This window comes from Hippopotamus amphibius, chromosome 5 (assembly GCF_030028045.1).
Source record: "Hippopotamus amphibius kiboko isolate mHipAmp2 chromosome 5, mHipAmp2.hap2, whole genome shotgun sequence".
NCBI classification, from domain to species: domain Eukaryota; kingdom Metazoa; phylum Chordata; class Mammalia; order Artiodactyla; family Hippopotamidae; genus Hippopotamus; species Hippopotamus amphibius.
The window spans coordinates 71,214,954-71,503,311 of record NC_080190.1 but is presented as its reverse complement, the minus strand read 5'-3'; the positions used below and the strand labels follow the sequence as shown (position 1 = coordinate 71,503,311).

Genomic DNA, 288,358 nt, shown 5'->3' with positions numbered 1-288,358 from the left:
TTCAACCCTTTTGACTGTTCCTAAGATAACAATATTTATAAAGATATTACTCATTAGGCAATCCAGTAAAGAAACACAAGCCTATAAAGTTGTATGATGACTGTCTTCTTCTTCTTATTTTTTGTTTATTTTAATAGACCTTTTTTTAAGAGCAGTTTTAGGTTCATGGCAAAATTAAGCAGAAAGTACAGAGATTTCCTATATATTTCTGCCCCCAAACCTGCATAGCTTCCCCTATAAATGCAAGTTTTTAATTATCCACGGCAGATGACTGTCTTCTTCATTCTATCCTGTCAAAGTATCTAGTGACTATGTCTCATCTCATTTGAGGATACTATCAAATGTCTAAAATTCAGGAGCTTTGTGAATGTGACTCCAAACTGAATGGTGTTCCTATCTACTCCAAATGTACCCCTTTTCTTCCTTGGAAAGGACTGGAGACCAAAAATACAGGCCCACATGGGATTTTATTAAATTTACTTGGTTCTCTACAGATTCTAATTTCAACCATTGAATTGTTACATTAGTCAAGTAGCCTACATTCCATGTAAAAATTCCCTTTGACTTTATAGGGATCATTAAGCAACGTTCTGTGCCTAACATTGCACTAGGCTTCCAGGAGAATACAGAACTCATCGAGGCAGAGTGTTGCTTCTGAGAAGCTCTCAGTGGGTATAATTCCTTGGTGATAATTGCCTTGTATTATTGTGAGTCTTTCATTTCTCAGCTCTGGGTTGTAGGCATCTGGGTGATACTTACATATCACCAGCATTCCTCCACGTACATTGATTCTAGAATTCCTCATCAGCTTATAGATTTTATGGTTTTCATTTTCCTTTTGATAATCTAGCCATTTAGCCTTCCTGCTGCTCCACCAGCATTGCCTAAGGTTTATGTGGCTCAGCTGAGTGTAAAGGGTTTTTAACAAACATTTACTTGCATAATTTTCTTTTCAGTGTTTTCAATTTCACACCCTCATTTCTGTTTTGGAAGCAAGATGATTTATGAGGGATTCACAGAGAATTGATTTCTTGAGATCTGGGTGCTCCTTGGAAACAGGCGTAGGGTTTTGCTGACTAGTTACTATAGGGTAGAAACAAACAGAACAAATAGGAAGACCTTATTTGAGAGAGGTTTTATTCATCTGGCTTTGACTGATCAAATAAAACCAGTGAATTTATTTGTTTTATTTTTGGAACAATGAAATTCACCCAGATACTTCTGGTTCAAGAAAAGACTGTTTTTTGTTTGTTTTTAGAACAGTCACCTTTCTATATGAGAGGAAATTAGAAGTTGGAAGCTTTTTCTTTCCTTTGCCATCTTTGTGCTATTTGAGGTCCTAGTCTGTTTTTCTAAAGAGTGACTTCTTCCTGCAAATTTTATAAATTTAAGACTCTTGGGATATTAAAGCTGAAAGATAGCTTAGAAATCTCTTTCTTTAGTTTCCAGCTTCTTCCTTATCAGAAGTACCCATTGTTACCCAGAAATCTTTAAATCTATCAAAAATTCATTAGAATTAATAACCAAAGGCATAGAGTTGCCAGTCTAACTTGTTACCAAACTGAGGAGTAGCTAAACTTGTAAGGATTGGTGACAAGTAAATTAGAAAATTTTATTAATTAATTCAAAACACTGAACATATCAAAGACCCCTGCACCTCCAGACTTCCCAATTTTATGGACTGCTGATACAAATTTGTTCAGCCATTTTATACATGATGAAATTAAGACCTCAAAAAATTAAATACTGTGACTAAAGGTCATATAGCTATTTTATTTTCAAAATCAATAGGAGTGATATCACTATTGTGCAATGATTATAGCTTTGGTAGTATTCCGTTGGGATAGAGCCCAGAGTTTGTATGACTTAAACTATTAAAAAAAAGTGTAAGTATGAGTCTTTCAGTTTCTCTCTCTCTCACCTCTCATCATTGTCTCTTACATGTTATTGTAGTGTCAGTGTATGTATTTATATTTTATCTTGATATTGATGTCTTCTGAGCAACAGAGAAGCAGTACAGGAAATGAGTCAGGGATGAGCTCCTCACAGCTCAGAGGAACAAATGTAAAGCGAGAATGAGAAAGCCTGCAGGCATCCTCTCAGTCTTCCTCCAGAGAGACCTCGTGTCTCTGCCTCTCTGGGGCTTCTGCTTTTACTTTTGTCCTTTGTTTCTGCAGACTACGTTTATCTTCTCTCAGTGCACAGGGGAAAAGTTGGCTCAGGTCAGGTGCCCCAAGAGAATAACTAGAGCTTCTGGATTCCCAGGAGAGAAGATCTGATTGCCCTCCTTGGGTCAGTGGGCTGTGGATGTTCCTTGAAAGATCTCAGAGGATGGGAACTGTAGACTGCTCTCTAACTTCGAAAGTGTCTGAATCATGAATTTAGTGCTCTGTAGTCCACAGGCTGCTTTCCTCAAGCATGAACTACTTTAATCTTCACTGCAAGCCTGAGAGTGGATATGTACTAGTGCCCCCCTTATACACACAAGGGAACTGACATGTAGAGGGATTAGATAGTGTATTCCTTCCTAGGGATGTGATCAAAGCACCACAAACTGGGTGGCTTAAAACAACAGAAATTTAGGGTCTCACAGTTTTCGGGTCTAGAAGTCTGAAATGAAAGTGTCGGTGGAGTTGGTTTCTTCTAAGAACTCCGAGGGGGAATCTGTTCTGTGCTTCTCCCCTAGCTTCTTGGGATGACCAGCACTCCTTGGCATTCCTTGACTTGTGGCTGCATCATTCCAGTCTCTGCCTCTGTCTTCACAAGGCCTTCTCCCTACCTGTATTTGTGTCCAAATTTTTCTCTTCTTATAAGGACACTGATTTTATTGGATTAAGGGTCCACCCTACTCTAGTAAGACCTCATAACCCAGCTAATTATATTGACAAAGACCCTATTTCCAAATAAGGTCACGTTCTGAGGTATCAGAAGTTAGGATTTCAATATAATGTAATAAGAAATAATCTGTAACAGCTTGCCCAAGCTTTGAGTTGAAACTCAGAGCTTCCACCTTTTCAAAGGAACTTTCTCTTTCACTGGTTGCTTTGGCAATATATTTATTTTTATTTTTATTTTTACTTATTTATTTATTTATTTGCTGCATTGGGTCTTCATTGACGCATGGGGGCTTTTCTCTAGTTGCGGCCAGCGGGGGGGGGCTGCTCTTCGCTACGGTGTGGGGGCTTCTCATTGCCATGGCTTCTCTTGTTGCAGAGCGTGGGTTTTAGAAGCGCAGGCTTCAGTAGTTGCGGCTCACACGCTGTAGAGTGCAGGCTCAGTAGTTGTGGTGCTCGGGCTTAGTTGCTCCGTGGCATGTGGGATCCTTCCGGGCCAAGGATCAAACCCATGTCCCCTGTATTGGCAGGAGAATTCTCAACCACTGCGCTACCAGGGAAGCCCCTTGGCAATATATTTTAAAAAAATTATTTATTTTGGCTGCACTGAGTCTTGGTTGCGGCATGCAGACTCAGTTGTGGCATGCATGCAGGATCTAGTTCCCTGAGCAGGGATCAAAGCCAGGCCCCCTGCATTGGGACCACGGAGTCTTACCCACTGGACCGCTAGGGAAGTCCCTGTTTTGGCAATATTAAAGCAGAAAATTACCGTGACTCATTTACCTTCTTTTATTTGCTATTGAATTAAGCAGTTATTCGATGGAGTAAATAAAGCCCCTGGCTACTTTATCATTCACCATACTTAATCATACAAGATGTGAGGGCAGGATTTGGAAAGGAAAAAATTGTGGTCAGCTAGTTTTGTTTGTCATCAAAGAAAATAAAATGATAAAACAGTAAAAAGAAGCCTAATTTAATGAGGACTGACAAAATAAAGGTACCTGATGCTATTGCTGAAAGGTTGGTATGGATATAACCCTGGTTATTTACTTTCAGCCTATTCCAGTTTTCCTCAGCCCACTGCAGTCTCCATCATACTGAGCTCTCCAAACACTGGATGCTTAAAAGAAAAATAAATCCTGTAAGTATGAGCATGAATGAAAGGGAAAAGATGGAAATGGTGCTAGTATCTGAGTTCTCTTTTGCCCTACACTTGGTCCCAGAATAGGGAATTTCATTTTTTTCTGGGATGGAATATGGTTAAGTGATCATGTAATTTATCAGAGTGAGAGATGTGCTAAAAATCATTAAAATTATATTCTTTGAAAATATTTACTGATCATCAAATTGTCTTAGTTTTATTGGTGAATCTATAGAATAGAATCATTCGAAGGCTACTTTCAAAATCCATTTAAAAAATAAAATAATATATATGTGAATAATAAAGCAAAATTTTAAAAACTTAAATATCTGAATATTTAAAAACAATATAAGCAGTCTATTCCTGATACTTAGGCATGTACCTTGCACAATTTCTTAGCAATATCTATTTCTAATGTGTCACTATAGTCTTTCTCAATAATATATTTTTCAATACATTCTTATTATTTTTTATTTTTTCATAAATTGCTTGTAATATTCTTCAAAGTTGCATTTTATGATTAATACATTTGAAATTGTTGTCACCTTCAGTAGGCTCTTCCTGATAGACTGTAATATTTTTCATCAATAAAATAAAATAATTGCTCTATAGATGCTGAGATACCTGGTAAAATAAGAGCAAATTCACCTAAATGGTAAAAATTCTCTCTCTTTTTTGTTTTCCTTCAATTTTTAAAAATCTAAATGTCTAAAAAGTTCAGCATGAATATTTTTATTTTTACAGGTACTTTTTTGGGGGGATCTTCATTCAGAGCTCATTTAACAAATATTTTTACAGTGCATAACTTCATCAGTAAGTAGCTTCAATAATCCTTTTGATTGTTTCACCAAATTTAAATGTGGCAAAACTATATACCTTATCAATTACTTTCTGATATGTTGCAGTATAAAAATTTATCCAGTTGGAAATAAAAATGTCATCAAAGTATTCCTCACTTATGAAGATGGCATATTCTAAAAGACAATTAGAATTTTAAAACTAAATCATCCTGAGACGAAGCGAGAGAGTAGCACAGACATATATATACTACCAACTGTAAAATAGTCAGTGGGAAGTTGTTGTATAACAAAGGGAGTCCAACTCGAGGATGGAAGATGCCTTAGAGGACTGGGGCGGGGAGGGTGGGGGGGACTCCGGGGGGGGGAGTCAAGGAAGGGAGGGAATACGGGGATATGTGTATAAAAACAGTTGATTGAACTTGGTGTACCCCCCCCCCAAAAAAATAATAGTAACAAATGCCAAAAAAAAAAACCTAAATCATCAATTCCATTATGAGCTTTCTCAGAGTTCTGCCTTACCTTTGAAGGAAAAACATTTTAATGTCTTCCTATTTGCAAGCTCTGATTTTGACTATTGCAATTTGTAAAAGCTCTAGTTCTTGAATTTTTTTAAATTGAAGTATAACTGATGTACAATATTTGTTAAGTTTTTTTATTAAAATATTTTAATTGAATTTAAAAAATGTATACAAAATATAGAGGACTTATTTACAAATGGTCAGTACCATTGTCATATGCATATGTTGAACTACAAAGTGATTTTATAAAAGCTCAAAGCCTTCTGAAATCCAGTTGATGGTAAGCAGCAAAAAATGCATATTGCCACACTGAAGTTTGTTTTGTTTTTGTTCAACATTAGTTTAATCACAAAAATTTGTACTTCAGTTACTCTTTGTATATAAAAGAGAAGCAATAAGCTTCTATTTTGATGGGTAGAACTATAGGTTATTTGGAGGCAATCGTGAATTACTTGTGCAACATATCTAATTCCAAGAACATCTCAGCTCCATAGGTTTCTTAATTTAGTAAAAACACTGTTTTTGCCATGCTATGCTATACCAACATTTGTGCTCGCATCATCCCTGCAAAAATACATTTTTTTTCTTAAAGTGAACTTTTTAGCTGAGTTTATGGTAATATTTGCAAAAATGTCAGATGTTTCACTTTCAACAGAAGAAACTTCAAGAAGCTTTACTTTGATACTATGAATTGGATGAAAAAAAGAGAACCATTACGGAATTAAGTTGATTTTCTATTTGAAGCACCTGATAATTCCTTTTTTAAAATGTTTTAATTAATTAATTTGGCGTATAGTTGCTTTACACTACTGTGTCAGCTTCTGCTGCACAGCAAAGTGAATCAGCCATATATATACATATATCCCCTCTTTTTTGGATTTCCTTCCCATTTAGGTCACCACAGAGCACCGAGTAGAGTTCCCTGTGCTATATAGTAGGTTCTCATTAGTTACCTGTTTTGTACATAGTAGTGTATATATCAATTCCAATCTCCCAATTCATCCCTCCCTCCCCCTGCCTTTCCCCCTTGGTATCCATATGCTTGTTCTCTACATCTGTGTCTCTATTTCTGCTTTGCAAACAAGATTATCTATACCATTTTTCTGGATTCCACATATAAATGATACTTCACTCAGTATGACAATCTCCAAGTCCATCCACGTCTCTGCAAATGACACAATTTCATTCCTTTTTATGGCTGAGTAACATTCCATTGTATATATGTGCCACATCTTCTTTACCCATTCCTCTGTTGACGGACATTAGGTTGCTTCCATGGCTTGGCTGTTGTAAATAGTGCTGCAGTGAACATTGGGGTGCAAGTATCTTTTTGAATTATGGTTTTCTCTGGATATATGCCTGGGAATGAGATTGCTGGGTCATATGGTAGTTCTATTTTTAGTTTTTTAAGGACCTCCAAACTGTTCTCCATAGTGGCTATACCAATTTGCATTCCCACCAACAGTGTAAGAGGGTTTCCTTTTCTCCACACCCTCTCCAGCATTTATTGTTTGTAGATTTTTTTTGATGATAGCCATTCTGACTGGTGTGAGGCCATTCTGACTGGTGTAGTTTTGATTTGCATTTCTCTAATAATTAGTGATGTTGAGCATCTTTTCATGTGTCTGTTGGCCATCTGTATGTCTTCTTTGGAGAAATGTCTATTTAGGTCTTCCACCCATTTTTTAAAATATAAATTTATTTATTTATTGGCTGTGTTAGATCTTTGTTGCTGCACACATGCTTTCTCTAGTTGCCAGAAGTGGGGGCTACTCTTCGTTGTGGTGCACAGGCTCCTCATTGCCGTGGCTTCTCTTGTGGAACACAGGCTGTAGGTGTGTGGACTTCAGTAGTTGTGGCACATGGGCTCAACAGTTGTGGCTCACGGGCTTAGTTGCTCCGCGGCATGTGGGATCTTCCTGGGGCAGGGATCGAACCCGTGTCCCCTGCATTGGCAGGCAGATTCTTAACCACTGGGCCACCTAGGAAGCCCCCACCCATTTTTTTGATTTTTTTTTCTTTTGATGTTGAGCTGTGTGAGCTGTTTGTATATTTTGGAGATTAATCCCTTGTCAGTTGTTCATTTACAAATATTTTCTATTCTGAGGGTTGTCTTTTCATCTTGTTTATGGTTTCTTTTGCTTGAAGCACCTGGTAATTCTGATATAAAGCCAGTGTCATCTGTGTGCAAAGCTTTTCTTCTGCTAATGGATCCAACAGCTATTTCACATTGACAACTATTACTTATTTTTTATATGCACAAGAATATTTGAAACAAAATGGAGAAAATTTAAATAATTTTTGACTTCGAAAAGTCACGATTTACCTAGTGATATGTAAATACCTTATGCAGCTGTATTTGTTGAATCAACTTTTCAGCTCTTAAGAGTACTACTAAACTTTGAAGAGACTTCATGCACTCTATAGCAGGACTGCTTAGACTCAGTTTTTCACATCAATTTCTCTTACATCTAAGCTGTAATTTCTCACATTTGCTATTGAACCCTCCCTCTCAAGGCCTGGCAGCTTCATGCATCTTGCAGACTTCAACATAGGTCATGGGAGTTGTCCACCCACTGACTGACCATTGCCAGTGGCAGCATGAGATGCTTCTTCCCCCGAGACCTTGGCTAGAAGGAGGTACCGGTCACTGGTTGCCAGTGGCAGAGCACACTTTGTTTTATCAGTGGGCACTCTGCCTATACCCTTCTGAAACAGGATTGTTTGGAAAGGGTCAGAAAAAGAGATGAGTTATCACTGCTTATCTTGCAGATTTAACCAAATATTAAAGTGCTTATGAATTTTTGTTTTATCTATGTATTAAATGATCATTCAGATTTCATACCTATTAAAGAGAGAACTCTGCTCACCGCACATGTGTCTCACACACTAGACTGGTCCATGGCAGAAGGTGGAAGCACAAAGTGGAAATCTATTGTACCCATTTCAGCTTGCAAAAAATACAACTATTAAGAATAATACTTTTTTTCTAAGATGAAATAAACTCTAAATCAGACTGGAAACAGACATAAACAAGGAAATGGGTGTATACTTGCCCTCCATATAACATGAGGTAATGGCTCCTAGCATGGCTTTGCAATTTCTTATTTTAACTTGGATCTGGGACCTGGTGGTAGAGTTGCGCCAAGGACACTGTACTAACAGGATAAATGCAAACCTTGCACAGCAGTGCTGGTCTGGGACTTGGAGTGAGATCATTCATAGTCACCTCCAACTGACAGTGTGTTGCTAAATGCTCAACTACTGACTGGGGCAGGGTAGAGGGCAGTGAGAGTAGGGAAGCCCTGATTTGCAGTATCTGATGATTTCTATGGTGTAAATACTCTCACGACTGCTGACTTCAAGCTCCCAGCTTGACAGTTGCCAAACTTGGAGTTGGAAAGGGATGGATGCACTGGGCCAGTGTGTGTGGTTGTCTTCTGGTGCACCAGCCTGGAAGCTCTCTGAACCCTGTTTTTTGGGCTTTTATGGAGGTTTCATTAACAAAGGCATGATTGATTAAATCATCGGCCATTGGTGATTGATTCAGCCCCTCTTACTTCCCAGGAAGCCGGGGGGTGGACTAAAATTTCAACCCTGTAATCACAAGGTGGGATCTTCTGGCGCTCATCCCCATCCTTGGAGTTGTGCTGAGGGTCACCTCATTAGCATAACAATAGGCACCTTTACTGCTTCTGTACTTAAGAGATCCCGAGGGTTTTAGGAGCTCTGTGCCAGGAACTGAGACAAAGACCAAACATAAATTTCTTACTATAAATCACAATATCACACACACCATTTATGTCCATAATATTTACCGAGCCAAAATATACCACCTAAACTTTGAGCATTTGCATAACTCTGCTACCTGGGACCCTACCCTCCACCCTGGTCAACACGGAGGGAAGAAAAACATCTTACAAATTAAGATTCCATTATTAATAATGGGGACAGAGTTTATGAAAAGAGTTATGTGGACAGATGGTGGTAACGGTTGCACAACAATGTGAATGTACTTAATACCACTGAACTATCCACTTAAAATGGTTAAGATGGTAAATTTTGTGTGTATTTTGCCACAATAAAACTTTTTTTGAAAAAAAAAAAAAGATTCCTTTATCATCTCCTTTTAAATGTCCTATCTTCCCAAATTATATAATGACAAAATGATTTTTAAGGGATATTATATGCAAATTTTAAGACATAAACTATATATTTAAACCTCAGAACACTTATTTAAGTTTGTTGTGTTCTAGATACCAAAGGGGAAATTTCAGTGATTTGAGCAACCTCAAGTAATAAACCCTTGATATATGTGAATCTGTTCTTGTGTATAAAAATAGAAAACTTGTGTTTTATGCATCAGAGATATTGTTCCGCAACATTTCCTCACAAAACAGGATGTGCCTTATGCTAATTTGACATGAATATTTCAATATCATTTGGCAAAAAGAGCAGAGATATGACCCATGTCAAAAAACACCTCAACCTTGGGGTTACCACACTCTTCAGCAGTTTCTTTAATTACAGAGTTATGAAGTGAGCCTGTCCTAAGCAGAACAGAAATTGAATATACCAATCAGGAAGGATGCGCTTGTAGCGACTGTGGAACACTGAAAGTAAATAAATAGGTAAAGAGCCTCTAGCACCAAAACAAAAAGGGCTTCATGGTTCCAATTATATGGAGTTGTGACAAGTCAGGATTCTATCTTAAAAACTGATGGAAACTGAAATCAGCAAAAGTGAGCTGCTCATAAAACACTGATGGACATTTATTGATGGGTGTTACTGGGACACAGTCATGAAGAGAATGGAAATGAATCAGAGCCCTACTCTAGGAATTTTTCCTAACCTTTGCTATTTAGGAATTGCCCAACCTCTGTTGTAGGTGTTCATTTTTCTTTCCCATTCTCGAGTTAGTTTTGTAGTACTCCTTTTTGGTGTATAATGTAGTACGCTGTATGTGTGTAAGGGAGGCTTCTGACAGCTTCATATATACAAGAGATTCCTTCATGGAGAAATGATTTACTGTAATGGTTTTTATGTTGTTAGAGCTAGAACTGAGACTATGCTTTTGATCTACTCTGTAGCTTCATCCTGTGAAGAGAATTCTTTCTTCAAATGTCAGAAACCTTTGCTGGCAGCAGGACCTGCCCCTCCCCAGATTTATTTTTGCTTTAGTGTATTCTATGAGAAGGAGGGAAAAGGGCCCACTTTTATTGTCCCTGAAACCTCCCCTGTTGATAAGTTGTAATTTCTCACCCTGGGGTAGTCAGGAAGGGGTCAAAGCTTTGTAATACCTCTTTCCCCGGGAACATAACCACTTTCAGGGTATTACTGGCAATTTTAATGGGGTGGAGGAGCGTGTCTTTTCTTAATCTATAAAGTCTGCGTGGCTATTTTAGAGGTGACGTAACAGGTGATTACTAACTCAGAGGTATTATTATCCTGTTCATGGAAGGTCACTTTTGCAATACAATAGCATCAGAATTGCTTAAAGGGAAGTTAAGGGAAATGTTGAATATGTAACAGATGGGACACAGAAACTTAAATGAGCTTCATTTGAAGTACTAAGGCTAATAAACTGTTTATTTTTCTGCCTCTTCCAGATGATGCCCCACAGAAACAGAGCGGCGCTACAGTGAGATAGGGACCAAGATTTAGGGGAATATATGCAGAGCTGAGCCTGATTTTGAATGTGTTTAGTTTCTTGCAGCTTGTCTTGCTAACTCCATGCCTCCTCAAGTTGACTGGTAGAGCTCATTGCATAAAACTCCAAAGATGTCTATTTTTATGCAGCAAAATGTCCTAAAGGAAGTTCAGCTCAATTGCCTTCCTCTGAAAAAGATGCTGAACCAAGTGATTGTTTGATGGTCCTGGAAAGAAGTATTTGTTTCATTTGAAATTTTCATTTTACCCTTAAAACCTAGGTTTGATGGTGTGAGGAACAGCGTCTTCCTTTCTTTCTCCCTGGCTGAGTTATAGAGAGTCATTAGGTGCTCATTAGAATAATGTGAAGGCAGACAGCACCAGTTATGGAACTCATGACTCATTTTTAAATTTTATCAGTTCGCTTTCTCTTGCTGCCTAAATGGCAGTCTTTCTTGTGACAGGTAGCTTGAAGCTCTGAAACATTAGACATAAAAACTTATGACTTAAAACAGTTAAGGCTCTTTTCTTTAGACCATTCCTGGTGTGAGCCGATAACCAGCTCTTTACTTTGGTGTGCCCTATCAGTTGCCTTGGGATATGCCTTATGCCAGTTGACTTACTGAATCCCTTTAACATTATTGTCAGGTAGACATTACTTCCATTTTACAGATGTGGAGGTTGAGGCTCAGAGATCCAGTAAGTAATGGAGCCCAAATGTGGAAGCCTGTTCTTGACACTTGACTGCCTTCCAGCAGTGAATATGAGTAAGTTAAAGATGTGGCACCCTGTGAATTTGAGAAGAGGACATGATTTGTGCAGGCCAAACGGAGGATGGGCATAGAGATGCCCATTAGAGGATACCCACACCTAGAGGAGGAATAAAATGGCCATTTAGTCTCACCTTAGCTATTCAAATTAATCTGAAATTGTGGGACCACAGCTATCCCTAGGGGCAGATGAGAGGTGGTAAGATGTGAGCTTGTAATTGAACTCCACGCATCTTCTTTCTAAAAAATCTCATTCCTCTTATGATATTTTATGAGTGCTACATCTCTTCGTCCCCAAGCTGGGGAAAGCCTCACTCCAAGGAGAGTGTACCTTGATCCACAAATCCTGGATATTATTTGATGATTTCTAATTTAAGCAAATATCTTTAACTTGTACAACTATTGAAAGTAAGAAAAGTAAAAATGTTTAACAAAAACTTCATAAAACTAAAAACAAAGGAAATAAGATATTCAGTGTGTGAAAATAAAGACATGTAGGTCTTTAATTGGTTTGCATGGGGATTAAATGAATGATTCAGACATTATGTCACCATTTGAAAGGTATAGAATATTCTAGACTTTCCCTTGTAAATTTCCTTTTGACTGTCTTATTCCCTCTTGGTCTTTTTGATTTGGGGATTTACAGCTACTGCACATCAATTGCCATTTATAGTTGTGGCAGATGTGATTATAATGTACTCTGTGAGTTAGTTCCAGTTGTTTTGTTTAAAAAGCCAATTGTGATTCTGGAAACTGACTTCAGAGGAGAAAAATAAAAGGTTGATGATAAGTTATACATACCCCCTTTTGGGAAAAGGTGTCTGATGGTAAACCACAGGGGATGGGTTTAGTTAACATTTTCATGAATAACCTGGGAAAGGAAGTAACCAGCATGTAAATAAATAGGACAGATGCACCTAAGTGGGTTGATGCCAATGGAAATGGACCTTATGTAGCTTTTAAATCAAGGCAAATGGGAAGCATATCTAAGAGTGATGTTCAGATGAAATGGGTGGAGATGCTGGGGAAATGGTTAGAGATGATTATGACATAGGAGGTATTATGAAATGTCTCCCTTTTATTTTATTTTAAAATTTATGCCCATAGCATCTAGGGATATGCTAACTATATCTCAATATGATACTAATTTTCTCTTTCCTACAATAACTAATTTTGTCAGTGACACCACCATTTCCTCAGTCACCCTGGCTCAAATTCTAGAAGCTATCTTTCACTCATTACTTTCCTTTATGTATATTCAAATAATAATTAGCATTTATTTAACATTTACTACATGAAAGCCCCTATGCTAAGCAGCTACATATATTATCTGATTGAATCCTCAGGAAAACCCTAACTATTGTTGCTCCTATTTGCAGATGAAGAAACAAGAAGTTTTGAGGGACTGAATACGCTGACCAAGCTTTGATAACTAATATAATCCAGTTCTCTGTAAACCTAGTGTATTGTCACTAAACATGGTAGATTCTTCCTTGATGTGGTCTCTTTCAGTCCTTTCTTATTCTTTATTTGTTCATCACCCACTATTAGGGGACTGCAGTCACTTTATAACTGGTATTCCTATAATCAGTCTATTTCAGCCATATGAATTGACTATATAGCAAGGTCTGCTTCAACCACATAACTACTGTAACTCCCATGCTCAAGAATATTTACTGATTCCTTAGTGTTTACACACCACAACCTATGATACTGTCATAACTTTTAAAGAATGTTTTCCTATTTATTTACTATCTACCTTGTTCTAGATAAGATTTTCCTTTTCATAAATAATACAAAACTAAATACTAAACACATAGATTAAAAAAAGGAATACAGAGGGAAAAAATGGTCACAACAGAAAAAGTACACAAAGGCAGAAATGAACAAATCCCTGCATATTTGCTGCCAAAATGCAGATGGCTTCCAGATATTTACATTAAGAACTGACAGTCAGGTTGTAGCATCATTTGTAAAGGTGGTAATTGAAAGAGAGGACCGGCTCTGATACAATCTGTGATACTTCTGTTACAATGTGTGATACTTACTTCTAGGGTAGAGATGGGTGAATGTTTACCCATGTCACCATTCAATACTACCAGGTTCTGTTCGTAAATATATTTAGTGAGGAGTTTTCCATTTAGGTTGAATATATCTATCTCTAAAATAAAGTTCAAAGGAAACCTATCTATTTTCTGATGCCTCTGGTAGGGTTGCATTGGACTTCCTGCAAGTACTGATATTCTTTATCCCCCCAAATGGGTTAAGTCAAGTAAATACCAGAAAGTTAATCAAAGAAACACCAGATCTCATAGTAAACCTCAAGATAGGAAACTAAATTCAGGTTAAAAAGAAGAATTTATGATCCTTTGAATCAGTGGACTCAACAAATCACCTGAAATTGTACTTTGTGGAACATTTCCCCCTGTATTGGAAAGATAAAACTTGCAGAGCAGTAAGTGTGGGGATATAAATGTTTTGAAATCCAGATATTTTATAGGGAAATAATATTAAAACATCTAAAATGTCAAGACATCAGTGTTTCTATTCTTGGGATTCCAATAGATCAGGAAGTGAATTTTAGTTATTGTAGGGCATACTCCAGATGTAAGGAAATACATTTTAGCATGTGCTGAATGCTACCACTGGAAGTTGCTTCTCTGGTGAGCCAAGATCATCTTGGCCAAGGCAGAATATATCTAAACAGGTCCTGGAGATAGGTTGTCTATTGGTTTTCTGAATTGAGACTTTTTACTAAGGAAGCAGCCAATCAAGCATTTTCAAGGACTATGGAGAATGGTATCAGGCAATTGGTGAGTGTGCCTAAAGGATCCAGTTTCTCAGGAAAAGGCTGGGAATGTGAATGTATGAAGCTGGTTAGAAATTATAATCAATCTGGTTGTATATCAATGAGGGTAGGGCTCATTGTTGGGAAAATTTCTCTTTAGTGGTGGGTATAAGGCAGGAATTCTGATAGAAAAGAAATACATGAAATCAAGAATATTGCCATTATTATTATGACTTAAATATTGCATTAAATCATTTTTAGAATTGTATCTTATTCTTCCTCAAGGAAGCAGAGAAAAGATTCCTGAAGTCCAGTGGCAGATACATCCTTTTGTCCCAACAGTTGCTCTAGAGGAAGATACTAGGCCCATGATCTGGGAGAAATTGGGCCTCACTTTTCTCATAGATTTTGATATTATGGAAGATCTGTTTTCCCAATACAGGTCGTAGGAAATTAACAACAGTCCCTTTCTACGTAATGTCCCTATTTGTGAAAATATCAACTAAGACCAACTTTTTCCTAATAAGCATTGTAAAGAAGTGGAAGCCTGGGAGGTGCACTGCAAGGCTCGTTAGATGCCCTTGCTAAGATGAGAGATGGGCCAACATGGGGATAACTCATTTGAAATTAGCCCCCCACCAGTTCTCCCAGGGGGTCTTCTGAGCACATCAGTTGGTTAGGAGACTCCACAGATTGGAGGCTCCTGGTTTCACCAAAGCAGTTCAGGGCATCGAGTGGTGAGTTCTTCCTAGGGAGCTGTTTGCTTACCATTATCTGCTCACTCATGGCATCCTCTTGACATGTCGTGTTTTTTTTTTTTTTGAACTTTTATTGAGATATAATTGACATACAATAAGCTGCATATATTTAAAGTGTACAATTTGATTTTTCTTCTTATAAGTAATGTATCTATGGCAATCCCAATCTCCTCGACGTTTTGCCCTAAATCTGATAAAGCTATTTTCCCCTCTCCCCGTTTCTTGCCCTATTCACCCTTTCTGCCCATCATTTTCTCTGGATATCTCTATTTTAGCTCTCTGTACATCTCCATGAATTTAAAAACAAACAAAAAATGTCCCTCCCCTACCCCCACCAGACAAGAACAGCAGTAATTACAGAGCCTCCTCTATAACCCAGATAGATCAAGGGACAAGAATTTACATAGTTCTGGAAAGTTAAGTGAACTGACTGGGTAGAAATTAGAGCCCTAGGAAGTATTACCACATAGGTTTTTCTACTTGTCCAGGTAAGATTTTCTGAGACTCATTGTAAATAGGACTAGGAGGTCCATGGGGTGAGAGTGGGGGTGGGGAACATGTTGAAAGGGGGATTTTGAATAGAAGAATAAGTAGAACATCTCTGATCTTCCCTGTGTGGACAATAAGCACTTTGGCTTTACCTCTTACCAATCATTGTGAAAATAAAAATTTAAAATATAAAAAGGTAGAAGAGGAAGAAAAGGGAACTTTATTATCTTATGAAGAAGCATAGATATTTAGAAGACCTATTTAAAAACTGAGAGTAAGATCAGAGAAAAAAGAAAATGAAGATAAAGGAAATAGAAGTTAAAAATATAAAAGAATGAAACTCCAAATAAAGATTAAAGGTTAAACATTAAAAAAAAATAATAAAAAGATAAAGTGGGTGAGATTTAAAATAAATGAGAAAAGGCTATAGGCCAATGAGATGAAAGGTTAAAATCATGAAAGTAAAAGAGATAAAAGATTAAGATATAGGGGATAGGATGAAAAGTTAAAAGGATAAAAGTAGATGAGATTAAAAATTAAACACAGGAAATAACTAACATGCTAAAAGTAAAAAAGTATCAGAATGAAAAGGATTTCAGGGGAATAATTCAAATGAAAATAAAAACAAAAAGCATGTGCATTAGACAACTGGATGAGCTGAAAAAGGTCAAGTGTGTAAGGGCAGACAAGGGCTGAGAGGCTGGCTTCCTGCAGTGACGAGTCCACAGTAGAAGAGGCCTAGCATGGGGATAGGAGAAATGTGGCTCCCTCAGTCCCCTGCCATTTATCATAGCATCTCGGGCTTTTGTCTGTAATGCCAGAGTTTCTGGTCCAAGGCAATCAAACACCCTGGAGTACTCAAAAAAAGCCAACCTTTCCTGTGGAGAACTTTTCAGGTGAGCCAGCTGAACTCACTTGAAATGCTTCCTGGTCTTTTTTTTTTTTTTTCCATTTATATAAAAATTTAAAAATACTTAAAACTAATCAGCATTTCTAGGTCTTTGAAGGTTCTTTTCTTCTCTCCATCAGCCTGTACTAAAACACCCACCAGCTGTGAAATTTGGTGCTTGTTTACACATTTTGATATTCTCTACTTATTTTATTTATGTATTTTAAAGTTCTTCCTAAAAGGTAAAAGATGAAGAGGGTGTATAAGGGAGACTTTTAGACAGCTTAGTTTAAATGTTAGATTTATGCTGTTATAAGATTTCATGCTACCTTGGCTAGGAGAATTTTGTAATTGTCAATCCATTCCCCTGCCCACTTCTTTCTCACCTTCTGAAGAAGTGCTCTTTCTTACTGGAGGCTTTTGTCACATAGGCTTCTCCTGTGACAGGTGGAATGTGTTTACATTCAAAAGATCTGCTTGTGTTGAACTAAAATATCTTAGTCTTACTTCCAAATTTCTAGGAGAGGGAATCTGATTAACCCCTCTTGACTCAGTTCTGGCTCAGGATAGAGGAAGGTAAGGGAAGCAAAGCAGTATTGAACTGAGCAGTGAAAGAGCTTGAAGAGGATGTAGGGATTATAGAAGAGATGTTCTGGAGTAGCTGCAAGGCCTGACGGAAATGGATTGAAAAGAAGAGGAATTTTTACATTTTTTTATGGTGCTATGGACTAAATATTTGAGTCCCTTTTGTGCTTTATGAAAAATGCAATCAAGGATTTGGGATTGAAATTATTTTTGATTGCTGGATTATGTTTCTTTGGATAGGCAACTATTCTAGAAATGAAACACCCGGATCTTGGTTTTTATCAAGGTTAAAATAAAGATTCCAAATATGTAAAACAAGTTTGGTGAAGTACAGCTTACAATAAAGTTATTTGGTAATGCAATATAGTAGAAGTAATGAAAGAATGTAAGGAAGAAAGGGATTAAGTCTAAATGAAGGCTTAATTTCTTTATCCCATCTTTCTTTTAATTCTATTTGGGTAAATACTGTGTACAGTATAATGTGTAAATGCTATAGGGGATGCAAAAAATGAATAAGAAATTCCTTATCATTTGCTTAGAATTTAATGAGAGAGATAATGTGTTAATCAGCCATGAAAAGAAGAGGTATGAGGAGGTACATGTCAAAAGAAGGATTTGTTCAGAGTTACATGGGTTTATCAGAAAGGAGATATGACATTGACCTGAGTGGGTGAGGAGGCTTCAGAAGGAGGTCAACTTTTTTCAGTGTCAGAGAGTCAGTAGGATTATGACTGTTGGGCTTAAAATTAGCATGAGCAATGAGGCAGAGAGAAGAGGCAAGCAAAGGTATAGAAGCAGAAAAACTTGAATATGGTGGCTATTTGGGGAAGAGTGGCAAATGGGAACTTCATCTAGAAGGAAGAATTAGGTTCAATAGGGCAAATGGTCAGAGTTTTCCAGTAAGAGTCATTTGGGTCAAATCATGAATGGTCTTAAATATTAGGATAAGGAATTTGTTCTTCCAGTCGTTGGAAGTCTTTGAAGACTTGATCTGGGAAGTGGCATGCTTGAAGTTATGCCTTGATAGAGTATGAGATTAAAAGAAGGGTTACAAAGAAGTGGAAGAAGAAATAACTAGGAAAAATAGGGTAATTGTGTTAAGATGGCAGGCAGGTTACCCAAATTAGCTTCCTCTTAGAATTCCTTTGAAATGATATAAGGGGGATACTTCCATAAGAACAATAGATGTCAAGGAAGAATGCTATCAGTGGAACAGACACCTGTGAGATATTTATGAAAGATAGAAAGGAGAGTGGTCAGCTAGATGGAAAAAGGAAAAGGGAGAAACTTACAATCCAAAATATAAACAGGAGATAAGATAGCTGTGGAGGTAGGAAAAATTGGGAGATGGCCACAGGTGACTGAACCAGAGTTGGGTCAAGACAGGTTAATCAGGCTCCCTCTCCTAGAAATTTGAAAGTAAGACTAAGATATTTTCGTTCAATATGAGCAGATCTTTTGAGTGTAAGCGTAAGAGCTATGGAATGGCCACCTTCTACCTGTTGTAGGGAAGATCTATTTGCAGAAAGAGAATAACACAAGACATGGTAAGAGACGCTTATTCCCTTCCGCTTTCTGGCTTGTGGTAGTGGACCGAAGCACCTGTCATTGGCTTCTTTGAGACAACACAGTGGCCTCTTATTACCTTCCTGTTTCCACCTTAAAGAAGTTGAAATTGTTTTGTTACTTGCATCCAAATCTTTTTTTTTTTTTTGCAACTGTAATATCTTTTATTTGACAATAATTCCCTGAGAGAGGCAATTTGAAAAACAGTAACTGAAGAATCTTACACAATCACACATCTGGATTCCTGATTCCGAAAATGAAGCAGAGTGACATTACTCCCAAATTGTGTGACATTGAATAAGGCCCCAAATTCACTATTATGCAGATGAGGATGATAATGTTTTGTCCAACAATCTTAGAGTCACTGATTATTGCTTTTGTTTTTTACACATCAATTGATTCTTTTTTTTTTTATTCTTTTTTTTTTTAATTATTTTTTTTTGGGGGGTACACCAGGTTCAATCAACTGTTTTTATACACATATCCCCATATTCCCTCCCTTCCTTGACGCCCCCCCAAATCTTAACTGATAAAGTGAGTACCATGAGTTCTATGCAAAGGTTAAGTGAGTGATTTTCAGTGGGGTGGATGTGAAATGACAGTTTTTTTTTTTTTTTTTTTTGGGAAGAGGGTTGCTGGGAGATGGATCTTGTTTCATATCGTGTTGGAGAATGTTAGAAACTAAGGAGACCTTGAGAGCAACTCATTTAACTCATCACAAGTCAAATTAATATTGTCTGATTGGGGTGGAAAGAAAAAACCCACTGGAAAGCACTTATAACCTCTTAATTAATATCGGCTCATTGACTAATAGTCTGAGGTGAATTCCAGTTCCATAGACCATAACCTCAGTCAGTCCCTTGAAAAAATTTTCTGGCTTGATGTATTGCTGTTTCTTATATTGTGCCTTGAAATTGAGAACAGAGTCAATATTCCCCTTTCCAGCTCTTAAATTGACTCTTATCTCCTGCATACATCTAATTTATTTATTTTCCCATATACCATTGAAATACCTAGTAACTTCCAATATTTCTGTATTTGGAATATTTGAGTCCAAAGTACATACTTCAGACAGCCTCATTCATTCTGAAATGGCACAAAAATTCTTTGTCAGACTGTGTTCCAGTGTTTCATTTGGAAATTATGATCCTATAGCTAAATTCACCATTGTTCAGGGCAGAACAATTTTATCTTCTACTGAGCTCTGACTTGTTACTTCAGCCCGTTTTCTGGAGAGACCTGGAGTCACTAGTTAAAGCTGGTTTTAAAACACCTCTTAGTGCCATGGCCCTTGGACAGCTCTGGTGCGGACAGATTTATCAGAGAGGTGTACATGATCATTTCCCTTTCGCATTGCCACCTCCCTCCCTCTTCTTGTTATTTTCTAGCTCCCTGCTTCCCTACATGTATTGAGAGAGCTTCCCAACTTCCCAGGATGCTCTGCACTGGAGAACGTCTTGCTATACACTGCCTTTTACTCCATAAACATTCAGGCCCCCACCTTGGACAAAACATTTCTGTTCCATGCCAAGAATGACTGAAAATATCTTAGAATAGCATGCTGCTAGAAAACCAATATACTTTTAAAAGGAACTTTAGAATATTAAAGGAATGATTTGTGGTGGGAATTTCAGTTCTGATGATTACAGAATGGTCAATGAAATGGACAAAGTAATGGACTTGGCCCTTGCGTGTATGATCTTCTCTTTCTTTGTGAACTGACCTTTCTCCCAAGTGTCTGCACTGTGTCCTGGTAATGGGCCTGGCTGCCGAGCTGTAGTGGGCTTGCCCGTTCCCTTGGTACGCTGATTACACCAGGTGGGTAACTGAGTCCAGCTTGTCCAATCAGATTCTCTCTCCAGAAATTGGGAACTGGAAACAAGTGAGAGTTGCAACTTTATCATATGAATTGAAGGTGGAAAGGCAGCCATGTTTGCCAAGTGACCGATGAGAGAAGGAAGCCAGTCTGAAGAGAGATGATGGCAGTGCCTGGGCAGAATGAAGGTAGCTTAGAGGTCTGATGGGTGTACTTGGTCCTCAGGCACTCCTGGGTTCAGCTGCCCCCTCAGCCAGTGTGATATATTTTAAAGATGGTAAGGAGGGATTTGGGATAGAAGTCCTTAACGTCAAAATTGTCCCTCATCTTCCTAATTCTAACCATAAGATTTGGTGATGACTCCATGTCTGGACATCCTGTGTGAGCTGAACAATTTAAAGAAGAATTCTGTTTATATTAGTCCAAAGCATAAGGCCTTGTAACTGCCTAGGAGGAAAAGAGAACAGTGTTGGATGCAACTCTAGAGAGTTTAAATTGGGGATTGAGATAGTGTCTTGCGAGACCTGCTGCCTGTAAAACAAAGTAAACATCCAGTGTGGAGAGGAGAGTTTCTCAGCCAGTGGTGAGTGGACTGCAGATGTGACCGAAATAGAGCCCCTCAGTCCTTGCGGGGCTCGCTTTTTGGCTATGAGCAGCCTAGTCTTTTCCCAATTCACTATACAAACAATTAGCTTGTTTTCAAAATGTCTGTTAGGATATGAAGAAGGTTAGGGCACTCTGATCCACAGTAATCATTAATATTTATTGAGTGCTGTGCACTTTGCATTCTTTATCTTATTTAAATTTCAGCAGAGCTGTGAGAGATGGGTTCCCTTATTGGTCCTATTTCACAGATAAGAAGAACAAGGAGTTTATAGGTCAAGCAATTTGTACAAGCCACACACCTGACTGAGTTATGGAGCTGGGTACAAACTCAGGTAGCATAGGTAGTATGGCTGTAGATGGCAGCTGTCATGCTCTGTATGCCTCCCCACTGAGATCTGCTGGGGGGGCATCACAGCCTATGGGTGGAAAATGGCCCCCAGCACAGGGATATTATTAGTGGCTGCCTCAGTTGCTTCCCTCACTCAGGGCGTTGTTTCAAAACAGTTGACTTCCTACCTAGAGGATAGGCTGTGCCAACATTTAAATGAAAGACTATACAAGCATTAAGTAATGAAAAAGAAAAACCAGCTGATCTTTCCTCATCTGTGGCAAGATGATGCTTGCTTCTACCTCTGTTAAATACGCCATCCATAGTCAAAGCTGGGCCACTTGGCTCCAGGAGGTGCAACCAGTGCAATACTTCTTGTTACCATTTGAGCAGGTGGCAGTTTGCAACAGTTGCTGATGACCTTTGTCTTCAGTGAGCCTCATTAGTAAACTAGCCATACTAAATATGCCTGGCCAAAGAGGCCTTTTGTTGCTTTGAAGCTACGTGGACTGGCCGCATCCTCTGTGGGTTCTTTTACCTTTACATGAGCCAAGAAGCAGGGAAAAGAAACTCTTCTTTCTCTCTCTCTCTCTCTTTCTCCCCCCCTCAGGTCATTTACTGGGGAAAAATAAAATACTTTTCATAGTTGGTTTGTCCTTAGGGCAAAGCTATCACAGAGATTTATATGTGGTCACCTTATTTAGGATTTTTGAAACTTAAACCCAGCACATTATCTCGTTTGTTTAATCTCACCACAGACCTTTTTTTTTTTGGCCATGCGACCTGTGGGATCTTTTTTTTTTTTTTTATCTATTATTTATTTATTGGCGGTGTTGAGTCTTCATTGCTGAACATGGGCTTTGTCTAGTTGTGGTGAGCGAGGGCTACTCTTCATTGTGGTGAGCGGGCTCCTCATTGCCGTGGCTTCTCTTGTTGTGGAGCACGGGCTCTAGGTGTGTGGGCTTCAGTAGTTGTGGCATATGGGCTCAATAGTTGTGGCTCACCGGCTCTAAAGCACAGGTTCAGTAGTTGTGGCACACGGGCTTAGTTGCTCCGCAGCATGTGGGATCTTCCTGGAGCAGGGATTGAACCCATGTCCCCTGCACTGGCAGGCAGATTCTTAACCACTGTACCACCTAGGAAGCCCAGCCTATGGGATCTTAGTTCCCCGACCAGGGATGGCACCCGTGCCCCCTGCAGTGGAAGTTCAGAGTCCTAACCGCTAGACCACCAGGGAAGTCCCACCACAGATTTCTGTTTCTTGCTAGCAAAGATTCCTAACTAATAGGGTTCAGGAAAGAGAATTTGGAGCTGAGTGTTAGATAGGGGAGACTGTTTCTGTCCCTTAGATTAGGTGGTCCATCAGGTGAAGGGCTGTTGGATGCAATCTTTGAAAATGGGTAGCAAGACATTTCTCTCAGTCCTGTATCAAAATAAAGCCACAGAGCTAGGGGGATGCCATCTTTGACATAAGGTTTGACATTGCATTTTCTGCTTCATTTTCCCCTGGTGCACAATGGGAGCATGATTGATCCATGCCAGCTTTTCCACTTCTGGCTTTCATGACTTTCCCCCTACCTCTTTCACAAAACATAGTTATTATAAAAGAAGCACAACTGCTCTAGCCTCTTCAAAATAGAATAATGACATTTTCATAGCAAGTGATTGTGGGAGGCAGTGCGGGGATGTTGAGCTGGCTGAAATCCAGAGGTTTTTAAAGAACCAGGGAAAGGTCGTTCACCTCTTAAAAAGTGACAGTTGTGAAAACAAGCCAATTTTAGAATTTGTCATCTTGCGTTAACAGTGTACCCTTTTGTAGTTACTGATATCTGTCAGAGTAAATGCCAGTGGTAAAGAGCTCGACTACAGACTTTGCTGAGGAGATAGAAGGCTTGCGTTTTAGGTCTGTGTTCATTTCCTTGACTTGCTGGAGGGAGATGTGGAGGAAAGAGCTTTGGCTGGGAATCAGGACTCTTTGTCCTGGCTATGACACTCAGTAACTTCTTGATGTTGCAATTTATGAATCTTTCTGCTTCTCAGTCCCATCATCTGTAACATGAGTGGCTAGGACAGGGTTATCTCTAAGATCTTTTCTAGCTCAAAAATCCTGTGATTCTAAGTCCTGGATAAACGTCATGAGTCACAATGGTCTCTGCACTAATATTATGTTTTCCCCCCGGCTTTTCTCGAGCAAATGATTGGCTCATTAAAAGTCCTTGCTTAGTGTTGAATCGTGGCGGACAGACAGTTCACCAGTGATGTTTTGGGAGAAAAGCTCCTGTTTAGCAGCATTGGCTCTCAATCTTTCTTGATTGGCAGTGAGGGAGGCCCTGGCTGTAGCCAGATCCACATCTTTGCATCTTGCCTTTTAGGCCAGCGTCCTTGTAACCTAGTAAGCTCTGAGCCAGCTACTCAGAGGGGCTTCTTTTGGTGTATCTGAGCCTGGATATAGGTGTTAAAATGATATGTTGGTGCTCGAGATGGTGACTGTTAGAATCGCACATTCTGAAAGCTGCAAACAAACTCAGACACTCTGGAGTCTGTGATGGTCAGTGTTATGGGTTGACTTGGCAAGGCTACAGTCCCCAATTACTCAGTCAAACACCAACTTAGGGGTTGCTGTGAAGGTTTTTTGTAGATATGATTAATGTTCATAATCACTTGGCTTGAAGTAATTTGGCTGGATAACTTGGGTGGGCTTGATTCAATCAGTCAAAAGGCCTTAAGGGCAAAACTGAGATTTCCTGGAAGAAGAAATTCCTCCTAAGGGCTGCAGCTTCAGCCACTGCCTGAGAATTCCAGCTTGCCTTTCCTGAGGACCTGCCTTATAGAGTTCAGACATGCTAGCCAGGCCCCACGATATTATAAGTCAGCTCCTTGCAGTGGATCTCTTAACGTCTGTCTCCTACTGGATCTGTTTCTCTGGTAGAACCTAGATGGAAACAGACCCCAAGCCCTGCATTTTATAGAGAAAGAAACTTGGGTTCAATACCCAGAATTTATTAACGGGAGAGTCAGCTGCCTTGACTCCTAGGCTTATGCACTTCCCACCGCACCACATTTCAGTTGCTTAGAACCCAGTTCTGTGGAACAAGGGAATAGGCGTCATACATGAAGGACCCCTGCCTCCTCACTCCATGTGTCCAAGTATGTCCATCGTGGCTTGGTTGATATGTTCAGTGACCAAACGAGGACGTTTGTCTTGGTGTTCGTATGAATCCCAAGGTAAGAACTCATGCTGGTTCTAGTGTTTGATGACCTCTTCTATGTTGCTATTTGGTGTATTTTTATTAAATTGTCAAGCGTGTACATCTTGTCTCCTAGCTGGATTAGAAGTTTTTGAGCAGAAGGGAGCATGAGGAATGTTGTTTTAGCGTAGAGTTTGCATCATGATAGCTCTCAGGAAACAGATTGAAAGAATGGTGGAACCCCCCCCGACCCCCCGATGGCAAACTTCCCTCCCCGGGCAGCAGGGTAGTGGAGGCGTTGACAGTGTGTACTACCCTCCCATGAGGGAGACAGTGGCTGTGCTCCTCATTAGCTATGTTAACTCTGGGTAAAGTTTCCTAGACTCTCTGAAACGCCAGTCCTCATCTGTAGAGTGGGGAAAATCATAGTGTTATTGTGGGCATAAAATTAGATACCCTATGTACAGCATCTGGCACAAAAAATGTCCCATACATATCAGCATTATTATTATTACTATTATGATTAGTAGTAGTCCTTTTGTTCCTCTAGTGAAGTCCCTGGTTGATGTAGTGGCCAGCCAGGTTTGGGAGTGATCTCGTGGAGACCGCAGTAAGTGGTGGCTTGAAGCGAGATCTTATTTCCCTGCCCAGGAATTGGACCTGGGTGGCCTGGGTGAAAACCAGGAATCCGAGCCACCAGACCAGCAAGGGCTAGAAGCAAGTTCTCCTGGCTCTGGCCCCATTTGAAAGCTAGAATGTTTCAAGGAGGCAAAAATTGTGAAAACAGGTACAGAGTTTATCATCTGAGACACAGCACAACATGTTGGGAGAGCACACAGAGAAACAGTTTGTTTAGTTAAGACAGAAGCAAGGCAGAGAGATGCTTCCAGAGAGAAAGGGTGTGTGGGCGTCTTCCCTAATGAGGAACGCCCCAGAGAGGTGATCAAATCACTTGTATAGGGTAATTCTTCCCGGTCTTTGTTTACCTTTGGCCAGTTATCTCACTTCTTTTTCCACACCTGAGCTGTCCTAGGTCCCTCCTTGACATGCACGTGCACCTTTTAGCCAAGTTGGATGCCAGCGCAGAGGCCTATGGGAAAGATGACAGTGCCTATTATGGGATGGGGCCCCCTCCCTTTTGACCATCAAGGAGCCTTTCTGTGCATATGTAGTCAGGGAGGTCTCCTTGACCTTAAGAATGAGAAATGTGTTGTCTCTTTATCTTTTATCCAAGCAGGACTCAGCTCCTCCTTGCCCCTGCCATCATCTTTATCTTGGAATATCTGTCCACGGGGGACAGATTCCAGCTGCTCAGCCTGGGGCCCATCTACCTCCTGCCTCAGGAGGACCTGGGTTATCTCAAGGCAGTGAGGAGGGTAGCAGAGAGGTTTGTTGCTATGGGGAATGGAGGGTGGTGAGTTGCCTGGCTGAGGTTGAATCCGGAACTAAGGACAGTTCATGTGGCTCCGTAGTCCTCAGTCCCCCAGCTGCAAAAGTGCTCCTGGGGTGCAGAGGATGCTGCTGGCCTCTGAGCCTCCTTTACACAAGCCCGGAGGGGCTACAATTACGGATATTGGTTTCTCAGGGCATTTTATCAGCAGGAAGCAAACCTAGCCTGTTTTCAGGAGCAGTAAGTAAACAGTGCATTCCCTGCAGGATAATTAGAAAGCCGAAGAGTTTGTGCTGTGAAGTAAACTAGGGAGACAGTTGTTCATAATACATTCAGAACAGCCATTTGATGGGCGTCCCCTGAAGGGCCTGGAGGTGTGTGTGCGGGGGCACTGCAGGTGAAACAGCTCCCCCCACCCTCTTTGGAAAAAAGAGTAGCCTTCAGACGAAAGGAACTACTTGGCCCTTGGTTCCTTCTGCCAGTGCTGCTCAGAGATGAGCTCTCTGCCCAATTAGGCAGCCTCTGTGGAGATTGCTTTCATCAAGCCTTGTTAAGAAGGAAAATAACAGAATGTTCTCACTGCTTTCAGATTTACTTCGAAACTTGCATTTGTCTGCCAGAAGGAAATGTTTGTCTTTCCCCTGATCTGGTAGGTGAGCCCTGGAATTAACAGGTGATGTTTCTCCAAATACTGCTCAGTTCAACACTATCATTAGTCCTTTTCCTTGCTAGGGATTCATGGCCAGGAAAATGAAGACTCTTTGTAGGGAACTTGGGCATAAAGTAAGGTATTTGGTAAGAAACTTCTCAGATCCCGTTCAGAGTTTAAAGATGCAGGGCTTTGCATACTGACTCCCAAACACCCATTCAATCCCCTGGGAACTGGTGACAGAGAAGGAAAGCTACTGCATTAACACCCTTAAATGCTATTTTTGTTATGTAACTCTCTCGCTCAAAATCCTTATTGGCTTTCCACTTCTTACTATATGTTACTGAATTCCTTTGCCTGGATTTCAAGATTACTCACAATCTGGCCTCATGCTACCTGGTCAACAGCTACTTGCAGAGTGATGAATGAGGTAATCTGTGGAACACACTTAAGCACATGGTGGGAAATAATTAGGTTTTATCAATATTATTTTTTAATTTGCTAAAGCTATTGCTTTTGTCTGCTCAGCATCCATCCATTATCCTCCTTCTTCTGGTAACAGTATCCCTACCTTAAGGAAGAATCTCCTCCCTTTTCCCATAAAGTGTTATGGGGAACTGGCCAATCATATTGCCCCATCTCCCATCTCCCTGGCTTCAGAGCTTGGGCTGCAGATGAACATGTGACTTAAACTGGTTAAAAAAAAAATCCATTTCTGGCATTTTTCAAACAGCTGGAAGCAAAGCTCCTTTTTTCCCTCTGGATGTAAAGTTATTAAGACATAAGCCCAGAGCTGTCTGTGCCCATATTTTTACCTCATGGGGACAGGTGACCTAAGAATGAAAAAATCAAAAAAATAGGAACCCCCCCCAGAGATGAATATCTGTGTGTGTGTGTGTGTATAAATGAAGAGAGATGAGGAAAGAGGGAAATATTAAAGTCCCTGATTCTGATAGTTCCTAAGTCCATCCCTATCATAAATTTCTTTGGATTGGCTATGTGAACCTATAATTGTTCCCTTTTGTGTTTCACTAATTCAAGGTGGCTTTAATCTGCTTGCACTTGGGATGTAAGGATAAATGAAGCACAGCTCCTGCCCTCAAGGAATTCCATTTTATGGAAAAGGCAGAAGCATAAATAGCATAAGCAGTCACAATTTCAGTCACAAAAGTGTGTCCTGGACAACAGATTGCACGTAACCTGGTCACCACCTCTGGACTCCCAGTTTGTGATGGTTCCAGAGTTGTCTGGTGTCTGAGTATGTGACTGTAAGGAATATTAACTAGCATTTACTTTGCTTTGTCCCTAGGCCGCCTGGAATTCCTTGTGGCATAAGACATTTTAATAAATGATGAGGACTTTGCAGATCGCACAGGGCTTTCTTTCTGGGGAGTAAGAGTAGCTGAGTGACCCTCAAGTGACGTTCTATAATAGAGGTTCCTAACTTAAAGTCCATGGGCCCTGGGAGGCATCCACAGATTGGTTTAAGAGAATTACCTTCAGTAGCATTGTACATAATTTCTAGGTCACATGATGTTTTAGTGGTGTGGGGAGGGAGTCTATAGCTTTTAAAAGATTCTTAAAGGCATCCCCAAGCCAAAAAATGCTCTATAGGGACATCGCATAGAAGAACTCCCAAAATGGTTGACGTGACTGTGGGGAAGACTGCAAGGAAGAATTTCCAAGGCTGCTGCCTTGGAGATCTGGAGCACACAGGGAGTTCTTCCCAGCAAGTCTAAAGCACAGTGGCAGCCCAATTATCGCAGAGTCAAAAAGACATGCCTTTCTTTGAAAGCAGCACCCCAGGGCATTCAGCCAGAGACCTCTCCCAGTTTCAAGGGCTTGGAAAAAGATCATCCTTAGATTTCCAGTAAGGTGAATAACGGGATTAAAATACCGCGGATGACAGTCCTTCCTCCTGGAGTGACCTCTTGATAGCCGCATGAGTTCGTTACTTCCTTTAGTACACAACGTGGTGTTCCCTCTGGTTTGTGAGGCTTCTGTCTGTATTTTGCTTAAATTCCTACACTATTGAAGATGGCGTGATCGTGCTCCCACCCATGACACTTATTGTTCCCTTATCCAGGTTTATTCCTCTCCTGTCATGTACCATGTACTGAGCTGTCATTGATCTGTGTAATTTAATTACATATTTATTTATACTTGTTTTCTCTCTCCCTCAGCGAATGTCAGCTCTGTAAGAAAACAAACTATGGTAGACTTGTTCAGAGGTTGTGTCTCCAGCACTGAGAAGAGTTCTAGGCACAAAATATCTGTTGAATGAATCGATACAGAAGCGAACATCTTCCCTTTGTTCTTCCACCTCTCTAAGTATTAATTGTTCTGTCTGCTTCCTGTAAAGACAGAATAACATCAAAGTTAAAACCATAGGCCATACTGTCAGTTCAGATTGAATCCAAGCTTTGCCCTGAAAAATATCTTTGATATCAGTTACAATGATACATGAGATGAAGAAGACTTGCTGTCTTGGGAGGCATGGAAACCATGCACACTAGTCTGTTTGACTCAATTCTACAGACATGGGAGGGCTTTGATGAGTTAAGCATGGATCTCAGCTTCTACTCTGAGCTCTGCCACACACCTGCTGAGAAACGTAGACCAAATCACTTAACTTCTCAAGCCTTTGTTTCTTCATCTTTCAAATAGCACCTCCCTCATGATCGCTGTGAGATAATGTGTTAAGGTACTTAGCACAGAGTCTAAAACGGGAGTTAGTACTTAGTAAAGGTTAGCGGTTATTGGTCCGTGCACACGAAATACCTAATAAGTTAACTGCTATCACGGAGCCTTTTCAGACCACTCCAGTACCTTTCTGTGCTCTCTTATGTATTTATGATTTCTGTCTCATCCACACTGTGGCTGTATTGATCAGTGTGTGTGTGTGTGTGTGTGTGTGTGTGTGTGTGCATGTCTGTGTATATGTGCTGTATTTTCTCAACCAGTTTAAATTCCCTGAAAGCTTGCACTTACTTTTGATCTGCCAGAGGGCACAGTCCCTCATCGAGCACATAGTCCTCTTAGTTCTTGGTGACTTATTGGAATGGGGAGTGCTGTCTGCCCCAATTACTTATAATTTCCTCTCGGTCCTATTCTGTTGACTTTAAAGAAAGGGGTGTCTCTTAAAATGTACACTTTCTCCTCCCTTAATGCTCAGAGAAGGCCTCTGTGTACAGAGGAAGCTCCAGATAAGCCAAATCAATACATCTTTACTTGCAAATACCTTACATGATGAAGTACCTAATCCACCAATCTATTTCCTCTAGATTCAAGGTCCAGCTAAAATGGCTCTAGAGCAAATAGCTCATGTCTGTAATCTTTTCAGAAGGAGGAATTTCATTACAGCCTTTACTGAAACCTGACCTCTTTCTTTCTTCATGTTTCCATCTGTAAAGTGGGGACCATAAAGATCCTAGGTAAGTTTGTAAGAAGACTGGGACAGTTTCTACCAATCATTTCTGGCCATGGCATCATGTGAGAGAGCCCAGTTCTGAGCATTAGCAACTTGGAGCACTGTTGCCAGCCTACTTTAGAGCTTGCCTTCACTTCCAGCTTAGTTGCCTTGAAATATGTCAATGATTGAAGATTTCTAGGTGAAAATCCCATAGAGTTTCATGCCCAAGACTTTCTCTTTCTTTCTTTTCCTTCCTTCCTTCCTTCCTTCCTTCCTTCCTTCCTTCCTTCCTTCCTTCCTTTCTTTCTTTCTTTCTCTCTCTCTCTTTCTTTTTCTTTCTTTCTTTCTCTCTCTCTCTCTCTTTCTTTCTCTTTCTTTCTTTCTTTCTTTCTTTCTTTCTTTCTTTCTTTCTTTCTTTCTTTCCTTCCTTCCTTCCTTCCTTCCTCCTTCCTTCCTTCCTTTCTCTCTCGTTTCTCTTTTCTCTTTTTCTCTCTCTTTTTCTCTCTTCCTCTCTTTCTCTCTCTCTTTCTTTCTGCCAGGTCCTTGAGAAAATGATTTCGTTAGCTCTCAGCTCTAATATCATATCTGACCTCCCAATTAAGTCAAGTCCCCTATTACACACGATCAGGGTGCCTTCATAGTTCTCATCTGAGTTTGGAAATAGTCACTGATTTGTGTGATTATCTGGTTACGGTCTGCTTTCTCCATTACACTGTGAACTCGAGCAGCTCAGGGATGTTTTGCTCAGTGGTGTCTGGCACGCAGCAGTCACTCATTAAAACTTTGTTCAACAGTGAATCAGTGACAAGAAGCTTTCTTTGGTGAGGAAATAGAGAAGGGTCTGATTCTTCTGAAACCAGGAAATGCCTGGTGGTTTTACTCCATACTTCCTTGGGAGGCCTGTCTTCTCATTTATAATCAAGGAGGCAGGCTAGCCGATAAGTATTGAATGCAGCTGGTCTGAAACTCAAGGAAACAACATCTTGCTGACACATGTCTCTAAGCTCTTGGTAATGCTTACGTCCATGCATTAAATAGTGTCTGATGAGAAAAGCAGTGATTTGGATCAAAACAGGAAAGGAGTCAGGGGGCAGCTTCTAGAATGTGAAGGAAATTATATAGTTCTTCTTTTAGGACTGCTATGTCTGGACCGGCTGCAATGCAGACCATTGCCGCATAGAACAGCTTCAACTATTGAACAATCACAAATACCTATGGTGTCCAGAGGAAACGCCTCTCTTTTTCTCATTGGCGTCCTTTTAGTCCTTATAAATTATACTGAAGAAGGGTTTCTGGGGATCTCATCTCCCCTGTGTCTTCTCTTCTTACATACTTTCTATTCTCATATGCTTTCTTTTTAGAAAAAAAGTTAATTAATAGGCTGTGTTGGGTCTTCATTGCTGCACGCGGGCTTTCTCTAGTTGCGGTGAGCAGGGGCTGCTCTTTGTTGTGGTGCACGGGCTCCTCATTGCCGTGGCTTCTCTTATGGAGCCCAGGCTCTAGGCGTGTGGGCTTCAGTAGTTGCGGCAGGCAGGCTCAGTAGTTGTGGCACACGGGCTCAACTGCTCCAAGGCATGTGGGATCCTCCTGGACCCAGGAATGTAACCCATGACCCTACACTGGCAGGCGGATTCTTAACCACTGTGCCACCAGGGGAGTCCCTATTCTCATATGCTTTCTATTCCTCAGTTGCCCTCAAGGGCCCAGTTCTTTCCTGGATGACTCCAAGCCCCTTGAGATTCTGGGTATGTTTCTTCACTTGATTTTGGAGGACTTGTTCAGGTCTCTCATAAGTGCTGCTATAGTTCCTTTCGATTCTTTAGGGTAGAGCAGCCTCAAGACAGAAAAGCCTTTGTTTTGCTAATTTCAGCTCCTTTCATAACATCATTTTGCTGAAATATTCTGCAAGCATAGTCTCTGTTTCTTTACTCTGCCTACCAGCTGGAGGATATGTACTTAGAATAGTGTTTCCCAAGTTGTGTTTCATGGAATACCAGTTTTAGGATGTATTTGCTTATTCATTTATCAACACATAATTAACATTTAACATGTGCTGGGTTCTGTGCTAACTATTGTGGATAAAACGGTGAAAAACCAGTCATGCCCCCACCCCTGTTGTGGAGCTCACCATTTAATGGGGAGACAGCTATTAATAAAGTGATCGATTATGTGTGAAATTTTAATATGTTTCATATATGAAAAGTGCTATGAGAACATACAGCCGAGGGTAGAGGTTGGCAACATTTTTTCCTGTAAGGAGCCAGACAGTAAATCTTTTTGGTTCTATGGGCCAAATGGTCTTTAATCCAACTAGGAAATTCTGCTGGTATAGTATGAAAGCAGTTACATACAACATGTAAACAAATGAGCATGGCTGTGTCCCAGTACAATTTTAGGGATACTGAAATTTGAATCTCATGTAATTTTTATATGTCACAAACTATTCTTCATGTGATATTTTTCAACCACTTAAAAATGTAAAAACCATTCTTAGTTTGTGGGCTACACAAACAGGCAGCAGACTGCATTTGGCCCATGGGGAGAAAGTGTTTGTCAACCCTTCCTCTAGGGGTTAGGGAAGGCTTTCCTGAAAAAGACTTGTTTGATGTGAAATCTGAGTAGGACATCTGGGTAAGGTGGGGAAACTGGTTGTGGCGTTAATGGTGGTGGAGGCTAGTACACGAAAACCACTTCGGTATGTCAGTGGTGTTGCCAATAAAAGGGAATCTACAGTGATATAAAGGAAACATCAACCCTTGAAAGATTCTGAGAAGTTCCAGCAGTAAAAGAAATGTATTTGATTTTGCTTAAACATGTGTTTTCCAAACTTATTTGTCCATAAAACCCTTTTTGGGCTGAATACCTATTAACATGTAGGGAATTCATTGTTGGAAATGCAAGTCTAGGGAGTTCTTGGCTGTAAAGGAACTCCAGAATATACTGAGCACTTGTCACCAAGAAATTTATCCACGCGGGTAACCATAGAGTCCATACAGTACTTTCATGTGGGTATTTCTGAGAATGTGTCTCTTGACTGAGGAATCTTTTAGCCTAGGATTTGACATAGCTGTTTCTGCAAACAGCTTACGTGTGAACTTGCCTGGGGGCAATGGGTTGGACTGTATGGCTCCCAGAGGTCCCCTGGCTGCCATTTAATGATGGCATGATGACTGCAAGAGAATTGAATGTATTTTACCAAATGCTCAGCGGGGAAAACAATAACAGTAGATATTTAGCTGATGATGACATACAGCCCCTCTGGAGAGCTGTGAGAACCTATTGATTCTCACTTCATAAGATGCTTATTTGAAACCTCTAATATCTGTAAGAGTTTGCCAAGTGCTGTTCCATTAATATGGTTTCTCCCAGAGCACCCAAGTGAAAAGTGGAAAAATTTGTGTTACATCTATATGTCCCTAATTTGAGTTGATTAGAACAGATATTTAGATAGTAGGTTGAATTTTTCACCATTTATCCAAGTTATTTTGACGACACATGTCCTCTCCTTAAATGTGTACGTGGATTGTTTGCTGTTGTTTTTTGAACTCAGGACAATGTCCTCCACGTAATTCTTTAAAAATTCTCTTCCTTACTATAGTCAGAGAGAATTCTGATAAGCACTATTTGCTTGGCATTTGTCAAGCTACGTTCACCTCTAGGTCTGGGATTGCTTTCCTGTGGCAGCTACATGTTGGGGTTCAGGGCAAGTTGAAATAAGTCTTGGGTGTCGGCTTGTCTAGGAAGCCAGTTAACGCCATGAAATGGAAAATTCAAGGAAAACATCCAAGGCTGCAACCAAGTAACTGAGTTTACTCTCTTTTCTGACTCAGTCCCTTGCTCTTATTTCTGTCTGTGTCTTTTTAATTGCCACACCTCAGCCTTGGATCAAAACAAGAGAAAAATAAATATACAATTAGAATCTCTGCTCCTTGGTGCAGGACTGTTGCTGAGGTAAATAAATGATTTCGGTGACTCTGCAGCACTTTTCCATTACACTTGTAGAGGAAGCGGCATTCATTATATATCAGAGCAATTTGCTGTAAATGGTGTCTTTATCTCATTTCCTCTAGTTGAGTTTAAATCCTCAGTTGGCATCTATGTACATCTTGCTTAAAGCCATAGAACATTAAAGCTGAAGAAGACTTACAGATTATCAGGCTGGGCTTTCTTGTTCTCAGAAGAGGAAACTGAGCCACTGAAATAGTGGCAGAGCCAAATTTAACTCCCATCTTCCAACTCCTACAGTGAGGTTCTTTCTGGTCCAGTTTCTGTTTGCCACCCAGAACCTGCAATCCTTCTGACATATTGCTGATGTCCTCTTTTGATTTAATGTTGACAATGACCCTACAAGACTTGATTTTAAGAAATAAGGTCTCCCTCCCAACAGAATAAAACAATGATATTCTTCCTTCCGTGTAGAAGGAGAGATGTGCTCATTTTTATGGGAAGGAGAAATAGGACATGCCATTGACTAACTGGAAAGAAGAGTGTGGGAGTGGGGACGGGGAGTCTTTTACAGTTGTCAAATATATAGAGTCTCATAAACAAACGGAGCACAGGTAATAAAGAAACTGCTTTTGCTCTCTGTGTAAATACAGCTGGAGGGAAAGGTAAGCAGTAAGGGATTTATGTGGACCGGTTACGGAGCGTCTTTACAAGCTTGTTTACAGGGCATCTGTGTAAGGTAAGACAGCAGCAGGTAGGGCTAAGTCAGTTGGAAAGGAGCAGCTTAGTTTAAGCTCTTGTTTAAAACTTTTTAATTGAGAAGAGGGCAAAGCACTTAATTTCTGTGAGCTTTCGCTCACTGAGTCAGCTTTAGTTTGAGGGAGTTGGTGCCCATTTATCACAAAGCGCTTGTGAGCATGCTTTGTACGTGGCACTGTGTCGGAAACTTTGGGGCACAGGTAAAACAAACCCATCTCCGGATGGCTTAAATTGATTGGTGATTATTGAACATGGACTTATGCATAGGATTGCCGGATAAAATACAAGAAACTCAGATAAACAACATAAAATTTTTTATTACAAGCATGTTCCAAGTATTGCGTGGGGCATGTTGGGGGTCCTGGATTATTATCTGCTAAAAATTGGCAATTTATTCATGGATGGGAAACTGGAAGTTCTTGATGGGGCTCAAAGATTTCATTGAGATTAAAACCGGAATGGATCTTTGAGATGGTTCTAAGCCCTTTATTTTAGATGAAGAGAACGTAGGCTTAGAGAAGATAAGTGAGTTGCCCTGGTTCACATAGCTGGCAAGTGGCTAAGTTTGGCCCTCTGTCTTCTAATTCTTAGTTTAATGTTGCACACTGACTTAATTAGTAGAATGAGCGTCATGGACTGGTATGTTTAAGAAAGCTCCAGGAAGAAAGTGAGACTTGGGCTGTGTTTTGAATAAAGGTAGAATGGTTTGGGGAAGGCATTCTGATGGAAGGGCAAATGTAAGCAAAGGTAGGAATAAATTTTTTTAAATGAAGGAATGGAAAATTTGTCCCTCTAGGGCATAGATCAGTCATGGGACCAATGGATTCATGTAGGGGAGAAATGAAAGCAGGGAATATTGAAGAGGTAGATTAGATAGGAGTTAGATTTTATCGCACCTTGGCTACAAGTATAAGGATTTGGACATTATTTGAATGCCATAAGGAGGGGATACTAAAGGATTTTTAGTGGACAAGTAAGCTCTATGTCAGTGGCCAAAACAATTTTGAAAGAAAGAGAGCTGTTTTAAGAATTTGAATACCAATTTTTAAAAGTCCCTAGGGTTAATTTACCACTCAGGTAGCTAGAATGATCACCCACACACTTTTTACTTCTCCTGGGGAGGAAGAATAGCAACATCCTGATTCCCTTTAGAAAAATAAGCTGATAGTGGGGCATGATGGCAATCTCCCACTATGATTATAATCACAGTTCTCGTGGGGGAGGCTGAAATCGAGAACTTCTGGCCCTGTTTTGTGTGTGTGTGTGTGTGTGTGTGTACACACCAACTAAAGTAACCACCTGAAGCTTTCAAAGCCGCATGATCCAAGGGACAGATATAAATCATTGTCATGAAGAAATTATTTGAATTCAGTACCAAAGGAATATCTCAGTGATTGCTCTGATGAACAAGTGTGATCCTGTCCGAAATTCTTGGAGTAAAGATACTGATGGCGAGAAATGAGAGTTAATGGACAGGGTTTGGGAAGTCCGTTGGCAGGAACAAAGCCAGTGATATTTGGGTACATCTGATCAACTTAGAAGCCAGGAAATAGATCTTCTGCACTTGTAGGTAGGATTTCATTAGGCTTGGAAGAGTAGGAGAATACCCCGTAAAATGGCACACCAACATAATTACTGACCCAGTCCCTAAATGGTCTAAGGCTTGTCAACCTTTAGGACCAGCATGACCTAAGGAACAAGGAGAAGCCACTCCTTTATCCTACTCTCAAATATCTCCCTAAGACTGGCTGGAGAGATGCAAATTATTTTGATTAAGATAAGCATTAATTATTTTATCAAAGTTAAAAGATTTGACAAAGATAGATGTGTCCAGGAGACATGGCTAAGGAGAATGAGTTTTCATGAAAGTTTTTAGAGAGATAGAAGATTCTTGCTTGCTTGATGAGAGAGCAGTTGAGCCAAGGGGATGCCAGTGGGGGATCACTGGGGTTTGAGTGTGAAGTCTGGAGCTGCTAACTCTGATGACGTCTCAATTTTCCTGTTGTGAACATTATTTCCCACCATCATTGTGTGATACTGAAACAGTAGATGGTCTCTATTTTCAGTTCTGTCCAACTCTGTGGGAACTGTGCTCTGAGTTTAAACTTTGCATTCCCAGATGAACTGCTTTCTCTGTGGAAGAATCCTGAATGGGGTGGTGAAGACAGGGTCCCCGCTGGGAACCAGGGATATGAAGGGGTTCACCCACTGAATAGCTTGCAGCTTGTGCTCTACTCTATATAATAGTTGCCTCTTCTTAGTATTGGATCTGAAATTAAGGGGTAAACATAAGACACCCCATCGCTGAGGAACGTCCCAAACCGAACTCCTGAGATTCAGCATCTGCACGTAATTACTTAGGGCACATAATTCTTTTATGGGACCTTACTTAGTAAAGCATTTACATTTACATTCACAGCTCATTAAGTTGCCTGTGAATTTGATTTGAACATTTTAAGTGGGATTGTTTTTAATCTTTGGAGGCACTATAAACCCACAGTCATGCTCAACTGCCACAGACGGTAGAAAGGAAAACCATATAACTGGTTTGTTTTGTTTCCTAGGAGGAGTTTTATAAGGTAGGGGCTGAACTGACCATGAATATTCTAAGGGGGAATTTTTTTTCTTTTTCTTTCTGAACCCAAGGCTTATGAATTTATTGTGATCAAAAGTAAAGTTACTTGAAACTCTGATGGAGAAAGAATAAATTTAAACATGAATTTTAAATTGTTATAAAAATCATAAAATAACAGATCTTTCAACCAGATGTTTAATTTTAAAATAGCAAACATTGCAGACTTTCTGGAGACTGTCAATGATTTGAAAAACCAATTCAGTCTCTTCCCTTGGGCTCTTACACTGCCTGGTAATGAGCGCTGTTGGTCTTTAGCAAGGCAGTTGCTACCAGCAGTGCATTCGGAAGTGCACCATCTAATGAAAATTTTTTTTTAGGAAAACAGATAGATTTTGCAATTTATTCATGGTGCCAGGTGTTCCTTAGCTGTGCACTTTGGGGCTTGAGTTAAGTGCCTGCAGTTTTCCTTCTTCATGGGAAAACTATAAGAGGTTTGCTGTTGTGTTATGCTTGAGGAAGGCAGTTCCTCCTTGAGTGTCTGCAAGCATGTTTGATATCACATTCAAATGTAGTCTCAAGGAAAGCTTTCCTTGCCTTGATACTTCAGTGGGAGTCTTGGTAGTATGGGCTGTACATGGATCAGGTGCAAATTGTAGTCTGATTTTCAACATCTAGCAGAAAAGACTGGTTAATCCTTTGCATCCTTGGAAATAATTTGTTAGATTTGATTAGTGTCTGTGTGGATAATCACATGGTTGGGGACATACCTGGACAAATGCTTTACAAAGTTTCTTATGTAAAAGCAGTGCTTTGGGGACAATTTTTACTAAGGTAACTTACTCATAGGATGGTTATTAAGAAACTGAGAAAAAGGCATTGGAGAAAGTGTTAACACAAGGATCTGCTTTATGCTAGACTGAAACAGCAGTCAGACCACAAGACACTGAGAGAAGGAGTTTAAGGTGAAGTCTCTTTCTCTGTCCTCTTTCCACACCTGACCCGCAATGCAGGCCCTGTCCTCTGCACAGGCCTGCCCTACAGAACGGTCTCCAGCTGCATTCTCACCTTTTAGTGCTCTCATGCCCTCCTGTCTTGCTCTGTATCTGGTTCCTTTAGCTCCTTGTTCTGCACATAATCCTCTGACAATTCTAATTTTTCATGCTTTCTACAACCCTAGCTAGCTTTCCCAATCAACCTAATGATTTCCTTCCCATAGAACTAGCTGCTGTCCATGCATCTTCAGGAAGACTGGAAGTGCCCCCAAGACTTTGGAGCTTCCCAGAACTCAATCTAGAGATTATAGCTGAGACTTGCACCTTTTTATTGCGAGTATTTTTTATCTTAGAAATGCAGCTGCTTCAGTGAGGGTTTGCTATGATCTGAATGTTTATGTCTCTCCCAAATTCATATGTTGAAATCCTAATCCCCGAAGATAATGGTATAAAGAGGCAGAGCCTTTGGGAGGTGATTAGGTCATGAGGGTGGAATGGGATTAGTGACTTGTAAAAGAGGCTCCAGAGAGGTCCCTAGCCCCTTCTACCTTGTGAGGACACAGCAGGAAGGCACGCACTGGTTATGAACCAGGAAGAGGCCTTCACCAGAATGTGATCCTACTGGCAACTTGATCTTGGACTTCCAGTCTCCAGACCTGTGAGGTATACATTTCTGTTGTTTATAAGCCACTAAGGCTGTGGTATTTTGTTATAGCAGCCTGAACAGACAGAGACAGGGATTCTTAGTGTTACAGACCTCCCAGTTACTGGAAAACACTAAAATTACAATTTCTATTTCAATTAGACTTTAGGTTGTAGAAATAACTATCTACTAAGGGACATTTTGGAATGAACAAGTGAGTTTAGCTGTGGAAAATAGTGGGTTAGTGTGCAGTCATGCACTGCTACCTTAGGAGGTGCCATTCCCAAGACTTAATTGTGAATCGCGCCCCCTGGAGTTGTGTTATATGGAAGCCCTAACGGTCTCGGCAGATGAATTTGTTAAATATCCTATCCGATAGGATATCTAAACATCTTGAAGACAGGCCCCACGTTCCCCTTAATGCCTTGCATAAAGCATGTGTTTATTAAGAATTGATTGAAGGGATGGATTTGGATATCCTCTGGACAGGGAAAGTACAATAAACAAACTGTGAAGGCAAACGAAGAGAGAAAGTTGGCTTTATTTTCTTTTCACACAACATTTGGAAGCAGGAGACCTAGATTCCAGCTATGGCTTTGAGAGTGACTAGCTGTGTGCCCTCTCTGAGCTTCCGTTTCCGTATCTGTTCCCTGTGCATGAGAGGTAGGTAGTTGTGAGGCTCGGATGACGTGATGAGTGTGTAATAATCCCCTAATGAGGATGTTTTCCCAGCTCAGAATGACTGCCTTGACTGCTAGCCCCGGCCGCTCAAGCTCAGGAATGGGCCCCTGGCTGTCATGTTTGATTAATGTGACCCAGTTCCTACGTGAAATTAAGGAACTGGATCCACAGCAACCACGTAAACAAAGCCAACCAAAGCCAGACCACTCAGAATCCCTGCCCTGGGAATTTGAAGAAGGACATGAAAGAGTCCGTCTCCATTGTCTGAGAGTATAATTTGGAAACCCAAGATGTAAGGGCAACTATCTTCTCCCAGCCACATTAACAACTGAGTAGCAGAAAATGGTCTTCTAGGAAATAAGAAAGTAACAGATGTGTAAAAAAAAAATCAGAAAGTAAAAATAATGCACTATTGCTCTCTGAGTTCCAGAGACCCTGATGCACCTTTGCCTTTAGGGGATCTTAAACATTTTCGTATCCTTATAATAAACTCTCATTTTATGCCTCAGCCAACTCAAGTTAGATTTTTGCTTCCTTCAGAGCATTAAGGGGTTTTGTGATGCATTTTCTAATAATTTTTTCCCATAGGTTTACATATAACTCAAGTGCTCCTCTATCTCACAGGAGAAGATCTCTGTGCTTTAAAATTAATAAGGAATAGTGGTCTTTTTCTGACAGTTCTGATCAGAAGCCCAGAATTTCTAGCTATGCCACTCTCTTCTTATTCTCTCTTGAGGTAACAAGCATCCCAGACTCAGCCTCGGTCTCCATGGTGACCAGGAGTCCCCAGTAATATCTGCCTGGTGAGGGCCACACAGCATGCATGGCCGCAGACGTGTGCAGTATGCTGAATTAATGCTGTGGGGAAGCATCAGGAAAGAAACCAGGCCACTGAGACTCCTTTTTATGCAATCAATGACTTTCATTTCTGCCTACCTTTTCACCAGTGCAGCAGAGCAAGGTGCAGAAAAGCCGCTACAGAAAATTAGCTATAATTTAGGTAATATCTCAAATGCCCTGTCAGTCACTTGATTATGTGATTGAAAGGAACATTTCATTTGGAGATTTGCAATTTTCTGGTGCTATTGGCATTACACAATTACGTTTCCTGTCATTTATCACATTGTGGAGTACCAAGACAAATTCGCTTCTCCTTACATTTATCATATTACTGGGAAATATAGAGACAGATTTAACCAATTGCTTTACACCAGATGATACCCCTTGTTAACTGTGGGGGCATTCGGCAGCTTTTCAAAGATCTCTCCTGAACAGATTCTGCACCAAGAGGATTTCCCCCATTACTTTGAAATTGAGATTTTCCCCTTAACTACAGCACTGCCTTCCAAAAGGAGGAGCTGAGGCCTATCTTCTTTTTGCAGCAGGTTCACCGAGTGAACTGGAATGATGATGCTGCAGAGGGACTCCCTTCTCCTTGGGAATCAGAAAGCAGTGGGGCCCAGATGGGGCGTTTCGGCATGAGGCTGGGTAAGAGCATTAAAAAGGTTTACGTGACTGACTTGCTGTAGTCATATTTCAAGCTACTCAAAAAATTTAGCTTTTAAACAAAGGTAACTTAGTATTTAGTTAGAGTGCAGGTAAAGAGCCTGTGGGGCCTTTCACTAATGAAATTTTCTGCAGGCAGTTAGGTACTCTTCAGCTCATGGTCTGACCTAGATTTTCCTTTTCTCTATAAAGATGGTATTAAAAATAATTCAGTTTCCTCCCCTTGGTTTAATGGGGGCTTTGAGTAGTTTGTATGTACCTGGTGCCTGCATCAGAAGCTTGTGCTTGTCTAAAATACGTATCTTCCCAAGCCCCAGCCAAAGCTTACAGAATCACACCGTCTGGGGTCTGAGAAACCTACATTTTAAACAAGTGCTAGAGGTGATTTTGCTAGGCACTAAATCAGTCATTTAGAGCCTTGGATGCTCATTCGAATAACTCAAGGAGATTTTGAAACTTTTGATGCCTTGGCTGCACCCTAGATAGATTAAATCAGGATCTTTGGGAGTAAAAATCCGATATCAGATGGTTTTAGTACTTGCCAGGTGATGCCAGTGTGCAGCCATGCTTGGGAACCCCTGTGCTGAATTGTGGAAAAGTGATGATTAAGACGCAAGACACCTGGATTTCAGTCCCCCGGATTTCAGTCCCCCGCACAGTAGCATACTAAGATGGAGCTGGGCGCCTGTGCCTGCCAGGGATCTGATTTGGAGGCTGGGGAGACCATGACATCTCTGGTGCTCTTTGTGGTGTGAGGACAGCTGGTCCAGTCTACTGGGGAGATGGGGCCAAGTCAAGACCACGTTTCTGAGAGCTGGAGCAGAAGCCAAGACAGTGAGTGTCAGTGGTGGGGTGAGGAGGAAACAGCTCCATGAGTGCATAGCTGTCGCATTCCTTAGGTCTAGGTCAGGGCTTAGGAGTGTAGATGAATTCCACACTTCCTCTGCCGGTGGGGTAGGCTATTTGTGCGAAGACTGCGGCTGTTTGTGCCCTCTGACTACAGGAATCAGTGCCTCCAAGTGGGCTGAGCTGGGGATAAGCCAGATTGAAAAGCTGCTGCTTTGTGCCAGCTTAAATCTGAGAATCCTTTCATGGTCACCCTGGTGCACCCCTTACCCCAGCGCACTGGCGCAGAGTCCAAAGCCCTGTTGTCTGGTAGACCTGCCTGATAGACATCTGGTTGGGTGACATTCGACAAGCAGTTTACCTCTCTTAGCCTCGTGGTTTCTGTCCTTTAATAGAGTTGGCCTTGGGTTGGGAGGCAAATGAGTTCCTAAAATACTTAAGGTTGATAGTAAATAAAAACAAGACACTCTCTTTTTCAGATTCCCTAATGCCTTTAGGTACTCTGCTATATTAAAATGTGATTTGAATGTGAACCCTTTGCTCAGAATGGTGCATTTCTGTGGCTCCTTTTTCTTTAATATCTACTCAGACACATCCTATCTATGCTTTCAGGCTGAGGTCTTGGTTGATGCCAAATCAAGATCTTGGGACAAGCAGGTAATTGCTAATATCCCCCTACCCCCAAGACTGGACTTGTCTCTGATCAGTTGTTTGCCTTTTCATTCATTCAGTAAACTTGTATCATGTTCTTACTATGTCTCAATTTCTGTGCTAGATTTGGGCATGTGGGGACGAAAGGCACTACTTGCTATCAAATAGCTTGAAATATGGTGTGTGTGTTGGGGGAATAAGCAGAATCTAAAAAATTATTCTTTTAGATACTTGTTTGGAATGGACTCTATAGAATAGTAGCAAGCTTTATCCTTTTCGAAGTGTTCTCACATATATGACCTCAGTTAATCACTGAACACATCCAGGAGGGAGCATCATTTACACGTCAGGGAAATCAAGGTTCACACAAATGAAGTGAGTAACTCCAGGCTCCATTATTATGAGAGGCAGAGTCAGGACTCACACTCAGGACCCCTACCTCCAGGTGTGATGCATTGGCCACAGCCCCAGGGCTCAGCTGTCAAATACAACCATCTGCACCCGCATGCGCACGCACACATGCACACGCGCGCACGCGCACACACACACACACACCCCTTCAGAGTTACTGATGTGAATGTTTAGTGGGTGGTCATCACTGAGGGTTGAATGGAGAAATTCTTAGCAAGACATTCTGTACGTCTTGCTAGTCAGCACTGCAAGGGGGATCTTCCCAGAGCTGAGGATAACAGATCTGGGTTTCTGTTCCCCTAAAGAGATGTCATCTAGGTGGCTGGGGTCCAGCCAAGGCTCAGTCTGGCCATCTGGCCAGGCATGTGGGGGTCAAGGTCCACAGCAACAGATCTTGGAACCATTGCCAGAGGTGAATATACTTCCTCTCTCTGAAGTATATTGCTTCCCAGTGAGGTAAAAGTAATTACTTGTCCCTGCTAATTGAATCCTGAACTTTAAAGGAGAGGTTCTAACTTAGGTTAACATGACATGGTCCAATTTAAAATTTTAACTTAAAGGGAAAAACAGCAATGAATCTCAGTGCTTGGAATGCGGCAAGTTAAGTTCCTCAGGGCTGAAGCCAGTTTTCACAACTTCTCCAGGCACTGGCTTCCTGCAGGACTGTCTTCAGCGTGCCCTGCTTGTAACCTCGATAATGCAAAAGGGTTCCATTATTGTAAGGCAGGAGATTATCTCAGCCAGTTTCACACTGTGGGCATTTTCCTCCCTGATTTCTCATGCTTAGTTTTAGAGCTGGTTTTAAAATTTTATGCATTATTTTTCATTTACTGCCTTTGGATAAAAATAGTAATAACTAACATCTATGGACTGCTTACCATGTGTTGGGCATGGCTCTAAAAAAGGATGTTAATTGATTTCAATCTTCAGAATTACCCTATGAGGATGAGGTTGGCATTATTTTCTCCATTCAGCAGCTGGGTTAACTGAGTCACAGAGAGATTAAGTAATTTGCCTTAAGTCACAGAGCTAGGAAGGAAGAAGAGCCAGGATTTGGACGCAGGTGGACTGGCTCTGGAGTCTCTGTGTGGAACCTCTCACGGTATTGTCCAGTCATTGTGTGACTTCTCTTGCTAAGGACATGCTGTAACTTGGTGGCCTGGATCAGTCTGGACTCCGCAGTTTTTTGAAACCTTAATGATGACAGGCTGAAAAATGCCTGGCCTGAGGTTTGTGTATTCTCTCCCAGCATGGGATGCAAATACCACATACAGGATGCCATTTAAGACCAGATAATTCAGTCTTTGGGGAAGAACCAATGTCAGACTACTGTGTGATTGTCTCATAGGTATCTTATTGTCATTGTCCTTCTCCTCATACCTCTTGGTGGAGGTAGGACTTGACCTGAAAGAGTGGAAATCGTCAGTGTTAGGTAGCCCAAGGAGAGGGTCTTTAGACAGAGATGAGAAAAAACTTCTCCAAGAGCATTTCTGAGGTTGGCAATTGAGCTGCCTTTAGGAAAGTGTCGTGAGGGATTTCAGGATGAATATGCACCTGTGTGGTAATTGTGAAATACTATTGGGTTGGCCCAAAAGTTCTGGTTTTTCCATAAGAACTTACAAAAAACCTGAATGAACTGTTTGTCCAACCCAATACCTGTGTGTTTTTCCCTTTGTGCTGTTGATAACTAAGGGATAAGACCAGTGCCACACCTGGGGTGAAATAAGCAGGAGACAGGATTGTCTTCTTCCCTGAGGCCAAAGTGATGGCAGTGGCTGTGGTCACTGGCAGAGGACCTTGTGAAGCAGCCCCTTTTTGCAGGCACCGAAGGAGGGCGGTGGCAGCGGCAGCCTGATGGGAGCCACTATCTGGAGCAGCCAGCACCCCAAGTGGCCATGGTCGTGGTGGAGTCTTCTCTTGTTGAGTCCCTGCTCTCCTGGAAATAGCAAGGACAATAAGGACTGGGTCTAGAATATTAGTAAACATCCCTAGGGAGTCCTGAACTTATCAGGGGTGGAAAGACCAGGGGGGAGAATTGGACTTATTGTTAATTTAGAGACTGGAATCCCAGAATATTTTCTGTTGATATATGGGTGACACTGTTTATTTCTCTAATTAGTGATAACTGGACATGCAGGGTACACAAGTCTTTCTTTCACTGGAGTGATTCGGGAGTGGCAGAAGAGAGCTGATAGGGTGGCTGGCCTTAGCTTGTTCAGTCACTGAATTAAAACTCACTGACCATGAAGGAATTGCTATGACTTAGTTTGCATGAAACGTGCTATCAACGAGTTAAGGGTTTAAAGTTAAGAAGATTCCTGCAACAAAAAATTTTTTCTATGTAAAAATACATTCTCTAAGAGGAATCAATCCTTGGTATTATCTTATCATTTGACAAAATTTATAGCATTATTATTGTTATTCTTAGAAAGATAAACCTTGGTTACAAAGCACTGAATGATTGCTTGTTGATGCTTGTTGAGGGACACATTTAGAAAAATGAGTAATTATTTTTTTGTAACTTTATTTGCTACCTGTGAAGTGGTGGTAATAATATCCCCCTTGTGAATTATTGGGAGTGTTCAATTTCAGTCTGATCTTCAACTGAAAAGAATCTTCATCCACAATGAGAAGAATATTGCAATATTTTCATGCTAGACAGAAGCCTTTGTCATTGGGTCTCATTTGCAGCATCTCCATCCTCTTAAGTACTGTTTCTTTACCCTGACGATCCTAACTGGTTCAGTGAGACACAAAGATGTCTCTGAAGGCTATGGGACTATTAATGCCCAGGCTTAATTAAAGTCCAGTTTTGACAATACTGATTTACTTGCTGTGGGAAAAGTGCCAAACCTGGAGTGGGTTTAATTTAATTCAGGTGTTACCCTGTTTATTCATCACCTACCAAATGGCTGTTTGTGTACGCATGTGTGTATGTAAGGATAAATGTGAGTCCATTAAAAGCTATACAGATAGAGTACAACAATACGTATATAGGTCACTTTAGAGCATGATTTTCATGCATGCTGCTGAGGATTTTATCCCACTGTTTCCACCTCAAACTGTGGGTGGCAGCAGAGACTTGGGAAATAACTTCTGTGCAATTCAAATGACTTTTTGAGGTATATTAATGATAAGGAAATGATTGAGTGTAGTAAGTAATAAATAAATTGGATCTTCATTTTGAACTACAATTGGCATTGCTTTATCATTTCTCATCTCATTTTTGTGGCCAAAAGTGGTGAAAGAGGGCTGTCGTCCGGGAACCTCACTGATCTGTTGGCTTTTAAACAGGTTTTCATGATTTTGGGCCAATAACCTTTTATGTTATTGGAGATCACCGCCATCCCATGGAACCCCTTTTCTTTTGATGTTGCCTTATTGCTTATATATGAACATGGTGGCTTCCAGCTTCCTTTGAAACTTCAAAGTGTGTCCTAAAGCTAATGGTGGACTAGTGTACTGAACTTGACCTAGCCCTTGAGTACTTTGTGCACAGTTGTGTCCCCTCTGATGCAGGCAGTGACCAAAGTCTTCACAGCTCACAGGATCAGAGAGCTCATCTGACTTTGTCCCTGCCTGAGAAGGACGGGTGCAGTGGCTTTTAGACTTGGCCCCTAGTTCTAGGATTGACATGCAAGAGGCAAACTGGACATGATAGTTCACTTTCCAGCCACTAAGTATTCGTCCTTGAGCCATGGGAGAGTGGGGAATGTTTTTATGAATGGTGGTGGGGTGAGGGGGAAGAGGAAAGAAGGAAGAGACAAGGATTAGAAAAGAAAAGGAAAGAACAAAAGAGAGAAAAGATTGTATACCACTACCGTTAATGTAAAATTGTATCTCCGTATGTGACGTATATAATACATAAAAGAATTAGAAGAGAGATAGAGAATTAAACTGTAAGGTCGCTTATGATCTACTGGTTGGTGAAAAAAACAGATTGTATATCAAGAGTATGAATCTCTTTAGGGAAAATGAAATGACTAAAGCCATATATAAATACACACACACACGTATACACACACTCAAATGCATTTAGATGAATGAAGGTAAAGGTCTGAAAAGGTGTGTACCAGCATTAATGCTATGCTCTTTGGGAAAAAGAGTGAGAGTTAGATGCATGGCGGTGCTGGGGGCATGATTAGCTCTTTACCGAAGTTTGTGTAGTATCATCATGTAAACCCTATGGATTGGTTTTATCATTTAAAAACTTCACACTGAAAAAAAACTCAGGTGACTCCTGCACGCTTCCCTGCTTCCCTTCTTAGTCTGTGAACTTAAAAACAGGGTGACACTATCCCCTGGGTGGAGACAAATGTTTCCTAAAAATCAAGTGAGTCATCATGGGCTGATTCAAAGGTCTTCAATTTCCTTGCTATTCATTATGCATGTACTTCCCACATCAGGTTGAATTGTACATAGTTATCTGCAATGACTGCACATAGTAAGAAGGTATTTATTTATCACTTTGCTGTTTATTTCTCTAGATGTAATTCTTTTGGTCCTGTGATCCCATGGACGTGTCATAGGTGTTTTTTGGTCTCAAGGAGTCACGGGAAGGGTAAATAAGAGCTCACGGGTGATCACGACCACCCAAATTGTTTGATTTTGAGCCTCAGTAGCCAAACTCCTTCTCTTCTTCCCTGTGTCCCGCTCTTCCTCCCTTTCTCAAATATTTATTAAGCACTTACTATGAACCAGACACCGTGCTAGATTCTGGAGATACAAGACTCTGCCTGGAGCTCCACTGGCCATGTCTGGGATGAGACCAGTGCACTCAGTTCTCTCCTTCACAGCCTCATTTGTGTTGCCCCCTGCGGCCAAGGCACTGAGGTCCATGCCTCTTCTCAGCCTAGCCGTGCTGTTACTTCTTCCACCTCTGCAGCTGAGGTCCTGTCGGTGAGGTCCACTCACTGCTCTGGCAGTGGCTCCCTTTGCTGCTATCAGTTGTCTCAGGGTCTTCCATCACTAGAGCGGGTGGATGCGACGGCCTCGTACGGTAGAGCTGGGTCCTTTCAGCATCTCCTCCTCTTTGCCTGGTCCTACCCAGTTTACATCTCACCCTTTAAGATAGCAGGATGCCTCTTCCTGCTCCCTTACCACCTCTGTTATCCTGTATCCAAATCCATTCTCTTTTCACTTATAGGCTTTCATTATATTATATTATATTATGTTATATATATTTCATTATATTATATAGTATATAATCTATATTACATAAGATATATATATGTATTTTTAATTAAAAATTTATGTCCATGTCTTTTTTTTTTTTTTTGCTCTGGTGTAAGTGTGTATTATCAGCATACCAGCTGACAGGGGCTCTGTTTCTTTATCAGCTGACCTTTTATTCAGTTCTATACGTCCCAGGTCAGGAGGTGAAGCTTGAAGATTATAGAGAAATTTGATATTAGAGGACAACACTGTGCCTTTGGAACCCACTGGATTATCTTAAGCTAGTGCCATTTAATTTTATGTTTCTTCAGAGAACAATACTTCTGTACACTTCCAATTTTCTCTGCCGGTGGAGTTCAGAGAATAGAAAAAAAATAGTCTGGGTAGAAGGTTCAGGGCAGGCTGCATGGAAGAGAGGAGACTTAGATTTGACTTTGAGGATGGAAGCGTTGGGATTCTAGGCTACTTTAAATGAAAACTATCACTGTGTTAGTGACTTTTATCTAAAAACCTTGACATGACTCTGGGAAGAGAAATTCCAGAGTAGTTATTCCCTCTGGCGACTCACCATTGCCCATCCCCTGGAACTCAAGTGCTATTTTTGAGTGAGCTGCCGGAGCTTAGGTTTTGCCTGAGTGGATGCTTTGTGTTCTGTGAAAGGCTCCACCATGTGGGGCAGGTTTGTTGATTCTGTAAGGGTTTGAAGTACTAGATGGAGACCTTGAGCTGCCATTCGAAATTAGGCCACCTATCTTCCCATCCTTCCTTGTCCCCTTCCAGCTTTTTAGTTGTAGTTTGTAAATTAATCCTGAGTCCACAAAAAGTAGAAACCCTGCATATTTTCCAGCCAAGAGTGATATGATCGATGTTTTCTATGGAATTGCCAAGTTAGTATTTCTAATGGGGTTGTGGAAGAGGAGGGTGTTGGTCTGGCAGTGGGAAGGGAGAAGAAAATACAAGAGGCTAGGGCGGGGGAAGGAAGACTACTAACCCTTTTGGGAGAAAGTGTATATTATTTTCCTCTTTCCAGGTGTGTCATGATCATGGTCTTGGAAAGAATATCTTTTTTTTTTGACTGCATTGGGTCTTCATTGCTGTGCGCAGGCTTTCTCTAGTTGCGGCGAGTGGGAGCTATTCTTCATTGCAGTGTGGGGCTTCTCATGGAGGTGGCTTCTCTTGTTGCAAAGCACGGGCTCTAGGTATACAGGCTTCAGTATTTGTGGCTCGTGGGCTCTAAAGCACGGGCTCTAGAGCACAGGCTCAGTAGCTGTGGCGCATGGGCTTAGTTGCTCTGCGGCATGTGGGATCTTTCTGGACCAGGGATTGAAACTGTGTCCCCTGCATTGGCAGGTGGGTTCTTAACCACTGCACCACCAAGAAAGTCCCAAAAATATCTTCCTTGAATAATGTTCTTTAATGCACTTCTTGTAGTTCTCAGAAGAAATATTACAGTTTAGTTGAGCATTTATTCCCAGTTGAGGACTGTAGATTTAGGTCGTCATCTCAGGCTCACCCCTCAGGTATGTGCTCACTGAGTACAAAGGAGGAGGATTACCTGGATTATTTAAATTGTGGTTTTTCTCTCTCTCTGCTAAGTGCATACAGTTGAACTTGCACAAGTAAATCTGTATTTGATGCATTTCCACTTTAATCAATTACAATGTGGTTGTTATTTCAAGTTTTGGGAGGTCATTTACCCCTTAGAGAACTTGTGGAAAGCTGTTTACCTTTTCCTGAGAAAAATGCACTTATGCATCTACATAAACAAAATCTGGTATATAATTTCAGGGTATCCATAGCCCATTTATAGAATCCCAGACTGAAAGTGGTGTCATGTCAAAAGAGGGAAAGCTTGCCTCCATTTGGCTCAGAGAGAGCACAGAGAGCAGATGGAGTGCCTCAGCAATGACAGATGCTGAAGCGGTGGAGAAATAGAGGTTAAAGCACATTGGCAGCTTCGAAGACCCAAGAGGCAGCACTGTGCCAAGGACCACAAGCGCTGGGGAACCTGAAACTCAGGAAGTCTGGACAAGCGTGATCAAGCCGTGACCCCATTTCTGAAGCCAAATTCAAACCAAAATAAAAGACTGCTGTAACTTGTTGTTTACCAAGTTCCTTTTTCACAGCCGTTAGTGTACTGTTCTGACATGTGGGGGGGGGAAGCCATGCAGGAATTTCCCTGGCACATGAGCCACAGTGAAAGGAGAGGTAATGAGTTGTCTGAGCCCCAGTAAAGCTGGGTACAGCCGGAGGTGAACACCTCCTGGATTGTAACCGGGGCCTTTGGTATTTCCTTTCTTTTCTTTTCATTTTCTTTCTTTCTTCCTGTTCCCCTTCCCTTCCCTTCCCTTCCCTTCTCTTCCCTTCCCTTCCCTTCCCTCGTTTGTTTTTTTGTTTGTTTCTTTCTTTCTTTGGATTTTTATTGGAGTATAGTTCATTTACAATGTTGTGTTAGTTTCTGCTGTACATCAAAGTGAATCAGTTATGCATCTATGTATATCCACTCCTTTTTAGATTCTTTTCCCATATAGGTCATTACAGAGTATGAGTAGAGTTCTCTGTGCTATGGAGTAGGTCCTTATTAGTCATCTATTTTATATATAGTAGTGTGTATATATCAATCTCAGTCTCCCAGTTCCTCCCCCCAGGTAACTGTAAATTTGTTTTCTACATCTGACTCTATTTCTGTTTTGTAAATAAGTTCATTTGTACCTTTTTGTTTTTTAGATTCCACATATAAGCGATATCATGTGATATTTGTCTTTCTCTGACTTTACTCAGTATGACAATCTCTAGGTCCATCCATGTTGCTGCAAATGGCATTATTTCATTCTTTTTTATGGCTGAGTAATATTCCATTGTATATATGTACCACATCTTCTTTATCCATTCCTCTGTTGATGGACATTTAAGTTGTTTCCATGTCCTTGCTATTGTAAACAGTGTTGCAGTGAACATTGGGGTGCATGTATCTTTTTGAATTATGTTTTTCTCTGGGTATATGTCCAGGAGTGGGATTGCTGGATCATATAGCAACTCTATTTTTAATTTTTTGAGTAACCTACACATTGTTCTCCATAGTGGCTGTACCAGTTTACATTCCCACCAACAGTATAGGAGGGTTCCCTTTTCTCCACACCCTCTCCAGCACTTATGATTTGTAGATTTTTTGGGCCTTTGATATTTTCCTATGCATGGGTTTACCTAGGCTCCAGGTACCATACCATCACAACTGTAAAGAGAATCACAGCTATTTCTTATTTCTTGCTTTGTTTTAAAAATTTGTTCATAAGATTAAAAATGTATGTTCCTTATTTAATTTAATTTCAGCATAAGAGGTATTAAGGTTGCTAAAGAAAGAACAGAACATTCCAAAAAGAAGTTGCCAGCCCTACATTCCTAAGGGAAAAACAGAGAAATATCTCAGGGCCCATCTGAATATTTTTCTAAGAATGAGAATACCCAATAGTAATATTCCTATAGAAAACTATTTGAGTCTACTGTTCTTTAACATTAAATCATATAGTCAATTTCCCTTATTCCAGATAAGAGTCTGCCAACTCCTGCCTACAGGCCTTATCTGGCTTGCAGTTAAGTAACTGTGACATAGACTGTCACAGCCCATAAAGGCTAACGTATTTACTCTCTGGCCCTTTACAGAAAGACTTCTCTAACCCTTGTTCTAGATCATCAAGCACCTTTCTAATATTTTTACTTTTTATACAAGGGTAGAATATACTGATTAGGCCAATACAAATGTTCAGTCTGCTTAATAGGTACCTTAAAACCATAAGTTGCCATTCTGGTTGTGTTCAGTAGTTTCTTGAGAGCTTTATTAGCCTGAGTTGGTAACCTTGAGTCTGATCATCTCTGAAACACTAACAAACAAGATTTTGTTTTGTTTTGTTTTTTAAAAATTAATTAATTAATTAATTAATTAAGTTTTAGCTGTGTTGGGTCTTTGTTGCGGCACGTGGGCTTTCTCTAGTTGTGGCAAGCAGGGGCTACTCTTTGTTGTGGTGTGCGGGCTTCTCACTGTGGTGGCTTCTCTTGTTGTGGAGCACAGGCTCTAGGCACATGGGCTTCAGTAGTGTGGCACATGGGCTCAGTAGTTGTGGCTCACGGGCTCTAGAGCACAGGCTCAGTAGTTGTGGCTCCTGGGCTTGTTGCACTGCAGCATGTGGGATCTTCCCAGACCAGGGCTTGAACCCGTGTGCCCTGCATTGGCAGGTGGATTCTTAATCACTGTGCCACCAGGGAAGTCCACAATAAGTTTTTGAGCATGAAGTTGAGGGTAAGACCAAGATCTGAGATGAATTCATCAATTCCATGCCTCTCCTTGGTGACCCATGGAGGAGATGTCACCTGGCATTCATTGGATGGAGTTGCTGACCTTTCCCCTTAATGGTCTACAGCTACATTTTTACCTATTTGCATTAGCAGTTTAGACCAAGCTAAAGAGTCTGAATTGATATATTTAGCCCTCTCTTTTTTTATAATCTCTCTCCTTCCCTTTGAAAATATTTAAATGTAGCCAGTGTCTTTTGCAGTCATTCAGCTCAGTGCTAGATTGGGATAATACAGTTGATCTGGGATATTCCAAGTATGGCTTGTAATTACTCTTTAATTCATTCAGTCCTATGATTCCCCAAACCTCCTCCACTGGTTTAGTGTAGATTTGACAACAGATATTCCTTCGATCACAATTAACTGAAGTAACTATGGGATATTTACATGGAGCTTCTAAAATATTTATGTACATAATACTAATGGCACCTAGTAGTTTACTTATTGCATTAAAAATTTTGAGCAATGTATTATTCATGGCTGGCCAGAAATCCATAATGTACAGACCTCCTCTGGTGTACTTTTACTCATGTGTGTGTTTGGCTCTCCAATTTCTTAAGGTTGTGCCTGGGAACTGCTGCCCTCTGTTGCATGCATAAACACTTCCCAATCAGGTGGCCTTCTGTGGGTGGTATGGCTTTTTCTGAAGAGCTCGGAACAGTTCACAGACACAAACGCTTCAGTTCCTGCAAAATTCTGGGGAGTGTGTTAGAGGCAGATGCTGTCACCTGCATTTTACTGCTCAGCGGAGAGAGACACAGACCATTTCAATGGGAAACATCAAGTGCATGGCATCTCAGCACAGTGGAACAGGGCATGAAAGGCAGATCCCCAGCACTAGATCAATCAATCAGCCAATCAGTATTTATTGAGTGTGCATTCTTGGCTCAGCATGGGACTAGCTACCATGCCAGCCCATTTTATGTCTTGCTTCTATGACTGGGGAGCTCTGCCATCTTGAAAAAAATATCTTGTCAGTGAATTTTCTTGTGAATAGGCTGTAAATCGGGAGAAAGAAACAGGAAAGAATTATGAGATGAAGATGCATAGGAAGGAATAGAGAGTCACTTTTTGAAGGCAGGTATCCTTCCAATGTCATGATGCCACAGATTTCTTACTCTATTCCTTAGACTATTTTCAGGGCAATAAATAAAAAAACAGCAGTGTTCCAGTTAAAAAATAAGTTATGATGGTTAGCAAAATTCTGTGTATTTAGGTATTTCTCATCCAGTCGATTCTCTTGCTGACCTTAACTATCAGTACCTAAAGTGTGACCACATCTTACCAACAGTAGTGATGGGAAGGCTTTTTTGTACATTTAAATGCAGCTGGAAATGAAACAACTTGAAATCTACGTTGTTGAACATGTAATACATCTTGAACCCAGAGTATTTTGATATAGTATGATTTGACTTCTAGTACCATCTTAACAAAGATACTTTAAAGGACGGCATAAAGATGAAGCCCATGAGAGAACATAAGTCATAGAATTTGTGATTACTTGAAACTTATCCCATCTATTTTTAGAAATGGGAAACTGAGGACCAGAGACATGAAGTGTCTTGGCCCAGACATACAGCTCAGAGAGCTATGAGTAGAAATCCAGGTGTCCTGACTCTCAGTCCAGTTCTCTTTCCACTTTTTTTTTGAACTTTCATCCATGGTAGAGGAAGCAGAGCAAACAAGTTGGTGACAACTTTCCTTCATTAATTGGTTCATTAGCAAGATTTGGGAAATCACCATCTTGAAAGGAATCATGGAGACTTGCCTGGTGGTGCAGTGGTTAAGAATCCGCCTGCCATTGTAGGGGACACGGGTTTGAGCCCTGGTCGGGGAGGATCCCACATGCCCCTGAGCAACTAAGCCTGTGTTGCTTGACAACTACTGAAGCTGTCGCGTTGCAACAAAGAGTAGCCCTGCTAGCCACAACTAGAGAAAATCCACACATAGCAACAAAGACCCAGTGCAGCCAATAAATAAATAAATAAATAAATTTTAAAAAAAGGAATCATGGATTTCTTTCACTCACACAGGTAGTTTTTATTTAGAAGTATTAATGTTCTTAAAGATGGTGCTTTGGCGCGTTGTGCTTGAGGGAGAGCCAGAATTCCCTGCTGCCAAACTCTCACAAAATAAAAAAGAAAGAAAAAGAAAAGAAAAAGAAAAAAAAAGTCTATAGCCATTAACTGGAACCTGGGCTGCTGCATTAGCAGGCAACACCAACTGCTTAATGAGGTGCCCCTGTCCAGTGTGATCAATAGAGAGTTCGGGGGTGGGGCACGACAGCGCTTCCAAAACTCATCCACCCTGCAGAGAAACGCAGAGGGCACGGTGGACAGTCAGGGAAGCAGGGTGAATTAGTGTCAGGGAACATCTTTTATTCATGGGAGTCATACATCAGAGGGAACTGAGCATGGCTTAGTTTTGTCACAAGAATAAGATGAGAAGCACTGGGAAGCTGGCACTTTGTCAAAATGCCATTTATGAGTTGTGTAGTACGGACACTGCACTTTTGTGCAAAACTGTCTGGTTTACTTATGAGTTTGTTTATGAACTTCAGTGAGTCCATGCCTATGGAAACTCCTCAAAGTGAGGGACATGGTTAGGCAATTTAGCATTTCTTTTTTTTTTTTTTTTTTTTATAGGTGGAAGGACTGGAGCATGATTTTTAAATTCCCTGAAGAGTGGGGGTAACTGTAGAGAGGATGGCTAGTGTTGGGCTGGGGATCTCCTAGCATTTCGTGAGAGACTTGTATCAATCAGTGAATAGTGGTGGAACTCTTCTTAGTTGCCAACTGGCAGTTCCAGAACTATCCTTACCCTTGTCAGGCAGTGGCCTGGACATTAGACACACTGATATGTTTCTAGGAGGCCCTCCAGGCTCAGGGATTCACAGCCAGGGCAGAGGAGCTCAGGGAAACATGGACTCCACTCCTGCTTGTACCATTCATGTTTCTACATGCCCGTTTTCCTCCTCTATGAAATGGTGGTAATAACACTGTTTTCGCATGGCTGCTGTGAGGAGGAAATAACATAGTAATCCATGTCCACGTGCCCGGCACACAGGAGTGCTCTTCCACACGAAGTCCTCTCTTTTCCAGGTCCGTAAAGCGGTGGTACCAATGGTCACCCCTCTCCTCTGGTGGTAAGAGGTCAGCTGCTAAATACTTGGCATTAATAACAAAGTGGAAGCATACTGGAGTTGTGTCACATGTTTATTATAGCTTTGCAGAGAGAAAGAGGGAGGAAGGATGGGGGGAGAGAGAATTATATAGTGCAGTTGCTTCCACTCACGTTCTACTCAGCCATGAAAGGTAAAAGCTGGAGATAGATGCAAGATGCCGCTGTTAATAGTGACTTCCTGACTATACCTTCTCTTTCAGACCCTGGGTGTGTGGAGTAAGATGGGATGTTATGTGTCTGCTTTCTAGGGTTTGATTTGCCAAACAAGGCTAGGAGAACTCTCAGTGAAAAGGATTATGGGAGATCTTTGGGGAGAATGGCCACCTTGTCTTCAAGTGGTCATGTCTCTATTGTTAGAGGACTGGGGTTACAGTAACCAGTGAAGGATTCTTATTAAGGGCCTGGAGTGGAGTCTGGAAGTGTGTGTGTGTGTGTGTGTGTGTGTGTGTGTGTGTGTGTGTGTGTGTGTGTGTGTTTATATGAGCATCAAAAGAAGAAAATACAATTCTTGTATGCAACTCCTGAGAGTTATTTTCCTCTTTTTTTTGTTAATGTCATACTCTAACTCTAGTGTAGGAATGCAATCTTTGAGGCAGACAGTGTTGTTTTTTGTTTGTTTGTTTTTTTCTTTTCTGATTTTATTGAGATATTTTTAAGATATTGTAAGATACTTAAAGTTTACCTCATGATGGTTTGATATATCTATACATTATGAAAGGATTCCCCCCATCTAGTATATTAGCACATCCATCACCTCACATATTTATCCTTTTGTTTTGGTGAGGACATTTAAATTTTACTTTCTTAGTAAATTTCAGCTATACAATATAGTGTTGTCAACTACAGTCACCATTTCATACATTAGACCTTTAGATCTTAGTCATCTTGTAGCTGAAAGTTTGTGCCCTTTTACCAACCGCTCCCCATTTCCCTGGCTCCCCAGCCCCTGGTTACCACATTTGTACTTTCTGGATCTTGAGGACATTTGTTAAATGAAATAAGTCAGAGAAAGACAGTGTCTTTTGCAATGATTTGTCCCAGAGCCTGGGATTTATTATTCACTTACAAATTTCTACGTCCTAGTGATTCTAGGTCCTAGTAAGGAGCTTGCAACCTATTTGACAAATATCAGAAAATTATTTGCCAACTTTGGAAATTTTAGTGGTTATTTGAAAGTTCTTTAGAAGTGAATACAAAACAAAAATTAAAAAAAAAAAAGGGGAAGGAAGCAAGGAAATAGATATCAGCTGGTGAGAAAAATGCTGAGTAGAGAATAAAATGGGTTGTGACTAATATTAATATATCACTAACATATGGCAGACACTGTGATAGATCATTATACACATTGTCTCATCCTCACAGTGATCCTACAATGTAGGTATCATTCAAATTAAAATGGAAAAACAGAGGGCCACTGGGGTTCAAGTAGCTTGCCCTAGAAACATTTTGAAATTCTAGGCATAAGACAAAATCCGAGGTTTGTTTAACTCTCTCTGAGCCCTTGTTTTCTCAGCTCTATTATCCTTTGTCCCAGGAAAAAAGTTGGAATCTGGGTAATGTAATTCATAAGAAAAAGTGAGTTCCAAAAACCTCATGTTTGTGTGTAAACTTTAATTTTCCATTTAGGTTGTAAACTCCTTAAGAGAAGAACCAGCATGTTCATGTGCTTCTAGGGAATATAATATTTTATACTTAAACTATCTTTTTTTTTAAATGTTTGTTTGTTTATTTATTTATGGCTGTGTTGGGTCTTCATTGCTGTGCAAGGGCTTTCTCTAGTTTCTCTAGTGGCGGCAAGTGGGGGCTACTCTTCGTTGCAACGTATGGCCTTCTCATTGCCGTGGCTTCTCTTGTTGCGGAGTACGGGCTCCAGGCATGTGGGCTTCGGTAATTGTAGTAGGGGGGCTCAGTTGTTGTGGCTCGCAGGCTCTAGAGCACAGGCTCAGTAGTTGTGGCGCCTGGGCTTAGTTGCTCTGCGGCATGTGGGATCTTCCCAGACTAGGGCTAGAACCCGTGTCCCCTGCATTGGCAGGCAGATTCTTAACCTCTGTGCCACCAGGGAAGCCCATATTTTATACCTATATAAATTTGATGAATCAAAAAATATTCCGTAAAAAATTGAGTCTGCAGGAGCTAAACTGAGGCATTCCACCAATAAAATTAAATAAATAATGATGTTCTTGTTACATAGTAAAAAGTTAACCTGTCATTTGCAGATCTGTACACTTGAGATTGTGTATATAATTGCATGTAAACTAGAAATCAATTAAATTAATAAAATGTAAAGAAAAGAAAACAGCAGTGGTACTTTTTCAAAGATGAGCAGGCTAGTGAGAAAAGTAATAATTTGGATTTAGATGGTTTTGGAATTTCCTTATTTAATTTTTGATTGAAGTATAGTTGATTTACAATGTGTTAATTTCTGCTGTACAGCAAAGTGATTCCGTTATACATACATATGTGTATGTGTATATATATGTATATATATATACACATACACACTCATACACATACATCCTTTTTAAAAATATTCCTTTCCATTATAGTTTATCATAGGATATTGAATATAGTTCCCTGTGCTATATAGTAGGACCTTGTTGCTTATGCATTCTATATATAATAGCTTACACCTGCTAACCCCAACCTCCCACTCCATCCCTCTCCCAACCCTCTCCCCCTTGGCAACCATAAGTCTGTTCTCTGTGTCTGTGATTCTGTTTCTTTTTCACAAATAGGTTCACTTGTGTCATATTTTAGATTCCACATATAGGTGATATCATATGGTATTTGTCTTTCTCTGTCTGACGTACTTCACTTAGTATGATGATCTCTAGTTGCATCCATGTTGCTGCATATGGCATTATTTCATTATTTTTATGGCTGAGTTAGTATGGAATTCCCTTATTTTTTATACGAACCCTTCCCTAAGTCTTCAGGACCCTGTTAACTCTGGGATTTCACAATTGCAAATCACTTTCAGGGCTGGTGGTTTTTAAGGAGTTCAACTAAATTCTGGCCACTAAGTTGGGCTTTTTAAGGGCTTCAGCTTTTGCTATTAAGAGCTATTGGTTTTCTGTGACTCCTCCTTGGTATGATTCTTTCCTGGACAATTTCTGGAAGGAAAATGGATTTTCAAAGAATATGATTCGAGGCTGACAGGGATTTGGTTTCAACAATGTAGACTTAGAAGAAAGCAAACAAAACCCAAAACAAAACCTGTAGGAAGCATGTGCGGTGTTTCAGAGCCATTGTGGAACTGAGCAGAGTGAGAGGAGTGTACCCAGTGATGGAAATGGTGGATTAATGGATTAATCATTGGTCTAATGATGGAAATGGAGAGGAATTGAAGCCACATTGTGAGATCAGGGGAGTAGAAGTAGCAAATACGGGCTAGAAACCCAACCAAGAGTGGGAAGCAGTGTCAGAAACAAGCAGTAAACAGGAGTGAAGCTGTGAAATCAAAGTTCTGGGATACACTAAGGCTCAGTCAGCAATCTAATAAACTTCCTAATAGGACAGAGCTAGGCTTACACCCTGGCTCTTGTACTTGCTAGCTGTGTGAGCTATGATTGAGTTACTCAACCTCTCTGATCCTCAAATTCCCTATCTATAAATTATGTTAGTTATGAGGTACATGAGAGAGCTACTGTAATTACTACTCATATAAATATTATTACCATGTGGTTCTCTGCCTTTCCTAATAGGAGACATTGACCAGTTGTCCTGGGCATGTGAGCGAGGCCAGCCGGAGAGGCAGATATGGACTTACAGGTCACTCTGCTGTTCTTAAAGTTGATTATGTCACAGGTGAGCACCACACCCCATCAGTCTAGCCCTGGAAGGAGCCACAACATTTGTGCAGCTTATATTCCTGTGCTCCATTTGTCTTCATTTCCTCTTTATTGACACCAGCTTGGTTTTCTCATTAATGGAGCATTTGCTTAGGAATTATTTTCCAGAGGAATTTAGCCACTAATCCCTTTTATGATAGCAAAATCACTAAGAAGCCCCCTGTGTCAGTTAGGGTCTCAGCAGGCAACAGATGGCACACTCAAATTGGATAAATTATGGAGAGTTTAATAAAGGAATTATTTAGAAAATGGGGCCAGGATGTAGAGAATCTACTAGGGGTAATGCAGAACCCTGGGACTAGTAACTGCCCTAACCTTGAAAAGGTTATTAGCTGAAGAGGTTATCAGTACTTAGAGACTGAGTGAGCTTCCTGACAGGAGCTGTGGTGTCTGTTTGAAGGACAGAGACCACCTGTGGCAACCCCGCCAGGAAGGAGCGGAAGGAGCAAATCACCCAGCCACATCCTCGTTCCTCCCCCTGGGTTCTTGTGCTCCCCACTGGCCAGAGCCGGTGGAAAGCTAGAGGGCAAGGGAGCCTGATGATTTAGTCCACGCAGCTCAGGGTCCCAGGTGCCAAGCAGAGTGGAGAAAGGTGGAGGATAAACCTGGAGAGACAAATAGAAGATACCCTGCTCCCTCTCTTAGGGGCTTTAGCTCCAAGTGTAGCCATAGTAAGTATGCTGAAGTATTTTACGTGATGTATTGCAAGACATTTATTACAAAAATAAATGTATTGAATCCTGAACCACCTTACGGAACTTGATGACACTGGTTTAGAGTCTGACAGACCTGGGTTCTACTTTGGCTCTACCAGTGCCTTATTATCTCTTAGGTGCTCTTCAGCAAGTCACACATTTTCTCAGCCTCAGTTTCTTTTTTTTTGGGGGGGGGGGGCTAGTGTAAATTTTTAATATCAAATTAGAACTTAACACCAGTGACAGTCAATAAAAACCAAAAATGTAAATAAAAATCCAACACCTACTCAATAAAAGAAAACAAAAAATTCCATTATGAAGATATGTAAAGTAAGTAAATAAGCCAACATCAAGAGGTTAGTGGAATTTCTCACTCTTTTCCTTGTAGCGCACGTTTTCTCAATTTCTTTCTCTGAACTTTAGATCAAGCTGGTCACTCAAAAATACGAAGGCCTTTTGTGGCTGGGCCCTGAGGGAGGTCAGCCCTCGGGGCGCCTGGAGCCCCTCGTGTGTGGGGAGCAGCATGTGGGCCCTGCCAGGGCGGTCAGCAAGGTCTGGCCTTTGCAGCTTATTTCTGGCCCTGCGGCTGTGGGGCTTTTTGTAAACAAGTTCTACACAAAGATCTGTTCACTCCGCCCCTTCTCTCAGATAACAAGCCAGGAAGTGGGGGAGCCAGGGCTTTCCAGGGCGAGGCCTGGTCACGGGGTGGAGGAGGCGCTGTCCCCGGCTCCAGCCCCTGGAGGTCACACAGGCCATGTGAGGCAACACGGTGCTCTCTCTCAGCCTCAGTTTCTTAACTTGTAAAATGGGAGTAGTCACACCTCTATGACAGAGTTGTCGCAAAGATTATGTGAAACAATACAAGTGAAAATATTTTGTAAACCATAAAATGGTATAAATATATTATGATTTATACAATTTTATTTTTATTTCAAATGGCCATACTGCACACAGACATTATAAAAGAGTATATAGAGAGACTAAGCTTGCTGCCCCTCTGTTGTCAAAGAATTATGCATTATTTTGGGTGAAAAATTGCAGTTCTAGTGAGCAAAAACTAAGACACTTTGAAATCTATGTAGTGTTCTGTTAAAATACGACTTTGGTTCTCAATGGGGAGCCTAAAAGTTTCATTTGAAGTGAAGACTGTGTATTAATTTATACCTGTGGAAGCCTTGTATGACATTTCTAAATCTGTCTGTAAGATAATGGCTCTAAGTGGTTTATGACTTTTAAAAGATCTAATAAATATAGTAACTTTGTACCTCAGTGTAATGAAAAAAAGTGACGTTTTGGGGTATATCATTCGTCATTGAAATGCATTACTATTTCACACCAGCATAAATCTCAGAACTGGAGATCTTCTGTTGGCTCATTCCTTAAAGAAGGGACTCTGGATGAACAGGCTACATGAGGCTGTTCTCCAGTAGCCCTCCTATCCTTGAAAGGTCCGAGCATGGATGAAAACAGAGCTTAAGACAGACCAGCCCAGGTGCAGAGGCCTTTTGAAAGATATCAAAAAGAAGGTGTTTTGCCTACTGTACTCACCTCCTACTCTCCCCTCCCACATGGCCATGTCAGTGAACTCCCCCACCCCAAAGGTGTTTCCAATTGCCTGTGGTATTTATTAAGTTAAAATATGTGTGGCTGGATTTTCCAAAGAGGAGCTCCCTTTATGTAGAACACTGAAAATGAAGTCAACACATGAATCCCAAATAAGGGATTAGAAATGCTCAGAGTATGTTGAGGGATCCCAAGGAAGGGGAGGCCACCAAGTAGGAGGCAAAGGAGGAGCAGTTAAGCTTCTGATTAGTTAAAATGTGGATACAGCTGAGACCGCTATCCAAAGGGGGAAATTCCCTAGGGGGAACTCACCTAATTTGGCTTCTAGAGCAGAAGCTGAGCTCAGCCCAAATGCCTAGCACTTTTGACGGATTGTTCAGTAGCAAAGTTCTGAATTTATGTAAAACTCTTTCCTCCCACCTTGACGTGCATCTCGGATGATACTTACATGCTCAATACATTCCCATAGGCATAGCCATGATTTTATGTCAATTTCCAATTAATGCTACCCCTTTCTCTTCTCCAGTTGGAATACAAAGGAAAAGCATGTCATTACCGTGATAACCGTGAAGCTATAAATATTAATATCAGTGTTAATATAATATTAATATGTGGCTGTGAACATCCAAAAATATGTTGGTTCTATCTTCAAACTCTTTTTAGAATCTAACCACATGTCTCCACCTCTGCAGCTGTCACCTTGGCCAGAGCCACACACACCATATCTAGCTCTGGTTATTGCAAGAGCCTCTCAAGCAATCTTCCTGCTGCTCCTCCCCCCCCACCCCCCTTTTTTTGGTAAACCTCCTGTTCATTCTCAACATAGCAGCCAGGGTGGTCCTTTGAAAATGTAAGTCAGATCATGTCACCTCTCTGCACAAAACCTACACTAGCTCCCTATTTCATTCAGAGTAAAAGCTGTCATCTTACAATGATCTCAGAGGCCTTCTGGGATCCACTCCTTGTTACGTCTTACCTCCTACTGCTCTCCCACCCACTCTGCTTCATCCGTGCCAGCCAGTCTCCTTCCTGTTCTTCAGATTCATTAGGGACACTCTCGCCTTAGGACCTTTGTATCAGCAGTTCCTCCTCATTGGAGCAGTTTTCCACCAGATTTTTGGATAGCTAACTTCTTCACCTTCTTACAGTCTTTGTATCATTGTCACTTTTTCCTCCAGGCTACCCTATTAACATGATAACCACTCCATCTCAATGCCCCAATTCCTGATCCTTCTCATCCTGTTTTCTCCTCCCTCCCCCCATAGTATGTATCATTCAACATACTGCAAAATTTTCTTTATTATATTTGTTATAGTATGAGCTCCACTCGGGCAGGCATGTTTGCTTCTCTATGATGTATCTCAAGCACAAAGAACACTGGCTGCTACATGACAATACATAAATACGATTGATGGAAAAGAATTTGCTAATTCATTCAGCAGGTGCAAATTGAATATTTACTCTGTACTTGGCATTGTGCTAGGTGCTGAGGTAAAATGATGACGAAAGATGTGGTGACTCTCAGTTAGAGCCTGGTGGTGAATCCAAGATGTAAACCCAACGCCAGAGCCGTGAGTGCCTCCTGCTCGCTTCTTTGCTTGTGTTTGAGGAACCCGTCAGTCGGAGATTTTCAGTCAGGAATGGAGACACTAGTCAGGTACTACTGTTGTCAAAGCAGAGAAAAAAAAGGAGTCTGGACATAAGTAAGGAAAACCTGTATTCAGGGGGCTATTGCAGTAAGAAGACACTGGAAGCCCCAGCCAGATAAATCCCAGGGAAGAAGTAGGTGAGTAGTAAGTTTTCATATGCAGAGAGGGGGTGAGGCAGGGAGGTGACCAGGAGCAGGAGAAAAGGAAGGGGCCGGTGCTAAAAATTGCCAGGGGGTCTTAAAGCTCAACAGACTGCTCAACAGTGGCACGTGGGGAGGGGTGTGGACCTGAGATGCAGCCTGGGAGTGACAGAGAGGGAGTTCTGAGCCTGGCTGTGCGCGGCAAGCCAGCCTGAAGTCACGTCCAGCACAAGGCTTGATTAGCCTTGTCACTGTTCATAAGCAAAAGTTAAGGTTTACCCGTAAAGCAATTGATGGCTTATGTTTCCTTTCTTAATACAGTTGTTCCCTTTGGGGTTGTATTTGCTGCTGTATTAAGAGTGATCCATTAAGGTGACCAGAAACAGTAGAAATACTAGCTTGTGGGTTGTGTCTATTGACCACAGGGTTACCAACCATAGCAAAATCCCTTTCAGCGGTGTCAATGGATGTCAGGTATACACTCTGTGTAGTGATAACAAGAGACATTCCCTGGAATTCAGCAGCGGAAGTGGAGTTTGCAGACCATCAGGGGAGTCTTTGAGCTTCCCGAAATGAGCTCAGCTTTTACCACCCAATAATGTTACAAGCTTGTAACAAACTCCATGCTTTTAACTGAACATTGTCGCCAAGGTGGTAGTACCAGATCTTTGCTGTTAAGCATGTTTTATTGAGGGGTATACTGTGCATATAAACACCCACGTAGGTGAAAGATGAGACAACACCAATTAATATCAAAAGGAATCTGTTCGATGCTGTTCTTTTGGAGCATATTAAGTGTACTACAACCTGCTACCAAAGAACTGCATTTTTATAGTGAAAAATACTTCTCACAGGAGGCCTTCAGCGGAAACACAGTATCTTAGGTTTTATTTGGGAAAGTCAGTAGCTGCTCCGAACTCTAATCACACATGCTTTGGCCTCCTATTAAGTACATCTGGCATTTAGACTGTGAAATACCCTACTGGGTCTTGAAATCTCTGACTGAGTTACTAATAAATTCACGGAAATGTGTACCAGCCTTTAAAATAAGTCCATAAAAAATGTGTCTCCATCCAGAGTTATATAATTGTTCTGGATGGAAGAGCATTGGGCTAGGAGTCAGGGAGGAGCACAGGGATAGGAATGAAGGTTAACATTTGAGACGTTCCTTTTAGGTCCCTGTCACTGGGCTCACTGTGTCGTATACACACGTCATTTACTTCCCACAACCACCTTTTGTAGATAAATAAATAGAGATTCACAGAGGTTAATTGACCTCCCTGAGTTACACAGCTAGAAAAGGCAAGGTATGGGTTTGATGCCAGGCCTGTCTGATTCGAGCCCATGCTTTGCCCAGTTCCAGCTCCAGTGCTGTCTGTCATTCGATGTCTGATCTTGAGCTGATCACATGGCTGCTTTGATTTTCTGTTTTCTCTTGTGAAATGGAGATACTACCAAACCAGTCCACTTCACAAGAGTGATATTAAATTAAGTCTGTATGAAAGCACGATGTGAAAGAGTTAAGAGCTTTACAAATGCAAGTCGTTGTTACAGAATTGAATGAAATTAACAAGATTTTGCTTGCCTGGAATATATTTGCTGCTGCCCTTTGGTTAAGGCACATTATTAGAGATAGCACTGCTAGTCACTTTCACACAGACCCAGGAACACATGCTAAAGCACAGGGACAGAGATTCTACGTGCTTGTTAGATGCTTGAAAAGTGCAGTGCATCTATGGTCCACTAACTGAAATGGTTTCCATGTTAATAGAAGTATTTTAAATTTTTTTCTCTTTTTTCTGTCATTCATTTTGAGAAGTGTTTGTGATCTTGAGCAGGTTACTCAATCTCTCTGCACTTGCCTGTCTTTATCGGTGAAATGGTAATAATGATACCTACCTCAGAGTGATTATCCATTCATTTATTCCACAATTATGCTAAATGCCTACCATGTGCTAGACATTGCTTTAGATGCTGGAAATGCAGCAATGAACAAAACAGACAAAAACCCCCTACCCCTTTACATTCTAGTGGTGGATAAAAACAATAAATACGGAAAATAAGTAGAATAGAGACCATGCTGTATGGTGCTAAAAAGAAAAACAAAGCAGGAAAAGGAAAAAATTATGAGAGATGGGAGGAATGATTTGCATTTTTAGATATGGTAGCTCAGAAGTCCTCACTGGAAAGTGATGATTTAGTGAAGACTAATGACCAGAGTAACTGAGACAGGGAGTCATGAGGCTATCCTGAGACAGAAGCGTTCCTCATGCATTTTGTGTGTGAGTGTGGTGTGTACAGGGGAGTCACAAATGAAATAGCCTCTATCACTCCTAGCAGGTACTTAATACCTGTTTGTTAAGTATGAAGGAACAAAATATCATGTGTCTACAGGCTCTGCAAGGGGAATTATGAATTCAGAAAGAAGGGCTTTGTAAATAAAAATGCAAAGCAGGGACTTCCTAGGTGGCGCAGTGGTTGGAAATCCACCCGCCAATGCAGGGGACACGGGTTCAATCCCTGCCCCAGGAAGATACCGCATGCCGCGGAGCAACTAAGCCAGTGCGCCACAACTATTGAGCCTGCGTTCTAGAGCCTGTGAGCCACAACTATTGAGCCCTCGTGCCACAACAACTGAAGCCCACACGCCTAGAGCCTGTGCTCCGTGACAAGAGAGGCCACCACGATGAGGAGCCCGCATACCACAATGAAGAGTAGACCCTGCTCTGCCGCAACTAGAGAAAGCCTGTGTGCAGCAACAAACACAGCCAATAAAATAAATAATAATAATAAAAAAAAGCAAACCAAACCAAATGAAAGCACCATTCGCCTCAAACTTGTACCATTGAGAGTATTACGAAAATCTCAATGAAGTGTCTGTCACTCAGTTGCCAAGAGCCAGCCCTGCCCTTTCTGATGCCTGAAGACTTTTGTTGGCTTAGTTATTGCTCATTTGCAAACTAGAATTCAAAATGGCGTTGGATAAATTTTATGACCTGCAGATCCATTGGAGGTATTCAGGGGAGAGAGCTTTTAAGGTTCCTGTTACAGAAGACACGGATCCCTCCCTCAGTCCTTCCTTGGTAGTTGCCTCTGTAATAGGATATTGAGCTTAATGAACCATAGATCTGAGCAGCTCTAGCACTCTTGTGATTCTTTACGGTGACCTAATATGACTTTTTTACTAGACTCTGAGGTAGCAAATAGCTTTTAGCTCTTGTTCCAACTCTGGTTGATTGGGAGTGACTGACGGGGGCACAGTCCTAATGAATGCTGAAGCCTGTCTGTGTTCATTGGGAAAGGGGACTGAGATGGTTAATTTTATATGTCAACTTGACTGGGCAGTGGGGTGTCTGGATATTTGGGCAAACATTATTCCGGGTATTTGTGTAAGGGTGTTTGTGGATGAGATTAACATTTAAACTGGCAAACTGAGTAAAGTGGATTGTCCTCCCTAATGTGAGTGGCCCATTCAGTTAGTTGAAGGCTCGAGTAGAACAAGAAGGCTGAGCATTTTATTGGGTAAGAGAGAATTCCTCCTGCCTGATTGCCTTTGAATTGGAACATCAGCTTTTTCCTGCTTTTGGACTCAAACAAAACATTGGCTCTTTCCGGGTCTGGAGATTAGTACTGGAACTACACCATCACCTCTCCTGATTCTCAGGCATTTGGACTCATACTGAGACTAAACCATTGGCTCCCCTGGGCCTCACCCTATGATCTTGAGACTTCTTGCCTCCATAATTGTGCAAGCCAGTTCCTTATAATAAATCTCTTTATACATACATATCTCCTATTGGTTCTGTTTTTCTAGAGAACACTGACTAATATAAGGGCTGTGATTAATTAGCAATGTCTGCAATGATGGTAGGAGTGGAAAGTGGCAACCCACATTTTCAAGCTTTATAAAATTTCTATGCACAACTAAGCCAAACTATTGAATGAATTTCATTACAGGCTAGTGTTTAAAGACCAGTCAGACTCCCAGATATGAAATAACAGAGGTATCTGTTCCACAACTTGGTAGAATCTTCAAGGAGAAACTGAAAGTCCATCTGACATTTGCAAAGCATCAGAGATTTGTGAATGCACCCTGGTTGTGTTAGAAATAGGCGGTAAAGTAATGGGAAATGATAGATCAAGTTCTGATTTATTTGGCTATTTGATACCACCTTTGATGACTTTGTCTACCTTGACATGTCAATAAAGTTATTAAAATGAAACCTGAAAAAAGTGTAGCACATTAGAGCGTAACAGAGTTTCATTTCTAAGTCACAGTGCCCAGCAGACCACGAGAAGCTGAGCCCAAGGCAGAGAGTGCTGTTTTAATTCCAGGCTGCCACTCACCTCTGCTTGACATTTGACAGTGTACTTAAAAATACTCCTAAGCACATCAAGAGAAATGAATGAGTAAATAATTGGTTGCCACTTTAAAAATGGAAAATATCAGGCTCGGGTTTAATTAACTGCCATAAATTATTCTCAGGCTAACTGTTCAGATTACCCTTTGCCTCCAATGAAGGAAAATTGTTCAGGTCGCTTACAATTTCACTTTCTAAAGTAGCAGCATGAGGTAGTGCATCCCATCATTGACTATATCATGGGATAATGAAATGAAACCTCTCTATTCTGTTAGAGATTGGACTAGAAAACTAAAAATGTTTAGGTGCTAAACATTTCTATCAATGCTTCCGTCAGAGCCATTCATGAAATTGGTTTTCTGGCAAAACCTAGTAAAATAAAAAGAGCACCCAACTTCCCTCTATTTTTGAAAAATGTTGCCCATTTCTTGAAGAACTCATTATTAATATGAGAAAAAATAAGGCTCATCATGTAGAAATAAGGATACCCAGGAGAGAATAGCCTAACTCAGCACATGTTTATTAATGTGGACTACATGTAAGGCACGGTCCTAGACCCCATGGAAAATGCAAACATCAACACTTACATCATCAAATCTAGTGAAAGGTGACATGGCAGGTTCCCAAATAATTATAGCATGGGCAGCAGCGATAAGAGATTTAGAAATGATACAGGTAAAATGATGTGGGTGGACAGAAGAGGGAGGTATTAATTCTGTATAAACTAAGAGTGGTAGATGACAATTAAGGAAGGTTTCCTAGAGGAGAAGGCATTTGAGCTAAGGAAAGAGCAGCTTACGCCCAGAGAACTGTAATTATCAAGGCTTAGAGTTTGAGAAGCAGCAGGGCATTGAGTGGTAGATGAGATGGGTTTGGGAAGATCATAGAATTAGATACCAGGTTGAGGTGGCTGGACTTATTTTACAGGATTCTGACAGTGTTTGAAGCAGGAAGTAGCAAGTTGGGACTGAGTTTTAGAAATATGCTGGCAGTATGGAAAGTGTATGTGTGCGTGATGTGGGGGGAGGGACTGGTATCTGGCTCCAGGCTGCTCCCATAGACCATGAAAATTGTGATTTCGCTTGGACCAGGTTTTCTTGAGAAGAGGCAGTTACTATGGACGTAGGGCTAAAAAGAGTGGTTGTAGCCATGTGGCTGGGCACTCTGACAGAACGTAAGCAGAGTCGGGCCAGGGAAATGTTAGTACAGGTTTTATTCTCAGGTTGTAAATGAGCCCTGAGGCCTTGATGTCAATGCTAAGTTCTTGGTGGGGAGATGTTCAAAGAACACCTGAGGGGCTGTAGGTGAGAAAGAGCTGCTCCTGGCCAGAGTAAGTCAGACCCTGACATCCCAGGAATTCCCAGCCTTCTTGCTAAGCTTCTAGCAGGATGTGGTTGCATATGCACAAGGCACTTGATGGTGATTTGTATTGTGGGCTTAATTAAAAGCTGTCAATGTTGTGTATGTGTGTGTAGGTAAGTGGTGAAAATCCAAGAGTAAGCCTGTTTTTTGGTAAATTTGTGTGGGAAGACATTCTGGAACCTTTTTGAAACATTGAAAATGTTGAAGTATGTGGGCCGAGCGATGGGATTCAGAATGTCCTGCTTGAGCAGTGGAGGAGCTGAGGGTGCGGGGCGTGGAGACTAATATCACCCTGTTTGGCCCTGAAGGATGGCTGGTTAGCCAAAGACAGGTAAGATTCCTCAGAGGAGGAACAACCTAAGACAGGCACAGCCGCAGAGGGGCCAACAGGGGTGGTGCATAGAACCTTCCTTATATCACCGTGTTTGGCCCTGGAGGATGACTGGTTAGCCAGAGACGGGTAAGATTCCTCAAGGGAGGAACAACCTAAGACAGGCACAGTCGCAGAGGGGCCAACACGGGTGGGGCACAGACCCTTAATCCTTTTGAGAGAGGTCTCCTGCCCCCAGGGCTGTTTTGCTCTCCACCCCCAGCTCAAATCCACACCTGCTCAACTCAGACCCAGGAAGTAAACAAAGATAATTGCCTCAGTCATGTGAGGCCTTTGATTGTTTATGAGTGTAACCTGAGAATGTTAGCCCACGAACTCAATAAAAGCAACCTGGGATGAGTCAGCAGGGCTCTTGATCGGAGAGGTCTTGAGCCCCCCGGTCCCACTTTTCTCTTCAGTCTGTGTCTGTGTCTTCTTCAAGCTTGCGGCACCCGTCACTCACCTCGAGTCGCTGAGCTGGTCTCGGCAAATTTGGGGCTTCCTTGGAGGACTACAGTGCTGGCAAAGATTATTTCAATAATCCAGAGTCCCAGCATTTGCATTGTTTTTATGAACAATAGAAAACTCCTGGGATGAGAGTTAGTGAGTCCAAAGCTCCAGGCATTTGGGACACCATTGTGATAGGGGAAGGGCTTAAGGGTTGGTTACCCTGTTTTTTCCTCTTTTGTCTACCCCGGAATATTCTGACTTGCCTCCAAATACCTTATCCAAATTCTTTTGTTGGAAAAATGGAGAAATTGGTGAAGAAGAGGACTTAGATCTCTCTGGAGCAACTGAAGTCTCTGAAGTTTTAGTTATTAGATAGAAGCATTCTTTAATGTCAGCTCCATCATTTGTTACGTGGTTCCACTAGGAGGTTACATCTGGATCTGCTGATTTCATATTTGCCACACTGACAGTAAAAAAGGCCTTTGCCACCTCTACCAAGCTCACAGGCTACAAAAGAGGAAAACGATACTTAGATGGTGGAGAAGGAGTAGAGGAACGAAGAATTGGTTTTGAACAGGAGCCTGTAGGTCAGGTTGGGAGCGGCAGCTACTTAGAAAGTATAGCACAGACATTTGGAGAGGGGATGGAAAGAGGTAGAAGATTGGACGAATCCTTTCCTAAAAGGCACAGATTGGTTTCAGGAGTTTCCAATGACAGGGTAAGTCGCAGACCCAATGGGAGGTCTGTCCCTGAGAGATGTAACAGCTATTCTGCTTAATAGCAAAGAGTGGTCCCTAGATCTATAGGAATTGGGAGTTTGGTACTAGGCACATTATCAAGGCAAGGACCAGATCAGGGGTTGATTTAATGCTGAATAACTAGCTCTGTTTTTCATAGATTTATACGGTGGTAAACCTGGGAGAAACACTAGAGTATTTTAGTCCAGAACAAATAATAATAGCTTGTTATTGATCTTTCTGATGATCTCTTCTCACCTGTCCGGGCTGCCACCTAGGATAGTTGTAAGGGTCAAATCAGAGGGACGATGTGTGTGAAGGTTAAATTCCAAATTATTGAGCATATATAAACCACCATTAGTGATGCTGATAAATGGCCATAGAGATTTAATGTTGGAAATGCCTTACAGTATGCTCCAGCTGGTCATATGGACTGATAAGGAGCCTAAGGCCTGAGAGCTGAGTAGCATTGTCTGAGACACACATTTAGTGAATTATTGGCTGCTGTCTCAAATCCTTTTCAAAGCAGGCTTAGTATAAATTAGTTTGCAGTAAACAGTGAGTGGCAGAGCTGTCCCTAGAACCCAGTGCCTTGACTCCTAGCCTATGTAATTTTCCTTTACAGGTTAATAGTGTCTCTTCAGTCCTGAGCCTGAAAATTTCCCTAGAAATGGGACTCAACTCCAACTAAAAAGTATCACTTTGCCCTTGATTTGTTCACCTGGAGGTGGCATAGGGAGCAGTCTCCATTTTTCTGACTTGAGCTCTAGGGTGACGGGGGGCTCAGAGGGAACTCGTGGGGTTTTTTTTTTAATGGGGGAAGAGAGTGGCTCTAGAGGTCAGGCTTGAGCTGTTTTGGCTTAGATGCAAAAGCATTTTCAAATCAAATAATAAGCAGCAGGAGGAAAACCCATCTAATAATTTGCCTTTATTTCCTTTTATTCAGAAATCAGTTGGATCAATAACTATTTGAAATGTGAAAGCCTTTATCTGGCACGCTACCCAAAGAGAGAGGGGAATATTTTAACTTTTGCAGGAAGGAGTAGCATGCTCTTTAAGTTTGAGAAAGGGGAGAGCATCAAAATCTGGCCTCTTGCCCTATTCCAGGTAACCGGAAATACTATCACAGAGTGTGGAGTTTGTGCACTAATTAAAGTGTCTTACTGATGACTTGTTTGGATTCCAGGACAGGCACCAGATGTCACTCAGCCTACAGCATGGAGTGTTACTCTTAATTACAACTTGAAGTTGCCCTAGTTGGAGGTGATATTTCCCTCTCTGTTGAATAAATTAATTCACACTGGAAAGTCTGTTTCTGCTCTCATGTTGTTTTCCTTCATCTACCAAAAGATGGTGCTTCATAACAGTGCTGGATACTTCTTAAGGGTTATCTCCAAAAGCCCAGGCTAATAAGAGAATTTCCAGTTAAACAGGAGTTTCATTCTTTCTTTGTGGTCCTTCCTACCTTCCCTACACTGTGCTGTGTGTAACTTGTGCCAAGGCGTTTTCCTCAGAATGTGTTCAACTGCCCCATCCGATCCTGGGCTGACAGTGCATCTATGTCTACTGATTAGCACTGGAGAAAAACAGCTGTCGTTAGTCAACCATAATCTGGCTTGAGTTCAGTAATTCTGATTACTGCTGCCCATGAGCATAAGTGAGAAGAAAGAAAAAGCTTTAAGCTTTGGTTAGAGCTGACTTCACCTCACTTCCCGAACCTATAGATGCTGCTTCCTATGGAGACAAGCATGGTTTTATAACTGGCTCAGGTAGAACTAAGCACTACAGATTTTATAAAGACCTAATTATTGGGTCCACCCCAACAAGGCGAATCCTTCACAGTGCCCCAGGACTGAGCCGGTGATGTTGTTTGGGTCTTTAGTATTATCCAGAAGACTTCTTTAGCTTGGAGTTTTACAAGTACAAAAACTAAAAGAATTAGAAGAGGAAAAAAAAGACAACATATTGGGGGTAACTTTATACAGGGGTGCCAAATTGTTTTAGCCTATCAGCAGTCAATATTAAGTGTAATATACTAGTATTTTTTTTTAATTGGAGTATAGTTGCTTTACAATACTGTGTTAGTTTATGCTGTACAGCAAAGTGATCAGTTATACGTATACATATATCTCTTCTTTTTTGGATTTCCTTCTCATTTAGCACTGAGTAGAGTTCCCTGTACTGTAGAGTAGGTTCTCATTAGTTATCTATTTCATACGTAGTGTCAATAGTGTATATGTGTCAGTCCCAATCTGCCAGTTTAACCCCCCTTCCCCCTTGGTATCCATGTGTTTGTTCTCTACGTCTGTGTCTCTACCTCTGCTTTGTAAATAAGATCGTCTATACCAATTTTTTCAGATTCCACATATATGTGCTAATCTACTATATGACCCAGCAGTCCACTACTGAGCATATACACAGAGAAAACCATAATTCAAAAAGACACATGCACCCCAATGTTCATTGCAGCACTATTTACAATAGCCAGGACATGGGAGCAACCTAAATGTCCACCGACAGAGGGATGGATAAAGAAGATGTGGTACATATATACAATGGAATATTACTCAGCCATAGAAAGGAATGAAATTGGGTCATTTGCAGAGACGTGATTGGACCTATAGACTGTCATACAGAGTGAAGTATGTCAGAAAGAGAAAAACGAATATGCAGGTGTTTCTTTTTGTGCTGTTCTAGGGGAAACCAACATACCTTGTCAGTAGGAAACTGACTTTTAAAACATTTAGCTAGGGCCACTGGTCATAATCTTATTATTTCTTACCAGTCAAGTGAAGTAGAAAAAAATACAGGTTTTGTGCTCAGAAAGATCTGAGCTTCAGTTTCTTTATCTGAAAAATGGGATAAATAATATATTTTTTTTCTTATTCAGATTATTTTCTTTTTTTTTAAATTTATTATTTTTTGGGGGGTACACCAAGTTCAATCATCTGTTTTTATACACATATCCCCGTATTCCCTCCCTCCTTCGACTCCCCTGCACCCTCCCTCGAGTCCCCCCCACCCTCCCCGTCCCAGTCCTCTAAGGCATCTTCCATCCTCGACTTGAACTCCCTTTGTTATACAACAACTTCCCACTATCTATTTTACAGTTGGTAGTATATATATGTCTGTGCTACTCTCTTGCTTCGTATCAGCTTCCCTTTCACCCCCCGCCACCCCACAAACCTCGAGTTCTCCAGTCCATTCTCTGCATCTGCGTCCTTGTTCTTGTCTTGTCACTAAGTTCATCAGTACCATTTTTAGATTCCGTATATGTGAGTTAGCATACAATATTTGTCTTTCTCTTTCTGACTTACTTCACTCTGTATGACAGACTCTAGGTCTATCCACCTCATGACATATAGCTCCATCTCATCCCTTTTTATAGCTGAGTAATATTCCATTGTATATATATGCCACATCTTCTTTATCCATTCATTTGTTGATGGGCATTTCGGTTGCTTCCATGTCCTGGCTATTGTAAATAGTGCTGCAATAAACATTATGGTACATGTTTCTTTGGGGATTATGGTTTTCTTTGGGTATATGCCCAGGAGTGGGATGACTGGATCATATGGTAGTTCTATTTGTAGTTTTTTAAGGAACCTCCAAATTGTTTTCCATAGTGGCTGTACCAACTTACATTCCCACCAACAGTGCGGGAGAGTTCCCTTTTCTCCACACCCTCTCCAATATTTGTTGTTTCCAGATTTTGTGATGATGGCCATTCTGATGGGTGTGAGGTGATACCTCATTGTGGCTTTGACTTGCATTTCTCTGATGATGAGTGATGTTGAGCATCTTTTCATGTGTTTGTTGGGCCATCGGATAAATAATATTTACCTCAAAGTGTTGCTGTGCAGATTAGTAGAGTGTATAGTTTATAATAACAGTGTTAGTTACTATCATCTTTATAACCCTTGCCTACATTTAGTCTTCGGTATCCTGGCACTTGAGCCCCACTGAAGTCTTTATTCAAATGGTGGTTTTATTGAAAACAACAAAAAAGTGGAATATTTGTTCTAAAGAATTATTAATAGTCTAAAGCGTCGTGTTTTAAACCAGTGGTTCTCAAAGTGTGGTCCTTGGGTCAGCAGCATCAGTACCACCTGGAAGATTGAAAGAAATGTAAAGTATTACCCCACCTCAGACCTCCTGAATCAAGCCCTGCCCCAGACAGACTGAATCAGAAACTCTGGGCGTGGGTCCAGCAATCTGTGTTTTCTCAGGTCCTCCAGAGGATTCTGAGGCACGCTAAAGTTTGAGAATCACTGTTCTAAAACTGTAAGTTCATCAGCTGTGTTTTATGCTTATAAACACATTGCAATATAAATATGTGCGAGACAGAAGCCTTTCTTAAATAAGGTGGGTACTGTCTTGCAGAGGTTCTCTTTGATGCTCTTCTCGATTCCCTCACTCTGGGAAAAGAAGACATCCCAGCCAGAGTGCCTCTCATGAGTCAGTTCTCTTCTGCTGGTGGCACTTTCCTTGCCTACTGACTGTGACAGTGCCACCTTACCTATAAATGTTTGAACAAAACGAAAAGGAGAAGAACATTAAGGGTGGCAGCAATAAACCCTAAAATATCCCTGCCCTTGGACTGTGATTCAGAGAGCAAGGTCCTTATGGAAAGAGCCTAACTTGCAATTTTTTCATTGTCTCTCATTTGAGGGTTATATTGGTTTATTGGGACACCTCTGAGGGCTGAGGTCTCTACCAGGAGCTTCAGGAAACATGGCCATAATTATTTAATAACTAACAATGCCTATGATTATCTGTAACTCATAGGGTAGGTTTTGTTTGTTTGTTTGTTTGTTTTGTTTTTTTACAATGGCAGGCACATTATTCCTTGAATACCCCTCATGAACTTTTGCAGTTCACCTTTAAAGCATCTGAAGTTCCTGGATATTGAGGGAAATGATTAATAGCCTCTATTGATTTTTCAAAAGTAAGGAAACGCAGTGGCATGAAGCAGTGAATAGGAAACTCAAAATTTCCATTACACATTCACTTTTAAAGGGTATTTTGAGATGACTTTCTAGGGGGAATGTCAGTGAGTTTCTAAATATTAAAAATCTTTTCATTTGATGTTTAAAGGTGACAAATGCTCACATTATATTGCCGTCCTTGCCTCCTGTGGCACAGAACAATCTTGTCTGAATGTATCCAAACCAGATAAGTTATTCAGAAGAATGTTTCAACTTTCACAGTTGTACATGTGGGACTAAAGGGAATATATGCAGGGATATTTGTTCATTACATGCATTATGCATTTTTGTTTGTGTATCTGTAAATGCTATCTTTCTACCCATAGCCTTCTGATCTCCCATGGTATTCCTGAAATGCCTTTCCTGGGGCAATGATAGAACCTCTGTTATAAAAGTAGGGAAACAGGGCCCACACTGCTTAGAAATGTCACAGATCAGGTATACATTTGCTAGTGGAACCTAGGTCTTCCAGTTTCCTTGAAGTCACATAATTTCTGTGTTCCTGAATTGTGAATATGCCCTTATAGTATGATTTTACACTTGCTTCTGTAGTGACCCAAGGTTTTCATGGGTTCTGGAAAAATTATGTCAGCTTCCAAGCTTGAAATTCATACCATCTGCTGAGCATACATTTGGATATCTCACCCACATGTGGTGTACCCTTGGCATTTCTATTTTTCATATTTCTCTTAGAAAGCTTTTATTTCTTCCCCACCGAGAGCGTGGAGTAATACAGTAAATTTCCTTGTCACTTTTTGGCCTATTGGATGGAATTTTTCTAATCCCTCTTTTCTTTTTTGCAGATTGGGTCATGCTTTGAGGGTCCTTACTTAAAGCAGAGTTGACTTTCCAGATCCTGTCTCAAGTAGGTTAAGACCATTAGTATAATAGGCTGAATGATGGCCCCAGAGAAATATATACATCCTAACTCCTGGAGTCTGTAAATATTACCTTATTTTTGAAAAACATCTTTGCAGATGTGGTTAAATTAAGGATCTTGAGTGAGGTGATCATCTTGGATTACTGGATAGGCTCCAAATCGATTGACTAGTATCCTTACAGGATATTAGTAGAAGCAGAAGGAGATTTGAGACAGACAGAAAAGAAGACTTAGACACACAGAGGAGAAGGCAATGTGAAGACGGAGGCAGAGACTGGAATGATGTGTCTATAAGCTAAGGAGAGCTTGCAGTCACCAGATGTTGGAAGAAGCAAAGAACAGATTCTCCCATAAGGCTTCCTGAGGGAGTGCAGTGTGGCCCTGCTCACACCTTGATTTCAGACTTCTGGCCTTCGGAATTGTGAGAGGATAAATTTCTCTTGTTTTAAGCCACCAAGTTTGTGGTTATTTGTCATAGCAGCCACAGGAATCTAGTATATATGGCTTTTGCTCCCCCTAAAGCTTTAAAAACTCAGCCCACAGTCTCTAGGGCCTCTATTTGGGCACAGTATCCCTTCTGCCCTCATCTCTCAGTTTAATTCCAGGAGTATCACTTACCTAGAATAAAACCTCCCTGGAACTGAGCAACCTGCTGCCCTTCCAGTCTGGACTGATGTTCCCTCTTGTTTTAACCAACGGTGTGGTGGAGGGAGTTTGTCATTCATTCAGCTGTGTGCTAAAGATAATTTTTAGTTATATTTTATCCAGAATTTCTATGGTCATTTCCAGTGAGTAATTGATTTTCATTAAATCAGTCTACTATTTTGGGGGAACAAGAAACATTAGAAACATAATCACCATCTGCCTAGAGGTCCCATGATCTGCCGTCAGCAAACTGGAGAACCAGCAAAGCCGGTCGTGTAATTCAGCACAAGTCTGAAGTTTGAAAGCTTGGGGAGTCACTGGCATAAGTCTTAGTCTGAGTCTGAAGGCCTGAGGATCTGGAGTGCCAGTGTCCAAGGGCAGGAGAAGGTGAATGTCCCAGCAAAAAACCAAATTCACCCTTCTTCTACCTTTTTGTTCTATTCAGGTCCTCAATGGATTGGATGATGCCCAGTCTACAGATTGGAATGCTAATCTTTTCTGGAAATACCCTCCCAGACACACCCGGAAATATCAGCTCTCTGGGCACCCCTAGCCCAGTCAAGTTGACACATAAAATTAACCATCATTGTCCCTTTAAATATTTTTTAAAGGAAACTGTTTAGAAGCCTATTATGTTAACAAATATTTTAAACTATTTCTGTATGTCTGCTATTATTTCCTAACTAATTTAAAAATAACAGTGAATTCTGTTAGTAGTCTTGATTTCCAAAGGAAATGTGACTGGACATTTCCTCTGTGATGTGAAGAAGAAATAGTGTTAGCAAGGTGGTCCATTAATTATGCTGGTATCTTCAGCAGCATTCAAGGGCAGTGAAGTGGAAATCATAATGGGTTTAGAAAGAAGCTTAAATTAGAGTTATGTCACCAAGGTGGGGATGGAATAGCTGAAAAGTCAGCAGGAGAGAAAAGAGGAGTTTCAAAACAAATGAGATGATTTAAAGTGTTTAAACCAGGGCCAGAGTCTTTGGCTATCTTTTGCAGTGTTAATTCAGAGGTGCCAGGAAAGTCTTTTTATCCAAAGAAATTTTTTTCTGACTTGTTCACTGATTGTTTTCATTCTTCCATTGTAGATAAGACTCAAACTGTGACTATACCAGGGAAAAGTTGACTCGATGATATAATTCATACTGAGATTATTATGACTATTTATCAAGTATGCCTGAAATAGGGATGGAGGAAGGGAGTCAATACATGCTGATTTGTGCTGTAGTGATTTCTGTACTATGTTATTTTCCTTAATGTGTTTGTTATCTATTGCTGAGTAACAAATTACCCCAAATTTAGTGGCTTAACACAACACATCATTTCATAGTTTCTGTGGATCAGGAATCTAGCCATGGCTTAACTGGGTCCTCTGCTTCATAGCCTCTCATAGACTGCAGTCAAAGTGTGGACCTCAAATTTATGGTCTTACCTGAAAATTCGACTAGGGAAGGATCTGCTTTTAAGTTCGCTCACATAGTTGTTGAAAGAATTCCGTTTACTCAAGGGATGATAGATTGAGGGTCTTAGTTCCTCACTGGCTGCTTGGCTGGAGGTCACCTTCAGTTCTTTGCCAAGTGGCCCTCTTCATCAGGGGAAGCATGTAAAGAGTGCTAGAGAGAGAAGGTCAGCAAGAGAAAAGTCTGTCTTTTATAACTTAATCTCAGAATTACTTTTGTCATATTTTAGTCATTAGAAGCAAGTCACTAGGTCCAGTCCATACTCAAGGATAGGGGGATTACACAGAGTGTAAACACTAGGAGGAAAGACTCATGGGTAGCCATTCTAGAAGGCTTACTAGGATATCTATTCAGTGGTACTGCCTTGGAGAGCAGTGACATTGTCTAACTCATTTACATGTTGTCACAGAGCCCAGACAGAGTAAATTACCCATAATAGAAAAACATGACTAATTTCTGGTGTAATACTACCTTCTTTATTTATACTGAGAGACTCTCTTACTCATACCTCACTGGATACTATTTCTCAGTGTCTTCTGCTAATTTCTCCTCATCTTTCAGTTCTCTACATATTGCAGTGCCCCTGGATGTAGAATTCTGGTCTCTATTTCGGTATATCTAACTCATTCCTTTGGTGATCTCATGTACTCTTATGCTTGAAATACCCTCTATGACTCCCAAATAGATATACCCTGGCTTGACTTTGCTTCTGAACTTTGCACATCAGCCACCTGCCTGTTCAACATCTCCACTTGATATTAAATAGCTATCCTAAACTAAGATCTCTAAAAAAATGAATTTCCCAACCTGCTTCTCTCTTAGCCTTTCCTTTTGGTAAATGGCAACTCACTCTTTCAGTTGCTCAGGCCAAAATCCTTGAAGTCATCTTGACTTCTCTCTTTCTTTCATGTTCCAGATCAACAAATACTGTTGCCTCTATCCTCTGCTTCTGCCCAAGCATCTCTTGCCTGTACAGTCCCAGCTCTGCCTCTCAACTGTCTTTTTGTTAATGCTGTTAGCCTCTTGGTTGTCTATTTTCAACTCAGAAATTAGAGTAATTAAGAAAAAATAAGTCAAATCTGCTCAAAACTTTCCAAATGGACATGTAACTTGGAATAACATCCTTTCCATAGTCTATGAGAACCTGCATGGTTTCCCCCTGGTTACCTCTCTGACTGTATTCCCTTCTACTCTTCCTGCTTCTTCCACATGCCTTAGATGTATTGATAACCTTTCTCTTTCTAGAACATACCAAACTTGTTCTTCCTTAGGGTCTTGGCAGCTGCTCCTTCTTCCCTGGCATATAGTTCCCCAAGATAACCACATGACTTGTTTCCTTATCTTTTACAGGCCTCTGCTCAATGTCCCCTATCATAAAGGTCTTCCAAGACCACTCTGTCCAAAACCAAACAACACCTCCATCCCAACCCTGTCGTTCTCTTTCTCCTTAATCTTTATTTTTCATTATGGCACTTACTGCTGCCAAATCATCTATCAATCAACCAATCAATCAATCAGTCATTTCTCTGCTTATGTATTGTCTGTTTCCCTTTCCTAGAAAGTAAGCTCCAAGAAAGTTAGGACATTGTTAACTGCCTAAAAAAGTGCCTGGCATGGAGTAGGCTCTTTATAACTATTTGTTGAATGAAGGAATGAATGGTGACATATTTGTAGCTGTTGTTGAATTTCTCTTTTCAAAACAGTATCAGCCTTTATCTAAATGTAGAGAGAATGAATGCAAATTCAAGCTTAATAGATGCAAAGGAGGACACAGGCATCTATTGGAGGTGGAAGTAGCTTGGTAAAGAGAAAAGGGAACAGAGTCTAGAATCTTATGGAGAGAAAAAAAGCTATTGATCTCTGTAGTCAGTTACTTGGTTGTTAATTACTGTGGAACGTGAGTTCGCAGACAAGAGCTACTCTTTCCTGAACTGAAATTGCAGGGCAACTCTAGGGAATGGAGATCATGACCAGAGGTAGAAGCGGATTGGGACAAGTAAGATTGTTCACAACTATAGGCATACCTCAGAGATGTTGTGGATTTGGTTCCAGACCACTACAATGAAGCAAATATTGCACTAGAGTGAGTCACACACAGTTTTTTGCTTTCCTAGTGCATGTAAAAGTTATGTCTACACTATACTATCATCTGTTAAGTGTGTAATAGCATTATGTCTAAAAAAACAATATATATATCTTAATTAAAAATGTTGCTTTTGGTGAAATGCTGCCTATATACTTACTCAACACAGTGTTGCTACAAACCTTTAATTTTTAAGAAATGCAATATCTGGGAAGCACAATAAATCAAAGCACAATGAAACTGTACTACCAAAAGAAGTGGATTTGGGCCAGGGCATGTTTGGGCTTAGGGGTATAGGAAATAAGTATCTAGAGCTCTGGACTTTCTAAATAGGACATGTTATCTTCAAAGCTGGACAGAGATGGTCTCTATGTGTTTGATTACCTGTGATATTGTATTTGTAGTGTTTGCAATGTGCCTATAATTACCACTGATTTCTGAACTCTGGATTTCTGTTTATCATACCGCACTTATCTCACTTTACTTTTTATTATTATTGCTAATGCAGCAACCAAACTATTTTCCAAATACCTTCTGACTTACATTCCCTTATTGGCAAATCAGCTTCACTTTCCACCATCCACCATTAAGTTCCCAAAGAAAGGGAAAGAGAATACGATGTAAAAGAGATCCTACCAGACAGGATCATGCAAGAAAAGCTAGCTTCCTCTATCCTGATTTTGGAAAGAGAAAAGACAGAGTAGAGGTAGGGCACTGAGGTCAAACTTAAGTCACCTTATTTTCTCCTTCTCAGTTTGGAAACCTGGGAGGTAAGGGGAATGGGGCGGGGGAAGGGTAGTAACATCCAAAAGGGGTTTATGAAGGTGCCTGAGAACCTTACGAATGCCGAGTCAGTGGGAATGGGCTATTGGCACTCCTTCCCATCTTCAAGGAGATGCAACATGCACATGCCTTAGACGGGGCAGAACACCACCGGTAGAGGGAGTGGGCTATATAGATGAGCCTGAGCTGAGGCTTCTGGATCCCACAGCATGTGAAGAGGGTGCAAGCAGACAGAGAGGCCACACATCCCACTGAGGGATTGACCACATGCAACATGCCTTAGAGGGGGCAGAACACCACTGGTAGAGGGAGTGGGCTATATAGATGAGCCTGAGCTGAGGCTTCTGGATCCCACAGCATGTGAAGAGGGTGCAAGCAGACAGAGAGGCCACACATCCCACTGAGGGAGCTAGTGGATCAAGAAATGCTGAACCAGCAAGGCCTGGAGTCAGAACAAAGAGGCTGCTGGTAAAGACCTTTCATGGCTGGGGCAAATGATAGGATTAAGGACTGTAAAGGTGAGTGGGTGCCACTACAATGCTCAAATGGCCAGAAGGGTTATGTCTCAGTGATGCAGGAGGCAGCGTGGACCAGTACTCAGAAACAGAGACCAGCAAAGATCTGAAGGACATGGGAAGGATCTGAGGCAACCCCCTGCTCTCCACCACCATGAAGTCATGTAAGCCCCACACCCATGTCATGGTGAGGAGGAGAAGGGTGGGTAAAATTGGAGCATCTGCTTGAAAGAGATGAAGTCATTCAAAGAGACAATTAAACCTGAAAGGGTTGGTACACTGTAAATTATCATTTAGTTTTTTTTTTCCTTTTTTCCCCATGTTACCCTGATCATCAGTTAGAGAAAACAAAAGAATGTTTTTCTTTGCACATCTGAGTGTAATTTGAGTTAAAGTACAATCAAATTCATCTTAAGAACATGTCTTATTCACCAGCTTTTCCCTCCAGCATCTCACCTCCCTCAGATTGAAGTTCCTTTAGGATAACAAGTGTGGAGGTGTCACTAGCACACCTTTTCTGTGCCTGAAACATTTTACATAAACTATCTCATTTGATCATCCCATTGTGTGGTGTGTTTGCTTTCTGACTTTATAGACCAGAACATGAAGCTAGATGGGTGAAGTAACTTTCTGGGTCACAGAGCTAATAGACTTCAGAGCCAGAGTTAAAATTCAGATCTGTCAAATTCTGGATGTTCTTGTACATTTTTGCATCTTTCACTGCACCTTCCACCACGGAATGACTGTGTATAATGAGTGTTCTTTTCTCCTTGTAAGGTAAAGTATATTATGTTGAACTGGAGTAAGTTGGTATATGGGGATAGGATTTTCCAGAGAAACAGAAGAAGCAGGATCTATATCTATATATCTATATCTATATATCTATCAATGCCTCTATATCTTTTGTGTATATATATATATATATATATATCAGTGTTTCAATAGGATATCTCTATCTCTATAACTATCTCATCTCTTTATCTGTATACCTATCTCTGTATCTATCTATCCATCTATCTACCTCTCTCAGAGAAATAATTACTGTAGGAATTGACTCATGTGATTATGGAAGCCGAGAAGTCCTATAGCCTGCTGTTTGCAAGCTTGAGAAACAGGAAAACTAATAGTATAATGAAATCTAAGTCCCAAGAACCAAGAATCAGGAGTTCCAATGTCTGAGGGCAGGAGAAAATGGATGTTCTAGCTCAAACAGAGAGAAAATGAGTTTGTTCCTCCTCCTCCTGTTTGTTCTCTTTGGGCCCTCAATAGATTGAATGATGCCCACCCACACTGGGGAGGGCCATCTGCTTTCCTCAGTTCACCAATTATTTCTTTCAGAAACACTTTTACAGACTCACCCAGAAATAATGTTTTACTAGCTATCTGGGCATCGCTTAGCCCAGTCAAGGTGACACATAAAATTAACCATCACAATTGGTATCAAAAATTTACTATAAGAACATGTATAGGGGAATGTAGAAGGATGCCAAGAAGTTGCAAATGCTTGTGTGGTATCAGTGAGGTAGAAGCAAAGATGAACAAGTCTCCAAAAAACATTCTGTAATTTGTATATGAAAGAACCTCTCCTGCCATCTAATCATTTCTTCCTGCCTGTCAAGCAGTTAGGATGTGTAGCCCTGTGTATCCCAGTGATTAAGAGGTCATATTAATATGACCACTTTTGCATTTCTTTCAAATAAAGGATTAGCACATATTCTGATGGCTCTAGAGTTCAGGACAAAGATATTTAATCTGTGCAAGCTGTAATGTCATCTCGGCAAATCTCAGAACAAGGAAGAACCTGTGATATTTCATCAGTTATTATCAAATGCCAAAATGGGAAGTGATGATCACTTCTAATAAAAGAATTGATTGTGCAATTTATATCAAGGCAGATTCAATTAATACCTAATCTTTAAATGTATGTAATTAGATTTGCATATTCACATCTTTGCAATTAGAAGTTGATATTTAAAGGGCAGGCTTCTCATTTCCTATTTTTGTTATCAAAAAAACCTAGTGGGGCTTTTTGTTGTAGAATTACAGAATCAAGCTAAATCCCTTTGCTTGATAACCTCTAACAGTGGTAAAAGAAAGGGTTTGGTTAATACCTTTAGAGATATGGAAATATTCATGTTTGACTTAAATGGTATTCAGCCCTGGCATTCAAAATTCATGCTTCACAATGCTCATTTACAATTGCAACCAGTTTCCTTTTAATTCATACATCAGAAGTACTTAAACATAAAGGTTAAGTTCTTCTCTTCTAAATCTCAGTAGTGAACGATTCTTCCTTTACAGCACTTTATGCTGGAGAGTGCTTCAACCCTCCTGACACACCAGGATACTGCTAAGTAAATTATAGATACCTGGGTATCATTTAGTTCTGTGAAGCAGCAATTTATCCTAGGGGCCTGGAAGAACAAAAGTCTGGCTACTAGTCTATTCCAACTGCAGGGGATATGCTTTGTAGTCAGATATCCCAGAAATGGGTCAGGCTAATAAGCTTATGGTGAAGGGCATTGACTGGTACTTGCACTCTCACTCGTGAAAAATACATATGATTATGATTGTACAATAAACTACTAGGTCTGAGACAATTCTTGGATGAACCTCACGTATGGATCCACCCTAATCTTTAAGTGAAAAAGACTCAGAAATTAAAACTCAAGTGTTATAAGAACCAAGATTTAAAATGGAGTGATAATATCTAGTGCTGGAGAGCACAAGGGAATGTCAATAATTTCTTATGTTGCTAGTAGCGTGTATATGGGTATAGCCTTTTTAGGACAATTGGTAAATTGTATCAAAAGCCTTAAAAATGTGCTTTCTCTTTGACATAGAAAATTCCACTTAGAGGAAATTATCAGAAAGAAGCAGTTATAGATGGAAAGATAATTGTACTACGATATTCACAGCAACCAGTGAAGTGTCCAAAATATATTTTTAAGAGATTTATTGACTACATTATGTTAAATTTAAATAATAGATTTCCATATAGTAATGGAAAATGATGTATTCATATAGAAACAGTTCATAAAATACTTTTTAGTAAGCATAGTTTAAATAGCTTATAAAACAGTATATATCATGATAATAATAAGCCAGGGATGATAAGCCAAAGATCAACAGCAGTTATCTTTGGGAGATAGGCATATTCATGATTTCCCTCTTTATTTTCTGTTTGTCTGTGTAAACAAGTATTAGCAAAGGTGAATTATGAAATGGACATGGCATTATATTACTTCGAATCTCAAGTTATGTAAGAAAGATGTGCCATTCTCTATTAAAAATTTCTGGAAAATCTAAGTGACAAGTCACCAGTGAACTGTTTTCCTATCTCTTTTCACCAGAGAACAATTTGTTGTTATGCAGAAAACATGTTGTGTTTTAATAAACAGGAAGCTTTCTCTGCAATTCTTGTTTTGAATGACAGTTTAATTTTGACAAGGATGTATTATTTTGCCACTCTGTTAACAATTACTGATGGATATGATTAGCAGGTTGGCCGTTTTAGATTTAAAAAGCCTCTTAGAAGACATTTCCTTTAGGTTTTATGAAAGGGCATTACATCCATGACTACAATGAAATTAATAGTTCAGAGCTTCAAATGACCAATTCATACAAATAAGTTTGTTGGGTTCTTGTTTTGCTGATGTTTTTATGTGAATTGCTTTTCTATCAACTGATAAAAATGCTAATGGTGGTTTAGTATCTATATGTTACAGCCTTACTTATTTTACTTAGATGATGTAAAATCAATTTAATTATGCCCCTTAGAAGAATTCTGAAATTGGTATTTGTTCCGGATATGTTAATGCAAAACATTTGAGTTTTCACCTACTCTTATGTACAGTCTTCTGTAAGTTCTTGATTTCTCTCCTACTTCTCTATAGAAAAGTAAACTGGAGTTTTCTCTTATTTAAAGGGATCAAGTTGTTCTATAGTTGAAATACGTGGGATCATTTCATTGGCTTGACTTGAAAAAAATTTGTTGTGCTTTTAGAGAACTAAGGTGATGTTCCTATAGGTATCCCCCCAAACCTAAAAACATGCCATCTAACTTAAAACTGCTGTTCCGCTGAGTAAGGGTGACCTGACTTTCAGTTATGCTGATTTTCTTTTTTTGCCAAAGTGAGAAAGAATGCTAATTGAATCTAACCTGAAAATCAGCACTTAGTATTCTAATTTCTGACACCATGTTGGTGTAGGGTACCGACCTGATTTGATTATTCTTATTGCCCATTCTATCAAGTTCTGTGTAAGCCACAAAATAGTAAGTAATCTCTTTCTCTATCCTGGAACAAGTTACCAAAATAAAAGACTAAAGAAAAACTGGGCAGAAGATAAAAGATATATTTTATTTATTTAAAATATTTACCAGCCACAGCTTATGATGAAAATACAGACATAAGATTTACACAGTGTAGTAAAAAATGATCAAGAGAAAATTCAGAAGCCATAGGAAGAAAGGGGAGAACAAAGTCTGAGATGTTTTCCCAAATCACACATTATATTTGTCCAAATCTTTCTAATATTTAAAAGCAAAAAAGGAAGCATGACAGGTCACAGTTCACTGACTGCTGAAGGGATTGCAAATTTTCATGAAAGAGAAAATTTTCTTGCAGCTAAATCTACGAAACATTTGTAGAGTGTTGATTCATATTTAAAGGATCTGGAGTAAGTGGCCCAATTCAAATGCCACCTTTTCCATGAAGTCTTCTCTGATTTCTTTCCCCTCCCTTTCCAGTTTTAATTATTTTCTCTTTGATCCTTTGTTCTTTTATAGCACTTTATTTGTGATGCTTTTAAAGCATTTATAACATTTTGCCCTTAATATTATTATTTATGATTATATTTTGTAATCCCTGTTAGACGGTGATTTATCCTTTTATCCCCTGCAGTGCCTTTGTTCATAAAAGTAACTAACATTTGTTGAGTGCTTTTACTATATGGCAGGTGTGGCCTCAGCTTTTAGGCACTTTGCTTCATTTTATTCCCACAATACCCACCTTTTATTCTTTTCATTTTAGAGCTTTTAAAATTTTTTCCATTTTTATTGAGGTATAATTGACATATCACAGTGTGTAAGTTTAAGGTATGCAATATAATGATTTGATATATTGTGAAATGTTTATCACAATGTTTAGTTAATATCCATCACATCACATAGTTATAAAAAATTTTTTCTTATAATGGGAACTTTTTAAGATCTACTCCCTTAGCAACTTCAAATATATATGGTTCAGTATATAGTATTGTTAACCATAGTCACTATGCTGTACATTAGAGTCCTAGAATTTCTTTATTTTAGAAACAAAGTTTGTGTCTTTGACCCTCTTCACGCATTTCGCGCACTACCTACTCCCTGCCAAGGGCAACCACAAATCTGTTCTCTGTTTCTGTGAGTTCAGTTTTCTTAGATACCACATGTAAGTGGGATCACACAGTTTTTGTCTTTCTCTGTCTGACTTATTTCACTTAGCATAATGCCCGCAAGGTCCATCCATGTTGCAAATGGCAGGATTTCCTTCTTTTTAATGGGTGAGTAATATCCAGTTGTGTGTATATATTATGTATATCACATTGTCTTTATTCATCCATCAGTGGACACTTTGGTTGTTTCCATGTCTTGGCTGTTGTGCGTAACACTACAATGAACATGGGGGTGCCAGATGTCTCTTAGAAATAGTTTTCCTTGCATAATTACCCAGAAGTGGAATTGCAGGATCATATGGTGGTTCTCTTGTTAATTTTTTGGGAAAACTCCATACTGTTTTCCATAGTGGCTGTACCAATTTCCATTCCCATCCACAGTGTATAAGGGTTCCCTTTTCTCTGAAGCCTCACCGACACTTGTTTTTTGGTAATAGACACCCTAGCAGGTGTGAGGTGATATCTCGTTTTGATTTGCATTTCTCTAATTCTGAGTGATCTTGCCACAATACCTCTCCTCACAATACTGTTATTGTCCTTGTTTTACCAATAAGCATACCATGGTTTAAAAGACAGGAAATAATATGAGACAGGAAATATTATGCCCCGAATCTCAAATCTGATAACTGGTAGATTAGAATTCATGTCTGATTGATTACAAAGGGCTTGTCTTTAAGGACTATGTCTGATTCTAGGCAGTGTTTTCATTAGAGTTTTTTTAACAGAACCTATGGAGACATTCTGTACGTGGATTAAAAAGTTGTGTTTTTAATTCCTAACCCCATTTTGTGGCACTGGGAGGAAGGGGTTTGGATGAAGTAGTTTAGATCAAGGGGTTTGGGTGAAGAAGTCATGATGAAGTAGCCAACAATCCTGTATTAACTCCATACACTCTGGTCTCTGGTCTGTCCCTTGGGAAGTCTTGGAATGCAGAAATCAGGATCATGTTTTCTTATTCATCAGGTTGCATGAAGTTATGGTGCAGCAACAAGGACCGTGAAATCTTAGCAGTTACAACAACAAACAACAAGGGTTTACTTTGTCCTTGCACTGAATGTCCATCATGGGTTGGCTCTGATTCCACTTGATGTCATTTCTCTACTCAGGCTGATAGAGTAGCTTCTATTTGGGTCATTGACAGGCTGTGGCAGAAAGAAATGAGACATAGTAAACATGAGCTAGCTCTAAAAGTTCTTACTTGGAATTGATGTGCGTTATTTTTATCCACACTTCACTGTCCGAAGAAATTCGTGTGGACACTCCTGAGTTCAACAGGGTGGGAGTGTACAAACCTCCTGCAGGAAGTCACAACACAAGTCACATGACCAAACCTAACAGTCAGTGGAGCAAGAAACATAGTATTCCTGCAAGCAGGTAGACCTCAGGGGTAGAAGCAAATGTTTTTTCACAGTTATACAATCTGTCACACTTTCCCATTGCCTGGCCATAGCAGGCCTAGGTATTCCAGCCTAGTTGTAAAAATAGTGGCAAAGTCATAGCCATCCTGATTGAGGGAGGGGGGAGACTAAAATAAAGTCACAGTGTCAATTTAACTAAAGAGAATGAGCTGACATCTTTTACTGTTTCTTTCCATGTCTCCCTGCCAACCAACCTGGCCCTCCAAGGGGAAATTATGTATAGGATCTATATATTGGAGTCTGCCAGACCAGGGCTCAAATCTTGACTTTATCACATACCCTCCCTGTGAAAACTCAGGCAATTCTCTGAGCCTGTTTTCTCAGATAATAGTAGCTGTGCTAGCATTAATTAATATTGTAATATTTTTCCTAATGTATAATCCCCATATCTCTTATTATAACTCAGCTTATTTCCTTGTGCTCAGAACTCCATGTATATTACTTTGATAGATTTTCACATATTGGGAAAGTGTTATTTTGTCACCTGCCCCCATCTCCCCAACTTCCCAGGTTCTTCAAACCATGGAACTAGGAGCCTGTTTTCCTTAATAGATCCTGATCCCTAATTGTTACATTCACTCCCCTCTAGATTCTTTATTCTTTCAACAAGTAGCCCAAAGGAATACCCAGGAAGATGTGAGGAATAGTAAACAAAGTGGGGAGATTATTTTCTTGCTCTGAGACTGATAAGTATTTACATTAGATTTTGCTGACCATATTGTGTTGCTGAATTATTATTATTTTTGATGTTCTAGTTACTGAAAGTAGGAGAGAGGGGGGAGAACAAGTGAACAGAGCATTCTAGAGCCAGAATTTACCTCCTCATTGACAATCACTTTCTCCCCAGGGCTTGGGGGCCCCTGAGTGGAGGCCCAGCATTTGTCCAATGAGGAAATCAATCTGCTTTTTGTTCCCCATTCAAAAGGAAGTAACAAACGCTGAAAATGCTATTGCCCTGACAACCTGAGGATGTGCCTGTCTTCCTTGGGTGAGGCTCCTCTTTGTAGAGCCCTTGTGTGTTTCATAGAAAAATCGAGTCACATACTGACTTTTCAGTGAGATAGATGTTAGATACAGACAATTCTGCTGTGATTAAAACAACCTTATTCAAATGGACAAGACAAAAAATGTTATGTTTTAATACTCAGGGGTTTAGAGGTAGGTTGTAATGAACATTTGCTTTTGTTTTTTTCTTCTGTACATTGTTGTGTTTATTGGGCAGGTGGAAAAAATAATGCACCCTGAGGCAGATCATTCTTTCCGTTAGGTGGATAAATGAATGAAGGTGTGATCCTGAGCTCACTTTGACATCCTGGGTCACTAGGTCTCCAGTTTAAGGTGGGGTAAAGCTTTGTGAGGGATGGATAATCCTAAAGATTTTGTAGACCATTGAACTAGGAGAATTGTGTAAAACATTAAATCTAAGTGGATAGGAACAAAAAGGAATTTTCATATATCTGACTGAGCATAAATAGGGGCAAGGTGATGTTTTAGCACTCATCGTTGATGTGGATCATGTGTCTATAGGGAGTGGGAGTGAGAGACTCCTACTGGGGAGGCAGAAGCAATGGATTTTGGTTTGTAAATCGTCTTTGGACTGGTTTCAGGAAAGACACAGAACTTGGCAAATCTTAATGTCTACACGGAAGGCATTAAAGTTACCTTCTCAGGAAGGCCCCAGTAATAAAACATTCCCTATCTTTTTAAATGAATTTCAACTGTTTGAGGACTCAATAGCTAGTCTTCACTGGATTGCTGGTCGCAAGATTGACAATAGAATGCCTACTGGGCTGCAAAGTGAGACTGAAAAGAAATCTTTTTGTCTATTTGATCAGATTAGTTTGGTTGGTTTGACCAGTAGTTGCAAATTCAGCTGCAATCAGAAACTTTTTGAAAATGCACTTACCAAGCCCCACCTGGGATCCCTGGCATCAGAGATTCTGAGGCTGTTGAGTCGGAACCTGTATGCAAAAGCTTCCTGGGTGATTTTGACACATTGTCTCCGTGGAAAGTTTGGGAACCACTGGAGTACAGTATGTAGCTAATGAAATTTGTTCTACTGAAGGACCACTTTATTGATGAATGGAGAAACAACAAGCAAACCAACATACCAAAACCCAGTAAAATGGTTCCCTGTGTGTGAACTAACACCAGTTACTACTAAAGTACTAGTAGAGCAAGTAGATACATTTTGATCTGTGATTAATATTGACTATTAAAGAAAAATGACTGTCTCTGAGAAGGGTATTTTGGTTTAATTGAAAATATTTGTTGCTTGCAATTTGCCAGTCACTTTGCTAGTTTCTATGGAATATAAACATAAGCTTTAATTTCTCTTTTTATAGAGTTTATAATTCAATTGCTATTTTGAAAAGGTCTACTTACTCTTTTGGAATATTACGGAGGACCTGAGATTATGGGGTCAAGAAATATTCTCTTCAGATAGAATAGGTTAAGTTGCTTTATTTGGTTTGGGTGGAAGGAAGAGGGATTAAAAACACATTTGCTAACATAGTTACAGTAGACAGTGTCGATACTCGAAGCCATGACCTCCCTTTTTGTCTTCCTCCTGCTCTAGAACTCAGGGAAGCAGATGTCAGTATCTCCTGCTGCTGGACATAGCCACATGACCCACTTCTGGATGATGAGAGGTAAAGAGAAGTTTATTTTTAAGGTTTCTGGGAAGAAGAGTCAAAGATAAAACATCTATCATAAGTACACTGAGTTGCTCTACACTGCTTCCTGCTTCCTGTCTTTAAGGATATGTTACTTAGAGTTAGTATGACGTAGAGTCCCTTGCTGTCATCAGGAAATACCAAGAGAACGTGAGAGTCACCAACCCAGACACCTGACATTGCTAAAATTCTGAATCAAGGCCAAAAATTGCCTACCTTCTCTGTAAGAAAAATGAATCTTACATTAAGCCGGTATTTGGTTATTTGATACTTGCAGTCAAAAGAATTCCTAACAAATACAGTACAATGGAAAGCATGTTTCAACTGTTGGCTTTGTTTTAACCTTCAAGGTTTCAGAAAAAAAATGTCCGTAACTCCCTTTTCTGGCTCAGGGTATGGAATAAGATGGCATTGTGGTGAAGTTTGTTGTTTTTGTGTGCTCAATGTCCATTTCTCCTTCTTCTTGGTGATGTTATCCTGATTTCTCCTAAGGAGCTGCCCCTCTCTCACCCTCAGACCTTATGGTTTAGAGGCACTGACCCTACCCCTGTAACAGGATTGGATATGAGTCTTGGACTTGGCAAATCAGAGGTTTGCATCCCAGTGATTGTGACTGGTTCAAAGATAGGACAAGAAACAGAGAGATCAGATCCCAGTGGCAGTAGTCAAGCCCCTTAATTGAGAAATGCCTGAGCCTGGTCCAAATTCAGAAATTAATAGATGAGAAAATGTGTTCATTTGGCATGGGTAGTTTGAGTTAAATTTCTGAAACCAGCAACCAAATGAGGACTGACTTCTAAAACCGTGGCACCAGAGCCACTGCATTTTCATCATCAATGGCATCTGTGTTGGAGTGTTCTAACAGAAGCTTGGCCACAGATCAGGGATGCTATAAAGGGAATTCCAGCTTTGAGTCAGAAGTTAAAATATTAAGGTCTCTTTCAATCTTCAAGTTATATGTTACTATAAACATCCCATGTCTGTGGGGAGGTTATGGCAATGGGAGGATTATAGTGTCTCTAGGGATGGTGAGCAATCTGCTTTTGGAAAGTACATGCTTGATAAAAGCTAGATGAATTGAAGGGATTGTGGGATTTTGGCATTATGGAAATAATACCGGACTGTTAGTCTCAAAGCATAGATTCTGATTCCATTTCAGAACTGGGTCCCACTTTAAACCTTGGCTAGCTAGATTGATTTTAGCAGTCCTTAACCCATTGGTGACTCAATAAAATCATTTGTAAAATGGGAATGTAATTTCATGGTTGAAAGGAAACTTTGGGAAAAGAAAAATGTAGTGGCAGGGAAATATTGTTTATCAAGGATCTACTGTGGTCAAGCATTGTGATAGATGGTTTATCTTTAATTATTTTGTTTAATTGTTAAAGTGCAAAACATGTTATCGTCCCATTTTTTTCGGATGCAGTAATAGAAACTTAGGTAGGTTAATTAAATTTACCAGAAGTTATACAGCCTATGAATGGATGAGCTAGGCTTTGAAAATTGTTTCTGAGGTCAAAGGCTAAGTTCATATTTACCATACAAGTCTAGTTCAGACTCCTTATTTTATAGACATGCTTCAGCCTGAACAGTGAACGGGTGACAAATCTGGTACTAGGCCTCATGTTTCCAGGCCTCCATATACTCTGCTAAAGATACCTGCCCTGCCTGTCTCATTGAAATTGTCATTTGAAATCAGACAGTGGCTAGGAAAGTGATTTGAAGGGTATAATGTGCTATACACTATCACTTAGAACCCTGAACTTGAAAGCTCTCAGGTCTCTTTCTCTCTTTGTTTCTCTTCATCATTAGTCTTTGCTTCTTTCTGTGGGCCTTTCCCTTTCTTTGGAACTGGTTGTCTAGTGAGACTGGCACTATATCAGCCAGTAAATCCTGGACTCATTCCTTCTCAACTTTCCTTACAGAAGAATAGGCTGAAAGGAATTTAGAGGCTTGTCTCACTTGACAAGAAATATAGCTAATGGACAACTGCTAAAGTTGACTCAGTAGCTCTAGGATGTCAAGGAAAGCATTTTGATGATTCATTCCTAAACTTGTTTGAGCTGATAATAGTTTTTCTGTTACTTCGAGCTGAAGTGATGTTGCACCTCACTTAAACTGATCAGTTGAAGGACTATAGTAATTGGTCTAGGCATGGGTACTTGCCCAAGTCAGGTTAGACAGAGTCCTCCAGGAGCTTCTGAAAGTGAGGTGTAAAGAAAAAAGTTTTCTTCTGTGTATCACATGGCTACTCTTAGCTGCAAGAGAGGTTGAGAAATGAGTATTTAGCTTTCTAGCCTCTAGCGTAGAAGATGTTGTAGATGTTACCAATGTTATCCAGTTCTCCAACCCACTGTTATCCAGTTCCCCTTTACCTCCAGGAACACTTCCCTACCGGGTGAGGTTAAGTGTCATGCGGGTAGTTTTTCCCGACATGGCATATACAACATGTGTCATTTTTAGGCCAAAGCATTGAAGAGTTAGCATGTCTCTGTGCTCCCTCCCACATCACAGCAAGCATGGAAATGCTTGTTACTATGGGGTTGCCACAAGACCAAAGCATCCCTGCGTCCCTGAGCCCTAGTGTGAGGGACAGCTGCCCTACAGAGTTGCTTGGCTGTGCAGCATACTTGCATAGGTGGGAAATAAAGCTTTTTTTAAATTTAAATCACTGAAGTTTGGGGTTATTTGTTATCACAGCATAACCTAACTATCCTGATTAATACAGAAAGCAAGGGAAAGGAAAAGAGGTTTGGAAATAGGTAATATGTGAGCCACCTTGCAATGACTGCCAAGGTTCCACCATTAATTAATTAAACCATGTGTTAGAGTGAAACGGGGAGTGAAGGTATGCGTAGCAGAGACAGGACTACCGCGCCATTGCTATGAGCCTAGCTACCATATACCTGAATACACTACAGTTGTCAAATGAATTCTTCTGTATAGCCATCCAGAAAATAGGAAACACCACCCAGGCACCTTCTAGGTGCTGAGGACGTCTTGGTCAGTAAGGTAGATATGGTCCTTACGCTCATAGATTTTCTCTCAGAAAGCTCAGCTATTGAATAATTAATTACAAGTGTGTTAAGTGTATCAAAAATGTAAGTGTTGTTGGATAATATGGATTTGGGGGGATCAAGGGATGATTTCTGGAGGAAATGATATTTAAACCAAAATCCATGAATGAGAATATAATATTAGCTTGTCTCATAAGTAGAAATGGGAGAATTCTGTAGGCTGAGAAAACAGTAAAGGCTTAGCCACATGCTGAGAAACTTTGTCATATTCAGGAACCAAGAGAAGGCCAGTAAGACTAGAATATAGAAAACACAGGGAAAAGAAGGCCAGTTTTAGTGTCTGATTCATTTGGATATTTTCCTCCCCTTCTTACTCATTTATTGGGCTTCCTACTCCTGCATCCTGTGTTCGTTTTACCCATTTCCCTGGTAAGTCTGTAAGAACCTACGAGCGCACACTTTTCCTTGTCTGGCTTTCCGGAATGTATTTAGCCCTAGGCTGCCTGCCTGTTTTCTCACTGTAACTCTTCCATCTCCCTCTCTCTTTCCTCCACTTATTTCTCTTTTTAGCTAGCACAATATTCTGCCCAGGTCTTTGAGGAACACCCCCTTTAGTGAATCCATCTAAAAATTCATGTTCCTTTTAGAGAAATTCCAATCCAAAGAAATTTTACTCAGGGGGCCATCTGTAGCGTGCTGGGAATAGCACTTACTACTCATGCTGGAGAACAGCTGTGGGCTGCCCCTCTGTGTCTTGTTGGCTGGAGCCCTTAATCCTTCCAGCTTCATTCTGTTGAAATCCAATAGTCCTGAATGGCTGTATTCTTTGAACCCTTTTCTCACGATGCCAGATTCAATAACATTACCTGGCAGAGCCAAACTGCCTCTGAGCTTGTTTGGGTTTCTTTCATTTCATAGCACATATTGCTTCTGTTTGTTTGATTTCTTGTGGAGAATTTAATACCGACTGTAATCTGAATTTTGCAAAGAAAATTGACTGAATTCAAATTACTTGTGTGTAACAAATACCATCACCCTGCTAAATTGCTATTTGCAACAGTAAATATAAACTCAGATGCCTTTGGTTCGTCTAAGTGCAATAATTTTAGAACCCCCACCTAATGCATAAACTAGAGAACTTCAATTGAAAACTGAAACTGTGAGGTGAGTGAGACAAACTTTAAAGAGCAACTGTTCAGACTCCCTCTATTTTCTAAGTAAGAAAATGGTCAATGATATATTACTTGCATCTTCTACATAACGTTTCATGAATTGACTTGGCCAGTTGATGAACACATAATGGGCTTTCTTGAAGAGAAACTGTGGCACGCAACCGAATCAACTGTAGTGTCTGTTTCACCAGGGGGTGGAGAGAATCCGATACCAGTTCAGAAAGAAAGAAAGAAAAAAAAAAAAAAAAGCCAGAGCCCAAATTCTATACTCTCAGAATAAAAGTATTATTTGGAAAACGGCATATAAAGAAGCCCCAGTCAATGTTGTGTCTTGTTGTAAGTGATGTTAAGATGTAAGACCTATTTAAAGCCGGGCAATGCCTCAACCTTTTGATAAATTAATATTATCAGAGCAAATAAAGGAGAATTGTTCCTCTACTTGCATCACTTATGACACCAAATGTGTGGGTTTCCACGCCAGGAAAGTTTCCAAGTTTCTGCAGATACCAGCTGGGCGTCCAACAATTTAATTCAGTTCTGACACTACCAACATGCAGTTAGCGTCAGAACCCATAGGTTAAGGCTCAGTACTAAAAGACTGCCCCCCACTACAGACACAAACCACAAGTAGAGGGTCCCCAGGTTACCTACACTTCTGTCTGACTTGGCTACAAATTGGGGGTTTCTACAACTCCCTCCTCAGGTTCAGTAATTTTCTATAATGGCTCACAGAACTCAGAGAAGCACTTACATTTACCAGTTTATTATAATGGGTATGACACAGGCTACAGGGGAACAGCCAGTTGAAGGGGTGCACAGGGTGAGTCCTCAGTGGTCCTGAGCACAGGAGCTTCTGTTCCTGTGTGTGTGGAATGCACCACCCTCCCAGCGTGTGGGTGTGTTCACCAACATGGAAGCTCTCTGAACCCCAAAGTGTAGGGTTTTTGATGGAGGTTTCCCATGGAGGCATGATTGATTGTTAACTGAATTACCAGCCCCTCTCCCCTCCCTGGAGGATGGGATTGGGTGGGGCTGTAAGTTCCAAGCTTCTCATCATGGCTTAGTTTTTCTGGGGACCAACCAGCCCCCATCTTGAAGCTGTCCAGGAGCCTACCAAGAGTCTGCTCATTAGAATAAAAGATGCTCCTATCTCCCATGAAATTTCAAGTTATCTAGGAGCTCTGTGTCAGGAACCAGGGGCAGAGACCCAGTACGTAGGGCATTCTGAATTCTTTCTTATTTGGTCTAACCACCTAAAAAAGTCTTCACTCTGTTTAATCAAGAGTTCTACGTTTTTTTTTTTTTTTCCTTTTATGTATCTCCTTCTTATTCTGACATTGCAGTTTTCAAACTTATTTTTATTTAACTCCCAGTGCCCCTTCCAGTTTTGTTTTTTAGTGAAGCCCCCTCTGTTCCTGTGAAGTATGCTTTGGCTGGAGTGGGATTGAAGGTCCAGTAGCCTCACTTACACAGTCCCCGTACCTTTCTGTTCTTGCAGTGACTCCTAAAGGGCTCCATGGAATCCCTAATGCCTTGGGAAGTGCAGTTTAAAAACTACACCACAAATATAAATGATTCAAATATCTTTTGGCTAGGGGCAGCTTCCTTTCCTGTAGTTTATTTGTTTGGGGATAGTTTACTTGTTTTGGGATAGTGTACTTGGTTAGATTACTTGTTTTTTTGTTCTCACCTCTGGCTAGAGTATTGAAAATGTGTCTGGAATGCCCTGGACAAAATTTCTGGTGACATTGGAACTGTGCTTGGGTCACAGTTTTATATCTTGCTCTTCATGGGCTGGTCAAGTTCTCCTGAGACGTGTTTACCAGAAAGAGCTGAAGGCTGAGTAGCAGCTAAAACCTGACATATTGAAAACCAAAGGAAACCTGGGTAGGAAATGTCAAGGTATTGATTGAATCTTGAAATATGTGTGTATGTCTTATGTGTAAATTTTGAAAATAAAGTGAAGGAAATGAAAACAAAAATCTCCAAACAACTAAAAATCCCCTCCCCCCCAATCTCCGTCTCATATCGATCAGGGTAATTTTCACCTAAGTGTTAAACTATGCAAAATACTGGCAAATTTCTGAGTGTGTGAGATATGAACTAGATTCTTGTTTTGTATTATAACCTGATTCTTCTATACCTTAAAAAATATGAATGAAAACTCTTCATCTTATACCATTGTTACAAATCCTATCCTGTATTGGGAGGGGAGTACTGTATTAAAAGTGTGGAGAAGTAATGCAGGACCATAAGTTTTATTTCACTCTTGCTTTTTTTCACTTCCCTCAAAACATAAGCAGAACAGTTTAGAGGATGGTAATAGATGAGTAAGCTTTTCTTTTGAAACCTAAGATATCCCAGGGTATTTATTATCCTATGTACCAGAACCTTGACATCGTGGTAACAAAGGTCATTTGATTTTATAACTTCATTAACTTAATACCTAATGAAGTGGATTAATATGTTTGGCAGCTGTTGTGTTTTGTTGAGCACTAAACACAGAAGCATCAAAATCCTACTTAGCTTTATAAGTACTGGCAGAGCTGTTCTTTTTCCCAGGCTGAAAACCTGTGATTATCTCCTAAACATTCCATCTCAGAAAATATTCCAGTATGGTAACTTCTTATTTTTTTTTTTTTACATTTTCCTTTTTTCGTGCTGGAGAGATTTTCAGCAGTCTCAGAAGGCTAATCAACTTTCTCTGCATGAATGAACTTAATCTTCTTACATTTTAAGCTTATTCCATTCTAGGAAAAACTGTGTTTCCTCTCTACCTCACATTTGGACCAGTATGAAAGATGCAACCTTGCTGCCGTGAAAAGTTTTTCTCAAGGTGAATGTATTTAGTGAATTAAATGAATTCATTTGAGGCAGTAAAAACAAATTTGTATTTTGGTTCATTCATTTTTTTAAAAATTCATTCAGCAGTATTTATTGAACACCTATTTATTGAACTCTTGATTGTGGGCTAAGTACAGTACACCATTAAAACAAGGGTATTTTATACCAACATATAGTTTATCAAAAAATTTCCTTTCCAACTATGCACATGGTCTTAAGATTAGTTTAGGAGAGTGTTTAAATGGAAGATTAGATTAAATGGTTTAAGCTTTATGATTAAGCTGTAATTATTTTATGGCATTACCTTATTGTTTTGAATGTTTCCTCACTGATGAGTGAAGAATCAGTTTATGTACCTGGCTCCTGATGGTGGAGGATGAAATAATCTGGTTATAGGACTGATATCTGGCTGGTTTGCACTTGTTACGTGTGTAGTTCACAGTCGTATCTGTTTTGATTGGTGCGTTCTCCTGCCATAGTGAATGTTAACATGATTTGAATATCATCCCTGACTGTGTATCATTTCTTGTATCAGGAAAGGTACAGAATTTATTTGAAAGGCTCTTGGGCCACTGTGAATATAAGGCAGTCATGTTTTATTTCAGGAAATTTCCTTTTAATAGCAATTTAGAAGAATTTACGGCAGACATAATTTTTGAATATTCAGAAGAAATATAAAATCTTGCATTGAAAAAAATAAATTGGAAAAGTTCCCACGGTACTTTTTTCTTAGTCAGACCAGGTTGGTTTATTCTGCTTTGTTATGAAAAGCTCTCTTTTTATTCTCAGTCTCTCTTCTGCTCTTTTTTTCACCAGCTTTCTTCACTCCTTTCTAGTGAGAAGGACCTTGAACTTAAAAAGAAGAAAGTTTGCTTCTTTGGGCCTCAGTTTCTTCCTCTATAGAATGGATATGAATGTTCCAGATAGGAATTTTATAGACCATAGATTCAGGTTTGCTTAGACTATCATTTTATTTTTCTGTTAGAAATTACTGGCCATTTCAAGGTCCAAAACCGCTTGGTTGAGAAAATGTAATCCTGCCATTTGAGTTCTTTGGTATTGTGTCTGTCATTGTTTGCTGGTAAATAATAAATTTAGAGTTTAGGTCTCCTCCACCTCTTCCCAGACTTGGTGGTGGGGTAGGTGTGTTTATGTGTACTTAGGCATTCTGAAGAGTCGGGGAGAGCATTGCTGCTGGCCTTGGTGAGGTGTCAGCTCGTCCTGTGTGTCCTTGGTTGCTGGCATCTAGACAACTCTCAATCAGATTTCCATAGCCTTGGTCTGCCTCCTCTCTGATTCTTAGTCCACGCAGGCACCTGTGCCTACTTGCTTCTCCTTTTGGCCATGAGGTCCCTTTGGAGCCACTCACTCTCTTGGCAACTTCTGTGGACACAGAAAGGTTTGCCAAGCTACTGTTCATGGCTGGAATTTAAGCTTTGGCTTTTTCCTCCAATATTTTATTGTGGGAAATTTCTAACAAGCAAAAAATATTGAAACGGATTTCACACTGAACACACATGTACTACCACATTTTACTATACTTGCTTTTTTGTCAAATATCTATCCATTTGTCTATCCCTCTGTGGTAGGCAGAATACTGGTCTGCCCAAAGATGCCATGTTCTAGTCCCTGAAACCTGTGAATGTGTTACCTTACATAGCAAAAGAGACTTTATAGATGTGATTTTGGTAAGGAACTTTCATTTTACCCCAGTGAAATTCATTTCAGACGTAAGATAATAAATTTGTGTTGTTTTAAGCCACTAAATTTCTTGTAGCAGCAATAGGAAACCAATACACCATCTAGCCATCCATTCATTCATCAATCCATCTTCTTAAACCTTTTACACATTTGAAATGTACATTTCCCCTCCTAATACTTTAGCATGTTTATCATCAATAAGAGGTCATATTTGTTGATGGTTCTTTTTTCTTTTGAGGTGAAATTAACACACAATGAAATGAATAAATGTTTAGATTTTCATAGGTTCCAGAAATGCTTAAATTTGTGCAATCCAAACCCCAATAGAGATAGGAAACATGTAACCATCACTCCAGGAAGTTTCATCGATTCCTTCCCAGTAAGTCCTCCCTCCTCACCCAGGTAACAGTTGTTCTGACTTTTTGCCTCTTCTAGAACTTTACATAAATGGAACTGTGTATTATGCACTCCTTTGTGTGAGACTTCCTTCTCTCAGCATAATGTTTTTGATTTCATCATGTTCTTGCATCTGTCAATAGTGTGTTACTTCTTTACTGCTTAATAGTATTCCGCTACGTGAATATGACACATTTATTTGTCCATTCTTCAGTAAGTGGACACCTAGGCTGTTTCCACATTTTGGTTTTTACGAGTATAACTGATATGAACATTTTTGTGCAGGTCTTTTTTGTGAACATATGTTCTCATTTTTTTGGGTAAATATCCAGGAGGGAAATTGATGGGCAAGTTCAGTTTAGTTTTAGAAACTTCTAGAACCTTTTCCATGGTGGTGATACAATTTTACACCCAGTTGCTCTATATCTTCTTCAACTTTTGATGTTGGCAGTCTTTTAAATTTTAGCTATTGTGTAGGATATGCAGTCGTATCTCATAGTGACTTTAATTTGCATTTATTTGATGACTCATGATGTATGCCAAGCTTTGCCTATTGAAGCTAAAGAGCCCAGCTTCTTGTAAATCAAAAACTTTGTCTATTTAGAAACTGAAGTGACCCTTATATCCTTAATACACAAAAAGAGTTATCTGGTCCTATGCAAAGTAATGAGGAGAGTGAGGTACGAGCGGGGGAACTGTCCTAGGTTAATAACTCAGGGTTCTTTCCTGCTGCAAATATCTATCCTCCTAAGGCTTCCCTGGTGGTCCAGTGGTTAGGACTCCATGCTTCCACTGCAGGGGGCATGGGTTCGATCCATGGTCAGGGAACTAAAATCCCACATGCCACAAGGGGCAGCCAAAAAAAAAAAAAAATCTATTCTCCTTAGCTTACAGGCTCAGTGTGAGGAGCAAATGAGATGATTGAAATGTGAGGTGTCATTATTTCAATTTTACTAGAATAAAGACTAAGATTTTTGTTCTTTTTGGAAACTCTTAAACGTATGTTATCACTTCTTAATCTTGATTTGGGGACCATTTTGGTTACCCTAAATGAGGAAAGAGGGGAAAATAATCAATGCAAGGGAGCACTAGATAGTTAAAACTGTCCATATTTTCTAAGGTACATTTGGAGAAACCTGTCAGAGCAGCTTAACTGAAGAACAGAATATTTACTTGTGTGTTCTACAGAATGAATGTATTGTTTAGATGTGGGGTGCCTATATATTTATCAAAATTCTCCAAGACCTCCAGTTTTGAAGGGATGTGCTAGTTTTAGATTTCAACCATTTAACTGAGACCCCATTCAAATGGGAAAACATTTTTATTATATCATCAGTACTGAACACATGATTTCTTCTTTTCCTTTTTTTATTCTCTTTGTGTCTAGATTTATCATGACCCTTCTGTACTACAGAAACTCAGCTCCAGGCAAAGTTTTACAGCACAAAGTGTTCACAAACCAATTCTATCTCCTGCCAAAGTGAAGAAAAATCTGATTTTTAGAGGGAAAAAATATCTATACCTATCTCCCTCAAGGGAGAATAATGCATTAGAAAGAATAGAAAGATGTTATTTTCCCTCTGCTTTTCTGACCCCCTCCTGATTTTTTTTTTTTTTTTTTTTTTGGTCTCAGCTTCTCTTTGAACTCAACAGGGATTTTTCCTTAAACAACAAACACTCCTGTATCCTTAAGTTCAGCCACCACCTTCTCTGTTTAAAGAAATATATTTCACATGTCACGGCGATAGGGAAGCCAGTATTGTAGTCTTTTCCAAAATACTTAAAAAAAAATGAACTGTGTATACCCAGAGAATTTTCACTGTGATTTCAAATCGTTGGATCTCACTGCTCAGTCATAAGGCCTAAGTTCTTACTTCTTTGGTGGCAATTTGAAACTTTTTGGTTAACTTTACCAGTGAACTCGAAGAACTCCATGTAATGTGGGCCTATGCTACAACTTAGCTTGTGAAATGCATTTCCTATTTTTAGTCTTCTGTCACATTCTGAAAATCTCTTCTCAGCTAAAAAATTCTGACTTTTGATCAATAGCGCATTTCTTAACCTTTCAGTCTTGACTTACTCCTGTGTTGTGCATACTTAATTGGTGTGTGTGTTGGGGGGCGGGGGTTGAGGGTGGGGGGTAACAGCTGGGAAGTTATGTGCATTTCTCTCTCAATTATTTTCAGGTTATTGAGGATGACTGAGTGAACCATTTAAAAATTTCAAGGGGGGTGTGACCTATTAAAAAATAAGTGAACTTGTGCTTAAACCAAATGATTAAAATTTCAAAATTGAGACTGAATAGAAATGTCAAATATTCTCCTTACATTTTGAGAACATTCTGCCAGATAATGCGTTGCATAGGAGTCTGTTTTTGTTTTTTTTTTTTTTCTGGAATGGAATGCCTAACTGAAGCCAAATTAGAAATATCTAAATGTAAAACTTATGGGAATTCAATATTTTGGTTGTTAATTTAGAATCACAAACAAAAGTTGTATAGATGTATACAGATACATGTTTTTCAATTGATATACAAAATACCATGTTGAATTTCTGAACTTAAAAATGTGTGCATTGAAGTAATTGTTCTATTATGTTTTGCATTTATATGGAGTATGAAAAATAATATATTATCTGACATTGTTCCAATTTCAACTATTCTGTTTAGTTGTCCCAATAGGTAAACTAGTATTTATTAGATTATGATATAGGCAACATATTGCGGTCAATTGGAAATTAAGAAAAAAAAAAGAAAATAGGGGAAATAAATTTGTTTTCTGAGCTGAAAACAATGGGTTAGAGCAGAGGGAGGTAGTTCCCTTCCAGAGATGCAATGGCTTCTGGATGGAGGAACACTAGATTATTTTTTGATTGACAGTATTAATGTGTAGTGAGAAACTGTTCATTAACCCATGTTTGCAGTTAATACATGGCATTGTTTTCCTGTAAGTCTATTTGCCTTCTGATTTGAGCTCCCATTTCTCCCAAATATTAGAAATTTAATTTCACTTTGTTCAGGTATCTACATCCTTCTCTTTACCCATGGAGACAGGGACAGGGCCCTGGCACCTTTGTTTGGGGACAGACCAGCATCTAATATCTTGTGACCTAATGCTCTGGCTCCTCTTTCACCCCCAGATCAGGCAACTTATCTAGTGTCTGGGACGGGAAGTCCTGTTCTTACAGCATCACAGTCTTCCCAATCTATCATCTTGGCAGGATTCTTCCTTCTCCCCACAGAGCGTAAACTATTGAAACTCAAAAACCAAGAAAACTTCTTTTCTTTGGCCTTCTGCTCTGTCATCCCATCCCCAGAGGCAATGAGTACGGAAAACCTAAGTTCCCGGATGGGAGAAGGTTTAAGGGATACCAGAAAATGTTGGGGGAAAATTCACATACTAACATTTCAGAACATTATCTTGCTGTTCGTGTAAAGAATGTGTCAGTGGGTTGGTAGGATGGTGGTGTGGAAATGTCAAGGAGGTGTCTGAGTTGGCTGAGGAGGGACTGCATAGGAAAAAGACAGAGCTCTAAAGGACTCCCTTGGGACCTATCTCCTGGTCCCTGAGCGGTTATATCTTTATTGTAGAGACAGATGCAACATTCTGTCTGAACCTGCTGGTATTAACCATTTAAACCATAGAATTCACTGTCTCCATTCTGCTCTTATCATTACAAGTGGTAATGAAAACTCCAGACAGTTTCACTTTCCACGTGCCTTCCTTTCAGGGAGACAGTGGGCTGGTCAGAACTGTGTAAATGTTTGCCTCATCAATGTATAGGATCCTAATTTGAAATGAATACATTGGCTTTCTACTTTATGAATATTACAAGCTCCCTGGACACTCCTGATTTCACATTCTTGATTTCCTGCCAATCGTTGACCTTCTGGAGTAAGATGTGATTCGGGAGAAAGCCAGGAGCCTCTACCTGGCTCCCTATGGAGCACCCAGTAGAGAAAACACTAGAGTTGCTACTGAATCGATTTCTTGTGCAAGTGAAGGTCAGTTCAGGGATTTTTATTTTGTATTTTGTGTGTGTGTCACTTGAATCTCCTGAGACCAACCTCCACTGGCTTTTGTTCCCACTTGCTCACTCAGGACTTTAGTCTTCCTGGTCTCCTTCCTCCAAGGCTTCAGGAAATTTCTAGCTATCTCCAATGAATTTATAAATCATCCAGTTACAACATGGCATATACCAAGCTGCTTCTCCTGCCAGGTACATTCACTAAATATACTCACTCTGAATTTATACAAAACACACTACCAGCTAACGGTTGTGTAGTAATAATTATATGCCAGGCAGTATGTTAATCACTTCTGCACGTCAACTTGTTCACGTCTCACAAAAACACTATGTTTTGGATTGAATAGTGTCCTCCCAAAAAGGTATGTTGGTGTCCCAACCCTAATACCTCAGAATGTGACCTCATTTGGAACTACAGTTTTTATAGACGTAAACAAGTTAAAATGAGGTCATTAGAATGGGCTCTAATCCGCTATGACTGGTATCCTTATAAAAAGGGAAAATGTGACCACAGGGACAGACATGCACAGAGGGAAGGCACACAGGGAGAACACCATGTGAAAACAAAGGCAGAGATTGCAGTGATACCTCTACAAGCCAAAGGTGGTCAGCAAACCACCAGACGCTAGGAGAGAGGCATAGAACAGATTATCCCTCACAGCTCCCAGAAGGAACCAACACTGCCAACACCTTGATTTTGGACTTCTATCCTCCAGAATTGTGAGAAAATACATTCCTATTATTTAAGCCATCCAGCTTTAGGTACTTTGTTATGGCAGCCTTGGGAAATTAATACACTCTATGAGGGAGGTACTATTAATTGTTACCATTTTGCAGGTGAAGAAACTGAGGCACAGAGGAATTAAGGAATTTGCCAGCAGGCGAGTGATTCAAACCCATGCACTCTGACTCTAGTATCTGTGCTTTTACCCATTTTACCAAATCGCCTCATGTCTTTTTTCTAGTTAAGGACCTTTCATTTCTTAAAGCTTTTCACGTTCTTTTGACTGACTTTGCCAGGCAGCACTGCACACACCCCTTCCTCTGTAGTCTCCCATGGGGCACGGTGGCCTTGAGTTGCCCAGAGCTGCGCTGTGGTCGGGGGTGCAGCAGGAGAAAGCCTCCCTTCTGCTGGCAGCTTTCTAAAGTAGCGCTGCCTGAGCCCTGGGTTTGGTAGTGTTTTCAGGGAAGCACTTCTTTTGGATTTTAATTCTAGCTCTCGCTCCCAAGGATCTGGACATGAATCAGTGGGGAGAGGGTATAGGACACGGATAAATGTGAGTGCTGGCTCACATTAAGTTCTTCATCTCACCTCACTATGTTCACTGAATTATTAACTGGGTCATGTATTGAGTTGGCCAAAATGTTTGTTTGTGTTTTTCTGTAAGATGGTTCTAGTAGCACTTAGTTGTCTTTAACTTCATTCAAAACAATTTTGTTAGATTGTATGTGACAGCTGTCATAACAGCGTGGATTTAAATAGACACTCACCAAAACTGGTGAATTTTTGTGTAGCCATTTTAATATTGAAGATGGAAGAAAAGCAACATTTTCAGCATATTATGCTTTATTATTTCAAGAAAGGTAAAAACACAACCAAAATGAAAAGATTTGTGCAGTGTATGGAGAAGGTGCTGTGACTGATCTAAAGTGTCAAATATGGTTTGTGAAGTTTAGTGCTGGAGATTTCTCACTGGATGATGCTCCACAGTCGGGTAGACCAGTTGAAGTTGATAGTGATCTAATCGAGACATTAATTGAGAACAATCAACATTATACCACACGGGAGATAGCCCACATACTCAAAATATCCAAATCAAGTGTTGAAAATCATTTGTACCAGCTTGGTTATGTGAATCACTTTGATGTTTGTGTTCCACAGAAGTTAAGCGACAAAAACCTTCTTGACTGTATTTCTGCAAGCGATTCTCTACTTAAACATAACGAAAACATTTCGTTTTAAAACAAATTGACAGGTGATGAAAAGTGGATACTGTACAATAATGTGGAACAGAAGAGATCATGAGGCAAGTGAAATGAACCACCACCAACCACACCAGAGGCTGGTCTCCATCTAATGAAGGTGATATTGTGTATATGGTGGGATTGGAAGGGAGTCCTTTATTATGAGCTCCTTCCAGAAAACTAAACAATTAATTCCAAGTACTGCTCCTGGTTAGACCAACTGAAAGCAGCACTCGATGAAAAGCATCCGGAATTAGTCAACAGAAAACACATAATCTTCCATCAGGATAAAGCAAGACCACATGTTTCTTTGATGACCAGGCAAACACTGTTACAGCTTGGCTGGGAAGTTCTGATTCATCCGCTGTATTCACCAGACATTGTACCTTTGGATTTCCATTTATTTCGGTCTTTACAAAATTCTCTTAACAGAAAATATTTAAATTCCCTGGAATACTGTAAAAGGCACCTGGAACAGTTCTTTGCTCAAAAAGATAAAAGGTTTTGGGAGAATAGAGTTATGAAGTTGCCTGAAAAATGGCAGAAGGTAGTGGAACAAAAGGGTGAATACATTGTTCAATAAAGTTCTTGGTGAAAATGAAAAATGTGTCTTTTATTTTTACTTAAAAACCAAAGGCACATTTTGGCCAACCCAGTATGTGTATGTCATATGTGCACACGCCTACATGGAGAAAAACACACATCAGGTTGCTGGTTAAGAGGTGTGCCTGAGAGACAAGAAAAGCTACTTATTCACAATAAGGTCACTTTGTGGGGGTAGCAGCATGTTTATTTAAAATTATGGATGTGTACCCATGGAGGTATATATAATCACCAAAATGTTAATAATGATTATTGCAGGGTCATAGAATTCCAGATGAATTTTTTCCTTCTACATTTCTGTGGGATGAATGGTAGTTATTTTTCTCGTAATGGCAGCTCCCATGAAGAGCACAGAAGTGATAAAGTCAGTATTGCTTCTTTTGTATTGGATTCATAAATTGTCTTGACCACAAGATTTCTGAATCTCCTTCACTATCTTCCTGTAAAGTATATGTTTCTTTTTCTTTAAAATCATCTTGAAGATTAGAAGTGTGTTGCACAGGATAAGTACTTAGATGAGATCTGAAGAGGTGATATTCAATGAATCATCAGAAGATGAAAATGCGACTGCTCTTAAAAAGTCACATGATTAGGCTCTCTTCTGTCTCTTTCATTTGGACAGGCTGAGTGACTCCGTGACATAGAGTAAGATCCCCTCCTTCCTCACCCATTCATTTGTGCTTGGCCATATGGATCATAATGACTGAGGCAATCTGTTCAGGAACCTCTGCCCATATTACTGGGCAACACACACCAGTCTTGCAGCAAATGAGTACTGGCAGGTTGTCATCAAAATAATAAGCCTGTGGTCCAAAGGGAATACAGTTGGTGTTCTTTATAAAGAGTTATGGTACTGTTTTGCAGACTGAAACCTCCAATATCTAAAAAGCATCATGTTGTAAATATTCCTCTATTTGGCGCGTAGAGTTAGAGAGCACCCCTCACACCTATCTGGTTTTCAAGGTCAGTGAATTTTGTAAAATTCTTTGCCAAGTAGCTGCTGTGATATGAATAAATTTATGTGAAAATGAACTCAGCCAGCCAGTTATTGAACAAGATTTTTTTAATGGAATGTACTGACAGGAGAGAAGAAAAGGCAAACATAAAGGGTGAATAATAACCTAATGAAAAGACTATTTTTTTTTCCCTTCAGTTCAGGGGAAATAGTAATCTATTTTTTAAAGACAAACTTTCAAAAATCAAAAGGGAAGGAAAAGGGAACTGCAACTCTGTTGAGATAGAGGAAATAAATAAAGCATTTCCAAGGAGAAAAAAATTATCTGCATGAATATAACAAAACAGCAATAAATACTTAAGTTGTTTAATTTTTTTCAAATACAGGAGGGTATGAAGAAATGCAAAACAAAAAATGTATGACAGGTTTAACTACATTTTTTCTCAAATTATATTAAGAACCTCCTCCAGAATACCCAGGTGCAACAAAAATAAGTTTCTTAAAGATGCCAAGTTTTTAAGGAAAAGAAATAACTTTGCTTCAGGTGGTCCAAAAGGGGAACCATAAAAGCCACCTAGTTCTAAAATAGTTCCCTGCTTCATCCAGTTTCCTCCCAAAAGAAAAAGGAGTATGGGGCTTTGGGAGGATGAAAGCTCAATACGTCAAACTAGAAATTGCATTTAATCTGTTTCATTAAATGACTTTTTTTTTTTTTTTTTGGTCAGAGCTGTCTAAGAATCTCTCTGATCCTGTTTTCAAAGTTCAAAGTGCTTGCCAAGATTTTGTGAACTGTCTAGCTGCTTATATCCCGATGTCTCCTCTACTTCTGGGCTTTTACTTCTCCATTGTCTGCATCTGTCTGCCTTGTATATTCCCAGATGCCAAACTCAGCCCCTTCTTCATCACACACACACACACACACACACACACACACACACACACACACACACACACACACACACACACACACCCCTACCTACTTGTAGAGACAGCATGTTTAGCAAAAGTGTGATGGTGCTCATGAAGGTGGTGTTTGTGAGGCAGCAAATAGTAACTTCAAAGGAAACCTTAGACACTCCGATTTTAAAATGCTACTGATTATCCCCAACCTGGTTTCTCCGTCTGCTTCATTGAGGTCTTGTTTTCATCAGCCTCAGCCCTATGAGCTCGCATTCATGGATCACTCCCAGGAACTCCGAGATCTTTCCAGCTCTCCTCACCTCCTACTCCTGACCTCTGCTCCTGGGCAGTTTCACCTAAATTCAATCCAATGAGCTACAGAAGAAAAGGACCTTCAGTTTAATGTCTCCCAATTTCGAGAGTGGAGGGTGACTGTAAATCCAAAGATAAAATGTCTTCACTATACCTTATTTGCCATGTTTCGAGTCAATAGCAAAGAGCAATCCATTCCTTACTCCCATTGTTTTTAAAGTAGGGAAACAGAACTTTGAATCTTCCCAATCATACAGCTTCAAGGAGATGTAAACAGTCATCTTTTCCCCTTTCATTTCCTTGGTAACACTGGTTACAGCAGACACATTGGGTTATTGGAAAAGGTTAGGGCTTTTGGCCAGGGTTGAGTGGTAGGATGAGTAGAAAGAGATGGTATGGATAAAAGTGGGAATACTGGCTTATTCTTTGTTATTTTCTAATATAAGTCAATGATTATTACATATGTTAATTGCTGATATTTATTGCTGCCCTTAAAACTGAAAAGTAAGTACGAGAGAAAATTATATTAAATTTACTTTTATCAATACTTTACTAATGTAATAGATTTGTTCTTTGAAGCTATATAAAGTTGTCATCAAAGATATCATGCCTCCCTAACAATAAAAAAATTGGAGAATCTAAAGAAAAGAAGACAAAACTAAACATACTCTTACCATATGATTCAGCAATCATACTCCTTGGTATTTACCCCAAGGAACTGAAAGATGAAAACATGTCCACAGGAAAATATCCATGTGGTTGCTTATGGCAGCTTTATTTGTAATTGTCAAGAACTTGGAAGCAACCAAGATGTTCCTTAGGAGGTGAATGGATAAATTGTGGTACATCCATACAGTGGAATATTATTCAGGACTAAAAAGATATGAGCTATCAAGCTGTGAAAAACATGGAGGAAACTTAAGTGCATGTTACGAAGTGAAAGAAGCCAATATGAGAAAGCTACATATTGTATGATTCCAACTATATGTCATTCTGGAAAAAGCAAAACTATAGAGACAATAAAAAGATCAGTGGTCTCCAGGCGTGAGAGTGGGATGTGGTGGGGGTTGAATACTCAGATCACAGAGAATTTGAGGGGCAGTGAAAATAATCCATCCATTACAATGGTGGATATGTGTCATTATGCATTTTTCCAAACCCACAGAATGTATAACACCAAGAGTGAACCCTGAGGTAAGTTACAGATTTGGGGGAATTATGATGTATCAATGTAGGTTCATTCTTGGTAAAATACTCTAGCATTCTGGTGAGTGACCTTAATAATGGAGGAGGCCATGCATGTGTGGCGTAAAGACTATTTGGGACATTGCTGCATCTTCTAAATTTTATTGTAAACCTAAACTGCTCAAAAAACAGTCTTTTAAAATAACTATAATACCATTATCACACCTTAACAAAAGGAGACAAGAGAAACATTTTAGATTTTTCTTTTTTGTTAGCTGTGGGCCAAATAAGAGAATTATTAAAATATTTCATTAGAGAGGTTATGGCAATGCAGTTTATAACACATAGTCTACGACCCATTTTCTGTTAAAATGGTATCAATAGGCCAAGTCCCAGAGGGACTGAACAGATATTTGTCCATTTTCCTCCCATTCAAAGTCAGAAACAATTTCCTCAGCCTAAATTGCTTGGATTGATAGGTCTACTGGAAAAGTGCTTTCCCAATAGGTGTTATTATCAGTCTGAGGGATTCATATCCCAAAACTTGAAAGGGGCTAAACTCCCAGGAATTAACTTGCAGACCACTCTTTTGGCAGGAGGTTTTGTATTACTGTTTTTTGAGTGTGTTCTTCAAGTTGCAGTTTCCAAATTTTTTGTTTGTTTGTTTTTGTTTTTTTTTTTTTTGAGTAGGATGCCTGTTTAATTTTTGGACTAGAATGTTGGACCTCAGAAATACATTCTGTTTCCAGAGACTGCTCATATGAATGTCAATCCCTGGGCAAGCATTCACTTTTCTAAAGTGTCCTTCCTTTGTTCTTTCAAGGGAAGCTTGGGCAGAAATTCATTCAGGTTACGTTACTAAATGGCCATCTTTGGGTTAATTACCTCTAAATAAATAAAATCATTTTTATGAAATTCTCTCCCTCAAGTCTGTCACTTGGCATCGTCATGTTGGTGATACAACGTATTTCAAGATTTCCTGGGTGTCTTCATCAGAAGTTACTGGAATTAAAATGGTGTGTATGTTTTACGAGGGAGTTCTCTTTTGGATTATTGAGGTTTAAATGTTCACTTTTATGGTAAAGAATTTTCTTAAATATCTGAAGATCCTTGGTTTTCTGTTCATATTTAAGAACCAGGCATTGAGATACTGGTTGGGAGTGCTATGCACATAAGGGTGCCTTGTCAGCTGATGAACCTAATAATATCATCAGGACTAGGCAAGAGCTTTATTGTTTTATCAGAGTACTCCCAGATGCCTCATCTATAGTTCTTTCCCTTGGATCACAGGCATCCCTGGAGAGGAATTCTCCAATTTCTTGCCTGAAGATTATACATTTGGCTGCCAGGGTTTTCAAGGACCCCGACCTGGGAGAAAGTAGCTGTGGTTGAGTATGGGTGGGCTCAGGGTTTGGTTTATACACACTAAGGTAAGCCCCTTTATTTCCAGTGCAGCTCTTCACTCCCATCTTTCTTTGTGGTCAGTGTCCTTTAGTTTACAGCTACAGAGCTTCTCTGATTCAATTTATCCTCAGACAAAACCTTCTGTCTTCTGCTAGAGTGTGTGGAGTGTGTCAGATGCTCCTATTCCTGAAAAGTAAGGAAGCAATTTCTCTTTGGGATCTTTAATTCATTCTTAGTCTCTTTGCAGCTTCAATTCCTAGTTTAGATACACTGGGATTTGTGGGACACACATATATATACTTCTTTGTATAATCCTTTTTCCCTTTTATGTATATAATCCTTTGTAACCTGGCAACATTCATCATTGCCATTGAATTTTAGAGTCCTTATTTTTAATCAATTGTTAGTGTCTTAGTTTCCTATCAATAAAATTGGACTTGATTGCTAAGGTCCTTTCTAAATCAGAAGTTCTGATGTGGTAGGAAGCAGGCTGAAAGGGCAGGCACTGGAGTTAGACATCCGGATTTATATCACTGCTCCACTACTAGACAGACAGAGTTCTCTGGTTGTAAGCAACAGAGACCAACTGGGTTTCCTTAAGTGTAAAAGGAAATTGCATGAAGGAAAATGAATAACAAATCTATGTTAAAGGTGGAAAGCCAGTCTCAGAGAATGGGCAGAAAACCAAGGGAGGCAAGGCAGTGGGGAGGTCAGCCAAAGTCAAACCCCAGGAACCACCTGATGAGGAAGGTGCCACTGGTGCCACTGCCACTGGATATTTGCCACAAGCACATTCTTGATGTCACTGCTACTGCAAGTAATTTCTCAATTCTTGCTCCATCTTTGTGATTGCTGCCCTTGAGTCTCAAGGGATGGGAGAGGAAATTTATGTCCCCATTTGTATTAAGGCTCTGCAGAGAAACAAAACCAATATTTTATTTTATTTTATTATTTTATTTTATTCCATTCCATTCCATTCCATTCCATTCCATTCCATTCCATTTATTGGCTCAAGTGATTGTGGGAGCTGGAAAGTCTGAAACTTGTAGGGCAGGCTGGCAGCCTGGAAATTCAGGCTGAGTTTTGATGTCGCAGTTGTGAAGCTAAAATCCTCTTTGGGAAATTAGTCTTTGCTCTTTAGGCCTCCAACTGATTGATGAAGTTCATTTACAATGTGGAGGGTAATCTGCTTTACTCAAAGTCTACTGATTAAATGTCAGTTACATCTAAAAAATACCTTGACAGTGACATCTAGACAAGTGTTTGACTAAACAGCTGAGCACCGTAGCCTAGCCAAGTTGACATGTAAATTTAATCATCCACCATTGAATGTCCATAACAAGATCCCTCTTCAAACATTTCCTAAGGTTAAGATGCTGGGCAGAGAGATGACAACAAGAGTGACATCTGCCCACCATAGCCACTTTGCTGTGTGATCTTGGGCAAGGCTCTTCTGTCTGTGCTTCAGACTCCAATTCTGTAAAATGGGGATAACAATACCTAATAACACTACACATGTGATTTTTGGGAATGGTAAAACATCAAATATGTGTGAATCATGTAGAGAAATGCTTGGAAACAAATTAGTGCTTAAAAAGTATTATGCTACAACTTTTTAACTAAACGCTGCAGTGGAATATTTGTTGCAGCTCGCATACCCAGCTTCCCACAGTGTAGAGCACTTGAGGATGAAATACCTGAATCCAGTGGAGGGAGTTGTGATTTGCATCCATAACCAAAGACCTTTAGTTTGCACACTCAAATGATGATACTAATAGCTGCGATTTATTGAGCCCTTACTACCTGCCAAGTATTCTACTGGATACTTTATGAGTATTTACTCATAAAATGATTCACATAATAATCCAGGGAGGTTTGTGATTCCTTATTTGACAGAGAAGATACTGAGATTTGGAAAAATGTGTATCACATCCAGAATCACACAACCAGCCCATTGCAAGGCCTAAATGAGAACTCAGGATTTTCTTATTCTGAAATCCTGCTTTCTCAACTACTCCTCTGTGCTGCCTCTTCTTTAGCCCAGACAGAGGGGTCATCGCCTTTCCCGGCTTCAGTTCCTCTAGTGTTACCTCGGCTTCACTGGTCTGGAAAATGAGTATCCCGAGGTCTCCCTAAACATCAAATTCAGGATGTTAAATCCCTGTGATGAAGATCCTTGTCCTTTTTATTAGACATGAGGCTTTTTTTGGTGGTGGCTCTGCTTCAGCTTTCTTCATAAAAACTGGTTAATGAAATTTTATTGTTTTTTGAGTCAACTCATGGATGTAGGAAAGAAAGAAAACAGAATTTTAGTCTTCTTTCATACAATTTGAACTATTCAAAAATTAAAAAAAATTCTTTCATATAAACTAAACTATGTAAAACTTCTTGAATAAATTTAGGGTACCATGGAAAATATTATTCTATATTTAGAAATTGTTAAGTTCCGAATATTACATAAAACAGTTTTAAATGTTTGGTAGATTGAACACTTCATAATATCCCTTGTAGAAAAATAAGGATAAAAATCACTTGCAAGGCTTTCATTTGTGGACAAAAACACCCAAGGGCTAAGTGTGTCCGAACAACATTAAAAGTAGGAATTAACTGGTCTTCACTGCAAATTAGAAAAAAAAGAAAATGTGATAATATGTATATACTGGCATTGAAATTTTTCATGTTTTTGATTAAAATATTAAGTCTCAGGGAAAAAAAGAAGTAAGCCTGTTTTTTCAGAAGAAATTTGAATCTTAAACATTTTGTTCACCAGTTGAAATGGAGAGCATAGCAATTTGTTGGATGGTATAGAGTCAGACCTCTTCTTCTCAAACTTTAGTGTCCACATATACCACCTAGGGATGTTTTCAGAATGCAAACGCTGATTCAGTATGTTTGAGGTGAGATCCAATGAGGAAACATCGATATCTATTGGTACTATTCATACTACTTTTACAGATGAGGAAGCAAAGTTTTAGAGAAAGCAACTTGCCAAGGCTAGTAAGTGGTGGAGTCAGGGTTTGAACCTCTATCTGACTTGACAGCCCTTTTTTTTTTTTTTTTTTTTTTTTTTTTTTGCAATGTACCATGTGCCTTCTAGTCATATCTGGATGGCCTTACTGCTGTTGCTTCTTCTTTTGACATCACTGGCTATCTTTTATTTTTAAAATTTTCTTTGAAAAAGAGAACCTGATCCAATTTTTAAAAATCAACACAACATTGTTCATTAAGCTTCCCTCTCACATCTTGTTTTCCCGTTTCATTCTGTATGTCAAAATTGTTCTCTACCCTGCAGGGGCCTTGATGCTTTGTGCTGAGCTGACTAACAAAGCGTTGTGATTTAAAAGCTGATTTAAAAACCATCCTGTTCCTTTCTCCACAAAGCCCCAACCTTTGATCTTCTCTCAGGAGCAATTTCCTATCAGCCCTTTTTTCAAAGCTAGTAAATGTTTGGTATGCAGTCCTACCCAGGCCCTCTCCCTCTCCCCAAAAAGGGAGGTTGAAACCTTGAATTCCCCATTGTCATTACTGTTCTACTGGAAGTCCTGGTGTAGGATTTGGTTTTCTATAGTGAAGGCGAAATCAAATACATGCTTGGGCTGTGTTTACACACTTTTGAACTAAGGGAGGTTTTTGGCAATTACCTAGTTCACTTGATCTATGCAGGTGACACCAGATTATTTCAGCACTTTTCACCATTAATATTTTTGTGTGGCCCTCTTTGCCCAGAAACATTGTTAGCATGATTCAAATTAATTAGATGATTGCAGAATCCCCATTTTGCGTTACGATGCAAACTGGTAAGAATTCTGGCAGTCTAGAATAAGGAGGAGGGTGAGGAAACTAGTTGTCTAGGACTTTTGAAACTCCTTTCCACTATTCAGCTTTTCCTTAAAGGGAAGCCAAAATGTAAAATCAACAACATTAGGGCTACTCGGGTTGAATATGGGGTGGAAACTTTGGAGGCTCATCTTCTCATCCCTCTTATTCTGGGCATGTTCTCCTGAGACAGAAGGGTCCATTGGAATATGGTACATGAGAAAAACATGGACTGTCAAGTTAGATAGGACAGGGTTCAAATCCTGACCCCTAAAAATTCTTACAGCTCTGAATGATGACAACTGGCTTAGGCCAGAGCATTACATACGCTTTTATCTCAAGACTAATTCTTTATTTTAAGTAAAATATATGACTTTTGAAAAATAATTAGTATCCATGAACAATTAACAACAGTGTTCTAATATTTCTGTGAATATATGAATCTCCTCAGCTAGCATTTTATTCAGAGACCCAGATTCAGCCAATTCCGCTTCCTAAAATCAAGTAACGTCTCGAGTTAATAGAAATTTTATAAGTGAGGTAGAAAGATAAATAAAATTTGAATTTTCTAGTTGTTCTTCCTTGCTGAAGCCTCTATTCAGACTAGATCTCTAGCTGCGGCCCACTGTCTAGAAACGTGTCGAATGACTAACTACGTGGCTCTTAGGATCTTCTGCATGTCACGGTCACCTGCAGAGCTGCTATAGCCAACACTTATTGAGGGGGGAAAGGGTTGTGGCTGTCATTTTAGAAAAATTTAGAGTTAATTCTAATGCACCACGAGGACTGAGAGTTGCTGCATAAAGCCATTGAAAATTGGTCTTTTTATTCTGGTCGTTTTTGGTAAATGAATTCGGGTCCTCCTCAAATTATAAACCTGGCTTATTTTCGTGTCGATACATTCTAAGTCAGAATGGACAATGATAACACCACATGGTCAAGTTTTCCTGTTCTGAATACACATAGCATAGGACTTAATGCAATCTTCTTCAAATTCAGTAACATTAAAAACAATAGCTATAATTTATTGAGCAACTACTATGTGAAGGTGTCATCACCAATGCGAGTATTTACTAAGCACTTGCTAAGATGTTCACATGTATAATTTCCTCTAGTTCTTAGAAAACTCTGTGCTATGAGCATATAATATCCTTTTCAACAGATGAGAAAACTAAATTACAGCAGGCTTCTCATCCAAGGCTACCCAGGTAATAAGTATAGAGTTCTGGCTCCATATCTTTATACAACATCTCTAACTTTTACAACAACCCTACAAGATAGGTATTGAACATGTACCCTCATTTTACAAGTGAATATGAATATCTAAGGCTTTAAGTAGTTAAGTCACCAAAATCAGATGCTGGAAAGCAACCAAAAATCAAGCCCACCTAGTATTTATTTATTGTGTAAAAAAAAAAATATCTTTTTTATTTTTTTAATCCTGTGAGGGCCTGAAGAGCTGCACTGAAATAGAATTCTTCCCAAACCATGTTACTTTGAAAAGATAAAGCTAGTAAACGCTGTGAGTTTAAAAGATTATATATACCAAAGTAATTGAAATGCCTGGATATGGGCTTTGAGAATTACTGAGAAGAAGGGCATGGGAATCAGCCTATATCCCTTGCTTTAAATTTCTTAGCCAACTTTATTTTAAATGTATAAGTATGTTAAGCCACATAATTCCCTGGATTATTTACATTCTAGTCAGGGTGACTATTGAAGGATAGTGTAATTACAAAGTACAATTTCCAAGCTGAATGAAATTGCTTGTTGTATAATAGGTCTGTCAGGGACTGACCTCTGAAAATGCCCCAAACAAATACTTGTAAGTCATGGTTAGAGGTAAATGATAAGCAAACTGCCCCCCCACCCCCCCCGCCCAAGGTAATACATGAAGTGAGAGGCAGTCTTTGATTTGTACAGAACATTTTCTTCTCTTTGTCAAACTCTGAAAGAAGATAAGAATCAGAAGTACATTTTCCTTTTTGACTTTGTTTTCTATTTCTCAGCATAATGTTAGAAATTGTCTACTTTTCCATCACCTTCATGAGCTACATGAGGAGCAGCTCTTTGGGCAGCAGGATGAAACATAAATATCTGCTAGTGTCCAGTGTCTGTGAGACTTTATTATCTGTCTGAGCAGAGAGCAGTATCCCCCAGTTCTGCTTCAGTGAACTCTAATGTACCATCCTCCTCTTCTCTGCTCCATTCAAAATCCATCTACCATTTCTTTTATTTTTTAAATTGAAGTATAGTTGATTTACAATATTGTGTTCATTTTAGGTGTACAGCAAAGTGATTCAAATATATATATATTTTCAGATTATTTTCCATTATAGGTTATTATAGAATATTGAATATAGTTCCCTATGCTGTACAGTAAATCCTTGTTGCTTACTACTTATCTATTTTATGTATAGTAGTTTATATCTGTTAATCCCATACTCCTAATTTATTCCCCCACCCCCACTTTCCTTTCCCCTTTGGTAACCATAAGTTTGTTTTCTATGTCTCTGAGTCTGTTTCTGTTTTGTATTCATTTTTATTATTTTTTAGATTCTACATGTAAGTGATATCATATAAGATTTATGTTTCTCTGACTTTAATAAGTGTAATATTCTCAAGGGCCATTCATGTTGCTGCAAATGGCAATATTTCATTTTTTTTTGTGACTAATATTGCATTGTATGTATATACTACATCATCTTAAGCCAGTTATCTGTTGTGCACTTGGGTTGTTTCAATGTCTTGGCTATTTGTAAATAGTGCTGCTATGAACACTGGTGTGCATGTATGCTTTTGAACTAGAGTTTTAGTCTTTTCTGGATATATACCTAAGAGTGGGACTGCTGGATCGTATGGTAGCTCTATTTTTAATTTTTTAAGGAACCTCCATGCTGTTTTCCATAGTGGCTGCACCAATTTATATTCCCACCAACAGTACACCTACCATTTCTTTAGTTCAGCTTCATGAGTAGATTCAGTGACTGGTGAGCAGGTGGCTGAAGTGTGCATGACAGTGTCAAGTATTACACGTAAAATATCAGCACAGAAAAAGCTAGCATGGCAAAGATGTTCCCACGTCCTTGCTGATTAATTTTTCCTCCCTGTGTGAAATAAATTATTGTGTACAATCAGCACTTATTATCTGGCTCTTCTTCATGTGATCATCACTTCTATAATGTAAGTATATAATTTTGTGCTGAAGTGAGATCTTCCCTTTTCTAAATTTATTTTCATTCTGACATCAATTATATTTCTCTTTGCTCCTTCATTATCTCATTCCAATCACCTCTATAGCAAGGACAGAGGAAGGTTCACAGCCTAAATTCTCAATTAAAAGAGGAATTAATTTTGGTTTATTTTGTGGATTACATTCTTGGCTCTTACAGAGGCTGGGAAACAAGGTGAGTGCCCTGCTTTTTGCAGTTTACCTTAGGAACCAGAGTCTTAGATGGAACACACATGAAGAGATAGGAAAAAGAATCCTTGGCCTGTAAATCCCCAATCCAATTCCTAACTATGAAGAGAATTCTCAAATTATTTTTTTAAAGTTGTGGTAAAATACACCCAACGTAAAATTTACTATTTTTATCATTTTTAAGTGTACATTTATACATCTGCATTGTTGGGTAGTCAATTTCCAGAATTCTTTTCATCTTGTAAAACGAAGCTCTGTACTCATTAAACAACAATTCCCCATTCTCCACTCCCCCCCAACCCTTTCTACTTTCTGTCTCTATGAATTTGACTAGATAGCTTATGTAAGTGGAATCATACGGTATTTGTCTTGTGACTGGCTTATTTCACTTAGCATAATGTCTTCAAAGTTTATCCATGATGTAGTATGTATCAGAATTTCTTTCCTTTTAAAGGCTGAATAATATTCCATTGTATGTAGATACCACATTTTGTTTATCTGTTCATCTGTCAGTGGACACATAGGTTGCTTTCACCTTTTGGCTATTGTAAATGGGTGTATAAATATCTCTTTGATATTCTGCTTTCAATTCTTTTGAATATATGCCCAGAAGTAGGGTTGTTGGATTATATGGTAGTTCTATTTTTAAGTTTTTGAAGAATTGACATACTGTTTTTTATAGCAGCTGACCAATTTTACATTCCCACCAAGGGTTTCAGTTTTTCCACATCTTCACCATCTCTCTCTCTTCCTTTCTTCCTTCCTTCTTTCCTCCCTCCGTTCTCTTTCTCTCTGTGTCTTTTTCGTTCTCTTTTTTCCTCCCTTACCCCTTTACAGTAGCCACCCTGGTGGGTGTGAGGTGGTATTACATTGTGGTTTTGATTTGCATTTCCCTGATAGTGATGTTGAGCATCTTTATGTTTGTTTTGTTAGCCATTTGTATGTTTTCTTTGGAGAAATGTCTATTCAAGTTCTTTGTCTGTTTTTTAATTGGGTTGTTGTTGTTACCAAGTTGTAGGGATTCTTTATATATTTTGGGTATTAACCCCTTATCAGGTATATGATTCACAAATATTTTTCTCCCATTCTTTGTTTTTTTTCACTCAGTTGATTCTTTTCTTTGATGGACAAAAATTTTTAATTTTGATATAATTTATCTATTTTTATTTTTGTTGCTAGTACTTTTGATGTCATACGCAAGAAATCATTGCCAAATCCAATGTCATAAAGCCTTCTTCCTATGTTTTCTTCTAAGTGTTTTATAGTTTTAGCTCTTACATCTAGGTCTCTGTTCCATTTACAGTTAATTTTTGTATATGGTATAAAGTAAGAGTTCAACTTCATTCTTTTGCATGTGTATATTTAATTTTACCAGCACTATTTGTTGAAGAGACTGTTTTTTCCCCTATTGAATGGTGTTGGCACCCTTGTTGAAATCCCTTGACCATATATGATAGGGTTTATTTTGGGGATCTCTAGTCTATTCCATTGGTTTCTATATTTGTCTTTGTGGTGGTATCACTGTTTCGATTATTGTAGTTTTAAAATAAGTTTTGGAATCAGAAAGTGTGATGTCTCTAATTTTTTCCCCTCTTTTTAAAGATTCTTTTGGTTATTTGGGATCCCTTGAGATTCCATTTGAATTTTAGGATGACTTTTTCTATTTCTGCCAAACCCACCATTGAGATTTTAATAGGGATTGCATTAAATCAGTAGATTGCTTTGGGTATCATTGACGTCATAAATATGTTAAGTCTTCCAATCCATGAACACATGATGTCTTTCCATTTATTTGTGCCAAATTTTTAACATAGACTATAAACAAGCAAACAAGCAAAAATAATTGGGGCTACTGTGTATGGGAAAGAAATTAAATGGTTTTGATTTTTCTGCCTTAGTGAAAAGCAATATTTGTAGTAAAATTAAATAATAAGTCTCTTAACTTTATTCAATGGTTAAAACAAAAACATTGCATATTAAATTTATTTAACATGTATTTCCCATTGTAGAATAATTTCTGAAATGCATAAACATCTATTCCTGGCAAATAAATATCTGTTTCTTTGTCATTTTCCATGATCCCAAACTACCTGTAAATGAACATTCTGAGACTTACCTTGATATAGTTACAAATGGTGTTTACTAGAAGTCTGAAAACTCTTTGAGAACGAGAAAAAACCCCTTTTATCTCAACACTTTTCCTCTAACTCACTAAGTATTTCTAGGCTACTGGAACCAAGGGGACAAATGAAATTAAGTGCCGACTGCCTAATCATATCAGCAGTTTACCTATTGGCAAACATTATTATCTTACTGGACCTTTCAAATCTACATCCAATTACAACAGAAGGACTTAACCTTGTCTCAACTTCTGTTTCAGGGAAAACTTTTAAGTGACCACTTCAGCATTTCTCCTTATTTTGGGGAGCAGTAACAACTCGTTCCTCATTCACCATTCCTGGCCTGCAGTCTGAAGGCAAAGTAGTATTTGCATCAGTAGTGTTTCTTTTTATCTCTACTCAAGAATAATTGCTTCATGTTACCCTTTGGCCTTGAAGGAGTTTTTTTTTAAGTGCGAAAATAGTTGGTTTACTTTTAAATAATTTAAACACAATTATAAGAAAGAAAATGGCTTAAAGAATTTTTCGTGTAATATTTCTAGGGAGGTGCATAAACTCTTTCGAGTTGTTATGGATACAAATGATAACAGTACATTAAAAGACCTTGCAAAGAGGAGGTTTCAGATGAAGAAAAATGAAGCTCTCTAACAAAAGCCCTTGTACTTCAGCATAAATTAATAATGGGAAAAACAATGAAACAAACTCAACTTCTTCCATATTGATTATATCCTAGAAATTCTTTAGAGACTAATTTTTTTTTTGGCCAAAATTATATTTCTCTTTTTTCGTTGCATCATGCAATGCAATCAGAGCAGTACACATAGGATTTTTGAACCTCTTGTGGAGAGACTAACCATCTCTTCTTATACAAAGTTGAAGAAGCAAAACTTCTTTCTTAAGATTTCCAAGATGAAGACATTTTGCCAAATTTACCAGATAATCAGTATAAGACATAAATGGCACCAGTGAAGTGCTACTTTCCTTTCCATAGCCTAGGGGTGCCTTATGTATGAAACTCCATTTTTCAGATATCTGCTGTTTGACTAGAAGAGGTTTTTCCATCTTCAAAGTGTTAAATAAAATGTCTGTTGGAACATATCTTGAAAACAATGTTATAGGATATTTGACCCTGCCTTTGTACACAAGTACAAGTCCCTAAATCATATTACGATGTTATCAACTTCAGCAAGTACACAAAATGGCTCATGCTAAGCTTTTATGCTAAGTAAATGTGAGATACTTCTCATTTTAAATTTCACCCAGTAAATTATTACAAAGTAAGGACCACAGAATTGTGGTATTTTTCAAACTTTTCTAATTTGCTCAGTTTTGTTCTGGGCCACTCATATTTCTAAGGAATGGCAGAACTTCGAATTCTAATCCTTCTGTGAACAATTACTGGGGAAGAATGTGGAGTAAAGAGAGGCTAGAGGAAGGATACAGAAGTGGTTCATGAAATAAGGGGTTTGTACTAGAAGGAACGGAACTGAAAAACAGAGATGCTCACCACCTGCAGAAAAATAGCCAATCTGAAGTTCTATTTTACCGTCAGAATGAATACTCTCAGCTCTTCCTTTAGTCTCTACAACTGATGGTATGTACATTCACTTGCAGTAGAGGAAATGACTCAAGTTCATGCAGGGTCTGGTACAGAGAGGCAAATTTATTTTATCACAAGTTCTAGCCTCAGTGACTTGGTAGTGACAGTCTGACATATTTTGTTGAGGAGAGTGTCAAAGTAATGTCCAGACTCACCATAAATGAGTACTGTGACTGATTAACAATATCTGCTTGAGTGAGGGACGGAGGAGAGGTGTTATGCACGAAGGTATTTATTATCCTTGGTTTAGGGTACCATGTTAGCAGTTTTAGTACCTGTAAGAAAACACTCTGAAAGAACAAGGTCCATTGGGAACATACACTTGATTTTATTATTTCCTGTAGTATTTAAATATATCTCCCCTTAGTATGTTTCAACACTTGCTAAGAATTTAGGGAGGTTGAAATAACATTTACTTATTTAATTTCCAAACCCCGAGGTAAAATTTTTTAAAATGCATTTACTTATCCTTAAAAACCACTTGGTTTCATTTTCTTTCATAAAGATAGTAAAAAGCAGCCTGTAGGGGGAAAAACATTTGGTACAGCCACCCTGTTTTATACATATTCACAAATACATTCACACAAAGTATGCACGATGAATGATTTCACTTAGTTTCATTTTTTTCAAAGGACAAATCTTCATTTCCACATAATTAAATCTAATGACTTTTAATCGCAATCCTCCTAAATATCAAAGAATTGCCTGCACCTTGAAGGTTCTTGAACTTTTTGAAATTGCCTTTTTAAAAAGGATCACGGGGTAGCTGCTGGAAGGCTTTCTTCTCGATTTACAACTCAGGCATAGATTTAAGGAGAGTGTAATTACCAGATACAATCCCTAAACAGAATTGAATTGCTTCCTGGGTGCCAAGTTCGTTGCAGACTGACCTTCAGTGGGAACAAATAACAATGCAGTTCTGTGTCCTTGTGAGATTTCAGCAGGATCTGAAATTTTTTTCTTCTTCTAGGCGAAAATGGGACAAAGAAAGCTGGTGTTGCTTGTCCTTTGATGACTTACATCCACTTGGTCAGAGGACCAGAAATCCCAGTTATCATTGCTTTTCCTTAAAAACAAAACACAACTTATTAAAAGAGCAGTTCTGAAGATCCACAATGAATCACTTGTTCTGAAAATTGAACCAGTCCAACAGCCTCTAAATCAACCACCGACTTGTTCTTTTCTGAAGAAAGCAAAAATCATTTATTGTTCATGAGGTCACAGTGGGAGACTGATTATGGAAAACCCTAAATCAGGAAATAGGGTCTCCTTTCCTGGGTTAGTTCACATTCCAGAAATAATCAAGTCTAATGCCTCTACTTCACTCTGGCAAATAAGATTTCTTCACTGACATTTTTTTCCCTTACCAATCATTACATATACAGTAGTCCCCCTTATCTGTGCGGGGCGGGTAACGTTTCCCTGGTGGATGCCTGAAACTATGGCTCGTGCTGACCCTGTCTGTGCTGTGTTTCTCCCTACATATACATACTTATGATAAAACTGAATTTATAAATTAGGCATAGTGAAAAATTAATAATAATGACTAATAAGAAAATAGAACAATTACGATAATATATGGTAATAAAAGTTCTGAGAATGTGGTTTCTCTCCCTCAAAATATCTTATTGTACAAATTTAATGCCTTTTCTATCTTAATTGAAAACTTATCATGCACTGTGGCCATAACTTTTGCAGTTTGAGGTAGGACAGCAAAACTAGCACAAATTTTTCTCTCCTTCTTCACAATTACCTTCAATCTTAGCAACCTCAGCCTATGATTTTCTTTTTCTTTCCTATAAAGTAGGGAGTTTTTACACCTTTACATAAAGGAGGCACTTTACTGCTTCTCTCTGGCACATCCAAATTGCCAGCATCACTGTTCTTGCGCTTTGGGGCCATTATTAAGTAAAGTAAGTGTTACTTGAACACCAGCACTGCGGTGCCATGACAGTCGATCTGATAATCTCGATGGCTACTAAGTGACTCACGGGTGGGATCCGCTGGACTAAGGGATGATTCACATCGGGGTGGGATGGCGTGGGAGGTAATGGAGTTTCATTATGCTATTCAGAATGGCAAAACATTTTAAACTTAGGAATCGCTTATTTCTGAAATTTTCCATTTAATATTTTCAGACCACTGTTGACCTCAAGTAACTGAAACCATGGAAATCAAAACCTCAGATAAGGGAAGACTATTGTAATATGTGTTTGGTTGCTATAACCTTTCTTTCCTGTGAAAGTGGAGCATTTTGTTATATTCGACACTGTAATTAGTCATTAGCTGATGGGGCAGGCAGAAAAATTCAACAGAAATCTGTTGACCAGTGGAATTGTCGGCCAACTTTTTTTTTCATTTTAATTATAACAAGGTTTCAATTAATTAATTAATTATTTGAAGTGGTGGTTTATTTACAGTGTTGTATTAATTACTGCTATACAGCAGAATGATTCAGTTATACATATTTATATATTCTTTTTCATATTCTTCTCCATTATGGTTTATATAGGATATTGAATATAGTTCTCTGTGCTATACAGTAGGATCTTGTTATTTATTCTATATATAAAAGCTTACATCTGCTAACCCCAACCTCCCACTGCATCCCTTCCCCACCCCCCTCCCCCTTGGCAACTATCGGTCTGTTCTCTATGTCTGTGAGTCTGTTTCTGTTTCACAGATAGGTTCATTTGTGTCATATTTTAGATTCCACATATTTTTTTTAATTAAAATTTTTTTATTGGAGTATGGTTGATTTACAATGTTGTGTTAGTTTCTGCTGTATAGCAAAGTGAGTCAGTTTACATATAGATATATCCACTCCTTTTTAGATTCTATTCCCATATTGGTCATTACAGAGTATTGAAAAGAGTTCCCTGTGCTATACAGTAGGTTCTTATTAATTATCTATTTCATATGTAGTAGTGTGTAAATATCAATCCCAATCTCCCAATTTATTCCTCCCCTCCTTTTCCCCTTGGTAACCATTGTTTGTTTTCTACACCTGTGACTCAGTTTCTGTTTTGTAAATATGTCCATTTGTACCATTTTTTTAGGTTCTGCATATGTGATACCATGATATTTGTCTTTGCCTGACTGACTTTACTTAGTATGATAATCTCTAGTTGCATCCATGTTGCTGCAAATGGCATTATTTTATTCTTTTTTATGACCGAGTAGTATTCCATTGTATATATGTACCACATTGTTATCTATTCATCTGTCGATAGACATTTAGGTTGTTTCCATATCTTGGCTATTGTGAATAGTGTTGCTATGAACACAGGGGTGCATGTATCATTTTGAATTATAGTTTTGTCCAGATACATGCCCAGGAGGGGGATTGCTGGATCATATTCTATTTTTAGTTTTCTGAGGAACCGCCATCCTGTTTTCCGTAGTGGCTGCACCAACTTACATTCCCACCAACAGTGTAAGAGTGTTCCCTTTTCTCTGCATCCTCTCCAACATTTGTTATTTGTAGACTTTTTAGTGATGGCCATTCTGATTGGTGTGAGGTGTACCTCATTGTAGTTTTGATTTGCATTTCTTTAATTAGCAATTTTGAGCATCTTTTCATGTCAGGCCAGCACTTTTAACTGCACACACAAACACACACACACACACACACACACACACACACACGCTTGCATGCACGTTTGCATGTACATGCACACACATAATCCTCTTGATTTCTTCATATCATACAAAAGAGCCAAATAAAATACAATGCCTGCTAATATCCAGGCTTCTAATTGCTTTTCTGAGGCAGAAAATGAGGGTAGGGAAGGCATTTGTAGCAATCAGAAGAGAGAGTACCGATTTACCTGCCCTTTCGTAATTGCAATCATTCTTGAGTACCTCCTTCCTTGCTCATCCCTTTTACCCCCATTGCCCTGCCGTATCATTCCGCACATATTAATAAAAGTAATCCACCGTGTTCTTTTTGAATAATTATTTTTGCTTCCTTGTACAAACACATATACACACTCTTAAGAGCTTTTTTTTCCTGAAAAAAACAAAAACAAAAACAAAAAAACCCCCCAAACCCAAGTTGCATTGTGCATGACAAAATGTGAGGCATGTGACTGGCAGCCAGCCACCTGTGAGGGTCATTTTTAAACAGATGGTATAGTAGCAAATTAGTTCAAATGTAGACATCACCATATAATCCTGGGAAACATTCACAGCCACAGATTATGACAATCCTGATGATTCAGGCCCATTGGTCAGTTGTTTCTGGTCAGAGTGCAATGCTTTGCCTTGTGACAATTCAAAAAAAGTTAGCAACCTTGTATTTTGGGAATGAATGGTGACTGTGGATATTAGAAAGGAGTCTTTCTTACAAACCCTGAACACCTCATCCTTTCTGCTATTTGCATCATTTTCTCTTGGCAACCAGCTACTCTTCATCAACCTTTGTAACAAGTTAATGAAAGCTCTTCACAGCCTGGCCTCTGTCTACTTTCCCCAGCCTCACCTCTTTCTGTTTGGTCCTAAGCAGGTCACACTTCAGTAGTATTGATTCACTCTGCAAATAGGCCGCGCTGCTTCTTGCCTTCTTCTGCTGTTTTGCAGATGCAGTTCCCGTTGTCGGATGTCCTCCCTGCCTTTCTCAATTGAAAAATTCCTAGTTACCCATCTAAATGTGCTTCTTGTGTTACCTGTCCTGTGAAGAGACAGCCGCCACTAGTGAGGCAGGGGAAAGAACTTCTGTCTCCCCACAATCCCTATTCCATGGTATTGACGTTATTCTTACACTCCCCTCCTTCCCTGTGCTGTAAGTTCAGAAAGGGAAGCAGCTGCTTCTTATCATCAATTATTCAGCACCTAGAACAGTGTCTGGCATGATTAGACTGTTCATAAACACTTGTGGGAAAAAGAGATGATTTCGTATCTGTGGTGAGATTTTTAAGTTTCTTGTGGGTCGATACCATGTTTTCTATATATGAACCAGCAGAACAACTACAGTTACATAAGTACCTAATTAATGTTGCTGCCTTTAATTGTGAAGGAGTGGCAAAAACAGAACTAGGAGTCAGGAGAATAGGGTTCTGGTCCCTTCTCTACTAACAGTTCAATAGGCAAGTTGGGATAAGTAATGTAAGTTTGCTGAACATCAGTGTTCTTTTATGAAAAATGGAGAACGACCACATATTTCTTATTTACCTAACAGGCCTTGAATGAGGATCAAACACATTTTCTAGGTTGGGAAATGTTTTGTGAAGCAAAAGGCAGTGTAGTATGGTGAGAATGATATCATAGTTTGGAGTCAAACTGACTCCATTAATTCTTGGCTGTGTGACCTTGGGCACATTAGTTAACATCTCTGAGCTTTAGTTCCCCTATCTGTAGAATGGGGATAATGATGGTATGTACCTCATGAGGTTGCTGTGGAGTTTAAATAATTTGTGTAAAGCACTTAGCATAGTAATTTTAAGTAGTAAGTCCAAACAAATGCTAGTTTTTAAAAATTATAGTTTAATAATTTATAGAAATACAAGGTGTTATTAATACTCATTGATGAATTCTTGTTCTTCCCTTTAAGACCAGTAGGAGATTCTCCCAGATCTGGAAAAGAGGATACCATACTCTCACTTCCCCTTTCATGGGCTCTCTTCCAGCCAGCTTTAGACTTTGTTATCACAAGCAAGATAATCTAGATCACATAACATTAGATTTCCTTTTCAGAATAAGGCAAGCCATTTGGAAAGCACAGCTTCCAGCTCTGCCCAAGTGGTGAATCTTCAGACATACACCGCCTAGAAGATGAGATCCCTGTGACAAACAGGAAAAGTACATCTAGACATTTCCCAAGAATGATCTATTTTCTTTCAACTTGCTGTTGCTTGCCAACTCTGGTCCCAGAAAACTGCCTTAAGCAGTTCTGACTTGTAACTTTTCTAGGATTCTTTCTACTTTTGGAAACAGGTTTTTAAAAAAATTAAAGCAAAAGTAACATTTCTTAATCACAAGACTTGAGGATGGCATATGGCAATTGCAACGAGAAAACACGAAATTCCCTTCCTCCAAAGGTCTATTTGCCATGACCCTTCACAAGAGTCTTCTATTAGCCATCTTTCTCCTAAACCCTGGCTTAGGAGAAAGGTCTGACTTCTCTTTCTCATATAGGAGACGCTTTCATCATGTCCCACTGTGCCTTGGAGTTTGGCCTCTGTTTTCCTGGAATGCATTGGAACACAAACTCGCATGTCATCTGGAAGTGTACTCATCTCCACCTGTAGGGTAGGGTGTCCTGTGTCTTGCAGTGCATTCTCCACAACCTTAGTCATTCAGTCTTAAAGACTGCAATGTTTACGACATTAGTCTAAATTTATGTTGGGAAAAAAAAGGTTCAGAAAATCACAATTCTACCAAGGATGCCCATGCTTTCTATCTCTGGACAAAAATACACGTCTACATGCCTAAAATGCCTCATTCAAAGTAGTCTGTCCTAAAGTAAAGGAAAAGACTTAAGAACATATTCTAGCTTGCTTTTAAGCAGGCAGTGCCTATGACCACTATACTCTCTCTGCCACATTGAAAGAAAGATTCATAATCCATCTCTAGCAACAGGAAAAGGTACTGGGAGCTTTAAATGAGCAGTTTGTCCCTCTTTTATTCCTCTAGGAGGACAAGATTTTACTGTCAAGAACCAGGCACAGTATTAAGCAACTAAACCTGTCATCTAATTATGAGTAGAAAGACAAGCTCAGTATCAATTATATCCCCATTTATTATTCTTATTTAGAAATGATCTTAGATGGTCCTAAGATGAAAACAAGAAGAATGCCAAAGGAATGTTTTCAAACACTCTTGCCATTTTAATATACCCAATATGACAGAAAGTGCTTAAATATAGGCATTTCACTGATATTCTGGGGAGTTTTTTTTAACAAGACACATTTGGAAAGCTGAAAATAATGAGATCTGCCAATACAAACCATTGCTTCCCAAAGAAAGTCTTTCCATTTCAGGAGATAACCCTGATGCTAACTTCATCATTAGGAAAAGACACAAAAATATTCATATAAGGTGGTAATTGCCAGTGGAAGGAAATGAGCTCTGGACCCAGGCGTGGGGGTAGTGGGAAGGACTTGGATCCCAATCCCAGCCCTGCCATATACCAGCCCTGTGAACTTGAGGAAGTTATTTAACCTCTCCTTGCCTAAATTACCTCTATAAAATCAGGATAATGGAAATAACTGCATCACAGGGTTGAGATGAGATTTAAGATAGAAGGTATCCATAAAGGTGATATATATGCTGGCAGGATGCCCAGTATGGACCTCAATGCCCAATACGCCTTAGCTATTGTTGACATCATTAGTGCCGCTGCTGTTTTCATTAGGATAAGAAAAAATCTGGCACGAAAGGAAAGAAACCTCTTACTGTGACTAGTAAGACACTATTCCTTTCCCTGGTCCTTCAAGTCCAGTTCCACTCAGATATCACATGGGTGTTCCTGGAATGGGGTAAAAATGATTCTTGCTTTGGAGGAACTTACCTTCTTCCCAGAATGCTGGAAAACAAAATAAAGCAAAACAAAAACAGCAAGCCTCTTTTAAATCTTTTGGAATTGGTTCATACCACCTTGTGGGTATCTTCCTTAAAATTCTACTTTGTAATTTTTTATGCCCTTTGAAGTTCATATAAAATCAATATGTAGAAATCAGCTTTATGAGTATTGAATTTCTACAAAACATTTCTGTTTGGAATTCTAGTCTCACAAGGCACTGATCCTTGGTTTTTATTACTATTAGAATAAATGGATGTGGTGTTTTATTATACTTGTTGAATAGTGGCTGAAAGACCATGAAAAATCCAAATAATCCAGGAAAGGCTGTCTTCAGGTCCCCTGGGATGAAATGAGATGACTTGCTAAGAGCCTGTAAAGACCAACAGGTGCTATGAAATTTGTTTTGACCCATTACGTTTATACTGGCTCCACGGCGTTCAAGACTCTCCTGCTGTCTGCGTTGCTGCTGTCCAACAGCCGCAGGCTGGAAATGATTACATCTTCCTGCATATGTTAAGCGTGTAGATGATTAAATGAGAACAAATAAGTTACAAGATGGTTCCACCCTGGGTCTCACATTGCTGCTTGTTCAGTGCTATTTATGACCAGCGTTGTTGTTGTTGAGAAGAACAAACACCTGAGAAATAGGGGTGGAATTTATGATCCTGTGGAAGAGTCTTGGGGACTTGGGAGTAGCTCCTACTCCAAGCTTCCCCAACTAGCTCTAAGCAAGTGAAAGGTCGCAAGCTCCATCCTTAGCTTCAGCGCACCCCTCCAGCACAAACAATGACATCCCGATGAGGGAGGCTGCTGGAGGAATGAGGCTGCAGATGAGGGAAGCAGTAAATAAAGACCAGGCTTCCTGGGGTGGGCAATAAATCACAGCAGGGCTATGCTAGGCAAGAGGTGGCATGAGCACAGTAGACATGAAGTCTTACGTGGGTGTAAATGTTTGATTTTTTTAATGGGCTGTGTAACTGGACTGCATGCTTTCACTATGGTAGCTGACTGTGTGCTGCATAAACCTTTGTCTTTCCTGTTGGGTAATATTGCAAGTTGCAGCTCTTGGGGCCCTGGTGGCAGATGGCAAATGGTGGTCAAAAGCTTTTCAGCAAGCAGTACCAAGGTTTGGAAAAAATAAAAAAAGAGGCTTCAACAACTGTTGAGATGCTTTAAATTTACTACTCCTCCAAACACAAATTCTCACAGAAACAAAGTTAAAAGGAACTAGAAAAACTAGATTAGTGCATTTCTTTTCAATGACAGGGGCCTAATTTATGTCCCTTAGGTGGGCACACAGGCATATAATCAGTGATATGATGTTAAATCTTGCAAAGAAAAACTTTAATTTTTGTTTTCAACAAGACAATTTTTTTGTGTGTGTTCCCAAACTCTAACTTGAGGATCCTTGGTGAATTTCTTGATTTGGAAAGTTTATTAACACCATCTGTCTTAGCCCTTTTGGGCTGCTATAACAAAATACCAGAAACTGGGTAGCTTGTAAACAACAGAAATTTATTTCTCACAGTACTGGAGACTGGGAAGTTCAGTATCAGGGTATCAGCATGATCATTTTCTGTTCATGAGCTTCTTCCTGGTCCATAGCCCATGCCTTCACCCTGTGTCCTCAATGGTGGAAGGGGCTAGGGATCTCTCTGGAGCCTCTTTAATAAGAGCACTAATCCCATTCAAGTGGGCTTCACCCTCAGGACCTAATCGCCTCCCATAGGTCTCACTTCTTAATAAAGTCACTTTAAAACCAACATATGAATTTGAGGGGATCACCATATTTTCATCTTAGAATTCTGCCTGTCATGAAAGCCCATCCAAAGTAGAATAAAATTCAGAAACAGGAAAGATGAGAATTCACCAAATAGGGTGTTAATTTTAGAGAAGAAAAGACATTCAAAGGACAGAGTGAAGAATGGAAATAAATATACATAAGTTTTTTAATTGGCCATAGGCAATATTTATTTAATGTAGTACTGAGCTCAGAAATCATATTCTTGTCACAAACTGATCAATGCTATCCCAGTCTTGGCCTTTCGGTTTGGATAGAATTGCCTGTACAGCCAATTCCAGGGGTGGGGGCTAGCCAGCATAAGTCATTGGGAGTGTCCCATCTCCTAGCCACAGGGACAGGTGAAGAGACCCAATTCAGGCCAAACAAGTGCAAGAAAATGTTTAATGGAAATTCTGGGAAAGGAGCTTCCTTTCCTCATCCACCTCTTGTGTAGGCTCTGGTCTGATCATGTCACGCTTCAAACTTCTCCCTGGTTGGGAGCCAACCATGAGAATAAAGCTGATTCAGATAGAGACAGGATTAAGATGGTGGAGTAGGAGGACTTGCACTCACTCCCTCTTGCAAGAGCACCGGAATTACAACTAAATGCTGAATAATCATCGAAAGGAAGACACTGGAACTCACCAAAAAAGACACCCCACATCCAGAGACAAAGGAGAAGCTGCAATGAGACGGTAGGAGGGGCGCAATCATGTTAAAATCAAATCCCATTGGGTGTCTCACAAACTGGAGAACAGTTATACTGCAGAAGTCCACCCACTAAATTGAGGGTTCTGAGCCCCACGTCAGGGTTCCCAACCTGGGAGTCCAGCAACTGGAGGAGGAATTCCCAGAGAATCAGACTTTGAATGCCAGGGGGATTTGACTGTAGGACCTCCACAGGACTGGGGAAAACAGAGACTCCACTCTTGGAGGGCACACAAAAAAGTGTGCTCACCAGGACCCAGGGGGAAGGAGCAGTGACCCCCATAGGAGACTGAACCAGACCTACCTGCTGGTGTTGGGGGGTTGCCTGCAGAGGTGGGGGGCAGCTGTGGCTCACCGAGGAGACAGGAGCACTGGCAGCAGGGGTTCTGGGAAGTGTTCATTGGTGTGAGCCCTCCCAGAGTCTGCCACTAGCCCCTCCAAAGAGCCTGTAAGCTCCAGTGCTGGGTAGCCTCAGGCCAAACAACAAACAAGGTGGGAACACAGCCCCACCCATTAGCAGACAAGCAGATTAAAGTTTTACTGAGCTCTGCCCACCAAATCAGATTAAAGTCTTACTGAGCTCCACCCACCCAGCCCAACCCACCATCAGTCCCTCCCATTAGGAAGCACAAAGGAGGCTCCTAGATAGCTTCCTCCACAAGAGGGCAGACAGCAGTATCAAGCAGTATCAGCAGTATTTCGTCTTGTGGAACTGAAAACCACAGCCACAGAAAGATAGAGAAAATGAAAAAGCAGAGGACTTTGTACCAGATGAAGGGACAGGATAAAATCCCCAGAAAGACAACTAAATGAAGAGGAGATAGGCACCCTTACAGAAAAAGAATTCAGAATAATGATGGTGAAGATGATTCAGCATTTTGAAAAAAGACTGGATGCAAAGATCGAAAAGTTTACCAAAGACCTAGAAGAATTAAAGAGCGAACAAACAGAGATATGCAACACAATAACTGAAATGAAAAATACACTAGAAGGAACCAACAGCAGATTAACTGAGGCAGAAGGGTGAATAAGTGACCTGGAAGACAGAATGGTGAAAATCACTGATGTGGAAAAGAATAAAGAAAAAAGAATGAAAAGAACTGAAGACAGCCTAAGAGACCTCTGGGACAATGTTAAATGCACCAACATTCGCATTATAGGGGTCCCAGAAGGAGACGAGAGAGAGAAAGGACCCGAGAAAATACTGGAAGAGATTCTAGTTGAAAACTTCCCTCACATGGGAAAGGAAATAGCTACCGAAGTCCAGGAAGCGCAGAGAGTCCCAGACAGGATAAACCCAAGGAGAAACACGCCAAGACATATAGTAGTCAAACTGACAAAAATGAAAGACAGAGAAAAGTTATTAAAAGCAACAAGGGAAAAACGACAAATAATATACAAGGGAACTCCCATAAGGGTAACAGCTGATTTCTCAGCAGAAACTCTGCAAGCCAGAAGGGAGTGGCATGATATATTTCAAGTGATGAAAGGGAAGAACCTACAACCAAGAATCCTCTACCCAGCAAGGATCTCATTCAGATTCGATGGAGAAATCAAAAGCTTTCCAGACAAGCAACAGCTAAGAGAATTCAGTGCCACCAAACCAGCCCAAAAACAAATGCTAAAGGAACTTCTCTAAGTGGGAAAGAGAAGAAAAGGACCTACAAAAACAACAACAAAACAATTAAGAAAATGGTAATAGGAACATACATATCGATAATTACCTTGAATGTAAATGGACTAAATGCACCAACCAAAAGACACAGATGGCTGAATGGATATAAAAACAAGACGCATATATATGCTGTCTACAAGAGACCCGCTTCAGACCTAGGGAGACACACAGACTGAAAGTGAGGGGATGGAAAAAGATATTCCATGCAAATGAAAATCAAAAGAAAGCTGGAGTAGCAATAGTCACATCAGATAAAATAGACTTTAAAATAAAAAAATGTTACAAGAGACAAGAAAGGACATTACATAAAGATCAAGGGATCCATCCAAGAAGAGGAGATAACAATTATAAATATATATGCACCCAATATAGGAGCACCTCAATACATAAGGCAAGTGCTAACAACTATGAAAGAGGAAATGCAAGGCAGAAATAGAGACACAGATGTAGAGAACAAACACATGAACACCAAGTGGGGAAAGCGGGGAGGGTTTGGGGGGGAATGAATTGGGAGATTGGGATACCAAATTGTACACTCTAAATATATGCTGTTTATTGTCTATTAACTGTATCTCAATAAAAGTTCTAAAAAAAAAAGAATAAAGCTGATTCACAGAGGGACTGAAGCTGAGAGCAGGACATAAACTTTTTCTTTTTTTTAAGCTTAACTGCATACCCTGGTAATGTGGTCTGCAATGGAACTAAACTTGCTATTGCTATTTTGGGTGCTATTACTGTCTTCCTCCCTAACTAGCTTTTGAATAAAATCAGTACTCATTTGTAAGGAAACAGTGCAGTTTTAAAAGCTTAATAAATTCTGCTCTACTTTATGTACCACTTGATTCTAAAGCATTGCTGTATTCTCTAATAGTTAATCCTCACAAGTTATTCATTAAAGCATCAAATTTACCCTTTTCATATGACATTTGAGGAAACTGGATACTCGAGTCTTTGCCTTAAAGGGAAAGGGAAGTCAATGGCTGAGTGAAGAAAACAGACTTCCCCTTAAGTATTGTATCTATATATTTCATGACAAATCAAACTATTTAGAAAGATCGTCATTTTAAAAGCCAGCTACATATGGATTAGATGGATTTCATGATAAAGAGAATGGTGTCTTTGGTTACTTGCTATCCTTATATTCTTCTCTATATTCTTTTAGAAAAAATAAATATGAAATCCTTCGTTCCTGTCTGATTCCACCTTATACCTTTATAAAGTCTAGTTCCTTTAATAACTCTAGTATGTTCTATTCCTTTAATACTTCCAGTATAACCTATTACTGATGAAATGATTAGAGGATACTCTGGAGATTAGTAGCTTGCTAACAATTAGTCAAACCAATGTTGAAACATCTCTATTCAGTTCTTTTATAGATTTTATGCCCTTGTAGGCAGTTATAAATTGAAATAAACAGCATTTTTCTTTTCTACAATGTATTTATAATCTTTGAAATATGAAGTCCAAATTTATGTGCAAATTTTACATTTCAATTATGCTTTCATTAGATTTTCTAGAACTTGTTATTTGGAAAATAATTATAGATTTCTTTGTTACTTTGCAAAATTACTTTGAAATTGTAGTCATATACACAAAAAACCCTAATAAGCTCACTTATGTTTTTAAATATTTCATTTAATTTCAAGGCACCTCATAAATCCACAATTTTTAGTAAGCTACTTTCCTAAAATTTAAAGAATTTTCAATTGACATTATTTAAATCAAAGGTCTACTTATACATCTATTTTATATTTGATTTAAACACAAAAAGCAAGTGTTTAATTAACATTTTTCAGATTAGAATCATTTAGGAAATTTGGAAATCTTAGTTAAACATTTTAAACTCTAACATGTCACTAAGATCATTTTCAGGAAATATACCAGAGCATATTTATATTGCTAAATAAGACAATTAGAAAGCCATAAAAAGAGTTTCAGTTTTTAAGGACAATTTTATTTTTATGAAGACCAACAGAAATATTTCCAAACATTTTATCAGGATTCATGTCAATATTGACAGTATTTTTAAAAATTCTGTTAAACATTTTGAATTAAGGCAGGGTAGTAATTAGTATATGTATAACAAAATGGAGAAAATACAATTGTTATGGTTATGGGGATAAGTATTTTGAGCAATTACTAAGGATGTGGAATGAGACCCCCAAAAGACATGAAACGTCTAAAGGGTTCCTGGTCATTTCCTTGGACTACATTCTAAAAAGTGGTTATTTGAACTGAGGATTTCTTTAGCTAAGTGAGCAACAATAGCTTGGAACCAGAGTTAACTGGTTGGGGCAACAGAGGCCCTATATTTAGAAGATGTGTAGGGCAAAGATAAGAGAGAACACTTGTCTCTCTTTACAGATGGGGAAAGTTTGTGTTTTCACTGTGTGGCATGCAATGTGACTTCTGCAATGAAGCATCAAAGGCTCTAATGAAAAAATAAAATACAAGAATAGTTACTCAGGAAAGGATATTGGTAACTCTAGTGCTGGTGAGGATGTGGGTAGAAGGCCCGTTATGGGTAGGAATGAGAATTACTATAACCTTAAAAATTTTTAAATGCATGTATCCTTTGACCCAGAAATCCAACTTTAAAAATTTATTTTACAACTATAATAGTAGGTAAGGACAAGAATGTTTGCTGTAGGAAATATCTGAGGAGAATGTCTAGCTTAAGAAGAATGGTTGAATAAATTATAGGTTAGCAAACTAGGAACTACTGTCTAGATACTAAAAAGAATGCAGTAAATCTATACCTATTGGCTTTGAAAGGAAATTGTGATATTTTAAGTGAAAAAAATCAAGCTGTAAATTAATATGTATAGCACAATCTTTTTATTGATAAAAGTGAGAAAAATCCTATATAACAGTATTTGCTTGGCTATGTTTATTTATGAGCATGGAAAAGATTATGTTGCTTACCTCATGGGCATGGGATTGAAGACGGGAGAATGAGATTAGTAGTAACATTTTTTACACTTCTATATTGTTTGACTATTGCAATGAATATGTATTACTTTTGAAGTAAAAAGTGAAAACAGGTGAGCAGCAGAAGCTACATGAAAGAGCCTAGTCATAACTTTGTTTCATACACATGTTAGTCTATGAACTCATATAACATTGAATTCTTTTAAGTATTACAAAGTAAACAGGTTAGGTCTACATAGTGACCAAAAATGGAATTAATGCATGTGACTCCAGGTATTTTCAGATGTCTGGATGCTTGTTTCCATAGAGCTGAGATAGATAGTGGCTGAATACAACATGATATCCACCATCCTATGACATCCTGTAGTGTAAGAAGGGAAACCTGATCTCTCTAGTAGTTTGAACTTTCAACTGGGCAATGTTGATGTGACCCTACTAGCGAGGATAATTAACTCTATTGTGATGAACAAATCTGTTCTAGATTGAATTGTGTCTCATCCAAAAAAAGATATGTTGAAGTCCTAATTTGCAACACCTGTGAATGTTACCTTATTTGGAAATAGGTAACCTTATTTGGAAAATAAATAATACCTTATTTGGAGAAGGGTCTTTGTGGATGCAGTCAAGTTAAAATGAGGTCATTAGAGTGATGTGGCTGGTGTCTTTATAAGAAGAGGGAAATTTGGACACAGAGAAAAACACAGAGGGAGAATTCTATATGATGACCGAGGCATAGATTGGAGTTCTGCAGCTATAAGCCAAGGAACACCAAAGATTACAGGTGCATCAGAAACAGAAAAAGTCACAGAATAGATTCCCCACTAGAGCCTGTGTGAGATAATGGCTAAGCCAACACGTTGGTCTAGGACTGCTAGCCTTCAGAACTGTGAGAAAATAAATTTCTGTTGTTTAAAGCCACCCAGTTTGTCAATGGCAGTCTTAGGAAACTAAAACAAACCCCAAATACATTGCCAGAAAGAAAAGGGGAAGAAAAATGAGCATGACTACCAAGAACCCATGTATTGCCAAAATGACATGAGCAGTTTTTCAAATATTATACTTAATAACATTTCCTGAATAATGCTTAGGGGAGAGAGAGAGAGAGAAAGAGAGTGCTACTTTCGAAAAATGGCCTTAATATTTACTTAAGTTTTATCCTGGGTAATGTTTTAAGAAGAATATTGAAAACTTCAATAAGAGTAGGTTTTCAAAAAACTTCAGCAAGAACCAAAGTGATTGACAGTTGACATTGTTCTGTTGTTTGATAACCAGCCCACTTGCATCCAAATATTTTGATGTTATTTTCCTGAACCAAAAATCTGGTCACACTTTCCACAATGGGAAGGAAGTTTTCTATTTAAGGAGGCAACAAAGGGTGAGGGCACAGAGTGGAGGAGGAAAATCCTGGGCGTGGTGATTGTCAAGTGGGTGGGATATGGGCCATCAGTGCAGTTTTAGAGGCAGTTTTAGAGGGATATAGGATTTTCCTAAAAGTGACCACTTCTTAAAAACATTAGGTTTGTGTTTTAGTTAACAGTGGAAATATATATATTCTGTAATATAATTGTAATCTTTACTTGCTAAAGGTATTGCTTTTTTTTTGTTTGTTTGCCTGTTTCAATGCTTTAAAGCCAGAGCAACAAACGCCTTCTGTTGATAATACTTTGAATCTTAAGTGTACTAACAAGTAATTTAGTAATGAAATGATCACGATTATATAAATATGGGGTTGAGGGTAGGGGTGGTTTTTATCAAGCTGTTAATCAGGTTATATGTTGAAGTGCTTACAGAAGGTCGAAGGCTGTCCACCATGTGCGGACAATAACCTCATACTTTATGAACATCTCTCAGTGCTGAAGGTAGAAAAGCCAGTCCTGTGAACATAAGCAGAAGTGCCATATGGCAATGAGAGTAAATTCTGCTGAGTGGAGGGGAAATGTGCTACTTTGATATTATCTGATGGGCCAACATGGTCCTGAGGACTCTGTCCTTATCCAACTAGAGATTAAAATAGGCCACCCACAAGGAATACATTGCAGTCTTTAATCCTGTAAATACACGACTATTTGCACAGACTACAGGATTTCTTCCAAGTCATATTCCTCCCCAAAGTCACGTGTCACATGAGCACGGCTTCATACCACAAACGAACCCAAATAACTTACAGAATATTTTAGCAGCAGTACTACCAGGTGAATATAAATACACAACTACTAAGTTTTTTTGGTGATGTGAATGTTGAACTTAGAGAACCAAAGGAAAAAAACCCTGGAAAACAAACACTCTGCTATTTCTATAGTCTTTAGCCATTCTCTAGGTTTTATTTTCTACTGTCCTTAAATCATAGTTGATACTCCATCCTTTTCCTCATCATCAACTCATCACTTAAATCTGGCTTTTGTTCCTGTTGCTTTAATTAAATGTCTTTCTTGATGGACCAAAATGTTGCCTAGTTGCTCAGTCCTATGATCTTTTCCAGTCTTCATTTTCCTGTCTTTTATAATGCCATTTGGTACTATTCATTACCACTTTCTCAAATTTTCTGCTCTCCTAACTCCCCCAAATTGGACACATCTCAGTCTCCTATGGTCATTTCCCATCAGTCTCCTATGGTCATTTCCCATCATTGCTCGCTCTCCTTCTGCAGCCCTCAAATGTAGAATCTCCCTAAGGTGGTGCTCAGCTCTGGATCTGCTAGAGACAGATGTGAGGTAGTAGAAGAGTATAGGCCTCCAGTTAGAGTTCAACTAATTCTGACTCTGAAACTTATAATTGCAGAGAAGGGGAGAGTGAGAGAAAGAGAGAGGGCAGGTAGAGAGACAGAGAGAGGGATTTACTCGTAGTGTCCCACTTCCATTCACCATTTCTCCCCGTAAGTATATGTCCACGAGTATGGGAGCAATAAATCTCTTATCCCTTTAGCTGAATGTGTGCCCAGTCATCTCTCACACTGTGAGCATCCATCAGTCAGTGCTGTGTGGTCTCAGTGTTTAAATGGTCACGAAGAATTTATTATTTTTTAATTAAAATGTAGTCCTTATCCTTCTCCATCTGAAGTTCTATTAAAGGAACAGCAAACAGCTCCAGGGCTGGAGGAAAAACTAGTTGGGTTGGACTCACTAAAGGCCAGTACTGTACTGTCTTAATGGATGAGTTAAGGCCTCCCGCCCCCATCCTGAGGGTGTTTTTGACTCTAGAAGATATTCATTGACTTTAACATTTAACCCCCTGGATAAAATGAAATGTCAGTGATCTTAAGCGGTTTATTCAATGTCTCTGAAGCTTAGCATGAAAATGCTTTTCCTGCAGGTTATAATCAGGTCATAATCCTCCTTAAACACTGAAGAACATTCCACTGACCTGGATGGAGGAGCTTTTTTTTTTTTTTGTCTGTGTTGGGTCTTTGTTGCTGCGTGTGGGCTTTCTCTAGTTGCAGCAAGTGGGGGCTACTCTTCATTGTGATGCATGGGCTTCTCATTGTAGTGGCTTCTCTTGTTGCATAGCACAGGGTCTAGGCACACAGGCTTCAGTAGTTGCAGCATGCGGGCTCAGTAGTTGTGGCACATGGGTCCTAGAGCATGCGGGCTTCAGTAGTTGCAGCGTGCAGACTCCAGGGCACGTGGTCTTCAGTAGTTGTGGCTTGTGGGCTGAGCAGCTGTGGGTTGAGCAGGCTTAGAGAGCAGGCTCAGTAGCTGTGGTGCATGAGCTTTGTTGCTCTGTGGCATGTGGGATCTTCTGGGACCAGGGATCAAACCTGTATCCCCTGCATTGGCAGGCAGATTTTTAACCACTTCGCCCCCAGGGAGGTCCCTAAATGGTTTTAAACTTTAATACTTTGGTGCAATTTTAAATTTATAGAAAAACTTCAAGTATAATACAAAGATTTCTCATTTATCTCTTTATCTAGATTCTCTATTAATATTTTTCCATATTCGCTTTCTCTCATTTAATACATGTATAGATTGCATGTACATACAATATACATATATCTTCCCAATTCTGCATTCAGTGAATTCCCATTGATGGCCTGAAATTGGTCATGGTGGGAGCACTTATACCACAGAAATAAGCAAACACTACAAACCAGGGATTTGATTTTTTTCCTCCAGAAAGCTCATTTACCTGCATTACCACTGCCTTTACCTCTAAATAGTTCACGCCTCTAAGAATGAACACATCCTCTTACCCAACTATGGTAAAAAGACCAACATAAGAAAATTTAACACTGATATAATGCCATTATGTAATCCCAGTCTATATTATATTTCGTCAGTGGCTCCAATAAAGTCCCTTGTAGCTCTTGCCCACCCCGATCCAGGATCCAGGCCAGGCTCACACAGTGTATTTAGTTGCCATGTCTCTTTAGTTTTTTTAAAAAAAATTGGAATAGTTCCTTTTCCATTTTTTTGTCTTTATGACCTTGATATTTTTGAAGAGCACAGGCCAGTTTTAGTTTTCCTGATACTTTATGCTTTGTTTGGCAGGAATATAATTTAAAGGACAATGTGTCCTCAGTGCATGATATTAGGAGGCAAATGGTGTCTGTCCCAATATTGGTATATGAACTTGGATCACTTGGTTAAGGTACACCAGGTTTCTTCACAGTAAAGTTAAATGTTTCCCTTTATAATTAATCACTTGATTGTGGGGAAGAATTATCATCTAAAATTAGATATGCTGTGAAACACAGTGCATGCCATAAATGACATAAATTATGAAAGAAAAGTTTTATTTGTTCTGAAACAGTTGAAGTGTTAGAGGTTTTTGTGGTTGTTATTAAAACAGAAACAAAAAATTAAAACACAGACTGTGAGCAGAACGTCCTGGAGAAGGTTTTCATGTTATAATCAGCGGCTTCCACTTGTGAGGTGTGTAGGTATTTGAAAGAGGAGAGGGAAAGAGAGAGGGAAAGAGAGGGAAAGAAAGAGAAGGTGAGAGCTAGAGTGAGCGAGAGCACGCCATTGCGGGGTGCTGGGGAGGGTGCTTGAGGAATGCCTACTTCCTCCAGCACCCCCCGTCCACGCTGAAGTTGTTGCTGCTGCCACTGCTCCAAGACAGTCTCTGAACTTCATTTCCCTCATTTATAAAACTAGGATCCGATTTCTCTCCTAGGACGGTAGGGGAGATGAAGTCGGACAGTCGTCGTAGCTAAATGCTAGTATGTGCCCGGCACTTGGCATGGGGTAGGTCACTTAATCCTCCTGTGAGGAAGGCACTATGATTATTCTCATTTTACAGGTGAAGAAAGTGAGGGAGAGCTCTGAGATGAGTAAGGGAAAGTCATTTGCTCAAATTAGCACATGGTAGAGCCAGAATTTAAACCGAAAGAATCTGACTATACTCTTGCCTGATTGTCCCCCAAATATGAATTCTATTCCATTAATTTTACTTTACACACTTGCTAAGTGTAAAATAATAGAAAGTCATGTATTAGAGATCACGCAACAGGGACGGATTAAGGCTTCTATAGGCTCATTTATCACATCCTACAGCCCTTTCTACTCCTCCAAAAGACAGTTTTAGGTGTTCCTTCTTGCCTTATTTTCTAGAAGAGGGTTCCTCAGCCTTGTACTATTGACTTTTTGAGCCTGATGATTGTTTGTCGTGGGGGCGGGGGCTGTCCTGTGCATTGTTGGATGGTCAGCAGCATCCCTGGGCATTACCCACTAGATGCTAGTAATACCCTGCAGTTGTGATGACCGAAAGTATGTCCAGCAATGGTAAAATGTTCCCTGGGGAGGCAAGATCATCCCCAGTTGAGAACCACAGTCCTAGGCATTGCTGGTTGTGCTTCTTGGGTCACCCAGTGCTGATGACAATTCAGTGGCTCTGCCCTTGGTGGCTATGTGGTCCTAAGCAGGCCACAGCCACTCTGGGCCTGATTTCCCTTGCAGTTAAATAAACTCTATTTTCTGACTCTAGTACACATACCTTATGTGGACAAATTATGGGCACATTCAGAAGTTTTTAGCTCTTCTTCTCCAGCTATTTGAAAAGCAAATGATTATTGCTTATTTGAAATAAGCAATATTTGGGCTAGAGTCCAACCCTGAAGCTCTCCTGGAATCCTCACTCTGCCTTGGTGCCTTCAGGCCTCAGCTGTCACAGCCTTAAGGGCACTGTCCTCCATTAGAAGTCACAGATGCAAATGCTGACGGGCAAGGCAGCAGTGTGGAATAGGGAACCAGCTTGTGTAAGACAAGAAGCACTGAGGCCCATAGAGAACCACAAGTACAGACCCTGGCTAAAGGCTTTTGAATCACATTTTTAAAACACAAAGGTATATATGGACTACATTTGGCCTGTGAACAGGGGGTTAGGGACTCCTGGACTACGATTTTCTCTACAATCTCTTTCAGCTATAGAATCACTTTTTATTTCTTCTGGTTGAAATACTTTTCAGTACTTCCCCATCAAGACCTTCTAAAATATTAGATATCTAATCTGAAAAGGTGCAGATAGCTTACATATTTATGTATAATTCAACATTCTAAAAATTCAAGCAAGGATATTCAAAGTTAAAGCTAAATGTGTTTGTTTTATTGACCCACCAAATAGCTTTTGTTGTACCCATGTGTGTGGTGAGTGTTTTGTACCATCACTTAAAAGATGTCAACAAAAATACTTTCCTGTATTTATTCATTCTTTTATCCCATCAATAGATTTTTATGTAGTATTCGTTCTTTGCTACTTTAACTGTGCTATGATTCGGTAGTACACATGGAAGGAAGGAAAAAGATATGTAGAATGTACAACTAAACGGCTTGTTTTAATTTTGTGCATGTAGTTTTATTTTTCCAAAAAACTCTGCAGTATCAATAAGAACCAAGCATGAATCTTCACATTTGGTGAAAGGGCAAAAGAGGAGGGATCTGTAGCATCCTCCACATGGGCCTTCACTAGAGAATGATTCCTGACTGTGCCAAGTGGGAACCCAAGAGTTAATTTAAGAAAGCACTTAAAATCTGATATGAGAAATTTCTCTCTATAAAAAGAACAATATCCTGAGGCAGGCAATTATCTACTGAAATGAAAACAGAAAGACAAGCCGTAGGATAACAGCTGAAATCATAAAAACCAGAAATATCAGTGGTAATTTTAAAATAAAATACATAAAATTAATCTCAAGGTCAGTGGTAATTTTAAAATAAAATACATAAAATTAATCTCAAGGTCCCCTAGAATTTTCTTTGAATTTATTTCTCTTTTTTGGCAAAAATTCTGCTGGCCTGAGTAGTGGGTAATTTTATAGGTGATGTGGAAAACAAGGGGCCATCCTTTTCCCTCTATTATAAGGGAAAACTGAGATATTCTCTATTGAAAGCCCAGATATGTTTATTCTGATACACACTGACTTTCTGAAACGACTGCCCTTTCTGAATGCTAAGATCTGAAGAGTAAAAGGATAAGGAAGCTATGACTAATCGTATGTAATTGCCATAAACTGGAGCTGCACACCAGGGTAGCAGGAATAATTACTTCTGGAGAGTTTATCGCCAGCAATTTTAAATCCAAAGGGACACCAACGAGGTCAGTTTTCCATGTACAAGCACAATGACTGGTAACCAAAGTTAATGACCATTTGATGGCTACTACTTAAAGCCTGGGAGAGGGAGAACATTGTTTCAACTCAGAAATTCATTGAACTGCAGCTATGGAAGGATCCTTAGAGATCATACAATCCAGTCTCTTCTTAGTATAGAAAAGGAAGCCAATACTCCTAGTGGTAAAAACACTCAGATAAGGCATACAGCATGGTCTTCCTACTCCCTTCCAGGGTTATTTCTTCTTCAAGTTGCTTCTCAAAATGGTCAGTTGCCTCTTCTCTTAGGACAGATTCACAGTTGGAATTCAGAACCTAACTGGTTACTGACATTAACCTGGCATTCATAATGCTAAGCCTGACATTCCACCTGAATCCTTTCTAAATTAATTATCTGACTGCTAATTCATGTGGCTGCACTCAAGTGAAACATTCATTGGGTGGACTGGATTTTAAAATTTACTACAGCAGACAGAAACCTGAAGTTTACTTAACTGTGATTTTTCTGTCTTGAAAACATTTAGGTCACAGTCTTTGAAACTTCTGAAGATATTTATTTTCCATTTTTCTATTTACTGACTGCCTTGACATCTTCCAGACTGATTATGGAATTCAGCGGGGGCTGATAACATTTACCTTCAACATGTAATCTCTAAGAATCAAAGGTGTTCCTTTGGGTAGTACTCAAAGCATCACAGCACACTTGGACTATGATAAGTTGCATTTATATTTACCTATAAATATATAAATATAAAAATTATTCATTTGTAAAATAACGAATCCTATTGGTTCTGTTTCTCTGGGAAAACCCAACACGATACCCTACCTTGTAACAGCCAAAAATATACTCCATATAGCACCCACAGAATCCAGTAGTAACTCCTAGCAGAGATGCCCACTGCTAAGTACTATTTGCATAGGTGAGACAAAAGAGGGACAATAGAGTTAACAGAAAGATAAACAATATCTGAGAATAAATGAATCTTGCTATTATCAGAACTGGAAAGAATTAAGCTGAGAAGGCATCCTGAAGAATGTAAGTCCATGTATGTAGTATTATATTTAAAATATGATATTACATGCTGAATGACTAAATGGAAATCGAATGTCCAAAATTCTACCCTTCCCTGAATTTTCAAATGTGGACATACATAGGACTAGTGCCAAATGAAAGGACAGTTTCTGGATTAGTGCTTTACAGATATATGTTTGTAACTATCCTCTGACCATGCCTAAAAAGCACATGTTACTAAAACCTGTTCTGAGAGAAAGCTAAAGTTATTAACTCATTTTCTAGAATTAAGTGGTTTTTCAGTTGTGTTTCTGAAACCACCTCTTGTATGTTGAAGTTAATATCATGTTGAAGTTTACTATCAGTATTCAACTAATGATGTAGGACCTTAAACAGTTATTTGGGAAGAGCTATTTTCAGAGAAGCCACCTGGAATGTGTCCATAGAAATGGAAAATCCTTTCTTAGCAGAGAACTCTATATTTATGATTCCAAAACAAAAAAAGACACTATTTGCCAGAATATATCATGACACAATGCAGGCAAGTAAAGGAAAACAGATTCCCTTAGTACTTAAATTAATCGTGTAAATTTGATGCCACTTGTGTTATGCATTGTCTTAACTGATTAGGATTCCTACTGTCTGCTTAATAAGTTAAACTAGGATGGCAAAAGGGCACATATCTTTGGTCATTTGTCAGAATCCTTTTTTTGTAATAGCAACACAAATGAGTGGTTAATTTGTTGTTATTTTGTTAAATCAATTAATTTGAAAATATTCCATTGTCAAGGAATGACCTGTTTGCCAATTTAAAGGTCACTATAGATAGCAGAGCAAGAGCAACTTCGATGGTGCAGCCTCGTGAGTCATTTTATATTTAGCACTATAATTGGCTTTTCTTCTTTCCTTTTATAGATGGTATGAAATTTGGGACGACGCAGGCTGCTACCTCCTTTGCACGCTGGTTTTATAGATCAGAAATTCCCACTTAGGAGTGAAAATGTCTTTGCTTAGCTCATTATTGTTGTTTATGGAGTCAGTCTTACCTAATGGGTAAGTTGGAAGCCACTGATACTGGTGTGATTGAGGAGCAAAAAGAAAGTTCCATCATCCAGGGAGGCGGAAAGGACACGGTTTTTGTGTGGCAATGAGCTGTTAAAGATTCTCTGCATCGCAGTTTCCTCATCTTTAAAATGAGGGTAGAGGTCCCTAATTTTAGGGTCATTTGTGGATAAAATATAATAAATAAGACAAGTGCTTGACATATAGTAGCTGCTCAATAAAGACTAATAATTATATCCAAATAATTATCATCTCACTAACCTGCGGCCAGTCCTAGAAAGGACTGTCTCTGATTGAAATGCCTCTGGAAAGTATTTCACATTGTCTTTCTGAGCAGTCATTTACTTCTATGTGTCATTGACTTATGTGATCCTTTCAACTCAGCTGCAGAGAGGAGACTCCAAGGATGAAGTTAGTGGCCTCAGGGAGAGTTCAGTGTTTAACCACAGTGATAACACTTGCTGACAAGAAAGAATAGAGAATCGTGGGAGAGTCAGGCTAAAGGGGTTGACAGAAGGTGCCTTTGATTCTGGCAGCAGCAGGGCTGTGGCTGAGGAACAGGAACCGACCCCTGTCAGTGGGTACCAGCTACTTCACAGGCATTGCCTTATGAGGCAGCGCTTGCTCTCGGTCTTTAAAAGACCTCACCCTTGCAGAGCAGAAGAACAACTTAAACTTCAGGGCCAGCTAATTGAGGTCAGGATTTATTATGGAGAAAAAGTGGAAGGCACTGATGCCTGTGAGGAGTGGGGATTTAGCCATCTACTAAGAGAGAAGGCAGATGCCTTGCAAAGAGAATTTTCTCCCATCTCACAAATAGACAACAGCTTTGTCCATAAACTTGTTATCCAGTTCTCAGGAAGTAGATCCATGTTTAAATATTGTCTCCATCGTGTTCTATAAACTAGAAATACTTTGAACAATTCAAATCAGCCATCATCAGTTTTATTCTTTGTTTACTCAAATTGAGGATACTTCTCCATGTCTTCATTTACAGATTTAGGAACTGATTTAAGTTTTTCAGCTTCCATAACCATTGGCTTTCAGACAATGATTTGATTAGTAAAAATGTGATTTGATGTGGGGACCTTGGTAACAAGTAATTGGAGGTACTTATAGTCAATACTCTTCTTGGCATCCATCAAATAGAAGGCTGGTCCAAGTGGTTAGTCCAGAGATAAATCCACATTCATCATTGATTAAAGGCAAAAAAAGTTAGAAGCCAAAGGGAACAGATTGGTAATCTCATATTACGAAATATCAGGCATTGGTATAGCCTAAAATATGTGATATATGTGTATATGCATACAGATTATATATTGTATATACATATGTGTTACACATATACGTGTTTATATATGTATATACAATATCCTTTTTTATTGCAAGCTCCTTGTGGTCGGGACCTGAATCATTTTTTTTTGCCTTGAATATAGTGTTGGCACATAACCAATGAGCAAATGTTTGTAGAATTCATTAACTTCTTCCTCCTTTGTAAGTAGCTAGTAAAAGTGAACACTCAGCCATAAAATGTTAACTGTGTGCCAGGTACTATTCTAAGTACTTTACATATATTAACCTGTTTTAGATTCACAAAAATGCTGCAAAGTAGGCACTATTACTATCATCGCATATTACAATTGAAGACATTGAAGCACAGAGAGGTCAAGTAACTTGCTCAAATTTGCACAGACAGTTAAAGGCAGAAATAGTATTTCAGTCCAGGCAGTCTGGCTTTAGTGTTCATGCTTTTAACTGTTTTGTCATGATATAGAGATAAAAAATTTAATGCTGCAGTGATGCTGAATTGGTCTGTAGGGGACTTCTGCAGTAGCCAAAGATAGTCAGTTTATGAGAATACAAATGAATAAAAATAAGTTTCTGGCTGTCTATTACTTCTTCTTGTGAAAACACATAGATGTTAAGTATGGTCCAATTTAAAATACAACCTATAGGTCAGACACAAAATTCATTTTAGGAGCCCTGCGTGGCACTTCAGAAACTAATAGTCAACCTCCAGAACAGCTAAAACTGAGGTATAAGGAGGGTTCGTGGGGAGGCATGTATAAAAGAACTCTGAGGCTGTATGTTCTGGGTACAGTGCTAAGTGATCTATATACATTGTCATTTAATCATCACCAAATATTGATTATCAAGAAGTCAGGGTCATTACTTTTGTTTTCCATATGGGGGAAAACTGAGACTCAGAGCGGTTAAATAATTTGCCCAAGGTCACAGTAATAGAAGTTGGATTCAAATCCACTTCTATCTGACTTTAAAGTTCTTAAACACACACACACACACACACACACACACACACACACACACACGGATTTATGAGGCATGGAGTTCCATCTGATACATTTCGATAAGTCTGGCAAGAAGTGGATTAAGTAGAAGAGGAAAGGAAGCAAAATGTATATGGTAGTAATTTTTGATGACAGGTGAGACCTACTAGAATTAGTTCATTTTAAGATTCTGAATGAAAATCAGGCATCAGTTTTAGAGTAGTCAATGAGAAGGTGGACTCTAGAGTAAGCACCTTCAGTGGTGGCTCACAGTTCTCATGCCCATGGAGCCAAGTCTTCTAGAATCAGTTCCATGATTTGGGACTCACGTGGTTGATGGAGGATAAGTGGTCTCAGTCTCCTGGCTCTCAGAAAAAAGGGGTAACAGTAGCATCTCCATGTGTTTTTTCCAATGGATAGTTTCTCCTTCTTTGAAAGAGAATCTGGTGTAATATTGGAGAGTAAGATCTAAACTTAGATCTGAACACAATTCGCTAAGGTTCCTTGACCCGAAAACAGCTATCCAGAAAGTTGTCCTAATCCTATATGCAGGTGGGAGTGTTTTCCATTCAGAAATTGAAAGGTCTTTTCCAGGCAAGATTATCCCAGCCAACGTAATCTAGGAAGAGGCTTTGCCTAGGCAGCTGAGAACTGAGAGTTACCCTAAGTTTATTCACATTGAAAACAAAAAAGAAGGGATAATAGACTGTTGAGGGAAATCTAGGGAATGATTAGGGCATATCTCTGATCCTTTGTAATGGCCACCATTCAAAATATTATAGGGCACTTTCTTCAGAGCTGTGTATTTTCTATTTAATTCCCAGAGAATTTTTTTAGATACTTGTCAGGGACTGATTTAGGTGCTGAATATATGACTCATAATGCTTGGACTTAAATTCATATAATATTTTAGAGTTTATAGTGCATTAATTACGTTATTTTATTGAACACTGAACCAATTCTGAGAGTTTGAAAGGGCATGTATGTTTGATCCTGTTTTAAAAGTAAGGAAAGAGTGACCTTTTAGTATTCTTCAAGTTGTTACCTGTGTCTAGGCCCTGTCATCCTTCTTTTCAGTTTCCAAACTCATAAAATTTGGTGATAATACCTCTTCTATCTACCTTATTGGCTCCTTGCACCATTTAAAATCAGGTGACTGCTGTAAAACTAATTAATAAAAATAAAATTAATATATAAATCCAGCTCACTAATTAGACATAACTATTTACAATTATTGATTTTAAAACGATTTCCTATTGCCTTTCATTTTCTTTGCCTATTTTTTCGACTACAATAGAGAAGGCTGTACCAAAATAATAGTTTTCCAAGTCCCACAGCTGTAAGTAGTAAAAAGTTATGAAACCAAACCACGGTGTTTATATAGAGGTATCATCTGAGTATCATGTTTCTTTTCATCTAAATATTTAATTGGCCAACCCAATTTAAGAGGAACTGAAAAATGTGGGACCACTGTATGACACTAATCTCTGGTGTAGAACATTATGATAGCCGTGTCTACATAAAAGCAACATCTAACGTGTTTAAATAGGCAATTTTGTTCCCCAACAATATACTAGAAACATAAACATTTATAATGAAAAATACACATACTTATGAGGCATGTGTGTTTACTCTAGAAACAGTGCAATTAGTGGATCCAACACTCAAGCCTCTGAAAAGTTTGTGGAGTCCCTAAATGGAGCTTAGGGTTTTAAATCCTACACTTTCTTCTAGCTACCACCACATTTAAAATTTCCCCTTTACTGCTAACCTTTTTGAAAGAGAAATAGAAATTATGTATTTCTGCTGCCTCATTTCCCATTCATTCCTCAGTGAATTACAATCTGGTTTTCAACCCATTCACTGCCTTGCCAAGTTTATATATTAATTCTTAGACGGTAAAGCCAATGGACTCTGTTGAATTCCTGTGTTTCTGATGTCCTGCAGTATTTGACACTATCTTTTGAAACTCTTACCTTGGTGTATATATTTGCCTCTTGATTTCTCTTCTCTAGATGTGCTAATTTAATCTCATTATTGAGCTCAGCTTACTTGGCCTACCTACTTTTTAAAAGTTGATGGTACAAGAGATTCTATTCTTGATCTTTACTTTTCTCATTCTAGTCACATTCTTATCTATTCCCATGCCTTCATTATCACCTCTACATTCCATGATTCCAAAATTTCTACATATCTGTATGTCTTTATCCTAGACCTCTCTCTTACATTACAGACCTCTGTAGCTGTTTATTGAAACTGCATAGTTCATTACTGAAAGTTTTCATATTAATATTCCATTCATTCATCTATATGTCTATCCATTTATTCATTTACCATAACTTTTGTATATGTTCTGTAAGCATCATAAACTAACATGTGAAAACCAAACTCTTCACATAGCATTTTTTTCTCTTTTATTTTCTATGTGGTGAACTGGAAATGTCATCTATCCAGTTATAGAAGTTAAAAAAACCTAGTGATGTATTTGATCCATTAAGCTGGAATCTCGAGTAGGAACTTTGCCTTGGTAGTTTTTAACTCTCCTCAGGTGTTTCTAATGTGCATCCAGAGTTGAGAGATCTGCTGTAGATCAGCGCTTCACCAATTCTAGTGTGCAAAGTATCACCTAGGGATCTTGTTACACTGCAAATTCTGATTGAGTAGGTCTAGATCATGGCCTGAGGTTCTGCATTTCTAATAAGCTCCCAGGCAATGACAGATGCTGTTTGTCTGTGGGCAGACGTTGACTATTAAGACTCTAAATGATTATGTGATAACACCACCAGTCTACTTGCTCTCTCTTAGGGTTCCCTTGGTGGAATATGTGGAGCATTCCAAAGATAAAATGTGGGTTATTTTACCCATATTTCTAGCAGTACACCTTTTGTGCCTTAATTTATTTATCAAGTTCTGAAGCTTCATGCATCTCTAGATATTTTTCCCAGCATTAGGCAGCAACATTAGAGTAAATTAGGATTAAAAATGAATAGAGCAACACAATGGGTGTATTCCAATTATTATATTTATCCCTTGATGGCTCACAGGTCATCAACTCAAACTCTTTTTAATTTAAATTCTCAAATATTTTGAGGTTCCCTGGTAGACGAAGTCTAGAGCAAAATTATCACAGGAGCTTTGGAGTTTTCTAAGAAAAGTGGCTTAAAATAAAACAGAAGCTTGTATTTCAAAGATCATTCTTTGTTTTAACCAACAGAGAACAATCAATGACTGCTTAGGGAATAAGAAATTGGTTCACGCATGATGGTCAGTGGTACTTCAGCTCCTGTCTTTATCCCAGTGATGTTCTTTGTCACGACACCTGGCACTTGACACCCAGCCTGATGTTATTGAACTTGGCCTGAGTGCCTCATCACATTTCAAACACTGCAGGTCACCATCAGCCTGAATAATTAAGAGTTGGATAAGTCTTCCCCTTCCAAGATGCTGTCACGAATTTAAAGGGTTTGGAAAGAATTTAAGTAATTTGGATAACTTTGAAGACTCTTTATTGAGATTGATCAGATTAGACTCTAAACAAAGATGCTTTTAAAACAACAGATTCACAGGCAAGAAAGTTTTCAAAATGGTTTCTTTTAGAAAAGTCTTATGGCTAAACTTGTATCTAATCTGGATCTGTCCTCTTCAAGAAATCTACAAATGAAATATACAAATTTTATATTCCTGTTCCCCTCCCTCACCATAAGTTATTGACAATATCCTTGCAGTCACTTAGTATTATTAAACTCATTACCTTCAAACAAAAGGGATTGTCTGTCAGCTAAAAGCCTAAGCAAGGCAAAGATCCACTGAGAATGATACTTCATTTTTGGGGGGGTGAAATTTAATTGGCTTGAATAAAACTGAAATGCATCTGATACTCTGTTCATTTAAAAAATTGAACCACTTAAATGGTGACTTAGACATGGCTTTATGGTTTGTCACGTTCAGAAGGTAAAACTAATTTCAAAGCTTTAAAATTCACTGACATGCAACCAACCAGTTTCCTAAATATTTAAGAAAGTAAATGATGCTCTATCACTTCCTAGGCTCCACAAGTTGTTGTACCCTGGGAGAGAAATGCTATCTTCTATTGAGCCAATTCTTACCAAGAAAATAGCTGTGAATATCCTCTTTTCTGTTATGCGTATAACCTCCATGAGGATAGAATGTTTAGACATTTTTGTTCAAAGTTCTATTCCAGTTCAAGACAATGCCTGGCTAGTATCAGACACTCAATAAATGTTGAATGAATGTCAATGATGAGAGTGCCTCCTAGTTCCCACTCCAGGGTACTCTGGAAATGCCAGTTGTCAGTGAACTCTTCCAGAGTTCAGCCTCCTACAAGGAACCAGTTTATTGATTTAAAAATATGAAAAAGAGCTCCATTTTCTTTTCTATATAGGGCTGGTGAAAAGCTGATTTAGAAAGTACTGCATTTTCAACTCGCCACAATAGCAATCCCCTACCGACCCTCCTTTATTTCCTTAATATCCATGGCTTCTGCAAAACTTTAGAGTTAAGTTCCAAATCATACCATGGCTTTCAAGTTCTTCCAGAAGTTACCTGCGTAACTCTCCAGCCACATGCAGCACAACGCTTCCTCATGTGCACTGTGGTCCTGCCATACAAGTCTCCTTTCACCCACCAGAGTTTTCATTTCTCTAGATATTTTGTTTGGTTCTAGAAATATCTTCTATTTCTTCCTTGCTCTGTTCAAGTTTTGTCTTTAAACACTTGAACATTTTTCTAATAGCTGTTTCACATCCTTGTCTGCCAACTTCATTGTCTTTATTATTTTTGAATCTGTTCCTCCTGACTAACTTTTCTCCTGGTAATGTGTCATATTGTAAAGCATCTTTGTATTTTTTTGATTGGGTGCTATACATTGTGAATTTTGTGTTGTTGAGTGTCTAGCTTTTTCTTTGTTCTGTTAGGCAGTTAGGTTACTTGTGATCCTTTTCAGGCTTGAGTTCCATGAGGACAAATCTAGAATAACCTTTACTCTAGGGAGGATTTAGCCCCACTACTAAGGTAGATCAGAAATATTGGTCTTCTCTCTCTTCAAGCATGTCATAATCTTTCTTTCTGCTGGGTTTGTCACAGTCTGATCTCTCTAGGTTAGCTTTGCCCTGTATATGCCTCCATCAGACTCTGAACTTTCCATTTTGAAATTAAACCTGTGATTACATGTATAATGAATGCCATTTCCTCTAGATTGTAAACTCCATGACAAAGGGGAAATTAGCAAAGGGAAGTCATCTTTTCCCATCAAACAATTCACATATTTCAGGACTAGTGCAGAGATTATTTTCCTAATGAGAACTTGATCAGTGAAAAGATGAGTCAGTCAGGCACCAACACACTTACCGGGGAGAAGGTAGTAGAGATGCCGATTGTTTCCTCTGTTAATAATTTCTTACGAATCAACAGACAAAGGATTAATCTCCAAAATATATAAATGGTTTATGCAGCTCAATATCAAAAAAACAAACAACCCAATCAAAAAATGGGCAGAAGTCCTAAATAGGTATTTCTCCAAAGAAGACACATGGATGGCCAAGAGGCACATGAAAAGCTGCTCAGTATCATTAATTATTAGAGAAATGCAAATCAAAACTACAGTGAGGTATCACCTCACAAGTCTACAAACAGTAAATGCTGGAGAGGGTGTGGAGAAAAGGGGACCCTCTTGCACCCTCTTCCCCCCTTGGTGGGAATGTAAATTGATACAGCCACTATGGAGAGCAGCATGGAGGTTCCTTGAAAAACTAAAAATAGTTACCATATGACCCAGCAATCCCACTACTGGGCATATACGCAGAGAAAACCATAATTCAAAAAGACACATGCACCCCAAAGTTCATTGAAGCACTATTTACAATAGCCAGGACATGGAAGCAACCTAAATGTCCATCAACAGAGGAATGGATAAAGAAGATGTGGTGCATATATACAATGGAATATTACTCAGCCATAAAAAGGAACGAAATTGGGACATTTGTAGAGACATGGATGGACCTAGAGACTGTCATACAGAGTGAAGTCAGTCAGAAAGAGAAAAACAAATATCGTATATTAATACATATATGTGGACTATAGAAAAATGGTACAAATCAACCAGTTTGCAAGGCAGAAATAGAGACACAGATGCAGAGAACAAACATATGGACACCAAGGGGGGAAAGCCGGGGGGAGGAGGGGTCTCGGGTGGGATGAATTGGGAGATTGGGATTGCCATATATACATTCCTAATAAGAAAAAATATCGAATTGTACACTTTAAATATATGCAGTTTATTGTATGTCAATTGTATCTCAATAAACGTTCTTAAAAAAAAAAAGAAAAATTTCTTTTCTTTTCCCACACTTCCTTCTGAAGCTTTTGCTCCCACGGATCCTGCTGAATGAGCAGTCATTCACCTGATCCCATCCTCCTGGTCACAACTGGCCAGTCTGTGGATAGACAAGTGTCATTAAGTAAGCCAACCATATTCTTTATTACAGATATAATGATTAGGTTCTGTTTTTCTTCCTTGAGCCCAAACTATATCCCCAGTGGGACTGAGCCACTGTACAATAGGCCCAGTAGGAATCTTGGCTGTCTGTTAGAACATTATGCCCAGAGGGTATATTGACGTCAGTGAGGCCCAGAATGGGCTAGCAGTTAGGTGGAGTGGAGGTAAGCAGGTCAGGTGTGTGAGCAGAAAATATGAAGAGACACATGTACGCTGTGGTTAATATTAGGCAGGTCTTGGCATAAGGTACCATAAGTTACCATGTCCCAATTACAAAGCGAAGACTTCATGGGAAGACTTAAGTCCACATCGTTGTTCAGTTATATTAATTTTCTAGGGCTGCCATACAGATTACTATAAATATGGTGGCTTACCACAATAGAAATTTAATTGTTCAGGATTCTGGAGGCCAGAAGTCTGAAGTGAAGGGGTCAGTAGGACTGGTTGCCTTTGGAGGCTTTGAGGAAAAACCTGCTCCTTGACTCTCTCCTAGCTTCTGGTGGCACTGGCAGTCCTTGACATTCCTTGGCTTGTAGGCACATCATTCCAGTCTCTGCCTCTGTCTTTACATGGTTTTTCTTGTTGTGTTTCTCCTGTGTCTCTGTGTGTTTCAAATCTTCTGCCCCTTTCTTGTACAAGAACACCAGTCATTGGATTTAGGGCCCACACTGAATCCAGAATCATATCATCTTGAGATTCTTAATTATACATCTACAAAGACACTAATCCCGACAGCCTCTTTAATAAGTGGCACTGGGAAAATTGGACAACTACATTGTAAAAGAATGAAATTAGAACACTTCCTAACACCATACACAAATATAAACTCAAAATGGATTAAAGATCTAAAGGTAAGGCCAGACACTATAAAACTCTTAGAGGAAAACATAGGCAGAACACTGTATGACATAAATCACAGCAAGGTCCTTTTTGACCCACCTCCTAGAATAATGGAAATAAAAACAAAAATAAACAAATGGGACCTAATGAAACTTAACAGCTTTTGCACAGCAAAAGAAATCATAAACAAGACAAAAAGACAACCTTCAGAATGGGAGAAAATCTTTGCCAGTGAAGCAACTGACAAAGGATTAATCTCCAAAATATACAACCAGCTCATGCAGATCAATATCAGAAAAACAAACAACCCAATCCAAAAATGGGTGGAAGACCTAAATAGACATTTCTCCAGAGAAGCCATACAGATGGCCAAAAAGCACATGAAAAGACTCTCAACATCACTAATCATTAGAGAAATGCAAATCAAAACCACAATGAAGTATCACCTCACACCAGTCAGAATGGCCATCATCAAAAAATCTAGAAATAATAAATGCTGCACAGGGTGTAGAGAAAAGGGAACCCTCCTGCACTGTTGGTGGGAATGTAAATTGATACAGCCACTATGGAGAACCGTATGGAGGTTCCTTAAAAAACTAAAAATAGAACTACCATATGATGAAGCAATCCCACTCCTGGGCATATACCCTGAGAAAACCATAATCCAAAAAGAAACGTGTACCATAATGTTCATTGCAGCACTGTTTACAATAGCCAGGACATGGAAGCAACCTAAATGTCCATCAACAGAGGAATGGATAAAGAAGATGTGGCACATATATACAATGGAATATTACTCAGCCATAAAAAGAAATGAAATTGAATTATTTATAGTGAGGTGGATGGACCTAGAATCTGTCATACAGAGTGAAGTCAGTCAGAAAGAGAAAAGCAAATACTGTATGCTAACACATACATAAGGAATCTAAAAAAACAGTACTGATGAACCTAGTGGCAGGGAACAAATAAAGATGCAGATGTAGAGAATGGATTTGAGGACATGGGGGGAAGGGGAAGCTGGGATGATGTGAGAGAGTAGCATTGACATATATACACTACCAAATGTAAAATGGATAGCTAGTGGGAAGCTGCTGCATAACACAGGGAGATCAACTCAATGATGGGTGATGACTTAGAGGGCTGGGATAGGGAGGGTGAGAAGGAGGCTCAAGAGGGAGGGGATATGGGGATATATGTATAAATACAGCTGATTTACTTTGTTGTACAGTGGAAACTGGCACAACATTGTAAAGCAATTATACTCCAATAAAGATCTGAAACAAACAAACAAACCACACTAATCCCAAATGAATTCACAGTCATAGTTATGGAAGTGTTTACAACTTCAGCATATCTTTTTTTAGTTCATTTGTGAACCCACTATATTGGTAAAAGCAGGACTGAATCCTAGCTTAATAAAACAAGGGGTCCAGATAAGGTACCGAGTCATAGCTTAGGCACAGAAAAAAGAAAACAAGAGTGCAATTGCAGGAACTCAAATTCAAGGTCAAAATGGGAACAGTAGTAAATGGAATGGAAGTCTAATTACTGGTTTAGGAAGGTTTTTTTTCACATTGTAACAAATTAGAAATAGACTTTGTCAAATAGCCTGGGATGTGGAGAAATCCATCAGCTGCAACAGGTGAGCCACATTATTAATCCCTAAATGGAATGATCTGGAAGCCTAGATTCAGCAAAATAAAAGACAGTAGAATTTTTAAAGGATTTAACAACTTAACTTGCTTATGGTTTAGCTAGTAGCCTGCACAGAAATTCTAACTGGCTCTTTGATGTTCCTCCTTTGTGTATTCCACAAATAATTTCCACCAAGTTAACACAAATTCTGACTTTCCCCTTTGCTCCAACCCTCCAAATAGGAAAATGGGTATATAGTTCTTCAATTAGTCCCATTGTGGATTATGTAAAACAAAGCTAGAAATAGTTCGATTAAACTTTAAAATCTTCACTGATGTCATTTTAAGCTTAGCATTTGAATCACTTAAAAAAGTCAAACTTTTTGGTACACAATTTTTTAAAATGTCTATCACAAATACCACCAATTCCTCATTTTCTCAGCAGACAGAAGTTTCCTGAACACTAAACTTCTTTTCCCTTTTTAGGAGATTTCTTAAGCAATGATGTCCCACTTTTGAAGATATTAAAGTATGCTCTAACACACTCAGAAACATATGTCTTGTCATTCTAAATTGGGTCTTTTTTCCTACTGTCTCCCAAAAATGGAAAAAAAAATAGTTGATGAAACTGAACAGCTTCATTTTTCTGTAAATGAATAGTGCCATTTGCAACAGACATGAGCATTAGTGATCATCTGAAGTCAAGGACTGATGGGTCAGAGAAGCCTAATCAAAGCTGCAAAAATCACTTACTTTAGGATATGATGACATTTCTTTCATATCCAAATAGTTTGTAACTTGGCATACGGCATCTGTTCAAATGACAGGCAGCTCTCTGTCTTTAAGAGCAAATATATTGCCTCAGCTGTAAATAACGGCTGTCATTGATTTGGTATTTGATGAACCAAGGTCTTTGGAGTCTGTGTGCACAGAATGCAGTCATGGCTGAGGTTTTGGCAAGATTCCTCATTGCCTCAGAAAATGACCAGCTTTCCCTCCAGGTAGCTTAAAGAAACAGCTCTCTGGTGAGTCATCCAGAGGTTAATGACTCAAAGTGGCACATCTGATCAGGTTTTTGGTGTCTTCACTGTCCATGAGAAGACATAGGCTTGAAGCCATGGCTACTGACAGGAAATCAAAGGGTCACCTTCTCCCCTCCAGTCAGTTCACAAGAAAAGAACCCCAAATGACCACTTCACAGAAGCCTTTGCATAGTACTTGCATCTTTTTTTATTTTCTCTCTCACTAGATACTTTAGAAAGCTTTTGGAAAATGCATTTAATCTGTTCCAAAGGTCATAGCAACAAAGGTTTCTGCTCTATTGCTATATCCATGCTTGGCCAGGCTTTAAAATTTCAATCTTTGTGGTTTTTTTTTTTTTTTTTTTTTTTGACATCAACTGTACAGCAGTGAATGAAAATTACTGGCGTTCAAGGCTGCAGATGAAACAGGACAGATTGTTGCTCTGTGTGTATTAGGTTGTATAGAAATAGAGTTCCCATATTTTCTGAACTGAAAATCAATCCTGTTGTCTGACAAATATGAATGACCTCAAGTGAACAATGGGACAGTATATTTGAAATCAAGAATGTTATGGACAATCTGGGACATGTGGTTTCTGTACATACAAAGGACTTGACTTCATTCAGGTTTGATGAAGGCTAAACGGCTCTTTGTATGTGTAGGTTCCTAGCCTGGGTAGACTGCAACTGCATGTTGTGGCTTGCTTTCCTTCTCATCACCCTCTGAGCAATGTTAACAGCACATAGTAAAAGGCAGCTTTCAGAGGTGCCACATTTCCTTAGTCAGCCATTAATAATGGGAGAATGCAATGCCTATTTGCTAATCAAATGTAATGAGCAGGTTAATGAAAAACACATTCCAAGTTCCCCTAAGTAATGATCTTACCTCTATCTCTCCATTCACCAGGGATGGTTTGACAGGCGGGTGGCTTTGGGTACTCAGTGATATGAATTTAGTTAATTTGCTCGGTCTCCATCCTGAGGAAACTATGCAAGCAGCGCTTTCCATTTTAAATACTGGTCAGGTTTTTCAAAACCCCAATGTTATTACAAGGGGGAGAAGCAGAAATGGAGAGAGAGAGAGTTTGGTGAATGTCCTTAGCCCATCAGACTGATGAGAAAGCTAAAACACACGGGTTATGTGGTTGATCCGCGCTGAGTACTGAGTTAGAAAAATCAGATCCGCCTTGCTTTCAGCCAGGTAACAGTAACACTGACAATAATAATAATGTGTGCTAAGTGCTTTTCATTAATTACTGCAATCAGTTCTCATAGTGACCCTGTTAGTTAGAATATAATGTTTCCCCCAGATTTAAGGCAATGAAACTGGGGATCAAAAGGTTAAATAGCTTCTTCATGGTCACATGATGTGTAATAAATGGTGGAACCAGGATTTGATGTTGAAGCAGCTTGCACGTGTTCTCTGAGCCTCTCTGGTCCTTAGGCAACCATTTCTTAACAACCAATGTGAGGAACTGCAAATAATTATAACTTCTCCCTGAAAGATTTTCATCTTACTCCTGATTTACTCTATAGCAAGCACTGTACTTTGGTTTCTATTATAAAAAGTGCTTTGCATACAGAAGGAGCTCAATAAATGTTAGCAGAATGAATTTAATTTTTAATCTTGTTTTAAGACTTTACATTCTGGTTGTGTGCTCATAAAGATGCACACAGATGCAAAGTGTGTGCGTGGATTAGATAAAGTCAGGCCCACTAATTTTGCTCTGGACCCTGGGATGATGGTGCAGGAAACCTGCTGCTAAGTGTTAGTCTCAGAAAATGGGCAGATTAGGCAACGCTCTCTAAATGTGGATCAGCAGAGCAAGGTAAGAGCTCGATGTAGTCAAGAGGAAGGTCAAATGCCTTCAGTTACAACTAACCTTCCACAGCAGCAGGTGAGGTCAAGAGGACACAGTGAACATTGTTCTTAGCTGGAAGAAATCTCAAACAATCCTCTGAGAAAATTCCTGGAATCCCCCGAATCTAATTGTGCTAGTTAAATTTGCCTTCAGTCAGAATTAGAGGTAAAGGAAGGTTAATTAGTTAATTTATTTATTTCCGTCTTCTCCAGAGGCAGCAAATACATTTTTATCTTCACAACAAACTCACTCCCGAAACCCACATGAGACCTTGAGATTCATCAGCAGCTCTCATGTTTGTCAAGAAATAAGAGCCTCAAATTCTGTCCATTAATCTCTCTCTTTCTGTTTCTGCGGGCATGTTACCCTGTGGCCTATTATGGGTCAGATGTGTCCTATGTCAGGTGATTAACTAATCACCGAACTTGAGCTACAGTTTCTCATTAGCCTAATGAAAAGAAAGCCTCCTCTTAGAGATACAGAGTTAACCTTTCAGTCATTTTTTTCACCAGAGCTTTAGTAAATTTTCTTTTCCAAGGGGATTTAAAAAAATTGGTATTAGTAGCCCTGAGAAGTGAAGTTGGGGACATTACAGACTTACAGTGAAAAAAAATAACATCCTCTTGGCATTTCAGTGACAAACTTGCTTTTCCTCTGGCAAGGGAGGTCCAGGAGGCTTGTCAATGGGCTTTTTTCTTAGAGAGTTCTAGTGTGAGTTTTGCTGCCCAGGCAATTACATTGTGACTGTAAGATAGCCCCTGTTTCCCAGTGGACAATAACTAGAAGTGCAGTGCCCATATTTTTTGAGCAGGAAATTGTGACATCTGGCATAGCATTTAAGAGGGTAACGGGACATAATTTTTTATATCAAGACTCTAGTAAAATCCTCTACAAATTTCAGAAACAAATATTTATGTACTTTGCTTATACAATCACAAAGAATAATATTAATTATAGTAGCTATTCCTACTGAAAGTTTACTGTATACTAAATACAAACTTATTTGATCCTTGCAATAGCACTAGACACTAAATGCCATTATTACTGTCCACATTTGGATGATGGGGAAACTGACATACAGAGTAGGTAAGAATTTCACCAACTTCACACAACCAGCAAGTGGCCAAGTTAAGATTTGAACCTAAGAAACTTAGGTGGAGGGAATATGCTCTTAACCATTATGCTGTATTGCGTGTATTAACTGGAGAACCAGGTTATGCAAACAGAAGACCTCACTAACAACAACAACTACAATTTACATTTATTTACTACTATAACATGCAAGGTACTTCAAAAATCTTTCTATGCGCACTTTTGTACTTAACCCCCTCAACAATTCTATGAGCTAGGTATTATTATTATCCCCATTTTATAGATGGAAAAACAGAGGCACATGAAATATAAGTAACTTTACTTATGTTGACCAGTACATAATGGAATGACTGGGATTCAAACTCAGGTAAAGCTAGACATTCTGACCGAAGTCTCTTAATTTATGTTTGTTGATATTGAAGCAATATCTTAAAAAATGGATCCCAATTACTGGATTCTTAAATTCAATAAAAAGAATTTTCCTTTCATTAGTCATTTATAATCCCCAAAAACTCCAAAAAGCTTCTTCCATAAATTAGGCATCCCCTAATATCAGCTAAAATGGCTAAACACGAGACTACATAAATAGAATCAAATTGCCCAAGAAAGGCAAGTGGACCACTGTCTTTCTGGTCTTTCCCTAGTAAAGTTATAAATGCATAACTTCAAAAAGAGGGAAGAAATACAGTGACTGCTGTTCTACAACCCATGGGAATGTTTTCAAACAGGTGACAATGTAGATAAACTTAAAATTTCATGCTTAATAGAATTTATTTTTTAACTTTTTTATTGACTTGCAATATTATACTAGTTTCAGGTGTACAACATAGTGACGACATTTTTATATATTGCAAAATGATTATCATGATAAGTCTAGTTACCATCTGTCACTATAAAAATTATTACAGTATTACTGCCTATATTCCCTAGGCTGTACATTACATCCTCATAACTTATTTATTTTATAACTAGAAGTTTTTACCTCTTAATCCCCCTAGCCCATTTCACTCATCCCCCCACTCATCTCCCCTCTGGCAACCACCCATTTGTTTTCTGTATCTGTGAGTCTGTTTCTCTTTAGTTATGTTTGTTTTATTTTTTAGATTGCCTGTGTAAGTGAAAACATACAGTGTTTATCTTTCTCTTTCTGACTTGTTTCACTAAGCAAGGTCCATCCATGTTGTTGCAAATGGTAAATTCTCATTCTTTTTTATGACTGATTAATATTCCATTGTGTGTGTGTGTGTGTGTATACAGCTTCTTTATCCATTCAATTCTTGATGGACACTTAGGTTAATTCCGTATCTTGGCTATAATAAATAATAATGCTTTGAACATTGGGATGCATGTATCTTTTTAAATTAGTGTTTTCACTTCTTTGGATATATACGCAGGAGTGGAATTGTTGGATCATATGGTAATTCTATTTTTCATTTTTTGAGGAACATCTCTACTATTCCATAGTGACTGTAGCAATGTACATTCCCAGCAATTGTATACTAGAGTTCCCTTTTCTCCACATCCTTGCCAACACATTATTATTTATTGATTATTTGATGATAGCCATTCTGACAGGTGTGAAGTGATGCCTCGTGGTTTTGATTTGCATTTCCCTGATGATTAGTGATGTTGAGTATCTTTTCATGTGTCTGTATGTCATCTTTGGAAAAATTCCTATACAGGTCCTCTGCCCATTTATTTATTTATTTATTTAGTCCCCCCCCAAAACATGTCTTAGAACTGATAAAATACAGTAAGTGAAGAGATTGAAGCGGTATAGTAAGGAAAAGGAAGCACAAAGGACAACTGCAGTGACAAAAGCTTGATTGGCCTTAGGACAAGGAGAATTTGCTCTGATATTACAGACACGAGCAAGGCAAACATTTGGAGGCCAGGTGCCCTTGTAATCCAGCATCCTGCCTTGGACACTTAGAGCCAAGGAGCTTGGCACTTCTTCCCTGCTTAGGCTGTGCACCTTGACCCCCCTCTGCCCCGCTACCCAGACTGTAGCAAGCTTCTCATGAACCCCTAAGGAGGGAGAGGTGGGAAGCTCAGAAGCACTGCCTGCTGTCTTCTCTGGAGCAGACAGCCCTGGCCCCGTTGATACACTGAGAGAAAGAGGGCCGGCCTGTTAGGCTGTCCTGTTCCATTATCTACAGCCTATGGAAATTGAGGTGCCTCTGCCCATTTTTAAATCAAGTTTGTTTTATTTTTGATGTTGAGTTGAATGAATTATTTGTATATTTTAGATATTAACCCTTTATCAGATATATCCTTTGTAACCATCTTCTCTCATTCACTAGGCAGGCTTTTCATTTGTTGATAGTTTCTTTTGCTATGTAGTTTCTTAGTTTGATGTAGTCCCATTTGTTTGTTTTTGCTTTTGTTTCCCTTGCCTAAGAGGACATGTCCAAAAAATTGTTGCTAAGACTGATGCCAAAGAGCATACTGTCTGTTTTCTTGTAGGAGTTTTGATCATACGATTTTTATCTTTCATTCTATTAATGTGCTATATGACATTTGATTTGCATATGTTGAACCATCCTTGCATGCTGGGGATAAATTCTTTAAGTGTTTGGTAAAACTCAATTGTTAAACCATATGGTCCTGGAGTTTTGCTTGTTGAGGGGTTTATTTACCTATTTATTTACTTATTTGTTTTTTATATTACTGATTCAACTTTATAACTGGTAGTTAACCTATTTACATTTTCTATTTCTTCCTGATTCAGTCTTGAGAGATTGTATGTTTCTAGGAATTTATCCATTACTTCTGGGTGTCTGTTTTATTGTTTTGTAATTGTTCATAGTAACCTCTTACAATCATTTATATTTCTGTGGTGTCCTATTATCACCCTGAATATATTATGCCACTCCCTTCTGGCCTGCAAAGTTTCTGCTGAAAAGTCAGCTGATAGGCTTATGGGAGTTGCCTTATACATAACTAGTTGCTTTTCTCTTGCTGGTTTAAGATTTTCTCTTAAAAAAAAAATTTTTTTCTCTTTAATTTTTGCCATTTAATTACAGTGTGTCTTGGTGTGGACCTGTTTGGGTTCATCTTGTTTGGGACTCTGTGCTTCCTGGATCTGGATGTCTGTATCCTTTCCCAGGTTAGGAAACTTTTCAGCTATTATTATTATTATTTTTTTTTTTTCAAATAAGTTCTCTAACTTTTTCTCTCTATTCTCCTTCTGGGACCCCTATAATGTGAATGTTAGTATGTTTGATGTTGTCCCAGAGGTTTCTTACACTGCTCTCATTTTTAATTTTTTTTTCTTTTTTCTGTTTAGCTTGGGGTGATTTCCACCACTCTGTCTTTTCAGTTCACTGATCTGTTCCTCTGTATCATCTAATCTACTGCTGATTCTTTATAGTGTATTTTTTATTTCAGTTACTGTATTTTTCAGCTCTGGTTCTTTTTATATTTTCTAACTCTTTGTTGAAATTCTTACTGTGTTCATCTATTCTTCTCTCAAGTTTCTTGAGCATCTTTATGATCATTACCTTGACCTCTTTCTTAAGCAGATTGTTTATCTCCACTTCACTTAGTTCTTCTTTGGATTTTTGTCTTGTTCCTTCATTTGGAACATATTCCTCTGTCTCTTCATTTTGCCTGATTCTCTGTGTTTATTTCTGTGTATTAGGTAACTTTGTTGTTTCATGATCTTAGAGAAGTGGCCTTATGTTGGAGACATCCTATGGGGCGCAATAGCACAGACTCCTCTGGTCATCAACACTATATGCTCCCAAGGTCTCCTCTGTGTGCGCTGTGAGGGTCCTTCTGTTGTGGTGGTTGGACCACTGTGGGTACACTGTAGGCAGGCTAGCCCCTGGCCTTGTTGGCTTCCAGGTCCTGCCTTGTGGCTCCACCCTGTTGGTGGTCAGGGCTGGGTTCTGGCATGGCGGGCAGTGAGGCCTGAAGTGGTTGGGGCTGGTGCTGGCCTGCTGGTTGGGGGGGACTGTGTCCCTGCATGGCTCCTCCTGGGGCAGAGTTTCTGGATCTAGTGCCAGCCCTCTGGTGAGCAGGTAAGCCCCTGGCACTATAGTCTAGAGGAAGGACTGCAAAATGGTGCTTGCTAGCATCTGTATTCCCCCGCCTGTCCGTGAGGCTCTCCAAGATCTGACCCAGCAAGTGGATCTGACCCAGCTTCCTTTAAAATTACTGCCTCTGTCTTGAACTCCAAGCAAGTGAGATTTTGTGAGTGCCCTTTAAGAGCTCTCCTGTACACAAGACCCACCGACCTCCAAAGCCAGATGTTCTGGAGGGCTAGTGCAGGACTGGGAAGGCTAGGGAGCTTGATGTGGGGCTTGGACCCCTCACTTTTTGGGGAGAAACTCTGCAGTTGTGATTGTCCTTCCTTTGTGGGTCACCTACCTGGGAGTGTGGGTCTTGACTATACCACATCTCCACCCTTCCTACTCATCTTGTTTTTGTTCCTTCTTTATATCTTTAGTTGTAGAAAAATCTTTTCCACTAGTCTTCAGGTAGTTCTCATAGATAGTTGCTCTGTGAATAGTTGTGATTTTGGTGTGCCCATGGTGGGAGGCGAGCTCATGGTCTTCCTGCTCGTCATCTTGGCCACACCTCTCATAGACTTTCTTTCATGTTTCAAAGCACTTTATTTCAAAAAATACCCCATATTGATTGTTTCTATATAGTCTTTGTTAGTTTCCTAGTTGCGTACAGCTAAATATCAAATATATTGTCATTTATTTTGTGATTTACATTTCTTTTGAGGAGAACCTGTGTAAAACAGTTGTTGGTCATGTCCCTGATAGACACAAACACAACAAATTATAGCTGTGTGTGTGTGTGTGTCTTCATTTTCAGATACATAATAAGGGAGTTCCCTGGCGGTTCAGTGGTTAAGAATCCACGCTTCCACTGCAGGGGAACTAAGATCCTGCATGCCACACGGTGCGGACAATAAATAAATAAAATGTGTCAAATACATAATAAATGTTTCTCCTCAGATACTTCTATTTAAAAAAATGAAATACAGACACACAGATGCTGGCTGACATACTTGGTAATCATCAAACAAAACATACCAATCACTTCTCTCATTAATCACAGTATATGAATATTCCAGAGTTACATCAAGTGCTAAATTAGAATTTAATTATTGCTTTACAAGTGGAATTGTACTAGATCTTGATTGTTTTAGATATTACACTTCTTAGTAGTTCCAAAAGTAGACAGTGTGTAGCACATGATCCTGCCCACGACTTTCTTAGCATAAATAACTCGACCAATAATATGATGCTGTCCTCTATATTCTCTTTCCAAATGTCATCTGAAGACAATAAAGAAGTGTTGCATGCGACATTCATGTTTAAGTGCTAAAATTCACCAGGTGACACTGATAGAGACTCAGCTAGGCATTAAGGAAACTGGTATGGAATCCAGGAACCCTAGCATGTGGATCCTTGCAGTAAAATTAAAGGATGCCAGAGCTGCAAAGAGCCTTTTTTTTTTCTTCTTCTTTTAAGTAACAACTTTATTGATACAAAATTCACATACCGTGCAATTCACTCATTTAAGTGTACAGTTCAGCGATATTTAGTATGTTCACAGAGTTAGTGTACAACCATTACCACAATTTAATTTTAGAACATTTAGTCTTCCCCCAAAGAAGTCCCATACTCATTAGCAGTCACTCCCCATTGCCTCCCTCTCTGCAGCCCCTGCCCAACACTAAGCTACTGTCTCTGTAGATTTGCCTTTTCTAGACATTTCAGTATAAATGGAATCATACAATATGCAGCCTTTTGTGTGACTGACCTCTTTCACTTCACATGATGTTTTCACATAATGTCTCATGTGTTGGTACTTCATTCCTTTTTATTACTTAATAATATGAAAAGGGCCCTTTATCTAATTCAGCTGTCATTTATGACTGATGAGAAAATTGGAGTCTAGAGAAATTCATAACCCAGCCCTAGATCACACAGAGAGTAAACAGCAGAGCCAGGACTGGAACTCAGATCTGTGGACTCAGTTTTAAAGAATCTGCCTCAGTTGGAAGGACATGGTACCTGTAGATTCTGTCAGTAGCAGTATGACTTTAAGAAAGCTTTTTAATTTCTCTGGCCATCATATTCTTGTATTTCAGAGATTAAATTAAAGTTAAATTTTATATGCAGTTATACTGCTTTGACCAATTAAAACATATTTCTTTGCCTTTGGCTGCAATTATAACAATATTAGGGAGATAGCATTGATTACCTCATGTTGCTAAAAGGTTCTGAATGGAAGCTATGTATAAAAATATGAAAATAAGTTATAGAGAAAGAACTAGTCTAAGTATTCATCTCATTTTTTCATATTGAGTATAATATGCTATTTTGTATATGAGAAAACTTAAGCCCAGAAAAGTAAGTTGTTTGAAGTCCTGTTGCTACTAAGGCACAGAGCAAGGATTCCAAATGTGTTTTTTATAGACCTGCAAAACCACATGAAACTTTCTTTTTGAGAGAAAGCAGGACCAGTTGGCAAGTAAAGAGACATAAAGAAATCACAGTATACAATGACAAAAAACAAACAAACAAACCTCAGGGTCATCCAGTGTTACTTACAGTGGGGTCAAGCCAAATAGCTTTTTAGAGTCTCTCTATATTATAACAGGGCAAGATGACTGTTTTTCAAAATGATGGCCTTGAATCATCAGTGGAGAGTAAATTCTGGTCGGTATGTTCTATTTAAGAGAGAGCATAAAATTCAAAATCGAATGTGTTAAACATAATCTCATTAGGAAAGCACAATTATGTAGGATGATTTATTTCCGGAAGCTTCCAGGTGGCATAATACTACTACTGGAATTTATTTCCATAAAAATATCTCTGCTGTTATTTTAGATGGGAATTTTGTGGATTGTATTTTCTTTTCAGGTGACAGGTTAAATTTGAGGCTTAATCAATGGTCCAGTTATCCAAAATGCTACATCCTGCTTTTTCCTGCTGTACCTATTCATAGCGTTTATGAGCTGTGTTAGACCTTTAGAGTGGCTGGCTCAGTTGAGTGGTTTGTCAGAGAAAAGTGGGAGTTGTGCTGTTTTTTTTCTTTAAGTTTAGTTTAAACTTAAGGATCACATTCCATCCAAATTGCCTAAATAATTTTATTTTGTCACCCACCCGTAAGAATTTATTAGTGCATCTAAATGGGTTTGCTATATATTTTCATTAGTATATTAAAAGAAAATGTGAAAACATCATTCTACAATGTTGATAAATTAGAGCCCTGCAGTAAGTTCTCATACAAGCCAGGCTAAAATAATAGAAGGTAAGTTATAGTGCTCCTAGAATTTCATCCTAGTCAAAAATAGCAGCCTGTTTTGCCTCACGTCTATAAACCTGGTGGTATAATTTCAAATATTTCCAGCCAATTAGGCAATCTGTGTGTTTAAACCCTTCATACCCCTTTCATTACATTTGATAGTTTTTGAGAAAACAGCTGGAAATTTCTATCAATGAAAACAGATTTTGTTTTATTATTATTAAATTTTTTTAATCTCTGCATGTCAGTGGGATGCGCTGCAAATCATTTTAAAGACCTATACAAGCTGGACATACTGACATTAAAATAAAAGCAGAATATTTTGCTTGCAGATATTAAAGTATTAAAGTTGATTTACTGACAAGTTTAGCATAAAAGACAGCTAAAATAAGCTATGAAAGTGCAAGTAAATTGGATTATATTGTTTGTGGTTTGAGCTGACTGGGATAGAACTAATTTTACTTCATAACAACATGACAAAAATGAACATTGACATTAATTGTCCTAAATAGTCAATGAAGCAATGATGTGACTTCTTACAAAAATTGGTGCAAATAAAATTCACAACATCTCTGAGTCTGTCCTTTATGTAGAATCAGGCAAAATACTAACCTTCATTCAGGACACAGACATGTATCCGTCCCATGTGGTTTTGGAAATTAATCATTTAATCAATTCTAGAGGTAAATAGGTCCTGAGGCAAAGTTTCAACTGCGGTAGAAATTCCCTGCTAGGCCGTTAAACAGGGAAGCAGCAGCAGGTTGTCTAGAGATTCAGAGTAAACCAAAGAAAGGGGAGAGAAAGAATAAGAATTAAGCACCTAATACATACCAGCACTGTTGAAGATGTTAATACATGGCATCATGGAGTTCTCCCTATTCCCCTTGACAGCATTGTTATACCTATTCAAAACACTATTGTGGTCAGCTTTGTTTTCATTCATCTCACTCAGGATCATCTTGTTCCATTCTTTATCCATCTGCTATACTCCAGGCATATCAGCCTCTTTTCTTCTATGGAACACTAGAAAATCTTTCCTTCCTTGGGGGCTTTGTATGTACTGTTCCCTCTGCCTTGAACATCCTTGCCCTCTCAACCACTACCTATAAACCCCATTCTTCAAATGGCTAGTTCCCGCCATCTTTAAGTTCTTGCACTATTTTATTTGGGGGACAGAACAAAGTAAGTCTGTAATACTGTGGCTTAATAATACGGAAGTTTGTTTATTTTCATGTGAGCGCCCAGATTGGTGATCTAGGTTTGGCAGGGAACTTATCAATTTTCACACAGGACTTACATTTCTGAGTCCCAGAGTGTGCTATCTTCCAACTAGTTGGCAGGGAAAAAGATGAAGGGAGTGCATGTTCAATTGCACTGTATTGGGCACTTAAAATTTTGTTAAGAGGGTAGATCTCATGTTGTGTTCTTACAATAATAATAATAATAAAAATAATAAAAACAGTACACAGAAATGGCACAAATTGCTCCTGCTCACATCCCAGTGACTAGAATTTAGTCACTTGGTTATACTTAACTGCCAAGGAAGCTGAGAAATAGAATATTTAGCTAGGGAATCATGGTCCTAATTAACACCACATTAAAATGGAAAAGAAGGAGACCAGTTATTGAGGGGCAACTAATAGTCTAGCATAGGATCTGATTGAGATATCATCTTTACAGAAAATCCTTCTCTGATTACTCTAAACAAGTCTCTTATGTTATTTAGGTTTCTTTGTCATTGAATCTTGTAGGTTTTCTTTATAGCAATTATAATTTTTTGACCTTATACTCATGACATTATTTTAAAAATTCCTATTTTGTACCCTTAAACTCCTTGAGAGTAGCACTGTGTTTATTTTGTTTTCCATTATATCCTTCATTCCTATGTGCCTGGAATATATCATATATGAAAGTCATATTTGACACAATAAAGATTGTTGAGCAAATGAATAGAAATCCAAATAAATCTACAGACAGATAACACCTCAAGATGGATTTATTAACTGAAAATTAGAGCAATTCGTAGGGGAATCAACAAAGTTAATTTCAAAAGGACTAGGCAGTATCTCTAGCACAGTGATATCTGAAGTGTTGGTCAACTATCCACTAGTAGGTTATAAAATCCATTTACTGAGTCATAGCCAGCATAAAACTTTAGTTTCAGTTACATGTACATGTGAATGTGTATACTTTCTGAGTCTCAAGGTAGAATGTAATTATTACTACGAACGATGTGAGTAAAAATGAAATGCATTACCTAGCGCACTTAGAAGATTAGGCTCAAAGGCAAGGCAGATATGGGAGAAAAAAAGTTGATCCTTATAGAGCTTCATGTAACCTGCCTCACAGGCTAACAAAAATGACATCAAATGGTGAGTCATCTTTTCACCATTTCCATGATTTTCAATTGCATCTTTTCCAGCAATGCACTATCAAAGTATGTTTCAAAGAAGAGAAGAATATGTGTTTCAAAGCATTGTTTCATCTTATCAATCATAGTGGGCTATTATCTAAAGTATGAAAACTTCAAAAACAACTTTGAATTATAGTTCAACTTGAGAACATCTTTTTATTTTTGAAGTTCAGATATACCTAGGGAACTCATGTACTTGCTCTGGTTTTTGGTCCTAGTTAATTGATCAGTAGTCTTTTCTAATGTGCCTGCCTGTGAGAACCCCATGTTTTATTTAGAACAAAGTTTAGTTGTCTCCTTTGAGCTTCTGTGTGAATACAATTTTGCTCTTTTTTGACTTCCTATAGTGGTAATAGATTCTTCCCCCCCTTCTTAATTCCTTTCTTACTAGATGAATTTGAAATGAAAATAGTATTCATCTATTGACTTTATTAAGCTTTTAGTCTTGTAATTTACTCTTTTTTAAATCAATACAGTGTTTTTCTTCTGGCTCCATCAATTTTCACATGAGACTTATCAATGCCCAAGTACTCTAGAAATGTGTTCAATGGACAATATCAGAGCCAGAAGTAAAAGTGATAGTTCTCTAAGCACATGGATTATTCAGAATCTAACCTGCTGTTCCACACATACAAACACCTTTCATTTCAGCTCTGAATCACGTCTACCATTGGAAGTAAGTGCAAGTGAAAATGACAAAAATTTTCTTCCTTCAAAATCAGTTTCATTTGCTAGTCTACTGAACAAGGATGCATTCTGTGAAATAACTGACCTATGGGAATCCTAAAGTATCTATCCAAGCTCTTTTAAATGAACCTGACTCTCCCACTCACTCACCTGCACCACACCACAACTACTGGCAGGACATTGCTGGAATTCAGCCAGACCTCTACCAATTTATACTCCACCTTGCTTTCAGATTTACTGGATCCTCAGCCCTCTTTCCTTCTCAGTTTTGCTGAGAACCTCATCCAGTATTAGCATCTAGTTTTATTTAGTACTTATTTAGTGCTTACTCTGTTTCAGGCATTATGCTAAGCCCTTTACTTGCATAATCTAATTTAATCCTTGCAACAACCCAGTGAGCTAATTTTGAATTAATTATCTATTGCTGCATGACAAATAATTGTAAGACATAATGGCTCGAAACAACAAAAAGCATTTATTCTCTCTCATGGTTTCTGTGGTTCAGGAATTTAGAAGTTTGTTAGCTAAGAATTCTGGCTTAGGTTCTCGTATGAAGCTGAGGTCCTTCTGTGCATGAAACTAGGGTCATCTTGAAAACTTCTTCACATTCACACTTCTGGTGCCTGAACTGATCAGCTGAGGCTTCTCAGTCATATCTCTCTATCTTTACATGATCTCTTCACAAGGTCTCTCCAACCTGGTGGCTTTAGGTGGCTAGACTTCAAGGTGCATGTCTTGAGAGAGACAGCAAGCCAGATGAAAGCTGTTTTAACTCTTCTAACTTGGCCTTGGAAGTCACGAAATGTCACTTTAGCTTCATTCAATATTTTTCAGAAGCAAGTCACTAAGACCAGTCTGTATTCAAAAGAAAGGGGATTAGACTCCACCATCTTATGAAAGGGATGTCAAAGAATTTACAGATAGCTCTTAAAACCACCACAGTCTGCCCTTTGGCCACAAGTTATTTGTATTCTTCCCACATCAAAATATACTCACCCCCACTCAAGATCCCCCCACCCCCAGGAAGTCTCATCTGTTGTGGCTTCAGGCTTAACACTGAGGTCATCCAAGTCAGATCTAGGTACAGGTGAAACTTATAGTCTGTACATCCTCGAATACAGAACTTTGGGTAGAATTCCTCTCCATCTGAAGACCTGAGATCTCAAGAGACAAGTTACCTTTCCTCCACACACTCAGTGTATATTGGTGGAGCAGGCACAGTAGAACTGCTATACACCCTCCTGTTCAAAAAGAGGAGAAAGGGAAGCACACAGGAATTCCTGGTCTAAAATCCTTTTCATCTCATGTTGTCAGTTCCTTACTTAGAATTCAGTTCTAGTACCTAGGAGTGATTGTCCACAACTTTTGGTTCTGTGCTCTAAGACACATCTTTCCTTCTCCATAGGAAATGGATGGTGTTTGCAGCTGAATAGTTTTCTCAGCCTGTTCATGCTATTCCTTTAAGAACTTTATGGGCCTAGTATGAATCTTGTCGGAATCACTCCATTGGACAAAAGTCACAGCCACAAATCTCATTGGCATAAGCTTTATCCACCTTGGGCTTCCTATAATGCAGCTATAGGAAAATATGCCTAAGATTATTAGAAACCCTATTATTTAATGAAGAGGATCTACAAGGCATGTTCTTAAGATAATTGGAGGGGCTTTATATTTCTCTATTTGAGGCACCCATCTTAAATTTCTGAGGTTCTAAAGTCACACTTGGCTACATCTTTAGATCACTTTTTCTATGACATCTAGAATTGATCATTTCTAGAAAGCCATTTTTAAATTTTAGCATCATTTGCCATCTGAGACTGAGACTAAGAAACAATTTTATTTTAAAATCTAGACAGTCCTAGCTCCCTTATATATATTTAATAGTTATTTCATTACTTTACCTCTACTCTCTCACGCTTTACTATAGGCTGTGTGCGCGCGCGCACGCACGCACACGCACGCACACACACACACACACACACACACACAGAGTCAGGTAGCACCTTCAAATATTTTGCCTGGGAATCCACCTCATTAGGTACATTTTCTATTTCCCAACTTCCTGTAGGCAACAATGCTGCTAAATTTCCTAATACTACAAAACAACTGTACATTTTCCTCCAACTTTCAATAACATTTTTAAAAACTTTTTTAAACCCTCATAAACAGCCTCTTGGTTCACCATGCTTTGGCTAATAGTCTAATTTATTCCAGCTTCTTCCTCTTTCTAGTTCCAAAGCCACTTATTTTAGGTTTTATTACAGCAGCACTCCATCTTTGAAACCAAAATTCAGTGGCTTAAAATAAAAATTAAAAAAGTAATTTTTGCCCACAAATCTGCAATTTCGGCAAAGCTTAGTGGAGTAATGCCTTTTCTATACTCAGTGTCAGACTTGGTAGCTCAAAAGCTGGGGCTGGAGTCAGCTGAAAGCTCACTCACATGTACGGCACCTGGGTTGGGAGGACTTAAATATCTGGGACCAAGACAGTCTTCAGATATCTCTCTGTCCTCATGTGGTATCTTTATCTGGTTTCTTCAGTGTAGCAGATTCAATGTTTACATACTTTTTACATGGCAGCTCAGGACTTCATAGGCACATATCTCAAGAGGGAGCGAGCTAAGGAGAAGTTGTTATCACTGCATCATCATTTATAACCTAGCCTTCATAATCATTCAAGGTCATTTCTGCCCCATTCTCCTCAATAGAAGTAAGGTGAGAGGGATAGATTTAACTTTTCATGGGAAGAATGTCAAATGATTTGTGGATATTATTTAAAACTACCATAGTACTATTTACTATAATGCCCACTTTCATAGATGAGGAAACTGAGGAGTAGGGAGATTAAGAAACTTGCCCAGTGTCACACAGCCTGCAAGGGTCAGAGCCAGGTTTAACCCAGTGCCTCAGCCAGAGTTAATTCTCCAGAATTATACTCTTTATTGGTCTGTTGTGTCCCCACAATTCTCAGGGCCAATTTGACTGTGGACCCAATGGGGATGCTGTTCCTGTCTTTGGTCCTAACATTGCCTCCAATATGAAATTTCATACGCTTACCTTGGTCTGTAACTGCGGTAATGATAACCCACAACTTGTAAGCTTCCAATGTTCCTGTGTGACCATCATAACTTATTACACTTGGTTGCCCTGCCTATCAAGGAAGGATGGGTCAGAAATCAGATCATTTCACCTAATACATTTGTTAGGCATCAATTCTGTGCTAAGGGTTTTGTAATCATAAGGCACTTGATAATGTACAAAAGACAGTATCTGACTTCAAGGAACTGACAGTCTAATGAAGGAGGCAACTTATAATAAACAAATGACTGAAATAGAGTGGTTGAATATAATAGTAGACATATGTGCAAGTTAAAAAGGAAACCTGAGCAAATTAATTCTACATTGAGTCTATAGAAGGTTTACCAGCAAAGGGACTACCTAAACTGGGTTTTAATATATGAATAGGTATTTACCAGGTAGTCCACAGGTGGGGAAAGGGCATTTCAGGCAGAAGAAAGAGTATGTGCAAAAGAATAGAGCATGGTATGTTTGTTATAATGTTCTCTCACTCAGAACTTAGGGGCTAATGCCAAATATGTTGTTAGTGAAATATTTGTTAATTGAATGAATGCTAAGGATGGAGGTGTCTGGTTATAAGTCTGGAAATATAGACAAAGTCTGGATTAACTGTGTGACCCCTAAAATTCAATTATTCCTTATGTCTTGTTTATCTCTAGGGCTTAATTTTTGTTATACAGAGCTTTTTAGTTTGAAGTAGTCCCACTTGTTGATTTTTGCTTTTGTTTCTGGTGCTTTAGGGGTCAGATCTAAAAAAATCATTGCCAAGACCTACATCAAGGAGATTTTCCTCTATGTTTTCCTTTGGGAGTTTTATGGTTTCATACATTACATTTAAGTTTTTAATTCATTTTGGATTAATTTTTGTGAGTGTTTAAACAGGGGGCCAAATTCATTCTTTTGCCTGTTAATATCCAGTGTTCCCAGCATCTTGGCTCCCTTGTCAAATATTCATTGACCGTATCTCTTTGGATTTATTTTTCAGCTCTCTATTTTGTTCCATTGATCTCTGTTTCTGTTTTTATGCCAGTACCATAATATTTTGATTATTATAGCTTTGTAATGTAGTTAGAAAGTGTGATGCTGCCCTTGCTCTTTATCAAATTGCTTTGGTTATTTGGGCTATTTTGTGGTTCCAAACACATATTAGGATTATTTTTTCTATTTCTGTGAAAAATGTAATTGGAATTTTGATTGGGATTGCATTGAAGTTGTAGATCACTTTGGATAGTATGAACAGTTAAACAATACTAAGTCTTCCAATTAATGAACATGAGATTTCATTCTGTTTTGTTGTGTCTTCCTCAGTTTTTTTCTTCACTGTCCTACAGCTTTCAGTGTATAGATCTTTTGTCTCCTTGATTAAATTTATTTATAAGTATTTTATTTTTTATGCCACTGTAAATGAGACTGTTTTCTTCATTTTTTAGATAGTTCATTGTTAATGTATAAAAACACAATTGATTTTTGTATCCTGAACCTTTACATAATTCATATATTAGTCCCAACAGCTTTTGCATTTAGTCTTTAGGATTTTCTACCTGTAAGGTCCTGTCATCTGCAAATTGGTCCTGTCATCTGCAATTGCCTGTAAAGAGACAGTTTACTTCTTCCTTTCTGATTTGGATGGCTTTTATTTCTTTTTCTTGCCTAATTTCTATGGCTAAGGATTCTATATATGCTGTGTTGACTAGGACTAGTGAGAGTAGGCACTCTTGTTTTGTTTCTGATCTTAGAAGAAAAGCTTTCAAACTTTCACCATTGACTATGATGTTAGCTATGGGGTCATCAGATATGGCCTTTATTATGTTCAGTTATGTTCTTTCTACATCTAATTTGTTGAGAGTTTTTATCATGAAAGAACGTTGAATTTTGTCAAATGTTCTTTCTGTATCTATTAAGATGATCACATGATCTTAAAAATTTTATTTATTTATAAATTTATAAATAAATAAAACTTTTTTTCCCATTTTTATTGGGATATAATTGACATACAGCACTACATAAGTATAAGGTATACAGCATAATGATTTGACTTAAATATCTCATGAAACTATACCACAATAAGTTTAATGACCATCCATCATCTCATATAGATTCAAAATAGAGGGAAAAAATTTTTGTAGTGAGAACTCTTAGGGTTTACTCTCTTAAAAACTTTCATATATAACATACAGTAGTGTTAATTAACATCCTTTGTAATCGCTTTAGTCTTAAAAGGTACATTGCTTTTTACTTATTTTATTTACATTTTAAATATGCCCCCTTAGCGACTAGAACAAGTTAAATTGTTCTTAACTATAAGTAGTTTGGAAATTTTCTTTCATTTGTTTATTGCTTCGCCTTGTGACGACTTCTAGCTGCATAGAACTGTATTGCAGGATGCAGTCCTGTTTTCAACCTTTTTGCTAGAGGTTTTCCAGAGATCGCCTTTAAAGGTGCTTTTGTCCACAACTGAAATACTGTCACAGTGGATTGCTTCAATGCCCTCATTTTCATATTGAGAGTCATTACTTTCTGTGTAATAAACTGTAGTGTTTGGAACTGAAAAAAAAAAAAAAAAACAACTTTCATATATAACATACAGTAGTGTTAATTATATTATGTTGTACATTACATCCCTAGTGCTTATTTATCTTATAACTGGAAGTTTGTACCTTTTGACCACCTTCATCTTATTTTCCCTTCCCCAGCCTCTGGTAACCACAAATCTGATCTCTTTTTCTAGGAGTTTGTTTTTTGAAGTGTAATTGACCTACAACACTATGTTAGTTCCTGGTGCACCACATAGTGTTCAATATTTCTATACATTACAGAATGATCACCATGATGTCTAGTTACCATCTGTAATCATACAAAGATATTACATTATTTTATTGACATTTTATCCCTGTGACTATTTATTTTGTAACTGAAAGTTTGTACCTTTTAATTTTCCTCACCTATTTCATTCATCTCAGCACCCCTTCTCCTTAGCAAGCCTCTGTTTGTTCTCTGTTTCTATGACTCTGTTTCTGCTTTATGTTTTTTCATTTTTTGTTTGTTTTAGATTCATGTATAAATGAAATCATATGGTATTTGTCTTTCTCTGTCTGACTTTTTTCACTTAGCATAATACCCCCTCAGTCCATCCATGTTGTCATAAATGGCAAGACTTCATTCTTTTTTATGACTGAGTAGTATTCCATGGTGTGCGTGCGTGTGTGTGTGTGTGTGTGTGTGGTGTGTGTGTGTACACACACACCCATTAACCTACTGATGGACACTTAAGTTTATTATTTAGCTTGGCTATTATGAATAATGCCACATTGAACTATGTACATTATCTTTTAGTGTTCTTGTTTTCTTCAGAAAAATACCCAGAAATAAAATTGCTGGATTGTATAGTAGATCTGGTTTTAACTTTTGAGGAACTGCTGTTTTCCATAGTGTAGGCACCAGTTTATATTCCCACCAGCAGTGCATGAGGGTTCCCTTTTCTCCACATTCTTGCCAACAGTTGTTATTTGTTGTCTTTTTGATGACAGCCATTCTGACAGGTGTGAAATGATATCTCCTTGTGGCTTTGATGATTAGTAATGTTGATCATATTTTCATGTGCCTGCTAGCCATCTGTATGTCTTCTTTGGAAACATGTTTATTGTGGTCTTCTGCCCTTTTTTAAATCAGGTTGTTTATTTTCTGGTGTTGAGTTATATGAGTTCCTTGTGTATTTTGGATGTTAACCCCTTATCTGGAAATATCATTTGCAAATATCTTCTCCCATTCAGTAGGAAACCTTTTTGATTTGTTGACAGTTTCCTTTGCTGTGAAAAGCTTTTTGGTTAGATGTAGTCCCATTTGTTTAGTTTTGCTTTTGTTTCCCTTACCTGAGGAGAGGTAGCCAAAAAAATATTTCTAAGACTGATGTCCAAGAGCGTACTGCCTATGTTTCCTTCTAGGAGTTTTCATCACATGATTATTTAATTAATCAATTACTTTTTGGCTGCATTGGCTCTTCATTGCTGTGCACGGGTTTTCTCTGGTTGTGGAGAATGGGGGCTACTCTTCGTTGCGGTGCACAGGCTTCTCATTGTGGTAGCTTCTCTTGTTGCAGAGCACGGGCTCTAGGCTTCAGTAGTTGTGGCTTGCAGGCTCTAGATCGTAGGCTCAGTAGTTGTGGTGCATGGGCTTAGTTGCTCCGCAGCATGTGGGATCTTCCCAGCCGAGGGATCAAACCCGTGTCCCCTGCATTGGCAGGCTGATTCTTAACCACTGCACCACCAGGGAAGCCCCTGATCATATGATTTAAATCTTTCATTCTGTTAATGTGGTGTGTAACATTTATTGATTTGCATAGGTTCAACCATCATTGCATCCCAGGGGTAAATCCCACTCAGTCATGGTGTATAATACTTTCAACGTGCTGTTGAATTTGGTTTCCTATTATTCTGTTGAGCATTTTCACATCCATATTCATTATGGATATTGGCCTGTATTTTTATTCTCTTTTAGTGAGTTTATTTGGCTCCAGTGTCAGGATAATACTGGACTTTTTTGGTGTCATATTTACCTGATTCTTTGTCATCTTGTATTCTCACATTGATATCTGCACATTTGAGGAAACAGTTTCCTTTTCTAGCCTTTTTTAGCTGTTGAGTGAGGCTGCTGTTGTGCTGTCCTGCCCTGGCAGGACTTAGTATATGCTGTGTAGCTGTCCAGTGTCTCAGGACAGGCTTCCTGGTCAGACAAGGCTAGAAGCTATGCTCAGCAGTTGTGCAGGTCTACCGTCTTACTACCTTTCTTGGGTAGGTCATAGGATTTGCTGTACAGCTGCCCAGCATCTCAGGCCAGTTTTCCTGATCAACAGGAGCTGAAGAGTATGCTTAAGGCATTGGGTAGGACTAGTGACTAGGTGTTGATCTAGAATGTGCTCCATGGTTGTAATGGTCTGCTGACTTGGGACCCAAACTTGGTAGAAATGCTGACCGTGTAGCTGTGCCACACAGGGCCACTGGATCAGCTCTGTGAATGAGTGGAGCCACTGTTTGGGATCTCTGCTTGGGTGCTGAGATCAGCAGGAACATAGTCTGCCAAGATCTGCATGCTCATTGCTATGAGCCTCGCAACTTCTCTGTCTCCAGCTGACTCTACAGTTGTCCCCGTGGTACGCTAAGTGGGCCTCCCAGAAAGCAACCCAGAATGCTAGGGAAGCTAAATGTCCACCTTGGGCTTGCCTTTTCTCACTGCAGAATTGTAGGGCCAGGGCCAGGGCTGCTGGCCTTGGGCAGGAGCAATGTGGTTGAAATGAAACGACTCCTTTTAATACGTTTTTTCTTTTTCTGTGTGGTCTCAGGGGGTTGGTTCAGCCTCACCCCTGGTGTCTGAGACTTTCACAAAGGTGTCTTGTCAATGGATATTTGCTAACTGCTCTTTTTGTGAGGAGGACTGAAGTTGGGAACCACCTATTTCTCCATCTTGCTGATGTCCTGCTCCTATTTGCTGGTTTCTTTAAGATTAGTGGAGTGTGAGTATGTGTGTGTATGTGTGTGTGTGTTTTGCTTAGAAAAGCTTTCTTATGCTAGGGCCATACAATTTTCTCCTATAATTTTTTTAATATATTTTAAAAATTGTTTATTTATTTATTTATTGGCTGCGTTGGGTCTTTGTTGCTGTGTCCGGGCTTTTTCTGGTTGTGGCGAGGAGGGGCTATTATTTATTGCACTGTGTGGGCTTCTCACTGTGGCTTCTCTTGTTGCAGAGCACAAGGCTCTAGAGCATGGGCTTCAGTAGTTGCAGTACACAGGCTCAGTAGTTGTGGTGCACAGGCTTTAGTTGCTGCACAGCATGTGGGATCTTCCTTGACCAGGAATGCAACCTGTGTCCCCTGCATTGGCAGGTGGATTCTTAACCACTGTGCCACCAGGGAAGTCCCTATAATATTTTTTAAAAGAATTATAATGTCCACTTTTTTATTTATGTGCTTAATAAGCATGAAATTGATTTTTTGTTGGGTAGTGTTAGAAAAAGATCTAAAGTTATTTAAAAAATCATATCCCAGTTCACTGTAATGACAGCTGTTACAAACCTAGCATCTAATGAAGATATGTATCTGAGATTTTTATTCTGTTTCTCTGTACCATTATCTTAATGACTATAATGTTATAATATGATGTCATATGTAGTACTTATGGCAAATTATCCTACCTTATTCCTTTTTAGATGTGTCTTGGTTATTTTTTGTTTATTTCACTTCCACATAAATTTTAGAATCTGCTTATCAAGTTCTGCAATCTAACCTGCTGAGATTCTGATTGCAATTGTATTGAATATACAAACCAATTTGGAACATTTGACAATTTTACAATATTGAAACTCCCAATTCAGGAACATGATATTTTATTTACTGGCCTTTTAAAATCTCTCTCAACAAAGTTTCATGATACTTCAAGTTCTTATACATATTTTGTAAGACTACTCCTAGGTCTATTATATTTTTTATATTAATGTACTCTCCACACTTTTCATTTTTTAATTATTGCAGGTATAAGTGCAATTGATTTATATTGGTTTGGTTTCATTTAGGGTTATATATTTCTCTGCTGGGATATCTTATATTCTCATTTATTACAAGCATATTTTTCTTTATCTCACTGTGCATAGTTAGAAGGTCAGCTTTAAAGTCTCTATCTGATAATTTCAACATCTGGTTGACCTTGGGATTTTTCTCCTGAGGTTGGCTTTTATTTTGTTGGATCTTCATATGTCAAGTAATTTTGGTACATAAAGTGGACATTTGAATTTTATTTTGTGGAGATTCTGGATTTTGTTACATTGTTCTAAGACTACCAGTGTTTTAGCAAGTGGGTTGAATTGTGTTCCTCCCAAATTCATATGTTGAAGTCATAATTCTCATTAACTCAGAATGTGATGTATTTGGTAATAGAATCTTTAAAGAAGAATAGTTGTCCCTTGGTATCTGTGGGGGATTGGATCCAGGACCCGTGGATACCAAAATTTGTGGACACTCACATCCCTTATATAAAGTGGTGTAGTATTATATGTAACCTATGCACATCCTCCTGCATTCTTTAAAGCATCTCTAGATTACTTATGATATCTAATAAAACAAAAATGCTGCATAAATAGTTGTAAATAAAATGGAAATAGTTGCCAGTATGTGGCAAATTCAAGCTTTGCTCTTTGGAACTTTCTGGAATTTTTTTCCCCAACTATTTTTGATCTGTAGTTGGTTGAATCTGTGATGTGAAACCTGTGGATACACAGAACCAACTAAGTTTTAATTAAGTTAAAATAAGGTCTTCAAGTGAGCTCTAATTCAGTATGCATCCTTATAAGGATAGGAAATTTGGACACAGACATACATATCAAGGGAAGACCATGTGAAGACACAGGGAGAAGATGACCATCTGTGAGCCAAGGAGAGAGGCCTTAAAAGAAACCAGCCATGCTAATTACTCAGTCTTGGACTTCTAGCCTCCAGAATTGTGAGAAAATAAATCTGTTGTTTAAGTCACCCAGTCTATAGCACTTTGTTATGGCAGCCCTAGCAAATTAATACAAGAGGCAATTAACTTAGCTAGATTCAAAGTGAAAATTGTCATGTCTATGCTGGGTGGTTGCTCAAATCTTAAGTCAGTTCTTTAAGCCTTAGCGATAAGCTGCCTTCTGTTTTCTCCATGAATTTTGAGTGGTTCAGAGGTCAGTCAGAGATTTGGGCAGAATTTAAAGACAGAATTTAAACACAAAATTCTTTCTATGGATTTCTTTTGTCTGTGTTCTCCCTCTCACTTCTGGTGGTCCCTAGGCTTCTTTTCCCAGTTCCTTTGGTTAGAAAGATGGAAAGCTTTCCATTAAAGTTTTAGCTACTCTAAAGGAAAAACCACAAAAAGAGAATTCACTCCATGCTAATCACTTGCTCTGATTTTTGCTCCTTCAAAAATGTTTGACTTTATTCAGTCTCTATAGAGACTTCAGATCATTGGTTTCTGTATTTTTTTCTTGAATTTATAGCTTTTATTTTGCAGAAGGATAAGTTTGTTAGGCAGTCTCTTTTTTACATTGGAAATGGAACTTGCATTGGTTTGAAATACTGATTTGGAGTCTGCCTTTCTAAATTCTCTTAGTAATCCCAAACAACTTATCTCTAAATTTAGGTAGGTTTTTTATTTTGGAAAAAATAAAACTGGAAGCTTATTGATAGTGTTGAAATAGTAAGAATGTTTTAACTTACTGCATACAAAAAAATAATGTTGTATTGGCTTATATGATTTTGCCAAAGAAATATTTTGACCTTTTCACCTTGTTTCCTTGATCAAGACAACATAATTTAGCCAGTGACATTCAAGATGCTCATAAGATTCTACATGAATCTTAGAAGAAATAAATCAATGAAAGATTTTCCTTTTTCCTTTTTATTTAGCAACCTCGGGAGAAAAAGACCAGTGACGTAGGGGTGCGGAAGTGTATGTTTATGTGCTTCAATGGTCAATAGTTAGTCCTGATCCATGAGGAGGCTGATATTTGGGTATTATTTCCATTCCATTTAGATGATTCTCTGAGACCTAACACTATATCTTTACCATCCTTAGATCTGTAATAAAGGAGGACCTAGATTAGGAGGAACATTTATTAACACATACTTTTAAACATATCTATCCTGAGGAGAAACATTGAGTGATCCACAGATATCTATTATGCAGAGGCCAGGGGGGCAAAAAGCATTAGGGCTGATGTTATTCCCTCAAAACCCCTTTCTGTCCTTTTGGCTAGCTAAGATGACCACATATTCAGTATCAGGCAAGTTTGGATCCTTAATGACAGAAGATGTCTGGTCAGTATAGGAAAAAGTAGTGAAGCAGGATTATCCTATACCTTAGCCCAGATAATCATCAAAATCTTCATCATGTACCTAAGATTTAAGTCAAACAGGGAAAGTCAAGCTGGTTGGTTAGAGTACCAAGAGCAATCCTAAGGTTCCTATCACTTTGGCAATGACTGCCAAAGATTTTTATCATGGACACCTCAAGACTGGATTTTTCTGGCACTAGAGTAGAAATCTTCTGTCCTTACCTAGGCCCTTACCTAGGCATACTTCAAGAGGAAAGGTGCTTTTTTTGGTTTGTTGTTTTTTTGTTTGTTTTTCGATTCATCCAGAAGCCTTTGACATCTGTGCTTTGGAGAAATTATCTCATATTTAAAGGCAATATATACCCAAAGTCTTAATGAATATTAAGACTTGAGAGCAAAAAAATCTTAGTTCAGTGAAGAAAATCCTTTGTCATTAAGATTTTCATCTTCAGTTAGAATGTATGGCTTCCCTGGTGGCACAGAGGTTAAGAATCTACCTGCCAATGCAGAGGTCATGGGTTCGAGCCCTGGTCCAGGAAGATCCCACATGCTGCGGAGCAGCTAAGCCTGTGCGCTCCCAACTACTGAACCTGTGCTCTAGAGCCCGTGAGCCACAACTACTGAACCTGCGTGCCACAGGTACTGAAGCCCTCCCACCTAGAGCCTGTGCCCTGCAACAAGGGAAGCCGCCGCAATGAGAAGCCTGCACACTGCAACAGAGTAGTGCCCCGCCCCACTGCAGCTAGAGAAAGCCTGCATACAGCAATGAAGACCCAACAGAGACAAAAATAATAATAATAAAAAAAAGAATGTAAACTCTGTGTAGGGCAGAATATTTTGTTTGTTCATTGTTGTATTTCCAGTGTCTAGAGAAAGTATTTGCTGTATATATTTGGACAAATTTGCCACATCATTTATAGTTGGGCAAATGTTTGAGCCCGATACTAAATGCTAGCTCATACACTGAAGTCATGTAGTTCCCCGGACTGGATTTGAAAGCAGTTACAGTGACATTAAGTAGATGTTACCAGAGAGGACTTCTTAATAGAGTCAGGCAGGAGAATGGGTCAGAAACAAGTATAAGAGGCCTAAAAAAAGATCTGACAATAGAAGGGAAAGGGATTAAATTGAAATTTTATTCTCACTTTCTGTTCTAGTTAAGTTAATAACTTCATTGCAGTGAACATATGGCCTCTGACTTTAATACCTAGTATGAGAACTTAAAAAATTATTCATCATTTTTTCCCAAGAAAATCAGTCCAAATCATTAAACTAGAGTTCATAAAATAGACATTGCAATGATGAGGAAAAGGGGGCAGGACTCACAAACAGAGAAGTCTATTAGGAAATAGAATGAATACTTTGCTTTTCAAAATTTCTCTCTTAATACTTAAAATGCCTTACATTACACATATAGTATGAGAATAATTAACTCTTCAAGAATTCAGATTATACAGACCCGTACAAAATGGAGGATAAAGGTTTTTACACTTCTAATCTAGGCCACTCTTATTTTTGCTGGGGACTGAATATGATGCTGAGGCGGGTCTGTTTTCAGTGCATGTACTGAGACACAGCAAGAACTGGGAGATTTCTACTTTTATTTCTTGTCTTTCAAAGTTTAGTCACCACTCAGCCAACTAGAATTAGTTGATCTTAAATGAAACATGCTAGGGAATCACCTCAGTTCATCAGTGAAAGAAAAAGGGCTGTAAGGAAGGGGCTTGCTCAAGGCAAGGCTATAACAAGCCATTTTAGAACCAATGCTGGTGTCACACTTTAAATAAACTTTTCTCTCGAGTCCACGGAGGGACATATCATCTGATGCCTAGCTATGGGCTTTGACCAATTACACTTGCTAGGTTCAGTTGCTTTTATTGTACTACTGTGTTGTAAATGCAGTAGGTTTTAAAACTATTTTTAATTTTTTTATTAATTAAATATTTTTACCGGAGTGTAGTTGATTTACAATGTTGTGTTAATTTCTGCTGTACAGCAAAATGAGTCAGTTATACATACATATATATTCACTCTTTAGATTCTATTCCCATATAGGTCATTACAGAGTATTGAACAGAGTTCCCTGTGCTACAGACTACGTCCTTATTAGTTATCTATTCTATATATAGTAGTGTGTATATTGTCAATGCCAATCTCCCAACTTATCCCTCTACCCCTTATGCCCCTGGAAGCCACAAGTTTAAAACTGTTTTCTCTTTAAACAAATATTCTATATTTTGATATGTGGAGCAAAGTCTAATTGCCCAGCCCTGGTAACAGCTCAGCCTCTGACTTTATCACAGAAACATGGTACATTAAAATAGGGTAGTTTCCCCAGAGTTAAAAGGGCCCATATTTTTAGGCAAATCTAAAATCCTCTGCTTTATTTTCAATACCATTTACAATCTGACACCTTCTGCATCTTCACACCTACTATTTCTCTAGCCTGATGGCCGTTTCTGACTGTCCCAGGACTATGCTATGCTCAGTCCTGTTCTTTCTGTCTCTTCCACTTGAAATATCATCTCTTCCCCCCATCTATTTCAACTGAACATTTTTCCTCCCAGATCTATACTGTGACATATCATGTTGAAACATTTAAAAATGAGATACAGCTATGTGTCCTGATGAGGAAACATGATCAAGATATACCATGAATAAAAAGAAAATTGTTGTAAAAGTGAATTCTGATATGTGTACATACAGTAAGGGGAAAAAGACAAGAGTATATACCATATCATTAACAGTAATTATCTCTTGGGGAATTTGATCTGGGGGAGGAAATTTACTTTTTATGTTTATACATTGTTTGAATGATTTAAAGTGTACATATTACATTTGTGATCATAATAATGTTTGTTAAAAAAAAGAGTTGAAAAATTGTAAATGCTTCTTCTACAAATCATTCCTCGAGAACTACAATCCTTACTGACATATTTTTTCTAAATTCCTATCTAACTTGTACTGTTTACCTCTAAGAGTTTGTGTAAAGTCTCCTATTCATTCTTATTTGTGTGTAGGTCTTGCTCCTTTCTTCAAGTTGCTCATAGGCTTGCTTGGGGCAGATGCACAATACCAATTCTGAATCTTTTCAAATTCCTAGAAATGGGCTAAGCATGTTGTAGGTTCTCAGAAAACACAGAAGGGTTGAGTTAGACACAGAGAGAATAGCATTGGGCTTGTAAAAATCAACATCTATTTATTCTGACTTCTTAGCTGGCACTGGCAGGATGCTCCCTAAGTGTAAGGACAGTGAGGCATCACAGACCATCAAAAAGGGCTGGGGAGAGGTTGGAGGAAATGGCAAAGATTAATAATCTCTGAGCTCTTGCTTGGCGGGAATGGGTTTTCTAGGTGGGGGGGGGAGAGGGTCACTGACACATGGCATTTAATGACCACAACATCAACTAGGTGAATGAAGCAGAGAAAATATTTTGGGTTATTAGGTATCTTTCAACCCTCCATTCTGGCCAGAGAGAAAAGAGAAAGTGACTCTTGAGGAAAGTCCTTTCCTTCCTACCAAATGCTGATACATTGTCTACCCACAGGCTCTCTGTCCTTTTAAATATGTACACCTTCTTGCTTCATCTGGAATATATATGCCTATAAGAAACTCCTATCCCTTTCTACCGAGCCTGCCATCCTACCTGGCTAATGTTGGATCCAATCTAGGTAGGGTCTGTAATTTCTGAGTTTAAATTCCATAACCTACAAACACATGGACACCAAGTGGGGAAAGCAGGGAGGGTTGCAGGGGAATGAATTGGGAGATTGGGATACCAAATTGTACACTCTAAATATATGCAGTTTATTGTATATTAACTGTATCTCAATAAAAGTTCTAAAAAAAAAAAAAATTCCATAACCTACTTCCGTCCGAAATTTACTCATAGTAATTCTCTTTTTGGAAGCCAGTAACCTCAGAACCTGAGCGAAAAGTAGTATCACCCTATACCAGGGACAAGCAAATGGTCTGTACAGACAGATAATTTTGCACATTGACTTTTAGGAGAATTGATGCTCAGTAGGATATGAGGGAACGTGATGTCAGTGTTGAAAAGTCCATTCCAGGATAGACCAGGTTAAAAGCTTTGATCTCCCTCTAAAGGTTTTATGCATGGAAAGGGAGGATGTGGCTATTTGAATGTCCAGATCAGATAGACTTCCTTCTGACAGGAGTGCTGTTGAGCTGTTTGTATCTTGGAATTAGGAACAATCTTTATCTTATCCTGTGCTCTCAGAAGTCTTATTCCCCCAGGAACTTGGACAATATGTATTTTCCCAGAGAGTGAGTAGAGAGAACACCCCTTTCATGACATTATATGTGGCCCTGTCTCAAAAATTTAAGATCTTTCTCTCTCTTCCTCCCTCCCTCTCTCTTTCTCTGTCTTTGGTGTGGTGAAATGTGATCTTTCTAACTCCTCCAAGTTTTTAGTCCTCCCACTTGGGCATCCCCCATTTGGACCTATTCAACCTTCATTGAATTGGATGAAGATAATCTGCTCAGCAAAATTTGTTGGGCAAGAATCTGAGTGATCCAAGTATAAGACATATTTCTTACTTTTTTTTTTTTCATGACCTCTGAGTGAATATCAGACTACCCCTTTACCAGAGTAATGATTTTATTTGACACAGAGACCTTTAGATACACCTAATGTTATAGGTTGACGTGGGAGGGAAGTATGGGGTGACAACTTGAGAATGGTATTCTGTAGGTAAAGAGGCAGTGTGGGTTTTTGTGAGCTTCTTGATCATGCTCATACTTTGAAAGACTGAGCTCTCATTATGGTTGGGAAGGCTAGAGGATTTCAAGATGTAGGAGTAAACAAGTGACAGTCTACCCAAGAAGGCTTCAGAGTTCTCTTTGAATCTTCTCTGAGTCGTTTTTATGTTTGAAGCCAAGGCTGATCAATCTTTTATGCGAAGTTGGTCAATATATTGGGTGAATTAGCATTGGTCTCCTATCAGTTGCAGAGTCTCTTGTCAGAGGGTTGCAGAGAAACCGCTATTTGATGAATTATTTCAGTCACCTTCAGCTGGTTTATTGGCTCATGATTTGAGCTAGCCCAACCACTAGTTTAAGAAAAGATGAATCACTGTTGAATCATTGTTATGAAGAAAACTAGTTTCAGACTAACAATATCTTTCTCTTAGAGTTTTGAACCTTAGGGGCCTTCAAAGAAGGCCACGAAAGATTTCTTCAGTGTTTATTGGTCTCTTAGGCTGGTGTCTTAGGATGTTTTGTGTAATTGATCATATTTTTCTTAGCAAAAAAATAAATTCACCTTTCCCTATTTGAGCTTCTTATCAAATGAATCACAACTGACAGTGTTGTCAGCTTTCCTACTTCCCACTGAGGATTTTATTTTTTCAGACCTTAGCACTTTTTAAAAATATTTGACTTTTTTTTTTTTGACACAAACTAGTTTTACTAACAAATTTTATCCTATTTAAAAAAATACCCATCCCTTCCTCACTTACTCCTTGTTACCTACCTCCTGTGCCTAACATTGTGCTTCTGCTCATTCCTTCTGCATCCGGAGTAATTGAATTCCATTATCTCTACAATTTGCCTTTCCCCTCAGTTTTGAGAAAAGTAATGATTTATGTGAGATAAGGCCATCATTTTGAATCATCTGAATAAAAAACATTATTTTTGGAAAAAATCAGCTGTTTTGGAAAACGAAACTTAAAAATTTGTAAATTGGATTTTTTGGTTTTAGAGGGGAGGTTATTTTCATTGCACATATTTTTGGCAAACCTTAGAGTAGTTAATAAAGAAATCATCATCTGTGGAAACCCAAGATTTCTATGGTAGAGTTATCACAATTCTGACATTATTGAATGAAAACCTCAATTAGATTTTTTTGAAGTTCCTTCAAGATTATCATTTCTCTGTTCAACTTTATTAATTCCCATCTTCAGATGCACGCATACTCAACTTTCGGTAATTTATCTTATTGAATGCAGTAGTATTTCATTGTGGCACAGGTGGAATGGTCCTTGGTGAGCTGGAGAAGGGGCTGACCTTGGAGTGAAGGGATGGGATAGACCTGGCTTTATAATTTACTGGTAGACCACAGAACTCATTAACATTCTGGGCTGTCAGCAACAGAAGCCCACTCTGGCTAATTAATCTAAAAGGATACTGAGTAGTCTACAGAATCAAATTAAATGTTGAACAATTAGGTCATGGGAAATTAGTTTAGATGCTAGAAAACTTCAGGAATCTGGATAGTAGAAATGAATTGACCATCGTTTTTAGGGTATTGCCAGTGTATTCTCAGACCCAACTATTCTCAATCACATGTTACTCAAGTCAAGATTCTGAGTCCTAGGAGATAGAGTATGATTGACTTCATGTGGTATCATATTACCAAACACAGCAGGGGGTGGTGGTGAGACACCTTGTTTTACAGTGCCAAAATGACAAAGAGAAAGGAGGTACTGATACTAGAACAGAGGGGAAAGCTCCCAAGCAGGCCAAAATAATAGATGTTCACTTCAGCCATGTAATAGACATGTAAACATGAACAGATGAACTCCTCTGGGGCTAGATTATTTTTTCCATTTATTAAATGGAGAAAAAAATTCTCTTCTGCCTTTGTCATGGAAATATTAATGAATATCTTTAAGTAAGTTATCTCATTAAATGAGATAATGAGATAACTTTAAATGATATATAAATGTGAAAGCACACTGAAAATTGTACAGAGTTCAATATAGGAAATTTAATTTCATGGTATTCTTTGCAGGACATTATAAAATGTTTTTTAATGAAATCTAGCATTCTCACCACTACTTCATTATCTGGCTCAAAATATGACTATACTATGTGTATTCAGATCTCTGCACTTTTAAATGCCTAACATATTTTTAAAACATTATATTTCTAAGTTTAAAAGTGTATATATTATATGTACATTCATTTTGTCATCTTTTAGTTTATGTTAACAGGCAAAGGAAAGGGTAGTAGATATATAAGATTTCTTGTGTGAAAATAAATTTTATTTCTTTAAAATACTTATAGAAAGAAACACATAAATCATAGTTATACAATTCATTGAATTTGCTCAAATGAACATATCCATATTGAAAAGTAAAATTTACTAGCACCTAGAAAGCTGCCTCTCTTTATCCTCTTTATCCTGACTACTCTACCAAAGATAAAAACAATCTTGATTTTTATCACAATAAAATCTGCCTATTCTTTTTGTTTGTTTTTTAAATATTCATTGGAGTATAGTTGATTTTTATAATAATGTGTTAGTTTCTGGTGTACAGCAAAGTGAATCAGTTATACTTGTACATATATCCACTGTTTTTTAGATTCTTTTCCCATATAGGCCATTACGGAGTGTTGGGTAGAGATCCCTGTGCTATACAGTAGGTCCTTGTTGATTACTTATGTTACATATAGCAGTGTGTATATGTTAATCCCAAACTCCTAATTTATCCCTCCCCCCCTTTCCCCTTTGGTAACCATAAGTTTGTTTTGAAAGTCTGTGAGTCTGTTTCTATTTTGTAAATAAGTTCATTTGTATCATTTTTTTTAGATTCCACATATAAATGATATCATATGATATTTGTCTTTGTCTGATTTACTTCACTTAGTATGATAATCTCTAGGTCCATCCATGTTGCTGCAAATGGCCTTATTACATTCTTTTTTTTCTGGTTGAGTAATATTCCATTGTATATATATACCACATCTTTATCCAGCCCTCTCTCAAGTGGAAATTTAGGTTGCTTCCATGTCTTGGCTATTGTAAACAGCACTGCAATAAACATTGGGGTGTATGTATCTTTTCGAATTATGATTTTCTCCAGATATATGCCCAGGAGTGGGATTGGTGGATCACATGATAGCTCTATTTTTAGTTTTTTAAGGAACCTCCATACCGTTCAGCATAGTGGCTGTACCAATCTACATTCCTGCCAACAGTGTAGGAGGGTTCCCTTTTCTCCACACCCTCTCCAGCATGTATTGTTTATAGACTTTTTGATGATGGCAGGACCTGACTGGTGTGAGGTGATACCTAATAGTAGTTGCAATTTGCAGTCCTCTAATAATAAGAGATGTTGAGCATCTTTTCATCTGTTTTTTGTCCATCTGTATGTCTTCTTTGGAGAAATGTCTATTTAGATCTTATGCCCACTTTTTGATTGGGTTATTATTATTTTTGATATTGAGCTGCATGAGCTGTTTGTGTATTTTGGAGATTAATAACTTGGTCGCTTCATTTGCAAATATTTTCTCTTATTCTGTAGGTTGTCTTTTTGTTTTATTTATGGTTGCCTTTGATGTGCAAAAGCTTTTGTTTAATTAGGTCCCATTTGTTTATTTTTGTTTTTATTTTCATTACTCTAGGAGTTGGGTCCAAAGAGATCTTGCTGCAATTTATGTCAGAGAGTGTTCTGCCTGTGTTTTGCTTGAAGAGTTTTTAGTGTCCAGCCTTACATTTAGGAGTTTAATCCACTTTGAGTTTATTTTTGTGTATGGTGTTAGGGAGTGTTCTAATTTCATTCTTTTACATGGAGCTGTCCAGTTTTCCCAGCACCACTTATTGAAGAGCCTGTCTTTTCTCCATTGTATATTCTTGCCTCCTCTGTTATAGATTAGGTGACCAAAATGTGCCTATTCTTGAAGTTTATATAAATGGAAATATATTGTATGTACTTTTTTTGTAACTATGTTATGTTTCTCAAAATTGTGTTTGTAAGACTCATTCATAATATTGCATGGATTGAATTCTCATTGCTATATAGTATTACTTTATGAAACCATATTTGTTGGTGGGTATTAAAATCCAATTTCTAAACTCTATTTTTCAACTATTTCTATTTTTAATTAACTTTTAGATTGAATTATAGTTGATTTATAATGTAATATTAGCTTCAGGCATATAGTAGAGCGATTAGATATTTCTATAGGTTATACTCCATTTATAGTTATTATACAGTATTGGTAATATTCCCTGTGTGGTACATTACATCCTAGTACCTTATTTATATCTAGTAGTTTATACTTTTTAATCCCCTTCCTCTGTCTTGTCCCTCCCCACCACCCCTCTCCCTCCCTTTCCGTATCTATGAGTCCATTTCTGTTTTGTTATATTCATTCCTTTATTTTTAGATTCCGCATATAAGTTAAAACATACAGTATTTGTCTTTCTCTATCTGACTTACTTCACTTTGTATAATACCCTCCAGGTCCATCTGTGTTGTTGCAAATGGCAAAATTTCATTCTTTTTTTTGTGGCTGAATAATATTCCATTGCATAGATATACCACATCTTCTTTACACAATCATCTGTCGATGGCACTTAAATTGTTTACTTATCTTGGCTGCTGTACCTAATGCTGTGAACATATGTTTTCAAATTAGTGTTTTCATTTTAGTTGAATTCATACTCAGGAGTGGAATTGCTGGATCATATGGTAGTCACAGTTTTCACTTTTTAAGGGAGCTCCATACTGTTTTCAATAGTGGCATACCAACTTCCATTCCTACCAACAGTGAACCAGGGGTCCCTTTTTTCCACATCCTCACCAACATTTATTTGTTGTCTTTTTGATGATAGCCATTCAGACAGGTGTTGAGGGGATATCTCATTGTGGTTCTGATTTTCTAGTTCTTTGTTAAAATTCTCATTGTGTTCCTCTATTCTTTTCCCTAGATCAGTTAACATTCTTATTACTATTGCTTTGAACTTTCTGTCAGGTAAATTAGTTATCTCTGTTTCATTAGGGTTTTTCTCAGGGTTTTTTTGTTTTGTTTTGTTTTTCTTCCTTTTTTTTTTGTTTGAAACATAGTCCTCTCTTCTCTAATTTCGTAACTTTCTCTGTCTCAATGAAATTACATGAAACAGTTATCAATTGTGGTCTTGAAAGTGGGTGGGAGGGTCCCTAAGCAGTCTGCCAGTGGCTTTGGTGGCAGAGCTGATCTGCAGTGAGCATGGGCTGCATCTTCTGGGGTTTGCTAGCAGCCACTGCCTCTGTGGCAGGTAGGGCTGGAGTTGGAGGAACTAGAGCCAGAGCCACATGTGAGCCAGGGCTGCTCCTATGTTCAGTGACCTGACTGTTACTGCCCTATCAGGGGTCAGGTTGGGGACTGAGGGGCTGGAGCCAGAGCCCTGAGGGAGCTGGGTTTCTCCAGGGTGTGATGGCAGTCTCCAAATTGGTTTGGGACGTGGCTGGGGCCTGAGAACTTGGGGCTGCCTTCCTGTGCTGGTTTCACTTTTTCTTCCAGGGCACGCACGCCTTGGTCAGAGCGTGGGTTAGGGCCGAAGGGGTGGAGCCCCACCATCGAGCTGGCCCAACTCCGTCCCAAGTGTACACAGAGACTCATACTCCGGCTGATGGACGTCTGCACCGTATCTAGCTTTGCTCCTTTCTGAGTGTGCTCAGGGCTTGGTGGTCTCCACTGTGGAGCTAGCCTTGCTCCCTTTCAAGTGTGTGCACCAAAGTGTGAGCTGGCAGTGGCTGCCCTGGCCCTGGTTGGAGGCAGGGCTGGGGTCTAAACACACTGTCACTGGCGATGGCAGCCTCCACCTCAGTGGGGAGCAGCGCTGAGCTAGAGGCACTGCAGCAGGAGCCTGGTGTGGGCTGGGGGGGGGGGGGGTGCTGCAGTGGTCCTGGCAAGCCAGCCAGAGCCCCAGGCAGTGTTCAGTCCCCTGCCTCCACACTGTGCTCTCACTCTTGAAGAGCAGAGTCTCAGTTGCTTACAGCTCTCCAGTAAGCTGCACGGGTTTTCAAACCAGCTCAGGGGTCTACTCTTCTTGGTGTCAGATCCTGGTGCTTGTGTATATGGCTTGAACCCCTCACTCCCCAGGGAGGTTCTCGAGCCTGCGATATCCCTCCCTTCTTCTGTGTCCCCGGCTAGGGATGTGAGTCTTGACCAGATTGCTTCTCCTCTCTTTTTACCAGACTCTGTGTGGATCTTTCTTTTTAGCCTTCATTGTAGAAAAGCTGTTCTAGTTCCCAGCTATTTGATTTCAGCAGGATTTGCTCTGTATGCAGCTGCAGTTTTGATGTGTTCATGAGAGGAGGTGAGCCCAGTGTTCTCTTTCTCCACCACATTGAGCTTCCCTTGTTTTTCAGCTACTTCTTTCCGGCTTTCCAGCCTCTTTGCCCTGTGCTAGCTTAAGTATATAGCAAATATACTGAGGGAAAGTACACTGTTTTGTTGGTCTTCTTTCTTTGTATCTTCCTTCTTTAGGAAAACTTGGTTCCTCCAGTCCTGCCTAGATCAGCAGCCAAATCTACAGCTTTTATCTCCTAAGCTCTGAAAGCTTCTAAATTATCTGATGATTTCATAGTATCCATCCTCTTCTTAGTTTCTCAACCTCTCCCCATAACGAAGAAAACATGTATGCCACAAGGAGAGAAGCTGGGCACAAAATATTTGATTCATCTCGCTGAGTTTTATTCTCTCCTGGATTTTGACCTCTGAAGTTTCATTTTCTCAGTAGTGATCTAATTTCTTTAAACAATTTTCAAGTACGAGGGTGAGTCAAAAATTATCCGCACTCCAGTTATATTAAAACTTCTGTTGGCCGCACTGTCTTATCAGCACTTTCTGTTCAAGGCTACTGTCTCCCCAGTCACTGCTGTGCAGGTATGAACGTGTTACATCAGTTCATTTGTAACTGCGGTGCGAGCAAAAATGGATGCCCCACTTGCGATTTGCACGAAAGAAGAGCAGCATGCAGTGATTCTTTTTTTGTGGTCTGAGGGTGTGCACGACCCACACTTCTGCCCATACTGTCGAAAGTCTGCAAAAACTTCGTTTTGAGGTGTTAAAGCATCCTCCCTATAGTCCTGAGCTTGCTCCATCAGACTTTTACCTGTTTGGTCCCCTGAAAGCAGCCCTACGAGGATGAAGATTCATTTCTGAAGAAGCGAAGACAGTGGTGCATTTGTGGCTCGCAGCTCAGCCTAAAACGTTTTTTAATGAGGGAATACGAAGCTTATTGACAGATGGAGAAAGTGTATTGAGAAGCAAGGGGATTATGTCAAAAAATGATATATCTGTCTTTCCTAAAAGTTAATTAAAATAAATTCTACAGCCAGAGTGCAGATAACTTTTGACTTACCCTCATATTAGCTGAATTTTTAATTGTTCTTAAGAAGAATGTAGGTCTGCTATATCCAGTATAATCAGAAGTGGAAATCACTGCCTATTTTTCTTTACTATTTATTTATTTTAATTGATTTATAATTTACATGCAATAAAATGTATACTATCGTACGTGTACAGATCTGCAGATTGACAAACTTTTACTATGTAACAGAGCACCATTGTTTTGCTTTATTTTCTTTTATTGATGGCATGCCTTAGTTCAGCACCTTCAAACAAATTTTTATGGAAGTATATTTTTTGATTCATCAAGTTTATGTAAGTGTAAAATATTATTTTCCTTAAAAGCACATGAGCTTGTTGGTCTTTGTCTTAAGGAGTTGACAACCTAGATGGATAATTAAGGTTTATGCACAAATGTGAAATTTTGGAAACTCACTTTATCTTATGAATTACATTACCCAGGTGCTAACTTTTTCCCTTGAATAGGCAGGATAATAAAGTGGAAAAAACAAAGGCCCAGAGAGTTAAAAGAACCTTGAATTTTGTCTTATGCCTAGAAATTCAGAATACTTCTAGGGCAAGCTACTTAAAAGCCCCAGTGACCCTCAGTTTTCCCATTTTACAATGTAAATGGTATCTATACTGTAGGGTCATTGTGAGGATGAGCTAGTGTGTATAAGTCTATCACAGCATCTGCCACATGGTCGTGATATATTAATATTAGTCACAACTTTATTCTCTACTCAGTATTTCTCACCAGCGGATACCTCTTCTCTTGCTTCCTCCCCCTTCTTTCCTTTACGTGATTATGTTTTCGCAAGTGGTTTGCATTCCCTTACTACCTCACCCATGCTCACAGTCATGGAAGACACTGGCATATTATTGATTACTAATATTAGCCACCAATCTCTTCCTCTCCATCACTGGGAGTTGCTTGGACACAGTTTGTGTTACTCATGTATAAAAGTGGACTGTGGAGGAGTGAGCTGAGGGCAGATGGGTGCCCTTTGATTGAAAAAGTTGACTACAGTCAGCAAGAATGGCACCCTTTTCACAGAGTGTTAATTCTCCCATTTTCCTCCATTCTGAGCCTCAGAGGTTTTAAACTAGGGCATCTGGCATCATTGCCTTTTTCTTTCTAGTTGAGGCTCTGATCAAACTTTCTCTGTCTGAGTTCACTACTGGAGGGTTTGGGGGTTGTCGTAAGGCATGCGTTTTTAATTTGGTAAAATTAAATCTCTTCAGTTAAATCTACTGTGAAATTAAAACCTTGACTCAAACCTGACATTCAATAGAATCCCTTTGAAAGTGTCCTGATTTTACGTGGACTCAAATGGCCACAGCAGGCCTTGGGTCCCTTTCAGATATTTCAGTCTCAACTGCCTGATGGGAGATGCAAGATTGTTGCAAAAAGAAGTACATTACCAGGTGTGGAGAGAACAGGCTAAAGTTGATATTCCTTGTAATGTGGGGATATTCTCTCCTTATACTTGTATTTTAGGGCCCTTTGGTAAGTAGCTTGGGTATTATTTAGTAACTGGTTACTGAACTATGTACACACTAACTCTTACCACTGGGCCCTTTTCTGCTTAGTGGTATTACAGTTTTTAAAAAAATAAAATTAATAGTAGTGGCACTGAGCTCCTTTTATTTTTTTTCCTTTGGATGCAACATCTACAGAGTATAAAATGCTAGTTAATTACTTTTGGTCTGATGCTCTTGGCTTTCTCTAGCTACAGAATTTTAGTATGCTTAAGGAGACACTTAATTGGTATTACCTGATTAAGACTGCATTTTCCAGGTAATTTGTTTAAATAAACAGAAGATTGTTTGATTTCTTGCCTTCATAACATTAAACAAGGCTAAATTTAAAAGTTTTGCTACCTTTAAGAAAATGTGTACGTATTTTTTAACGGCACGGGTTTTTTTATACCTTAATTAGTAGATTATTTACATGTGGAATAAAAGAACATACCTTAGTGGGTCAAGACTTGTACCAGGAGTAGAGAGACGTGGAGTGCATCCCTCTCCACAGATGCATTGGGAATGCACGGAAGGATGCAGTCATTCCCACAGAGAACCAGCTGAACACCAGCAGACGGCCTCGGACACCAGAAAGGGCTGCGGGGAGCCCGACATAGCCGGTAGGGAGGCATCTACGAGGGCTCAAAGAGGGTGAAGTGGCGGAGCTGTGGCAGACGGGAGGGAGTGAGAAACATACGGAGGGTCCGCAGCGCAGCTCAGTGTTCCCGGACCGAGACATCGATCCGCGGCTGAACGGAGGGTCCAGGAGCGGGAGCGTGGGAACCGGAGAGCTGGTTCAGGGTGAGAAACAACAGGAGGGAGGAGGTCCGTGGAGAGGAGTGCCTGTCCCTGAGAGCTGCCCGGCCATGATGGCGGCTGGAGGCTGCAGGCTCTCGGGCGGTGGGGAGGAGCTGCGCGCATAGCCTCTCCCTCTCTTTCGGTGCCTCTGCAACAGGCAGTGAAGAGACGCCCTGCGGGCCACCTAAGGCGATCAGGGATAACAAGCACCCTCAGGCACTCGGGCGGGGCTAGATTAAAACTCCTTGCAACGCCAGCAGCAGGGAGGCTGCCAAGAGAAAAAAAAAAAACCAGCATGAAAAAGAAAAAACCCCAAGAGAGGCCCAATTCTAAGACTTTCTGTGTACGCCTGAGCCACCAGCGCCCTCTGCAACAGGCACCTCCAAGCCTGACTGAAACAACAGTGCGCCACTGCTCACTCACTCCCAGGAGAAGGAGCCACTATTGTACCCTCTCCCTCCCCACACACTGAGGCTTACAGACGAACAATAAAGGAACCTCTGCTGGTCACAGAATAACGCAAAAAAAAAAAAAACCCAAGGCAAGGAGAAGGACACTTACAGCTGAGACGCTAAGGAAACAGAAATAGTAGTATCAATGCCTATTGAACTGGTCCATTCTGGGATCAGTTCTGGATTTTTTTTTTTTTTTCTTTTCTTTTTTCTTTCTCTCTCTCTCTTTTTTTTTTTTTTGCCTTTTTATATACTTCTATATCTAGCTAAGTTTTTGGTAGTACGGACAAAATATCTTTCATACTTTCCTTTCATCCCTTTCTTTTATACACTTCTATTCCTTTCTTTTTCTTTGCATATTTCCAACCACATTACGCTCTTCTGTTCCCCTTTCTTCCAGCCATTTTAAGTGTATTTTAACTTAACATACTTATAAGCAACACTATCGGTCTGCTCAGACTCCTTGCTCTATTCTCCAGATGATGCACTGCCTTGGTATTAATATTAGGCTTTTGTCTTTATCTTAGTTCTTAGTACAGTTGTCTAATTACATTCTGAGAATCTCCATTCTCTCTGGTGGTACTCCAGCTCTTTTCTATATTTGATCCTAGCTTACAAAATCTCCCTGGATTGATATTTATATGTGTAGGGTGTTATTTGTTGTTTGCTTGCTTTTGCTTTTGTCTCTGATTTGTTCTGTTTCAGTTGTCAATTTCTGCTGGGTTTCTCTTTGAATATCTGATAGCACACTGGGGTTCTGTCAGGTCTTTCTAGAGCCTTATGGCCTAACGGATTCAATAATTGTGTGTCTTATACATGTATGTGTTTCCTAGACTGAATATTCATTTAATCCAATACTTGGACATTAGTCTGAGGCTTGGACAGTCTTCTATAAACACCTCTATCACCAGGACAAGCAACCCCAAAAGCTTGGACAACCATGAGGAAACAAAGAAACCCCATGCAGGCAAAGGAGCAGGAAAAAAACCCACAAGACCAAATAAATGAGGAGGAAATAGGAAAAATGCCTGAAAAAGAATTTAGAGTAATGATAGTAAAAATGATACAAAATCTCAATAACAAAATAGAGAAAGTACAAGAAACAGTTCATAAGAACTCAGAAAAACAAACAGCAATGGATAACAAAATAAATGAAATTAAATATACTCTAGATGGTATAACCAGCAGAATGACTGAGGCAGAAGAACGAGTAAGTGAGTTGGAAGATAGAATGGGAGAAATAAAAGCCACAGAGCAGGAAAAAGAAAAAAAAATAAAAAGACTAGAAGACAGTCTCAGAGACCTCAGTGATAACCTTAAACGTACCAACATTCGAATTATAGGCATCCCAGAAGAAGAAGAAAACAAGAAAGGGTCTGAGAAAATATTTGAAGAGGTTATAGTGGAAAACTTCCCCAACATGGGAAAGGAAATAATGAACCAAGTCCAAGAAGCACAGAGAGTCCCATACAGAATAAACCCAAGGAGAAATACACCAAGACACATATTAATCAAACTAACGACAATTAAACACAAAGAAGAAATATTAAAAGCAGCAAGAGAAAAGCAACAAACAACATATAAGGGAAAACCCATCAGGATAACAGCTGACCTTTCTACAGAAACTCTGCAGGCCAGAAGGAAATGGCAGGATATACTGAAAGTCCTGAAAGAGAAAAACCTACAGCCAAGAATACTCTACCCAGCAAGAATCTCATTCAGATTTGAGGGAGAAATCAAAAGCTTTCCAGACAAGCAAAAGTTAAGAGAATTCAGCACCACCAAACCAGCCTTACAACAAGTGCTAAAGGAACTTCTCTAAGTAGGAAACACAAGAAAAGGAAAACACCTACAAATACAAACCCAAAACAATTCAGAAAATGGTAATTGGAACACATGTCAATAATCACTTTAAATGTCAATGGATTAAATGCTCCAACCAAAAGACACAGACTGGCTGAATGGATACAAAAACAAGACCCTTCCATATGCTGCCTACAAGAAACCCACTTCAGACCAAGGGATACATATAGACTGAAAGTGAAGGGATGGAAAAAGATATTCCATGCAAATGGAAGTCCAAAGAAAGCTGGAGTAGCAATACTCATATCAGACAAATTAGACTTGAAAGTAAAGACTATTAAAAGAGACAAGGAAGGGCACTACATAATGATCAAGGGATCCATCCAAGAAGAACATATCACAATGGTAAATATCTATGCCCCCAATATAGGAGCACCTCAATACATAAGGCAAATGCTAACAGCGATAAAAGGGGACATCGACAGTAACACAATTATAATGGGAGACTTGAACACCCCACTTACATCAATGGACAGATCATCCAAACAGAAAATAAATAAAGACACACAAGCTTTAAATGACACATTACACCATCTCGACTTAATTGATATTTATAGGACATTCCATCCAAAAACGACAGAATACACTTTCTTCTCAAATGCACACGGAACATTTTCCAGGATAGATCACATCTTGGGTCACAAATCAAACCTCAGCAAATTCAAGAAAACTGAAATCATATCAAGCATCTTCTCAGACCACAACACCATGAGACTAGATATCAATTACAGGAAAAAAACTGCAAAAAAGACAAACACATGGAGGCTAAACAATTCACTCTTAAACAACCAAGGAATCACTACAGAAATCAAAGAGGAAATCAAAAAATATCTAGAAACAAATGACAATGAAAACACAACAACCCAAAACCTATGGGACGCAGCAAAAGCAGTTCTAAGAGGGAAGTTTATAGCAATACAGTCCTACCTTAAGAAACAAGAAAATGATCGAATAAACAACCTAACCTTACACCTAAAACAACTAGAGAAAGAAGAACAAAGAAACCCCAAAGTGAGCAGAAGGAAAGAAATCATAAAGATCAGAGCAGAAATAAATGAAAAAGAAAGGAAAGAAACCATAAGAAAAATAAATAAAACTAAAAGCTGGTTCTTTGAGAAGATTAACAAAATTGATAACCCATGAGCCAGACTCATCAAGAAAAAAAGGGAGAAGATGCAAATCAACAAAATTAGAAATGAAAAAGGAGAAGTCACAACGGACACCTCAGAAATACAAAAGATCATGAGAGACTACTACAAGCAACTCTATGCCAATCAATTGGATAACCTGGAAGAAATGGATACATTCTTAGAAAAATACAATCTTCCAAGACTGAACCAGGAAGAAATAGAAACCATGAACAGACCAATCACAAGTACAGAAATTGAGGCAGTGATTAAAAATCTCCCAACACACAAAAGCCCAGGACCAGATGGATTCACAGGCGAATTCTATCAAACATTTTGAGAAGAGTTAACACCTATCCTTCTCAAACTCTTCCAAAATATTGCAGAAGGCGGAGCACTCCCAAACTCATTCTACGAGGCTACCATCACCCTGATACCAAAACCAGGCAAAGATCTCACAAAAAAAGAAAACTATAGACCAATATCACTGATGAATATAGATGCAAAAATCCTCAACAAAATACTAGCTAACAGAATCCAACAGCACATTAAAAAAATCATACACCACGATCAAGTGGGGTTTATCCCTGGGATGCAAGGATTCTTCAATATACGCAAATCAATCAACGTGATACATCATATCAACAACTTGAAGGATAAAAACCATATGATCATTTCAATAGATGCAGAAAAAGCTTTTGACAAAGTTCAACATCCATTTATGATAAAAGCTCTCCAGAAATTGGGCATAGAAGGAAATTACCGCAACATAATAAAAGCCATATATGACACACCAAAAGCCAACATTGTTCTCAATGGAGAAAAACTGGAAGAATTCCCTCTAAGAACAGGAACAAGACAAGGGTGTCCACTCTCACCACTGTTATTCAACATAGTTTTGGAAGTGTTAGCCACAGCAATCAGAGAAGAAAAAGAAATTAAAGGAATCCAAATTGGAAAAGAAGTAAAATTCTCACTCTTTGCAGATGACATGATATTATATATAGAAAACCCTAAAGACTCTACCAGAAAACTGCTAGCACTCATTGATGAGTTTAGTCAAGTAGCAGGATACAAAATTAATGCACAGAAGTCTCTTGCATTCCTATACACGAACAACGGAAGAGCAGAAAGAGAAATTAAGGAAACTCTCCCATTCACCATTGCAACCAAAAGAATCAAATACCTAGGAATAAACCTGCCTAAGGAGGCAAAAGATCTGTATGCAGAAAACTTTAAGACATTGATGAAAGAAATCAAAGATGACACAAACAGATGGAGGGACATACCATGTTCCTGGATTGGAAGAATCAACATCGTGAAAATGACTGTACTACCCAAAGCAATTTACAGATTCAATGCAATCCCTATCAAATTACCAATGGCATTTTTCACAGAACTAGAGCAAGAAATCTTACGATTTGTATGGAAACGCAAAAGACCCCGAATAGCCAAAGCAATCTTGAGAAGGAAAAATGGAGTTGGAGGAATCAGGCTTCCTGACTTCAAACTATACTGCAAGGCCATAGTGATCAAGACAGTATGGTACTGGCACAAAAATAGAAAGGAAGATCAATGGAATAGAATAGAGAACTCAGAAGTAAGCCCAAACACATATGGGCACCTTATCTTTGACAAAGGAGGCACGAGTATACAATGGAAAAAAGACAGCCTCTTCAATAAGTGGTGCTGGGAAAATTGGACAGCAACATGTAAAAGAATGAAATTAGAACACTCCCTAACACCATACACAAAAATAAACTCCAAATGGATTAAAGACCTACATGTAAGGCCAGACACTAGAAAACTCCTAGAGGAAAACATAGGCAGAACACTCTTTGACATCCATCAAAGCAACATCCTTTTTGACCCACCTCCTAGAATCATGGAAATAAAATCAAGAATAAACGAATGGGACCTCATGAAACTTAAAAGCTTTTGCACAGCAAAAGAAAACATAAACAAGACTAAAAGGCAACCCTCAGAATGGGAAAAAATAATTGCCTATGAAACAACGGACAAAGGATTAATCTCCAAAATATACAAGCAGCTCATGCAGCTTCATACCAAAAAAGCAAATAACCCAATCCACAACTGGGCAGAAGACCTAAATAGACATTTCTCCAAAGAAGACCTACAGATGGCCAACAAACACATGAAAAGATGCTCAACATCACTCATCATCAGAGAAATGCAAGTCAAAGCCACAATGAGGTCTCACCTCACACCAATCAGAATGGCCATCATCACAAAGTCAGGAAACAACAAATGTTGGAGAGGGTGTGGAGAAAAGGGAACTCTCCTGCACTGTTGGTGGGACTGTAAGTTGGTACAGCCACTATGGAAAACAATTTGGAGGTTCCTTAAAAAACTACAAATAGAACTACCATATGATCCAGTAATCCCACTCCTGGGCATATACCCAAAGAAAACCATAATCCCAAAAGAAACTTGTACCATAATGTTTATTGCAGCACTCTTTACAATAGCCAGGACATGGAAGCAACCTAAATGCCCATCAACAAATGAATGGATACAGAAGATGTGGCATATATATACAATGGAATATTACTCAGCTATAAAAAGGGATGAGATGGAGCTATATGTAATGAGGTGGATAGAACTACAATCTGTCATACATAGTGAAGTAAGTCAGAAAGAGAAGGACAAATATTGTATGCTAACTCACATATATGGAATGTAAAAATGGTACTGATGAACTCAGTGACAAGAACAAGGAAGCAGATACAGAGAATGGACTGGAGAACTCGAGGTATGGGAGGGGGCGGGGAGTGAAGGGGAAACTGAGAAGAAGCGAGAGAGTAGCACAGACATATATATACTACCAACTGTAAAACAGTCAGTGGGAAGTTGTTGTATAACAAAGGGAGTCCAACTCGAGGATGGAAGATGCCTTAGAGGACTGGGGCAGGGAGGGTGGGGGGGACTCGAGGGGGGGGCATCAAGGAAGGGAGGGAATATGGGGATATGTGTATAAAAACAGTTGATTGAACCTGGTGTACCCCCCCAAAAAAAAAATAAATAAATAAAAACAGATGATTGAAAAAAAAAAAAAAAAGTGAAGGGGAGGGGCTTCCTAGATGGAGCAGTGGTTAAGAATCCGCCAAGGCAAGGGATATGGGTTCGAGCCCTGCTCCAGGAAGATCCCACATGCCATGAAGCAACTAAGCCCATGTGCCACAACTATTGAGCCTGCGCTTTAGAGCCCATGAGCCACAACTATTGAGCCCATGAGCCACAACTGTTGAGCCCATGTGCCACAACTACTGAAGCCCATGCGCCTAGAGCCCAAGCTTTGCAACAAGAGAAGCCATGGCAATGAGGAGCGCGCGCACCACAACAAAGAGTAGCCCCCACTCGCCACAACTAGAGAAAGCCCGCGTGCAGCATCGAAGACCCAACACAGCCAATAAATAAATAAATAAATTTATTTTTTTTAAAACGTGAAGGGGAAACAAAGACTCTCTCAGACAAAAATCAAGGGAATTTGTCCTGAATAGACCTGCCTTGCAAGAATTGTTAAAAGCATTTCTTCAAAGGGAAGGAAAAATGACGCAGGTTAGAGACCCAGAACTACATGAAAAAGGAAGAGCATTACAGAAGAAATAAATGAAGGTAAAATCAAATATTTTATAATTCTTGATTTATCTAACAGATAATTTGTTCAAAATAATAATAGCAACAATGTATTGTGTGATTATAGCTTATGGATAAGTGATATGAATGACAGTATGTCATAAGAGATGGAAAAGAGAAATTGGGAATACTAAGGTGTTTGTACTACACATAAACTGGTATAATGTTATTTGAAAGTGGACCTGGATTAGTTGCAAATGTATATTGCAACACAAGGGAAACTGCTAAATATCTTTCTTTAAAAGAAGTATAATTGATATGCTAAAAGAGGAGACAAAATGAGATCATATAAAATGCTCAGTGAAAACCACAGATGGCAAAAAAGAGTGAAAGAGCAAAAAGTAGTGAAAGACACTGAACAGAAAACTTATATTAGTCCAAATACAGCAATGATCATTTTAAAATCAAAGGTCTAAATACATGAATTAAATGACAGACCCCATCAGTGTGAATCAAAAAACATCACCCACCTCCAGGCTGTCTACAACAAACGTACTTTAAAGACATAATTAGATGAGAAGTAAAGGGACTGAGGAAGATATACCATGCTAACCCTAATTGAAAGAAAATGAGATCAGGTATATAAATATCAGACAAAGCTGACTTCAGAACAAGGAGGTCATCAGTGGTTTCCAGCAGTTCCAGAGGAGAGAGAGAGGGAGGAGTGGGTGGGGCACAGTGGAGTTTTAGGGCTGTAACACTATTATGTGTGATACTATAATGGTGGATACATGACATTACCCGTTTGTCAAATTTACAGAACTGCACAGGACAAGGAGTGAACCCTGATGTAAATGATGGACTTCAGTCAATAACAATGCATCAGTTAGTTTACCAGTCGTCACAAATGCACCGCACTAAGACGAGGTAGTAATAGCAGGGGACATTTTACAGGGAGACAAAGACATTTAGGTAAAGTCTTTACTCTTTCTGCTCAATTTTTCTTTGACCCTAAATGTGCTCTTTTAAAATAGTCTAATTAAAAATTTAAAAAAAGAAACAATGCTCACTGTGGGCACTTGGTCCCCTCCTCCCATCACGACCAGGCCTGGTCAGAGCCTCAGCTCTCTCCACCCACGGAGGCCCTGTGACCTGAGCCCTGACACCCCTCAGGTCCCCCAGACTGGCCTCTGATGACAGTTCTCTTGTTTCCCTCCTGGGTAGAGGGACTGGGGATAAGAGGCTCATGACAGAGTCCCAGGTGATGGACAAGGGGGCTCTGAGTCCCCTCTTTGGTCTGCTAGAGAGATACTAGGAGAGTGAGATGTGGTTTAATGAAATAAAAGAGGGCAATTCAGCCGGAAGAAGGGCTCGCCCCCTCCCCAGAGGCCCATTTCTGAATAGGACTCAGTGGATCTGAGACCTTCCCTGGGACCACATTGGGAGGCATGGGCTGAAGGTGGAGGAAGAGCTCTGGTCACTGTGTCACTCCTGCAGCTGAGTCACCTCCTCCTAGAACACTTGGGTTGAACAAAACTGGCTCTGCAGAAAATCCCTGACATTATAAGGCCCTGCCAGTTCTGATTTGTTAGGATTGAAGTCTTTAGTTAATGCCTTTGGGGATACCTTTCAGTCCAGTGCCCCTGCCTGCCTGTCCACAGTGACCACACACAAAGGAGAGAGAGCCACAGAGAAGGCAGATCCCTGGGACCTTTGGGGGCAGCACCAGACTTCCCTGTAGCAGGAGGAAACTTAAATCAGGGAAATGGGCCTCACTTGGGAACAAAGCGCACTAATCTGCCCCGATGTGCTCTTGTACATGAAAACAGACAGAGCCTGGCCCTGCTCTGACCCCCTAGGTTTGCTGTAGGGCCAGGTGAGGACTAGAGTGGTCAAGCTCTGGGCTGAGACCAGCCCTTTCCACCTCCCCAACCATCTGTATAAGTGAGATCACTTTCTGTTTCAGAGCAGTTAGGGAGAACTATTTCCTGGAACCTGGCTGGCCCCTCCCCCTCTCCTAGGCCAACTGATCTACCCTGGTTACAGAGCAGTTGTTTACCTTGGAGATGGAACACTCTGCAGGGTTCTGAGTGGACAGTTGGAGCCGCTGGACACTGACTCTCAGAGGCAGAGCTGTGGAGCCCTCGCAGCCATGAAGGGTCTGCTGCCTGCCTCTGGATCCACTTTCCAGTTGATCCTGGAGCACCTGTGGGGTGCTCTTCTGGTGGTTTCCGAAAGCTTGAAGAATATCCCAGATCCCCCTTCCTTTTCCTGGAAGATCCTGGTCTGTGTTGTGGTGCTACTTGTGATAGTAAAGAGAAGACACACTTCAAAAAATGTAAAGTTGCTAGACAAAAGGAGTCCTGCCCATGATGAAGTCTGTGGAATACGTCGTGAGAATGAGAATGCTGGACCAACGGCACGAGCCGATAAAGTCCTCAGGTCCCCTGGGGCAGAGGCCAGTCCTCCCACGTTACAAACCCTGTGCTTCTTGGCGATGAAGGCAGTGCTGAGCAAGTCATCATTTCGGGGCAACGTCAAATTTCCAGAAAAGGCACAGGACAACCAGCGTCTTCTACTTCCCCAAGTGACTGATAGAAACTCCACCTTAAAGTCCTCAAAGAAGGGTGGAGAAAAATTTCAGAAGACGATGGGTGATTTGAATAAGATCACTTGTTTTCCAGAAGGTTCAGAACTACTTGCCCAAGAAATTGCTAGGCAGAAGCAGAGACTCAAGAAAATGAAGGAGAAAGAAAGGCTGGCGCCAAAGTCAAAGTCACGAGCAGAGGAGGTCCTGAATGGTAAAATCAGCCAACTGACATCAACAGCTGAGCACATTCTGAAGACCATCCCATTGCTTGACCTCCTTGGAGATCATGTAGGTGACGGGAACTTGAAAGTCCCACAAAAGAAGGAAGCAGAAAACAGCCCTCGATCCATCTATTGGTCAGAAGCTGATCTGAAGGGTGTCATTGGTGATGCTGACTTCAATACATCCCTTTGGAGTCCTAAAGAAAGAGCCCAACCACTGTGGGAAGAGGAGCAAATGAATGAAGGGCTTCCAGGACAAATATCAAGTTTTGAAGCAGAAGAAATGTCTCTGCGGTGCAAGAATTCACAGCTGGAAGGAGATATTCAGCAGCTGAAGCAGCGGTTTCAAACTCTGAGGAAGATATTTAAAGATGATTTAACAAAACTTCAGAAAAAATTTCTTGAGGAGGAACTGCACTGCTTAGAAGTGGAGAAGAAACTTGCCAGCGTGTGTAAAAAGATAAAGTCCGCAACTGAGGTTCGTGACCTCTATAAGAAGATGGCAGAAGACCTGGGCAAAGGATGGAAGAGGATCAGTTCCTACCATCAAAATGAGATCTACATCGATGAGAAGAGAGCTGAAGCACGCGGGATGGCAGCTGTGTCAACCGAGAGAAAGCTCAAGGAGCTTAGGAAAGAAAATGAGCGCTACAGACACATGCTGGCCAAGGTCGAGTCCAAGTTCCAGCCTTTCCCAAGGGGCTTTGGTGCTCCTGCTGCTCCATTCGAAGCCCATGGAGGTCGCAAAGTGTCGGGGGATGCCCAGGGTCATCAGGCTCCCCAGGGAGGAGGAGGGTCATGCCCTGAGGGCTCAGGGATCTGAGGCCACCTGCAGGTTTGACTCAGCTTCCCCAGTGGCCAAGTTCTGAATACTCACAGCCACAGCACAACACCTGCTTGTTTTCTCTTTAAAGTAATTTTGATTTATCTCTTTTTAGTTTAGCTACTGTCCTTTAACTGATGCCACAATTGCTCTTATTCAAATAGATTTTATAGTTTTAAGATAGTATTTTTAAAGTTTCATTTAATCCTTGAGTTCTTGTTTTTAATATATTCCTCATATAATTCTTATGAAAACGTTATTTTTACCTCTGACCCTCTAGAATTAGATAAGTACAGTTGTAGTATTTTGATTTAAATAAAACGTTTATTATTACTCTGACCATCATTGAAGTTTAGCATGGATTCAGACACTTAAAACAATAAAGGCGGTTTTTGTATGCCAAAAAAAAAAAAAAAAAAAAAAAAAGCTTTTGCACAGCAAAAGAAACCATAAAGAAGACTAAAAGGCAACCCTCAGAATGGGAAAAAATAATTGCCTATGAAACAACGGACAAAGGATTAACCTCCAAAATATACAAGCAGCTCATGCAGCTTCATACCAAAAAAGCAAATAACCCAATCCACAACTGGGCAGAAGACCTAAATAGACATTTCTCCAAAGAAGACATACAGATGGCCAACAAACACATGAAAAGATGCTCAACATCACTCATCATCAGAGAAATGCAAGTCAAAGCCACAATGAGGTATCACCTCACACCCATCAGAATGGCCATCATCACAAAGTCTGGAAACAACAAATGCTGGAGAGGGTGTGGAGAAAAGGGAACTCTCCTACACTGTTGGTGGGACTGTAAGTTGGTACAGCCACTATGGAAAACAATTTGGAGGTTCCTTAAAAAACTACAAATAGAACTACCATATGATCCAGTTATCCCACTCCTGGGCATATACCCAAAGAAAACCATAATCCCAAAAGAAACTTGTACCATAATGTTTATTGCAGCACTCTTTACAATAGCCAGGACATGGAAGCAACCGAAATGCCCATCAACAAATGAATGGATACAGAAGATGTGGCATATATATACAATGGAATATTACTCAGCTATAAAAAGGGATGAGATGGAGCTATATGTAATGAGGTGGATAGAACTACAATCTGTCATACAGAGTGAAGTAAGTCAGAAAGAGAAGGACAAATATTGTATGCTAACTCACATATACGGAATCTAAAAATGGTACTGATGAACTCAGTGACAAGAACAAGGAAGCAGATACAGAGAATGGACTGGAGAACTCGAGGTATGGGAGGGGGCAGGGGGTGAAGGGGAAACTGAGACGAAGCAAGAGAGTAGCACAGACATATATATACTACCAACTGTAAAATAGTCAGTGGGAAGTTGTATAACAAAGGGAGTCCAACTCGAGGATGGAAGATGCCTTAGAGGACTGGGGCAGGTAGGGTGGGGGGGGCGTCAAGGAAGGGAGGGAATATGGGGATATGTGTATAAAAACAGTTGATTGAACCTGGTGTACCCCCCCCAAAAAAAAAAATAAAATAAAATAAAAAAAAAAAAAGAAGAGAAAGAGACACCAGGGATGTGAGTGCACAGCAGGATGACCACATGGGGACAGAGCAAGAAAGCAGCTGTCTGCAAACCAAGGAGAGAGGCTGCAGGAGAAGCCAACCCTGCAGGTACCTTGATCTCAGACTTCCAGCCTCCAGAATTATTAAAGGATATATTTCTATTGTCTTAGCCACCCAGTCTATAGTGCTTTGTTATGGTGGTCCTAGCAAACTAATACTGAGGAGAACTTCATCAACTTGATAAAAAATATCTATAAAAACTCTATGGGGGGACTGAATTGGGAGATTGGGATTGCCATATATACATTACTAATAAGAAAAAAAAACTGTACACTCTAAATATATGCAGTTTATTGTATGTTAACTGTATCTAAATAAAAGTTCTTAAAAAAAAAAAAAAAAAGACTTGTACCAGTATTTTGTCCCTAAGGGTCCTTATTCCTACTGAGGGTAGAGTTGGGAGCTTGGGTCTATGCTTCTAGGATTTTCCTTGGGACAAGATTACCATAAAATATCTGTTTCTAAACTGTTGAATTTAAAAAAATATAAACATTTTATTTTAGAATACTTTGGGTTTTCAAGAAAAGTTGTGAGGATGGTACAGAGAGCCCCCATATACTCTGCATCCAGTTTCCCCTAGTATTAAAATCTTACATTAATATGGTACATTTGTCACAATTGATGAAGAATATTGATACATTATCATTAACTTAACTCCATACTTTATTCAGAGTTCCTTAGTTTTTCCTAAATATCCTTTTACTGTTCTGGATCCTACCGACATTACATCTAGTTCTCATTCTCCTTAGATTCCTCTTAGCTGTGACAATTTTAGTCTTTGACGTTTAGAGTTACGATTGTCTTCCCCCACTCATAAGATATGAACTTACATCGGCTGTGGCTCTTTCCTTTTCACCCCTTAGATTTCTGCTTTCCTTTTACAGGCACACTCTCTCCTCTCTCTCTTTCTTTGTACCTGTTTGTTCTTTTCTACTCATTTGAGATCTCTGCCTTGTGGTTTTCAGATATTTTTGGTTCCTCCTTAGCTCTGACTTGCTTAGTGTTTTCCTGCATTGAATGTTTTCTAAGCTAAAGCCAAAGTTAAGGAACCTCCACTGATATGTGAATTTCTTGAGTAGACAGCCCCTTAATGCCTTTTCCTGATTTATACATTAACTTAAGATCTAGAACAGACAGGTATTTGCTGTGTGACTGAATAGTTAACCCCTCTGAATGGACTTTTTTTATATTAATGACCCCTGAGAATCCCTGTCAGGCGTGAAATGATGATGTAGAGCTTACTGTGGCATTCCTTCTCTCCTCCATCCCTCCCTTCTACTCTTTAAGATTCACTAATTGAACTAAAATATAATAACATGATTGCTTCTGGTCATTGACTTACGCTTTTCACTGATGATGGAGTCAAGTGTTGTTAGAATAGAGAAAGCAAAAATGTTGCTATACACGTGGCATAAAGGGAGGGAGATAATTTAATCACTTTAAGGAAAATCAAAGACATTAATATACCAACATGATTTCATAAGTATAAATATCAGATGAGTGCTAGCTGTTGTTTACCTGAAGACGCTTCTAAAATTACTGCCTTGCAATGACTTATTGGATTAGCCTGGATCAGAGGCTAAGGCTCAGAAGAAATCAGACTACAAGAAACCGGAGTATAATTAAAGTAGAGAAAAAGATTATATGGTATTGCAAGACAGACCAGAACAAGATGTAACTTGTTCTGATGCATTGTGAGCCATCCATTCAGTAGTATAAAGTCTATGAGTTACAACAAATGAAACCAACAACATCATTTTGGTCCTGTCAAAACCACTTCCAACTGAAGCAGATTTGTGCTCTAAAAGTTAATAATTCATCTCTCCATCACTTTCATTTTTGCATCCTCTGTCTCCATCCAGTTGTGTTAATTCTACTCCAACCATCCACGTGGCTGCCTAATCTAATTTAAACCATCCCCTTCCCCATCCTGAGAACTAGTGGAGAGATTCCTAATTTTTTTGCCACTTTACTTTGATACTAATATTTATCTCAAATTCATTAAGAGACTGCTTTTTTGCTCACCTGTTCTTTGAAGACCAATGGCTCCTGCTGTCTTTTAGTCAGTTCACTTACCCATCTTACCTTTAGGCTGGTGGCTGACTCATCTGTTTCGATTTGATGGAGTTTTTGACTGATCACTTCTTTCAATGAGAGCCACTTAATAGAAGTGCATTGATGTGGCACTATTACATAGATGAGGTGGGGACATGCTACTACTATATATAAAGCCTGTGAGGTGGAAAAGAAAAGAGGACCAGTTTACCTATTACATTTCCCTCTTAGAGATTTCTTCCATAATTTGTTATCAATGTGCCGTCAACAAAATCCTGTCCGCTACCTATGCTACAAGTTACAATGTGATTTTTCCTCTTGAAATTTCAGCTCTCACTCTCATTTCTTGGAAGAGAGACATTAATCTTCTGAACAACCCACAGAATGTTTTTCAAGTATTCCAGCATCTTTCCAAGGGTGTGAGATGCTTCCTTCTAGGCAGTTCATTCAGAGCCTAAGTGAGCTCATCAGCAATTTTCTCATTCCCTGTTCTAACTGGGTTGAATCCTATCTTTAATTAGACAGAGATAATGAAGGAATCTTATATTGTTTTTTACACATATTCATGGTATTTAGAGGGTTTACTTTACTTTTAATTCTGTCTAAAAGTGGCTGACTCTGATAATAGTTATAATAATAATTATCTTCCATTAATTGGGAACTTATTACAGGTTGTACATGCAAGATCTAATTTAATCCTCACAAAAATGCGATGGAGCAGATGTGAATGAGAAAACTGTGGATCAAGTCAGTTAAATACGCTACTCAGGGTTCTACAGTAGTAAGCTTGAGAATTTGAATTTGAACCTCTGTGAATCATAGCTTCTTATCTAACATTTTAATCTATCATGATTGGGCTGCAGAGCTCATGGGAGCTATCTGCCCAGAGAAGGGCCTTCGCTGATTCAGTCCGGTTAAAACAGATTGAATTCAGATGTCTTTATCAGTGTCTTGTCTCAAGAAGGAAGTGAGAGAAAACGAAGAGGTCAATATTTAAGAGAACGACAGACATTGGTAACTTTGGAAAACAGGAGAATTAGGCTGGATGAGCTTAGAGGAAGTTGTTGAGGCTATGAGCAAAGAAGTGCTAATGTGGCATTTAGCACTTGTACTACATGATAGGTGGCCCAGGTTCAGAAGACTGGGTGCAGTCAGCCAAGAAAATATTTAGAAATTGCACTTTATCACAGTTTTAAGTGACTGTGCTGTTTGCACTTGGTAGATATACTTTGTTACTCATTCCTTTATATTTGTATGGTTTATATATTTTAAAAATGAACCTGTGTCATCTTTGGGTCTTTCTTTGTCCCTATGAAGTAACAGTAAGTAGAACACTGCTTATTTGTTTTGTTTTGTTTTGTTTTTGTGGGTTTTTGAGGAGATTCTAACTTCTGTGTTAGCATAAGAAGTTCTATGGACAGGTTTAGGTGTCATCCTTCCATCCTCTGTCCTTAATAAAAATATAGTTTCTATAGCTCTTCTGACAGAGAACCATCTGGTCTCTGTGTTGGTACCTCTATGGGTGGGACAACATTACAGCCTAGACTCAAACAGATCTGGGTCTTCAACTCAGTTCCCTTATATGCACAGTCTGTGACATTCGGGAAGTTAAATCCCCATATATGACATGTGGATAATAATATCTACTGCACAGGGATGTGTGCGCATAATGGGATAAAGTATGCAAGGCAACTGGTGCCTTAGTTCATGTCAGCTCTGTTGCCTTTTAGTTGTTCATTTGTATGCTGAGCTATAATCTTTCTTTTTTTATCTTTTACCCACTGGTAAGCCTTCTATCTGAATTCACTTTAAAATATGGTACCTACAAATTTTCTTTTAAAGTGCTTTTCTTTCTATGTTGTGCTTCCTTTGGATTTGCTTCTTCCCACAGTTTTGGCTTATAAACATTGTGATGCTGTCATACTCTTGTCAATTGGCTTCACCTACCCTGGATGTTCAAGCAGTAGGTCTGATAAGTAAACATGGTATATCTATTTTGTTCAGCTGTTTTGTCAGTGATAGAGTTTTGCAGCAACATGCTTGCAGTTTCCTCCAAGAGGACACAGAGTCATACACTTTTATTTCCTAGCCTTGAGCTCCCATTTCTCTGACTGATCAACTGGATCCTATTAGGCAGAAAGTGGAGCATCTTCTATGCACTGCTCCTTCGCTGACGTTAAGGAAGTTACAAGAATAGGTAAAATATGTGACCTCTCCTTTTTGAGCTACAATGTGGTACGTTTAAAATGAGAAAACTCCATTCAGCATAAAGAGTAATATGAAAAGTTCCAAAAGGACAAAACATGTGCTACAAAGTTTCCAGAGGAAAGGAAGGATATCTAGGACGAGAGAAGAAAGCATTCTGTATTTTAGATGGGGTCTTAGAGAATGGGCATGTAATGTTAACTTTCAGCAATATCAATTTTCAAGTAATGTGACAGAAATGAAAAAATTAACACGTTGTTATTAGAAAAGGTGTGGAGAAAAAAATACTTCCCTTCATATACTGTTGGCATAAGAGTGCATTATTACTTTTGGAAGGTAATCTAGCTGTCTCCTGTTAGAATTTAAATTGAGTGCCATTTGACCCAGGAATCCATTTCTGAGAATGGATTTGAAAAAAAAGTTATAAAGGTTTACCTACAGTGATCTTTATTTCAGCCTTGTGTGTAATAGTTTAAAAGGGAATAAACTGAATGCTCATCTATGGGAATGACAGAATAAATTAAGGACTACTTATAATATGGAATCTGAGGCTGTTAGTAATATGAAAGAAGCAGATCTCTATATATTGAGGTAAAAGGAGTCTATGTGAATTGTATGAGAAAAGCTAGTTGCAGAATAATATATACGTATATTTTATGTATATATATGATCACTTTATAAGCCATATTATTCATCATATCTTTGTGCATATATTTTTTACATATAAAAGAATGTTTAATCATGAAAACAATTATAAAATTCAGCTAAACAGCCAGTATTATTAATAATGGCTGAGTATATTATAGAAATATGGAATATTATGGTGAAATATTGTGCTGTAATTTAAAATAATGTCTTCTAATGAAATAAATGTCATGGAGATGTAATATACAGCATTGCAACTATAGTTAATAATACTCTTGCATATTTGAAAGTTGTTAAGAGAGTAAATCTTAGAGTTCTCATCGCAAGAAAAAACAGTCGTGTAGGTGTGTGTGATGACAGGTGTTGACTAGGCTTATTATGATCATTCTGCAGTGTATACAAATGATGAATCGCTATGTTGTACCCCATAAACTAATGTTGTACGTCAGTTATAACTCAGTGTAAAAAAAGCCTCTATCTACTGAACTTAAAGGGTATTTTAAGTGATTAAAGCTCCAGTTTGTCTAAAAAATGCATAGAAGAATAAAACTGTAGGGCCCTGTATATTTTTTATGTTTTATAAATTTAAGGAAGATGCAAATAATTATATGCCAAGTCAGTAACACTGGTTGACTTAAGGATGGACTTAGAAAAAGAAGAGTTAGCTTTTTATTTTCACACATCTGTATTGTCAGTTTTAGTTGTTCAAAAATGCATGAATTGTTTACTAAAAACAGAATAGAAACTTTGACTTTCAACTTAAAATAATCTGGCTGAGAAAATCTTTTAAAATGTTAATAATTAAAAGAATGGAAACAGAATTGCCCCTGAAATGTGTTTCACCAATGGAAATAAAAATAGAAAGCGATGACAGATTCAGATAATCTCAAAATAATTAAAACTGGGTAGGATGAGAACCATCAGGTTTACACGGAAGCAAATGCTTTCTGTTCAAATTGGTTGACTAAGTTTACATATTTCTTCCTCTCCATTTTTAGGACCATAACTATATATTCTTCATATTGAAAAATGCTTTGAGTGCACAGAAAAAAAAAGATTATGGGCACTGAGAATCATGTCATCTGCCATCTGCAAACTGGAGACCCAGGAATGCCAGTGGTGTAATTCCAGTCCCTGAGTCCAAAGGCCTGAGTACCAGCGTAAGTGATGGTGTAAATCCCTGTCCAAGGGTGGCAGACCCATGTCCCAACTCAAGCAGGCGGCAAGAAAACAAAAGCTGTGTCTATTTTTATGTAGGTTAAAGAACAATATAAAAGAAAGCACAATAAATTGTTTCCATAGGATGGTAGAATTGGAGAAGGGAAGGGGAACTTGTTACAAAAAGAATATAACATCTTTATGACTCAAATAACTGGCAATAAAAATATATATGTCACTTAGTGAGAAGGAAAAGAAATGAGTAGGTTGCTGGTAATCCAGGATGGTCTGGGCACCAGGAAGGAAGGAGTAACTGGAGGCATGACTCCTGGGAGGAGGCTCACGGACCAGTTGTCCAGTGGTGTAGGCCTGGGTAACGCATGGGTAGAACAATGTCTGCAGAGGCAGATGAGACAGATTGAATGTGGCGTGAACAGCTTGTATTTCTTTTGGTAGCTAGTGGGCAGCAAATGAAGCTGTTTGAGCAGGGGAATGACAGGACTCTAGATGTTTTTGCAGGAGCGTTTTCCAGCCCCATGTTCGGGGTGGACTGCACATGGCAGAATCTAGAAGCTGGTAGAGCCATTAGAAAGCTATTTGCAATAGTTTAGGCAAGAGATAATGAACTGTGCTAGAAGAGTGGCAGCAATTTGGAAAGAGAAAAATGAGAATGATATGTTGGAGGGAGACTGCACAGAGTTGTCAACTTATTGATGTAGCTGGGGGTGGGGGGGAGGAGGAGTCAGTGGTGACTGAGAGAATCTTGATATCCTCGGCAGAAAGAGAGGGGTCGGAAGGTGGTTTGGAAATTAAGTGTGATTTATGGCAGAGTAAGGGACCAGTTGGCAACTGAAAATTGCCAGTTAGATTGAGGCTACAGTTCTGTTTCCAGGAGATTTTTGCATAGGTAGAAGTTTGCAACGAGTGGATACAGAAGATAGGACTTTGATATTTACATTTTGAGTCAGAAGAATGAACGTAGCTGTTGAGAAGATGTACCCAAAACACCTGGAGGAAAATTAGAAAAGCTTGGGCTATAGAGTCTGACTCATGTTTTGCTAAAATCTCTGTGTGCTTTTATTCTCTTTTATCTAAGTCAGTTCTGTGGAGATTGAGGTGACCACCATCAATGGATGCTAGAACCATTAAAAAGGCGAAAGAGAGAAAAAAAAAAAAAAAAAAGGTGAAAGAGGAACTTCATAATGGGAGGGTCATGCTGAACCCACTTACACTCTCAATCCGAGCCTCACTAAAGGTACTGTGACTGGTACATTGTTCTGTCAGGATGTGTTGTAATAGAAAGTGTCCAGTGCAACCCACAAAATAGTCTAGTCAAAAGGAAAAAAATAACTTGAACCAGAATCAATGGAGCCTTCAGAGCTACAATGAGTGCCCTACATACAAAAACAAACGAATTCTGTTCCGTGAGCACATTCGTAAGTCCCACAAAGTTAGCCTAGGAACTCAACTAACACAATCGGCTATATAGTACTGTACTGTAATAGGTTTATAATACTTTTCACACAAATAATACATAAAAAACAAACACAAAAATAAACATTTTTTTATCTTACAGTACAGTACCTTGAAAAGTACAGTAGTACCAGCTACATCACTGCTGTTTTTACGCTTGCTTCCAGACATCCTGGGCTTGAAATTAAAATACTATACTACTGTACTCTATAAAGTACACAAAAGCACAACCTCTTAGGATGCACGCATGCGACAATGTATGTCATACACATGAACTAACTTATGTGATTGGATGTACAAACACAGGCTCCCATCTTTGAAAGTTCTCAACTTGAGGTTCATATGTAGGGGACTAACTGTATATCACTGTACAGGAAACCCAGTGGCTATAAGAAAAGGATAATCAATAATACAAGGAGGTAATTAGTCAAATGCAAATATGAGATATTTGATACTCTATAGGCCCAGAAGACCCAGCTGTACTAACATAAACGGCAGAGAAAAGGAGGGGGGATTGTTATAGAATAAAAGAGACTTAAAAATCATAGGAATCCCCTACCCACTCTCCCCTTCGAAAGGAAAAGATGTAAGCTGGTTCAGATAGCATCACTGATCAAACTTTCCCTCACCCCCTTCATCAAATTCATCACTAAACCACTAAGATGTGGTGATTTTGCTTCTTCAGTGTCTCTCAGTCTCTCCCTTCTGCTCCACTGACACTGCAGTATTATGATCCAAGCTGTCATCATCTCCTGCCTGGACTATTACAACCATGTTACAACTGATTTTCTTTCCTCTGCCTTGTTTCCGTCTACGTTCTCCATATTGTAGCCTGAATGAATTTTAAAAATGCAAATCTGGTCACGTGACCTTCCTGCTTAAAATCACCTCAGTAGAGAAAGCCCCAAATCCATCACATGACCTAGTGGGCTTTCTGTGATCTAGCCCCTGCCCACGTCCCACTGCCTCACCATCGTCCTGCTTTAGCAGGCACTTCTGTTTCTGGAATGGGCTGTGGACCTCTCCCTTTCAGAACCTTTGCATATGTTGTTCTCAGTCTGGGGGATCCTTTTCTAAAGACACACACAGACACACACACACTGCACATGTTAACTCTACTCCAGGAAGATTCTTCCGAGACCCCAATTCTAGCCATGGCCTCCTTGGGACAGGCATCCTGTGTTTTTTCCTTCACAGTGCTTATCATAATTTATGATTATACGTTTGTGTGTAGGCCTGTTTATAGGGGTCAGTCTCAGGAGGTTATAAGCAGAGAGCAGAGGTTGTCAGTTGTCAGACATTGTGTTTCCAGTGCCCAGCACAGTGTTTGCCACCTTAAAATGTATAATAAATGAATGACTGGTTTTAGTGAATCTTCTGGACACCATGGCACTGTCAGTACAGATTCACACAACAGTCTTCTATTCACCTTGGCTTTGTGTTTCTTCCCTGACTACCCCCACCTCTTTTTGTTAATTTGTGATCAAGAGAAAGCTCTCAACATTTTAGTTCTTGGGTACCTTTTATGTGGCATTGAGATTATTTAATGCATGTAACCAGATTTTATCTCCAGTCTTTCTTAAAGAATTATTCAGTTGTCTTTGTGGATTTTCCAGTGAAGATGTCCTAATACCACTTCTGCTTTTTCATGTTTTTAAATCCATGTTCCTAAAGTCCCCAGCTTATGTCTAGCTCTGCCTAGTGTTTTCTTCCATTTTTTTTGTGAGAGATTCCAAACAAAGTAGGCAAGAGTATACAATGGAGAAAATATAGTCTCTTCAATAAGTGGTGCTGGGAAAACTGGACAGCTACCTGTAAAAGAATGAAATTGGAATGTTTTCTACCACCATACACAAAAAATACACTCAAAATGGATCCAAGACCTGAATGTAAAGCCAGACATTATAAAACTCTTAGAGAAAAATCTAGGCAGAACACTCTCTGACGTAAATCGCAGCAAGATCTTTTTGGATCACCTCCTATAGTAATGAAAATGAAAACAAAAATAAGCAAATGGGACCTAATTAAACTTAAAAGCTTTTGCACAACAAAGGAAACCATGAACAAAACAAAAAGCCTTCAGAATGGGAGAAAATATTTGCAAATGAAGCAACTGACAAGGAATTAATCTCCAAAAATATACAAACAACCTAATCAAAAAATGGGCAGAACATCTAAACAGATATTTCTCCAAAGAAGACATACAGATGGCCAACAGGCACATGAAAAGATGTTCAACATTGCTGATTATCAGAGAAATGCAAATCAAAGTTACAATGAGGTACCACCTCACACTGGTCAGAATGGCCATCATCAAAAAAATCTACAAACAATAAATGCTGGAGAGGGTGTGGAGAAAAGGGGACCCTCCTACACTCTTGGTGGGAATGTAAATTGGTACAGCCACTATAGAGAACAATATGGACATTCCTTAAAAAATTAAAAATAGAGCTACCATATGATCCACCAGTCCCACTCCTGGGCATATATCCAGAGAAAACCAAAATTCAAAAAATTCCTAAAAATACATGCACCCCAATATTCATTGCAGCACTGTTTAGAATAGCCAGGACATAGAAGCAATCTAAATATCCATCAACAGAAAAATGGATAAAGAAGATGTGGTACATATATACGAAGGAATATTACTCAGCCATAAAAAAGAATGTAATAATGCCATTTGCAGCAACATGGATGGACCTAAGAGATTATCATACTAAGTGAAGTCAGAAAGAGAAAGACAAATACCACAATATCACCTATATGTGGAATCTAAAAAAAAATGATACAAATGAACTTATTTACAAAACAGAAACAGATTCACAGATTTTGAAAACACACTTATGATTACCAAAAGGGAAACATGGGGTGGAGGGATAAATTAGGAAATTGGAATTGACATGTATGCACTAAAATAAGCAAGGACCCACTGTATAGCACAGGGAACTCTTCTCAATATTCTGTAATAACCTATATGGGTAAAGAATCTGAAGACGAATAGATACATGTATATGTATAACAGAAACACTTTGCTGTACACCTGAAACTAACACAACATTATAAATCAACTATAATAAAAAAAAGTCACTTGTTCCTAAAAACTATGTTTAGAATAACCATGAAAACTTCATGAGATATTAAGCAAAGTCAGCTATCATCCCAAGCTATTTTCTTGCTGACAAACTTTGTAACAGAGATAACACAAACTTATTTGACTTTTGATAAATCTAGGTAGAATACATGTTTGATATTTAATCCTGATAATTCTAAAGAATGCCTATTTTAAATTAAACCAATAACATTAAATTTGGTTTTATTTACTAAAGATTAATCCTAGATCATATGAAATTGAAAAACATTAGGGCTAGTTTCTATTTTTGAGAATTTTTATTTAAGTGCTTGTTTTAGCCAATTAAATAGAGTTCCTTTACAAATTAATTTTACAAAACCTTCTGAAGGTAGCCAATACCCTGTCTTTAACGTACACACATAGGCATACAGACACACAAAACCAGAGATCCCCTAGCTTTCACTTTAAAGCTGTAGTCATGAATCAGGTGCAGAAATATAAAACTCGTTTATAAACAAGTTGGGATAAGTTAAGTTTATCTGCTCAGATGGCTAAGGCATTTTACTGTTTGTGGAAAAGACTGTTTCTCAAGGACAAATACAAATCTCTAGTCTTAATTAATGAGGCTGTGAGTTAGATTTTGGAGAAAGCCTCCTTCCTTCCTTCCTTCTTCTTCTTCTTTTTTTTTCTTTGATTTTAGGTTCTACTGATTGAGTTAACCAAGCTGTCTCAGGAGACTGTGGACTGTGTTTTACATTTTTGATTTTGTAGAGAATTGTAAGACAAAGTCAGTTGTTTTCAATCCCAGTAAGAACAGGGCTGCTGACTAAATGATATCAAAAGGCTGATCTACCCATCCAACTACATTTTTCTTTAATTTGATTCTTTATATCAGGGAGAAGATTTTCAACTAAAATGGGAATCAGAAGATTTCTATTCTAGAACTTCAGGGTTCAGTGCACCACACCTTCAAAAAATCTGCACGAGTTGTTCAATAAAGACCATCTTTGTGAGTGCACAGTTTAACCCCAGACTAATTCACCCAAGGGGCAAAAAGCCTCCATTGTTGCCTCAATATCAGACCCCAGATTCCACCTCACACTGATTGGAAAGTGTGACTCAGGCAATCCTACTGGCTCCCTTTAGCAGGTTCAGTGAACACTGACAGAAGGGTGGATGTGTGTGTCCTGTCTTATAATACAAGGCAGGCGAAACATTTCCCAGTGAAACACAAAGTCCAACCCCACAATTTAATCAGGCAAAAAGAGATGCAACACCTTACATAAAACCCATTCAAATATACCAATTTTCTTATAAACTTTCACCTCAATTCCATCAATTCTTATACCTCTAACCAGACCTTCCGCTAGGACCGCATCCACAAGTCTCTGTCTTACAATACTGGGTAGGGTAAGTATCCCAGACAGACATAACATCCGTTTCCCATAAACCCTCAGACAACCGTTGACATAACCTCTTCACATAGCATTCCAACCTTTATAATCCTATCAACTCTTGCACTTTTATATTTTCTCAATTTAATTGTAGCCCATGTCAGGTTTCCACCAATGTGTTTTGGTACCACCACTCCTGGGGCTCCCACATCAAGAAGTCCCAGAAACTTCTCTCCAACCCCTGGCCATTTTATCCATTACTATGTAAAAGGCCTTGGATCCCCAGTGAGGGATTGAGCCAAGGGACCCAGGCTCTTTTGTCTATCTTTAACTAGACTTATCCACCTAACTGTTGCCCTAAGTGATTGCTGGTCAGATTTCTCACAGTAATTTTTGCCTTCCAGCTTTTAAAATTTCTCCAAACTGGGGTAGAGAAGAGTTATTTGGGGCCCTCTAATGTTGGGGGGCCAATAGGGAGTAACTTTGACCAAGCCAACCATAATAGTGATGTACTAAAACCTTTGCTTTAACTCTACAAATGTCCATTCTATTCATCCCATTTCCTACTAACCATCCAAAGATTTCCACCCTGCTGGGGAGGAGTCCAGGACTTACCTCTATGATTCCTCTTTGTTCTGTCTCCTTCAGTATTGGCTTTATTTACCTTATTTCTTTAATCCTTTAAAAGTTTCCACCTTGTTGGGAAGAGTTACCTGACTTTCCCCTCAGCTTCTTTCCATCCTCTTGTTAATTAATGTAATGTTTTTACTATAGCATCTGTAAGACCCATGAAGGGAACCTGAAGCTACTATTTGGTAAGGCTTCCCAAACCATCATTTTTTTTTTCCTTATTAAGGGAATTTTTAAGGTTAGCATTATATATTTCTTTGTATTCACCTTTCAGTTTGGTTTCTCAATAGGTACCAATAAATCAGTTGTCTATGATGACAGCTCTCTAAAAATTTACCAGTTTAGAAGTTTTTCCAATTCAAAGGTTCCATCGTCTGGCCATTAATTAGTAGGACCATAATAGTGACTCAAACCAATAATCCTTTTTATGGCTTAACCATGGGGAAGTGGCATCCCATGAGAATTAAAAGAAGGCAGCCCTTACAAGATCCAGAAAGTTCACACCGTTTCTCGTCTGAGAAAGTAAAGGCCTCCCTTGCACATGGGGACTAGCCAAGCAGCAAAGTTCGAGATGACAAAGGCCCCTATGGACCGGGACTCCTTACAACAGACTCCCTTGAGAGCTGGCACAGTCTGACAAAGAGATGACAGTCACAAGCAAGCCTGTGCTTCTGACCAATTGGACACAGCTGCTCATAATCCCAGTCCATTCGAATGGCTGCCAGTAGCACACTGTTATGTGCACCCTCCTGACGGCTGAGACCAGAGACAGTTTTCTTACTGGTCAGCAAGCCAAATTCTCAAGACATAGAACACAGTTAAGGGAAAACCTAATTAGACCAATGGTTTTCCTCCTTATGAAAAATGACATAAACAACACAAAGAAAAACAGTAACCATCTCTGGGAGGAAAAGAATGAAAGTAAGAGTGCTCTACCAAATTTCCCAAGAGTCGCTGAGTTCAATGAACTAGCTCCACAAATATTTTCTCTTGCTAATCTAATTTTAGAAAATAGGAAAAGAGACTCTTACCATTCTTATTTCCAACTGATCCTGCAGGCAAAGATATGGGAGACTGATTGATGTGGTAAGAAACTTGACTTTCTGCCAGCGTTTGTCAGTTTCCCAGGATCTTTTAACTGCAGCATCTTCGGGGTGGAGAAGATGGTAAAGCTGAATCCCGCCAACTATACCAAATGTCAGGGATAAAGAAATTTTCCTTCTACCCTTCCAGGTTCTTCTCTCCAGCCTAAGAATTAAATTGACATAACACAGATTAACAGAAGAAAATTAAACAAAAGTTTAATAACATCTATATGAAAGGGACAGACCCAGGAAAACTGAGTAACTGGCCAGAATGGCCAAAGCCCTCACCTTAAATACCATCTTCAGCTAAAAACAAAAGAGGATGTTGGGGTAGTAGTTTGGGACTTCAAAGGGAAGAAGGCAATTCATATGGACATGGAAAAGCAAATGTTTGATATGTTTGCTGGGCCAGGCAGAGACAATGGGACAGAGGGCTCTCTGATCTCCAGGCCCTGCTGAGTTTCCCCCCACCACATGCAGCCCATATTCTTTTCACATACCTCTGGCAATAGCTCTATTCTGGAACAGACCCTCTAATCTACATGGTTTTTTTTTGGTAGTTAGCAGGAAGGTCAAAGATTCTTCTTGAGTCTTTGGGGCCTTGATTGTTTTTAGCTCAGTATAATCCACACAGCAAAGAGACACATTTTAGGGTGGCAAATTTTGTTCCCCTACAATGCCCTGGACTCTGCATCTCCTGGCATTCCTTAGAGCAAAAATATAACATCGTGTAAGAGCAAACCTTGATGTATTTTCAGGTCTAAGAGATTGGCCTCACACTTTTCCTCTAATCTAATGTAATTCCTTTTTCTAAGGAAAGAATCAAATGTGTGATTTTTTTTTAAACTTTTCTTATAGAAAAGCTATGTTGTAGTTTTTATATTCATTTAAATATAGAGGTCTTAAGGGCTTAAGAAATAGAGTAAAACTCATAACAAGTGTAAATATATACTGCACGTATTTGTTACTTGCATTTATTACTTTTTGACCTTCAAAAATTATTTTAACAATCTCTTACATTTTGGCCTCTTATTATTTCTTCAGAATTTAGAATGATATTCTCTTTTCAAATTTTCAGTTATTTTCATAAAATTTTTTAATAGTTTCACAGATATATACACCAACCATTTAAAATCTATCTTGTACTCTAAAATATATTTTCTTCAACAGTTCTAATAAACCATCCCAAGACCATTTGAAGAATTATTCTTCTGTTCTCTGTTGCCTCCCGTAGCATATAAAAAATTCTTACATATGATAGATCTATTTGTAGGCTACTTTGTTCCACTGAAAGCAAACTTTGTATTTTTACCATCAGTGCTCGTCTGACCACATGGTAACTGCTCTCTGAATAAGCTTGTTGGTACTCTTCCTTAGAGAACTCCGGTCTAAAGAACCCTTTTTGGATGGCTATAGCTCAATGAAAGTCAATCAAATCTATTTTGAAACCCATTTGGTATATTCCAAGGAATTTTAAAAGTTCCATGGATCTGGCCCAGTGTGGGTTACAGCGGTTCACATAAAAAAGGTCTGTCTCAAAATGTACCAAATAGCCCCATGTGAATAAAAATGAATTGCATACATAGCCAAATTTTGCAATGGATCCAAGCAAATTTAACAGCTTTTGTTGAGCAAAAGTGTTATCTGCCATAACAGCTCCCACAACTGTAACACACAAACCGCAGACAAAACTTCTTTCGTGCGCCAATGTGTATGTTTATGCCTCAGGATCTGCTAACACTTCTCAAGTGGAAAACATTTGCTGTTGAAACAAATAGTTCCTTTATAAATCTCCAACTGGGCTGTGAAGACACTGACAATTATGTTGATTTTAGGAACAATCATCATTCATGCTTCATCCAAGTAAAAATATGTTATTTTTCCATAAAGAGTTACATTATCTAAGTACTAAATTTTAGAGAAAACATATTCCTTTATATAATCATTATATTCATACATTAACTTTTCTTTCTTTTTTTCAATGCAGTGTTTTTCTACTCTATGCAAAGGTGGTTGGGATACAAAAATGAGTAAGGAAAGGAAATAAAGGGTTTGGCATGACTTTGCCCTCAAATAAGCACACTAAATATGAATAAGAAGACAGTACATGTATTGGGTTGGCCAAAAAGTTTGTTCGGGTTTTTCCATAGTCTTACAGAAAAACCCAAATGAACTTTTTGGCCAATGTGATATTTAGACTGCTTAGTAAATACATTTCTATATGACAAACACCAGCATAAAATGACATCAGCTACATGCTAAATGGCTGATATAAACAATTCCATTAAGAATTCGTAAGAAAATCAACAAAGATATTGCGACAGAAATATTGAGACTTTTAATGACTTTTGAATGAAGAGTTGAACTTAAATAAAAGGAGTATATTTCATGCAGAAAATTGCAAAGGAAAAGACACACAGTTAGAAATGTGTATGAAATGTTACATGGAAAATTAGTAGAACAGTTTGGTTAAAGTGAATTGTTCATATAAGAGAAAAGTGAGAAGCAACATTGGGTATATCAGTAGGAGTTACAGTGAAGAGTGTTTCTAGTGTTGGGTCACTGCCTCACTAAGAGTATCCAAGATGGAGGAAGCCAACAAAGAGGCTGAAGTGGGAAACTGGCACTAATGTGTTTAGTATGGATTGGATGACAAAGAGAAGTGAGGTTGGCATAGTAACTAAGATACCATAGAAGTGGTCTAATTATAACATTGTATTTGTTTTTCTAAAAATGCTTTTTTTCTTGTTTGTTTGAGAAGAGTCTTTTTTTTCATTAGTGAATTAATTTTTGAAAATGGAAAAACTGTAGAAGCAGAATAGGCACTTCAAATGCTAATGTGAGACAAGTACCAATCCATTGTTTGTGGAGAGTGCCTAAATGTAGTGAAGTCATCTGAATAGCAGTGCTTCAGATTAAAACCTTACATGTTTTTCTTAATACCGTCACTTTTACTTAAAAACATATTCAGGACTCCAGAAATTGACTTTAAGACCACATTTTCTAAAATTTAATTTCTCGATCTCCATTTTCAAAGTTATTTGGGGATCCATGAAAATGCAGACCCCCGAAGAGCACCTCATGCTTCCTAAATCAGCCTGTCAGTGGAACCGAAGAATTTCCTTTAGTTTAATAACAAGGATAGGTGGTTCTTAAAGGCAAGAGTATATATTCAAACTCAGCCTTGGGGAAGGATTTGTTTTTTTCTTTTTTCTCTTTCTATGTAGTTTAAGACATCCCTGTGCTATGTGATGGCTACTTCTTAAGGAGTTGTAAGCAACCGTTTCCATATGTGTGTGCTATTATTTAAGTGTTTTTTTTATAACTTTTACACGCAGGAGTTTAAGAACAAACATCCTTAAAACTGCAGGAAAGTAATATAAAACTGATAATTTCTGTTCATAGTGGAAGAGAAACTGTTAAAAAAGCAAAAGTACCTTGTAGTGGTGTTGGTGTTTTCTTATTTGAACCACACTGTTGTCAACTACAACCGGCACTTGCCATCTGCCTCTACAAGGATTAACTCATGTGCTGCTGCAGCTGCTGACTTTCAACACCCCCTGGAAGGAGTTCAGGGTGGAGAGCAGAAATGAGGCACTCTGTGCTCTGGGAAAAACTGGCAGAACAGGTCTTCAGATAAATATTTTCAGGAGCCGATTGTATGAGCCCAGTTCTTGTATCTCCTCATAACTAGCAGTAACCTTCTATAAAAAATGCATGTTTGACTGCATGTATCCCCTTCATCAAAATCACATATATACTGACCTTCCCCCCCTACCTCTTTGGAGCAGTTTCTCAGAGCTATCTGGGATGCTGTCTCCCAGATGCTCTTTTTGCCTCAAGTAAAACTTAACTCCCAACTCTCAGGTTGTGCATTTTTTTTTTAAGTCAACACTGTTAATGTCCTACACATGATAAGACTAACCTGAATGTTGGAGAAGTCCAGAAGCTCGTCTACTCCTATTGCCCTGGCGTGTTCACAGAGTCAAACCACATCGCCCAACTTAAATGAAGAGTTTTTCACAATCCAGCATTCTGGGAAGAAGATAATAAAGGTAGAAAATGAGGACTGGGGGCAATATTAATCTAGCAAACAGGGGATACATTCCTCTCTGGGGCTTAATTTGTCCTGATTTTTAAATGTGGAAATAATTCAAATAATCTGTCGGTTAGAATTCAGCTGTCTTGTACCACAGTATTAATCTGAGAGTTACCCAGAGCGGTGGCCAGTAAGAGAATCTGAGGAAGTGGGGAGCAGTAGTGATGGCCAGCGGAGAAGAACACCTGTGCCCAGCAGAGAAGCAGCATTATGAGAAATCAGCAGCAGAGGCAGTAGTGTGGTCACAGGATAAGCCAACTTTAGTGGCAGAACAGGAAGGGCACATTTCTGAGTACGTATGAGGCAACACCATGGAGCACACTGAATGGACATCTTGTTCTAATGATGATTTCTTGTTGGGGATGGCACCTTTAAAATTTGGATTTTAAAAATTATAGATTTTTTTTTAGCAATGTATTAGTAAGTTCAATGACATTCCGTTAGACTTTATTACCCTAGTCTATAATATCAAGACCCTGGTCAATAATTTCAGGACTATCACTTCCTTCTTTGGCCACTTTTTCACATACAGCTCATAGTATCTAAGAAGCACACAAGTAGGTTTAGTACAACTTTTCCTCATAGTTTGTAAACAAAGCTTTTACAAGGAGAGTTCCATGACAAAGATTCTATCCCTGTATGCACAGTACATGAGGTTTGCAGGTTGGTACTCAGGAACCATTCAAAAAGCTTGCATTGCATCTGCATGGGAGGAGAGTTTGAGAAAGAATGGATGCATATATGAATGGGGCTGAATCACCTGAGGCTAGCACAGCATTGTTAATCAACTATTCCAATATAAAATAAAAAGTTAAAAAAAAGAAACCATGTTATTGTCATGGATCAGAATCCATATTAGCACATAATAAAGACTGATTTGAATCAAAACAAACAAACAATAACAAACTTACATAGCTTCAATGTCTATTGAGAACAGCTGTCATGCCTAAGGGAGATAAACATGGGGCCAACAGGCTCCCTTGGGTAGTTTCCCTGATGTTTTTTCCAAAGTACAGTAGGAAGGACAACTTCTAAAAAAGTCCCTGCTAGAGTTCTGGGGGTCAAGTAAAGCTGTGAAATAGTGCACACCTAGACCCTGACAGTACACTTGCCTTGACTACAAGTAAATAAGTGCTCTGAGGAGGCCAGTAGTAAAGAGACTGTTGTAACTGATTATTCCAGCCCAGCCTTATTGGAACAGAGAAACCTATTTTTCATGTTAAACTTATTAACATATTACGTAACACACTTTAGATAATTCTACCAAAATGGAACGGTTACAGGCCTTGTTATCATATACATGTGTATTCAAATACCAGCATAGCCTGGGTAGTCATGGTTACTACCTGTGACCCATCATTTGTAAAACACCTGCAAATGAAGACAGCTACCTCTTGTGGAGGCTCCCCCTGCCCCGCCAAAATCAGTTGAAATAATGTATATAAAGAATCTAGGGGGCTTCCTTGGTGGTGCAGTGGTTAAGAATCTGCCTGCCAATGCAAGGGACACGGGTTCAAGCCCTGGGCCGGGAAGGTCCCATATGCTACAGAGCAACTAAGCCCCTGCGCCACAACTACTAAGCCTGCGCTCTAGAGCCCTTGAGCCACATCTATTGAGCCCACGTGCCACAACTACTGAAGCCTGTATGCCTAGAGTCCATGCTCCGCAACAAGAGAAGCCACTACAATAAGAAACCTGTGCACCGGAGGGTGGGGGATGAAGGAGAAGCTGAGATGAAGTGAGAGAGTAGCATAGACATATATATACTACCAACTGTAAAATAGATAGCCAGTGGGAAGTTGCTGTATAACAAAGGGAGTTCAACTCGAGGATGGATGACGCCTTAGAGGACTGGGACGGGGAGGGTGGGGGGGAGTTGAGGGAGGGAGGGAATATGGGGATATGTGTATAAATACAGATGATTGAACTTGGTGTACCCCCTAAAAAATAATAAATAAAATGAAAAAAAAGACATTTTCAGAAATATTAAAAAAAAAAAGAAACCTGTGCACCGCAACAAAGAGTGGCCCCCACTCGCCACAACTAGAGAAAGCCCGTGCACAGCAACGAGGACCCAATGCAGCCAAAAATAAAATAAATAAATAATAAATATTTAAAAAAAAAATCTAGGGAGATCCTGGTCAGTAGAGTTGCTTTAAAAAAAAATGCTAGTTTCTTATTCATCTTTAGAATTTCCCAAACAAAACCTCTGAAACTCTTCCAAAGTCAGTATTTTGGACCTGGCTAAAGATCAGAAGGGTAGGATCTCAGTAAATAAATCTATTTATAGGCACAGAGTAGTACTGATATAGAATGGCACAAAATATAGAAAAAACGGGAAAATATTGGTGAGGTTGAATTAACCGTTGTTAATAAAGGAATCTGCTCATTTCGTTTCCTTCTAAAGAGGAATGAGCATCAACCAATTGCATAAAAAGTGACTCCAGTTATAGATAATTCTATATGATCACACTGTTCAACTCAATAGGTTAAAAAAAAAATGCTTGGGGAAAATCAATCCTGAGGAAGATAAGTTACTACCCCCCTAAAAATGTGTAGTTTATTCATTTGACTTCAAAAAGACTGGACACCAGGATTTTTTGGCAGTAGCCAAAGAAGGCCCAATTAAAATTTGCAAAACTATTGATCTTACTTCTGCTTTGACCTCTAATGTGTATCTTGCTCATAAATAAGATGACACAAAAAAGGAACTATTGATTTTTGCATGATCTTTTGCTTGCCTTTTTCTCCCAGTGCACTGAAAATGTTGTAGCCTTTTCTCAAAATAAGGCTTCTAGGATAGGCAACAGTAGACTGTGCTTGATAATTATCAGAAAATAACAAAATAATAAACCCTATTCAGTTTATTCCAATAATCTTCACATATCTCTTCTCATTTCTAAATACCTGACAAGAATGTAAAAACTAAATTTGGGGTAGGTCACTGACTCACTATGCAATGAGCAAAGGTTATTTGAATAGCACTGCTCCTTCTTTTAATAGTGTGCCTTTGGGAAGAATCCTAGTGAGAATCTCCATTAATACAATTTGTGGGTAATTTCAGAAAAAAAAATCTGTCTCAAAATTCCTATCCTGCCCTACACACCTGTGCTCAATTTTCTTGCTGCCTCTAGGCACCAAATTCCCATCCCTCAAGTCTGATCTTACTTCTTGTAATACTAACAATGAGAGAGAGAGAGGGAGGGAGGGAGGGAGAGAGAGGAAAAGAATCCTGGGTTGGGAACTGGGAATTCTGAAAGTTAATCCTGGATAATCCTGGTTTTCTTTCTACTTCACTGTATCATCTTTGACAAACACATTGAGCCTCTCTGTGCCTCAAACTTGTCATCTGTTATATAGTCTGTGTGTAGGACACAGCCTACATGTACATCCCTAAAATAGGGATCTATTTAGCTGACCGATAAAGTTTAGCAGATCTCTAAAATTGCCCTCAAATATTTTATACATATATTTGTATACATATATTTAATTTAAAAGTCTAATCTCTTCTTTACATCAAAGAAAGTTTAGCAATAAATGATGAAGTAGACTGAGTCATTGTAGAGTAATAGGTTTATGATGAAGTAGACTGAGTCATTGTAGAGTAATAGGTTTATGACCAAAAGTGATCCCTTTTGGTCCATGACAAAAGGTCCTTGATATTCGGTCCTGTCCAAAACCATTTGGCACGGACTAAGTGTCTTATGGACATTTCGGACAGGAGCAAATTATCTGCTAACCAGTCCATTTCCTGGATCCTCACACAGTCCTCACTTCCCAGAAAAACAACATAATAACCCACAGAAAGTTTAATAGACGATTAGAAGCCTTCAAAATTCAAAGGGTCTCCCAATTATGAGACCTGAGGGACCCATGAATATGCTGGCGAAAGACAGCAAATGACCATAAGTCAATATAATAAATCAGTGTTATGGAATATTTAGGAATCACAAATACCTATCTATGTAGCCACGTCAATCATCTAGGAAAGATAAAAGATAAAAAAGAATCTAGACGAAAGGAGCATTCATCAAAAAGACTAGAGAGAGAGGAGCAGCTTCACATATGGTTTCACATCCCTGTAGTTGCTTACTTATCTTCGGATTTTTCTTACATCAATTTCCACGGTCACCACCACACTCCGTATAACCCCTCGCCAAACTTGAATCCCCCTTTTTACTTTTTACCGTAAAGATGATTTCTTAAAATTCCTTTATTTTTATCCTGTTGGTACAGTGACATAGCGTGAGATTTCAGAATTTTTCCCCAAATGAAGGAAGACCAAATGGCAAAGAAATACAAAATACACATTACCTAGTTTATGACAATTCAACTTATGATATCTCCTCACCTTCTGGAAACTTCCTCAGTGTAAACAAAGCACACCATCTCCTGTACCACCAGTACTCATATTTATCACCATAACAGGCTTAGAATTCATCTGTGAAGAGAACGTGATAAATTGAATACAAAGTGAAAAAATGTCTTAATTTAGCAAACGTAATAGTGAATATGTAATATTCAGTAGAACTGAATGGCCATGATCATGAACCAAAAAGAGTTTTATTAATATATATTCTTTTATGGAAATGTTTAAGAACAGGTATTGAGGAAACAGAGAGGGTCTGAGATTATACAAGGGGTGGTATAATGACTTCAGGGAGAGAAATGCTTGGCCTCATATCCTAATTCTGTACATAGTTATAGATACCAATATAAATGACTTTCAGCTTATTACAGCTTGATCAATTCTGTGTTTTGTCTGGCAACCAATTAATCAGTTTACAGGTTTAGAGTAATTAAAAAGGATTATACAATTATTAAGCTACATTTTGAGGCTTTTTTGCTATTATTGAGCCTAGAATAATAAGAAATTTATAATAGGAAAATCAGAACTAAAGATACAAGGTATGTTCTAGACTAGTTGATCAACTGTAGATTCAAATCATTGAGTTTTCCTTCTGTGATCAGCGAGACACTATAAACCAATCAGAAGAGAAGGAAGAAAATAAATCTAGCAAATAAAGAAATCTGAGTAACAATAACTACAGGAACATGTACATCAACTGCAGACAGGACTTTTTATAGAGAGAGAGTTCTAACAATCATTTAGTATCTGGTTTTGGGGTCTGTGATTCCCCAGAAAAGCCTTAGTTTCTGAAGCTTTTTTTCCCTTCTGGGAGCTAATTCAGTATCTTTCCAATAATTACCGCCTCCCCCCTCCCCTCCCCCCACCTTTTTAGAAAATTTTTTTGGTTGCACCATGCAAGGCATGCAGGATCTTAGTTCCCCAACCAGGGATGGAATCCATGCCTCCTGCTGGGGAAAGTGTGGAGTCTTAACCACTGGATCACTAGAGAAGTCCCTGCCTTTTCTTATTTATGCTTTTATGAGTTGAGGTTTTGTTACTTGCATTTGAAATAATTTTATTTCACATTTGTAATATATATGGTTGCTTAAAGTATTAATATATGTAAATGTTTTGAAAACTATAAAGTAATTTACAAATGCTACTCCTTATCTTAATTACCTTTGTTAATATTTCAAAAGCTAATGATACCAATATGGTGTATTCTATAGCTTCCTTTTTAAAGATCACAAATTATTATAAATGCTTCTCTAGAAAACCTAATAGTTAAAGATAATAAATGTGTCCCATTTTTGTACAGAAGAGTAGAAAAATAAAGAATAATGGATATATGGACACACCTCAATGGAGACAATATAATCATCAAGCATTTACGCAGACGTAAATAACTTGAGATTGGACCTATGCATTTTTAGGAGATAACATATAGAGGCCTATTTATTCACATTAAGTACAGCTTTCTAAAACTTTCTAATTAAGCATTCATTTGTAGAATGGAAATGAAGAGATAGCCTTTACTATGTCATTGAAAGTTGTCTAAGTATTACTAGTGAGAATCATAAAATTTATGTGAGAAATAGTAAGCTAAAACCTGTCAAATAATCTAGATGCAAATTACCTACTCTTAAGCCATCAATGTATTTAGTAAAGAAAAAGATAATAGGAGAGAGAGTGGCCAAGGTGGTGGAGTAGAAGGACCCTAAGCTCACCTCCTCTCATGAGCACACCCAAATCACAAATAACTACGGAAAAACCATTGAAGAAAAAGACTGGAAAATACCAGGAAAGATCTTCTACAACTAAAACATAAAGGAGTGAAGGTTCTGAGCCTCACATCAGGCCCCCCAGTCCAGGGGTCTGGCACCAGCAAGAGGAGCCCCCAAAGTATTTGGCTTGGAAGGCCAGTGGGGCTTGATCGCAGGAGCTCTATAGGATTGGGGGAAACAGACCCTTCACTCTTAAAGGGCACGCACAAAATCTCATGTGCACCAGGACCAAGGGCAAAAGCAGTAATTTGATAGGAGCCTATGTCAGATCTACCTGCTGGTCCTGCAGGGTCTCTGGGTGGAGGTGGGGTGGGGGGAGCAGCAGCTGTGGCTCACCCTGGGGACTGGAACACTAGTGGCAGACATATTGGGAAGCATTCATCTGCATGGGCTCTCCTGGAGGCTGACATCTTGGTCCAAGACCTGGCCCCACCAAATAGCCTGCAGGCTCCAATGCTGACAGACACCTCAGGCCAAACAACAAATTGGGTGGGGACACAGCCCCACCCATCAGCAGACAGGCTGCCTAAAGACTTCCTGAGCCCATAGTCACCTCTAGACATGCCCCTAAACATGGCCCTTCATACCAGAGGGCCAAGACCCACCTCTACCCACAAGTGAACAGGTGCTAGCCCCTCCTGCCAGGAAGCCTGCACAAGCCTCTAGACCAGCATCACCCATAAGGGGGAAGACACCAGAAATAAAAAAAACTAAAACACAAACAACACACATGGAGGCTAAACAATATGCTACTAAACAACCAATGGATCACTGAATGAAACATAGAGGAAATAAAAAACAAACACCCAAGGACAAATGACAATAAAAACATGATGATCCAAAACCTATGGGGCACAGCAAAAGCAGTTCTAAGAGGGAAGTTTATAGTGATAGAAACTTATCCCAGGAAACAAGAAAAATCTCAAATAACCTAACCGTATGCCTAAAGCAACTAAAGAAAGAAGAAAAATATAACCCAAAGTTAGTAGAAGGAAACAAATCATAAAGGTTAGAGTGGAAATAAATGAAATAGAGATGAAGAAAACAATAGAAAAGATCAATGAAACTAAAAGCTGGTTCTTTGAAAATATAAACAAAATTGATAAACTTATCAAGATAAAAAGGGAGAGGGCCCAAATCAATAAAGTCAGAAATGAAAAAGGAGAAGTTGCAACTGACTTCACCAAAATATAAAGGATCATAACAGACTACTATGAGCAAATATATGCCAATAAAAGAAATAGACAAATTCTTAGAAAGGTACAATTTCCCAAGACTGACCCAGGAAGATATAGAAAATATAAACAAACCAATTATCAGTACTGAAATTGAATTAGTAATTAAAAAACTCCCAACAAACAGAAGTGCAGGATCACGTGGCTTCACAGGTGAATTCTATCAAACATTTAGAGAAGAGTTAACAACTATCCTTCAAAACTATTCCCCAAAATTGCAGACAAAGGAACACTTCGAAACTCATTCCATTAGGCCACCATTACCCTGATAATAAACCAGACAAATATATCACAAAAAAGAAAATTACAGGCCAATATCACTGATGGACACTGATGAACAGTAATGCAAAAATTGTCAACAAAATACTAGCAAACCAACTCCAACAAGACATTAAAAGCATCATATACCATGACTGAGTGAGATTTATCCCAGTGATGCAAGGATTTTTTCATTGCCCACCAATCAATCAATGTGGTACACCACATTAACAAATTGAAGAATAAAAACCATATGACCATCTCAATAGATGCAGAAAAAGCTTTTGAGAAAATTCAACATCTGTTTATGATAAAAACTCTTCAGAAAGTGGGCAAAGAGGGAACATACTTTACAATAAGAAAGGCCATATATGACAAACACACAGCTAACGTTGTACTCGGTGAAAAGCTGAAAGCATTTCCTCTAAGATCAGGAACAAGACAAGGATGCCCACTCTTGCCACTTCATTCAGTATAGTTTTGGAAGTCCTAGACACAGCAATCAGACAAGAAAAAAGAAATAAAAGGAATCCAAATTGGAAAAGAAGTAAAACTGTCATTGTTTGTAGATGACATGATGCTATACATAGGAAATCCTAAAGACACTACCAGAAAACTACTAGATCTCATAAAAGAATTTGGTAAAGTTGCTGGGTACAAAATTAATATACAGAAATTTGTTGCATTTCTGTACACTAACAATGAAATATCAGAAAGAGAAATTAAGGAAACAATCCCATTTACCACTGCATCTAAAAGAATAAAATACCTAGGAGTAAATCTACCTAAGGGGGGAAAAGACCTGTACTCCAAAAATTTTAAGATGCTGATGAAAGAAATTGAAGATGACGAAAACAGATGGAAAGATATACCATATTCTTGGACTGGAAGAAGCAATATTGTTAAAATGACCGTACTACCCAAGGTAATCTACAGATTCAGTGCAATCCCTATCAAATCACCAATGGAATTTTTCACAGAACTAGAACAAAAAAATTTTTAAATTTGTATGAAAATATAAAAGATGCTGAACAGCCAAAGCAATCTTGAGAAAAGAACAGAGCTGGAGGAATCAAGCTCCCTGGCTTCAGACTATAATATAAAGCTACAGTAATCAAAACAGTATGGTACTGGAACAAAAATAGACATATAGATCAATAGAACTGGATAGAAAGCCCAGAAATAAACCCACGCACTTATGGTCAATTAATCTACAACCAAGGAGGCAAGAATATACAATGGAGATAAAAAAAGCCTCTTCAATAGGTGGTGCTGGGAATTTTGGACAGCTACATGCAAAAGAATGAAATTAGAACATTCTCTAATGCAATATACAAAAATAAACTCAAAATGGAATAAAGAGGTAAATATAAGACTAGATTCTATAAAACTCCTAGTGGAAAACACAGGCAGAACACTCTCTGACATAAATTACAGCAATATCTTTTTGGCTCCATTTCCTAGAGTAATGGAAATTAAAACAAAAATAAACAGTGGGACCTAAAAAAACTTAAATGGTTTTGCACAGCAAAGGAAACCATGAACAAGATGAAAAGATACCTCTCAGAATGGGAGAAAATATTTGCAAATGAAGTGACGAACAGGGATTTAACCTCCAAAAATATACAAACATCTCATGCAGCTTTACGTCAAGAAACAAACAACTCAATCAAAAAATGGGCAGAAGATCTAAACAGACATTTCTCCAAAGAAGACATACAGATGGCCAACAGGCACATGAAAATATGCTCAACATTGCTAATCATCAGAGAAACACAAATCAAAACTACAATGAGGTGTCATCTTACACCAGTCAAAATGGCCATCATCAAAAAATGCTGGAGAGGCTGTGGAGAAAAGGGAACCCTCCTACACTGTCGGTGGGAATGTTAATTGGTAGAGCCAATATGGAGAACAGTATGGAGGTTCCTTCAAAAACTAAAAATAGAGCTACCATATAACCTAGCAATCCCACTCCTGGGCATATGTTAGGATAAAACTCTAATTTTTCTGCACCCCTATGTTCATAGCAGCACTATTTATAATAGCCAAGACATGGAAGCAACCTAAATATCCATGGACAGATGAATGGATAAAGAAGGTATGATATATATATATGTGTGTGTGTGTATATATATATATATATATATATATATATGTATACACACACAATGGAATATTACTCAGCCATAAAAAAGAATGAAATAATGCCATTTGCAGCAACATGGATGGACCTAGAAATTATCATACTAAGTGAAGTAAGTCAGCCAGAGAAGGACAAATATCATATGATATCACTTATATGTGCAATCTAAAAAAAAAAAAAAGGATACACATGACATTATATATAAAACAGAAATAGACCCACAGACATAGAAAACAAACTTATGGTTACCAAAAGGGGAAGGGAGGATAGATTAGGAGTTCGGGATTAACATATACATACTGCTATATATAAAATAAACAAATAACAAGGACTTACTCTATAGCACAGGAAACTTTATTCAATATCTTGTAATAACCTATAATGTAAAAGAATCTGAAAAAGAATATGTATATACACATATACATACATATATACACACATATATTTAAAAATGAATCACTTTGCTATACAACTGAAACTAACACAACATTGTAAATTATACTTCAAAAAAAAAGATGAAAATAAAGAGTAACAAATACCTCTCAAAATGCCCCCCAATTAATTTCATGCACAATAATACATTTACAGTATACACACCTAATCAATACTCAACATATTAGTGATAGCAAAGAAAAATTTAAACTAACTTTTATCAGTTTCCTTATCTGCGCATATCTGATAAAATAATAATAGATGCTCTTTTAATGTGCTGCTTCCTTATTTTGACCAGGATCAGTTGTGTGCTGAGTCAAGTAACTTACTGCTAGCATCCTAGGGAGGTGACATCAGAAGGCCCCAAAGCCAAATTAGAATAGGTTTTACATTTGTTCATTTCAATCTCCACTTTAAAATGCACTCATAATTTTCAAAGATGGCACATGACTCTACCATTTTCAATTTCTATTTCTGTATTTTACCCACGGTGCCATAGGTGTCATCACATAACACAGCAAATACTAATGGTTTTATCAAATATTAGTGCAAGTTAATGTTCTATGTAATTTGGACATGTTTATTCATATCTAAGGAAATATTTTAATTATTTAATAACACTGAGCAAACCTGAGCCATAAGAATGGTGACATTAGCCAAGATATTTCAAAGAGATTTGAGTTTTACTATAACATTAAAAATTCAGATTCAAATTAATGACACTTAAATTGCCTGATGTTTTCTTAATTTTATAAATGCTCTTTCAGTGTCTTCCAAACACTTGGAAACTCTTCAGGCTTTGATAAGATTTTTATAGCCAGGCAGTCATAGCATCAACCTTAAAGATACATTTAATCAGCAAATAACCTTAATGCTGAACAATAATCAAATCTGAATTTTGCACTGCAAAGACAAGGAAGTTACATTAGTATTATTTAGTTAAAGGTGTTTTAAGACTTTGAGAAGACCTCATAGAGTTGAAACATATAGACCAACTATAAATCTACATAATATAATGTACTTGGTAGTATCGCTCTTTGAATCTGTATTTTATAATCATCTGCAGGTCCAGAATATTCTGCCTATGAATACTTCAGTAAGGGTTGGTTTTTGAAGGAAAAACGTGAATAAGGCCATATTCTAGCACTCTTTCTGACATCTGAGTAAGACTTAACAAGATGAATTTAGAGACTGTCCATGCAAGTCTGTGAGTAGAAAATTAAAATCTCTAGGAACATATAGAAAACATAAATGAATAAATCACAAAGAGAAGTATCAAAATTTAAGTATTCAAATTCAAATGATTTAGATACTTTTGACTATCAAATTAGCAAACGATTTTGTGTTAGAATTTAATGCTAGAAAAATGTAGTGAAATTTGCACTAATTTGGGGGAGTGACAACAGTATGACACCTACAAATGAGAATTGTGAAAAGATTGAGTAATTCAACTTCTTGGAATCTATTTTAAGGAAAAAAAACTCACTTTTGTAAACATGGATGCAAAAAAAAATATTCATTCTGATGATGATATATTTATAAAAGAAAACAAATTAGAAAGTCTCATTGTTTACCAATGATTATTACATTATGATATTTTATGACTATCATACTATTTTTAGTGTTTGCTTTTTAAACAAACAGGATTTTTATGACAAAATACTAAGTGATAATACAAAGTGGAAAGCACATGTGTACTGTATTATCTATTCCACGTACGCATGCATACACATACATTTCCAGAAGGAAATACATAAAGATATTAATATTTTAAGATAACTTTCTGTTCATCTTTTTTGGTACCCTTTCCCATCTTTTGTCTGATAGAATTTTCATGGCCTATAAGAACCCCATTCCCCCATTCCCTGTGGTTCATAAGAACTTGTTCTCACTCTTGTCCCTGTCCTCAATCACAGAGTATTTCTTCCAGGAACCAGCACTTAATGCAGAAATGGATACATGATTAAAAAAATTAAAGTGTTCTCTGAGATTTGATAGATGAATCTTAGAAAAGAGAGATCTTTCTTCTCAAATAATGACCTGTAGACATATAAGCTGAGAGCTACAATAAACTTATGACTCTTGACATGAGGAGAACCGGGCAAGAAAGAAGCACACGCTAAGGGAATCAAAGGTTAGGACTGGAGAAAAACAGACAGGGCCCTAAAGACTTTGTCTGAAACCCTCGATCAAACTACGTCTAAAGTTATCACCAACCCATTATTGAGAACAAACGATGATAATAGCAATAATAATGTAATAAAATAAATATATATTTATATATTCTTTTCATTTAACTTCTTGGGGATAGGTTTCTATCATCTGAAACTAGAAAATTTCCCAGTAATATGGATCTGTTTAGGTGATAATATTATGAAAATTTGAAATATGTGTATATTTCTGTATTTTCTAATTGTTCAACAGTACATTTATGTTTTTATAATCAGACTGATATCATACATGTTGTTTAAAAAAAGCTGGCAAATATTCTAAAAAGTCATTAAATCAATAACTTTAATAAATCCAAGTTGATAACTCAACAAAGTGAGTAATACAAACCCTCAAAATATCTGCTTGACTACAAGAGGACTATCACTTTAAACTCACATTCAGGGAGCCATAGTAGTATCAACAGCATTCTTTTGTTCCATCACTGTCTCAGAGAAGAGTTTTTTTCAAATTAATGCAAACTACTCTCCCTTATTTGGGATTTAATGATACTTCTCACCTTCAGCCCCTACTGTCTCTTCAGGAGCATTACTTAACTGTGTGAGTTTTCTGTACTCCTTCACTGAAAACTTGGTGTGAATTTGATTATCTCACATTGGAAACAGGAATGCATGCTTTTAAGATTGGGGCCAGATAAGCATGCTAAAGTTTAATGCAATGAAAAAAGAAAAGGAAAAAGTAAGAAAAAGAATATAAAACTGCCATTATTTACATATAATTGAAGCATCTATCTGGAAAAGTCAATAAAACAACACAAACTTTCATGAAATAAGAGATTAAAATAATTTTGCAAGATGTAAGACATAAAACATCTATTTCATTTCTTTATACCAGCAACAATCCATCTAGAATATAGTGTTTTAAATTAGATATCATTCATAGTACCAGCACATCTATAAAACAATCCAACCAAGATTCATAAGTTGGTTTTGCTACAGAAAATCCTTTAATACCCAAGGATGAAAGCTGTAGAGCATGCCTGAATAAACAGAGAGGTTTTTGTAACATGATGTTTAATAATATAGTTGTTGTTTCTCCTCAAATTAATATATAAACTAAATGCGAACCAAAAACAATATGCTAGTTTGATTTTTTTTTTGAGGAACTCAAACATATTCTAAATTTAAGTGCAGAAAAATTTCATGAATAGCTAAGTCATCCTTAGAATACTAAAGAGGAAATACTGCTCTTTGAAAGCTAAGACATGCTACAACAAAACCACAGTAATAAAATAATTTTGAATTGCCACAGAAGATTAAAAAATTAGGCCAACAAAACTGAGAGATCAGAGAGAGAACCAAGTATGCACAGGATTTAATGAAAAAAATCTGTATCAAGTATCAATAGAAATGATAGATTATATTTAAATAGTATTGGTAAAATTGCTTCATTTAATAAATAAAAAGTAGATCTTTTTGACATTAAAATATGTTAAAGTCTAGTTAAAGATTAAAATATGAAAGATGAATCTAATAATTTTTAAAAATTAGGAGAACATTTTTAAACCAGATGCAAAAAGGGATTCTTAAACATAGCGTTAAGAGCATGAATTTCAAGTAATACTGATGAATTTAATGACATAAAAAATGTCTTTTGTTCAATAAAAGGTGCTTTTTACAAAGTAAAAAAGATAAATGAGTGAATTGGAAAGTATATAAACGTTTATGAATGAGTAATTTCCAAAAAAGCAAACAAAAATTTTTGATTATATGAAGAGATGTGCAAAAGAATTAGTAAACAGTAAAAGCAAATTAAATTACTGAAATATCATTTTGTACTATTTGTCTAAGAAAAAAAATAGGAAACTGGGTAATTCCAGATGGTGGTGGGTATTTACTGGTATCAGAACTGTCATGCTCTGGCATTGTTTTGGGGAGTGTGGACTGGTTGAACCATTCTGGACCTCAATTATGCATTCTCTGTGAAGTTAATTATATGCCCTTCTATGGCACAGCAATTCTGCTCCAAGGTTTACAACCCAAACAAATTCTCAGTAACGTTCATAGAGGATATATGTGAAAATTGGTTATTACTGCAGTATTTGTGGGAATGGAACGTTGGAAGCAACTGTTCATCACTAGGATAGGCAAAATGAGCTGCATGCACATGCTAGAATATTATGTAATAATTAGAGGCAAAAGTTATACATAGAATAACACAATTATATGCCTAGATTTTTAAAACTTAAGCCTTAGTAAAAAATTTAAGAAACAGAATGAGGCATATCAATACATATATGTATATATACACACATGCACATTTGTATCACAATATCTCCTTATACATAGTGAGATATAATAGTGTGAGATTGTGATATGTGTGTATATGTATATCTAATATGCATTCATAACAGCGATATGGATTTTGCAGTAGAATAAACAATACAAGATACCTTAGAATATATAATAGTTGATTACAGCTAGGATCGGGGAAAGAGTAGAATATGGGAATAACACCAAATCAATTAATAAAAGAAAAGAAAAAAAAAAAGAAAAAAAGAAAACCAAACTAACAAATGAAACCAAAAAGGACCGTACAGGGGACAGTGATGATAGTTTGCCTTCAGGTAAAAAGTACAGTTAACTCAAATGTTTGCCCTTATGCTCCCAAAATAAAATGAAATATTCTGAGTCATCAAATTGCTAACATCTTAGTGATCCATGTAGAGAGCAAAAAACAAGTAGTGCCAGTGCAGAAATAGTCACTGTGTGGTATAAGTACTTAATCATTTTAACATCACAGAGCTTGTGTCAGCATTCATGTATATGGCAAGAAGGTGATATAGCAGAGTGGGCTATAGAAAAGGCCAGAGTGTAAAATAAAGACCATAAAAACGAAAGCTAGGAGAGTTAGAAAGATAGAAGATGGCACATTAGACAATATGACCTCTCCATTTCTGCTTTAAAAAAATCACTGATTGTTAAATTTCACTGGATTTCCAATGGGAAATATTGAATAAGCAAATTGTCGTGTCTTGGTTCTAGATGAAGTCATACAAGGACGCTGGTACCACAGCTACTGTGAATGAGCTCAGTGTGTGCTTCCCGATGTACTCGAAATGGGTTCTGTGCACTGCAAAGAGTAGTTACGCACATATTTTAAAATAGTATTCAAGTTTTAAGTTAAAATTTTAATGTAGTTTTTTGGGTAAAACTTTAAAGTTTGACTTAAACGTTGAATTACTTTACTTATAAATCAAGGGAATTTTAATACCCAGTTTTAAGGAGATTTTGATTAATGTTTGGTCTCATTGTGAAACTTAATTAACTAAACCCAATTAACATTATAAAATGATTTATAAATTTAATATATTTGATTTTAATTATGTAAATTGTTTGACTACCAAACTAAATCTTCCCAAGAACTAAAGTAAATCTTATAAATCATTTACACTGAACTTATAAATAAGCTGATTAGGTTTTCTTAACTGTTCTGATGCTGTTTATAAATTTAGAACAATTTAAATACAAAACTATAATTATATACATATATAATATTACTAATAAGAAAAAATCAAATTGTACACTTTAAATATATGCAGTTTATTGTGTCAATTGTATCTCAATGAAAGTTCTTAATGAAAAATAAAATATGTCTCTATAATACTTGTTGAGAATAATGCAGAACTTCAAAGAGTTTATATTCTAGAACAGGGGTCAGCAGCCTATGGCCATAGACCAAATCTGGCCTATCAACTGATTTTGCAAATAAAATTTTATTATAATAAAAAATATATATAAAACTGTAAGTCTAAATCACACAGTTTTTATTTTAAGTTAAACTCAAAGATACATTTTTCTAGACATTTTGGTATGATACAGTTTCTTAATCATTAAAATATTTAACGTATCAAATATACTGATTATTCCTTAACACAATAACTAATGCTATAATTTGGATTTATCATTCTTATAATGATTTTATATTCCGCATACTTACCTTTACCAACTAGGGGAAAATAAACTCATGTCTTATGTTAAACGAGTTGATGTTCCCATCCACTGCACAGTTTCCTAACAGATACAAAGACCCCTGGCTAGGTCAGTGGTCTAGATATTGCCCTTAACAAGGAGGAGCACACTAAATCCTATTATAAACATCATAAAAAAGAAATCCCATCTCTTTAAAGGGGATAAGCTTTGAATATATACCCTTAGGTTCAAGACACATGAATCGTCCAACTGTAGTAAAATTATCCCTAATATTACTCACTACACCAGTTGTGTTTGTATACATTTGACTTCCTAGCACTAAGGAATTTTTACATTGACGTAATTTTGCATAACAACATCTGATTTTGTGGTTACAACTTGTAAAGTCATTCTACCGGGAATGAATAGTAACAGTCCTTTTGTCTTGGAGTGCTTGTTCAGGAGTATAAGTTCTGGCTGGGATATACCAAAGTTATGTCATGTAGCCAAGAAATAGCTGTGAAAGCAGTAAGACCAAAGAGAACCTGGGCTCTTCAACTTCACAGTGGAAGGAGGGATATTCTCCAAAAATGGAGCAGAAGAGGTTTAGATTTTGGACAGTCAGCAATAACAAATGTTTAGCACAGCCTTCCTGCATCCCATTGCGTTTCTTGGCTGTTGTTTCAGTTCTCTCTGCATGTTTTGTCCCCAAACTTCTGAGACTTCCTACTGCCTCTGGACACATTCCTATCCTGGCTCTTATCTGTTAGCTTTATTTCTCACTATGCCTTTATGCCCAGATAGTCTGCTGAAATGGAATAATTTACCTTTTCCCTAAGGTATTCCTAAAATCTTATGTGAGTGCCTTTTTTCTTAATATTATGGGTTGAAAATAGATAACCCATTTGATTGATTGTTTTCTAAAGCTGTGTCTAAGTGGATAACTTAGAACAGGGATCTAAGGAAATCAGCAAGGAAATCAGTGAAAATGAACTGGAATAGTGCAGGAAAGAAATGATAGTTACTTGTTCAGGCTGTACAGAGCCCACGATGAAGTTTTTATTAACCTGTTTTTTCTTTTTTTATCTGGAAAAGCAAGGACAACATAGTTAAATTTTTACACAGTTAGATTTAATCAAATTAGGCACATCTGCTACATTTTGAGACTATGTTTTTTGTTTGTGTGGTAGAGATGTCCTTTCTTGAAAAAATTACAATGACAGAAGACAGGTTTTTTAAATGTATATATTTAGCACCTTCACTTAGCAAAAATCAATTAATAAGCATTCTATGTCAATTGTCTCTTTCAAAAAGTTAGCTTTTCCAAGAAATCTAAAAAACTGTGATAATAGTAGTAAAAGTCTACCTCATAAGCTAAGGGCTGCCTCTCTCTACAGATAATAGAAACAAAATATTCCAAAACTAACAATAAATCTTGTGAGGGAGGGAAAAAGCCCACAAAAGATATTTTCAATTAATGCTTATTTCATTGTTTTGACTTGCTACTTGTGTCTGGAGGTGATTTTGTTTTATTTTTTTCAGTTTTGTTATTAAGGAACTCAGGTTTTTTAACTGAAAATAAACAAGCCCACACATGAGGGGATAGTTGGCCCAGGTTCTATTTAAAAGGGTATATATATTTAATCTAAATTTTTGTGTGCTTCTGCAAACCATATTATGCCTTCCAGTGAAAACCGAAAAGCAAATAATTAAAGAATTGATTGTACTTGTGAAAAATCTGCTTCCTAGCTATGGTTTTGTTGCTCAAAAACTGGGAGACTTTAGATTTAAGTCTAAATGTCCTTATTTATTATAGATAATTAAAATGATTATTGAAAATGCTTCTCTGATCCTTGTTTGGAAATTTTGCAAGAGTACTCACATTCTAGGGCTCAAAATAGATCTTTACTCCAGTGGGTAGTTGGCATGACAGTAGAAATCAGATATAATCCAAACAGCAGGCATGACTGCTATTCAATGAGAGAAACAAAAGCCAACATTATAGGAGCAGAATCAGGTGTCAGATTGAGATCACGTATTAGAAAATAAGGTAAAGGATCAGAAGCCTAGAGAATCAGGAATGGTTAGAAATCTAAATGGCAAAACAGCAATAGAACAAATATTTTCAGAAATAGGTTGTGAGAAGAAAAATGAGTATTTTGTTTTCATTTGATCTGTATTTGTTTTGATTGTATGTTCTAGATCAGTTCCTTTGACTTAGAGGCACAGAACTAGTGTGCTTTAAGAAACCGGAGAGAGTAGTCTCTTTTCTTATTTTCAACAGGGAGAATTAAGCTTTCTATTTTTAATTTGCATTTGTCCTTACACTAGACACTGTACAGGATACAATAACGAACAAGATAAAGTGTATGCCCTCAAGACATTTATAGAAAAAGTATCTGAATTGGGACCAGATTTATCAGGTTCACTATCTCCAATTTATAAGATCAGAGTCTCCTAAATGAATATTGCAATAACTTTTATTTTCTCCCCCACCAAATTACAAAACTCTCAATTTTCTCTTTATCCATATGTGTTATCATGAAGTAATGAACTTCTAAAACAGGACTGCTCAATTTACTGTGTCATTATATGTATTTATTTTGAGTTAATAAAATAATTTTCTGTGTTCACGAAACCTAATGAAAACAAAACTAATTTTGAGAAAATAACATTGAAAAATCAGTTCTGATTTAAATGTTTATGTGTTAATAAAGCTAAAATTCCTACTACTTCAAATCATATGTAGTCATTTCTACATTCATTGAATGATTCATGTATTTAACAGGTATCTCTTTAACAATGATACTGGCCACTATATCACATGTTAAAGATAATAAGTTGAAGAATGTATGAAACAATATTACAATTTTAGAGTCAGACCAATGTCGGTTCAAATTCTTTTTTTTTTTCCTCTAGCTGTGCAACTTTAGACAAATTGCTTAATCTCTCTGATTCTCAGGGATTTTTGTCTAGAAAATGGTGATATAATATGTGCATTTTATTGGAGAAATGTAAGAATTGAATGAAATTATATCCCCCAAATTTAATATAGTATTTTGCATTTAGAAAATGGTCAAAATGGCAACTATTAGTTTCAATTAATATGAGAAAGATACCTATAGAATATAGATAAAGAAGTAATTCACTTGTTTTGAGTGTTATATGGGATGGCGATCAGGAAAAGCCATTGGTAGTAGAATCTATTTGACCAACTATAAAGATTGGTTATGGAAAAAGGTGTCTGCATTAGAGGGACTGGACTGTGTAAAGAAAAAAAAATAGCCTAAAAATTCCTTAGTTATGTCTCCCTCCTGTTGTCACAATTACATCTTGAAAAACAGGCATTGTTACATTCCCTATATAAATGGGAAAATGGAAGCTCAGAAATGTTTATTAACATAGCCCAGTTCTTCTCAAACTATTGGTGGTGAAGGGCCAGTTATTTTTACTTCCATTTCATCAGGTACCAATACTTTTGTAAAAATACAATAAAAATTAGCATAAAAATGAAATAAAAAATAAAAACATACATAATACATGTTCTAATTGTTTTATCAGATTCAGTAGTCATAAAATTACAGTTTTAAAAAATGTAGCCAGGCTAGGTAAAACATAGGGAAAAAGAAAATAATCATAAACACTGCACATACTGTTTATCAAAAGTGTATGTATAGGTAATTAATATAGTCACTGTTACATTTACGATTTTTGTTATTCCTCTGTCTTAAGTAAACAAAATATTTGAATCAAAAGCAATTTCTGGACTTCCCTGGTGGTGCAGTGGTTAAGAGTCTGCCTGCCAATGCAGGGGACTCAGGTTTGATCCCTGGTCTGGGAAGATCCCACATGCCGAGGAGCAACTAAGCCAGTGCACCACAACTACTGAAGCCGGTGTGCCTGGAGCCCATGCTCCACAGCAAGAGAACCCACTGCACTGAGAAGCCCGTGTAACGCAACAAAGAGCATCCCCTGCTTGCTGTAACTAGAGAAAGCCCGCACACAGCAAGGAAGACCCCAAACAGCCAATAAATAAATAAATAAATAAATAAATAAATTTATAAAAGTAAATAAGTAAATAAATAAAAACAATTCCTCATATTAAATATCTAGTACACATTTTGAATTAAGAATGTGTATATCAAGGACTTCCTAGGTGGCGCAGTGGTTAAGAATCCGCCTGCCAATGCAGGAGACACGGGTTCGATCCCTGCTCCAGGAAGATTCCACATGCCGCAGAGAAACTAAGCCCAGTGCGCCACAGCTATTAAGCCTGTGCTTTAGAGCCCGTGAGCCACAACTGTTGAGCCCATGTGTTGCAACGACTGAAGCCCATGCACCTAGAGCCTGTGCTCTGCAATAAGAGAAGCCATACCAATAAGGAGCCCGCACACCACAACAAAGAGTAGCCCCCACTCATCGCAACTAGACAAAGCCCAGGTGCAGCAATGAAGACCCAACACAGCCAATAAATAAATAAAAAAATTTATAAAAGAAAAAAAAAGAATGTGTATATCAATATTTTACATTTTTGATGTGACAATGGATCTGGATTTCTACATGTTAAATTATTTAATCAGGTTGGATTGATGACATTATTTGTATAGGCTAATATATTTAAATATATCTATGTTTAGTTTGAATGATACTTTAGTAACCAGTCTCACAGAAGTAGGTTAATAGAAATGGAAGAAAACATTTAAAAAAACCTTCAGCAAGCTCAGTATATTAATCTTTAACACTCATTCAAAGTGATGCAACTGGTATTTTAAAAATTTATCTTCAATTCTCACTAGTGGCCAGTTTCACCAATTTATCTTATAAAATTTATTGCATAGTTCAATTTAAATTATCTTTCAATGTAAGGGAGGGATCAAGAGGGCAGAGTAGGAAGATCCCGAGCTTACCTCCTCCCACAGACACACCAAAGCTACAACTACATGTAGAACAACTCTCTCTGACAGCAACCTGAAGACTATCAAAACAGGTCTTCTACAACTAGGGATATGAAGAAAAAAACACATCAAGATGGGTAGCAGGGGCACAGACGAGATCTAATTAGGACCCAAACCTTGCCACAGGGACCCATAAACCAGAGTACATCATAAAAACAGAGGTCCTACCTGAAAAATGAGAACTTTAAGCACAGTGGGGACCCCAGCCCTGGGGACCATCACTAGGAAGACAAGTCCCTTTTAGATCTGGCTTTGAACATGAGGGCTTACCTCTGGGAGATATTACAACTGGTGGTGGCCAGACAGGATGGAGGTAGGGGTATGGGTGAAACAGGTGAAGGGGCTTAAGAGGTACAAACTTCAAGACATAAAATAAATAAGTCATGGTATTCCATGCACAGCATAAGGAATACAGTCAATGATATTGTAATAAGTTTGTATGTTGACTGTTGGTAACTAGACTTGTCATGGTGATCACTCTGTGATATATAAAAATACTGAATCACTATGGTGTACATCTGAAACTCATGTAATATTGTAAGTCAGTTTTACTTCAATTTAAAAAAAACAAAATAAAATAAAAAATAATCTTTCAATGAAAGAAATGAAATCTAGATCTATGAATTTCCTATGTACGGATTTCCTTTTGATGGAAAATAAAATAAAAATGATATATCAAATGGTTAAAATATTCATTGACAACCTGTTTATGATGTCCAGTCATTTAATTTATAATTGTTGTTAAATTATGAAATGTGTTGTAACAACCTGTAGACACCAGTCTATATTAACTTTTGTACGTGCTCCTGATTTTTCTGTCACTGAAAACATGTTTTCTCTATTTCATGAAAGTAAGAAATAATTTAAAATACCAGGTATGTCAGGCTGATAAGCAAGTCTGGTTGTCAACTTTACCTCCTTATAAAGCTGTGATAAAACTAATTTGTCTTGAAGAATCTTTTAGAGTTTGCTCCAAATTTTAAACACTCTGGATAATAAAATTTTTCGCAATTAACCAACATATTTCTACATGTAATACCAGTTGTTTATGATCACCTAACACACTACCATATAATTAAAAGAATATTTTAAAATATAACACATAACTTTTACATAATTCACATCTAAACCAACAGTATAGTTGACAGCTGACTTTTTTTTTTTTTTCCTGGCAATACTTTTCTCTGTGAAGAAGTAGTGCATCAATTTACATTCTGGCACAAGCTTCTTATTCTGATGACTGCACCCCAGAACATACTCCTACACACAACTCAAATTTCAAGCTACATTTGTTTACAATGTTATATGTCATAGTTTTACACAATTCAGGGCTCATTATGTTAGTCAGCAATTTATCTGAAAAAGGTTCTTCAATTAAATCACTGTAATGTGTAAATTGCATAAATTCTAAAATAATTATCATGTTATGTTATGAATTCATCAAGTTGTAATAAAAATACTTCACTGACTTTTTTTTTCCCTATAGGTTGATATTCAATATCATCAGCCATTTTTGAATATGTCAAGTTATAGTTTTATTGTAAAGTGGTACTTGAGTCACCTGCTTTGCCACAGAAACATTTCCAGATTAACAGTTTGATACCGTTGTTCACTAATTTCTCAGTAATTGTATATGGTGTTTTTATTCTTAGGAAATTGAAGTGCTACATTATACAAAGCCTGCAAAGCAGTAATGTTTATATGTGAAATACTGAACATCTGCTACTGTCAGCTTTTTATTTCATACTCTTTCTTTCAAAGAATTCCTGTGAGCTTGGATGTATTTCTTTATGCTGTGTATGTAAATGCCACTTAAGTTTTGATGGTTTAATTGCTTCAGTAGCTAATTCATCTGGGCAAATAACACACTCTTTTTTCAAATCACTTCATCACCGATTATAGCTACAAAATAAATTTAATGTATGAGGGATAATAGTTCTGAGGAAACTAGTTTGACCTCTGTAGGTCTTCATTTCTTTGAAGCAACTACTATTATCATTGTTTAACATACTACTGAAAGAAAAGGGGTATCGTTTCTTGGCAAAAAAAAGTCCAGTGAATCTTCTTTTACCATGTGTGAATTAGGGTTAAAATTTCTTCTTCATTCCTTGAAATAACTTCTGTTATTACCATTTGATATATTACTACTAAAATAAAAGATGTATCATTCATTGACAAAAAAATTCTTATAAATTTACCATCTGCAAATTAGAGTTAGAATTTAATTCCTTAATTATCCAGTAATGATAAACTGCGAATTTAAAATCTGTTTGATATGGAACTTCCCTGGTGATCCAGTGGTTAAGACTTCACCTTCCAATGCAGAAGGTGCAGGTTTGATCCCTGTTGGGGGAACTAAGGTCCCACATACCTCTTGGCCAAGAAACCAAAACATAACACAGAAGCAATATTGTAACAGATTCAATAAAGACTTAAAAAAAAAAGGTCCACATCAAAAAAAAAAAAAATCTAAAAAAACAAAAACAAAAACACATGCTTTAAAGAAATGTTTGATAACAATTTGTGACCTTTAAAATAAATAGCCACACATTTTTCTCTTATTTTTTGCTGAATTTTTCTTGAAAAACTAACCTTAAAATATCACATTTTATCTCCTACTGTGCATGAGTAAAATGCAGCACATGTCACGAGGAACTTACCAGGCAAGTTAACAACACTTGGACTTGTCTATGCCCCATTCAGTGAGATAAATCCACTGATCACAAATGTGATCTCACAGAAATGTCAACTTGATAAGTAGTTTTTAAGTGCTTACTCTTCAATTTTGTTCTTACTACAAATTTATGACAACCAACTCACAGATAAGCATCAGTCCTTTTATCACATTGGAGTAGCATTGATAGAGCTCCAAGTACTTAGTACCCAGATCTGTCATAATAGTTATAGTACTATGGTGATGTCAGTGCTACTCACATCTAAACCATGTAGTAATGCACTATATTATGATTGCTTTCTTTTCCTCCACATGTTGTTTTTTTTTCTAGAGATAATACTTTTGTTTTATGCGTTCATTTTGTTCTCCATGTACTTAGTAACAATTCTGAACTATGTCTCCTCAGTGTTATAAAACTCCTCTCAATATTGTCAAACTCATTCTCTTCAATCAACTCTTTTTTTTTTTTTTTTTTTGAAATCTCCAATTGAGCTTTCTGACTCACTCCAATATGAATAGGTTTCTCTGGTACAGGCTGATCACATTTCACCTCAGGCTTATGTAAATGTCACCTCATTGGAAGAATCAACATAGTGAAAATGACTGTACTACCCAAAGCAATTTACAGATTCAATGCAATCCCGATCAAATTACCAATGGCATTTTTCACAGAACTAGAGCAAGAAATCTTACAATTTGTATGGAAACGCAAAAGACCCCAAATAGCCAAAGCAATCTTGAGAAGGAAAAATGGAGTTGGAGGAATTAGGCTTCCTGACTTCAAACTATACTACAAGGCCATAGTGATCAAGACAGTATGGTACTGGCACAAAAATAGAAAGGAAGGTCAATGGAATATAATAGAGAACTCAGAAGTAAGCCCAAGCACATATGGGCACCTTATCTTTGACAAAGGAGGCACGAGTATACAATGGAAAAAAGACAGCCTCTTCAATAAGTGGTGCTGGGAAAATTGGACAGCAACATGTAAAAGAATGAAATTAGAACACTTCCTAACACCATACACAAAAAGAAACTCCAAATGGATTAAAGACCTACATGTAAGGCCAGACACTATAAAACTCCTAGAGGAAAACATAGGCAGAACACTCTATGACATCCATCAAAGCAAGATCCTTTTTTGACCCACCTCCTAGAATCATGGAAATAAAATAAAGAACAAACAAATGGGACCTCATGAAACTTAAAAGCTTTTGCACAGCAAAAGAAACCATAAACAAGACTAAAAGGCAACCCTCAGAATGGGAAAAAATAATTGCCTATGAAACAACGGACAAAGGATTAATCTCCAAAATATACAAGCAGCTCATGAAGCTTAATACCAAAAAAGCAAATAACCCAATCCACAACTGGGCAGAAGACCTAAATAGACATTTCTCCAAAGAAGACATACAGATGGCCAACAAACACATGAAAAGATGCTCAACATCACTCATCATCAGAAAATTGCAAGTCAAAGCCACAATGAGGTATCACCTCACACCAATCAGAATGGCCATCATCACAAAATCTGGAAACAACAAATGTTGGAGAGGGTGTGGAGAAAAGGGCACTCTCCTGCACTGTTGGTGGGAATGTAAGTTGGTACAGCCACTATGGAAAACAGTTTGGAGGTTCCTTAAAGATCTAAAAATAGAACTACCATATGATCCAGTCATCCCACTACTGGGCATATACCCAAAGAAAACCATAATCCCAAAAGAAACTTGTACCATAATGTTTATTGCAGCACTATTCACAATAGCCAGGACATGGAAGCAACCTAAATGCCCATCAACAAATGAATGGATACAGAAGATGTGGCATATATATACAATGGAATATTACTCAGCTATAAAAAGGGATGAGATGGAGCTATATGTAATGAGGTGGGTAGAACTACAGTCTGTCATACAGAGTGAAGTAAGTCAGAAAGAGAAAGACAAATACTGTATGCTAACTCACATATACGGAATCTAAAAATGGTACTGATGAACTCAGTGACAAGAACAGGGAAGCAGATACAGAGAGTGGACTGGAGAACTCGAGGTATGGGAGGGGGCGGGGGGTGAAGGGGAAGCTGAGACGAAGCGAGAGAGTAGCACAGACATATATATACTACCAACTGTAAAACAGATAGTCAGTGGGAAGTTGTTGTATAACAAAGGGAGTCCAACTCGAGGATGGAAGATGCCTTAGAGGACTGGGGCAGGGAGGGTGCGGGGGACTCGAGAGGGGGGAGTCAAGGAAGGGAGGGAATACGGGGATATGTGTATAAAAACAGTTGATTGAACTTGGTGTACCCCCCAAAAAATAATAAATAAATAAATTAAATTAAAAAAAAATTTCACCTCATTCTAGAGCTGGATTCTAGTTCCTTAGCTGCTTGAGTTTCTCTCTCTCTCTCTGGGTTATTCCAAATTTTAATGTGGAATCTTTCGCATTTGCTTCCTGTGAAAGATGTATTAGAAGTTGAGATTAAATTACAAAATTTGTTGAGATCTTACATGTCTGAAAACACTCTCATTCTATCTCATGTTTGACTTTTTGAAAAGTGACTGGGCAAATAATTTTAATAAGAAATAAGATTCTCTTTAAGGAAAAAAAAAAAAAGAAACTCAGAGACTGAGGAACGAAATAAAAAAAAAAAAATGAGATGCTCTTAAAAATTTGAAAACATCTTTATTGACTTTTGGCTTCCAGTTCTGCTGTTGAGAAATCTGATGCTTTTCTTTTTCTTGATCTTTTCATTTTCCCTTTTCAGAAATTTAGGGAATTCTTTTCCAACAAAGACTCAGTGCAGCCAAAAAATAAATAAAATAAATTTTTTAAAAGAACTTTTATTGAGATACAGTTAACACACAATAAACTGCATATATTTAGAGTGTACAATTTGGTATCCCAATCTCCCAATTCATTCCCCCCCCCAGCTCTCCCCACTTTCCCCAGTTGGTGTCCATATGTTTGTTCTCTACATCTGTGTCTCTATTTCTGCCTTGCAAACTGGTTGATTTGTACCATTTTTCTATATTCAGCATATGTGTTAATATATAATATTTTTCTCCTTAAAATTAAAAAAAAAGATAAATCTACTTTTCTCTTTAAACCCTATATTGAGTTTTTATTTTCTGCCATCATGTCTTTAATTTCCAAGAGCTTCTTTTTTTATTTCCATGATGGTCCTTTTTATCCTACCATCTTGTTATGTCACGAAGTCAATATCATCCTTTATCTTTCTGCATATATTACTGATGGTTTAGTCTCTTTTATTTTAGTTGATCTTTTTCTCTTTGTCTGTTTATGTCTATGATTTTTTAAAATTTATTTATTTATTTTATTTTTTAAAAATTTATTGGCTGCATTGGGTCTTTGTTGCTGCGCGCGGGCTTTCTGTAGTTGTGGAGAACAGGGAGGGGCTAGTCTTCATTTCAGTGCCCAGGCTTCTTATTGCCATGGCTTCTCTCCTTGCAGAGTGCGGGCTTCAGTTGTTGTGGTTCATGGGCTCAGTAGTTGTGGCTCGTGGGCTCTAGAGGGCGGGCTTAGTAGTTGTGGCGTACAGGCTTAGTTGCTTCACATGTGGGATCTTCTTGGACCAGGGCTCGAACCCATGTCCCCTGCATTTGCAGGTAGATTTTTAACCACTGTACCACCAGGGAAGTCCTGTCTCTGATTTTTATTATAAATGCTTTCCTCAATTCAGCAATCATTGGTTATTCATTCACATTTAACTTTGAATAGGCTCCTTTCATACCTACAGTCTTCACTCTAACAGGACCAGATTGGTCCACCTCATTAAGAAACCCCCAATATTACTCTCATTAAGGCTTTTTTAGAGGATTGGTAATGTTTCCAAAGGGAGATTTCTCCAATCTTCTGCCTGAGGGGAAAATGAAGGGAGGTATATATTTGGCTTCCAGCCTTTGGGATCCTAGTAGGGGAATAAAATAGTGAGCTTTCAATATTTATTATTACATCCTAATTTAAACATATGTTTACATCACAGTAAGCCCAAGAAGGATTGGGGCTTGCCTTAAGAGAGCAAGATGAAGAGTGCATTGTAAGGAACTGAAGCTGGACAAGAGTCATTCCTACCCAGCACAACTGCGGATTTTAAAAGTTTACAGACAGGCTAATGATAGTGCTTTGAAATTTGATATCTAGATACTAGGGAGACGACATATATCAGTAATTTTGAAATCAGAGGTATTAGTTTAAGAGTAATAGTCCAAAGTCATTAGTTTAGACAACATGAAAAAGAACCAGTTCATAAGATCAAGAATAAGCCAGCATTTAATGTGGATGGAGAGGGGGTGGGGGGTGGGGGGGGTCTGGTTTTGGACAAATGGAGCAAACATTAATGCGCTATCCTGACCCCCATCAGGTTCAACCACAAGCAGAATAGAAAGTGAAATTCTCAGTGACTTTCTGACTTCCCTATAAGCCTTCCATATTAAGTATTGATCTTTAACCCAGAGCTAAAAGTGATTATATGAGTGAAAGGACATTTCAGGTTAATCATCCATTATATGAAGTACATTTTTGGCTGCTATCTACATACCACGTTTCCTTGATTCTAAAACACCCTTAATTACAAAATATGCTATTGATCTAATAATAGTTTTAGAAAGAAACTTCTGCCACATTACATGTACATACTGATTGAAAAATGTATCTCAATTTCAGAAATTAAATAAGAAAACTTAGAGATCATATCCTTGAGAAACAGAAAATGAAGCTTCTACGTCTCTGTACTTGCAAGTCAAGCATACCTTCAAATACAAATTAACACGTATGATTTCATCTCCAGAAATAGTACTGTAAACACTGCCTCTAAGAAAAGAAAGGGTACTGTCAAATCTTCCTTGTAGAGTTGGCCTATTCAAGTAAAAAGCACAGGGTCTTTTGCATGTCTAAGAACTAGAAACAACTATCGAAGTAATTAAAAAACTGCTCTGAGAAAAACAAATGTTATTTTCTCTAAATTGTAAATTTTTAAAATACATTTGTCTAGTAATGATCTTAGACATTAGTGAATTTTTCTCCAATTATCTCTATAATTATTTGGAAGTTTGGTATTTCAAATATGGCACTGAATGTAGAAACATGACAAAGACTTCTCCCGGATGGAAATGTCTCAGTCTTGTGCGCTTATCAACAATAGTAGGGTCACTGAGTGGGTAGGGCGGCATGTGAAATTTTCAGAGCTTTAAAGTATCACACACCTAAATAAGCATAGGAAGTGTTCTATAAGTACCTGCCTTGGATTTGAGTATCTGTCCTCAAGAAGCACTCTGGATGAAGAGGTGGAAGAAAATTCCTGGATATTATTGTTCCCATCACCATTCTTGAGTCATTAGTATGGCAGCCACAGCCCCATTTTTTAATGATGACCTGAGAAATAGGAAGGCTTTAGCCACTTGCCAAATCATGAAATAAAACGTGATTTTTCTGAAAAACATCAATTCTATTGCTTTAAAGAAGTTAAGAAATCTACCTGGGATGTTTTGTTTTCTCTCGATTTTTCTGAAAAAGGAGAGAACATGTAAAGCTAGGATACACATAAAATATTTTTTGTTTTTATGCCCCATGCTTTAAGAGCTTTATCCATTAATTGCATAGTAGAGGGATCAAGAGAAAATGGAATAACTGTACCTGGTAGTGTGATTTGCTTGGGTATGTCGTTCATTCTGTGGCTTTCATTGTTCAGGTCCAGAGTCAATCATTTGTTAGCAACTCATACATATCTTCAAAGGCAATGCTGAATGAGGAAAGAAGTAATATCACTCTCTGTATCTCACTGCAATTACATTTCTTATATTCAGCCCATCCACAGGATGGAGTAATTACAAGATAACATGTCATTTCATAACCAACTATATCTATTTTTGCATAAATCTGTTATATCTTTTTCCATTATAAGAGCTAGATATGAAAATAATTCATTTCTTGCAGCAACCAGTGCAACTATTTGTCTGTCTGCTTAGTGCTAGACTAGAAGTTGTTTCAAGAGCAGACAGATGCTGAAATTGAGATTCTAGGGTCCATAACATCAGCCCCCATTACACCTGGTACTTTCAAGAGTGTTCTGTGTGCCCTACTATATTTTTTCTTACTATATTTTTCTCATCATTGATTTTTGAACTCATTTTGTCATTGGCTCCATCCTCATCTTTTTTTCTTGATATTTTTATTTTCCTTTAACAGAGATGCACTAATTCATATATAGATTCATTTACTCAACAGCTATTTATTTCATACCTACTCTGTGCAAGACCTTGCTTTTTACACTGAAGATACCACAGATAAGACTCCTACCCTCATGTATTATGCATTCTGGTGGACGAAAACAGAAAATTTAAAAAATAAGCTACAAATATGATCACAATCAGGGAAGGGGAAATGTAGTTCCAAGGAAGCATGTGACAGAAGGACCTCACCTAGTCAGAGAGAAAGGAATCAAGAGATTCTTCACTAAGAAGGTAATAGCAGTACTGGTCTCCTTCACTGGCACACACAAGGGGACTTATTTGTATGAAAGACCCATATCTTCTCATAGAACTACTAGTTTCAGAGAGAAGCCAGACAAGATTAGGAGAGAATATCCTTTAGTGTATATTCCTGGATTCACTGAAGAATTGTTGGGTTAGAGTTTTCATATCATTATACTGTAGGCTGCTTTAGTCATCATAACATAGGCTAACTGATGATCCTCAGATTATGCCTATAGGTTTGTTCCAAATATTTGGTGGAATGTTAATCAGAGATCTGAACAGGAAACAGTTGAAACATACTCTGGGAAATTTAAGCTGTATGTGTGTAAAATAAGTTTATTAGGAAGGACAGATAAACAGGCTTGGAGTCTGCATGGGCAAAAACATGGCCTCAACCCTCATTGCAGAACTAGTGAAGACATGATTGCCACCATCACTGGTGATTAAAAACTTCAGGCTGCACCTCCCATTCTCCCGCATGGATGCAAGACCCAGTGACAGTCTAGACATTACTGCAGATCCAACAAATTGCATGTAGCTGCAACCTCTGCATCACCTGCTGCCCAAGGTGAGCTCTACACGGAAATCATTTTATCCCCTCACTGCCTCTCCAAATAGAATCTGGGTGAGTGGATCCCATTGTCAGAAGCTTGGTTAACTGCCCGTGTCTTAACTGCAAGCTAGGCTGTAAAAATAGATGTCAGGCATGTCAGCCTGTATGATGGAGAGCAGACTACATGTTAAAAGGTGAGAACAGCACTAAATGATGAGATTAGAGCTAAAAAACCAAAAAGGATAACGAATTCCCACTAGATTATACTCTTTTGACTCTCCAGTACTCCATTCTTTCTACATTTGGATTAAAAAAAAATTCCACCTCGAATGGTTCAACTATCTCACATAATGCAAAGAAAAAAAAAAAATGCTCTTACCGTTCCGCAAAAGGGTCACTTCAACATCCAATCTGTGACTGCCTCCAGCTCCACATTGAGGAACTCTCAGTAATATCATGAATTCACCCAAGAATGTAATAATCTCTGAAAAATAGGCTGTGATATGTGAGCTAAAATATAAGTTTTTATAACCGACAATACACCTCACATGAAAGATAAAGAATGAGAGGAAATTAATTAAATACACATATATAATTTGAAGCAGAAGAAAGGTAAAACAAGCGTTTTGTTCTTCACTCCCATAACTGGTCACAAAATAGTGTAGATTCATAATTTGGACCAAATCTCTTGCAAAAACAAAAAAATAAAAAAGAGCACCATTTCAAGGTTTGATCCCAAGAAGGATTTCCCTTTCCCACCGTTTTCCAGGGCTACCGCTGTGTGGGGCTTGAATCCCCCTCTCCTCTCTTCCAGGGCTGGTGTCAAAACGCTGTGTAGGGCTATGTGTAAATGAGGTTTCAACACTCTTCCTCAGACAAACATTCAGAGGGAACTCCCAAGTCTTCAAATGTGCATCAGATATAAATATGTTAGGAGTATATGCCACCTGTTCTTGCAACTTGCTTGTGCCTTCACAACATACAGGAGCTCTGTCTCCTAAAAACCATGGTGCCTGGTAACGGAGCTGTCTGGGAATGCTCAACTTTATGGGTTAGAGGGGCAAATAGAATGTGTCCATGTTGCCTGTTGAACTGTGTCCCGTAGTTAAGTTTTCAGTCTCTAATAGGGGCAATAGCAACAATGATAGAAAGATAAAATTAAATAAAACAAACAAAAAACACCTCACAGCTGAGCAAAAGGAGTATGACTGTGGCATTGTTCCACATTTCTAGAGGCTGCTACTGTGATATTGTAACAAGACACTGTAGAACAACCAGATCTACCACAAATACTGTGACTACCATTGCATCAGCTGTATTCTGAAAGATAAGCAGCAAAGAAGCTTGTCCTGCAGACCAGACGACCTGTAGAGCCTTCTTTTGTTGGACCCCACTCAGGCATTCAGGTCAACTGACGATGAGCCAGAGCTACCAATGTGACACGTGGTGCCTCTGGAATCCAAGCAGTAGACTGAGGACGATGACTCGATCTGATTAGCAGATGCAATATAATACAGCCGAAACTTTGCTTGGATGAGACATATTAACTTTCCTATAAATTCTAGAATCCTCACTAAGGCAGTCATTTTCATAATCTCTGAAAATTTAATTCTGATTTCATGGAATACATGTATATGAACAGGCACCTAAATCCCCACCTTGATGAGAAGTTTCAACTGGAACCACCAGCTAATTAATATAACTAATATGATCAATTAAGGATGGGCCTTTGACATCATATTAACATTTTTTTAAATTTCAAATTTATTTTTCATGGGCACCTTTGTGTCCATATTTTGAAAAAACCAACTGTGAAAATAATGAGAACCACTTGAAGATATCTAAGTTAGCACACTGAAACCAGAATTTCTGATAAAAACTCTCTTTTCAAACTTTGCTACTTCCTTGGTCTAACACATCAGAATTCATTCATACAAGTATTCTCCAAGTTTTTCCACATTTTAAATTAGTAAAATCTTGTACTTGGGAGTGGGGAATCTGGGAGATCTGTTCTTGCTAGGTTTGCTTCTTGAGATATACGTGGACCGTGGATTTGTTTCTAGGTATAGGTGAGGAGACAGAAGAGGGGTTTGGGTAGAATTAGGAACAATTAGTTTTTCCACGGGGCTGTTTTCCATAGGCATGTTGGCTGGCTCTTCCTGGTGTTTTAGATCAAAGTCTGGGGTTGATAAATCTCATGTGTGGTACTTGGGCCAAATGATCACTCTTACAACAAAGGAGGCTGAGAAGGCAAGTATCTGTCATTTTTTTTAAGCTCTTTATTGGAATATAATTGCTTTACACTATTGTGACAGTTTTTGCTGTACAAAGTGAATGTTGTATTTATACATATATCCCCATATCCCCTCCCTTCCACGACTCCCTCCCACCCTCCCTATCCCAGCCCTCTAAGTCATCACCCATCATTGAGTTGATCTCCCTGTGTTATGCAGCAGCTTCCCACTAGCTATCTATTTTACTTTTGATAGTGTATATATGTCAATGCTACTCTCTCAAACTTCGTCCCAGCTTCCCCTTCACCCCCCACCCCATGTCAAGTCCATTCTCTACATCTGCATCTCCGTCATTTTAAAATATCTTCAAAAGTAGGAATCAAGCTCTGCTTCATAAGTTGAAATTACTATACACGAGAAGGAGTTCAAATTCTGGGCAGCAAAGGTAAGAGAATTTCCCATTAAAGGTGAACCTGAAGCAGTAAACTTGGTCTAGAGTCAACACAAGAAGTCTTATGGGTCTCCAAAGGTGGTTGATTATTTACAACCTGAGATATAATTCAAAAGATTAGGATAAGCAAATATTTGTCCCTGATGTATTTTTTTTGTTCTTAAGAAACTTTATTTTTTGGAGCAGTTTTAGATCCACAGCAGTATTGGGAAGATAGTTTTCCCATACACCTGCTACCCCTACACATAAATAGCCTCCTCCATGATCAACAGCCCTTAACAATCACTGATCTTTTTACTCTCTCCATAATTTTGCCTTTTTCAGAATGTTATATAATTGGAATCATAGCTTTTTAAAATTGGCTTCTTTCACTTAGTGATATGCACTTAAGTTTCCTCCTTATCTTTTCGTGGCTTTATAGCTCCTTTCTGTCTTAGCACTGAGTAATATTCTATTGTCTGGATGTACCACAACTTATTTATTCATTCACCTACTCAAGGACATCTTGGTTGCTTCCAAGTTTTGGCAATTATGAATAAAGCTGCAGTGTTTATGTGGACATAAGTTTTCAAATTCTTTGAGTAAGTATCAAGGAACACAATTGCTGGATTATATGGTAAGGGTATATATAGCTTTGTAAGAAACTGCCAAATTATCTTCCAAGGTGGCTGTACCATTTTGCATTTCTACAGCAGTAAATGACAGTTCCTGTTATTGCACATCCTAGTCAGTATTTGGTGGTGTCAATGTTCTGAATTTTGGCCATTCTAATAGGTGTGTAGTGGTATTTCATTGTTATTTTAATTTGCATTTCTGTGATGACATTTGATGTGAAGCATCTTTTCAATATGGTTAATTTTCATCTGTATATCTTTGGTGAGGTATCAGTTAAGGTCTTTGGCCCATTTTTTAATCAGGTTGTTTCCTTACCGTTGAGTTTTTCACTTATATGTTTTTAATTGATTTTCTTTCTGTAGCGTTGTGCTGTGAATTTAGGGAATATTGGGGCAACTCATAAGTTATACATTTTTGTAGCTGTCACGTGGGAACTGAGATATGTAAAGAATTATCTTCCCTAATAGGTAAGATAAGGAAAGGCTTTGGTCTAAGTGAAACAAGCACTGTAGACATAGATTTTATAAAGAGAATGGCTCTATTATTTTAGAATCCTATTACACAGAGTTAAAGGCAGCTTTTAAAATTGTTACTCAAACTCCTCATGAAACAAGTATTTCCTCTTCACCAAGACCAGCTCATGGTCACCTTGCCTCTGCTTGACTCTTTCCAAAAATGGAGAACTCACAACTTTCAGAGGTAGACCTTACTGTTACAGTCAGCCCTCCCCATCCATAAGTTCCACATACTCTAAGTGGATCAAACATATTCAGGGAAAACAAAGGAAGTTTCAAAAAGAAGTTTCAAAAAGCAAAACTTGGATTTGCCATGAGCCAGCAACTATTTACATAGCATTTATATTGTATTAGGTATTAGAAGTGACCTAAAGATAATTTAAAGTATATGGGAAGATGTACACAGGTTACATGCAAATACTTCACCATTTTATATAAGGGACTTGAGCATCCATGGATTTTGGTATCCTTGAGGGTGCCTGAGTGGGATGGAGGGGTCCTGGAACCAATCCCCCTTGGATACCAAGAGATGACTGTATTTTAGGCAATTCTGTGAGAAATCTCTCCCTAACGTTGAACCCAAATCTGTGTCTTAAGATGGATTCTCAGAAAGTCTCCGAGATAAAGATTTGTGTACAGATTTATAGCAAGATGCTAAATCAATGCTTCTGGGGAAGTGAAGTAAGTGGGGGGGGGTATTTTAATCATGGTTGCAAGAGTTGATCCCTAGTGGAGGCCTGCAACCTGCAACTGGCACTTTTAAATTGTCCTTGAGCAAAGGAAGATGGTCGATTTCTACTCTCTCTTATCAACCGGCCATTAGATTTGAGCCCTCCCGGGGGAGGGTACATGCCCTTGGATGAGAAGAAGCTCTTGAGCTGAGGGCAGTTATCTTGGAGCCACCACCACTCCCAGCAGCTGAAGTGTTGCCTCAATCCTGAAAGGGATACCTAAGCTTAACATTCATTACTGTCTATAACTTCCCCCCATTGTTCCTTATCTGTCCTCACGAGCCAATAAAGCTCGATTCCTCTTCCATATAGGCCAAGAACATTAGAACGCACATTTTTACCACTCACAAATCTCTTTTTCTCAGTTATGATGGTTGTAATCATATACATTATAGATTGACGTGATTCTTCTAAAAGTATGCAGCATAGAATTGATTGGATAACATGGATGTGTTCTCAGCCCGTAGTGTACAGTGAGGTGACTGTTATTCATATGCTCTAGATATTTTAACTCATTCTAAAACCACGTCACTTTTCTGAAGCTTTCACCCCACCACTAACACTCGTGATAGTCACTGAATCCCCATAAATTTTTCTCTTATATTGTCATTTTGCTTTATTCCCATGTTCTGTCCTTCTACAGAGAGTTTCATTATACCCAAGGGCAAAGATTTCATATATTTATAAGAAATTCTGACTGGCCTCATTTTAAAATATACAAATATTATTCTTATTCTCTACCCACAGTACCTAGCCTAGAACATAGTAGGTGTTCAATCAGTGTATTTTGAAAGAATACAAGGAGTTTCATTTCTAACTGACACATAAATTTCTTTAGTTAAATCCAAACTCAAAAACCCTGCGAGTTCTTACATGGAATGTGGCCTTTCTGTTGTTACTCTCATGCTTTGTATCAGAGACTTGATGAAATATAATGAAGACAAAAGAGCCAGATAGTCTCATGATTCTGGCCTTATTTGTTTCAATTCCCTTGAGCTTTCTTGTGTGTAAGGAAGCAGCTTTGTTAACAGACTCCCTTGTGATTTCGAGGAGTGATGAGAAAATCCTGAAGACACTCTTCACTTTTAATTTAATTATATTGATGGAGACTTACACTGAGAGTAACACTAGCTATCGATCACCTTTACCTACTTCTGTGCTTTGGAAAAACTCACCTCAGCTCTTTTTTCCCCCCTCTTTTATCACTGTCTTCCTTTTTGTGATTAAGGTAAGATCAACTACCTTCCCAAAGAGAAGTCAGTATTCAGTTCAAATTCATTTTTGGTGGCCAAAGCAATTGGTTGCATTTTCCCTATGATGTAGCTCACCATTCACTATATTTTCATTTGTATTATTGTTTTCTTCACAGTGGAAGCATATTTGTGATCAATATCCTCTTTATGAGAGATGATTACTTCTTAGCCAAAGGGCATTACATAAAAAATCTCAAGGAGAAAGGATAAGAAATAGTTTGCACCAGGCCAAGTTAATGGACCAGCCAATTCCTCATACCCTAATTCACCCTGAATATGTGTTTTAATTACACCACAAAATTTATTTATTGATGAAAACATCACATATAATTACAGTCCCATATAATTCAGTTATTACAGTGTGATGCTAGGATGTAGTAGAAAAGTGGCAATGGCCTTTCAGGTGGTAGCCTTGTGCTTTTATAAATTACATGTAGTCAAAGTAATTACTTGAAGTTCCTGTAAACTAAAGGTATACTTTTTATAGCACTCAAAAAAGGGCAAGAACTTGAAATCTTTCTGGTGTCATATTGCTATGTGAATGTTAAATTTTATAAAATGCAAACTTTTTTTCAACATGAAAAACAAGGTTCTAAGTGTTTTATTTGTAATAGCTCATTTAAACCTATGAGTTAGGAATTATTACCCTTATCTTATAAATGAGGGAACTGCGACACAGTGAAGTCAAGTAAATTGTCCAAGTTCACATAGCTATCAAAGGTATTGTCTAGATTTGAGCTCAGGCAGACTAATGCCAAGTCCATGATCTAAACAACATATGCTACTGTGTCTCTGAAGGAGGAGTTATTTGCATACTATACATGAATGCAAATTTCCTCTTGGCTAATTTTTCTTATTGTTAATGCAAACTTTTTCTTTAATGTATAAATTTCATCACTGACTGTTACTTTCCTATATAATATCACAATCCTTGATACTGTCAGCCAGTGTTTAACTTAACAGTGTTATCTGTGAGGAGTCCATTATGGCATGATAAACAAATGAAATGACACGTTATTTTGGAGATTCTAGTAGGTGAGCATGTTCAAAATCTCTAGCTATAATCAGTAGTTTAATATTTGTCACTAATTTTGTAACTTTGATGTATCACTTGATAAGTCTAGAGTTCAGAATTTCGGGTCTTAAAATAAGGCAGGTAAACTAAGTACAAAACTTACACTGCTGAATAATTGATACTTATCACTGTGCCTTTATCATGACTTTTTATCATAATCATCTATATCATTTATTGAACACATCCTACATGATTTGCAAACATTATCTCATTTCATCCTTACAAACTTATGAGGTGTTATTTTCAGCTGAGGAGACTGAAGCTTAGAAAGATTAAAATAACTCTCCCCAAATCTCGTAAATCACAAATCCCCAGTCAGTCACAAAGAGGTGGTGGAGCCTGGTTGGAACTCTGCTTAACCTGACTTTGAAATCACAGTCTTCAGAATGGGATAGCTCATTATATGCTAAAGATAAATAGATAAATTCTCTTGACAGCTGGATCAGTATTTCTATCAGTCAGGGTCTATTAAGAGGACAGAAATCACAGCAATCTTATAAACAGGGAGAACTTAAGATAAATAATTATTAACTACATATAAAGTTGTTGCTTTGTGAAAGGGTAAAAAGGAATGCAAGGTGTTGTAGAGGTAGCCACTGCAGGAAGCAACAACCACTCCTACTGTCAAGAGAACAAAGAGAAAAGATTGGAATTATTAAAATGTAGAGAGCGCACCCCATACAGCTGAAAACTCAGAACTCTGAAAGGAAAGCATTGCGTAGCTGGTATAGGTTTCTTGGAGTGGGGAACAATTGAGGCTGGTTTTGAGAATGTTGGAAAAATGCAACAACCTAAATTCAGCTACTGCCAAGGGAAGGATCGCTGTTGCTGCACTGAAGAAGCACTGCTGATGTGTGACATTCATGGGAATCACAGGCAAAGAGTAATCCACAGGAAATAGACAGGAAGAAGCAAGTCCCATCTCCCTCCTGCAGCCTTGCAGTCACCCGACTATCCTGTTAGTAGAGCCTTACCTAGAGCCAATAAGTAATGTAGAAATGTGGATTGAAGAGCCCGTGCTCCAACCTCAGAAAGCAGAGAGTAAAAGGTGAGTTTGGAGCTGAAATACAATAACTTAATAAGTGGCACCATGTTAAAATTAATTATGGATATCATCTGTACTCCCAGGTCTGTTGTACTTTAGGATCAGCCCTTCACACTAATCTGTTTATGGGAGAAACTTTGCACTTAAATTTGAGTTATCTGGGTTTTTTTTTTTAAGACTGAATTTTGCTTTTTCATTTCCTTTCTCTACCTCTACTTTTTATCCCTCTGATACCTTAACTACATCCCTTCCCAACCTGATCTTCTACTACCTGGAATACCAAATTATTGTTTACAAGAAGGAGTAGATAGTAAAATAAAGATTCAAAAAGAAAAAGAGGGGGAGGGCGAAGATGAAAAAATACTCTCCTACCTAGTAAGTAGTTTACAGTTTCACAAAACAACTTGAGTATTTGAGATAATATACTAGGTGACTTTTAAAATTCTTAATGGAAGATAGAGAGAAAAATGTTCCAAATGCATCCAGGGTCTATCTTCAATACTTGTCCCCAAAATATGAAGTAGACAGCAAAATAAATTATTTGTATTGTCACCTTTGCATTGGTTTCATAAGTATTTTATTATTAAATTCCATTTCTCATATAATATCCCTGTTCCTAAAATTATTTTTGCCTTTAACAATAGTACTTGGCAGGTATACAGTGTAGGATAAATAATCACTGTGAAATCTTATGTTTCCTTTATGAGAACTATGCCAATGCCAAAGCATGTATATCAAATTTGTGTCATTCCCTGTAACTGATGCTGGAATATATTTCTGAAAGCAAATATAATCAATATATATTTATTAAGTTCCTACCATGTGCCAGGGTCTAAACACTGGAAATTCAAAATAGAATAAAGTATATAGCATCTAGATGTGGAAGAGAATAAAGGAATTATGGAAAACATTATGTACAACTCTATGCCAATATATTTTACTATCAGGATGGAATGGAAATGTTTAGGAAAACATTACTTATAAATGAGGAATAAAAGAGGGATTAAAAAAAACCTAAACCATTATTAATCATAAAAGAATCAAAATTTCTTACAAAGTGAAACTCAAATAGGTGGCAGGCCCAAATGGTTTAACATGTTCTAGCTCATTTTTAAGGTCATTGAACGTAACTAAACTAAGAGAGAGATTTTCATTTGATAGAAAAACGGGATGGAAATATTTAAAGTGATCTCAAATTAACATATAAATACAGCCTACTTCTATTTTTTTATTCCATCTGTTAGAAGAGAAACCGTAGCCTCTTTCCTTTAATGAGGAGAGAATATTCATTAGTTTAACATGCTTGCTATCCGTTCACCATCTCACTTATCCATGGAAGGAGGAGTACATTTTCTGTTGAGGGAAGTCAGGCTAAAGAAATGGGCAAGAAGAGCCTCCACATATTCCCCTTCTCTTTCTCTGGAATCTGTTTGCCTGATGAGTATCCTGTCTGGTGTGTTATCTGCAATAAGCAGAACAGCATATTTGCTGTGCCTTGGGGCACTTGCAGTATTCTAGCACCATCAGTGACTGCCTAGGTAAGTCTAAATCTGGGACCTAGATTTAGGAAAGCCATTATTTTATAACATCTAACCCATGTCTTTCCATTTAGCCTGTATCTATAATAAAGATGATATTTTTAACTTTATGTGCTTCATGTGTTTTCTCCATTAGCAATGATACTTATGGAGCTTCATCAAAACCCAACATTTCCAAATATCTTCTACTTTGAAGTTGAAAAGTTTGACATTTTATGAAAGAATATCAACTAAATTTGAGGAAAATAAAATAGAAAGGAGAGTATGGGTGCCTTTCCCTGTGGGATATTAAAATATATTATACAAAAATAAACTCAAAATGGATTAAAGACCTAAAAGTAAGACCGGATACTGTTCAGTATAAAACTCTTAGAGGAAAACATAGGCAGAACACTCTTTGACATTAATCTCAGCAAGATCTTTTTCTATCCACTTCCTAGAGTAATGAAAATAAAATTAAACAAATAGGGCCTAATTAAACTTAAAAGCTTTTGCACAGCAAAGAATACCATAAACAAATGAAAAGACCACCCTCAGAATGGGAGAAAATATTCTCAGATGAAGCGACTGACAGGGGATTAATCTCCAAAAATACACAAATAGCTCATGCAGCTCTATGTCAAAACAAAACAAACAAAAAACCCAATCAAAAAATGGGCAGAAGATCTAAACAGACATTTTTCCAAAGAAGACATACAGATGGCCAACAGGCATATGAAAAGATGCTCAACACTTCTAATTATTAGAGAAATGCAAATCAAAACTACGAGGTATCACCTTACACCAGTCAGAATGGCCATCATCAAAAAGTCTACAAACAATAAATGTTGGAGAGGGTATGGAGAAAAGAGAACCTTCCTACACTGTTGTTGGGAATGTAAATTGGTACAGCCACTATGGAAACAGTATGGAGAGTCCTTAAAAAACTAAAAATAGAGCTACCATATGATCCACCAATCCCACTCCTGGGCATATATCCAGAGAAAACCATAATCCAAAAAGATACAAGCACCCCAGTGTTTATTGCTACACTATTTATGATAGCCAAGACATGAAAGCAACCTAAATTTCCCCTGAAAGAGGAAAGGACAAAGAAGATGCGGTACATAAATACAATGGAATACTACTCAGCCATAAAAAAGAATGTAATAATGCCATTTGCAGCAACATGGATGGACCTAGAGTTATCATACTAAGTGAAATAAGTTAAAGACAAATATCGTATGATATCACTTATATGTGGAATCTAAAAGAAAACAATACAAATGAACTTATTTACCAAATAGAAACAGATTCACAAACTCCAAAAACAAACTTATGGTTCCCAAAGGGGAAAAGTATAGGGAGGGATAAATTAGGAGTTTGGGATTAACATATACACACTACTATATGTAACATAAGTAATTAACAAGAATCTACTGTATAGAACAGGGAACTCTACTCAATATTCTGTAATAACCTATATGGAAAAAAAATCTAAAAAAGAGTGGACATATGTATATATATATAACTGATTCCCTTTGCCATATACCTGAAACTACCACAACATTGTAAATCAACTATACACCAATATAAAATAAAAATTAAAAATAATAAATAAAATATATTATACAGCTCTAAGAAATAAAATGTTACTAACAAATCATCTGACCTATCACATCATGTGATATATGAAAAAATATCAGGTGGAAAATGAACCTGATACGGCACTATGTGCAATTTTCTTTTGCTTCTTTTATCATTCCTTAGGCTATGTTATAAAAATTCTAAAGTCCATGTTTAATTGTAACAAAGTAAATTTGGGATATCAAAACTGTGCTTCATGTTGTCAGATATTATTCTCTTTGTTTACTCACTATATTCTCCAATATCTCTTGAAATTACCATTTTTCCTGTTGTGATAGCAGGTCCACATTTTTAGGACTGGAATATTTCAGTTTCACTTTCCTTTAATGCTGTACATATTATTAATTAGGCCCCAATACATTAGGGACTAATTGCATGTCACATGGAATGGGAGTGGGGTGGCCTATGTTTATAAGATTCTTGTCTTTAAAGGTTATATGTATAATTGCTCTTTGAGTCCTGAAATCCACTTCAAGAAATAGAATGTGAGCAAAAGTCTATGTAATTGATAAGGTTCAAGTACATTTACTCAGGGCAGGGGTATGTTTCAGAATAGAAAATTCTTTACAATACATCATAGGTGATGAGTAAATTGAAATGCATAGTTGAAATATCATAAAAGAATAGAAAAAAATGCCTGTAGGTTATGCAGTTTTTAAGAACAGTTTATAACCTCTTACAGCTAATAAGGAAAGTTGTGAGATTTAAGTTCCTTAAGAGAGGAATAGACAATTCACAAGTGTTCTTGCCCTCCCCCCTTCCCACTTCCTGCCTGCAATGTAAGCATGATGGTTGGAGTTCCATTGTACCACTGGACGTTGAGAAGAGCAGCAAAGTAGAGTAGACCAGAAAGACAGCAGGAGCCTGAGACTGAACCCACTGAAATTCGCACATGTATTCCGGACTCCTAAACACCGGACTCTGAGAGAGATTTCCAACTTCTACCTTGTTTTGACAAACGTTGTTTCTAATATCTGTCACTAGCTGTGAAATATTATTTCTACTTGATAGTAGCACCTACGAGAAAATGCATCTTAACACTCTGGAAGATAGATAAAGCAAAATGAGTATAGAAATTCCACTTGAAAGGAACGGAAAATTGAGGAGTTCAATGAAACTCCAAGCTCAGATTAAAAGGCCTAAGAGTGTTCATTAAGCTGATTAATTCATCTACAAATCAGAGCAGTGAGGAATGTTGACGACTACCACATTCCTCATTTTGGCTAAGTAACTGGAAGCAGAGGTATTTGCCTTTAGATTAAATAATCGAATACTGGCTCTGTAACTGAAAAGATAAGGAAGAGCTATAGAAGACCACACACATTCCAGGAGGAAAGCAACCAGAAAATCCATCCAAATAGCATGTCTTCATCCATCCCATAATCCCCAGATAGGCTACAAAAACAAAAGATAGATGATTAGGACAACTCAAATGTAAAGATTCGCAGATAGCCTTAAATCACCAAATATTTGGGGGAAAAAATTCCTTGAAAGAAATGTACCAAATCAAAACAAGCCAACACCCAAGAAAAAAATACTTTATAGAGGAAATAGAGTTTAAAAAATTAAAAAAATAAACTCCAAATATTTGAAAGAACATAAATTTTAAAAAAGTAATTAGAAATCATGGAATTTTTAAATGTGATTTAAAATTAACTGAACTTTCAGTAAAGTATTAATTTATTTCAAAAATATTTATTGACCTTCTACTTCTAAGTTCCAGGTCCTATTTCAGGGAATGGGGTATAATCAGGAACAAAACAATATAGAACTTTGTTTTAATTGAATTTAATTCATATGAGTAGAGACAATAAACAAAAGATGTCTCTGCCACTGTCTTCTTTGAAACCTACTTTAAAAAATAGAGGGAAAAAAAGGAAACTGAATCTTCAAAAAAACTACGAACTAGAAACAAGCATAAAGCAAAATCTATGAAAAAAGGCTATTCAGTGCAGGAAAATTGTGTCTAGTTTATGGAGGTGTTCAAGAGCAGACTTACTCTTTGCTAGGTTCCAGGAAACACATTTGTCTAAAGTAGACGGTACTTTCCATGAGGACAAAACCAATTATCCCAGGAGGTAATGGTGTGGTTTTCTTATCAGCACATCCCTCAGTCCACTAGAAACCTTTGAATGGGAGAGAAAATGGGCTAAAAGTGAAAATATAATGATATGCTATCTTTGCAAGAAGCAGGCCATCAAGAGTGATAGAATAGAAAGGGAAAAGTAAGTTGAAATCAACTCTGCAGTATATTATCCTGGTTATATGAACACCATCTTGCTAAATCCAGTACTCTGTTTTTGTTTGGTTTTTTTAAATTAATTAATTTAATTTATTTGTTGGCTGTGTTGGGTCTTTGTTGCTGCGCACAGGCTTGCTCTAGTTGCTGTGAGCAGGGGCTACTCTTCATTGTGGTGCGCAGGCTCCTCACTGTAGTGGCTTCTCTTGTTGTGGAGCACGGGCTCTAGGCATGTGGGCTTCAATAGTTGCAGCACTTGGGCTCAACAGTTGTGGCTCACGGGCTTAGTTGCTCTGTGGCATGTGGAATCTTCCCAGAGCAGGGCTCAAACCTGTGTCCCCTGCATTGGCAGGCGGATTCTTAACCACTGCGCCACCAGCGAAGTCCATCCAGTAATCTGTTCTTGATCTTCATTTTACTGGACATTTCAACTTCATTTGACAAAATAAACTAATCATTCCTTGTTGAAATCCTTTCTTCCTTTGGCTATGGTACATCAAACACCCTTCATTTTAATCTCTCTTCAAGTGTAACTCCTTCTCAGCATCCTTTGCTGTCTCCTTCTCTTACTCTCTCTAGTTCCTAAACACTGAATTGCCTTGTGCCTAATCCACAATGCTTTTCTTTTGGTCTATCAAAAGATCCCTATGTGATGTCATCTGGCCCTAAAATTAGTACCATTTATATGCTGATAATTCTAAGGTTTATCTACAGCCTTAACATCTCCTGAAATTTTGATTAATGATGTACGTCCTGCTTAACCACTTTACTTGATTGTCCAATAGTCAGTTAAAATTAAGCATGCCTAATGTCCAAAAATAAATTCCCAATTCTCAATCTTTTCTATACTCACATCTTTCCCAGGAAAAAAATGAAAGGGGTAAGGTAAAAATAAAAGGCCCCTCAGATTCATACAACTGCTCAGGACAAAAACATATTTGTCATTCCTCAGACAATCCATCTTCCTTACTATTACCAATAAGGAAAGGTGAAAGATTGAAGTAAGATTAGGCAGAACAAGTTATTCTGCCAAAAAATAAATGGGTGGTTAAAAAAAATAATGGAGGTTTTTGGAACAAATTTAGGAGTCAATCTGAAGAAGTTCATAATCAGTCAAAGCTTGAACATTTTGATCAACAAAATACTGATAATAGTGGGTTTTAACTCATAAATCTATCTATATGTGCTAAAACTAGGTGGAAGTTTGAAGAGAAATATGGTTTGAATAGTCTCGAAGCATTTCCCCCTAAGATATATTTCTTCACTACAAAGATTAATTAAGCAATTTCTAGTTGAGAAACCCAGCAGACACCATTGTAACTAACTGATCAAGTTTAATATCCCAAGTAATGAGAGCATCTTATTGACCCCATGTACTCTTTGATAAATACACTGAAAGGATGCAAATAGTTTACTGTGGTCTTCTGGTCAAAACAGCATAAATTCATCTCATTCCAATCATGAGAAAACATCAGACAAATTCAAAGTAAGGGACATTCTACAAAATAAATCTCCACTTGAATTTTTTTTTTTTGCCATAAAAGTGTTTTCAGGTATTTCTTGTGTAATTTTAAATGTGAATAACAATAAATATAAATACCCCCCCCAAGAAAATAAGTCTCCAAAAGTTTTAAGATCATTAAAAAAAAAGGAAAGATTGAGGCACTACTGAAAACTGGAGGACTAAGGGAAAAAAAACTATATGCTTGTTAGAATGGCCAAAATCTGTAACACTAACAATACCAAATGCTGTCAAGGATGTGGTACAACAGGAATTCTCGTTCATTCATGGTGGCAATGACAAATAGTACAAACACTTTGGAAAAGAGCATGGCAACTTCTTACAAAAGTGAACATACTTGTATCATATAATCCAGCGATCACACTCCTTGGTATTTACCCAGATGAACTGAAAACGTATGTCCACACAAAAATCTGTATGTGAATGTTCATAACCGCTGTATTTATAATTGCCAAAACATGGAAGTAACCAAGATATTCTTCAGTAGTTTAACGGATTGATCAAGTGTGGTATATCCAGACAAGGGAATGTTGTTCATCACTAAAAAGAAACCAAACTATGAAAATACATAAAAGAAATGTAAATGCACATTATTGAGTGAAAGAAGCCAATCTGAAAATGTTACATAATTTATGATTCCAACAATATGACATGGAAAAGGCACAGCTATGGAGACAGCAAAAAGAAGTGGTTGCTAGCAGTTAAGGGGGAAGGAGGGAGAAACAGGCAGAACACAGAAGATTTTTAGGGCTATGAAACTATTCTGTATGGTACATGTCACTATACATTTGTCCCAGTTCACAGAATGCAGAACACCAAAAGGGAGACCTAATGTAAACTATGGACTTTGGGCGGCAATGATGTGTCAACGTAGGCTCACAGATTTTAACAAATGTACACTCTGGTGTGGGATATTGATAACGGGGAGGTTGTGCATGTGTGGGGACAGGGGTTATATGCAAACTCTGCTGTGAACTTACAATTACTTTAATAACTATACTTTCTTAGTAATTATAAACAAAAAAATCCTAAATGCAACACAATATCTTAGATAGGCTCCTGGAACAGAAAAAAGACATTAGTGGAAAAGCTGGTAAAATTTAAATAAAGAATGTTAATTTCCAAGTTTGACAATATTACATTATGTAAAATGTTAACGTTAGTGGATGCTGGATGCTCAATAAACAAAAATTTCCTATGCAATGTTTACAGCTTTTCTGTAAGTTTAAGGTTAGTTCAAAACATAAGTACTCACCCCCAAAGAACAAACTGGTATGGAAGATTTCTGTGGTCTGTGAAGAAATGAAACCTGTATTTTTTAAATGTTAAATTCCCCTGGGACTTGTTAAGGATAAAATTATCTGATTAAAGAATTAAAATTTTTATATATGATATCTTTGTTTTCTGACTTTTTAGAAGGCTCACATTTTTCATCACATGGTGGAGGATGAAATAGAAACCTCTAGGCAGACTCTTAATTCCTTCTGGGTGGGAAGTGGACCAGAGTTCAAATAGGAACCAGTCATACGTCTTCCTGCAATTTCAACCCTCTGGGAATGTTATGCTGTGCTTCCCTATTACCAAGGGTCCCTGCATAAGTTGTATCTCATCTGTGTCTAGGTTTCCCAGAGACACCACAGCCAGAAACATTCCCAATCTCAGCCTAGCAGGCCTTCTGACAAATTGGCAAGAGGATGGAGCCTTTTCTCTAGTAGGTGTGCTGTCTGAGACTCCAATAAAAAGTACATGCAACCTCTATCTCTCATTTTCATTCTGAAAAAAAGAAAATGAATGGATTTTTTGCTTGTACTTGAAATAAGAAGAGGAATTGGAGTCCCAAAATCCCATTGCCCTTCAATCCAAATTTTCAGTAACCAGCCCCTTATCTAAGAAAAGGGCTCAAATATGGAGTAGAGATAATTTTAAGGAAAAGCCAGATGATTTTTAAAGATAATATTTAGTACACATCTAAATTCAGTAGTGAAAATGGACGGATTGAATACTTATTCCCTTAGGGAACATCCATTGGCAAACACTTTATGCATTCATTTTTTTCTCTAAAATGTAAATTGTAGAAAGAAGATTGACAATTATTTTCTACAAATTTTTATACCAATATGTGGAATTTTTGAAAATATTAAGTATAAAAAGTACCCGTTTCCAGAGAAAGTTCAAAAGAAAATCTTGGAGAAAAAAGATGGCGGCGAAGTAGAGAGACGTGGAGTGCATCCCTCTCCACAGATGCATTGGGAATGCACGGAAGGACGCAGTAATTCCCACAGAGAGCCAGCTGAACACCAGCAGATGGCCTCGGACACCAGAAAGGGCTGCGGGGAGCCCGACATAGCCGGTAGGGAGGCATCTACAAGGGCTCAAAGAGGGTGAAGCGGCGGAGCTGTGGCAGAAGGGAGGGAGTGAGAAACACACGGAGGGTCCGCAGCGCAGCTCAGTGTTCCCGGACCGAGACGTCGATCCGCGGCTGAACGGAGGGTCCGGGAGCGGGAGCGTGGGAACCGGAGAGCTGGTTCAAGGTGAGAAACATTGTTGCCGGTAGGGTGACGGACGGAGAGGACAGGAGGGAGGAGGTCCGCGGAGAGGAGTGCCCGTCCCTGAGAGCTGCCCGGCCATGATGGCGGCTGGAGGCTGCAGGCACTCGGGCGGGGCTAGATTAAAACCCCTTGCAATGCCAGCAGCAGGGAGGCTGCCAAGAGAAAAAACAACAACAACAACAACAGCATCAAAAAGAAAAAAACCCGAGAGAGGCCCAACTCTAAGACTTTCTGTGTACGCTTGAGCCACCAGCGCCCTCTGCAACAGGCACCTCCAAGCCTGACTGAAACAACAGTGCGCCACTGCTCACTCACTCCCAGGAAAAGGAGCCACTATTGTACCCTCTCCCTCCCCACACACCGACGCTTACAGACGAACAATAAAGGAACCTCTGCTGGTCACAGAATAATGCAAAAAACCCAAGGCAAGGAGAAGGACACTTACAGCTGAGACGCTAAGGAAACAGAAATAGTAGTATCAATACCTATTGAACTGGTCCATTCTGGGATCAGTTCTGGATTTGTTTTTTTTTCTTTTTTTCTTTCTCTCTCTTTCTCTTTTTTTTTTTTTTTTTTTTTTGATTTATTAAATACGATCTTATCCCTAAGGGATCTACAAGTTTTATAACATAATTTTTTAATGATATTTTTTATTCTTTTTTTTTTTTGCCTTTTTATATACTGCTATATCTAGCTAAGTTTTTGGTAGTACGGACAATATATCTCTCATACTTTCCTTTCATCCCTATCTTTTATACACTTCTATTCCTTTCTTTTTATTTGCATATTTCCAACCACATTACACTCCTCTGTTCCCCTTTCTTCCAGCCATTTTAAGTTTATTTTATCTTAACATACTTATAAGCAACACTATTGGTCTGCTCAGACTCCTTGCTCTATTCTCCAGATGACACACTGCCTTGGTATTTAATAATAGGCTTTTGTCTTTATCTTAGTTCTTAATACAGTTGTCTAATTACATTCTGAGAATCTCCATTCTCTCTGGTGGTACTCTAGCTCTTTTCTATATTTGATCCTAGCTTACAAAATCTCCTTGGATTGATGTTTGTATATGTAGGGTGTTATTTGTTTGTTTGTTTGCTTTTGCTTTTGTCTCTGATTTGTTCTGTTTCAGTTGTCAATTTCTGTTGGGTTTCTCTTTGAATATCTGATAGCACACTGGGGTTCTGTCAGGTCTTTCTAGAGCCTTATGTCCTAACGGATTCAGTAATTGTGTGTCTTATACATGTATGTGTTTCCTAGACTTAATATTCGTTTAATCCAATACTTGGACATTAGTCTGAGGCTTGGACAGTCTTCTATAAACACCTCTATCGCCAGGACAAGCAACCCCAAAAGTTTGGACAACCATGAGGAAACAAAGACACACCATGCAGGCAAAGGAGCAGGAAAAAAACCCACAAGAAGAAATAAATGAGGAGGAAATAGGAAAAATGCCTGAAAAAGAATTCAGAGTAATGATAGTAAAAATGATACAAAATCTCGATAACAAAATAGAGAAAGTACAAGAAACAGTTCATAAGAACTCAGAAAAACAAACAGCAATGGATAACAAAATAACTGAAATTAAAAATACTCTAGATGGTATAACCAGCAGAATGACTGAGGTAGAAGAACGAATAAGTGAGTTGGAAGATAGAATGGGGGAAATAAACGCCACAGAGCAGGAAAAGGAAAAAAGAATAAAAAGAATAGAAGACAGTCTCAGAGACCTCAGTGATAACATTAAGCATACCAACATTCGAATTATAGGCATCCCAGAAGAAGAAGAAAACAAGAAAGGGTCTGAGAAAATGTTTGAAGAACTTATAGTGGAAAACTTCCCCTCATAGGAAAGGAAATAATTCACCAAGTCCAAGAAGCACAGAGAGTCCCATACAGAATAAACCCAAGGAGAAATACACCAAGACATATATTAATCAAACTAACGACAATTAAACACAAAGAAAAAATATTAAAAGCAGCAAGAGAAAAGCAACAAACAACATATAAGGGAAAACCCATCAGGGTAACAGCTGACCTCTCTACAGAAACTCTGCAGGCCAGAAGGGAATGGCAGGATATACTGAAAGTCCTGAAAGAGAGAAACCTACAGCCAAGAATACTCTACCCAGCAAGAATCTCATTCAGATTTGAGGGAGAAATCAAAAGCTTTCCTGACAAGCAAAAGTTAAGAGAATTCAGCACCACCAAACCAGCCTTACAACAAGTGCTAAAGGAACTTCTCTAAGTAGGAAACACAAGAAAAGGAAAACACCTACAAATACAAACCCAAAACAATTCAGAAAATGGTAATTGGAACACACATGTCAATAATCACTTTAAATGTAAATGGATTAAATGCTCCAACCAAAAGACACAGACTGGCTGAATGGATACAAAAACAAGACCCTTCTATATGCTGCCTACAAGAAACCCACTTCAGACCAAGGGACACATATAGACTAGAAGTAAAGGGATGGAAAAAGATATTCCATGCAAATGGAAGTCAAAAGAAAGCTGGAGTAGCAATACTCATATCAGACAAATTAGACTTGAAAGTAATGACTATTACAAGAGAAAAGGAAGGACACTACATAATGATCAAGGGATCCATTCAAGAAGAACATATCAAGGAAGGGAGGGAATACGGGGATATGTGTATAAAAACAGTTGATTGAACCTGGTGTACTCCCCCAAAAAAAAAATTCTAATTGAAATGTCTGAACTGGAAATAAAATAGGCAAAAAATAAATAATACCTCCTTTCTGTAAAGATGCATTGTTCTTATTTAAGAACAGCGAAATTGGCTTTACTTGGAGAAGAAAAGAAGAAAATGAATAAGGAAGTTACCTTTGGTCTCATTTTCAGTGGGAGATTTGTTTAAATATTGTATTAGAAAGAGAGGGAAAAGTAGAATAAAATAGTAAAATTGATCAAAGAAAAAAAGAAAAGAAGAACATATCACAATGGTAAATATCTATGCCCCCAATATAGGAGCACCTCAATACATAAGGCAAATGCTAACAGCTATAAAAGGGGACATCGATAGTAACACAATAATAGTGGGAGACTTGAACACCCCACTTACATCAATGGACAGATCATCCAAACAGAAAATAAATAAAGACACACAAGCTCTAAATGACACATTAGACCATCTCGACTTAATTGATATTTATAGGACATTCCATCCAAAAACGACAGAATACACTTTCTTCTCAAGTGCACACGGAACATTTTCCAGGATAGATCACATCTTGGGTCACAAATCAAACCTCAGCAAATTCAAGAAAAGTGAAATCATATCAAGCATCTTCTCAGACCACAATGCCATGAGACTAGATATCAATTACAGGAAAAAAACTGCAAAAAATACAAACACATGGAGGCTAAACAATTCACTCTTAAACAACCAAGAAATCACTAAAGAAATCAAAGAGGAAATCAAAAAATATCTAGAAACAAATGACAATGAAAACACAACAACCCAAAACCTATGGGACAAGCAAAAGCAGTTCTAAGAGGGAAGTTTATAGCAATACAGTCCTACCTTAAGAAACAAGAAAATGATCGAATAAACAACCTAACCTTACACCTAAAACAACTAGAGAAAGAAGAACAAAGAAACCCCAAAGGGAGCAGAAGGAAAGAAATCATAAAGATCAGAGCAGAAATAAATGAAAAAGAAAGGAAAGAAACCATAAGAAAAATAAATAAAACTAAAAGCTGGTTCTTTGAGAAGATTAACAAAACTGATAAACCATGAGCCAGACTCATCAAGAAAAAAAGGGAGAAGATGCAAATCAACAGAATTAGAAATGAAAAAGGAGAAGTAACAACGGACACCTCAGAAATACAAAAGATCATGAGAGACTACTACAAGCAACTCTATGCCAATCAATTGGATAACCTGGAAGAAATGGATACATTCTTAGAAAAACACAATCTTCCAAGACTGAACCAGGCAGAAATAGAAACTATGAACAGACCAATCACAAGTACGGAAATTGAGGCAGTGATTAAAAATCTCCCAACACACAAAAGCCCAGGACCAGATGGATTCACGGGCGAATTCTATCAAACATTTCGAGAAGAGTTAACACCTATCCTTCTCAAACTCTTCCAAAATATTGCAGAAGGTGGAGCACTCCCAAACTCATTCTACGAGGCTACCATCACCCTGATACCAAAACCAGGCAAAGATGTCACAAAAAAAGAAAACTACAGACCAATATCACTGATGAATAGAGATGCAAAAATCCTCAACAAAATACTAGCTAACAGAATGCAACAGCACATTAAAAAAATCATACACCATGATCAAGTGGGGTTTATCCCTGGGATGCAAGGATTCTTCAATATACGCAAATCAATCAACGTGATACATCATATCAACAAATTGAAGGATAAAAAACATATGATCATCTCAATAGATGCAGAAAAAGCTTTTGACAAAGTTCAACATCCATTAATGATAAAAGCTCTCCAGAAAATGGGCATAGAAGGAAATTACCTCAACACAATAAAAGCCATATATGAAAAACCAAAAGCCAACATCGTTCTCAATGGGGAAAAACTGGAAGAATTCCCTCTAAGAACAGGAACAAGACAAGGGTGTCCACTCTCACCATTATTATTCAACACAGTTTTGGAAGTTTTAGCCACAGCAATCAGAGAAGAAAAAGAAATCGAAGGAATACAAATTGGAAAAGAAGAAGTAAAATTGTCCCTCTTTGCAGATGACATGATATTATATATAGAAAACCCTAAAGACTCTACCAGAAAACTGCTAGCACTAATTGATGAGTTTAGTAAAGTAGCAGGATACAAAATTAATGCACAGAAATCTCTTGCATTCCTATACATGAACAATGGAAGAGCAGAAAGAGAAATTAAGGAAACTCTCCCATTCACCATTGCAACAAAAAGAATAAAATACCTAGCAATAAACCTGCCTAAGGAGGCAAAAGATCTGTATGCAGAAAACTTTAAGACACTGATGAAAGAAATCAGAGACGACACAGACAGATGGAGAGACATACCATGTTCCTGGATTGGAAGAATCAACATGGTGAAAATGACTGTACTACCCAAAGCAATTTACAGATTCAATGCAATCCCGATCAAATTACCAATGGCATTTTTCACAGAACTAGAGCAAGAAATCTTACGATTTGTATGGAAACGCAAAAGACCCCGAATAGCCAAAGCAATCTTGAGAAGGAAAAATGGAGTTGGAGGAATCAGGCTTCCTGACTTCAAACTATACTACAAGGCCATAGTGATCAAGACAGTATGGTACTGGCACAAAAATAGAAAGGAAGATCAATGGAATAGAATAGAGAACTCAGAAGTAAGCCCAAACACATATGGGCACCTTATCTTTGACAAAGGAGGCACAAGTATACAATGGAAAAAAGACAGCCTCTTCAATAAGTGGTGCTGGGAAAATTGGACAGCAACATGTAAAAGAATGAAATTAGAACACTTCCTAACACCATACACAAAAAGAAACTCCAAATGGATTAAAGACCTACATGTAAGGCCAGACACTATAAAACTCCTAGAGGAAAATATAGGCAGAACACTCTTTGACATACATCAAAGCAACATCCTTTTTGACCCACCTCCTAGAATCAGGGAAATAAAATCAAGAATAAACAAATGGGACCTCGTGAAACTTAAAAGCTTTTGCACAGCGAAAGAAACCATAAACAAGACTAGAAGGCAACCCTCAGAATGGGAAAAAATAGTTGCCAACGAAACAACGGACAAAGGATTAACCTCCAAAATATACAAACAGCTCATGCAGCTTCATACCAAAAAAGCAAATAACCCAATCCACAAATGGGCAGAAGACCTAAATAGACATTTCTCTAAAGAAAACATACAGATGGCCAACAAACACATGAAAAGATGCTCAACATCACTCATCATCAGAGAAATGCAAGTCAAAGCCACAATGAGGTATCACCTCACACCAGTCAGAATGGCCATCATCACAAAATCTGGAAACAACAAATGCTGGAGAGGGTGTGGAGAAAAGGGAACTCTCCTGCACTGTTGGTGGGACTGTAAGTTGGTATAGCCACTATGGAAAACAATTTGGAGGTTCCTTAAAAAACTACAAATAGAACTTCCATATGATCCAGTAATCCCACTACTGGGCATATACCCAAAGAAAACCATAATCCCAAAAGAAACTTGTAGCATAATGTTTATTGCAGCACTATTCACAATAGCCAGGACATGGAAGCAACCGAAATGCCCATCAACAAATGAATGGATACAGAAGATGTGGCATATATATACAATGGAATATTACTCAGCTATAAAAAGGGATGAGATGGAGCTATATGTAATGAGGTGGATAGAACTACAATCTGTTATACATAGTGAAGTAAGTCAGAAAGAGAAGGACAAATATTGTATGCTAACTCACATATACGGAATCTAAAAATGGTACTGATGAACTCAGTGACAAGAACAAGGATGCAGATACAGAGAATGGACTGGAGAACTCGAGGTATGGGAGGGGGCGGGGGGTGAAGGGGAAGCTGAGACGAAGCGAGAGAGTAGCACAGACATATATATACTACCACCTGTAAAATAGCCAGTGGGAAGTTGTTGTATAACAAAGGGAGCCCAACTTGAGGATGGAAGATGCCTTAGAGGACTGGGGCGGGGAGGGTGGGGGGGACTCGAGGGGGGGGGAGTCAAGGAAGGGAGGGAATACGGGGATATGTGTATAAAAACAGATGATTGAACCTGGTGTACCCCCAAAAAAATAAAAAAAAAAATAAATTAAAAAAAAAAAAAGAAAATCTCTCTCTCTCTCTATATATATACACATATATATTAAATATGTATTTATATATACATATGTATTTTAAAATCCAAAACTAACAGTCCAATAGTCCTTATGATGAGAGAGGCTATTAATGCTATGGGAGAGTATAAAATTGTCTACAAAGAGTGTACAGAACAATAAAGGGAGTTGACTTAGAATTAGTTTTCTGTTGAAACAATGCTAAAGTGAGATGTCATTTATTCATGAAACCAAAGTGAACAGACTTACCATGATTCAGATATGTAAATATCCCCAATTCAGATTTTTTTTTTCAAATTCTTCTCTCAGGGTTCTCTTTTGGGATATATTAAAAAAAAAAATCCTGTCTTACCAAATCCTCGCCCATTCCAAATGATAAGGGTAGAAAACAGCCATCAGAATAAGAGGCAGTTTTCATTATTTGCCTGCTAGCTGGTGAAGATATTCCCTTAGAGATCTATGTAATTGCATTTGCCACTAAATTAGGTGTCGAGGAGTTTTTCATGTATAAACAGTGTAAGTTGAAACAGTGTTCGGGTAAAATTTAAACTTATCAATTTGAAGATTCTTTCCTGAAGAAGTGGTCCAATCTATACTTTGCATTTAGTAAAACACTGCTTGAAGTGGAAATCAATTCCTAAGTTAATTTGAACCTAAAGCTATTTGAGTACCCAGAAGTCTCAGAGCTCCTTAAAGAATTTTGTTACAAGATTCCATTAGGGACAAAAATATACTTATGAAACACAAGGGTTATGTATTGAATTTATATGTATCATATAAAAAAACATACTCTCCACATAATGTAGGGATGTGAATGAAATTTCACCACACTTTCTTGATAATTTCAAATCAGTCAGTTATTTGATTAAAGAAATGGAATATTAATAAATTTCAGCAAGCGGCCAGAATGCTTGTCAGTCTCACTATTTCTAGTTGCAGCCTCTCCTCTTCTCTTACATTTTCTTCAAACTCTTCAAATTATATTTTCCAAATTCAAACCCAATTTTTAGAAAGACATACAAAGAAATATATAAATAGCAACCAAAGATCGTTTGGGTTGTGTTCCTCTATCTGTGACCTTCTAAAAAAGAAAGTTTATGATAAGCTTTAGGGAAATTTTATGAAGTCCAAGGAGAAAAAGTACAGTTCTTCAGGAGGAACCTGTAACTGAGACTAGGAAGTATCCAATTTCTCCTCTCTCTCTCCCTTTCAGAATCATTTGTTTCTAATTCTGTCTGTATTTCTGATTGGTGGGTTTCCCAATGGTGCAAACACAGATTCTTTACATTCCCAGCACTTATTGAGGAGCCTGACAATATTCTTTATTCTCTGGAGCCCGATTTCATATTCCTAGGGAGGAGACCTAATTTTCCTACATTAGCTCAATTCCTTAAAAAAGAAAGGAGGATTCGGAGAGTACCTTGGATTACAAAGGGCTCATTCCTGAAAAAATACAGGAGGGGGGGGACCATTATCTAACTCAAAGTTATTACGAAAAAACAAAAACAAAATTGCAGAGCAATGTCTTTAATCAACATAAATGCCAAAATAAAACATCGACAAATTAAGTCCAGCAATGTATAAAAAAAGATAATACATGATGTCCAACTGCAGTCTACTGCAGGAATGCAAAGTTGTTTTAACATTTGGAATCAGTCAGTGCACTTCACTATATTAACAGAATAAAGAAGAAAAATTATATAATCATCTCAATGGGAAACAAAGCGTTTGGCAAAATTTAATATGCACTGATTATTTTTAAAAAGTCTCAGCAATTTAGGATTACATGTGCAATATGATAAAGGGTATCTGTGAAAAGCATATTGCTATTGTAATACATAATGGCAAACATTGATTATTTTCCTTCTACAATAGAAAATGGAGCATGAATATCTGACCTCACTTCTTCATTCACTATTAGGTTGATGGGCCTATCCATGCAATTAGGTAACAAAAAATAAAATAAAACCTTTAAAGATTGGAATGAAAGACATAAGACTACTGGGCTTCCCTGGTGGTACAGTGGTTAAGAATCTGCCTGCCAATGCAGGGGACACGGGTTTGAGCCCTGGTCCCGGAAGATCCCACATGCCTCAGAGCAGCTAAGCCTATGCACCACAACTACTGAGCCTGCGCTCTAGAGCCTGTGAGCCACAACTACTGAGCCCACATGCCACAACTACTGAAGCCCACACGCCTAGAGCCTGTGCTCCACAGCAAGAGAAGCCGCCACAATAAGATGCTCACACACTGCAATGAAGAGTAGCCCCCACTCTCTGCAACTATAGAAAGCCCGTGTGCAGCAGGAAAGACCCAATGCAGCCAATAAAATAAATAAATAAAAGAAATTAAAAAAAAGTTTAATCCCTTAAAAAATAAAAAAAGAAAGAAAGAAAACAACTTGTGATGGATACTCTTATGTATTACTTTGGCTGGGCCACAGTATATTTAGTCAAATATTATTTGGTATATTTCTGTGAAGCTGTTTGTTTTTGTTTTGTTTTGGGATGAGAATAACATTTAAATTGAGGGACTTTGATAAAGCATATTGTCCTCTGTAATGTGCGTGGGCCTCATTGAATCAGTTGAAGGCCTTACTAGAACAAAGACTGACCTCTCCTGAGCAGGAAGGAATTCTGCCAGCAAACTGATTTTGAACTTGAACTGCGTCTTTTCCCTGAGTTGCGGGTCTCCTAGCCTGCCTTATTAGATTTTGAGTTTGCCAAGCCTCCATAATCATGTAAGCCAATGCCTTAAAACAAACCTCTCTCTCTCTCTATAGATACACATCTTGTTGGTTTTGTTTTTCTGGAGAATTGTGACTACTAAAGGTATTTACACAAGAGAAAAAGACTACACAAAATTTTTTTTCGCAGCTTTATTAAAAGTAGTCCCAAACTGGAAACAATCTATAACTCCATTAAACTGGAAATAATCCGTTAACTCAATCAACTATAAGAACAGCTAATTTAACTGTGGTGCAATTATGCAATGCGATGCTTCTCAGCAATAAAGAGGAACTAACTACAGATAATGAGACTATATGGGTAAATATTTCAAAAATATTATGTTGAACAGCAACAACAAAAAACAGACACAAAAGAATAATTCTGTAGATCCTATTTCATGAAATTCAAGAACAGAGAAAATTAATTTATGGTGGTTGAAATGAGAAGAGCGGTTGTCTGTGGGGCAGGAAGGAGGTGTAACTGATTGGTAGGAGGAAAAAGGATATTTCCAGGTGGTAGAGATATTCTACATCTTCACTGGGGAGTATTTAAGATTTGTGCATTTCACAAGATGAATCTTTACTTCATTTAAGTAAACAAATAATGATGTATGTAAGGAAATATGTAAATAAATTAATAAGTAAGTAACCTGGCAGTGAGGTGGAATTTCAAATAATGCAGTCCGATCAGGGAAGACCT

The 288,358-nt window shown here is 38.4% G+C and overlaps 1 long non-coding RNA gene across 1 annotated transcript; it reads left to right on the top strand.

Annotated features, from left to right (window-relative positions):
- Positions 1–91,859: 91,859 nt before the first annotated feature.
- Positions 91,860–248,291, top strand: LOC130853593 (uncharacterized). The gene is made up of 3 exons (XR_009053818.1): positions 91,860–91,930; positions 217,776–217,937; positions 248,235–248,291. It is a non-coding gene; the product is annotated as an uncharacterized LOC130853593 (long non-coding RNA).
- Positions 248,292–288,358: the final 40,067 nt, after the last annotated feature.